At 44.2% G+C, this 286,999-nt stretch overlaps 2 protein-coding genes across 3 annotated transcripts; both read left to right on the top strand.

Annotated features, from left to right (window-relative positions):
• Nucleotides 1–84,983: 84,983 nt before the first annotated feature.
• On the top strand, nucleotides 84,984–213,322 carry pinx1 (PIN2 (TERF1) interacting telomerase inhibitor 1). Of its 2 annotated transcripts, XM_041187817.1 has the most exons (7): nucleotides 84,984–85,186; nucleotides 88,153–88,262; nucleotides 95,156–95,248; nucleotides 101,838–101,910; nucleotides 118,478–118,570; nucleotides 127,370–127,470; nucleotides 211,761–213,322. In XM_041187817.1, the coding sequence occupies exons 1-7, from the start codon at nucleotides 85,168–85,170 to the stop codon at nucleotides 212,406–212,408; spliced, it is 1,137 nt and encodes a 378-aa protein (XP_041043751.1). In that variant the 5' UTR covers nucleotides 84,984–85,167; the 3' UTR covers nucleotides 212,409–213,322. The 2 variants fall into 2 exon arrangements, with proteins under 2 accessions (XP_041043751.1, XP_041043752.1); XM_041187818.1 differs by lacking the exons at nucleotides 84,984–85,186; nucleotides 88,153–88,262; nucleotides 95,156–95,248 and adding an exon at nucleotides 98,045–99,621.
• Nucleotides 213,323–226,045: 12,723 nt separating this feature from the next.
• On the top strand, nucleotides 226,046–233,237 carry sox7 (SRY-box transcription factor 7). The gene is made up of 2 exons (XM_041188867.1): nucleotides 226,046–226,434; nucleotides 231,927–233,237. Exons 1-2 carry the CDS (start codon nucleotides 226,206–226,208, stop codon nucleotides 232,790–232,792), a joined length of 1,095 nt encoding a protein of 364 aa, XP_041044801.1. The 5' UTR covers nucleotides 226,046–226,205; the 3' UTR covers nucleotides 232,793–233,237.
• Nucleotides 233,238–286,999: the final 53,762 nt, after the last annotated feature.

Raw genomic sequence — 286,999 nt, 5'->3', positions numbered from 1 at the left:
TCCAGTACCCCCCAGATTGTGTGTCGGTGATAGTGGTTGCATGCTGCGCTCTCCACAATCTTGTGCTGGAAAGGGGGGACACAGTGAACGATGAAGGTGTCGATGCAGTGGCTGTGGCTGAACATGTTGCGAGGCCTTGAGACCAACCTGGACGTACACATCAGTAAACCCGACAAAGGGACAAGAATAGTCATCCCTAACAAGCATGACTATATCAACAAAATTCACGCCGTTCTTAACGACAGGTCCAAATTCATATTCATTGGACCTACCGCTCGACATGACCAGACAGCCTTGCTTGAAAGTAAGCTAAAAAAATGCTTGCTGGACTTGTGTAAGAGCAACGAGCTGCCGTGTGATTTATACCACAGGGTTTATCCTCATGGCTATCTGTAACTGCATATGTATGGGCTGCCTAATACACACAAAAGTGATATCCCTTTATGCCCTATCTTATCTATTATCTTAGAAAAAGACATTCTGCCTATCTCACAAATGACTTATCTATCTTATCTATGACCAGTTCTGCGCAGCATGAATTGGCCAAATGGTTGGCTGAATTGTCACAACCAGTTTTGAGCATGTTTTCCAGATACATAATGAAGGATTCCTTCACATTTGCAAAGACCATACAGGACTTGCATATCTATCTGAATGAACGTAGCTTTCATAAAGTAAATGAATTAATGGCCCACATTGAAATAAATAAATATGATCCGATAGCAATTACAGAGACGTGGCTGCTGGATGACATATTGAGGGGTACATGACATTCAAGAAGAATAGGAAGCTCGGTAAAGGTGGAGGGGTAGCATTGTTAAGCAAAGAGGGCATTGGTGCAATAGCTGGAGATGACCTTGGTCTGGGAGATCAGGATGTAGAATCCGTTTGTGTGGAGATGGGGAATAGCAGAGGGAAAAATGTCAGTAGTGGGAGTGGTGTACAGGCTCCCTAACAGTAACCACAGTGCAGGACAAAGTATTCAAGAGAAAATGTTGTGTGTTTGTGATAAAGGGAAGGCAATACTCATGGGTGATTTTAATCTACACATAAACTGGAAAAATCAGATTGGCAGTAACAGGCTGAATGAGGAGTTCTTAGAATGCTTTTGAGGTAGTTTCTTACAGCAGCATGCTCTGGAACCAACCAGAGAGCAGGTTATACTAGATTTGGTATTGTGTAACGTGACAGGATTAATTACTGACCTCAGAGTAAAGGCACCGACCACAATATGATTGAATTTTATGTCCAGTTTGAAAGGGAGAAGAGTGGGTCTAAGACTAGAATCTTAAACTTAAATAACGGCAACTATGTGGGGATGAAAGCTGAGCTAGTTGGAGTGAACTGGGAAACTAGGCTAGAGGATAGATCAATAGAGAAGCAGTGGCAGACATTTAAGGGGACACTTCAGAGTATCCAGAATAAGTACATTCCTACTATAAAGAGCAATTCTAAGGGGAGGACCCACCATCCATGGTTAACTAAAGAAGTTAAGGAAAGCATCAAAACGTAAGGAAAAAGCATACAACTCCGCAAAGATGAGTGGCAGAATGGATGATTGGACAGAACATAAAGAACGGCAGAGAATGGCTAAAAGGTTAATCAGGAGAAAGAAATTAGAGTATGAGAGGAAGCTAGCTAGAAATGTAAAAACAGATAGCAAGAGTTTCTACAGGTATTTAAAAGGAAAAATGTAAAATAGTGGATGCATTGGTTATCATCTTCCAAGATTCAATAGACTCTGGAACAGTTCCTACAGATTGGAGGGTAGTTAATGTAACCCCACTATTTAAAAAGGGAGGCAGAGAGAAAACAGGGAATTATAGACCAGTCAGCCTGACGTCGGTAGTGGGGAAAATTCTAGAGCCCATTGTAAAAGATTTAATAGCTGAGCATTTGGAAAACTGTGGCAGAATCGGACAGAGTCAGCATGGATTTATGAAAGGGAAATCATGCTTGACAAATCAACTGGAATTTTTTGAGGATGTAACAAGTAGAGTTGATGAGGGGGGAGCCAGTTGATGTGGTTTATTTGGACTTTCAGAAGGCTTTCAACAAAGTCCCACATAAGAGATTAGTGTGTAAAATTAAAGCGCATGGGACTGGGGGTAGTGTATTGAGATGGATAGAAAACTGGTTGGCAGACAGGAAACAAAGAGTAGGAATAATCGAGTCTTTTTCCGAGTGACAGGCAGTGACTAGTGGGGTACCGCAGGGATCGGTGCTGGGACCTCACCTATTCACAATATATATTATTGATTTAGATGAGGGAATTAAATGTAATATCTCCAAATTAGCAGATGACACAAAGCTGGGTGGGAGGGTGAGCTGTGAGGAGGATGCAGAGATGCTTCAGTGTGATTTGGACAAGCTGAGTGAGTGGGAAAATGCATGGCAGATGCAGTATAATGTGGATAAATGTTAGGTTATCCACTTTGGTAGCAAAAACAGGAAGGCAGATTATTATCTGAATGTGCAACGAGACCTGGGGGGCAGGCCAGAGGGTAGACCATCAGGGCAGGCCAGGCCAGAGGGTAGACCATCAGGGCAGGCCAGGCCAGAGGGTAGACCATCAGGGCAGGCCAGGCCGGAGGGGGGAAGGGGCAGGCCAGGCCAGAGGGTAGACCATCGGGGTGGGCCAGGCCAGAGGGTAGACCATCAGGGCAGGCCAGGCCGGAGGGGGGGAGGGGCAGGCCAGGCCAGAGGGTAGACCATCGGGGTGGGCCAGGCCGGAGGGGGGGAGGGGCAGGCCAGGCCGGAGGGGGGGAGGGGCAGGCCAGGCCAGAGGGTAGACCATCAGGGCAGGCCAGGCCGGAGGGGGGGAGGGGCAGGCCAGGCCGGAGGGTAGGGCAGTGGGGGGGGGAGGGGCAGGCCAGGCCGGAGGGGGGGAGGGGCAGGCCAGGCCGGAGGGCCTGTGACAGCGGATACTGCCCATGCCTAGTTCACCCTGAGAGGGTTGAGCTGGGACGTGTTCTGCATCCACAGCACACGTGACACTGACACCCAGAGTATAGAATGGGGGGCGGGGTGGGGAACTCTAGGATCTGCACCTAGGCAGAGAGCTGGAACTGGGAAGCATGTCAGAGTCAGGATGCTAACACGCTGGGAGGGGGGCTTCCAGTTGGCGGGGCACCAATCCATCTGCTGGTGTTTGCGCTTCATGTGCTTATGCCTTCTTGCTTAGCAGTGACAGCTTGTGGTGCCACATGTGAAGGAGGCAGCATTTGGTCAGTGGGGGTGGGGGCGCGGGTGGGGGGGGATGGGGGCGGGTGTGGGGGGTGGGGGTGTGGGCGGGGGTGGGGGCGGGGGTGGGGTTGGTGGCGGGGATGGGAGTGGGTTTGGGGGATGGGGGCGGGTGTGGGGGGTAGGGGTGGGGTTGGGGGTGGGGGGTGGGGACGGGGGACGGGGGTGGGGTTGGGGGCGGGGGTGTGGGCGGGGGTGGGGGGCGGGGGTGGGGGTGGGGGTGTGGGCGGGGGTGGGGGTGGGGATGGGGGCGCGGGTGTGGGCGGGGGTGGGGGCGGGGATGGGGGTGGGGTCAGCCCTGGCTTGTTTGGGTGAGTGTGCAGCAGCTGTGGGGTGATGAAGAACTGGAGTCCTGCAATGTCCCACTCTGGCTGGGTTGGCAGGAATGCGATGGGAATTCAGGTACAGGCTGGACTAATCAATGCTCCTCTCTCCTTTTCAGGAGAAGACTGTGCACGATTCCACAGAGCAGATGTGGACTGGCGGAGGCCAGGCCCAGTTGGCGATCCTGACACCTTACGAGCAGCAGGCCCTGGATCTGGAGAGGCGCCATGCCCCCAGGTCAAATGGTGGCGGTGAGGCTGGGGTGCCACAGGGAGGTATGTTTAGCGAGCGCTCAGGTCACTATGTGTGTCCCAGAAGCCAAGGCACTGCTGAATACTCAGTGATTGAAGTTAGCAACATGGGTTGACCATAGTTAATGGAAGGATGAACACATAATGATCCGGGGGGCAGGCATGTAGATTGACACTGTCTGCCCTGTAACTAATCAAATGTATATAAAAACAAAAAACTGCGGATGCTGGAAATCCAAAACAAAAACAGAAATACCTGGAAAAACTCAGCAGGTCTGGCAGCATCAGTGGAGAAGAGCACAGTTGACGTTTCGAATTCTCATGACCCTTCAACAGAACTAAGTAGAAATAGGAAAGGGATGAAATATAAGCTGGTTTAATGGGGTGGTGGGGGGGAGGGTGTTGTTGGGACAAGCAAGCAGTGATAGGAGGAGATAACCAAAAGATGTCACAGACAAAAGAACAAAAGAACAAAGAGGCGTTGAAGGTGGTGATATTATCTAAAAGAATGTGCTAATTAAGATTGGAGAGCAGGACAAGCAAGTAATGGGGGTGGGGTGGGGTGAAATAAACCATGGGTGGAATACATTTAAAAATAATGGAAATAGGTGGGAAAAGAAACATCTATATGAATTATTGGAAAAAACAAAAGGGAGGGGGAAGAAACGGAAAGGGGGTGGGGATGGAGCTGGGAGTTTAAGATCTAAGGTTGTTGAACTCAATATTCTGGAGACCAGGCACATGCTCGGTCAGTGGCTGATGATGGGCCTCTGGAGTCATCTGTGAGGCAGCGAATGCTGGAAGTGCAGCAGGGTATGTGGGAGGATCTGGCAGAGATACATGAGGCACTGCATGGCATGGTGCCCGTGCTGGAGGAGTACACGAAGAGCATCACCAATGCAATGAGCGCCATGCTTCCTCCATGGAGAGAGTGGCGACTCTCGTGGAGATGCTCCTCCAGGAGAACAGTCAGGGCCTCCTGGGATTGCGCTCGGACCTGCAAGCCCTCACAGTGGCATTGGCCACAGCTGGTCAGTGCCAGTGTGAGAGATGGCCTGGGCACCAAGTATCCCAGCTCGGTGCCCATCTATCTACGGTGAGCAGTGAGGTCTGAAGCGACCTCACATTGGCGCAGCAGCTGCCTGCTGTCTGTCCAGGCACCTCTACAGGGGGCTCTGGATGAGGGCAGCAGCTCCTCCGCCCCTCTGCCAGTGACTGGGCATCTAATGAGGCTGCGGCGACTGGGGGGATGCCAGCTGTGGCACTGGCCGCTCCCTCCCAAGCGGGGCCATCAAATGCTCCACGGGCCAGAGGACATCCACCAAGGTCATCGAGGCCAACAGGACAGCAGAGTGAGCAGGCTGGCTCAGATACCACTCCCAGCGAGGGGGCAGCACCAAGATGCAGCACCAGTGAGCGTAAATTTAAGGCACTTTAAGCACACCACGGGTTTCTCACTGGTGCTTTATGTTGGACCATAGTAGCTTCTAGAAGATGGTGTGATGTCCAACACTCTTTTTATTTTGCTTTATGAAATTACATTTGTTTCCTCAATAAATGTTGACATGTCGCCATGCCCCAGGGTGATTCCTTACTGCTGCAAGTGGATGGGAAGCCCTGATGTTTTCTTCTCCGCCGATGCTGCCAGACCTGCTGAGTTTTTCCAGGTTATTCTGTTTATGTTATGAGTGAGCTGTTTGTCATTGAGCTTTATTGACAAGGGCCTCAGCTAATGTTATTATCCAGGCTGATTAGCACTCAGGTATCGAGCGTGGAGCCTGCAGCTCTGACGTGTGTTGAAGGTCCATCTGTGGTGTTCTAGCTTAAGGTTCTTTGGATGAAAGCCTCCCGGGTGTCTCTGCCTCCCTGGAGTATGCCCAGTTGAGCGTCTACCCCCTCAGTGTTCTCCTGTGTGCTCACCCGCGGACTCACTGCTGGACTTATCGTCTGCAGCCAGAGCAACTGCGTCTACATCTTCCTCATCCACTGTGTCCCCCCTTTCCAGCACCAGATTGTGGAGAGTGCAGCATGCAACCACTATCAGTGACACACGATCTGGGGGGTATTGCAGTGCAGCCCCCTGAGTGGTCCAGGCATCAGAAGCGCATCTTGAGACCGATGGCTCTCTCCACCACAGCCCCTGTGGTGCCCTGGCTCCTATTGTACCGCTGCTCAGCTTCTGTTCTTGGATGGGGAGAGGCGTCATGAGCCACCTTCTGAGGGGATAGCCCTTGTCACCCAGCAGCCATCCATCCAGCCGGGCTGGAGCACTAAAGAGCCCCGACACCTGGGAGTGTCTGAGGATGTAGGTGTCGTGGGAGCTGCCTGGGTACCTTGCACAGACTTGTAGAATCAGCATCCTGTGGTCACACACTATCTGCACGTTCATGGTGTGGAAGCTCTTCCTGTTGACGAAGGCACCGGGCTCACCTGCTGGTGCCTTGATGGCCACATGTGCACAGTCTATAGCACCCTGGACACGAGAGAAGCCAGCAATGGCCACGAAGCCTCTGGCGCGCTGTGTCTGTTGGGCATTGTCCCAGCGGAAGTGGATGAAGGTCAATGCCCATCTGAACAGAGCGTCTGTAACCTGCTTGACACAACTGTGGACAGCTGATTGGGAGACACTGCAAAGATCCCCCACCGAGCCCTGGAAGGAGTCAGAGGCAGAGAAGTTGAGGACAACTGTGACCTTCAGAGCCACTGGCGTGGGGTGTCCACCCACACAGCCGGAACTGATCTCAGGTCAAATCATCTGACAGATATAGTTGACTGTCTCCCTTGAGAGACGGAGCCTCCTTCGTTACTGCACCTCAGACATATTGAGGTAGCTGCTTCACTGCCTGTAAACCCTGGCAGCAGGATAGTGGTGTCTTCTGTGGCCCCTTCCGCCTTGGTCCATCTCTTGGCCCTGCTCCCCTTGTGCCTGCGCCTCTCCTCCCAAAGGTGGCTCCCTTGGAGGCTGAATGTGCACTCCTGGCCTCCTCCCCCTTCTAGAGGTGCCTCCAGTGGAGAGTTCAGCTCCCATTCCCAGGCTAAGGGAAGGCTTCCTGAAAGCTGCAGGCCCAGAAAAGATTCCTCACTGCAGGGTGCTGACCTGAAGGTTAAGAGTCTAGAAAAAGCAGCTGGGATGTGTTTTGAAGTATTGCAGATCACACAGGCAAGTATCAATAACTTTGAAAAATAAATACTTGACAGAGCACACACACGACCCCAATGAGCCCTTTTATCCAGCCTGTGGGTGATGTTTATAAAAATCTCTCCCACCCGCCTGCCCATTGCGCCCGTGCGCCAACCGGAAGATTGCATGGGCTCCGGAAAATCAGCGTCAATTGGTGAGGCAAGGGCCTTCAGTGGCCCGTTAATGAATGGCAGGCGTGTATCGGACATCATCGTGTGCCTGCCCAAAGAAATATTGTGATGGTGCGCAGTGACATCGGGATGCTCGCCGGACATCACGGCACATCATTTTACACACAGACGTGCAGGGCACACCCACACACGTCAACCAGAAAATTCTGCCCATAGTCTAGTTTTACTACCCCCAGAGACATCTGTTTAAACACTTAATCACCCGTCTAAACTTCCTTTTATCATTCTTTTACTAGTTATATTTCTGTTGAAGACTTTTGCATTCCCTTTTATGTTACTGCCAGTCTCTTCATACTCATTGTCTTTGCTTCTCATTTCTTAATTTACTTCACGTCTGAACTTTCTCTATTCAGTCTGGATCTCACATGTATTATCAACCTGCAGAAAGGAGAGGGCAGAGTAGTGATATTGTCTCTGGACTAGTAATCTGGAGACCCAGGGTAATGCTCTGGGGACCTGGGTTTAAATCCCACCAAGGCAACAGTGATTTTGAATTCAATGAAAAATCTGGAATTAAAAGTCTAATGTTAAAGAAGCTATTGTTGTAAAAACCCATCTGGTTCATTGATGTCCTTTAGGGAAGGAAACCTCCCATCCTAAACTGGTCTGGCCTACATGTGGCTCCAGATCTTGTGGTTGACTCTTAACCATCCTCTGTTTGCTGCTGCACCATTCCTGGTGCCTAATTCAATGCCGAGTGGTGCATCCAGTTTCATTTCTTATAGACCTCATAGCGGTTTTATACAACTGAGTGGCTTGCTAGGCCATTTCATCCCTGGGTATGTCCTGTCCCACCGGTAGGACAGACCCAGCAGAGGTGGCGGCACAGTGTTATACTTTCAGGAGGGAGTTGTCCTTAGAGTCCTCAACATCAACTCATGACATCAGGTCAAAGATGTGCAAGGAAACCTCCTGCTGATTACCACATACTTACAACTGACCCCCCACCCCACCCCACCCCTATTAACATCATGGGGGTTACCATTGACCAGAAACTGAACTGAACTAGCCACATAAATACTGTGGCTACAAGAGCAGGTCAGTCAGAGGCCGGGAAAGTGATTGCAGGACATTACAATTGGCCACACTGTCCATGAGTTTGAGACAGGAAAATTGTTCCAGGTACCTGGTTTTATTGCCTTTCCCGTGTTCCCCCCCTGCTAGTACGTCAGTGTTGTCAGACAGGTTTAGGCTGCTTGTGATATCCCTGTGGAAAATGCAATATAAGGCAAGAATTAATAAAGGATACTTTAGGTATACTTTATTTTATTAGCCAAAGCATAGAATATAAGAGCAGGGAGGTTATGGTAGATTGTACGAAAAAAACACTAGTTGGATTGCAACTGGAGTACTGTGTACAGTTCTGAGAATCACATTACAGGATGGATGTCTAGAAACACTAGAAAGGGTGCAGAGGTGGTTTACAAGGATATTGCCAGGAATGGAGAATTTTAGCTATGAGGAAAGACTGGATTCATTCGGTTTGTTTTCTTTGTAACAAAGAGGCTGAGGGGACATTTAATTGAGGTGTGTAAATTAGGAGTGGATTAGATGGAGTGAATTGGAAGGTCCTACTTTCCTTGCAGAGAGACCCATAACCCCGGGGGCATAAATGTCCTGTCATTGGTGGAAGGATTAGAAGGGAGATGAAGAGAATTTTTTCCATGCAGAGGGTGCTGGGGGTCTGGAACTCACTGCCTGAAAGGGTGGTAGAGGCAGGAGCCCTCATCGCATTTAGAGAACTCTTCAATATACACTTGAGGTGTCATAACCCACAGAGCCGTGGACCAAGAGCTGGCTGGTAGGTTTAGATTGGTTAGCTAGCATGGACAGCCAAGTGACCTTCTGTGCCATAAATCTTTCCATGTTTTTATGTTTATAATAGTCTGCTGATTCCCAGGCCAAGACTCTCCTCTGCCAAAATCTGGCAGGATCAGGAACATTGAAAGCCTAAATGCCTGTAACTCCTGCCACCCTTTGGGGCACTGCTGGCCCTTTAAGTCCATTCTCGTCTCGTGCGGCATTTGCAGCACTGACAGTCCTGTTGGTGTTGATGGTGGGCTCTGCGCTGGCGGTGGGATTCCCACAAGGAACTCATTGTGCATTAATAACAAGCATCTGACCGACAGAAATGGATTGAAGCAGATCTGAAGGAGAAGGTGGAACTCACATTCTGCCAGAACTTTGTCCCAAAGAGGAAAATCCCAGCCTCACTGCCTCAAATCACAGATGAGGAATGACCACTTGAGGAGATACTAAAGGGATCAAGGCACCCATAAAGCCAAACCCAGCAAAAAAAATAGAAGCTGCTGATAGATGAGAAGGAAAAAGATAAGAAGGGAAGGAAATAATCTATTTTCAGTAACAGTGAGTTTTGTCCGAGCAGAGATGATTACAATGTATGTTGCTCTTGACTTGTGATGTGTATGTAATTATTCCCTGTACATGTTTACATGACGTATAAATCTTAGCACATAAAATTATCAAGGTTACTTCTCCTCTTCACTCCCTAAAGGAAGGGCAGTCTCTGTATGTATGTGCCATATTTCATACAAGACCAGCCCACTATCATCTCTCCATGTGAAGCCACTCACTCACCACAATTAATGTAAAAGAAAGAATAATAATTAGAATGCTGATATATACTTAGCAAACACAACAGAGGGAAATACTGAGAAATAGAAAATATTTACTGAGAAAAACTGAGAAACAGCTGCTGTAAATAGACTGAGAAATACTCAGTAAACACACAACAGCTAAAAACACATGATATTAAACCACTCCAAAATTAGTACACGAAAACCTAAGTACACAAATGCAGCAGACTTATGGAGATGAAAGCATATTGGAAAACATTGACTAAAAATATGCAAACCAATTGGAAAAACGGACTTAGAATAATGAAAAATGTGATGGAAAAGAAACTGCAGAAAAACTAACCAAATCTCTTACTGGTTCTGGCTGGAAACATCAAAAGCAACCAAGCTGTAATATAAAGATCTGCATCAACTGAATCTGAAAGGGACATAATTGGCAGACATCAAGCATTTTGTCACAACTGTCTGTCAAAAGGTAGAGCATGCTTTATGCTGCATAATATTATTATCAGCTCGGGAATCCTTCCATCACCTTCCCCAAAGGGGAATGAAGATAGCATGTCTGAAGATAATGCTAAAAAATAATACCTGCCACAAGTAGGTATTCTTTGTAACTGAACTCTGGTAGTGAGGGCTGGCAGACTACTGACCATGGTAGGGGAAGGGATAGAAGAAAAGGTCAAGGTGGAGCTCCCTGCTCTCCTCACTTCATGTTCACATGCTTGTAAATTTGCCCTTTCACATTGAATGACTGGATAGTGATGACGAGCAGCAACCCAAACTGTTGCTGCTCTTCAGCCTGGGTCACCAAAGCCAACTGTCCCAGACTAATCCCTGGAATGGTGGGATTGTCTTATGAGGAGAGATGGAGGAAACTAGGCCTGTATTCTCTAGAGTTTCAAAGAATGAACCGTGATCTCATTGAAACTTACAAAATTCTTACAGAGTGTGACAGGGTGGATAGGGATAGAATATTCTCCCTGGCTGGTGAACACAGTCAGTGCTCAATCATTTAGCATGTTCAAGACAGAAACCAATAGGTTTCTGGATACAAGGATAGCGTGGAAAGTGGGGTTGATGTAGATGATCAGGCATGATCTAATTGAATGGTGGAGCAGGCTCTGTTATCCCTAATGGTCTACTCCTGTTTCTATATTCCTAACTGTAACATCTCTGTGAATGCTATAACTGAGATAACTACATGAGCACAAATCTGGGACTGATCTTGGGATTTTCATGGTCTGTGTGGCTCAGTGTTACATTGCACAGAGCATTTATCAAATTAAAATCTGAGGGGCGTGATTGCTATTCCATCAAATTGGAAAATACAGTTAACACTTTGGAGAGCTGTGACAAAATACCAGAATACTTCAATAACTATGTAGAATGGGTTTGTGATGAGTAAGTGAATTTCAGTATGGGTAACTGCGAGGTGGTGCATTTTGGTAGGAAGAATAAGGAGGTCACATAGGCCTTAGAAAATAAGAGCCTAAATGGGGCAGGGAAGCAAAGGGATCAGGAGGTACAGATTCACAGATCACTAAAAAATAGTGACACAGTTTAACAAGGCCATTAAAAAAGCAATAGGGCTCTGGGGTTTGTTGTTACAGTGATGGAGCTGAAAAGCAGAGAAATTATGTTAGACTCATGTCAAATTTTGGCTAGAAAGCACTTGGAATATGATGAATGTTCTGGCTTCCATCATGTAAAAAAGATAGAAACACTGGAGAAGGGTATGAAAGAGATTTATAAAGATGATGCCAGAACAATTAGAAAAGACTAAACAAGCTGGGGTTCTTTACTCCAGAAAAGAGAAAGCTGAAGTGTGACTTGATAGAGCTCTTTAGGATTAGACATAAAGAAGATATTTCCCCTTGTTGGGGAGACCAAAACTAGGACATAGGAAAATAGGAACCGGAATAGGTTATTCAACCCTTTGAGCTATTCAATAAAATCATGACTGATCTGTGACCTAATTCCATTTTCCTGTCTTTGCTCTATATACCTTAAATATTTGGTTTTCAAAATTCTATCAATCTCAGATTTAGCAACTGACCTAACATCACTTGGCATTTGCAGAAGAGATTTCCAAATTTCTACCACCCTTCACATTTGGAAGCATTTCCTAACTAGAAAGCATAATATAAGATACTCATAAAAAAATAGCACAAGCATTTAAATGAAGTTAGATTACACGAGAGAGAGAAGAATAGGAGGTTCTGGTGATAAGGCTATCTGAGGATGGGTGGGAGAAGGTGTGGAGCATAAATACAACATAGTCCCATTGGCCAGAGGCCTGTTTCTGTATGGTACTCACAAAGTAATTCCTCTAGCATCTCCTTTGAGTGATCTTTGTTCTAGTGGAAAATGTTCTAGCATCTCCTCACAATTATATTTCCTTCTCAAAACAAAAACAGAATAACCTGGAAAAACTCAGCAGGTCTGGCAGCATCGGCGGAGAAGAAAAGAGTTGACGTTTCGAGTCCTCATGACCCTTCGACAGAACTTGAGTTCGAGTCCAAGAAAGAGTTGAAATATAAGCTGGTTTAAGGTGTGTGGGGGGGGGGGGGTGGAGAGAGAGAGAGAGAGAGAGAAGTGGAGGGGGGTGTGGTTGTAGGGACAAACAAGCAGTGATAGAAGCAGATCATCAAAAGATGTCAACAACAATAGAACAAAAGAACACATAGGTGTTAAAGTTGGTGATATTATCTAAACGAATGTGCTAATTAAGAATGGATGGTAGGGCACTCAAGGTATAGCTCTAGTGGGGGTGGGGAGAGCATAAAAGATTTTAAAATATTTAAAAATAATGGAAATAGGTGGGAAAAGAAAAATCTATATAATTTATTGGAAAAAAACTAAAGAAAAAGGAAGGGGGAAACAGAAAGGGGGTGGGGATGGAGGAGGGAGCTCACGACCTAAAGTTGTTGAATTCAATATTCAGTCCGGATGGCTGTAAAGTGCCTAGTCGGAAGATGAGGTGCTGTTCCTCCAGTTTGCGTTGGGCTTCACTGGAACAATGCAGCAAGCCAAGGACAGACATGTGGGCAAGAGAGCAGGGTGGAGTGTTAAAATGGCAAGCGACATGGAGGTTTGGGTCATTCTTGCGGACAGACCGCAGGTGTTCTGCAAAGCAGTCGCCCAGTTTACGTTTGGTCTCTCCAATGTAGAGGAGATCACATTGGGAGCAACGAATGCAGTAGACTAAGTTGGGGGAAATGCAAGTGAAATGCTGCTTCACTTGAAAGGAGTGTTTGGGTCCTTGGACGGTGAGGAGAGTGGAAGTGAAGGAGCAGGTGTTGCATCTTTTACGTGGGCATGGGGTGGTGCCACAGGAGGGGGTTGAGGAGTAGGGGGTGATGGAGGAGTGGACCAGGGTGTCCCGGAGGGAGCGATCCCTACGGAATGCCGATAGGGGGGGGGTGAAGGGAAGATGTGTTTGGTGGTGGCATCATGCTGGAGTTGGCGGAAATGGCGGAAGATGATCCTTTGAATGCGGAGGCTGGTGGGGTGATAAGTGAGGACAAGGGGGACCCTATCATGTTTCTGGGAGGGAGGAGAAGGCGTGAGGGCGGATGCGCGGGAGATGGGCCGGACACGGTTGAGGGCCCTGTCAACGACCGTGGGTGGAAAACCTCGGTTAAGGAAGAAGGAGGACATGTCAGAGGAACTGTTTTTGAAGGTAGCATCATCGGAACAGATGCAACGGAGGCGAAGGAACTGAGAGAATGGGATGGAGTCCTTACAGGAAGCGGGGTGTGAGGAGCTGTAGTCGAGATAGCTGTGGGAGTCGGTGGGTTTGTAATGGATATTGGTGGACAGTCTATCACCAGAGATTGAGACAGAGAGGTCAAGGAAGGGAAGGGAAGTGTCAGAGATTGGCGCCGTGAAAATGATGGAGGGGTGGAGATTGGAAGCAAAATTAATAAACTTTTCTAAGTCCCGACGAGAGCATGAAGCAGCACCGAAGTAATCATCGATGTACCGGAGAAAGAGTTGTGGAAGGGGGCCGGAGTAGGACTGGAACAAGGAATGTTCCACATACCCCATAAAGAGACAGGCATAGCTGGGGCCCATGCGGGTACCCATAGCCACACCTTTTATTTGGAGGAAGTGAGAGGAGTTGAAGGAGAAATTGTTCAGTGTGAGAACAAGTTCAGCCAGACGGAGGAGAGTAGTGGTGGATGGGAATTGTTCGGGCCTCTGTTCGAGGAAGAAGCTAAGGGCCCTCAGACCATCCTGGTGGGGGATGGAGGTGTAGAGGGATTGGACGTCCATGGTGAAGAGGAAGCGGTTGGGGCCAGGGAACTGGAAATTGTTGATGTGACGTAAGGTGTCAGAGGAATCACGGATGTAGGTGGGAAGGGACTGGACAAGGGGACAGAGAAGGGAATCAAGATAACGAGAAATGAGTTCTGTGGGGCAGGAGCAAGCTGAGACGATCGGTCTACCGGGGCAGTTCTGTTTGTGGATTTTGGGTAGGAGATAGAAGCGGGCCGTCCGAGGTTGGGCAACTATCAGGTTGGAAGCTGTGGGAGGAAGATCCCCAGAGGAGATGAGGTCAGTGACAGTCCTGGAAATAATGGCTTGATGTTCAGTGGTGGGGTCATGGTCCAGGGAGAGGTAGGAGGAAGTGTCTGCGAGTTGACGCTCAGCCTCCGCGAGGTAGAGGTCAGTGCGCCAGACAACAACAGCACCACCCTTGTCAGCGGGTTTGATGACAATGTCAGGGTTGGACCTGAGAGAATGGAGTACAGCAAGTTCAGAGAGAGACAGGTTAGAATGGGTGAGAGAAGCAGAGAAATTGAGACGACTAATGTCGCGCCGACAGTTCTCAAATCATCATCCCCATCCACCACTACTCTCCTCCGTCTGGCTGAACTTGTTCTCATGCTGAACAATTTCTCCTTCAACTCCTCTCACTTCCTCCAAATAAAAGGTGTGGCTATGGGTACCCGCATGGGCCCCAGCTATGCCTGTCTCTTTATGGGGTATGTGGAACATTCCTTGTTCCAGTCCTACTCCGGCCCCCTTCCACAACTCTTTCTCCGGTACATCGATGATTACTTCGGTGCTGCTTCATGCTCTCGTCGGGACTTGGAAAAGTTTATTAATTTTGCTTCCAATCTCCACCCCTCCATCATTTTCACGTGGTCCATCTCTGACACTTCCCTTCCCTTCCTTGACCTCTCTGTCTCAATCTCTGGTGATAGACTGTCCACCAATATCCATTACAAACCCACCGACTCCCACAGCTATCTCGACTACAGCTCCTCACACCCCGCTTCCTGTAAGGACTCCATCCCATTCTCTCAATTCCTTCGCCTCCGTCGCATCTGTTCCGATGATGCTACCTTCAAAAACAGTTCCTCTGACATGTCCTCTTCCTTACTTAACTGAGGTTTTCCACCCACGGTCGTTGACAGGGCCCTCAACCGTGTCCAGCCCATCTCCCGCGCATCCGCCCTCACTCCTTCTCCTCCCTCCCAGAAACATGATAGGGTCCCCCTTGTCCTCACTTATCACCCCACCAGCCTCCGCATTCAAAGGATCATCCTTGCCATTTCCGCCAACTCCAGCATGATGCCACCACCAAACACATCTTCCCTTCACCCCCACTATCGGCATTCCGTAGGGATCGCTCCCTCCGGGACACCCTGGTCCACTCCTCCATCACCCCCTACTCCTCAACCCCCTCCTGTGGCACCACCCCATGCCCACGCAAAAGATGCAACACCTGCTCCTTCACTTCCACTCTCCTCACCGTCCAAGGACCCAAACACTCCTTTCAAGTGAAGCAGCATTTCACTTGCATTTCCCCCAACTTAGTCTACTGCATTCGTTGCTCCCAATGTGGTCTTCTCTACATTGGAGAGACCAAACGTAAACTGGGCGACCGCTTTGCAGAACACCTGCGGTCTGTCCGCAAGAATGACCCAAACCTCCATGTCGCTTGCCATTTTAACACTCCACCCTGCTCTCTTGCCCACACGTCTGTCCTTGGCTTGCTGCATTGTTCCAGTGAAGCCCAACGCAAACTGGAGGAACAACACCTCATCTTCCGACTAGGCACTTTACAGCCTTCTGGACTGAATATTGAATTCAACAACTTTAGGTCGTGAGCTCCCTCCCCCATCCTCACCCCCTTTCTGTTTCCCCCTTCCTTTTTTTTTCAATAAATTATATAGATTTTTCTTTTCCCACCTATTTCCATTATTTTTAAATGTTTTAAAATCTTTTATGCTCCCTCCACCCTCACTAGAGCTATACCTTGAGTGCCCTACCATCCATTCTTAATTAGCACATTCGTTTAGATAATATCACCAACTTTAACACCTATGTGTTCTTTTGTTCTATTGTTGGTGACATCTTTTGATGATCTGCTTCTATCACTGCTTGTTTGTCCCTACAACCACACCCCCCCCTCCACTTCTCTCTCTCTCTCTCTCTCTCCGCGCCCCCCCACACACCTTAAACCAGCTTATATTTCAATTCTTTCTTGGACTCGAACTCAAGTTCTGTCGAAGGGTCATGAGGACTCGAAACGTCAACTCTTTTCTTCTCCACCGATGCTGCCAGACCTGCTGAGTTTTTCCAGGTAATTTTGTTTTTGTTTTGGATTTCCAGCATCCGCAGTTTTTTTGTTTTTATATTTCCTTCTCCTTGGAATCATGTTAGTGACTTTACACCATATGCTTCTTATGACTTTTCTCAGCTATGCTATGTTGAGGAGCCAAAATCTGCATAAAGCATTCTAACTGTGTTTTAACCATTGCAAAACATAGAACCATAGAAAAGTTACAGCACAGAAGGGGGCCATTCAGTCCATCTTGTCCATGCCAGCCCGAGGACACTGGGTGCCCTTTCTAATCCCACCTTCCTGTACCCGGCCCATAGCCCTGCAGCTTACAGCACTTAAGGTGCAGATCCAGGTACTTTTTAAAAGAGTTTAGAGTTTCTGCCTCCACCACCAACTTGGGCAGCGAATTCCAGACACCCACTACCCTCTGCGTAAAAAAGTTCTTCCTCATGTCACCTCTGCACCTTCTGCCACTTATCTTGAATCTATGTCCCCTGGTTTTAGAATTCTCCACTAAGGGAAACAATTTTATCCTGTCCATTCTATTTATTCCCCTCATAATTTTGTACACCTCAGTCAAGTCACCTCTCAGCCTACTTTGTTCCAAGAAAAATAACCCCAACCTATCCAATCTCTCCTTGTAGCTACACTTTTCTAACCCTGGCAACATTCTTGTAAACCTCCTCTGCACTCTCTCCACAGCTATTACGTCCTTCCTGTAATGTGGTGACCAGAACTGCACACAATGCTCCAGTTGTGGCCTCTCCAGTGTTTTATACAATTCCAACATTATATCCTTACTTTTATATTCTATACTTCTGCCAATGAAGGAGAGCATTCCATATGCCTTCTTTACAACCTTGCCTACTTGAACTGCTGCCTTCAGGGACCTGTGTACTTGTACGCCAAGATCTCTCATTTCATCTACCCCTCTTAGTATATTCCCATTTATTGTGTAATCCCCGTAACTGTTTGACCTCCCTAAATGTATGACCTCACATTTCTCCATGTTAAAATCCACTTGCCACTTTACCGCCCACTCCACCAACCCATCGATATCGTTTTGGAGATTATGGCCATCCTCTGCACTATCCTCTATTCGGCCAATCTTTGTGTCATCTGCAAATTTCCCAATTGTGCCCACCATGTTCACATTCAAATCGTTAATATATAACACAAACAGCAAGGGTCCCAACACTGAGCCCTATGGAACACCTGTTGAGATAACTTTCTATTCGTAAGGGCATCCATCGACCATTACCCTTTGTTTCCTGTTACAAAGCCAACCTTTTATCCAGTTTGCCACATTACCCCGAATCTCATGGGCTTTTACTTTCCTGACCAATCTGCCATGTGGGATCTTGTCAAATGCCTTGCTAAAATCCATGTACACAACATCCACTGCACTGCCTTCATCAACACCTTCAGTCTGTCCGCAAGTATGACCCAGACCTCCCTGTTGCTTGCCATTTCAATACTCCACCCTGCTCTCATGCCCACATGTCCGTCCTTGGCCTGCTGCAATGTTCCAGTGAAGCTCAATGCAAACTGGAGGAACAGCACCTCATCTTCCGACTAGGCACTTTACAGCCTTCCGGACTTAATATTGAGTTCAACAATTTTAGATCATGAACTCTCTCCTCCATCCCTACCCCCTTTCCGATCCCCATTTTTCCAATAATTTATAATTTTTTTACAAATATATTTTTCTTTTCCCTCCTATTTTTAAATTTTTTTCGATCTATTGTTTCATCTCCACCTTTTAGCCCATTTCGATCCCTTCCCCCCACCCCACACCCACTAGGGCCATCTGTCACTTGCTTGTCCTGCTTTCTACCCTTAATGTCCCCATTAGCACATCCTTTAGATAATATCACCACCGTTGACACCCCTTTGTCCTTTTGTCTATGACATCTTTGGCAATCTCTTCTTGGCCTCCACCTATCACTGGCCCCCTACCGAGCTCTTCCTGTCCCACTCACCCCCCTCTACCGGCTTATATTTCATCTCATTTTTGATGAAAGGTCATATGGAGGTGAAACGTCAACTGTATCCCTCTCCGCAGATGCTGAGTTTTTCCAGGTATTTTTGTTTTGTTCTTCATCAACCCTTCTTGTCACTTCCTAAAGAATCCAAACAAATTTGTGAGGCAAGACCTTCCTTTAACAAATCCATACTGACCATCCCTGACTTTCTACATAACAGTTAATCCTATCTCTCAGGATTGATTCTACTAATTTGCTCACCACCGATGTAAGACTAACTGGCCTATAATTGTTTGGCATTTCCTTTGATCCCTTTTTAAACAATGGAACTACATTTGCATTTCTCCAGTCCTCCAGTACCTCCCCTGTAACCTTTTAGCATTAATGTATTGGTAAAACATCTTTGGGTTATCTTTAATTTTACTCGCTAATCTTGTTCATGCCCTCTCTTTGATTTCCTTATTTCCTTTTTTACTTCATCCCTGCACTTCCTATATTCGTCTAGGCTATCTGCAGTGCTTAGTTCTTTGTGCCTATCGTACTCTTTCATTTTCTGTTTGATCATCCCCTGTATTACTCTAGACAAACAGGGGGGGCTAGATTTGGCAGTACCACTCTTATTTTTGTAGGGGTCATGTCTACTTTGTACAATTAGGATCTCGCTTTTTAGTGCTTCCCACTGGTTTTCCACTGTTTTATCCTCCTGCAGTGCTGTCCAGTCCACCTCAGCCAAGTCCCTTCTCAATTTCTGCAAAATTTGCCTTCCCCCAGTTCAAGACTTTTACTCCTGCCTTATCTCTGTCCTTTTCCATGGTAATGCTAAATCTAACTGAATTGTGATCACCGTCCCCAGTGTGGTCACCAACTGTCACTTCACCCACTTGCCCTTCTTGGCGCAGGTTTCTCATTACCATTTAGCTCTTGTACACTATGCCCTTGTCCAGAAAATCCAAAGTAGCTCTACCGTTTTTCATGGCTTTTTTCATAGTCAATGGTCAGAAGATCTAGTTGTTAGTGTTGACCTAGAAAAATGATATCTTTGAAATTGTCTCAAGGTGGTTGATTCACTAGAAGTGAATTGAGTAATGGGAGGAGATTTTAACTAGTGTGTGGGTCTGTGGTAGGTCTAAAGTGGAAGATGCAAAGGGAAGGAAGACTCCTACCTGATCCTTGCGGGAATGAAATCAAGTCCCATCCCACCCCCACCCCCGATGAGTTGGAATTAGGTGGGTGCAGGCTTCTGCTGCAAACCAAAGGGAGTGGCCTCTAGCACAGAGTAAGTGTTGAAGGGATTGTGCACAGCAATATCCCATAAATGACACTGAGATATATGACCAAATAATACTGTTTAATAATGTTAGTTGTGGGAAAAATGTTGGCCAAGACAATGGGAGAACTCCACTGTTCCTCTTTTAATAGGGTCCTGGGTTCTTTTGCATATTGAGAGGGATGACAGGACTTTGGCACCTCTGACAGTGCAGCACACCCTCAGTACTGCAGTGGGGTGTCAGCCTGAACTAACTAAATCAATTGGCCTTTGTTATCAAAGGGAGGACCAGGAAAATAGCTGCCTCCAACAAAAGAGAAATAGCATTTATTAGTTAAAAGGAATCATTGAATCCCATGTGCCCTTGAAGTATTAACAAACTTTAGGCAAAAGTGCCCGGACAATGTTAGGAGGCAACATTGACAAAGGGTTGAATTTTCTGAAATAATTGTTTGAAGAAGCATTTATTTTTTATTTGTGTTTCAGGTTTTTGTTGGTTCTCTGGCCCAGAAATTTTTGCTGGCATATTTTTAGGTGCATCCCTGAATGATGAGGCATGTCAGATAACTGAACTTTTGGGAAGTAAAAGTACAAGATGAGGCCTCTGCTAGTGTAGCAGCAGCCTTCAGGAGTAAGCTTGGGAGTGGTGCAATATGGAGGGGAGGCGAGAGAATGGTGGCTGAAATCGGTCCTTTTAACCCGGATTCTGGAGGAGCACTCCAGCTCCTCCAACCTCCACATTCAGATAACCTTTTTGGTTGGGCAGAGCAAGCAATCCCTAAATTCCCTGGGAATAATAATAGGATGTTAGTGGTGAGTTGAAGATATGACGTCGGAACCATCGACTGCCTTCTTTCACATTGTAATTGTAGTGTGAGGTGTTTCTGGACTGAAGTAGTCCAGTTCAACCAGACCACCAGCATGACGCTACATCTGCCATCAGTGTCCTCAGCTATGGAAGGAAATGTCAGCCAAGCTTCCCATTCTTCATCACCAATAACAAGATGTTAAGAACAAACAGGATGTAGTTGGGCTGAAATGGTCCATAGAGTTGATTCCCCATCTGAAACACACATAACCTCAACTTGCACAGGAAGCATGGTTTCTTGGATGATCTAGGGGGCATCAGTCACCCATGGAACTGTACCACGTTATATTATTGTCTTGAAGAGGGGAAAGATAACAGGAGAAAATTGAAGGGAAGCTGAGAGTGAAATGTCTATGTAAAAAAGAATCAGGGCCTATTAGAGAACTGAAATTCTCTCCAGGACACATTGTCGGCGCTACCGTATTTATTCTAATACATTTCTCATTTCCAGCAGACAGTGCCAACCTCACTTATCTGCAGCCTTCTCATTTAAATGTTCCTGGTGTGCTTGCAGGGTGATTTGCATCATGCCCTGGGAGTAGATGTTCCTGGTCAAGAACAGAACTGGGCAGGTTCTGCTCCTCAATGCAGCATATGCGCTACTTCTCTATATTGTGTTAAGATGACTAGGGAAACATGCCAGTTCCCATGGGAATTGAGTACAGTTACCTTTTCTGAGAGAGCACTAGAGGCCATGCAGAGGGAGGCAATATGACAAGGGGGTATGCCACCTCTGGATATGAGGGATACTTTGCTCAACAGTCAGGCCCTCCTGTGAAGCAGGTAAATTAATTTCTGTATTAAGACTGTCCTCTTAGATGAGGACGAAATTCAACACCTTGAGAAAATTAGTTAAAATAAGTGCCTGCTTATTTATCTCTTCACAGTATACTAAAATAGCATGTCTACAAGAAACAAATACTCTTCAACCAGCTATAAAAACAAAAAAACTGCGGATGCTGGAAATCCAAAACAAAAACAGAATTACCTGGAAAAACTCAGCAGGTCTGGCAGCATCGGCGGAGAAGAAAAGACTCGAAACGTCAACTCTTTTCTTCTCCGCCGATGCTGCCAGACCTGCTGAGTTTTTCCAGGTAATTCTGTTTTTGTTTTCTCTTCAACCAGCTGCAGACTTAAATAAATGCTTGATTAGCTTACAGAAAGGCCCAAAATGCTTCACAGCCAAAGGATTATTTTTGAAAGTACTCATTGTCACATTTGCCAACTGAGAATAATCCAATAGTAAAAGAGAATGTCTTTACGACTCAGCTGTATAATAGGACCAAGCACACATTTTGCTGGGCAGAATTTATCCTATACAACTAGTGAGGCAGGATTTTAATTCATGATCTTGCTGAAAATCACTCAGGAGAGCAGCAGTGAACAAGGCAGCATTGGGCAGGAAAGCCAGATTCACCAACCTGACTTTATGTTCCCTTCTTTTGTAGGGTGGCCGAGTTGCCTTTTTGTGATAGAGCTGAGCTGCAGACGCTTCTTAATTGGAAATATTAAGTTTATTTACACTATACTCAGCAGCAACTACACGTGTGCTTTCAACTCCAATTCTATCTCTACACTGAGGAAGTAACCCACACTACTCTCCTATTGGTTACTACAGATCATGTGATCTTTCCTAACCACTATTATTCTTAAAGATACATTACACACTAAATAAAACCATAATTACTACATTCCTCCCCCTTTAACTCGGCTATATATATTATATTTACAAGTACATACTTTTCAAGACAACATAATATTTACACTGGGTAAGGAATTTACAAGTTCAGTCTTTCAGGCAGTTTCCTGGTACATGTGGAACATGCCTCATTCCTGTAGCTGAGATAGGACTCAGTCCCAACTTGTCCAGTCTCTGATATCTCAAGCATGTGCCAGGCGAGGAACCTAAGAAATTTAACAGTAAAATAAATTCCAGTGGAACTGGGACATGCTTATCATTTTCTTGCAAAGGGAAATGACTAAGGGCATCAGCATTTGCGATTTGATCCCCAGGCCTATGTATGAAAGTGTATTCGTATGCTGCCAGAATTAAACCCTATTAGTATTTCTGTATCTCCTTTCTACATGCTGCCTTCTTTCTAGCACAGACTTTAAGCTCAGCCTTCCTTTTGAATTCAAAATTCACTGTTGGCCAGACTTCTCTCAAAAGCAAGCTCAGCTTGTCTGAACTCAATGGTTGAGACTCCCAAAACTTCATGATCTGTCTGCTTCTTGGAAAATTCTGCGACTTTTGCTTCCAAAGCCTCTTTGGCTTCATTTAGCCGATTCTTCAGCTCTTCCATCTCTTTTTTGTATTTGTTTTGTATATGTTCTGTTGAAGGGTCATGAGGACTCGAAACGTCAACTCTTTTCTTCTCCGCCGATGCTGCCAGACCTGCTGAGTTTTTCCAGGTAATTCTGTTTTTGTTTTGGATTTCCAGCATCCGCAGCTTTTTGTTTTTATCTTTTTTGTATTTATTCGCTGCCTTCTGGAAAACTGAACACTGTTGTGTCTTCCCTGCCAAATGATTCTTCAGTTTGTTCAGAGAGGTGCTGAATTCTTTCTGTTTCTCTTCATACTTTTCCAGAGGTACAAACTTTGACCTGATGGAATCTTGTAGTGTGTGAAGGACTTTTAACAGGTTTGATTTTTCCCTGTGAAGGTTGCTCACCTCGTCTCGAACTCTATCATCAAACAGAGTCTCTTTGAGTTTCTTCTGCTGTTCTTCTAGGTTTTGGCTTAGGACAGCCTATATTTCTTCAGGTTGTTGAGTCCTTACACACTCCTTTTGCAAAACAGGAATGCTTCCAGCTTCTTTTTGGAATCTCAGTGACCAATCAAGGTTGATTTCCCTCAGCCAATTTCACTCTAGAAGGCTTGGTCCTCTGCCTCTCAATACCAACACTGGTAGCTATGCTGATTGGCTTCCTTATGGACATTTACTCTGCTTATGCCTTTTACTTGAATGTGTTCACCTGTGTACACTTTTAGCTTGGTAGTTGTATGTTCCAAGCTTAATTGATGTTCACTATAATTCAAATATCTGAAAGTATGTTCCCCAATTTCGGTAGTGGAAACTCCTGTGTCTACTTCCATTTTAACAGGTTTGCCATTTACTTTCACTGTGACAAATATTGGTTCTGTCTTTTCAACTTTCAGATTAAACAATGAGTAAATGTCAGAGAATTTGTTGTTTCAGACTCCTCTACATTGTAGATTTCATTGGGCTTCTTCCTTTGTTTACAAGCCTGTTTGAATCTTTCCTTGAGCTGCCTCATCATATGTCCATTTCTGTGACAATAGCAGCATTCAATTTTTTTAAATTGCCAATCGCTAAAAGACTGATTGTTTCCACCTCTATTAAAATTATTCTTTGATTTCGCTGCTAAATTATTTTTCTTTATTTTTTGGCTAACGGAGGCTGTATCCTGCTTCTTAGCAGAGTCTCGATTTCTCACCCCACTTTCGGATGATGTTTCCTGCCTGACGTGGAGTGTGGTGCCATTTGCCACGCCCTGTATTGCGTGTGAATCTCTGACAGCGCTTTCCACAGCCAGTGCTATCTCTAGTGCTTTCCTGAATTCCAGATTCACTTTGGACAATAATGCTTTCTGAATAGTGTTCCCTTTCAAACCACACACTAAACAATCTCTGAGCTTCAGAGTCGTACCAAACTCACAATGTTCTGTTAGCTGCTTCAAATACGCCACGCAGCCTGCAACTGTCTTACCCGGGGCTCTGTTTCACAAATTAAACCTGAACCTCTGCATCATGACTGAGGGCTTGGGTTGAAAATGTACCTTCACAAGGTTCACCAGTTCATCGAAATTCTTCGAATCTGGGGCACTGAGTGCCATCAAACTTCGAATCAAACTGTAGGTTTTGCTCCCACAACCCCCCACTCAAAAGGATTGCTCACCTCTTCTCTTCCCCCGTAATCTTCTTTGTTTGAAAAATGAACGTGAGGCGTTCTATGTATTGAGACCAATCATCTGTGGCTGGTCCAAAAGGATCAATTCTCCCAAATTGTGGCATTTTGAGGGGATAACTTCATCAATTCTAATGGAGCTTGCTACTTATAATCACTGGGCGAGGTACAGTGCCAGTTTCTTTCTAACTTGATTTCTTCTGTTCAATCCTGTTTTATCCTTGTTGCCAGTTTGTTGTAGGGTGGGCATGTTTGTACTATTCATAATAGAGTTGAACTGCAGACACTTCTGGTGGGATGTGGTTTCATGTCTGTTTTAAAAAATACTTTAATAAAGTTTTATTCATATTTATTAACATGTCCCATCTCGTGTGACATTGTCACATGAGGGAGACATGTTAATATTTTTATTTTTCCATTTTTAAACTTTGAACCACTGTCATCGACCTCCCTGAGACAGCACTTAGCCTCAGGGAGCAGTGCGCTCTTTTGCGTGCATGTGTGAAACAGCGCACTCTGACAGTTGGGGAATCCCTACCTCCCCCCCACCCCCTGCACAGTAAGCACATAGCGCTTCCCATCAGGCAGGCCCACTGGGTGGGCCTTAATTGGCCCGCCCACTCAAAATGGCGGCGGGGCACGTTTCGGCTGTGGCGATTGGCTGCCTGCCCGCCTGTCACCGAGCCAGTGGGGTCCGCCCACCCATCAAGGGAAAGATTCTGCCCACTAAGTTTATTTACACTATACACAGCAGCAACTGCATGTGTGCTTTCAACTTCAACTCTATCACCACTCTGGCTGCGGAGGTAGCCCTTCTACTCTCCTATTGGTTACTATAGATCATGTGATCTTTCCTAACCACTATTATTCTTAAAGATACATTACACACTAAATAAAACCATAATTGCTACACCTTACAGATGACCTCTTCCCTGCATCAGAAAGTTAGTGGAGTGAGGGAAGTGAGACAAGTCAGATCCTTACGGGTCTAAACATGAATTAGCATTCAATCCCCATATGTAACTAATTTATGTACTAACAATTTGTGGAGGAAAACAGATTCTTATTTTCCAATCGAGGTATAATATTCAATATTTTAGCTGGATTTTCTAACTGTACAGTAATACTAGTCTTTTCTTGTTGACATTACTGCAGCTGAATGACAGCCAATGTGTGAGTGGGCAGGGCTGTGTTCTCCACTTTCTATTGCACAAACTGAAGGGGTGGTACTTATGAGTAGTAGCCAAAACATCCTGTGTTTTCACGTTACATCTTAATTTAGAACGATAAGGTTTCATAGCTACGCAAAACATTTGCTCGTTCAGATAAAGGATATCGATGTTTATAATGCTGACGTTATATGTCTGCTTCAATAGACTGGTTATTTTTATCTAGGAGCGACCAATGATAAGGAAATTAATGTAATTTAATTTTCTGTCTTTATGAAGGTTACCGGTATTGGATTTGTATGGACTTGCACATCAGTCTGATTGAATGGTTGAAGGTCAGAGACACTGTGTACGTAATTCAGGATTGCAATTCAGTAACACTAGTGAGCCATCCCATCTTTTCTGACAAATTCAGAGCAATGTTTACCTCAGCAAAACAGTCAGCTGCTGCTACATCATTGCCAATGATGTCATCAGCAGTTCACTATGCTTCAGGATAATCTTTGCTACAAATGGAAGAGCATTGTACAATGTGTGCAGCTCTACATAAACACATCAAAATCAATATATACATGCAAAAACAGAAACAAATATCCATTCTTGTAACATCCAAACTCCATAATAACACCAGCATCAACACAGACAGTTTCTGTGAAACTTTGGTCTGATAATGTCCATCATCTGGTGCTAAAGTCTGAGGTCTGCTATGCCCCTAAAGCACATTGGGTGGTACAGTGCTGTGGAGAAGTGCCTGTGACATTCAGGCTCAGCACATCAAGCATGTGTGTGCCTCATTAAAGCCTCAAAAAATATGCACATGCCCTATTATGCAGTCAACATCCTGAACAGCACTGTTAACACGCATTTAAAATGGCCACCATATATTTGTACCATGTCGGTCCCCGTAGTTGCATTAAACAACTGTGCAGTGATTCATGAATTTTATCATTTATGTGATTTTCTCCTTGGGTTTCCATATTGCAGCTACTCACACTTTCTTTATGCATGCACCATGGTCAGGGACTGCATCAGGGACAGCTGACCCCCGGCCCAGGGACAGCTGACCCCCGGCCCAGGGACAGCTGACCCCCGGCCCTGGGACCCAATGTGACCCCCGGCCCAGGGACAGGTGACCCCCGGCCCAGGGACAGGTGACCCCCGGCCCTGGGACAGCTGACCCCCGGCCCAGGGACAGGTGACCCCCGGCCCAGGGACAGGTGACCCCCGGCCCTGGGACAGCTGACCCCCGGCCCTGGGACAGCTGACCCCCGGCCCAGGGACAGGTGAGCCCCGGCCCAGGGACAGGTGACCCCCGGCCCAGGGACAGGTGACCCCCGGCCCTGGGACCCAATGTGACCCCCGGCCCAGGGACAGGTGACCCCCGGCCCTGGGACCCAAAGTGACCCCCGGCCCAGGGACAGCTGACCCCCGGCCCAAGGACAGCTGACCCCCGGCCCAAGGACAGCTGACCCCCGGCCCAGGGACAGGTGACCCCCGGCCCTGGGACCCAATGTGACCCCCGGCCCAGGGACAGCTGACCCCCGGCCCAGGGACAGGTGACCCCCGGCCCAGGGACAGGTGACCCCCGGCCCAGGGACAGCTGACCCCCGGCCCAGGGACAGCTGACCCCCGGCCCAGGGACAGCTGACCCCCGGCCCAGGGACAGCTGACCCCCGGCCCAGGGACAGGTGACCCCCGGCCCAGGGACAGGTGACCCCCGGCCCAGGGACAGGTGACCCCCGGCCCAGGGACAGCTGACCCCCGGCCCAGGGACAGCTGACCCCCGGCCCAGGGACAGGTGACCCCCGGCCCAGGGACAGCTGACCCCCGGCCCAGGGACAGCTGACCCCCGGCCCAAGGACAGCTGACCCCCGGCCCAGGGACAGGTGACCCCCGGCCCTGGGACCCAATGTGACCCCCGGCCCAGGGACAGCTGACCCCCGGCCCAAGGACAGCTGACCCCCGGCCCAAGGACAGCTGACCCCCGGCCCAGGGACAGGTGACCCCCGGCCCAGGGACAGGTGACCCCCGGCCCTGGGACAGCTGACCCCCGGCCCAGGGACAGGTGACCCCCGGCCCAGGGACAGGTGACCCCCGGCCCTGGGACAGCTGACCCCCGGCCCAGGGACAGGTGACCCCCGGCCCAGGGACAGGTGACCCCCGGCCCTGGGACAGCTGACCCCCGGCCCAGGGACAGGTGAGCCCCGGCCCAGGGACAGGTGACCCCCGGCCCAGGGACAGGTGACCCCCGGCCCTGGGACCCAATGTGACCCCCGGCCCAGGGACAGGTGACCCCCGGCCCTGGGACCCAATGTGACCCCCGGCCCAGGGACAGCTGACCCCCGGCCCAAGGACAGCTGAACCCCGGCCCAAGGACAGCTGACCCCCGGCCCAGGGACAGGTGACCCCCGGCCCTGGGACCCAATGTGACCCCCGGCCCAGGGACAGCTGACCCCCGGCCCAGGGACAGGTGACCCCCGGCCCAGGGACAGCTGACCCCCGGCCCAGGGACAGCTGACCCCCGGCCCAGGGACAGGTGACCCCCGGCCCTGGGACCCAATGTGACCCCCGGCCCAGGGACAGCTGACCCCCGGCCCAAGGACAGCTGACCCCCGGCCCAAGGACAGCTGACCCCCGGCCCAGGGACAGGTGACCCCCGGCCCAGGGACAGGTGACCCCCGGCCCAGGGACAGCTGAACCCCGGCCCAGGGACAGGTGACCCCCGGCCCAGGGACAGGTGACCCCCGTCCCAGGGACAGCTGACCCCCGGCCCAGGGACAGGTGACCCCCGGCCCAGGGACAGGTGACCCCCGGCCCAGGGACAGCTGACCCCCGGCCCAGGGACAGGTGACCCCCGGCCCAGGGACAGCTGACCCCCGGCCCAGGGACAGCTGACCCCCGGCCCAGGGACAGGTGACCCCCGGCCCAGGGACAGCTGACCCCCGGCCCAGGGACAGGTGACCCCCGGCCCAGGGACAGCTGACCCCCGGCCCAGGGACAGGTGACCCCCGGCCCAGGGACAGGTGACCCCCGGCCCAGGGACAGCTGACCCCCGGCCCAGGGACAGCTGACCCCCGGCCCTGGGACCCAATGTGACCCCCGGCCCAGGGACAGCTGACCCCCGGCCCAGGGACAGCTGACCCCCGGCCCTAGGACCCAATGTGACCCATTACACTTTTTCATCCAGCCCGCGGTGAGATTTCAAAAAATATAACACAGAAAGCAATTCCTAAATAAATAGCCATCGAACAAAGAGAATACAGAACCTATGCGAATTAATAATTCACTTACCAACAATTTCATGCAATTGCTGCCTTTTTCAGCAAAGCTTATCCATAAACAAATTTCTTAACAGGCAGTCAGCCTGCTGACTAGGCCAAAAAAAACATTTGCTGCTTCTACACGTCTTTTAAAAATGCTGCACAACGGAAAAATAATTGGCAGGATTCTGCCTTTGGTGTGCGAGATCGACTGGCGGTGTCTGGAAGCTGAGCATCGCCAGCGATCCACAGCGCACTGCGATTTCAGGCTGGTGGGCCCATTAAGGCCCGTCCAGTGTGAAAGGTGAGCAGCAGCGCTCAGCGCTGTCTGTGCAGGCAGGCATGGGACGGCAAGCAGGCTTGGTGCGCATTTCACGTGAAAGACCACTGAACAATCTCCCTGAGGCATGGAGCTGTCTCAGGGAGATGAAGAGTATATTGAAAAAATGATTAAACAGTGGAAAAAATTAATAAAACATGTCCCCTCACGTGGCTCTGTCACATGAGCAAGGGCACATCCTTAGTTACAAATTAAAGTTTTTATTTCATTTGTATTTGCTTTTGGAAACCTCATCCCGCCTGTGGGTGAGGTTTCCAAAAAAGTGCAAAGGCCACTTGGCCTTTTCGCCTGCCTGTCAACCGTTAGATTGGACAGGCAGTGAAAAATTTAGGACAATTGGTAACTTAATGGCCTTAATAGGCCTTTCAATTGGCGCCCGCCGACAGATCTATCATGTGACTGCGCGCTGATGTCTGCATGCTAGGCCGATATCATCGCATGTCATTTCACGCTTGGCGCGCGCCCACCCGCCGGGCTAAAATCTCTGGCCAATGTGTTGCTAATTACTTTGAAACACACCCAGAACCGATACTGAACCGTACAACGTGTGCTTCATTGCTCAGCTACTTGTAAGCGAAACATACTCTACGTGGCTGAGAAGCCAAGGCTTTTGCTCTAACTTTTTCCAATTCCAATGTTGCTCAGACAATCTCCTTATGAAGACACCCAGTGGACAGTAAATGTAAAGGCAAAATAACAGTGAGATCTCTCCACAATGTTTCCCTGTGGCCTATGAAGTGGTGCTGCTCTATGACTATTACTGCAATAAATACATAAATCACTATGGCAGTTGGCCTGTCATTTGTTCTGTCATTTACTGATTTCCCAATGTACTTCAACCATCTAAAGTCATTGACTGAGAGGCAGAAATATATTTCAGTTTGCTGCACTTGCAACTCCACTGAGTTATAGTACAAAATTAAAAATTCAACAGGCACTCAGTAATTTCCGTATTTTTGTGTCAGATTTTTCCTGTCCCATTTTCTAATATTTCAAATACTATTTTTTAATACTTCCAGCAGTGTATGCGGTGAGAAATTGGCAGCAGATAGACTGACCATAAATCAGTTGGGAGTGTCAGTGTGCTGATGGATGGTCGGGTAAGGCTTTGAATATTCTCAGAATCTTAACAGAAACACAGTGTTAAAATCTCCACTTGCATCAAGAGGTGCTTCAGTTCGTTACATCTCCCTGTGCCATCCCAGTGTTATTGAAATTGCCGACATCAAGCTTCTGAATATCTCTGCAGCCTAATGGTTAACTTAGAGAGTAACACTCCATGAGAAGCACATTTCTTTCAGGAGTTCAAGGAAACAACTATTGCAGTTATGTCAGTCAATCTTAAAGCAAACCTGCTCACATCAGAAACAAAGACTTTTATAAGGTGACCTCCATGATGGTTAGAAGTTTCCTCGCCGTGATTAAATATTGTTGGGGTGGTTGAATATTAGCTTCTCTGCTCATTCTTGCCAAAATCTCCCCCAGGGTAGAATAAGATCTTACCTTCATTCCTTCCCCCTCTCTCTGTGTTAACATGGCCTCTGCTAAGTGGTTACCATTTTACTCTTATTTAATATGACAAAGACAACGTCCCAGTCCTGTTCTGCCATTAACACTCTCACTGTTTCTGGTTCGGAGTTGGAAATCCAGGACTTAGTGGTGCCATATGAATCCCTGAGCCATTTATTCGACTGTGAGAGTTTTGTTTTACCAGTTCAAGGCTACACATTGCCTGATGGGGGCATCCTGTGATATTCCCGCTATTAAACAGCGTGCTCATCGTTTTACCATATCAGTTGGTGTTCAACGGAGACCTGGATCTGCTCTTTCAAAGCAACCCCGTCCATCTCTGTTTGCTGCCACTCTCCTGTAACACTGTGGGGAACGGCCTCAGGACCCTACTCTCCCTGGAGGATGAAAAAAGGAGGACACTGGGGCATATTGGAGGAATGCCCCATACAAAGTCTAGTCCCAGGACCTAACCAAGTTTAGCAAGGGAGGCAATTCAGATTGTGCCATCTTTTTATTGTTCATTCATGTGATGCAGGCATCACTGTCTCAGCCAGCATTTATTGCCCTTTTCTAATTGCCCTTGAGAAGGGGATGGAGAGCTGCCTTCTTGGACTGCAGCGGTACAAGAAGGCAGCTCACCACCACCTACTCAAGGGCAACTAGGGATGGGCAATAAATGCTGGCCCAGCCAGCGAAGCCCACATCCCGTGAATTAATAAAAATAAATCCACCACAATAAAGCAGTGGGCAAGTTGAACATTTCTGTATTCTCGCTCAAAAAAATAAATTAAACTGGTTTTTATGTGTGCCTGGTCTGTGACTGATTATGCCTATGTGTGAGTGGTACTTGATCAGTAAAAGTTTCCCTACCCCTGGTTTAGATAAATCAGCTGCAGCTTCAGAGTAAACATAACAGAATTTCTAAGGTTGATAGTCAGGGAAAAGAAATTTAGTTGTTCTAGCAGCCAGCATTGTCAAATCAGGTAAGTTTTCTCTGGAGTTGTAACTGGCTGTCTGAGATCAATATGTCGGGCGTCGGAAACTGTAGCTCCCCACTAAAAGTAATGATAAGTCAGCTTTAGTGTGAGTGAGAAGGTGCAAGGTTTGAACATTGCTTCAGACAGTCTGGCAAGTGGAGATCACAGTTCCATCCTGGTGAACATCCAGCTAGGCTACTTATTTATGGTGAGTATGAGTGTTCCCATGCCCTCTCATTATATGACTGTATAGGACTTACCTACCTTATCGGCTGGTACAAAGATGGTTAAAGCCATGGAAGGAGCATTCACATTGTGGCCTGCCAATACTTCCCATGATTTCTTTTTCAAAAAATTATGAAGATATGGAAAGAAAACATTAAAGTAGCAATGCTTGAAAGTAGCAATGAGTTCATAAACTACCCGAGATTTGTCCTTAAGACTTTTGATGTTATCTCACCACTTGGAGAAAAACAACCTTCTTGTTACTTACCCACAGCCGACCTTCTTCAGAGAGCAGATTTCACAAAATAAACTGATGGTTGTCTGAGGACATAGGGCATAGGAAAGGTTAATATGGGACTGGGAAACAATGCTGCCCTCAGTGTGATGTAAAGAGACACATTAGACCAGAGTCAGTTGTGGACTGGACAGAGACCTGTCACCAGACATCTGCCATTTGGATGATGTTTTGGTCCACGGCATGACCTTGGAGGAACATGACAGGAGGCTCACGACTGTCCTAGCATGCTTGCAGGAAGCAGGGCTGACAGTGAATGAGAAATGCGAGTTCTCCAAGACCTCTATTCCATTCTTAGGACTCATTGGCAGCAGCAAAGGCATCATGGTGGACCCACAAAAAAACAAAATCTATCAGCAAGTTCCCAAACTCATCATCTATTCCAGACCTCCAGAGATTCCTGGGCATGGTGAACCAGTTGGCGAAATTTCTACCAACCTGGTGCAGGTCACAGAATGCTTTCTCCAAAAAGGCCAGGCGTGGTATTGGGAGATGCACCAGGAGCAAGCATTTCATCACATCAAAGCTATGCTGCTCTGACTAGATATCCTGGCTCACTATGACCCATCCCTGACCACTATTATGACAACGGATGCTGCTTCCACAGGCCTAGAAGCGATTTTATTTCAGGAACAACTGGATGGTTGTCTTCAACCAGTATATTACACATCCAGAGGACTGTCAGACACAGAGATGCAGTATACCATAATCGAAAAAGAAGCTTTTGCAGTCATGTGGACTTGTGAAAGGTTCTTTGGCTACATTATTTGCCTGAAATTCACCATGAACCATTGGTCTCACTGTTTGGCAAGAGGGAACTTACTAAGGTGCCCCCCACCACCCCAGAATTCAGAGATTCCGTTTGGGTCTCATGAGATTCCAATATGAGATGGTGCATGTTCAAGGGAAGCATCAAACGACTGCAGACACACTATCCAGGGCCACAGTCGACCTTCCTGCAACACATGATGTCATGGTTGAGGAGCTCGAATCATATTCCCGCTTGGTGAGGAGACAGCTGCTGGTTACCGCAGGGAAACTTCAGCGAATCTACCAGTGAGGAATGTGTCCGTATCCACCATTACTGTAAACAAGCAGCAGAAGCTAGGCATTAGCATCATGGAACTTTGGTTTCAACATCAGAAACACTTTACCATGATAGATGATCTGCTAGTATACAATGAGTAGTGGTTGGTCATTCTAGTCTCCCTTTGGCCAGAGATTCTCCTAAAGATACACCAAGGCCACCTGGGCATTAAAAAATGCAGAGCGCGTGCCCAATCTGCAGTATGGTAGCCAGATATATCAAGGGTCATTGAAAAAATGATCACAAACTGTCAGGTGTGAGTACTCCACAAGCCGGACCAGAGGGAGAGCCCCTCATCCCCTGCCAGGTGTGGGAACAGTTGGGAATTGATTCATTTGTCGGCAACTCATTAACGGCAGGTCTTTCTTCATCGTGGTTGACTACTTCTCCCCATGAGTTGAGGCGAAACAATTACACACGAGGACCACTGAGGCAGTAAGATCCTTGAAGGAAATGTTTGCAAATCCTGGCCTCCTGGACCAGCTGTTGTCCGATAACAGCCCGCAATTTGCAAGTGGATACTTCACCCAATTTGCCATCAGTTACAGTTATCAACACCCTACCAACTCCCCAAGACATCCACAATCGAACGGTGAGGTGGAAAAGGGTATCTGCACTATTGAAGCTTTTCTGAGAAAGAATGGTGACTTTCCGATGGTGTTTTTAACTAATAGATCCGGCCCGCTGCATAGTGGTTACTTCCATCAGAGCTCCTGATGGGCAGAAATCTCTGCATCCAACTCCCAATGCTGCCAAGGAAACCAACCCCAAGGTTGGCAGTCAGGGTCTACCAAAACATTTAGAACCAACAACAGTCCAACAGGCAGCAGCAGGCTTCCACCTATAATAGAAGGTACCATGCTAGAAACCTACCACAGTTACACAAAGGGGACAGGGTACAGTTCAGGAACCTTGAAAGAGAGGGTGTCATTGTCTGGAGAAACGATGACCAGCCAAGGCCATACCTCATCTGTATACTGGAAGGTGCGAGCAGGAGGAACAGGAGGAGCCTCACCCCTTGAGGTGAACCTCCCACTAAACAGCAGCAAATTAGAAGAAAACAACCAAGTACCAGAAATAAGAGACCACAACTCAAACTTCGAATCAACAAAGGTTTCTCAAATCAACAGAGCCTGCCAATCCTCTGAACGTGACCAGAATGAGATCTGGAAGAATTATCAAGCCTCCAGACAGTTTGAATTTATAAAGTCAGAGGCTTGGGGGAGGGGGGAAAAGAAAAGATAGCACAATTATTGTGTAAATATGTTGGGTAAAGACTTGGGGGGAGGTATAGTATAAGGGTATCTGGCATAACAAGGGGTAATGTAGGACTGGGAAACAGTACTGCCCACAGTGTGATGTAAAAGAGATACATGAGCTGAGACTAGAGTCAGTTGTGAACTGGGCAGAGACCTGTGTAGAAACAAGCATGGAGTTATAGCTTGGGCTATACCCTGTATATATGTACATAGTTTTGTGTTATCAAGAAACAGTTAATGTTCAACCACACAAGACTCAAGAGCCTCTTTGTGAGACCAACTGAACATGCAGCAATGGTCATGGAACATACAAACTGCACAAGAGCATAGGAGGAAGCAAAGCTTGCACAGGGGAAGGGAGGGGAAGGGAACTTCCAGTCTACATGTGGCATGGAAACACTGCCTTGAAGCCCACATTATCACCTTTCCCCAGTGCTCTGAGCCATCACCACTGCACACTCAAAAGGAAAGGCAAAGAAAACAAACAGACACAGTCAAATGCAAAAAAAGAGGCAGGAGATGCATGCAAAGATAAGCAAAGGAGAACTTAAAAACATAAAAGCATAACAAAGCACGAGGATGGCAGAAGACAGGTGAACATAACATATCAGGACAGCAGAGCTCCTAGTAGGACTGGAGGATAACAGGGCAAAAACAGAAAAAGGGACAGCAACTATATGGTTAACATGTAAGGGATACACTGATTTACTGAGTATTGCTACATGAGATCAACTAGCAATGACATATTAGAACTTTGATTTGTACAACAACTATAATAACAGTTCAGATGGTCTCAGAAAGGGAAGATCCTGAGAGATCATAACCCAAGGCTCCCTGAGGAGGCGACAGCCCGAGTGGACTGTGAGAAACTACAAGCGTGCAGCTTAACTTACAATTTGACAAGGTTTCACAAGAAAGGCTACTAGTTAAGATCAAAGCTGTGAGGATTCAGGATAAATCTTGGGAATGGATAAGTAAATGGTTGAAGGATAGAAAATAATGGATGCCTGCCGCAGATGTACCTGTCCATGACGGTATCGGTAAGAGAGACCACCGTACAGTCATTGTGGAAACAAAGTACTGCCTTCACAGTGAGGATTCCCTCCATCGTATGGCACTATCACCATGGGAAAGATTTCAAACCGATCTAGCAACTCAAGACTGGCCCTCAGCAGCAGCAGAAATGTACTCGAACACAATCTGTAACCTCATGACCCAGCATATCCCCCACTCTACCATTACCATCAAGCCAGGGAATCAACCCTGGTTCAGTGAAGAGTGGAGGAGAGCATACCAGGAGCAGCACCAGGCACCCCTAAAAATGAGGTGTCAACCTGGTGAAGCTATAACACAGGACTACTTGTGTGCCAAACAGCAAACAGCTTAAGCAGCAAGTGATAGACAGAGCCAAGTGATCCCACAACCAAGGGATCAGATCTAAGCTCTGCAGTCCTGCCACATCCAGTCGTGAATGATGGTGGACAATTAAACAACACACTGGAGGATGAGGCTCCGCAAATATCCCCATCCTCAATGATGGAGGAGCCCAGCACATCAGTGCAACAGCTAAGGCTGAAGAATTTACTACAATCTTCAGCTAGAAGTGCTGAGTGGATGATCCATCTCAACATCCTCCAGAGGTCCCCAGCATCACAGATGCCAGTCTTCAGCCAATTCGATTCATTCCATGTGATAACAAGAAATGGCTGAAGGCACTGGATACTGCAAAGGCTTTGGGCCCTGACAATATTCCAGCAATATTACTGAAGATTTGTGCTCCAGAACTTGCTGCACTCCTAGCCAAGCTGTTCCAGTACAGCTACAACACTGGCATCTACCCGGCTATATGGAAAATTGCCCAGGTATGTCCTGTACACAAAAAGCAGGATAAATCCAACCCAACCAATTACTGCCCCATCAGTCTACTTGTGATCGTCAGTAAAGTAATGGAAAAGGTCATCAACAGTGCTATCATGTGGCACTTGCTTAGCAATAACCTGCTCACTGACACTCAGTTTGGGTTCTTCAAGGGCCACTCAGCTCCTGACCTCATTACAGCCTTGGTTCAAACATGGACAAAAGAGCTGAACTCCTGAGGTGAGGTGAGAGTGACCGTCCTTGACATCAAGGCAGCATTTGACTGAGTGTGGCATCAAGGAGCCCGAGCAAAACTGAGAGTCAATGAGAATCGGGGGAAAACTCTCCACTGGTTTGAGCACAAAGGAAGATTGTTGTGGTTGTTGGAGTCAGTCATCTCAGCTCCAGGACCTCACTGCAGGAGTTCCTCAGGGTAGTGTCCTCGGCCCAACCATCTTCAGCTGCTTCAATGACCTTCCTTCCATCATAAGGTCAGAAGTGGGGATGTTCGCTGATGATTGCACAATGTTCAGCACCATTCGTGAGTCCTCAGACACTGAAGCAGTCCATGTCCAAATGCAGCAAGGCCTGGATGATATCTAGGCTTGGGCTGACAAGTGGCAAGTAACATTCACACCACACAAGTACCAGGCATCTATTGCCCATCCCTAGTTGCCCTTGAGAAGGTGATTGTGAGCTGCCTTCTTGAATCGCTGCAGTCCACCAAGAGAGAATCCAACTTTCGCCCCTTGATGTTCAATAGCATTACCATCACCAAATCCCCCACTATCAACATCCTGGGGGTTACCATTGACGAGAAACTGAACTAGACTAGCCATATAAATATTGTGGCTACACTAGCAGGTCAGAAGCTAGGAATCGGATGACAAGTAACTCACCTCCTGACTCCCTAAAGCCTGTCCACTATCTCCAAGGCACAAGTCAGGAGTGTGATGGAATACTCCCCACTTGCCTGGATGAGTGCAGCTCCCATGATACTCAGGAAGCTTGACACCATCCTGGACAAAGTAGCCTACTTAGCTGGCACCACATCTCCAAACATTCACTCCCTCCACCACCAATGCACATTAGCAGCAGTGTGTACCATCTTCAAGATGCACTGCAGGAATTCACCAAGGCTCCTTAGACAGCACCTTCCAAACCCATGACCACTACCATCTAGAAGGGCAAGGCCAGCAGATAGATGGGAACACCACCACCTAAGGTTCCCTCCAGTCGTTCACCATCCTAACTTGGAAATATATCGCTGTTCCTTCACTGTCGCTGGGTCAAAATCCTGGAACTCCCTTCCTAACAGCACTGTGGGTTTACCTACACCACATGGATTGCAGTGATTCAAGAAGGCAGCTCACCATCACCTTCTCAAGGGCAACTAGGGTTGGGCAATAAATGCTGGCCCAGCCAGCGAAGCCCACATCCCATGAATGAATAAACATAAAAGGATTAAAAGGAACTATGTGAAGATTGGGGAAAAGTACTAAATGGGGTAACCCAGGAAAGGGTGCTGGGAGCATTACTGATTCTAATCTGTACTTATGGCTTAGACTCAGAAACTGAATACAAATTAGTCAGATTTGCATATGACACCAAGTTAGGCAGGCAGTAGAATAGAAGGAATCTACACAAAAGTTACAAAATAAACCAGGCAAGATTTGTAAGGTAAGAAGAGCAAGAATACAAGAAATTTACTGTTGACAAGTCTAAAGTATTGCACATAGCAAGGAGAAATGGGCAATATTTGCACTCCAGGAATAAAGTTAAAAGTTAAAGTTAAAAGGAAGAAGTTGAAAGAGACCTTGGAGTCTTAAGTTTGGTGCTCAACGTGTTCAAACAATGTAGAGCAGCAATCAACAAAGACACTCAAAGGTTCAGTGCATAGCCAAACAATAGATAAACCTCAGAAAACTATGGCCAAGTAGTACTGAACTCTTACTGATCCACATCTTCAGCACTGTGTACAGTTCTGATTGTCCATGGAATAGTTAAATGTTGTAGGCAATATTAAAAAAGGGCATAGGTTATACACTTGTGTCAAAGTACTGAGCTGTGAGGAGCGCCACAAAATTTGGGGCTTTTTTAACGAGCAATGAATCATCTGAGAGTTGATTTGAAAGGTGTAGATAGGAAAATGCAGGTAAATCTGTAATATTATTTTCAATTAAATTGCAAGAGTAAGACAAGGGTTCAAAGTAGTAAATTTAAGACCGATTTCAGGAAGCAATTTTTCACTTAGGGCAGAATCTTTTGGACTTAGCCCTCTGATGGAGCAGCAGGATCATTGTCAGGAACCTGATTTCCTAATAGGCTGTTTCCCAGAGCCACAATATTAGCATCCCACCTATGGGATCCCCCTGGATAATTAGGGAGAGTAGGCAGGATGATGTATACATTCTGTCCTGGGAAAGATTTCTAATGAATGGATTTGTGAGGCTGCTGCAACTACAGGGAATGAAGAGGAGAGCTGGGAAAGCTCCCTCTTACCTGGAGGTCCTGCAGCAGGATCTAAGAGGTTGCATTGATGTGAGTTCTCCCAAAGACAGGAGGAAGAGGACGGTCTCTTCAGCCAAGCAGGTGAAGAAGTCAGCAGCAGGAATATGGCCTCTCCAGTCTGGAGACAGTTACATCCTTCTACTCAATGTAAACATACCAATTGCTCAACAAGGATTGGTGAAACAATAATGTGGGTTCTTTATCTGAGGATAAGACTATATACAAAAAATATTAACTAGGAGGCTAAGTATACATGTCTGGACCCTATCAGCTGCTGCTGTAGATAGAATACAGATCATGGGTCTAATATGTCACATCCTGTCAAGGTGATAACAGTTTAAGATATACTCCCTTAAAGAACATCATATCACAACATCCCCCTTTTTCCTAAACTAAAGATTTACCTTTAAAGAATCAAACTATTTACATGACAGCAGAAGAAAATAATATTGTGTCTGAATGAACTTTAACACAGAGGAATAAATTTGCAAGTCTCTGAAACATATTGATAGTTTGCTTTTCCATCCAGACTTAGTCAAGGTGATACTTGCTGGAGGGCTGCTGTATGGTTTCAGAATGTTGATTAATTGTGCTTTCTTTGTGTTGCATCTTAGACCGTGTTTTGTTTGCAATTGAGAGGGGGTGGCATTAGTGGTATTGTTGCTGGACTAGTAATCCAGAGACCCTGGGTAATACTCTGGGGACCTGGATTTGAATCCTACCATGTCAGATGGTGGAATTTAAATTCAATAAAAATCTGGAATTGAAGTTAATGATCACCAAACCATTGTTGATTGTTGTAAAAACCCATCTGGGTCACTAATGCCATCTAGGGAAGGAAATCTGCTGTCGTTACCTGGTCTGGGCTACACGTGACTCCAGACTCGCAGCAATGTGGTTGACTCTGAAATGGCCACTACCAAGCCACTCAGTTGTAACAAACCGCTACAAAGCCACAAAAAAGGAATGAAACCAGATGGACCACCTGGTATCAACCAAGGCACCGGCAACAGCAATCTCAACCACAACGGCAAACTCAGCCCTGTCAACCCTGCAAAGTCCTCCTTACTAACATCTGGGGGCTAGTGCCAAAATTTGGAGAGCTGTCTCACAGACTAGTCAAGCAATAGTCATCCTCATGGAATCATACCTTACAGATAATGTCCCAGACACCACCATCACCATCCCTGGGTATGTCCTGTCCCACCGGCACAATGGTATACAGTCGGGAGAGAGTTGCCCTGGGAGTCCTCAACATCGACTCCGAACCCCATGAGGTCTCATGGCATCAGGTCAAACATGGGCAAGGAAACCTCCTGCCGATTACCATGTGCCGCCCTCCCTCAGCTGATGAATTAGTGCTCTCTATGTTCAACACCACTTGGAGGAAGCACTGAGGGTGGCAAGGGCGCAGAATGTACTCTGGGTGAGGAACTTCAATGTCCATCACCAACAGTGGCTCAGTAACACCACTGCTGACCGAGCTGGCCGAGTCCTAAATGACATAGCTGTTAGACTGGGTCTGCAGCAGGTGGTGAGGGAACTAACAAGAGGGGAAAACATACTTGACCTCATCCTCACCAACCTGCCTGTCACAGATGCATCTGTCCATGACAGTATTGGTAGGAGTGACCTCCGCACAGTCATTGTGGAGACAAACTGCTGCCTTCACATTGAGGATACCCTCCATCGTGTTGTGTAGCACTACCACTGTGCTAAATGGGATTGGTTTTGAATAGATCTAGCAACTCAAGACTGGACATCTGTGAGGCACTGTGGGCCATCAGCAGCAGCAGAATTGTACTGGAACACAATCTGTAACCTCATGGCCCGGCATATTCCCCACTCTACCATCACCACCAAGCCAGGGGATCAACCCTGGTTCAATGAAGAGTGCAGGAGGCCATGCCAGGAGCAGCACCAGGCATACCTAAAAATGAGGTGTCAACCTGGTGAAGCTATAACACAGGATTACTTGCATGCCAAACAGCATAAGCAGCAAGTGATAGACAGAGATAAGTGATCCCACAACCAACGGATCAGATCTAAGCTCTGCAGTCCTGCCACATCCAGTTGTCAATGGTGGTGGACAATTAAACAACTCACTGGAGGAGGAGGCTGCACAAATAGTCCCATCCTCAAAGATGGAGGAGCCCAGCACATCAGTGTAAAAGATAAAGCTGAAGAATTTGCTACAATCTTCAGCCAGAAGTGCTGAGTGGATTATCAATCTCAGCCTCCTCCGGAGGTCCCCAGCATCACCGATGCCAGTCTTCAGCCAATTCAATTCACTCCACATGATGTCAAGAAATGGCTGAAGGCACTGGATACTGCAAAGACAATGGGCCCTGATAATATTCCTGCAACAGTACTGAAGACTTGTGCTTCAGAACTTGCTGTGCCCTTAGCCAAGCTGTTCCAGTACAGATACAACACTGGCATCTACCCGGCTATGTGGAAAATTGCCCAGGTATGTCCTGTACACAAAAAGCAAGACAAATCCAACCCAGCCAATTACCGCCCCATCAGTCTACTCTCCATCATCAGTAAAGTAATGCAAAGGGTCATCAACAGTGCTATCAAGTGGCACTTACTTAGCAATAACCTGCTAACTAATGCCCTGTTTGGGTTCCGCCAGGGCCCCTCAGCTCCTGACCTCATTACAGCCTTAGTTCAAACATGGACAAAAGAGCTGAACTCCTGAGGTGAGGCGAAAGTGACTGCCCTTGACATTAAGGCCGCATTTGACCGAGTGTGGCATCAAGGAGCCCTAGCAAAACTGGAGTCAATGGGAATCAGGGGGAAAACTCTCCACTGGTTGGAGTCATACCCAGCACAAAGGAAGATGGTTGTAGTTGTTGGAGGTCAGTCATCTCAGCTCCAGGACAACATTGCAGGAGTTCCTCAGGATAGAGTCCTTGGCCCGACCATCTTCAGCTGCTTCATCAATTACCTTCCTTCCATCATAAGATCGAAGTGGGGATGTTCGCTGATGATTGCACAATGTTCAGCACCATTCACGACTCCTCAGATACTGAAGCAGTCCATGTCCAAATGCAGCAAGACCTGGACAATATCCAGGCTTGGGCTGACAAGCGGCAAGTAGCATTCCTGCCACACAAGTGTCAGGCAATGACCATCTCCAACAAGAGAGAATCAAACCACTGCCCCTTGATGTTCAATGGCATTACCATCACTGAATCCCTCAATATCAACATCCTGGCGGTTAACATTAACCAGAAACTGAACTGGACGAGCCACATAAATACTGTGACTACAAGAACAGGTCAGAGGCTGGGAATCCTGCGACAAGTAACTCACCTCCTGACTCCCCAAAGCCTGTCCACCATCTAGAAGGCACAGGTCAGGAATGTGATGGAATACTCCTCATTGCCCGATGAGTGCAGTTCCCACAACAGTCAAGAAGCTTGACACCATCCAGGACAAAGTAGCCTACTTAGCTGGCACCACATCTCCCAACATTCATTCCCTCCACCACCAATGCACAGTAGCAGCAGTGTGTACCATCTACAATTTGCACTGCAGGAATTCACCAAGGCTCCTTCGACAACACCTTCCAAACCCACGACCACTATCATCTAGAAAGACAAGGGCAGCAGATAGTTGGAACACCACCAACTGGAAATTCCCCTCCAAGTCACTCACCATCCTGACTTGGAAATGTATCAACTTTTCTTCACTGTCACTGGGTGAAAATCCTGGAACTCCCTTCCTAACAGCACTGTGGGTGTTCCTTCACCACATGGACTACAGCTGTTCAAGAAGGCAGCTCACCACCACCTTCTCAAGGGCAACTAGGGATGGGCAATAAATACTGGCCCAGCCTGTGAAGCCCACATCCCATGAATGAATTAAAAGAAAATTGGACTCTGTATATCTGGCTGTGGTATCGTTCTGATTTAGTATCTATTTTGTTACACTGTCATGCCATTTGGTGTTTGTACTTGATATGATCATGGCTCTGGGCATTTCTGACATGTGCCATCAGTTCGGTGCTGGACTTGAACTTTCTTTTCGATGTTCAGTTGGGTAATTTGTTACCTGCTGGTTATGGGCATAATTCACCTTCCCCTGTTCGATCAATGCATCTCATACACCTGTGGGTAGCGACAAGAGATGACTGGGGACTGTTGTCTAGCACTTGAATGCCAAATAGTAATTCTCCATTGGTTCTGCGGTATGATGAAGTGTGCACGTTCAGAACAGGTATACATATTCAGTTCAAATTATTTTTTTATTCATTCACGGGATGTGGGCTTCACTGGCTGGGCCGGTATTTATTGCCCATCCCTAGCTGCCCTTGTGAAGGCAGTGGTGAGGGCAGTTGTCTTCCTGCCTTAGTAGTTAGTAGCGATTATCTATGCAAGATTTTGATGGGCTTTAGTTTCGTGTTGATTGTTTTAAAGGGAAGAATGTGTGTTCTGTCTCCTCTTGTTGTCTGGTTTCAGGTAAAAAAACCCACACTGCACTCAACAAGCCCAGGCATGTCCAGTTCCAGGCCTTCATGGGCCCAGCCTCCTGTCTGCAGGGTTTTACACTTAACTCAGCAGTTTAAAAGTCCAAAAGTCAAATCCTTGTTGATGACATGAAAAATGTGGGAATTTTGAGAACCCTCCAGCCTCCCCGTGATACTTAAATCTTGCTTCAAGTGTCATATGGGAAAAAAACAAAATTCCCGACCCTCCATAGTCAATCTTCCCCTGTAGTTACCTATCTAAGATCTCATGACACATACATTCCCATTCTTTAAAATGTGCATAGGCAAAACACAAAACAGAAACAAAAATACCTGCAAAAACTCAGCAGGTCTGGCAGCATCTGCGGAGAGGAGCACAGTTAATGTTTCGAGTCCGAATGACCCTTCAACAGAATTAAGTAAAAATAGAAGAGAGGTGAAATATAAGCTGGTTTAAGGGTGGGGGGGCCAAGTAGAGGCAAATTACAGTTATTTACATACATCCAAATGTTTAGGGGGTCCAACACCCCACTGGGTGCTCATACATCTTTATTAAAAGAAAACAACACGTAAAAGTCTTTCTTAAAAATAACTGAACACAAAAAACAACAATCTTTATTCAGGAACACACAAAAAAAAATAGGAAAGGTTCAAACAGGTGTATCTCTCTCCACCTTAGCAAGATGCTTCTTCCAGGTCTTTTCGTTTTAGAACTCTAGGATTTAGCCTTTTCCCTTTGCACTGAGAGCACAACAGGTACAACAATATTCCCAGCCGGCAAACCACCAGGCTGTGGGAAGCCATTCTGACTCATGAAGGGACCTCTATGTTTTCGTAAATGTCCCACCAGGGTGGGACTGTGATACCTTGAATCTCTCCCTCTATCTCATGTGTTTTCTGTTCCAAAGTATAGAAATACTTTTGTGATAACTCTATAGCTTTTAGTAGTTTAGTAAGATGTTCTGGTAGAGGGGGAATTTCATAACCGAAACGTGTGACAGAGCTCTGCAGGTTGGTAGTGTTTTCCCTAACAGTGAGGTGAACAGTGGAGGGTTCAGGAATGGGGACAATCCATTCCTGGGGGACTTGAACTTCTGCCTCGGGTTTAAAACAAAAACTGCTGTCACTTACCGGACACCGGATGTGCTGTCCAAACTGGTAGTGGGACGCACTTGTGGTGACACAATATGTCTCACCCCCTATATATGCTACCTGTGGGGGAACATGGCCTTGTGTCATTACCTCCATGGTGCAGTTTATAGGCCGTGCACCGGCAGTTTTAAACCCGCACTGTGGTCTGGAATAGGCATTCAAGTGCTGGGGACACAGTATTACGTGTGCACCCCGGCTCCGGCACCCAGAGAGGTCTGTACCTGTCATCATGTGCTCCCACCTTATGACGTAAGGTGGGACCACTGCAAACAGACGTGTGCACCCCCTTGAATGACTCCAATGTTCTCCACCCTATAAACCGGTGCAGGTCGGGCTGTCCCACCCATGACCGGCATCCTCACTACTATACCCATGATGGTGTGGTTGGAGCGCCTACAATCTACAGGGACAGGGTAGGCTTCAGAGGCTAGACGGAACTGACACAGGCTGAGTGAGTTCTCAAATGGGTGGAGGGCTGCGAGGTGCTGATCCAGGACGGGACTAAACCTGGCTTTAAATTCTCCAGGTTGCTGCAGCCCTCGCCCAGGAACCATGCCCCGTACAGCACTCACACCTCATTCTGTGCAGCCTGGTCTGGTGCATTCCTATCCTCTCGAATGAGTGCATTCACTGTTTTGACGTGCCTTTCCATCTCAGCAATAATCTCCTTTAAATGGACCATCATGGCCTGGTCCTCGTGTAGCTCTGAGCCTATCACTGTGTTCCCCTCTGGTAAGATTTTTCGTAATTGTGTATTTAAACCGTTTCGTTGTGTCTGTAATTCTCTGTCATCCAGACTGTTTATCACAGAGGATCCTGTATTATAAGCTGTGAATACATCATTCCAGGTTCCCCCTTCTTTGTCTCCCCACGTTGCTAAAGTACTCAGTGTGAGCAGTGTACAGTTCTGTTTTGTCTACATTGGCAAAACCGAACTTGTAGAATTTCCTGAACATTTCTCTTGACAGGGCCTGATATAGCTGTTCTGTCTCCTTGGGGCACCATTCAGGTAAGTGTACCTCTGTGAGGTGTAGAATCACGGAAGCCACCGCGTAGTGTACTCCCTGGTATAGCACCTTTTCGGTCGGCACTAGTACCAGCCCATTCCCTGGTCCCTCGGTGGTGGCAGGGCACTTCTCCATATGTGTCCTCACTGTCGGGGCCATGGGCAGGGGCTTTGGGGCGTGTGCCACGAGTTCAGTGGCCTTAACTGAGGCTGGAGAGAATGGGGTTATGCAAGTGTGCAGGTGGGAATCCCATTCCACCCCCTTCCCCTTGTCCAGCCACACTGCGGAAAAGATAATGGAAAAGCCCGTGGGGCAGGTCTTCTGCGATCCCCACATGCAGACATAGATTCCCTGTTCCGATTTCCACCTCCAGCACACGCTCACCTCCCACCATGGTTCCCGGTAATGGCCCCAGTCGCTCCCAGTCAGCTGTACCGTCCCCCATGTCTCTGCTCAGCTTCCAGGAGAATCTGTCCTCTGCAGGTTGTGCGTTTCCCCTCAGTGACCCCGACCCATGTGGCCACAAACCTGTAAGCTGGGGCAGGGGAGGGAGGCCTCCCTGTAGGTGAACCCGGTCTGACTGGAGTATCGGGTGGAGTTAGATCCCAGTCACCCTGGCCATCTTCCCACACGGGAATAGGTAGTGTTCTCCTCCACGTTACCTTCGCTGCCCCTCGCAGTCACAACCGGTGCTCTCTCCCCTGAGCACCCAAAAATGTGGGAGTCCTCCAGGTCACCTCGCCTCCCAGTGGCCATTCCTATCAGGGCGAGGAGGAGTATGCCCCCCATCCTATCGAAATCCTTTCTGTAGGGAGACATAAGAGCATATAGTCAGGTCCCAAACGGATTCGCTGGCTTGGGTAAAGCAAAGTCGAGTCTTGTGACCTCGACTCAACACAAACACTCTTAAACAATAATACTTAAACTACCAACCACCTTATTTAAAATTTAACTAAAACACCCAAACTTAACAATCTCAAAATTAAATAACAGAAGCTATGTACATCCACCGCCCGGGGACAGGCGTCCAGGTTAATCCCTGTTCAGGCTACAGCACACTACTCCCTTCAGTGTGGCCGCGCTGTCCTGTACCTTTGGTCCCTCACAGCGGCTGCTGGCTGGGGACCTCTGTCCTCAGATCGATCCCTGACTTGAGGGGCTGCCCTTTTAAACTGGGGAGCCGGTGACCATGGTTTCTTTGGCCGTGGCGCTCGTGGGGACCTTCTAAGGAATCTGGCTGGTGGGGGGTTTTTGGCTGGTGGGTCTCCAACCCGAGCCACTGTCCCCTCTTGTGCGGTTTGTGGAATCTCCACAGCCGCTGACTGGGGATTTCTATCCTCAGGCTGTACCTCTTCTAAACCTGTGTCGGGGGCAGGTAACTCTCTGCCCTCAGATCCCACCTCATCTGAGTCCCAGATGAGTATCAGTAAGATAAGAGCCCATGGTGTTAGAGGCAAGGTACTAGCATGGATAGAAGACTGGCTGTCTGACAGGAGGCAGAGAGTGGGGATAAGGGGGTCCTTCTCAGGATGGCGGCCGGTGACTAGTGGAGTTCTGCAGGGGTCAGTGTTGGGACCACGACTTTTCACTTTATACATTAATGATCTAGATGAAGGAACTGAGGGCACCCTGGCTAAATTTGCAGATGATACAAAGACAGGTAGTATTGAGGAGGCGGGGAGGCTGCAGAAGGATTTGGACAGGTTAGGAGAATGGGCAAAGAAGTGGCAGATGGAATACAACGTGGGGATGTGTGAGGTCATGCACTTTGGTAGGAAGAATAGAGGCATAGACTATTTTCTAAATGGGGAGAGAATTCAGAAATCTGGAGTGCAAAGGGACTTGGGAGTCCTAGTCCAGGATTCTCTTAAGGTTAACTTGCAGGTTGAGTCGATAGTTAGGAAGGCAAATGCAATGTTGGCATTTATTTCGAGACGACTAGAATATAAAAGCAGGGATGTGCTGCTGAGGCTTTATAAGGCTCTGGTCAGACCACATTTAGAATATTGTGAGCAATTTTGGGCCCTGTATCTCAGGAAGGATGTGCTGGCCCTGGAGAGGGTCCAGAGGAGGTTCACAAGAACAATCCCAGAAATGAAAGGCTTAACATATGAGGAACGTTTGAGGACTCTGGGTCTATACTTGATGGAGTTTAGAAGGATGAGGGGGGGATTTGATTGAAACTTACAGAATACTGAAAGGCCTGGATAGAGTGGACGTGGGGAAGATGTTTCCATTAGTAGGAGAGACTAGGACCCGAGGGCACAGCCTCAGATAAAGGGAAGACCTTCTAGAACAGAGATGAGGAGAAACTTCTTTAGCCAGAGAGTGGTGAATCTATGGAATGCATTGCCACAGAAGGCTGTGGAGGCCAGGTCATTGAGTGTATTTAAGACCGAGATAGATAGGTTCTTGATTGGTAAGAGGATCAAAGGTTACAGGGAGAAGGCGGGAGAACAGGGTTGAGAAACTTATCAGCCATGATTGAATGGCGGAGCAGACTCGATGGGCCAAATGGCCTAATATCTGCTCCTATGTCTTATGATCTTATGAGCGGGGGAGTGTCCCAAACGGTGGGTGGGATGGCCCTTCTCTTAAAACAAGCCACTGCATCTGCTTGCGCAGTCTGTGAGTCTGTGCAGTCTCACAGAGTTTGCTTCTGCTGCAGGCCGAGGATTTTTATCCTCAGAACTTGCCCCAGCTGGCTGTTCCCTTCTCTCGGATTTAAACAACTTACATTGATTCCCATTCCTACCCGTGACTGCTGCTATAGGACAGGACCCATATGGGTCCCAGAAAATGCCTGTGTGGGCACCCTCCTTAGCTAGCACGTTGGCCTGCTCCTCACTCCGGTGTTCTGTGGAGGAATGGGCTTTCACCTTATGGATGAAAACCTCCCCTCCCTCCCCCACTGCTGCTGGCTCTGGTCAGGGTTGTGGGTGAGATGGGGCTGATGGGGTCAGCACGCCAGTGGTGGCTGCTACCTTCCCTGGGCCAGTCAATAGGGTTCTCATGGCACCCAAAAATGACTCAATTGTGGTGGGAGGGATTCCTGTCTCTGTCTTTTGGACTGGGGTCGAGGAATTCTTTCCCATGTTATCTTTCCAAGGATTCTTACACTGCTCCCTCCAGTGTCCTTTCTTCCCACACCCATAACAGTTGAGCTTTGTGCTGGCAGGGTCATTCCCTTCCTGATGCCACTCCTTCCTACCCTGGCCGGGTTTCATTTCATGCACTTTCCCTCTAGGTGGGTGCGCATCGGTTCCTTTAACATTACGGTAAGCCAAGGTCAATTGTCTGATCACTGTGAGTTCGGTAGTCAGGGGATTCTTTGGGTGAAACCGCATTCCTGCTGCGGCCCTGACCTGTGGCAAGCTGTTTGTCACCAGGCAACGAAGCCAGTGTACCCGCTGATCCTGGTCCAGGTTAGCCCGGTTAGGCTTCCCACTGCATGTGCTCCTATACTCCGGCCACAACCTGTCTGCAAAAGCCCGCGGGGGTTCTCCTACGAGCTCATCTGATTTTTCCACCCAGGAGAAAGGCCTTCCGTCATTCATCCCCATGGTCTCAGGAACTTCCTCCTTGAGCTCCCCATAATCACACTGTCCCATCTTACATTGGTCAGACAGGGACTGGAAGAGCTCACTCTCCAGGGAGAATAGCAGCATTTTGGCCTGTTCAGAATCATTGCACTCGTTGATGCTTGCTGCTTGTTCCACTTCCCTGGAGTGGACCGAGGGATCCCCATTTGCCGCAAGTTCGGTTAAATGGTTTACCATGGCCCTAAGCTGTTGGGTGCCGTGGGGAACTAGGAACTGGTTTTGGAGGGGTCCCTCTTCTCCGTTACCAGCAAGCGGGCTGAACCTTTGCTGCTAGGCCAGGCACATCGGCCCCGGTCCCAGCCTCTCTTGCTAAGGAGTTTCCTCCTCAGCTTCTGCCCCTAATTCTGCACCCCCCCCGCCCCCCCCCCCCCCCCCCCCGGCCAGATTTTGCTAAAGCTTGGCGCTACGGGTGGTGGTCGTGAGCCCTCCTGCTCCTCAACTGGGTAGTCCCTTGGAACTACCTGTGGTGTCTGAACCGTCCTCCCCAGGTTCCCCGTGAAGTTGACCTGGGCTGCACTAGGGCTTATAAGACACACCATGCCGTTTGCCATCCTCAGAGCAAGGTTCAGACTCTCTATCTGCTTCTGACAGGGGCCATGGTCTGCATCTTCAAATACCTGTGTGCTCAGTATCTTATAGACTGCCTGTAAACCTTTTACTTTCTCCTCCTGCTCTCTTACTTGTCTTGCTAGGTGGGTATTCTTTTCCCACAACCCCAGCTCATTGCTCTTGGCCTCGGTGACCTGACACTGTAAATATTCCTGCTGGCTCTTATGCTCCCCCACTAACTGCACCCTTTCCTGGTTCAGAGCCGGCAATGCTAACAGTAACTTCTCCCCTGCTAGGGCCTTTGTTTGGGCTTCCAGGGCTGAATCCTGAATCTCAGCTGCCTGGGCTTCACCGGGCCAGTCCGAAAGCTGGATCTGTTTCTTCAAGCACATCAGCCAGACGGCCTTTTCTATGGATGTTTTATGATCCTTCCCTTCTGTCCATTTAGCTGCAGCATCTACCGGGTGCCCAGCCTTTAACAGATTAGTGATCCATATTTTTCCATATACACCTTACTGAGCACATAATTTGAAATCCTCTCTTCCATTCCAGTTCTCTCTTCCACATCAGTGTCCACTGCATCACATCCTTTTTGCCAAGGTCCTGTCACGGTCGCCATTATGTAGGGGGTGGTGGTGTGTGTGTCAGCTTCACCTCTGACTTCTGAGCGGTTCGAATCACTCCCACTTCCTGAGTTCTAGACCTTGGACTTATTTGGGGGCTGTGACAAAGTGCAGCAGACAACTGGTTTTGGTGCAAGGAAAGAACTGAGTTTACACAAATGAACTTATAACATTAGGATTACACTGAGGTTATACAGATTTACAAAGTACACTTAGATAAGAATGAGGAACACACAGCATTACAAGGGAAAATCACGCTACTAATCCCCTTACCCTTGTCCCACCCCCAAACCTAACTAAATTGAACTAGGAGAGGTCAGGGATCATGCTCACCAACCCAGGGTTCCTTGACAGTTGGAAATCCAGCCAGGTAAGCTGGTTGCAGTTTTGGGGTCCGCTCTTTGTGTCCTCTGGGGCCTGCCAGCCCCACGTAGTCCTGGTCTGTGGAATCTGTGAAGATTCTTCAGTTGGGTGGAGGGTGCGGGTGTGGGTGGTCAATCTTCATGGAGGGCTGCGGTCGTGGCCTTGTTGTCTTCGGTTGAACCTGACACCCCGTGCCCCTCGCTGTGATGTTGCCTGTGGGCCTGCAAACCTCCAGATCTTCTTGCTTAAACTCTGTTTCAACTGTTTCAAAACTGCCCACCCTCCTGCTATCTGGTTTCTCTCTCTCTCCTTCGTAACTGACTGGGTCACTTATACTGTCTTTCGAATTTCTTATCTCAATCCAAATCAAGGTTAGTTCTTTGTCTGATTTTGGTGGGATTCCCTCGGTGATTGTTGTCTCGTTGTTTTTAATGGGCTCGCATGATGTTTATCATTGTCTTCCTGCCCCCGTGACTAGTCTTGAACTGAAAGCCATTGTATATGTGGAGTATTGATGGGTTTGCATAATTGCATTGATTGTTGTCTTAGTAGTTAGTAGCGATTCTTTATGCAAGATTTTGATGGGCTTTAGTTTCGTGTTGATTGTTTTAAAGGGAAGAATGCGTTTTCTGTCTCCTCTCGTTGTCTGGTTTCAGGTAAAGTCCAAAAATCATATCCTTGTTGATGATATGAAATATGTGGGAATTTTGAGAACCCTTCAGCTCTGCTACTGTGAAGTCACAATTGTATCTGCATCTACTTATGAATTGGTCAATGGTCTCTGTCAGTTGTTGCCTAAAAGACATGGGGCTGAATTTTCCCCCCATTGGGGGGGGAAGTTGATGGGCAGGCATATGCAGGCGGGCTTCTGATCGGCGCCCCCGATCGGAGGTGCTGCATCATTTTACGCGGGCGGGCGGGCCAATTATGGCCCACCCAGCGTGACATCCACAGGGAAGCGCTATGCGCTCGCTGTGTGGGCGGGGGATTCCCAAAATCGAGAGCGTTCTCTTTCACGCATGCGCAAGAAAGCGTGCACACATCTCCCTGAGGCTAAGTGCTGCCTCAGGGAGATCACCTCTACTTTCAAAAATATTAAAAATAGAAAAAAATATTCCCTTACATGTCCCCTCATGTGACAATGTTACATGACTTAGGACATGTTCATAATTTCCAAAAAAACTTTATTAAAATTTTCAAAACCTGTATGAAACCTCAACCCATCTGTGCATGAGGTTTCATGCGTTTTCCACTTCCTGCTGGGGCTCCTGACCTGCCTGACAACCTTAAGGATGGACGGGCAGATCCACTAATTATTTTAGTTGTTCTGTCAATGGTCTCAATTGGCCATTGACAGGTCAGCGGGTCTGCAGCTGATTTTGCTGCGCCCCCTCCTTCCTGAAAATTTAAATGGGGCACGGTGACGTCGGGAATTCTGCCCAACGTCACCATGCGTCATTTTACATGTCAGCGAGCGGGCCCCACCCCCCACTCACCGATGGTAAAATCCAGCCCATGAATTCCAGATGGTGTATTTGGAAGTTGAGTTTCACTGTAATTGATATTCGAGTGTTGACCATATTTTATCTGGATTTTGAAGATGGTCATTGGACAGACCTGACATGTTCAGTCTGTGGAGGCCTCCATTGTGTATAACAATTTTAATCTTAACGGTTTGTTTATTTAGTTTGGAAATATTGAGGTCCAGAAAACATAGCTCTATACATTGTCGGAATAAAGTCAACTTGGATAAGAGGCCCATTGCCTTCTAATTGAGTTTTGCAAATTTTGTGGTCATCTTTTAGCTTTTTACGGGATTTAATGCAGCCTGGAACTGTTGGCAGCTACTTGGGCTGTTTTGACAGCTCTTTTAAAGTGAATTTAGCTCAGAGTTGCAGCACCTTTAGTGGCTACTACCTTAGCTGGTCATAGGTCACTGCTTTACTGCAATGGTGGTGCTGTTGAGTTCTTTACTGCAATGGTGGTGCTGTTGAGTTCTTTACTGCAATGGTGGTGCTGTTGAGTTCTTTACTGCAATGGTGGTGCTGTTGAGTTCTTTACTGCAATGGTGGTGCTGTTGAGTTCTTTCTGGTTTTTCGTGGGTTTACTGAAGCTCAGCCCACAAAAGAGTGATTCAGGCATGGATTGGAACTGCAGACTTCAAAAATAAAATAAAAAGCTTTTTCTCAGGCTTCTTTTGGCTGTTAGGAGCTGTTACTGGGTGGATTCTTCTTTCCAGCCCAGCCTGCAGTGTATTAATTTCCCCTGACCTACAGTAGCAGCAATAATGGAGTCTCTCCTGTGTGAGTTCTGCTTAAAATTATACTTTCTAGAGTCATCTATTTAATTTCTGTAATAAAAACAAAAAAACTGCGGATGCTGGAAATCCAAAACAAAAACAGAATTACCTGGAAAAACTCAGCAGGTCTGGTAGCATAATGTCGAAGGGTCATGAGGACTCGAAACGTCAACTCTTTTCTTCTCCGCCGATGCCGCCAGACCTGCTGAGTTTTTCCAGGTAATTCTGTTTTTGTATTTAATTTCTGTTCCTGCTTAAACTTCACAGCAGGTAGACTTATACTGATTAAGCTCTCCCAAATTTGAACATTCTTACCAGGACCTGGTGCCTGTTGGCTGGAGTGAGTTGCAACAATGTCCCAGAATGAAGGCTCAGAGTTTAGGTTTCCTACAAAGAAGCAGAATCACTCATACATGACGAGGCCTGATAGTTGCTTTACTTTCACACCAATTCTTTTCTTCTGCTGCATACAAGGGGTTGAGGCTTGTTTACTTCAGCCACACCTTCAGAACCATGCTTCCACCATGTTATGTTCCTCTATTTGACATAAACGTACCAATCACAAGACAAGGATGGGTGAAACAATAATGTGGGTTCTTTATTTTAAGATGGGACTATATACAATGTGACAACAGGCAGTGACCCTGGTAGTTGTGGTTTTCCAGTGACAGGCACTTTAACAGGGATTGGTTTGTGTGCCACCCTGTTCCACTGGGAAGGATATCTTGTTCTAGGAGGCTGCAGATGTCAGCAGCAACCCGCCATGACATTCTGAGCCTCCTGAAACACAGAAGAAGTACTTTGAACTGCAGTTCCCCCAATGGACATGGCTGGAGCTCTTCAGTGTAATTGAGCAAAGCCTTCTCAGCTTGTCAGTTTCACTGCAAAAGCACTTTCTGCTGTACACTCACCTTGGTGATGAGGGGAAGAAACAGGGTGGAATTTTGTGACTACCTCATGGCGAGTTTGGTAGTGGGGGCATTTAATTGGACAAGTGGGTGGCAGGTGGAGACCTCCCACCTCCATCCCAAATTAGTCCATGACAGTAAGGGGATGCTCATTTAAAACTGAGATGCAGAGGAATTTCTTCTCTCAGAGGGTAGTGAATGTCTGGAATTCTCTACCCTCGAAAATTATGGAGGCTAGATCACTGAAAGTATTTAAAGAGGAGGTGGACAGATTTTTGAAATATCGGGGAGTTGAGGGCTATGAGGAGCTGGCACGAAAGAGGAGTTGAGGCCTAGGGCAGACCAGCCATGGTCTTATTGAATGGCGGGGCAGGCTTGAGGGACCGAATGGCCTACTCCTGCTCCTATTTCTTATGTTCTTATGTCAGGCCCATGGAGAGACTTTCTGTATCACTGCCAACTGAGGCCGTTAACTGGGTAATTAATGTCCACTTAAGGGCCTAATTCTGCTTCCACTGGTATTAACCGAGTGGCTGGTGGGGAGCTCACCATGCGGAGGGCCTGACTGGAGGGATCCCTCATTCAAAGGCTCTCAGTGCCTGATCAAGGGACCTGGCATTAGGAAGGGGGGAATCTGCTGAGAGTCACACAATTCCACCATTGCTGCTGACGCCCCTCCCCCTCTTCAGCGACCCCCACCCCATGACCCCTTCCCCCCCCCTTAACTCACCTGTGCTTGGGTCTCTCCTTGATTGGAGGCCTTGGGTGGGTGTAGTACCTGCAGCAGCCACTACCTCCTTGGTGGCACTACTGAGTACAGAAGAAGCTGGCCTCTGCCTCTGGTGGGACCTCTGCCTCCAGGGTCCTTGATCCCGGGGCAAGGCCCACTACTCCTGTTAAGTGTAAAAGTGGCGCAAAATGCATCAGCCTTCTTCACGTGGGAATTTCATCAGCTCTTCAACTGCTGGCTGAGATTCCCATCACCTCCAAAAGTTTCCACCAATAGCGTGGAACCCATACGCTGTTGGGAAAGAAGGAGTCCAAGGTTAAAAAGGCTTTTAATCACATCATTAATTGATGTTGGTTGATTTAATATAAGGAATAAGCAGCTTCTGAAATGGATTGTTCAGGTCCTTCTGCAGCATGGGTGTATTAAGATAGCTTCCTTATCCATCGTTAGTTTGTAACAGATATCAGGAAATTATTTTAACTCCTTTCAAAACCAAAATATGTTTTCTATTACTTTGAGTTCAAGGACAAATTAGATATTCAGAACTCGCCACTAACAATCAGTATGAGTTTCATTATCAACTTTTAAAAGACATGTAAAACAATCAGCTCAGCATTTGCAACGCAAATATTTTGAATCTGCAGTATCCCTTTGTACAACATTTTCAGCAATGTACATCACCTAACTCTTTGAGACTAATACAGAATCAGTCAAAAAGCAGTCAAGATTAACTGATCAGTTTTAAATATGTATAACTGACAAAAGGTTAATTTGATATGTCGTGAACCCTTAATATTTTAACAATACATTTAGTGCGGAATTTTACGGCCCTGCTATGGCGGGGTTGGGACAGGAAAATGCAGCTAGCCATTCAAAATTCCATTTGCAGGACCAGAAAATCCCACCAGCAAGAGGGGTAGCTAACTGTTCTGTGGTGCATTCTCCAAGGCAAAAGTCCACTTGATAACCAATCAGCATTCTCTTCTCATGCAGTATAAATTATTGATCCCTTTGAGATTTGGAATTCTTGTGAATCTGTCCTGATGAGTGCAAGATGAAAAGCTTTGACAGCATGTTTCTTTTTTCAGCAATACTCAGGTTTTGTACTACCAAGTGACTACATATTAATGACCTGGGTTTAGTTACACAGGACATAATTTCAAAGTTTTCAGATGACGAACAACTTGAATTGTGGTAAACAATGAGGACAATAGTAATGGAATTTTAAGAGAAGGTATACAGGCTGGAAGCAGGTCTTGTGGTGCAGGGTGTACCATCCCTACCTCTGGGCCAGAATCTCCGAGTTCAAGTCCCTCTCGATGGCCATGGAAGATGTGTACATAATGTGGCCAAACAGGCTGTAAATCCTTCCAATATTCCTGATGACAGGCGGTAAGCGAGGGAGAATTTTCTGGTCAGCCATACTGCAGAGGGCATTGGGAGACCACTGCAGTACTTTGCCAAGCATAATCATGGACCAATCCAATGGAGATCCATGGTCGCCAATAAAAGTTCATGATCAGGACATTGTACCTGAAATGAGAGGAGGATACATATTGGTGAAATAGGCAGACACATGACAGATGAAACTTAATCCAGAGTAGAGTGAAGTGATGTATTTTGGTAGGAAGAATGAGGAGAAGCAATGGTGAAATAAATGGTACAATTTTAAAAGGGGATGGAGGAACAGAGAGGAGTGGGGGTGTATATACACAAATCTGTGAAGGTGGCAGGACAAGTTGAGAAGGTTATTACAAAAAGTATTTGGGATCCTTGGCTTTATTAATAAAGACATAGAGTATAAATGTAACAAAGTTATGTCAAACCTTTACAAAACACTGTTTAGGGCTCCGTTCAATTCTGGTCACCATACTACAGGAAACATGTAAAGGCCTTAGAGAGGGTGAAGAAGAGATTCACTCGAATAGTGATTAGTCTTGCGTCATGTGGAGAAACAGGAGAAGCTGGGGTTGTTCTTCTTACAGCAGAGAAGCTTAAGAGGAATTTTGATTGATGTGTAAACAGAGGACACAGATTTAAGATGGTTGGCAAAATAATCAGTGGTAAAATGAGGATTTTTAAAAAACCAGCAAGTTATGATTTGGAATGCACTGCCTGAAAAGGTGGTGGAAGCAGATTCAACAGGAGCTGTCAAAAGAGAACTGGATAAATACCTGAAGTGAAAATATTTACAGAGCTATGGAGAAAGAGCCAAAGAATGGAACCAAATGGATAATTCTACCACAGAGTCGGCACAGGCATGGTGGACTGAATGGCCTTCTTCTGCGCTGTATCATTCTACTCCTCTATGATTTTGAACTCCTATATAGTTCTAAAATGGCCACCTTATGCTCCAGAGTGCATTACAGTGGCACGTGTAGCATGAAAAATGGTATCAATCTGCTTACCAAAATGCTGATGGACAGGGAAGGGAAGTGTAGCTGCACCCTAAGCCAGTTAAGTGAACTGTGTGTTGAAAAATGTGACAGATTAATCACATGGAGCACATGAACGTACTCTGTATGGCTGTTGGGAAATATTTAAACAAACAATAAGAAATACTAGACTTGCAGTTTTTAACGCTCACCAAACCCAGTATTTGATTTCCTAGTTTATTGGTGTATATGTGGGGTGGGGGTGGGGGTGGGTGGAGGGGAAGGAGAAGAACTAGAAGAGCCAGATTTACATGTAGAAAAGAAAGAATGAACTTGCATCTATATATCATCTTATCTTCATGACGTCAAAGCAATTCAGATGCAAGGCCTCAAGCGTTTAAATATAATCGCCAATATGTAGGTAAACAAAGCAGCTCATTTTGCATAGAAGGTCTCACGAACAGCAGTGAGAAGAAATAGCAGTTAACTGCTTTTGACAGTTTTAGTTGAGGAAGGAATGTTACCCAGGACACCGGGAGAATTCCCTGATCAAATTCAAATCCATCCGAACAGGCAGACAGATGGGAGCTTGATTTAATGAAAAGATGGTGCTTCCAACAATGCAGTACTCCATCTGTACTGCATTTAAACTGTAGCCTAGATAATGTTCATCTGTCCTGGAGTGGGGCAGTGAACTTGTGTAGCAGGGGAGGATAAAATCCAATGTTCCTATTCTTTTCCAGCTTGCTAGCAGAGCTTTACCTCTGAAAAGTTACATAAAAACATCAGGCAAAGACAGGACTAGACTGTTTTTGCATCCCTTCCCCTCAGTTTATTAGTCTGCTATAGGTTAAATTATGACTTGTGCAAAGCGGAGGAGAGCTTATTGCATCTGACTGATTGTCAAACCGTGAGCCAGTTTCTTCAGAAAAGGAAAAGAGGAAAGTCACCTGAGGTTTAAAAATCTGCAAGGCCAAATGTGACATGAAGTGAATACCTGATACCACTTGGGCTACATTGTTCAAACCATTACTGATCCATTTTACAATAGCATAAGAGGATCTTCTGGTAAATGTCAGGTGCTTAAATTCAGTTGGAAACCAAGCTGAATACATGAAGTACATGGGATCACTTAGAAAATAAGGAGCAAATATATGAGAATAGATTAGCAGATAGCAACATAAAAGGGAACACAAAAGTCTCTTATAATCATATAATTAGTGGAAGGGTGGGACCAGTTAAAGACCAAAAATGAGTTTATGTTGTGGAGGCACAGAGCATGGCAGAGCGACTATGTGAGTACTTTGCATCTGTCTTTACTAAAGACCAGGATGTTGCAAATGTTACAGTAAAGGAAAGAGCAGTAGAGAAATTAGGTACAATGAAAATAGATCTATGAGGATAGATTGGAGAATTTGGGACTGTTTTCCTTGGAAAAAAGAAGGCTGAGAGGAGACTTGATAGAGGTATTCAAGATCCTGAGGGGTATGGGCAGGGTAAATAGTGAGAAACTGTTCCCACTCAAGAGAGCACCAAGAACTAGAAGACACAGTTTCAAAATAATGGGCAAAAGGAATAAAAGAGATGTGAGGAAAAATGTTTTTACCCAGAGGGCGGTGGGAGTCTGGAACAAACATCCTGAGAGGGTGGTGGAGGCAGGTTTGATCGAGGTATTCAAAAGAGGATTGGGTTGCTACCTGAAAAGAGAAAATGTACAAGGTTATGAGGATAAGGCAGCGGAATGGGACTAGGTGGAATGCTCCTTCAGAGAGACAGGGCAGACTCGATGGGCCAAATGGCCTCCTTCTGCACTGTAAAGATTCAGTGATTCCGTGATTCAGAGCCATGCTGGCTCTTTCTTCTTTCTATCGATGGCTTTGATTTGAAATCAAATAATTTCTTTTAATTTAATAGGCTACATCTTTATTCTTTTTTAATCACTCAAAGCTAAAACACCAGGACACCCTAATATTCTTGTATTTAGATTTGCAAATCATTTTCAGAAAATGGTTGGACAAATACAAGAACCTACACATCCATTGGGAATCAAAGAAACACCTGGAATAGACATTTATAATCAGCAAGAGCGCCGCTGTTTTCAAACTGGCATTTAATTTTTATTGCAATGTGTACCGAACATTTTGAGCTAGATATTATATATAATAAATGAACGGTTGTTACTATTAACAATGGAGATGTCAGGCCTGATTGGATGGGGGTCATCAATATGCTTGGCGGAAAAATATGCAAAAGATCTGAGTCGCCACCTACTGGTAATTTGGGGTTCTCACTACAGGCAGTGGAGAAAATAAATCACTTTTAAAACCAAGAGCCTTCTTCTCTGCAGTAACAATGAGAGTTCATTAGAGCTACAGGTGGAATTTTCCGTTTTGCAGACTAAGTGTGGTGGTGGGTGGGACAGTCGGCGAGTTTGCTGCCGATTGGTGGGGTGTGTTCTCCCGTCCCGATCTTCCACCTGAAAGCTGATTCGTTATGAATTGGCGAGCTGCTCGTCGAATCAGGAGGCAGGTGGGCACTGATTCGTCTGCTGCCATTACCTCATGGGGTCGAAGCTCTGGGCGCCATATTTAAGCTGCGCCCAAACACGCGTTCACTCTTTGCAGGCCAGCTGTCTGGTGTGGCCGAACGCTATGTCCTCCAGGAGAACCAAGCCCTGTGGCGCCTCGATTCAGCCACTAGTCCCGGGTGACTCTCCTCCAGTTTGTGCGCGAATGCCAAGCTGTCCACTTCCTGAGGGATGGAAACAGGACCACGCCGGCCTGGGAGAAGGTCGCCATGGAAGTCTGCATCCGTGGGCACACAGAAAAGAAATGTGTTGACTGCAGGAAGAGGGTGAATGATCTCATCTGCTCCACCTTCAGCCAACCTTCAACTCACTCTAGACTCAGACTCTCATAAGGGCATCTGCCATTCTAAGGGTTACAGTGCACATGGATCTCAAACACTATTAGCAGAAGGTGTATCTGCCCTGACTGTCTCACACACACTTTGACATCACCACCATCTGAAATGTTATCCTGCACACTCAACATTTTCTGCCCTTACTGGGGAGGGGACAGTACAACCAGCAGTCATGGTGGTTCCCAACTTCTCTTCCACCTGTCCTCATCACATTCCATTCCATCTGTCTTCATGCAGGCAAAGCTAGCCCACAACGAGAGGGAGAGAACTCAGACCTGTGGGGCAAGCCCCGAAATACAGCAGCTGACTCCCCCAGAGCAGCAGGCAGCCGAATTGGCAGGAAAGGACAGGTTTCGCTCCTGTGGTGAAGCCGAGAGCAGCCTTCCCCAGCAAAGCAGTATGGATGAACCCTCCATTAGTTGAAGACATCATGACCTTCACAGTGAGTGAAATGTAATGTTGGATTCTGTCTACTCAGGAGCTAATTCTATCTTCTCTCTCTTCCAGGCACCAGCAGAAGCAGGCCGAGACAAACTTCCTTTCTTCTTTCTATCGACGGCTTTGATTTGAAATCAAATAATTTCTTTTAATTTAATAGGCTACATCTTCATTCTTTTATAATCACTCAAAGCTAAAACACCAGGACACCCTAATATTCTTGTATTTAGATTTGCAAATCATTTTCAGAAAATGGTTGGACAAATACAAGAACCTACACATCCATTGGGAATCAAAGAAACACCTGGAATAGACATTTATAATCAGCAAGAGCGCCGCTGTTTTCAAACTGGCATTTAATTTTTATTGCAATGTGTACCGAACATTTTGAGCTAGATATTATATATAATAAATGAACGGTTGTTACTATTAACAATGGAGATGTCAGGCCTGACAAAGCTCCAGCCAGCCCCTCAGCCCCAGCCCCCAGTCCACCGTTCATGATGATGCTGAGGGCACACTAGATGTGGAGCCATCACTGCGTTCACCTGCACCCTCCACCAGGGCAGAGACACACACCTCGGTGGATCCTAGATTCGGATTAGGCTTGGGTTCATTATTTGGAGAACACCTCACAGACACATCTCCCCAGCAGTCGGAGGCAGTGATAGCCCATGTCTCTGGCACTCGGACGACTGCTGGAGAAAATGCCCCTACTGCGTCTGTCAGATAATGAGCCTCTGCAGTCGGCCAGTGCACACAGGCCGGAGATGCAAAGATTGGCAGGGAACATCAGGCAGAGTTTTCACAGGCAGTTACCAGACTAGAATGAAGGATGGGGGTCTCCATCCGTGTTCGCTCTGATGACATGGCTCTGACATGCAAGCACACTGAGGTCTCCACGGCAAGGGTGGTGTCTGCCTTGGAGACATGGTCCAGCAGTTTCTGCCGGATCTGCATGCAGACCTGCACTCCATCGTTCTAGGCATAGGTGGGATCCATCAGTGGCTAGACGAGAGGGGACAGGGCAGCTCTACCTTCTTCCAGGTGCCCCCTCTCCTCAGTGAGTCAAGAAGGGGTCCTCAGGAACCCAAAGGGTGGAGCATCATCTGCTGGATACCCCAGGGCCATCCACACAGGCGACCCCAAGGGTTTCCAGCCTTTCCAATCCCCTCTTCGTGTGACCCCATCAGCTCCAGCTGCTCAGGCCGAGGAGGGTGCACTGCTCCAGAGCAGGAGACCCAAAGCAGGGCAAGGCCTCCAGGCCCCGGCCTCCAGAGGTTGTCTGCCAAAGTCATCTCAGACCATAGAGCATAGCAGTCAGCAGGCTGACTCCAGCTCTCCTGCAGACGTCGGGGCTGTACCCAGTGTAGCGGCAGCATATGTAAAGGAATTATGATTGAAGACTGGTGGCATGGGTGCTCATTCACTGTATATATAATGTACCTTAGTAAATACAATTTGATTTTATGACTCAACATCTCAGGATGTGAATGCCTCTTGTGTGTGATTCTATGTGCCGTCTTATTTCAAGGATGACCTAAGCTCCCACTCCTCAGTGGTCTGCCTTCGTGTCCCTCAGCTTCGTGTTATGTTCAGCTAAGTCATGTTAGTCACTTGCTCACTATCAACACCCCTTTGTCCTTTTGTCTATGACATCTTTGGCAATCTCTTCTTTGCCTCCACCTATCACTGGCCCTCTATCCAGCTCTACCAGTCCCAACCCCCTCCACCAGCTTATATTTCACCTCATTTCTCTATTTCCTTAGTTCTGATGAAGAGTCATATGGATTCGAAATGTCAACTGTACTCCTCTCTGCAGATGCTGTCAGACTTGCTGAGTTTATCCAGGTATTTTTGTTTTTGTTTTAGTCACTTGCTCCTTGTGTCATTTGAGGGAGATGTGTCAAGCCAGATTCTGAAAGTGCACATAGATACAGAAATGTTCTTTTAAGACTTACAGCACATAATTGAATAATGTGTGCTCCTGTGTCTTAGAGGGTGACATCTAATGTTGCAGCATGAGGACTGAGCTGTGTCCCTTATGAGTGTGAAAGCATACCTCTTGGATGCATTATGTTCATTACAACCAAGTCCAAATCTAAATGGCTGCTGAAAGTGTCACAAGCTGTTGGCAAAGACTGCACGATGTGCAGCTGACTCAGGTCATGTGCTGGTGTGTTGGTTATCACATCGCACAGGCCCCACATGTAGACCTCTCCAACACTGATACCTTTGTGATCCCTGAGGGTTACTGGCCCCAGGCTGAAAGAGGAGATGGCTTCAAATGTGGACATTTGGAAAGGACTTCCTGATCACTTCCATGCCTCTAGGAGACAGGAGAAATGTGCACCTGTCACCTTGTGTGGACCTTACTCCTCCTGGAACCTAATGGCAGTCAGCGTGTCATGGGCATGTCTTCCTTGTCGTGCCACTGCGCTGGCATCCTCATGTGGGAAGGCTCCATCCTGGCCCTCTTCAGGCCCTCCAAGTCCTCCTTGTCCGAGGAAATCCCTACCTCCTCTATGTCTTCCTCTGGCAAGTGATCTCCCCTTTGAAGTATCAGGTTGGGCAGTGCACAGCAGATGATGTGGGTTACCCTCAGTGGAGAGTACTGTAGAGCCCGACCTGAATGGTCCAAACATTGGAAGTGCACCTTCAGGATGCCAATGGTTTGCTCTTTGCTGGACCTTGTCACAGACTGCTCCACATTGTATCCCTCCTCTGAGGCACTTCGAGGATGACACACGGGTGTCAAAAGCCATGGCTTTTGGGGGTACCCCGTATCACCCAGCAGCCAACTCTATAAGTGCCGCAGGACTTCAAAGACCTGTGGCACCTAGGGATGAGTCAGGATGTAAGAGTCATGAGAACTCCCAGGGAATCTGGCACAAATATGCATAATCTCCTTCTGATGATTGCACATGAGCTGCACGTTGATGGGGTGGAACCCTTTCCTATTGATGAAGATCAGTGGATGCTGCCACAGAGCTCTCAAAGTAACGTGCACAATCTAGGCATTCGTGGGAAGCTGGAGATTGCTGCAAATCCCAGAAATCTAGCGGATTGGCGAGCGTCATCCATTGTAAACTTGATGTAATGATATGCCTTACTGTGAAGGGTTCCGTAACTTCCCTTTTGCATTTATGTGTGGAGGACAGAGGTATTAATGTGTGAAGGACAGGGGTATGCTGCATAGACCCCCAGTGGATCACTGGAACGAGCTGCTTGCAAAAAAATTGAGTGCAAAGGTCACCTTTACAGCCACGGGCAATGGATAACCTCCCAGTCCATGCAGCATAAAATCCTTCCTAAGAATGTGGCAGATGCGAGCCACAACATACCTCTCCATCTGAAGGTGTTTACCGTACCTCTCCATCTGAAGGTGTTTATGGTACCTCTCCATCTGAAGGTGTTTACCGTACCTCACCATCTGAAGGTGTTTACCGTACCTCACCATCTGAAGGTGTTTATGGTACCTCACCATCTGAAGGTGTTTATGGTACCTCGCCATCTGAAGGTGTTTATGGTACCTCGCCATCTGAAGGTGTTTATGGTACCTCACCACCTGAAGGTGTTTATGGTACCTCACCATCTGAAGGTGTTTACCGTACCTCACCATCTGAAGGTGTTTATGGTACCTCACCATCTGAAGGTGTTTACCGTACCTCACCATCTGAAGGTGTTTATGGTACCTCACCATCTGAAGTTGTTTATGGTACCTCGCCATCTGAAGGTGTTTATGGTACCTCGCCATCTGAAGGTGTTTATGGTACCTCACCACCTGAAGGTGTTTATGGTACCTCACCATCTGAAGGTGTTTACCGTACCTCACCATCTGAAGGTGTTTATGGTACCTCACCATCTGAAGGTGTTTATGGTACCTCGCCATCTGAAGGTGTTTACCGTACCTCACCATCTGAAGGTGTTTACCATACCTCACCATCTGAAGGTGTTTTCGGTACCTCACCATCTGAAGGTGTTTTCGGTACCTCACCATCTGAAGGTGTTTATGGTACCTCGCCATCTGAAGGTGTTTACGGTACCTCACCATCTGAAGGTGTTTACGGTACCTCACCATCTGAAGGTGTTTACCGTACCTCACCATCTGAAGGTGTTTTCGGTACCTCACCATCTGAAGGTGTTTATGGTACCTCGCCATCTGAAGGTGTTTACGGTACCTCACCATCTGAAGGTGTTTACCGTACCTCACCATCTGAAGGTGTTTACCATACCTCACCATCTGAAGGTGTTTTCGGTACCTCACCATCTGAAGGTGTTTTCGGTACCTCACCATCTGAAGGTGTTTTCGGTACCTCACCATCTGAAGGTGTTTGCGGTACCTCACCATCTGAAGGTGTTTGCGGTACCTCACCATCTGAAGGTGTTTTCGGTACCTCACCATCTGAAGGTGTTTGCGGTACTCTCATTCATCTCAAAAATGAGGCTCTCCTTCGGTACAGTCTGGGTTGCGCCAGCCGCCTCTGTGAGACCTCCTCAACCTCTGGGTCTTCCTGGGGCCCCCCGGTCCATGCACCTCAGGCCGAGGCTCCTCTCTAAGCCCTGCCAAATGGTAACGGGCCCTTCTCTTCCCCCTTATTCTAAACACAGCCATCAAGAAGGCAGCAGTTTCTGCAGCCTCCATTGTGCACTCCTTCTTCCTGGGGATAGATAGATCAGGCACATGAATGCAGCTTAGCCTGCAATGATTAACCTCCCACTCCAAGGCTGAAATCCAATGTGAAGCCATTGGGCTGTGCTCATTAGATACATGCCATGCTCCATTCCACCCTTGCACCTGAGGAACTCACTCAAGGGTCAGATGTGCTTATTAATCCCCCAGCAACTTGACAGCACCATCACAAATAGGCTTACCGAGGGCTGAGCACAGCCACGGGATTTCAGATTCATCCAAGGCACTAAGATAAAAGCAAAAAACTGTGGATGCTGGAAATCCAAAACAAAAATAAAAATACCTGGTACTTCCCAAGGTCCTGTCAGGCTACCCCACATTAGTATTTGAATTCTCCCCTGCCTTGCACTTTTGGAATCTTTGGATACCTTGCACCCTGGAAGTCATGTCTATTCCTGACAATTCTTTTCTAAGGGTCTTTTTTAACTGCTTCATTCCATCATAGAGTTAACATGGTGGTGCTACACTTTTACTTTGAGACCAGCTTCCAACCTCCACCAGTCACTGTAGAAGTCCCCCCGATTCTCCTGGAACTCCACAATGTGCCCCGCAATAGTCTCTCTGGGCACAGTGTAGTCCCGTCTGCGTCCCACAGCAGTCTCTCTGGGTACAGCGCAGCCCTATCAGCCCACCCCACCCTGATCCCGCCTGAGAAAGCAGCATTGCCAGCGGTCAGGAGTTGGAGCAGCTGAGAAAGATGGCAGCAGTGCAGAGAAAGGTAGATGAATGCTGTGTGCACGCACCTCCAAGTTTCAAGTTAAGTGAAGGTGTGTGCCACTTTTATCCGGTTGTAAATTAGACCAGTCTAATTATCTGCTGACGTGGTGGTAAATTAGGAGTGAGAATGTGACTCTGGCGAGTTGTGATATTAATGAGTATTCATGATATGTTAATGTATATAAATGCGGTTCCCAACATATATCAGTGGGACAGTCGAACCATCAGTAAAGCCGCCATGAAAGTGCTGAGGGGAAAATTCCAACTTATTTTCCCACCGGTGGATATCTGACTTTTGGCCTCAAGCTCAATTTTGCGTTCCTGCCCGCCATGATTCCCACTGCTGGCAGGAACTGAAAATTCCGCCTTACAATACAACTGAATGGATGAGGTACCGAGGGCAACTTTCATGAAGAACAGCTCAAAAGACATATTTACAGAGCATTTAACACATGCAAAATTGTGACCGTGTTTCCTTCAGTTAGTGTGATTTGAAGAAAGGGTTAGGAGAAAAGATTGAGTGGAAGTGGTCTCAGATGTGAAGGGCTATTTACAGCACAGGAAAAGACCATTTAGCCCCCAAGGTCTGTCCGGGTGTTAATGCCCCACATGAGCCTCTTTCCACCTTACTTCATCTTAGTCTATCAACATATCCTCTGTCCCTAACTCCGTTCCATAGCTAATTACTCCATCACTCTTCCTGACAACACTGAGGTTAAGCCAGTCTTTTCACAACCTTGATGTCACATTTGACCCCAAGATAAGCTTCCGACCTCATATTCGCTCCATCACTAAGACAGGCCATTTCCACCTTCCAGCATTGTTCAACTTCACCCTGGTCTCAGCTCATCTTCTGCTGAAATCCTCATTCATACCTTTGTTGCTTGTAGACTTGACTATTTCACTACACCCCTGGCTGATCTCCCACATTCTATCCTCTGTAAACTTGAAGTCGTCCAAAACTCTGCTGGCTGTGTCTTAACTCACACCAAGTCCCATTGAGCTTTAACTCCTATGCTCATTGACCTACACCGGCTCCTGGTCAAGCAAAGTCTCAATTTTAAAACTCTCATCCTGGTTTTCAAATCTCTCCATGGCCTTGCCCCTCCCTATCTTTATAACTTCCTCTAGGCCCACAACTCTCTTGAGATATTTGCACTCCTCTAATTTTGCCCTCTTGAGAATTCCCAATTTTAATCATTCCACCATTGGTGGCAATGCCTTCAGTAGGCCCTAAGTTCTGGAATTCCCTCCATAAATCTCTTTGCCTCTCAACCTCTCTTTTCTCCTCTAAGACTCTCCTGAAAACCTACCTCTTTGACCAAGGTTTTGGTTAATTCTCATGTGGTTCAGTGTCATATTTGGTTTTATAATGTTCCTGTGAAGCTCCTTGGGATGTTTAATTATGTTAAAGGCGCTATAGAAATATAAGTTGTTGTTGTATTCTTTTCTCCCTTCTGTATTAGGTCATTGCTCTGCTTTCTCCTTCCTAGAGAAAAGAGCACCAGCTTGTTCAATCTTTCCTGATTGCTATAACCTCTCAGTTTTGGTACCATTCAGAGAGTTTAAAAAATGATGTCCAGCCTTTTTAAAAAAAATCTAATTTTTGTCAACTCTACACAGACCCATCATTTTGCCAAACAGTTCTGGTGACATCACAGGTGCCTCATGCATTATGGGGCAGCTCCACTGAATGATGGGAAAAGCCGTAACTTTGAACCAGCCTGGGAGCTGATTCTAACGTCCCAACCATAGGAAAATATGTTTCTGTCTGAGCATGCAGCATTTCCTAAAGGTTTCACGGGATGTTCTTGAGATCAAGTGATCTCATTCGTTAGATCCGCTCCAGAACATTTTCAAATGTGGTGGGTCTCCATGGAGATGAAACAATTAACATTTATTTATAAAAGCTAGTAAACCATTTCCACAGCTGTATTTTTCAATGGTCAAGGACCTGCAAGATGACATACATAGGCTAACAGAATGGGCAGACAAGTGGCAGATGGAATTTAATATACAGAAGTGTGAGGTGATGCATTTTGGAAGAAAGGGTAGGGAGAGGCAAATATAGAGTTAATGACAGAGTTCCAAAAAGTGTACAGGACCAGAGGGATCTGGGGAGCATGTGCATCAATATTTAAAGGTGGTAGGACACATTGAGAGGATGGTTAGCAAAACACTTGGGCTTCATAAAGAGGTATTGAGTACAAAAGCAGGGAAATTATGCTGAGCCTTTAAAAAGCTCTGGTTAGGTCCCAACTAGAGTATTGCATCCAGTTCTAGTCATCACACTTTAGGAAGGATGTGAGGGTCCTTAAGAGGGGTGCAGAAGAAGTTTACCAGAATGGTTCCAGGACTGGGGTACTTTCGATCCAAGGTTGGGTTGTAAAGATTGTTCTCCTTAGAAGCAGGGGATTGAGGGAGATTTGATGGAAGTGTACAAGATTATGACAGGTTTGGATAAGGAAGATAAGGAAAAAACTGCTGATAGTACAAGGTATAGGGGACAGATTTAGGATTTTCAACAAGAGATGCAGGCGAGAATGTGAGGAGGAACATTTTTTAACGTGGTGAGTGGTAATGACCTAGAAGTCACTGCCCACCAGGGTGATGGAAGTGGAAACAATGATTTCAAAAGGGAATTGGATGGGCACTTGTAGGAAGTAAGCTTGCAGGTTTACGGGGTCAAGCGGGGAAGTGGGACTGACTAGATTGTTCTGCGGGGAGCCAGCATGGACTCAATGAGCTGAATGGCCTACTTCTTTGCTGTCAATGACTCTAAATAAATCTAGCCTGGTTGTATACTCTACAGGAAGAATTCCACCCTAAGATTGTGATTCCTCTTTAAGGAAAACCCTTACTGGTGAAATAACCCCCTGGTGTAGATTGAACAAGGGCAGGGAGGAGAAACCTGAAGTATAACCTGCCAAAGGTTTAGCAAGTTAATTGAATGATTAGCTGAACTATAAAAGACCTAGAATATTCCAGATTAAATTCCATATCAGTGCTGAGATGACTGACCTCAGTATTGTTTCAGTTGACCTCAGGCCCTTATGTTCAGATAGGGAGGGGAAAATTCAAACAAGAATTATTCTCCAGATTGCCACACAGTGACACTTGCTGGAAGTGTGAGTATATGGATTTTGGAATCTAGCCTGGTTATAATAGATCTAACAATTGAATAGTTAGCTGCTACCTAAACTACAGAGTCTGTGTTTTTTACCTCTTGCAGACACAGAATCATGAAGTAGATAGTATCAGCTTAGAATTAGGTATGGAAGTCAGAAAGATAGAGGCTGTGACTGTCTGAGTGCTACTGTAATAAGTACATATGAGACAATAGCTGAGAGATGAGAAACACTAGGGTCTGGCTTGTGGGCAATGGTGGAGGTAAAAGATCCCATGCTACTATTTAGATACAATATAGATGGATTGGTGGAGTGGGCGGTAAAGTGGCAGATGGATTTTAACATAGAGAAGTGTGAGGTCATACATTTAGGGAGGTCAAACAGCTACGGGGATTACACAGTAAATGGGAATATACTAAGAGGGGTAGATGAAGTGAAAGATCTTGGCGTACAAGTACACAGGTCCCTGAAGGCAGCAGTTCAAGTAGACAAGGTAGTAAAGAAGGCATATGGAATGCTCTCCTTCATTGGCAGAGGTATAGAATATAAAAGTAAAGGTATAATGTTGGAATTGTATAAAACACTGGTGAGGCCACAACTGGAGTATTGTGTGCAGTTCTGGTCACCACACTACAGGAAGGATATAATAGCTCTGGAGAGGGTGCAGAGGAGGTTTACAAGAACATTGCCAGGGTTAGAAAAGTGTAGCTACGAGGAGAGATTGGATAGGTTGGGGTTATTTTTCTTGGAACAAAGAAGGCTGAGAGGTGACTTGATTGAGGTGTACAAGATTATGAGGGGAATAAATAGAGTGGACAGGATAAAATTGTTTCCCTTGGTGGAGAATTCGAGAACCAGGGGACATAGATTCAAGATAAGTGGCAAAAGGTGTAGGAGGACATGAGGAAGAACTTTTTTACGCAGAGGGTAGTGGGTGTCTGGAATTCGCTGCCCAAGTTGGTGGTGGAGGCAGAAACTCTGAACTCTTTTAAAAAGTACCTGGATCTGCAACTTAAGTGCTGTAAGCTGCAGGGCTATGGGCCGGGTGCAGGAAGGTGGGATTAGAAAGGGCATCTGGGTATCCTCAGGCTGGCATGGACAAGATGAGCCGAATGGCCTCCTTCTGTGCTGTAACTTTTCTATGGTTCTATTTGAAGTACAGCATGAGAAATATCCTCCGTTTCCTGGCCAATAAAATTATGTCTTGACCAACATCACTGGAACACTGGGTCTTGTGATTGCTGACCTCGAAGAAAGCAGCCCTCAAAGATCTAGCAGTCTCTGTATTGTGGATTTCATATTTCTTAAAACTAGCTTGAATCTGGCACCAAGTTAAGGGGATCTCCATCTGTCCAGCAGCAGTGATGTCTTCAAGCAGGCAAAACAGCCAATCACATTGATGAATTATCACAGAAGGTAAACCAGGAAGCAAAATGCACTGATCCTTCACTTAGAGCAAAATAATGATTGGGACATTAAAAACTGAAACATAGGCAAACTTAAAAAGGTTATCTTGAAATGCTATGGAATTTTTAACATGATGTAAAAATTGACATTACACACAAATTCTCACAGCAACAAGTAAAAAAATCACTGATTATCATTCACCTTTTAACCATTTTTGCAGTGAGCAAAATAATTTTTTTATTCTTTCATGGGATGTGGGTATTACTAACAAGGTCAGCATTTGTTGTCCATCCCTTATTGCCCTTGAGAAGGTGGCATATACATGGGATTAAGGTTGAAACTGAAACAAAAACTTTAAAGATCTCTAATTTGCATTAATTTTAAATGTTATAGAACTTTATCATGGAATGGAAGGAATAGCACTCCAGATTCTAAAATTAGTTTTTCAGGGCCAGATAGGCCGTTCAGCAATAATTACAACCACCATGAAAAAACATCAGTTACATCTCATTCAACAAGCCTTACCTTTTTCAATGGTTTTTACAAAACCTATTTGTGGAAATAAGTTAGGGGAGACAAATTTATCTATACATGATGTATGTATAGAAGTTTTATCTTCAATAGGGCAACATCCTTATAGATTAAATCCAGCAAAGTTATCAAAAGTACAAAAAGAAATTGATTTCATGCTTCAAAATAATATCATTGAGTCTAGTTGTAGTAACTGGAGTTCACCTATTGTACTGATACCAAAACCGGATGGAGCACAAATACAGTGTGTGGACTATCGAAAAGTGAATGCAGTGACAAAAGCAGATTCATATCCTATATTATGGTTGGGAGATTGCATTGAGAAAGTGGGACAATCAAAATTTATCACAAAAATTGACTTGCTAAAAGAACATTGGCAGGTACGGTTATCACAGACAGCAAAGGAGATATCAGCTTTTGTAACACCAAATGGACTATATCAGTTTAAAGTCATGCCATTGGGTATGAAGAATGCACCTGCGACATTTCAAAGACTGACAAACAAAGTAATTGTGGGTCTGAGCAATTGTGCTGTTTATATTGATGATCTAATCATTTTCAGTCAGACGTGGGAGAAGCATTTTCAGCATCTGGAAGAATTAGTTACTCGACTACAAGAAGTTAATTTGGTGATGAACATGGCTAAAAGTGAATTTGCAAAAGCGCAAGTTATGTATCTAGGCCATACCATTGGACATGGTAAGGTGGCTCCAAGAGATGCAAAGTCAAGGCTATCATGGATTTCCTAGTGCCTACAACAAAATGAGAAGTTTTGAGATTTCTGGACATGAGTGGGTTTTATCGGAAATTTGTACTAAATTTTAGCCAAATGGTTGCTCCACTGTTAAAAAAGAACAAGAAGTTTCAATGGACACAGGAGTGTCAGAAGTCATTTGAGAATTTGAAAACTGTATTAACTATGACATCAGTTTTGGCTAAGCAATTTAAGTTGACCATTGACGCAAGTGATAAAAACATTGAAGCTATACTGTTACAAGAAGATGACACTGGAATTGAAAAACAGATATGGTATTTTTCACAGGAGCTGGATGTACAGGGAAGGGGAGGTGAGGCAATAGCACAGTACTATTGTCACTGGACTAGTAATCCAGAGACCCAAGTCTCTGGGGAACTGGATTCAAATCCCACTCTAGCAGATGGTGGAATTTGAATTCAATAAAAATCTGGAATTAAAAGTCTAATGATGACCATCAACCCATTGTCAATTGTTATAAAAGCCCATCTGGTTCACTAATGTCCTTTAGAGAAGGAAATCTGCTAGCAGAGATGTGACTCCAGACCCACAACAATGTAGTTGACTCTTAAATGGCCTCTGAACAAAGGTATATTTGGGATGGGCAATGAATGCTGGCCTAGCCAGCAACACCCAGATCTCATGAATGAATAAAAAAAAGATATTCAACAATCAAAAAAGAGACTTTGGGTTCGGTGTTAAGCATTGCAGCATTTTGAAATTTATGTTGCAAACAATTCATCAGGAGCAATTGTTTATACAGATCATAATCCTTTAAAGTTTCTGGACAAATTTTGAGACAAAGGACTTTTTAGTGGAGTTTATTATTACAACCATGTAATCTACAAATTATACATATTGCTGGAAGAGAAAATCTGTTTGCAGATGTGTTATCAGGAGTTTGAAGATTAAAGGGAAAATTGGACATAGAAAAAAAAAACCTGGACACTGAACTGGAGTGATTTCTGTTGATACTAAGGACTTTTGTATATATATTTTTATGTTAATGCATGGACCTGGTAATGTAATAATGTCATAAGTATAGGAGATAGTGTGAGAAGGGTTATTAAAAAATGAAGCCGTCTTTTAGAATTATGACGGTTCATTTTTCAACAGGAAGGGGGATGTCATGAAGCTATTAATGTATATAATGTTATTGGAAATTTTTTTTAAAAAGAGGTTTAGTCTGTGTGTGTGTTAATTGGATTAAAGCCAGCTAGTCTGGGTGCTTTGATGCAAACTTTGAGATGTAAACTGAGAGGTAAAGAGTACATTTGCATTTTGTTGAATAGAGCATTCAACAAGTAAAACTTGCACCTAGCTAGGAGACACCAAGCAATATTACTAATAAAATTGGTACTATGAAAGGGGTTTTATTGTTAGAAGAGGTGGAGTTCAAAAGGCCTGGTGATACAATGGGAATTTGCATTCAAAGGGCAGGCAGAGTATAACCTGAGAGGAGTTTGTGTGTGAAAGGCAGAGGCATGTAACATCAAAGCAGCTGTAAGCCTAGAACTGTCTGCAAATGAATCAAATTGAAAGGAAGCTCATTTTGAATTTGTAAGGTGCAAATGCTTTGCCTGGTGTCTGCTTAACGTCTATGGGTTGTTGTTGCCTTAGTGGAGATTAATTTGGGAATTTGTTAAAAAGTTATAAGAATAATTTGTAGCCATGTGTATGTGTTTAATACCTTGTTGTAAATTAATAAATGTCTCATTTAGTTTGATATAAAAACCTCTCGAGAATTGGTGGTCTTATTCCTGAATTCAGAGATGCATCTCAAACGTGCCAATTGAAAATATAGGTTATGACAGTTGTTCAAAGTTTCCCTCTGGGATTTTAAATAACAGCCTTTAAAAACTGCTGTGTCATAACACTGGATACTGGAAATCTGAAATAAGAACAAAATGTTGGAAAACAATCAGCATGTTTGCCAGCATCTGTGGAGAGAGCTTGTTATGTTTTACTATGGGGTCACTTTGCTTGCTAGCCGGCTGCACGCTTATCTGTCGGCAGGTGAGTCGATTACTACATACTGCAGACGCAGAGACCAATTTGAAATGAAGCACATACTATTTATTTATACAAACAACAGAGCATTAACATGATGTGTGCCTCTCCAGACAGGCGCTACTCTAGACTAACATTTACATGGTAGCTATTTACACAGCTATTGGGTCTTACAGTCAAGTAGTTAATCTGCTCACATTCTCTTAAAGTGTATTACACCTCAGATTACCACATCCCTCCCCCTTTACTTGAAAGTACATTTTACAATATATTCACTTTTTACAAAAATTATCTCTTTACAAATTCAGTCTCTCAGGTGGCTTTTTAAAATGTGTCAACCGTCGTAATTCTACGACTTCAGATGGTTTATCTGAGGCCTCCCTCTCAGGATTCATGTCCACTAGGTTCCCTAGTAGGAACCTGTAAGTTTGCCTCTTCGACACTCTCAGGCTCTACAGGTCCTACAGGTACTTCCAAAGCAAGAGCAGTTCCTTCTCCTGTGGTGTAGACGCCAAAGGGAATGTTTGGCACAGCTTTCCTTGTTGATCTGTTTCCTGAGGTCATCTACATGTCTCCTGATTATCTGACCTTCAACTGATATATGGTAAGACAGCAGTCCTGTCACTGCACTTACTTCACCCGATAGCCACTTGGGCCCATCTCCAAAAGTCTTTATGATAATAGCTTCCCTTACAGTGAAGTTTCTTTCACGACTATGGTAATCATGTTCGTTTTTTTGGGCCTCCTGACTTCTCCCTAAATTTGGCCTTATGAGGCTTAACCGTGTCCTGAGAGGTTTCTTCATTAATAACTTCGCGGGGACAATACCAGTGATCATATGTGGCATGGTTCTGTAGCTGAGCAGGAAGCGTGAAAACTTTGTTGCTGTAGAGTCCCCCTCTAGTTTTTTCATTTTGGCCTTGAAGGTCTGGATTGCCCTCTTGGCCAACCCATTAGATGCAGGGTGGTATGGCGAAGTCTTGACATGTGTTATGCCATTGAAAGTTGTAAGCCTTTGGAATTCCCTGCTAGTGAATGCCATTCCATTGTCAGACACCACTATCTCTGGTAAACTGTGTATCGTGAAACTTTGATGCAATCTGTCTATGACGGTGGCATATGTGGGTGATCACACCTCGCATACATCCATCAATTTGAAGTGGGAGTCAATAAGAGGAATATTGTGCCCAAAAAAGGCCACATGTAGTCAACGAGGAGGCCGACCCATGGCCTTCCTGGCCATTCCTAAGGACACAGTGGAGCAAGAGACAATTTCTGCACCTGTTGGCACTGCATGCAGCCCTTGACCATGTTTTTGATTTTAGTATCCATCCCTGGCCACCATAAGTAGCTGTGCACCAACATTTTCATTCTGGAAATGCCGGGGTGAGCGCTATGCAATTCAGTCAATAATGGTCATCTTCCCCTCGGAGGCACAATGACTCTTGCTCCCCACAGTAAGATGCCAGCCTGGCAGGTGAGCTCATATCTCCTGTTAAATTAGGGCTTCATTTCGCCCGACTTTGGCTTGTTAGACCTTCCCTGCAAGATTTGTTGCCTGACGTGAGACAAAACTGGATCGGTTTGTCCACTCTCTTATTTGTTTGGCATATACTGGTGAAGAATCCAGATAGTTCAATAACAAGACAAATTCTTGAGGGATGGGGACATTCACATTGCTATCTTTTAGAGGTATTGGGTTCAGTGTGTTGGCATTGGCAACCTGGCTTCCCGGCCGGTGGATAAAAGTGTATTCGTAAGCAGCTAGAACCAGCGCCTGCCTTTGGATGCGTGCTGAAGCAATTGGGGATTGCCTTGCCTTCCCTAAGCAAGCCTAGTTGAAACACTCCTTTCAAGTGAAGCAGCACTTCACTTACACTTCCCTCAATTTAGTCTACTGCATTCGCTGTTCCCAATGTGGTCTCCTCTACATTGGAGAGAACAAGCGAAGGCTGGGTGACCGCTTTGTGGAACACCTTTGGTTTGTCTGCAAACATGACCCAGACCTCCCTGTCACTTGCCATTTCAACACACCACCCTGTTCTCATGCCCACATGTCAGTCCTTGGCCTGCTGCAATGTTCCAGTGAAGCTCAACACAAACTGGAGGAACAGCACCTCATCTTCCGGCTGGTCGCTTTGCAGTCTTCCGGACTTAATATTGAGTTCAACAATTTCAGATCATGAACTCTCTCTCTCCCATCCCCACCCCCTTTCTGATCCCCCTTTTTCCAATATGTTATAATTGTTTACAACTATATTTTTTTCTTTTCCCTATTTTTAAATTTATTTTGATCTACTGTTTCATCTCCACCTTTGAGCCTATTTCGATCCCTTCGCCCCACCCTACTCGCACTAGGGCCATCTGCTACTAGCTTGCTTCCCTTAATGTCCCCATTAGCACATCCTTTAGATAATATCATCACCATCAACACCCCTTTGTCCTTTTTCTATGACATCTTTGGCAATCTCTTCTTGGCCTCCACCTATAACGGGCCTCCTATCGAGCTCTCCTGTCCCACCCCCTTCTACCAGCTTATATTTCACCTCATTTCTATATGTCTTAGTTCTGATGAAGGGTCATACGGACTCTAAACGTCAACTGTATCCCTCTCCGCAGATGCTGTCAGACGTGCTTAGTTTTTGCAGGTATTTTTGTTTAAGCCTAGTAGTGGTTGGATACTATGGTGAAGTGGCAACCATGGATGTATTAGTGGAATTTCTTAACGTCAAATGGATAAGCCTTCTTTCTCTACTTGTGAGTATCTTCATTCTGCCACAGAGTGTTCTTGAGACGTAACCAATGGACCATTGAGAGGTTGGGAGGTAGTGCTCTCTGTAAGGGAATGCATCGCAGGTTAAAATCAATTGTTCCTTTGGTCGAAATGTACCAACAGGGCCAATGAATGTAGTAACTGCTTTACTGCCGTAAAAGCCTGTTGTTGTGGGCCTTGCCAAGTCCATTTGTGTTTTTTCTTGAGTAACCTGTATAATGGAGCCAGTACTATCGACAAATTTGGGAGAAAATGATCATAGTAGTTAACCATTTCCAAGAAAGACTTGAGATCTATGGCATTTTACGGTGCTGGCGCCTCATGAATAGCTCTCACCATGTCTTCTACTGGGTGAAGGCCCTGTGGGTCGACCCCATGACCCAGGCAAATCACTTCTTTTGCTTTGAAGATACATTTTTCCCTTTTCAAGTGTACTCCGGCTTGTGAGAAACGTTTCAATAGTTAGCCAGGCGTCCTTCATCAGTTAGTCCTCTTATTAGGGCACCATTGAGATAAACCACCACATGAGGTAGACCTAGGAGCAAGTTTTCCTCAGTCCATTGGCAAATGGCACTAGCTGATGAGACTCCGAAGGGTAACCTGGTATACTGGTATAGCCTCCTATGTGTGTTGATGGTCACAAAATCCTGAGAGGCCTTTTCTAGCTTGACTTGCTGGTAAACATGGCTCATGTTGGGTTTCGTATATGCGGTTCCCCCTACCAGCTTGGAGTACAATTCATCTATTTTCGGTATAGCGTGCCTGTCTAGTCTGGCTACTTTGTTAACGGTCAACTTGTAGTCCCTGCATATTCGTACACTCTGGTCAGGCTTTAGTACTGGAAATATGGGTACTGCCCATTCAGAAATTGTACAAGTTTTAAGACTCCCAACCTTCCCAGCCTGTCCAATTTAATATCCACTTTTTCTCGTAACGCATAGGGGACTGGCCTCGCCTTCAAATATCTGGGGGTTGCCTCAGGATCCAGGTGGATTTTAGTTTGCAGCTCCTGAATCTTCTCTGAACACAGGGGCATATTTCTGCAATAAATCTTGCAGATCTTTCATTCGGAGTTGAAAAATCTCGGTCCACTACAATTTTATTTCCTTAAGCCAGTTCCGACCAAGTAGAGTTGGACCCTCCCCTGCTACCACTATCAGGGGTAGGTTAGTAGACTGGCTTCCATATTGTGCTGGAACCTTGCATATACCTCTTACTCGTATGCTTTCGCCAGTATATGTCTTTAGTCTGGCCTCTGAGATTTTCAGCTTTAGTGAGTGGCCCCCTCCATTCAGATACTTAAACATTTGTTCCCTAATGACTGTTGTGGATGTGCCTGTATCCACTTCAATTCGAAGGGGTTTTCTGTTGACTTCTATTGTCATGTAGATTGGCTCTGTTTTACCCATTTTTAAATTGTGCAGAGAGTAAACATCTGACTTTGTTTTTTCTGGCTCCTCCATTATATAAATTTCACAACCCTTGTCTTTTTGTTTGAAATTTTGCCTCAATTTTTCTTTACAATATTGCATAACGTGCCCATTGCAATAGTAGTAGAAGCATTCAGTTCTTTTAAATTGTCATTCATTTGTTGGCTGTCTGGTTCCAATTCTGCTATTATGAATATTGTTTTTAATCTGTTAAGCCATTGCTTTTTGCTGGTCTGTTAATGGCAGCTGTTTCCTGCCTTTCCACGGAGCCCTGCAATACTGCACAATTCCTAGCCAGTGCCTGACCACGCTTTTCATTGCGAGCGCCAACTCCTTTGCTGAAATACAAATTTGTCTCAGACAGCAACGTTTTTCAAATTTGTTAATCCCACACACTAATCGGTCTCTTTACATGTCGTTATTCGACATCCCAAACTCATAGTGCTCTGTCAGTTGTTTTAAGGCTGCTACATAGCAAGTGACTGTCTCTCCAGGGGTGCAACATCTCAAATTGAATTCAAAACACTGCGTTGTTACCGAGGGAAGTGGCCTTTCACTAGATTCACCAACTTAAAGCTCTTGGAATCTGGAGCGTTGGGTGCTGATAGACTACGAATTAGGTCGTATGTTTTACTGCCATATCGATAAGAGGATCGCCCACTTCTCCTCTTCCCCCAATATGTCGTTGGCCAAAAAGAAAAATGCAAGGCATTCAATATGTGACCAGTCATCGGTGGTCTGATCAAACGGTTCGATGTGGCCAAAATGTGGCATACTGGAGGGCAACGACTACGGTGAGGGGTTACAATTGTAAAGTACTTACAATCGGCCTGCAGGACATGGCTAATTTAGTATAGGTGAGTTTTTGTGGCTTTCCTTGTTGTCATTGACTGGCAGTGTTTTGCCTCGTCGCCAGGTGTTATATTTTGCTATGGGGTCACTTTCCTTGTGAACTGACTGCACGCTTACCTGTCGGCAGGTGAGTCGATTACAACATACTGCAGACGCAGAGACCAAAATGAAATGAAGCACATGTTATTTATTTACATAAACAACAGAGTATTAAGAGGATGTGTGCCTCTCCAGCCAGACACTACTCGAGACTAATATTAACATGGTAGCTTGTGCCAGACAGCGATTGGGTCTTGCAGTCATTTGGTCAATCTGCTCACATTCTTGCAGCATCGGCGGAGAAGAAAAGAGTTGACGTTTCAAGTCCTCATGACCCTTCAACAGAACTAGGTGAATCAAACTGGTACCAGCTTATATTTCACCCCTTCCTTGGATTCACCTAGTTCTGTTGAAGGGTCACGAGGACTCGAAACGTCAACTCTTTTCTTCTCCGACAATGCTGCCAGACCTGCTGAATTTTTCCAGGTAATTCTGTTTTTGTTTTGGATTTAGAGCATCCGCAGTTTTTTGTTTTTGTTTTTATTTTTGCTCACGTTCTTTACACTTCAGATTACCATGTAGCTGTTTGATGAAAGTTCATTGAACTGAAACATTAACTCTACTTTTATCTCCACAGATGCTGCTTGATCCATCATAAGGTCAGAAGTGGGGATGTTCGCTGATGATTGCACAATGTTCAGCACCATTCATGACTCCTCAGATACTGAAGCAGTCCATGTCCAAATGCAGCAAGACCTGGACAATATCCAGGCTTGGGCTGACAAGTGGCAAGTAACATTCACACCACACAAGTGCCAGGCAATGACCATCTCCAACAAGACAGGATCCAACCATCGCCCCTTGATATTCAATGGCATTACCATCACTGAATCCCCCATTCCCATTACCAACATCCTGGGGGTTATCATTGACGAGAAACTGAACTGGGCTAGCCATGTAAATACTGTGGCTACAAGAGCAGGACATGGCTAGGCATTGTGCGATGAGTAACTCACCTCCTGACTCCTCAAAGCCTGTCCACCATCTACAAGGCACAAGTCAAGAGTGTGATAGAATACTCCCCACTTGCCTGGATGAGTGCAGCTCCCACAACACTAAAGAAGCTTGACACTGTCCAGGACAAAGCAGCCTGCTTGATTGGCACCACATCCACAAACATTCACACCCACCATGCACAGTAGCAGCAGTGTGTACCATCTACAAGATGCACTGCAGGAACTCAACAAGCCTCCTTATACAGCACCTTCCAAACCCACAACCACTACCATCTAGAACAACAAAGGCAGCAGATAGATGGGAACACCACCACCTGGAAGTTCCCCTCCAAGTCACTCACATCCTGACTTGGAATTATATTGCCATTCCTTCACTGTCGCTGGGTCAAAGTCCTGGAAGTGCCTTCCTAACAGCACTGTGGGTGTACCTACACCACATGGACTGCAGCGCTTCATGAAGGCAGCTCACCATCACCTTCTCAAGGGCAACTAGGGATGGGCAATAAATGATGGCCCAGCTAGCAAAGCCCACATCCCATGAATGAATTAAAAAAAAAATCTGCTGAGTATTTCCAGCATTTTCTGTTTTTTATCTCTGCATACTTACACACAAACAGGAGAGGGAACACATCCTGAGTGGGGCACGGCCATAGTGGGTGTTGGCAATTTGGTGTAAAGCAGGAATTCGGTGCATAGGGGACGAGGTGCTCTTTGCATTTTTTCCTTGCTATCCAACTTCTTAAAGCTTCAGAGCGTGGGTCTTGCCCTGCCGCAGCAGTAGAGGATACAAGGGAAAGGAATCACTGGTAAGTAGTGGGTGAGGTATTTACTACTTTAATCACTTATACTTTAAGGTCTTTTTGTGGTTTACGGTTTGTATATTCTACAGTAATGAGGATCAGGAAAGAAGGGCCCGAGAGTAATTGACTTAAAAGGTTTAATTTAAAGGGATAAGTCATGGCAGGAGAGCTCAAAGCCATGGTGTGCTCCCCGTGCTCCATGTGGGAAGCCGGGGACATTTCCAGTGCCCGGGACCAGCATGTGTGCAGGAAGTGTGTCCAGCTGCAGCTCCTGGAAGCTCGGGTTTCAGAGCTGGAACGGCGACTGGGGACACTGTGGAGCATGCGGGAGTCTGAGAGCATCGTGGATAGCACGTTTAGAGAGGTGGTCACACTGCAGATGAAGGCACTTGTGGAAGGAAGGGAATGGGTGACCGCCAGGCAGTCCAAGAGGTAGTTCAAGAGTCCCCTGAGGTCCCACTCGCAAATCGTTATTCCGTTTTGGAGACTGATGAGGGAGCTGGTTCCTCCAGGGAGTGCAGACAGAACCAAGCTTCTGGCACCATAAGCAGCCTGTCTGTACAGGAAGGGAGGAAGAGAGGAAGAGCAATAGTAATAGGGGATTCTATAGTCAGGGGAGCAGATAGGTGCTACTGTGGCCATCAACGTGACTCCGGGGTGGTGCGTTGCCTCCCTGGTGCCAGGGTCCAGGATGTCACTGAACAGCTGCGGGGCATCCTGAAGGGGGAGGGTGAAAAGGTAGAAGTCATGGTATATGTTGGTACTAATAACAAAGGTGGAAAGAGGGATGAGGTCTTGCATCAAGAATTCAGTGAGTTAGGCAGTAGACTAAAAAGCAAGACCTCTCGGGTTGTAATCTCTGGATTACTCCCAATGCCAAGTGCTAGCAAGCTCAGGAAAAGGAGAATAGCGCAGATGAATACGTGGCTTAAGAGTTGGTGCAGGAGGGAGGGTTTTAGATTCCTGGAACACTGTGACCGTTTCTGGGGAAGGTGCACAAGTGGGACGGTCTACATTTGAACCAGAGCAGGACTAACATCCTTGCGGGCATGTTTGCTAGTGCTGTTGGGAGGAGTTTAAACTAATTTGGCAGGGGGAGGGGACACAGAACGTGAGCAGAATAGGGACACATCACAATACAGTAAAACAATAAAGTCAGAGGGAGTACAGCTGCAATAGGCTTCAAGGGAGTAAGGCAAGGCTGGATGGCCTCTGCTCTAATGCCAGGAGTATTACAGGTAAAACAGATGAGTTAAGGGTGAGGATTGACATGTGGAATTGTGATATAGTAGCCATCACTGAGATGTGGTTGAGGGAAGGGCAAGATTGGCAGCTCAACATTCTGGGATATAGAATCTTAAGGCAAGATAGGGAATGGGGTAAAAGAGGAGGAGGCGTTGCATTATTAGTTAAGGTGTCAGTTACTGCAGTAAGGAGAGATGATATCTTGGAGGGGGCATCGAATGAAGCTTTGTGGATAGAGCTTAGGAATAAAAAAGGGGCAGCCACATTGTTAGGTGTTTATTATAAACCCCCAGATAGTTAGTGGGAAATTGAGGAGCAAATATGTGCACAATTTGTGGAGGTGTGTAAAAACAATAACAATAGGGTAATTATATTAGGTGATTTCAACTTTCCCAACATTAATTGAGATAGACATAGTGTTAAGGGCTTGGATGAAGTGGATTTATTGAAAAGTGTACAGGAGAACTTTTTAGGTCAATATGTAGAGGGTCCAACAAAGGACGGTGCATTGCTGGACCTAATTCTGGGGAATGAAGCCGGACAGATGGCTGAGGTAGTGGTGGGGGAGCATTTTAGTGATAACAACCACAACGTGGTACAGTTTAAGTTTGCTATGGACAAAGAAATCGACAAGTTGCAAAAACATGTTTTGAATTCCGGGAGAGTGGATTTTAGTAAAATAAAGCAAGATATGGCCAAGGTAGACTGGGAACAGTTACTTGTGGGGAAATCTGCAGAGGAACAGTGGGGGGTGTTCAAAAAGGAAATGGGGACGGTACAGGCTCAACATGTCCCCTCTAGGGTGATAGGAAGGAGTAACAAGCCCAGAGAACCATGGATGATCAGAGGTATTCAGGTTACGATGAGAAGGAAAAGAGAGGCTTTTAGCAGGTACAAGGGAAGCAAATCAGCGGAGGCATTAGTGGAGTACAGAAAGTGCAGGATGGAGCTTAAGAAAGCAATTAGGAGAACAAAGAGGGGATATGAGAAAGCTCTGGCTGGTAAAAGTGGGGAAAATCCCAAGATATTTTATAAGTATATCAATGTGAAAAGGATAACCATGGAAAGAGTAGGGCCCATAAGGGACCAAGCTGGTAATCTATGGGTGGAGCCAGAGGACATCGCTAGAGTGTTGAATGAATACCACATCCGTCTTCACCCAAGAGAATGTGGATGAATGTATAGAACTCAGGGAGACAGACTACGAGGTTCTTGAGCAAATTGATAGAGAGTGACAAGGTATTGGAGGTGTTGGCAGGCTTAAAAGTGGACAAATCTCCAGGTCCAGATGATTTGTGTCCCAGAATGCTGAGGGAGGCAAGGGATATCGCAGGGGCTCTGACCCAAATGTTTAATTCCTCTCTGGCCACGGGGGAGGTGCCAGAGGATTGGAGAACAGCTAATGTAGTTCTGCTATTTAACAAGGGTTGTAGAGATAAGCCAGGGAACTACAGGCTAGTGAGTCTCACTTCATTCGTAGGGAAACTATTGGAGAAAGTTCTGAAGGAGAGTATCTATCTCCAATTGGAGAGGCAAGGTTTGATCAGGGATAGTCAGCATGGCTTTGTCAGAGGGAGGTCATGCCTAACAAACTTGATTGAATTTTTTGAGGAGGTGACCAGGTGTGTAGATGAGGGGAGTGCAGTTGATGTAGTTTATATGGATTTCAGCAAAGCCTTTGACAAGATCCCACATGGGAGACTTATAAAGAAGGCAAATGCACATGGGATACAGGGTAATTTGATAAGGTGGATTCAAAATTGGCTTAGTTGTAGGAGGCAGAGGGTGATGACAGAAGGATGCTTTAGTGACGGGAAGCCAGTGTCCAGTGGCGTACCACAGGGATCTGTACTGGGTCCCCTATTATTCATCATTTATATAAAACGACATAGATGACTATGGGGGGGCAGGTTTAGAATTAGTAAGTTTGTGGATGACACAAAGATTGGCTGGGTGGTTAACAGTGAGGTTGAGTGTCTTGGGCTACAGGAAGATATAGATGGGGATGGTCAAATGGGCAGATAAGTGGCAGATGGAATTTAACCCTGAAAAGCATGAGATGATAGATGAAAGAGTAATTTGACAAGGAAGTATTCAATGAACAGCATGACACTAGGAAGTTCTGAGGAACAAAGGGACCTTGGTGTGTGTGTCCATAGATCTCTGAAGGCGGAGGGGCATGTTAGTGGAGTGGTGAAAAAGGCATATGGGACACTTGCCTTTATCATTCGAGGCACAGATTACCAAAGTAGGGAGGTCATGTTGGAGTTGTATAGAACCTTGGTGAGGCCACAGCTGGAGTACTGTGTGCAGTTCTGGTCGCCACATTATAGGAAGGATGTGATTGCACTGGAGGAGGTGCAGAGGAGATTCAGCAGGATGTTGCCTGGGATGAAACATTTAAGTTATGAAGAGAGGTTGGAGAGACTTGGGTTGTTTTCGTTGGAGCAGAGAAGACTGAGGGGCGACCTGATCGAGGTGTACAAGATTATGAGGGGCATGGACAGGGTGGATAGGGAGCAGCTGTTCCCCTTAGTTGAAGGGTCAGTCACAAGGGGACATAAATTCAAGGTGAGGGGCAGGAGGTTTAGGGGGGGATGTGAGGAAAAACCTTTTTTACCCAGAGGGTGGTGACGGTCTGGAATGCGCTGCCTGGGAGGGTGGTGGAGGCGGGTTGCCTCACATCCTTTAAAAAGTACCTGGATGAGCACTTGGCACGTCATAACATTCAAGGCTATGGGCCAAGTGCTGGTAAATGGGATTAGGTAGGTAGGTCAGGTGTTTCCCATGTGTCGGTGCAGACTCGATGGGCCGAAGGGCCTCTTCTGCACTGTGTGATTCTGAATCTTCAGGATTTTCCCACAACAGTAACAGCACTCTAACTGCTTTAAAACGCTTTGGGTCTTCTTGAGGTCGGGAGAAAGGCACTTTACAAATACAAGTTATTTCTCTCCTTGTGTAGAAAACACAGGGTGAGAGAGTAACGCGGCCTCCAAATCCTCACCCTTTAAAAATAAAAGCAGCATTTTCACATTTCAGGTATTGCCATCTGTAACTAGGTGCTGCATTTAGACAGTTAGGATATACTAACCAAAGTGCAACTGGGCCGCACACGGAGCGGGGCGGAGGAACGAGGAGGCCGCACACGGAGCGGGGCGGAGGAACGAGGAGGCCGCATTGCCCCCGTTTCACCGCCACCTCCTCCCAGCTTCAGCCGGAGGCCGGCGGGAGACCCGCGCATGCGCACTCACCACCCCGCCCGGGCCCGGGCCCGGGCCTGCGCAGGCGCCTCGTTAAGTTGGAGCCCGAGGGATGCGACTGGTTTATAACGCGCGGAGCTGAAAAACCGGCGTATTTGTGCCGAAGACGTTGTCGTCAGTTGGAGCCCGCGGTCGCCGGGGACGGGGACGGGGACGAGGATGGCGATGCTGGCGGAGCGTGAGTGTGGGTGGGACGGACAGGGACGGGGACGCGCGAGCGGCCGCGCGCCGCTCTGGAACCTTCCCCCGGAGCACGTGGAGCGGCGGTTGGTCCGCCCGGGCCCTGGGACTGCAACAGGGGGAAAAACATGCATTTATATAGCATCTTTCTCAACCCGCACCCCTCCCCCCCCTCCCCCCCCCCCTCCTCCTCCCCCTCCCCCCCGGGGGTGCCCCCAAAGCACTTTACAGCCCAAGTGAAGTACTTTTTTTTTTAGTCCCTGTCTTGATGTGGCAGCCAATTTGCGCACAGGAAGATCCCACCCAAAGCCAAACGCTGCGGATGCTGGAATTCTGAAATAAGAACAGAAGGTGCCGGAAAAGCTCAGCAGGTCTGACAGCATCTGCGGAGCGAGAAACAAGGATGACGTTTGGAGCCCGCGTGACTTCTTCACAGCTAAAGAGACGTAGAAATAGGATCCATTTTGTACCGTTGAAAAGGGGGGTGGAGCAGAATAGAGGAGGTCGGGGGGAGGCGGGAGACAAAGGGTGTCTTGGACACAGGACAAAGAGCACAAGCAGCAACCTGACAGTTTTTGTGCTGTTGATTAACGGGGTAAGTATTGGCCAGGGACGCCGGCGATAACTTCTGTCTGCTCCCCCCTCTTCAAAATAGTGCCATGGAATGTTTTACATCCGCCTGAGAAAGGCAGACAGGGCCTCGGTTTAACATCGCATCGAAAAGACAGCACCTCTGACAGTGTAGCACTCTCATAGCACTTGATTTTTGTGCTGGAGTCCTCGAACCAGCTGACCTTAAACTGAGCCCCAGCTAATTCTGACAAATGTGTTATAAACTAATCTTTAATCACTGGTATAAGGGACACTTTTAGCACAATCTCATTACAATTATCAGCTGTGGCTCAGTTGGTAGTACTCGTGTCTCTGAGTTGTAAGGTTCTAGGTTCAAGTCGCACTTGCGGCTTGAGCACAGAAATCAAGGCTGACACTTCAGTGCAGTACTGAGAGAGTGTTGCAGTACCAGAGATACCATCTTTTGGGTGAAGCCACATATGCTTGCTTGAGTGTGCAAAAGATTCCATGACACTGTTTCGAAGAAGAACATGGGAATTGTCCCCGGTGTCCTGTCTGATATTTATCCCTCAAACAACATTGCAAGAAACAGAATATCTGCTCATTATCACATTGCTGATTGTGCACCGGTTGTTTGCTGCATTACAACAGTAAATATGCTTCAAAAGCACTTCATTGGTTGTAAAGTGCTTTGAGACATCCAGTGATTGTGAAAAGCTGTATATAACTGCAAGTCCTTTCTTTGAAACAGCTGTACTTTTCCAGTTTTACGTGCATTGTTCTACCTTGCACCCTTGTTCAATTATACCATTGTTATTGAATGTTCAGCTTACCGTGCAAACTGACGATATTTATCTCAGAAGTAAAGTTATAAAATTGACTGCTTTGATGTGGTACAGGGCAATATCAAGGAGGCTGTTTCGGAATTGTGTTAATCCATCACTATGGCGATCTTTTTAAACCCCCAATTTTAAACTTGCAATGATGATAAGGAACTAAGCTTCTTTGAACATTAAATGTTTAACTGTCTGCTTGATTTAGTTTGGTTGGGTATGAGAGCACAGTGGTTATGTTGTTATTGTCACGTGTGCCCTGCTGGAATGCAGGTCCTTGGCTCATTGTCTGCTGATGTTTCACCCTGAGCCATTTTCCTGGCAGGTTTTGTCAGTGATGGTTTGCCATTGCTTTCCACTCTTAGCGGCAGGAGGCAGGTCTCAAGCCTACCTCAGCTGTAGTGGAAATTGAACTTTTGCTGCTGGTGTTAATGTGAAGAAACGCACTCAGACGTCTAGCCAATTGAGCTAACTTGCAGCACAACTAGGGAGTAGTTATGTAGAGATAGTGCTTCTACCTAGGGAATTATCACATTAACGTTACAGTGCAGAAGGAGGCCATCTGGCCCATTGAGTTTGCGATGACTCTGAAAGAGCATTCCACCTAGTCCCACTCCCCTGACTTATCCCCGTAACCTTGTACATTCTCTCTTTTTAGGTAGCAACCCAACTCCGTTTTGAATACCTCGATCGAATTTGCCTCCACCACTCTTTCAGGAAGTTTGTTCCAGACTCCAACCACCCTCTGGGTGAAACATTTTTTCCTCACATCACATTTACACCTTTTGCTAATTATTTTAAATCTGTGCCCTCTATTTCTTGATGTACTCTTGAGTGGGAATAGTTTCTCACTATTTACCCTGTCCATACCCCTCAGGATCTTGAATACCTCTATCAGGTCTTCTCTCAGCTGCCTTTTCTCCAATGAAACAGTCCCAACCTCTCCAATCTATGGTAATGCCATTGCATTTTGTTACTACTGGCCTAGGCATTAGCAAGTGTCAAGACTTACTTATACTGAAAAAATATAACCACTGTCACCAGTAAGATGAATCATTTCAGAACTGAATGAAGGGGTTAAAGGGTTAATTGACTCTGATACCCCAAATTCCAACATTGATGTAGAACCACATGTAAAGCTCTCTGCTGCCAGTTGTGTGACACTGTTCATTATAGCTAAGTTAAAAGAAGAAATATGAAATTAAAACAGAAAACCCACAGCAAGCATGTCAACATTTGAAGAGAGAAAAGAGATGTACATTATGAACTATGCAAAATAATTTTCCTCTGACATCCTCCTCTTTCTAACCTCTGCCTCCCAACCCATTTCTCCTCTTCTCCCATTCCCTCATCCTCCAACTTCCCATTTATTTCCTTTTTTGACTTGTGCTTGGTCTTGACTCCCTGTGTAGATTAATGCAGGGAGTGGGACTTGTGTCTCTAATGTATGCATTTGCAATCACTGTGTGAGGTAGTGAAACCATAATGTTATATCAGCCATTTGTTATTAGCAGGGAATAGAATTCACTGTACCAGATGACAATTGTTTTGTTTGTAGCCCGTAGAAGGCAGAAGTGGTCTGTGGATCCAAGGAACAGCACCTGGAGCAACGATGAATCCAGGTTTGGGCAGAAGATGTTGGAAAAAATGGGGTGGTCAAAAGGAAAGGTGAATACTATACAGCTAACATTGAGTGAGATGTATGAATTATGAGTAACTAGTCTGCTTTTAATTACCTTATGTTTAAAAATTTGTGCTATAGTCATCCGCCATCTCTGTTACAAATGTGGTTCCTGGCCTATGCTAAGTTAGCTGATCTCAACTGAGGCAGTGGTATTGGTGTTACAGCATCTATGAGTTCAGGAGTAAATATCATAGAAGGATACTGCATAGCAGGAGGTCATTTGGCCATTTTCCCGAAGCCGACCTATTCATTTAGTCCCATTTCCTTGCCCTATCCCCACTACCTTGCCAGTTTTTCACCTTCAAGTGTTACAATTTCTTTTTGAAAGTTATTGTTGAACCTGTTTCCACCACCATTTCAGGAAGTGCATTTCTGATCATCAGAACTTGCTGCGAGAAAATGTTTCTCCCCATGTTGCCTCTAGTTCTTTTGCCTTAAATCTCTGTCTTCTGATCACTGACCCTTCTGCCACTGGATAGGGCATCTCCTGATTTACTCTATCAAAACTTTTTATGATTTTGAACATCTCTATTAAACCTCTTCTTAACCTTCTCTGCGCTAAAGAGAACAACTCCAGCTTCTCCAGTTTCTTCATATAACTGAAATCCATCATTCCTGGCACCATTCTATTTAAAAAAAAACAATATATTGTGGATATTGGAAACTGAAATAAGAATAAAAAAATGCTGGAATTACTCAGCAGGTCTGGCAGTATCTACAAAGAAAAGAGTTAACGTTTCAGGCCGATGACCTATTATCTGAATTGGAAGACATTAGAGCTGTATCAGGTTTTAAGTAAGTACAGAGGTGGGGGTGGTGGTTGAAGGGTGGGAAGGAAAGAAGAAAATGGGAGGTCCGTGATAGGGTGGAAGGTAGGAGTGCTTAAGAAACAAAAGCATGATAATCTTTTAAATGAAACCAATTAAACTAAATCAACAAAATTGGGATAAATCAGGCACAGCCCCTAATTCAGGTCAGCTGTAAAACCAAGGACAAAATTAAAAGCATGATGGTGCAAGACAACAGGGGATGGTAATGGAACAAGGAAAGAAGCAAAAGATGGGCCTAGAGTAGGTGTAAATGACAACGGCAGAATCATTACCAGTAGCTGCTTCCCACAAAATTGGGATCTGAAATGATTAAAATTCATGGTAAATCTGGAAAACTGTAAAGTGCCTAATCAAAAGAGGTGCATTTCCTCAAGCTTCCATTGGGTTTTGTATCATTCTAGTAAATTTCCTTTGCTTCATCTCTGCCTTCTTCCTGAAGCATTAAGCATGATTCCCCAACTGGGGCCTAAACAGCTGTTTCTAAAGGTTTAGCATAATCTCCTTGCTTTTGTTCACTGTGCTACTGTTTAAATCAGTTCCCATTTGCTTTTTTTTTTAACAGCTTTCCAACTTGCCCTGTCATCTTTAAAGATTAATGTACATACACCCAAGTCTCTCTTTCTGTATTTCTTTTGAACTTGTACAAGTTAGCCTATATTGCTTCTACCCATTAATCCTACCAAAATGCAACATTTCACACTTCTCTGTGTTAAATTTAATTTTCCTTGTGCCTGCCCATATCACCAGTTTGCCTAATTCCTCCTGAAACCTGTTACTATCCTCCTCATTGTTTACTTACACTTCTGAGGTCCCTGTCATCTGCAAGCTTTGAAATTAGGTCGGGTATAGCCAAGTCCAGGTGGCACATCAAAAAGAACAGTGATCCTATTGCCAACCTCTGGGGGAAAAAAAAATACGGTAGACTTCCCTCCAATTCGTAAAACAACTGTTCATCACTATTCTATTTTGTGGCTCAGAATCAGTTTTGTGTCCTTGCTGCCACAGTCCCTTTTATCCCATGGGGTTTGATTTTGCTAACAAGTCTATTAAGTGGTACTTTATCATACACCTTTTGAAAGTTCTTATACATATTATCAGACTACCCTCATAACTTCTTCATAGAACTCAATCAAGTTAGTTAAACACGATTATTTTCAACAAATCCTTGCTGACTGTCATTAATTAGCCTACATTTTTCGAAGTAGCAATTAATTTTGTCTCAGATTATTTCCTTTAAAAGATTCCCCATCATGGCCCTTAGGCTGACTGACCTGTTATTGGGTTTATCCTCTCCCTGTTTTTGAACAGGAATATAACATTTGTAATCTTCCAGTCCTCTGAAACCATTCCCATATCCAAGGAATTTTAGAAAATTGTGGCCAGAGCCTCTGCTATCTCAGTCCTTACTTCCCTCAGTAATCTAGGATCCCTCCTGTCCAGACCAGTTGACTTTTCTATTTTGAGGGGTAACTTCTTAAATATTTCTTCTTTTATCTATTCTATCCTCTCCAATTTCTCTACTGCCTCCTGCTTAATTGTGACTTTGGCAATGTCCTTGTCTCTAGTAAAGATGATGCAAAGTATCTATTTAATACTCCAATCATGTTCTCTGCCTCCACTACAACTTTTTCTTCTTGGTTCCTAATTACTTCTATCCTTCCTTTGACTACCTTTATACTTGAGTATTGCTGAAAACAGAGATTTTTTGTTGAAGCTTTTCATCTTGTACTCATCAGGACATTTAGCAAGAATTCTAAATGTAGAGGGAACAACAATTTATACTATATGAGAGGAGAGTGGTTGGCATGTGGACTGTGATTGGTAGAGGTGTTGCCATGAAGAATGCACCAGTTGATGGTAACTGACAGTTAACTGGCAAGCATTGTTTGAAATTTAAACCAGGCAGCTTGACTCTGATTGGTCAAGGCATCACCCTGAGGAATAAACCTGTGAATGGCTGTCACTTATTTTGTTTAGCTGAAACAGGCGCAATGTGTGCACATGTTCTTTCTGTCTGCAAAGAACAGGGTCCTGCGTATTAATATATGTAGCTTCCAGTACACGCAAATGTGCCACACTGGGAGCTAAACAAAATAAGTTGCAGCCACCCACTGGTTCATTCATCAGGGCAATGCCTTGACCAGTAAATTGCAAAAAATGCTTAACAGTTAACTGTCAGTCACCATCAACTGGTACATTCTCTATGGCAACACCTCCACCAATCAGAGTCCACTTGCCAACCAATCAGCATCCTCCTCTCATATAATATTCATTGTTGTTCCCTTTACATTTGGTGTTCTTGTGAATTGTCCTGATGAGTGCAAGATGAAAAGCTTCGACAAAAAGGTCTCTTTTAGTATTTATATGTTTATAAAAGACTTTTGGGTTCCTTTTTATGTTACCTTATGATCTAATCTCTACTGTCTTGCACCTCGTTCCTTTTTCAGTTTTCTGCTGTATTTCCTGTACTCAGCTTGGTTCTCTATTGTATTATGCACCTGCAGTATGTCATAAACTTCCATTTTCTAGTTAATATTAACCTCTCTAACGTTAGTTATCCAGGGAGCTCTAACTTTAGATACTCTTCCTTTCTCTCTGGTGGGAATGTGTCCATTCTGTACCCGAACTCTTATTTGAAGGCCTTGCATTGCCCGTTTACTGTTTTACTTACCTGTTGTTGATTCTAAATGAGCTGGTGGTCCAAATCCCATATTAACTCACTGAAATTAGCCCTCCTACAGTCGAGTATTTTCACATTGAATTGTTCCCTGACCTTTTCAATAACTACTCTAAATCTAATGAAATTATGATCACTGTTTCCAAAATGCTTCCCACTAAAACATATTCCACTTGGCCCACTTCATTCCCCAGAACCAGCACAACTGCCTTTCTCATTAGACTGGAAACATAGATGAAGAAAATGCCCTTCTACGCATTTCAGGAATTCCTTCCCCTCTTTGCAGTTTACGCTGTTATTTTCCCAATCTATATTAGGATATTTGAAATCCTTGATTATCTCTGCTCTAGCTCTTGCATATTTTTGCAACTTGCCTGCAAACTTGCTCCTCTATCTCTTTCTCTAATTGGTGGCTAATAGTATGGATCTAGCAACCTAATAGCTGTGCTATTGTTCCTTAATTCTAAACAGATTTTAGTACATCTTTCTAGTGCTGTAACAATAGCTTTGGTAATACTGCGACATCTATTCTCTGTTTTTCTATTCCCTATCTTTCCTGAATACCTTGTGGCCAGGAATATTAATTGCCTATGCTCCCTTTGTTTGAAACAGACCTCTTTTATTGCCAATATATCATAATCCTATCAGGCTACTTGGGCCTGAAGATCACCAACCTTATTTACCATGCTGCAGTAACATTTATGTCCCTGAAGTGTACTTTATTTAGTTCCAGAGGACCCTAGTCATAATCTGTTCTATAATTCCCTATGAGAAGCCATCATTTGTTTGCTCCACTGTGGGGCTGCTGCACCACCACCTGTACCATAAGCATTGCATTAAGGACTATAGCTAAGGTCACAGCTTTGTTCACTGCCTAGAAGTCTGCCACTTCAGAAGTATTTTATTCAGTGTATTTTGGGATGTCCTGAGGATATGATAAGGTTTTACATAAATGCCAGTTCATTTCTGTTTTGTTCTCATTTTCTTCCACCCACCCACCAACAATGGTTTACAGGCCTTTAATGCATTATCAGAAACTACTGTTTCAGTGAGAGATGAAATGTTACTGAATGGGCACCATGTTTTTGTGTAACATTGTAATTTTATGCACCGACCATGTTTTATTGCCAGATGACATCATAGCCCTTGTTTCTAATGACACACGTTGCTCAATTTTAGTTAAAAAAGTGTTAAATTATTAAAATAGTTAAGTAAATAGTCATCAGGACAAAACATGTATGCTTCATTTTATGAGAGAAAATTGGAGTAAACAATGGAAATAAGTTGTTTCTAGGTTTATAGGTTTAAAGAAAAAACTGGTTTTGTCTAGGTTTTAAAATAAGTTTGTATTTTTGATGGTGAATTATAGAATAAAGAACCACGTATCACACCTCTGTATTCATCCGGTAGCAATGCAAAAAAACATTTATGCTTATATAAACGACATGGTTGACTATGTGGGGGTAGGATTAGTAAGTTTGCGGATGACACAAAGATTGGCCAGGTGGTTAACAGTGAGGTTGAATGTCTTGGGCTACATGGAGATATAGACGGGATGGTCAAATGGGCAGGTAAGTGGCAGATGGAATTTAACCCTGAAAAGTGAGGTGATACACTTTGGAAGGACTAATTTGACACGGAAGTATTCAATGAATGGCATGGCACTAGGAAGTTCTGAGGAACAAAGAGACCTTGGCGTGTGTGTCCATAGATCTCTGAAGGCAGAGGGGCATGTTAGTGTGGTGGTGAAAAAGGCATATGGGACACTTGCCTTTATCGATCGAGGCATAGATTACAAAAGTAGGGAGGTCATGTTGGAGTTGAATAGAACCTTGGTGAGGCCACAGCTAGAGTAATGCGTGCAGTTCTGGTCGCCACATTATAGGAAGGATGTGATTGCACTGGAGGGGGTGCAGAGGAGATTCACCAGGATGTTGCCTGGGATGAAACTTTAAGTTATGAAGAGAGGTTGGATAGACTTGGGTTGTTTTCATTGGAGCAGAGAAGACTGAGGGGCGACCTGATCGAGGTGTACAAGATTATGAGGGGCATGGACAGGGTGGATAGGGAACAGCTGTTCCCCTTAGTTGAAGGGTCAGTGACAAGGGGGCATAAGCTCAAGGTGAGGGGCAGGATGTTTAGGGGGGATGTGAGGAAAAACTCTTTTACCCAGAGGGTGGTGACGGTTTGGAATGCACTGCCTGGGAGGGTGGTGGAGGCGGGTTGCCTCACATCCTTTAAAAAGTACCTGGATGAGCACTTGGCGCGTCATAACATTCAAGGCTATGGGCCAAGTGCTGGTAAATGGGATTAGGTAGGTAGATAGGTCAGGTGTTTCTGACATGTTGTTACAGACTCGATGGGCCAAAGGGCCTCTTCTGCACTGTGATTCTGTGAACCCTGAAAAATCATTTCCAGTTGAAGGTCAGTTTAACAAATGTATAGGAACAATTTTAACTTATGGAAATATAGTGGTAGAGATTTGTTAAAACGGAAAATGAATAACATACGCAAAAAAAAATCAATATTGCATCACAAGATTTTTCAAGATTGTTTTTGATTTTGCCAAGTTATTCCAATATTCTGAAAACCTCACTTATTTGAAAAGTATAGAAGAAAAGTTTTTTTTTTAATTTGTTCATGGGATGTGGGCATTGCTGGCTAGGCCAGCATTTATTGTCCATCCCTAATTGCCCTTGTGCAGAGGGCAGTTAAGAGTCAACCACATTGCTGTGAGTGTGAAGTCACATGTAGCAGATCAGGTAAGGATGGCAGATTTCCTTCCCTAAAGGACATAGTGAACCAGATGGGATTTTACAACATTCAACAGTGGTTTCATGGTCATCATTAGGCTTTTTAATTCCAGATTTTTATTGAATTCAAATTCCACCATCTGCCGTGGCAGGATTTGAACCCAGGGCCCTAGACCTAGAGCCCTGGGTCTCTGGATTGCTAGTCCAGTGACAACACCACAGTGACATGACCTCCCCTGTTGTTGTGTATTTCAATAATGGTCATATAGCCTTGTGACAAATCAAGGTTTGGTGTGAAAAATATTTATTTGTTTCAATTACATAAGCGAAATAAGATGGTAATTAGTGCTAGAAATATAAGTCAGGAGATGCTTTTTGTGTTAAGATTCTGGAGATTTTTTGTTGGATAATTGAAGAAGGCGGCAAAATGTTAAAACTACCAAGGGATAGGTATATTGGGGGAAATATCTTAGATTTTCTTGGCAAACTTGAATTTTCATTACCAATTGAAATGTATCTAGAATAAGCTAACAAAAAAGGCAGACCACTACAGCTAGATATGGACTTCTGATAAATTTGTGTCCTAACTTCCTTATAACATTTTTTTAAATTTCAAGGGTCTTGGGGCTCACGAACAGGGGTCAACAGAACACATTAAAGTTCAGCTAAAGAACAACACGGTGGGCTTGGGAGCAGCCAAGAACCATGAGGTGAGCTTTGTAGCAGTACACAAATTATTAAATATTGGCCTTAATTTATGGTTGCAATGAATCCAGCATGTTGCACAATTTAAACATTATATGTATTTTGAATGTATTCCTTTACTCACTAATTAATCTCCCATAACCTTGGACCAAAAATTTAAAACAGTTGAAATTATACATGCACATGAAAGATTAAACAGGTTAGGACTTTATTCTTTGGAGCGTAGAGGAATGAGGGGAGATTTGAAAGAGGTTTACAAAATTATGAGGGATATAGACAATAAATGCGAGCAGGCTCTTTCCACTTAGATTAGGAGAGATAAACATGAGAGGACATGGCTTTAGAGTGAAAGAGGAAAGGTTTAGGGGGAACTTCTTCACTCAGAGAGTGGTGAGAGTGTGGAACGAGCTACCATCTGACGTGGTAAATGGGGGCTCACTCTTATGTTTTAAGAATAAATTGGATAGGTACATGGATGGGAGAGGTCTGGAGGGTTATGGACTAGGTGCAGGTCAATAGGACTAGCGGAATAATATTTCGGCACAGACCAGAAGGGCCGAATGGCCTGTTTTCTGTGCTGTAGTGTTCTATGGTTTCAGCAGCTCATTATTTCTATCAGCAATCCCTGTCGGTAGTTCCAGTTCTGTATGGGGTTACAGATCTCAACCAGACTCAGGTCTTCAACTCAGGCTCTTGATTTTTTTAAATGCTTGCACTTACTTAAAAGGGCCATGGAAATTATACCACTTAAAAGTTGAAACCTAAGATTTTCAGTCTTTTGGCGTGGAGTAATGGTTGCTTTCAGTGTTTACCTTGGAATCTGACTGTGAGATCAGATTGATCCCAGCGAACCATGTGAATGATAATGTTTGGGTTTTGAAATGCAATCGTTACGGCTTGCCGTAGTGATGTGGCCTCTGCCAAGAGGGACTCCCTGCAGTCAGCTATCTTACATTCAGTTCAGTAAAGACATTACTCTAGAAAGATTGTGGTCTTTGAGTTCATTACATGGTTTCAGGAATGGAGCTGGGATTGAGATTTGAAAAGCTGCAAAAGAAGTCACAGCTACTGAAAGAAGAACATTGAAATGTGCGAATCTGTTAAAAGCTGCTGAAAAAGAAAACACAAGGAAAAATAAAGCTGAAGGCTGAAAGTTAAATACTGGGTGAGACAAAAATGGCTGTAAATTTTTCACTCCTAGCTCCTGTCGAAATGAAAGTGGATATGCTGTAGAACTGTCAGTTTTTCCACTTGGCCATGGTAAAACTATGAGATTGCAAAATATTTAATTAACAAGCCGGAGCTGATGTGAGTAGCAACACTTTTAACTCTGCTGGGGAGGGACTGCTACAAATTGTATTCCACCCTTAATCTATCCGAGGAACAGAAAAAACAGACGGCAGATATTTTGAAAGCCTTGAAGTCACGTTTTAAATGAAGGTGACTTATGAATGGTATGTGTTCAACATCTGGGCTCAAAGTGAAAAAGTCTATTGATCAGTATGTGACTACAGTAACACAGCTCACAGAATCATGTGAATTCGGGCAACTAAAAGATGATCTCATTAAAGATAGATTTGCCTTAGGCATAAGAGATCCAACAGTGAGAGCAAGTCTACTCAGAGAGGAGAAACTTACTCGCAAGAAAGTTTAGAAATGCGCAGAAATGCAGAGGTTGTAAAACGTCAGCTATTACACCTGTATGGCAGGACAGGCCAGGAGATACATTATGCTGAGAGACATTCCAGGCTGAAAGAGCAGAACAATTGCTGACAAAGGGCAGGCTGCAAATAATGCGAAGGATAGCATGCAAAGGAGAAGAAGGATTGTCCAGCGTGGGGAAAGCAGTGTTTTATCAATAAGAAGCAGAATCATTTTGCGCACAAGTGTTGGCTAAAAAGAAGCAAAACAAGGCTATGCAGATGGCCACTGGAGATACCAGCAGATGAGTCTGCTGAAGCACTAAATACCATACAGCAGGTTGGTTCCATCAAGTCTATAAGGGATAAACAGTTTGTGATGGTTAGAATGATGAGCATCAAGTGAACAAAAAGTGTCAGACAGTTGTGCTTCATGCAGCGTCATGGCCTTCACAGACCTGTGCAAAGTGGCTTAACATGGCGATCCAAAAATTAAGCCTTTGAAAGTAAGGTTGAGGCTATATGATGGATGATACTCATACCAAGAGGACAAATTAGTCTGAGAACCCAATGCAATGGCAAGAAGGAAGATCTGGAGTTCCAGATCATAGACAGTATGCAACAGCCACTCATCTCAGCTGCTGCCAGTTTAAAGCTTGGACTGGTAACCCCAAATGTGCCAGCAGAGGTTTACAATGTGTCGCAGTACACAAAACCATTGACTGCTAAACTGATCCTAGAGGAGTACAAAGATATGTTTACAAGTTTTGGATGTCTACCTGGAGAATATCATCTCAAAGAAGCAGCGTTCACTAAAATCAAACAAATAGTGACAATAACGTCAGTGCTGAAGTACTATGATGTCAATGAGGAAGTTACGGTGCAGTGTGACAACAGTGAAACTGGTCTTGGAGTCACCCTAATGCAGCAAGAATACATTTGCATCCATACATTAATGCAAACTGAATGACGCTATGCTCAGATCAAGAAAGAGTGTGTGTAGCTATTGATTTTGCTTGTGAACATTTTCATCATCACCAGTTTGGGAGAGATAAAGTAAAGGTGGAGCCCGACCACAAGCCATTTCAATGCATTTTTCTCAAATTACTACTATCTGCTCTAAAGCGACTTCAAAGATTGTTACTTTATTTACAGAGATATCATCTGGACGTAACTTACAAGCAAGGGAAACAGTTGTACATCACTGACATGCTGTCAAGAGCAGCACTCCTCATAAAGAAAGTTGAGGATGCTATAACAGGATGTGAAATCTTCCAGATTCAACGTGAAGCAGCAGCTTGACATGCTGTGGAAGTCATCAGCCCAGTGGAGACATTGATTATAACAGACAAGTGCCTTGCTCAAATCAAACCAGACGTAAATCTCCAGGAAGTAATGATGAAGGGATGGCCTGAGAGCATCAAGGACACAACTGTGGTCATGAGCACATTGGGCATACTGTGAAGAACTGACTGCCCATATAAAGGAAATAGAGTCACCATCCCTAAGGAGATGAGAGGACAGATGCAGAAGTGCATCCATGCAAGCCATCAAGGAATTGAATCTAGCCTGAGGAAGGCAAGAGAAATGCTCTACAGGCCAAACATGAGCAATAAAATCAAAGACTACATCGGCCAGTGTGGTGCTTGTAACGAGTACCAAGCTAAACAAGCTGAAGAGCTATTGATGACATTCCAGACAGACCATGGATGAAGCTGGGAGTAGATCTTTTCACTAAACACGAACTAATTATCTTGTCAACGTAGAATACTATTCTGATTACTGGGAGTTAAACCAGCTGACTTCGACGATAGGAGAGACAATAAAATGCACACTTCAGTCGTTACAGCATCCCAGACATTGTGATGAGTGACAATAGCCCTCAGTCATGAGTGAAGAATTCAGCCTCTTCACAAAGGATTGGGCAATTCAATACAATGCATCATCTCCGCATAATCCTCATGAACCAGAATAATGAACAGCCTGTTAATGCATGAAAAATGTTATATAGTGGGTGACTTGGGTTGTTCACAGCTACGCATGATAGTGCATGCAAATTTGTAATTGAATGGAAAGGCTGAGGCAGCAGTGAAAATTGTCAAATTTTGGCGATCAAGAAATGGAGCAAATCTAGCACAGATGTATGCAAGGCGATCCTCAAGTAGAGAAACACACCGGCTGAAGGCGTGAAAAGTAGGCCAGTCCAAAAACTTATATGATGCTGCAGTTATTGTGCTATTGAAACCAGAAGAAGTAATAGGCGTAAGTGGAAAAATCAAAGTGAAACGGTAGAAAGTCAAATTTCATTTTGACAAGACTGCCAAATCATTATCAGAGTTGAGCATTGGCGAGCCGGCCATGGTACAAACCTTCAAAGCTCTCAACAGGAGACAGCCCATGTGGCAACTTGGAACATGCATTGAGCTGTTGTCACGCGATCGTACGCGGTAGAAGTGAACAACAGAAACGAGTGCAACCGCAGGCATACACGAGCAACTAGGGAAGCTGTTCCTTCACTGCAGGTGGCCAAGCAGGAAGATGGGATCTCACCAGTTGCACAGAGTACAGAATGTCCATCACTCCCAGAGGTCCACTGGTCCAGTTCAACAGCAACAGTTACCATGGCACCAGCAAGTGCCACGGGAATGACACTCCTTGGAGAAGGAACATCACCCAGACAAACCGCCAATGACAACGCACAAGCATACCTTAAGAGACCTGCACAATTTAATGACTATGTATGTAATGCACATGCAGCGACTGACTAGAACAATGAACAGCCTGTTAATGCATGAAAAATGTTGTTGTATAGTGGGTGACTTGGGTAGTTCACAGCTACACATGATAGTGCATGCAAATTTGTCTTCTTTTCATTAGGAAAAGGAGATGTTTGTGACTTTTGTTTGTTATGAAAAGGGGGATGTTTGGGTTTTGAAGTACAATCTTTACTACATATCCTAGCTGGCTTGTAGTCATGTGACTTCTGCCATGTGCGACTCCCTGCAGGCAGCCATCTTACATTCAGTTCAATAAAGACTGTAACCTTTGAGCTCTTAACAGATAGTAAAGTTTGCATAGATCACAGCCAGTTGGAAGACTGCACTCACATTAATAAAGGCACGAGAAGTATTTTCTTGAACTAGTACAATGTCACCAAGCATCTGATGGAAGTAGATTAGAGTAACCATGGTGTGTGGCCATTGTTCTTGATTTCACTTGGTTTCTGCCCATGATAGTCCAATTGAATTGGGTGGAGTAAAGCTGCTGTATTTTTATCCTATTTATTTTATTCAGGTGTAAAATCGTCTTGATCATTTCATTAATTTTCCCAAAATTAAGGCTTACAGTTGAGCTGAGTTCATGGGTACACCTGGCTTTAAAATGTACTTTCTAAGTTTCCTTGCTATCTTGAAACAAAATGTCCTAACACTTCAGAAGAAATTGTCAAGTCCAAATTCTGATCCCTGAGCTATTGTCTGTTTTCATTAAAATTTAAAACTTGGGAAGTGCTCTGACTCCAAGGTAGAGTCCAATGAAATAGTTTTCCCATCTTCCCTACATACAGTACATTAAAACGTACAGTAATTCAGCTTGTGAATTACACTGGAAAGAATTTTTTTATGCAGATAGAACTTGTAATAATATGGACTCAGCATTAAGAAATAAAGTGATATATAAACTGTTTCTATAAACGCCAGAGAAATAAAATGCAAAATTATTGGAAATAGATAAGCAGTATCTGGAAAAATAACTCAGAAAATGCTGGAAATACTCAGGAGGTCTGGCAGCATCTGTGGAAAGTGAAATGGATTTAATGGCTGAGATTAAATGTGGGCACCAGGCTTTCGTCCACCAGTTGGAGAACGGGTGGAAATCCCATGTCGCTTCCTTAGGGATGACCTGACCAAATTAAGTGCCTGTCACACACTTAACTTTGTCCTTCCATGGCGTTTAGGAACCTGGGGGCGGAAATCCTGCCTGCCAAGAGCTTCTGGCCAATCAGAGACCTCTGGTTGGACCATTCCAGAGACCATTCTATTGCCTGCAGTGCCACCGGGAGTAGTGGTTGCTGCTAGTAGTGCACCAGAGACTGAAGGGATCATTGCTGGATTCCTGGACACAGGTGAGTGAAGGCGGGATGGGGGTCTCAGAGAGTGGCTCGCGAGAGAGGTAGAGGCAGAGGGGTCAGAGAAAGGTACCTTTCAGTGGCCCACCTCCCTCCTGTTGCCCAGGTTCCTTGATTGAGCCCAGAATGCCTGACAATGAGGGATTGCCCCCCCCTAGTAGGGTGCTGGGATACCCAACCTGATTGGCTGGGTGGCCTTCGGGGGGCACGGGAGAGTTGTGTGACTTCCATTTAATCACTGAGTTGTCACTAAATTCCATTGGTTGGGATAATTGGTGTCAATTGGTTCATTAATGAACCTAATTGTCATCCCTTTGTGAGTAGGTGAGTTTCTCACATTGGCCCCTTCCTGCTACTGACTTAATTGCTGGAGGTTGCCCCACCACTGGCATACTGATGGGTGGGCTCTCCTGCGATTAGTTGGGCCCATCCGCCATGTTTACTGCCACGATGGGCTGGGTTAAATTTCACCCAGTGTTTCAGGTCTGTGACCTTTCATCAGATAAATGATTCTGATAAAGGTCACTGACCTGAAATTTTAATTCTCTCTCTCTCTCTCTCCACAGACAATGTCAGACCTGCTGAGTATTTCTAGTATTTTCTGTTTACATTTCAGATTTCCACCTTCAATATTTTGCCTTTGCCTGAAAGAAAAAGAATGGTTCACATTTCCAGGTTTTGATGAAATATTAACCATCTTTTACCTTTTGGATGTTGATTAGGTTGCTTTGCACCTTGAGAGTTTTGTTTCGGATTTCGACAATTGTTTACTTGTACTGATAAAAGCCGTACAGTTTCATTAGTGACCTGTAACATTTTTTCTGATAGGATAACTGGATTGCACACCAAGATGAGTTTAACCAGCTTTTGTCTGAGCTGAATGACTGCCACGGACAGAATGGCAAGTATTTAGTTTGGTCCTTTCTGTTCAATACAATAAGACACTGGGTAACAGCACAGCTACAATGACATACAGTGGTCACCATTCCCCCCTTGTGAGTGACACTGATTGAGGCAACAATTTTATATATCTTGTCATATCTGGATGTTGCCTTATCGAAGATGAAACTTCTATAGAGACAACAAGTATAGCTAAATCTGCCCTACTCAACTTATTCCCACAAATAGGTTTGTGTGTCTGCATTAGCTTTTCCAAATCACTTTGACACTTGTCTGGAAGGTAACTCAATATTTAAATTTTCAAGCGCCCCCTCATTATCCAATTTGATTAAAGGAAAATCAATTTCAGAGTCTTCCATTTCTACCTCTTTCTCATTATCAACCATCACTAATACCTCCTTTTGGTCCCCTTCCCTGTCAAAGTACTTTTTAAGCATATTCACATGACACACCCTCTGCTTCTTTCATCTATCTGGAGTATTTATTAAATAATTTACTTCATTCAAGTTCTTTTCAATCCTGTAAGGCGCACTAAACCTTGCCTTTAATGTGTCACTCAGTACTGGTAATTAAACTAGCACTTTCCAGCAATAAAATTGTGAGCTTTAGCTTCTTTATCTGCCTTCACTTCCATCACTTGCTGTGATATCTTTAAATGTCCCCTAGCCAACTCATTTGCTCTGTCTAATTTCTCTCTGAATTTTGATACGTAATCCAGGAGAGTAGTTTCTAGATTTTGACCCACCAATTTCTCAAATTAATTTCAGTAGTCCCCTTACCTCATGGCCATAAACTAGTTCAAAAGAGCTAAAGCCAGTCGATGCATTAGGAGCGTCTGTAATAGCAAATAACAAGAATGGAATTCCTGTATCCCAATCCTGTGCATAATCCTGACAGTACGCTCTCATCATAGTTTTTAAAATTTGATGCCATTTCTCCAAAGCCCCTTGTGACTCAGGATGATAAGCTGTTGACTTAAACTGTTTTATCGCCAAACTCTTCATTACTTCCTTAAACAGCTGTGACATAAAATTTGACCCCTGATCTGAATGTATTTCTTTAGGTAAACCATATCTTGTAAAAAAATTAGTTAACTCTTCCACAACCTTCTTAGTTGTAGTATTTATTAAAGGTATAGCTTCAGGAACCCTGGTAGACACATCCATTATTGTCAGTAAGCACTGATTCCCACTTTTACTCCTAGGCAGGGGTCCTACACAATCAATCATGACCCGAGTAAAAGGTTCTTCAAATGCTGGTATTGGGATTAAAGGTGCTGGCTTAATCATTGTTTATGGTTTCCCTTTCACCTGACATGTGTAATATGTTCACAGAATTTTACTACATCCCTGTGCAATCCTGGCCAATAAAAATGTCCTTGTACTTTTTCCTGTGTCTTTCTAAGTCCCAAATGTCCCCCCACTGGAATTTCATGAGCAATCCTCAGAATCTCATTTCTATACCCTAATGGGATAACAATCTCATGTACCTCCCTCCAGCTTTCATTTGCTGAGACATGATCCGGCCTCCATTTTCTCATTAAAATATCACCCTTAAGGTAATAACATTCTGGAATACATTTTGCTTCTGTTTCTGAGTAAGCTTTCTGATATAACTGTTTTAATTGCAAGTCCTCTTGCTGCAACTTAATTAACTCTCTTGAGTTAAACACTTCAGCTGAATTGTCCTCTCCTGTCTCTTTCTGAACAATGTTATCAGACACATTGCTTGCTTATTGGATTTTGATACCTTCTTCCTGCCTTTGAACTGCCTGTCCTTCTTGTTTTTCTTGCTTTAACCTGTGTGCCTGTGATCTCATTATCACACAATCTGGAAATAATCCAGGTTGCCCCTTCTGTAACACCTCTGTTGAAACCACATCTGCTGAATTACCATTTGTGATCCAGCTGTATTGTTACCTAGAATAAATTGAACACCTGCAATGGGCAATTTTTGCACCCCCAGCGGTCAGTTTGCCAGTTTCCCACTTATTCTTTAAATTTATCTTCCACAATGGAATAGATTTAGCTTCCCCATGAACCCCACTTATTATCTATCACCTGCTCCTGGAATACTTCCTCTGAACAACAAATATTACTATCCCACAACATTAAAGATTGACTAGCCCCTGTGTCTCTTAAAACTTTAACATCTTTACCTATTCCACCCTGTACACATGGAAAGACTTTCCCTTCACACACAAAATCTTTAAACATTTCTGCAACCTGCTCCTCAGAATTCTCTTGGGTAAACTGTGAACACATTCCCACTTCTTTACCTTTCACTGGTTCTCCCTGTTTTACCTGTACACAAACCACTGGTTTTTCCTGTGCATGAATCTCAGAACCCACAATACTTTTACTTCCAGAACGTTTCTGCACCCCAATAATTCCAACAGATTTTTCCTGCAATTTCCAACACACTAACTTCATGTATCCCACTTTTATTACAATGAAAACGCCTCAACTTTTGAATGTCACTTCTACCTTCAGCACCTTCCTTTTTATTCTGAGAAAAAACTTCCTGGGAATTTCCAGCTACTCCTCTTCCCTGGCTAGCCACCTTCCTTTCATCTTCCCACTTTTATTCTTTTCGGATTTAAAAGGATAGCAAACAAAGGTTTAACTTTGCACTAACTCATAATCATCAGCTACCTCTGCTGCTTGCCTTACAGAACCAACCCTCTGTTCCTCCACATGAGTTCTCACTACCGAGGGAATTGAATCTTTAAATTCTTCCAAAAGAATGACTTCTCTGAGAGCTGCATATGTTGCCTCCAACTTTAATACCCGTATCCATCGGTCAAAATTACTTTGTTTTACTCTCTGTCATGAAACTATTAATGTATAATATTTTGGGAAATATTTTTCTTTTAAAATAGAGGTTTAATCTGCAGGTAGGTCTTAATTAGATTAAAGCCAGCTAGTCTGGGTGCTTTGATATGTACTAGTTTTCAAATGTACTAGCTTTGATAGAGTGCATTTGCATTTTATGAATAGAGCATTCAAGAAATGGGGTGAAAACTTGACGCCTTCTAGCAGCTACCGAGCAATATGTTTATATTACTAATAAAATTGGTATAATGAATGGGGTTTCATTGTTAAAAGGTAAATTTCACAGAGACTAGTGAGACAATGAGAATTTGAATTCAATCAGTGATGGTAGGTCTAACTTTAGTAGTTTTCGGGTGTGCAGAGCAGAGGCAATGTAAGATCAAAAGGCAGTGGCAAGCCTCCAACTGGCTCCACAGTGAAAAGAACCTAATTTTGAATTTGTAAGGTGAAAATGCTTTGCTTGGTGTTTGGTTAAGTCTATGGGTTGCTGTGGCTTAATGAAGCTTAGTTTGGGAATTTGTTAAAAGTTATGATAGTAGTAATTTGTAGCCTTGTGTATATATTTTAACCTGTGTAAATTAATAAAATGTTTCAATTAGTTTAATATAAAGCCTCAAGAACTGATGGTCTGATTCCTGAATTTAGAGTCGCATCTCAAATGTAACACTTAAAATGATAGTTATGATAGTTGTTTAAAGTTTCCTTCTGGGATTTTTAAATAACTCCGCTTTACCAACGGCATTGGTCATAACACTCTCCCAAACTCAATGGGCAGCATTTTCCCCCCTGAGTGGGGGGGTGGGGGTGGGGGGGTTATGCGGGAGCAGGTGTGAGTGGCCGGGTTTCCGATCCACATGCGTGTGAAAGAGCACAGAGATCTCACTGAGGCAAAGTGCTGCCTCGGGGAGATCGGCTCAAGATTCAAAATTTCATCCAAGGCGGGAAAAAATATTCCTGACACGTCCCCTCATGTGACACTGTCACCTGAGGGGACGTGTCAATTTCTTTTATTTAGACATTTCAGACAAATTTTAATACCCTCATGAAACCTCATCCCGCCTGTGGATGAGATTTCATGTTTTTTATGAAGGCAGCCTGGGCTCATTGCCTGCCCGCCAACCTTAAGGTTGGATAGGCAAGCCCGTTAATCAGTTTAGTTAATTTTTTAATAGCCTTTAATAGGCCGTTGACAGGTCTGAAAATCTAAATGATACGGGGTGATGTCGGGACACATGCCTGACTTCACCCCTTGTCATTTTACGCGTCAGCGAGCAGGCCCCGCTCCCTACTCGCCGACTGGAAGATACAGCACCCAGTGGGCAGAACTTTCTGCCTGATGGGCGGGCAGGCCCGACCCAATCTCCGGCGGGCGGGGAGCTGATCCCCGCCGGAGAAGGAGGCCCTTCCGCCATTTTAAGTGGGCGGGCCAAATAAGCTATGCGCTTCCTGTGCGGGTGGGAGGGGATTCCCCAAATGTGAGAGTGCACTCTTTCGCGTTTCCGCACGAAAGAATGCACATCTCCCTGAGGCTAAGTGCTGCCTCAGGGAGATCGCTGACAGCTGTATAAATTTTAAAACTAGAAAAATAATACAATCCTTAACATGTCCCCCTCATGTGACAATGTCACACGAGTTAAGACATGTTAATAAATTTCACTGAAACTTTAATAAACTTTTTTAAACCCTACATGAAACGTCATCCCGCTGGTGGATGAGGTTTCATGTTTTTTCAGAAGCCCGCCAGGGCTTCTGGCCTGCCCACCAACCTTAAGGTTGGACGGGCAGGGCCTTTAATTGTTTTAATTATCATGTCAATGGCCTCAATTGGCCATTGACAGGTCGGCGGGCGGACAGCTTATTTTGTTGTGCCCCCGCCTTCCTGAATATTTAAATGGGGTGGGATGATGTCGGGGGTGCCCTGAATACCTGAATTCCTCCCGATGTCATCCCGTGTCATTTTGCCGTTGGCGAGCAGGCCCCACCCCCTACTCGCCGACAGCAAAATCCAGCCCAATATGTTTGCTCAGGCTGTTTTCTCATGTCCCTAAATTTCTGCCTGTATGCTTCAGGAACCAACTCACATGCACTCAAAATAGCCTTTTTTACCACGTCATAATTCACCAACATTTCTTCTGATAGTGATGCATATACCTCAAGCGCTCTACCCACCAATGTAGACTGTAACATGTCCAGTTCTCCTGTGGCCATTTCATTTATTGGCTATCTTTTCAAATGAAATAAAGAATGCTTCAGTATCTTGTTCCTCAAACTTTGGAAGAGCTTATACAAATTTCCCCACTACTCTGGAGATAAGTCCTTCCTCACCTATTGGCATTTTTTTTTAACTGCCAACATTTCCAATTGGAATTCTCTCTCTCTTTTCTCTTTCCTCTAACTCCCTTTCCTGTTTTCTTTCTCTTTCCTGCCTTACTCCCTGTTCTCTTTGGAATGCCCTTTCTCTTTCCTTTTCTTTCAATTCAATTGTTTTCATCTGCAACTCAATTTGAGCCCATTCCAATGTACCACCTCTTGGAGAACTCTGCCTCTCAGATATTCCTTCCAATTTCAAATGCTGTGCTAACATTTCAATTATGTCTGATTTCCTAGCCCCGCAGGTAACCCCAATTGTAATTTATCCACCAACTCTGTTAATCAGAGTTATATCTTCTACTTCCCAAATCTACTTCTTTCTATACATCAAAGCCTCTAGACCAGCTGACTTTAATCTGATTAAGAGACACTCACATACACACACACAGACACAGACATCACTAAACTCTATTTTAAAAAATAATTTCCAATAACATTATAGACATTAATATCTCTTCATGACAGGGACTTACACATGGGATTTAAGGTAGACGCTTGCTGTGCACGCCAAGCTAGCGGGGCTGGCTGCTGTGGAGCTGCCTCAGGGAGCTGCCGACCTGGATAGATTAAATGACAAGGAAAAAAAATGCACTAAACTTTGTCTATGCAACACAATCAAGCATCTAAAAGCAGAACTAAAAAAAACATCAGTTCCCAGATATATTTTTTATTATGTTTCACCCCGGACGTTTCATCCCGCCCATGGATGAGGTTTTATTAAAAACGGGCTGACTGCCTGCCCGTTTTGCCTGTGCGGTGGGCGTAAAATCACACGGACAATGCAAAATCATGGACAATATGGTTTTTAATGGCCTTAATTGGCCCTTTAATTATCCGCAGGCGTGCCTCTGACTCCAGTGTGCATCCTTTGACCTCAATATTGCTTGTGTGTGTGATGATGTCAGGATGCATGCCCACCCAATCAATGTAAAATTCTGGCCATCAACTTTAAAAAAAATTTTAATTTTGGAGAAATTTAACATTCCACACTATAAAATTAACCATTCAGGGCTAGTGAAGCTGTTCTGTAGCAAATATGAAGTCAGTACACTGTTTAAAAACCCAGTCATTCAAAAAGGTTGAACTTTTTCAAGGGTGTTTACAGTGAGATTTGGAGACTTCAACGTGCACTCCATGGCCCAAACTTTTGCCACAACAGAGAGCCTCTCCATTGTGGGAAAATAGCAGAACTGTCTGAAAAACGCAAGTCACACCTCCGACCATGGCAATTCCCATTTTCAAGAGGGCAGGGCACATTTTGCGCATGCATGTTTTAAGGAAGCAGCTGGTCTTTTAAATCATCAGCTGCCTCCACTGAAGTGGGATTTTGGTAGCCTTGGAGTGTGACACTCGAAGTGCACAGATTAGACCTGGTAAGAGCAAGCCTGAACTTTGTGGGTCATTTGGATAGCCAGGGTACTGCTTCAGAGAGGTAAGGTATGCCTTTCAATTTGGTCCTGGGGCATCTTTGGGAGAAGTAAGGTGCCCTTTGGTGGAGATCAGGTTTGGAGTAGGTCTGGTGCTTTTTGGAATTGTCAAAAGTAGGCATAAATGTGTGTAAGAAGTGCATAAACTCATTACTGTCAAGCTCGTTGGAACTGTCAATACACCTGTCAACATCAACTCAAAGCCATCAGAAACACTTGTTAAGGAGACTTGTCATAGGGAGCTGTCAATTCATTTAAAGTCCTGCCATTTAAATGTTTGAAAAATGTGTGGAGTGTTTAAAAAAAAAAAGTTTGTTTGCTATTTCATTCTGGCATAAGCCTAAGGGTTTCCATTACTGGATAAGGGCTGCATGACTGATTTCACAACCATCCATTTAGGGTGCTTGCCATTTCACAGTTTGATTGACAGCTACAAGTAGTTATAACTTCTTTGACATGGGTCTATGTTTGTTGTTATAAGGCTTTATTTAGGCTTAGGAAAGTGAATGTAGTAAATTTTTTTATGAATAAATGTTTTTTTCAATATAATGACTTCTGCAATAGGCACTTAGAACTTTGTTTTATCTCACCTCTGCATGGGACCTGAGGTCTGCACATTGCCGATACTGGATGAGTTAGTATGGTAGGTGTAAAGGCAAAGGGTGGTGAGTAGGGGGCATGAGTTGGTACTAAGTTGGCACAGGGGCTAAAAAGGGCCATGGGTGGAGGAGCATAGGTTGGCATAGGGGCCATGAAGGGCCATAGGGGTTGTTTTGGGGGGATATACCTTGGCATGGGGGCATGAGGGGCCATAGGGGTTGTTTGGTACTTTGGCATGAGGGGCTATGGGTGGAGTGGGGGACATAGCTTGGCATTGGGCATGTTCCATGGGGGGTGATTGGGGGGCACGAGGTGGCATGGGTTGGCATTAACAGATCATAGGGTGTGTTGGGGGTGGGGGGATGCGAGCTGGAGGGCTGTTTTAATGTTTTATTCTTTATTTTTAAACTTTGGACACAGTGCCCAATCCTTGAGGCAGGCCTCCGTCCAGCCTTCCTCCGTACTTGGCAACCCCCTCAGTTTACCTGGAGTCGCCCACCCTGATTTCTAATCCAGTTTGCCCCTCCCAGAGAATCTGCTGTTCGGGCAGCCGCTTTCAAAGGTTGTCTTTGTGGAGCCGGGAATTCTCCCATCTCTGCACACCTGACCTGGGATTGAAAACCTGAGCCCTAGAATCACTGACAGCAACTCCTGGATTTTTGTGTTTAACTGCTCATATGTGGACTCCAGAAGGTGGTGCCAGTTTCAGACGAGTAATGATGACAAATGCTGACAGTTTAGCCGTCGATTACTGCCCCAAAACCTGGGAAACTGTGTCTCTCCTCCTCACTTTATTTTTACTACTGCTACTAACAATCTTCACCTCTCTGGGATTCATCACATCTCTGAGGTTCCCTTCTAAAACCTTTTCCATTACCAATAGCTCTCCCCAGTTTCCAGAGCTTTCTCAAATCCTGCTTCCTCAATCACACATTTAGTTACTTCCATCGACCTATTCTCCAAGTGCCTTGTCACCTTTCATAAATTAAAGGTGCTATATAAATGTAATTTGTTAGATTACTGTAAGTTGATTAGTAATGATTATTGGGGGGGGGTTTCTGTACTCTGCATACTATTTATTTAGAGGAATGCTGTTTCAAACATTGCCAAAACTGAGGAAGGCAGCTTCTTCAACGTGATTTTAAAATCTATTCAAAGTTGAATGCTCATAAACTTTGAAAGATGAAATATATAAGCAGTTCCGAATGCTGCAGTTTCAAATATGTACATTCTGATTGTTGCAGTAAAGACTTTGCCACTGATAATTATAAGGTACTTGTCACTAGGGGGCACTGTTGTCTAACTTTTATTGCTTTTGGTGATTAAACTGACACAATTTTCAGAATGTTTGAGAGACCAGTGGAGACTGGCTCATTGAATTTATACAAGGCTGCGTGGCCAGTGCAGAATGGAGCCAGGCCCACCGATCACTGACGCAGAGCATAGGTGGGCGTGGAGGTAGGCAAGTGCTGAGGCAGCCTGGTTAGAAGGCCTGCCTCAGTTCTCTGGAACCTTGTCCCAGTTGTTTCAATTGCTGTTAGACCCTCTAGCCCTAATCCCTCAAACTCCCACACCACCTCCATAGCCTTTTAACCAGCATTCACTTTGGGCAGACCTCAGGAGCCATGTGGAGGTGAAAAAAGAATTAAGTTCTAACAATCTTGTACAGCTCTCACTCATACACACTTGATAGTGGCATAAACTCCCATTCGAAAAGATCTGTTCAAAGCTTTGAAATCTCCTCAGGTAGTTAGTCTCTTATAAAATCAAGCAAACTTCAATTCAGACTCCACATCGAAAAGGGCCAACCCTTTAATAGCCTCTTTAAACTGACAATCAAACAGTGAATTCAGAACCTCCTGCTGAGATAATTGTAGCTTTTGAAACTCAACTAAGCATTCATAATGACATAATGGCAGCACTTGGGGAAATGTCAACAAAGACAAAGACCTCTGGTGGTTGCATCACCACCACTCTGGGTGCACGCTGCCTGCAAAGGAGAGCTTGCCCGTCTCTGAATGACAGGCAGCTCTGGTTAGGGGTGGGGGCGGGTTGGAATTTCTGCCTCCGTGGTCCTTGATCCTGAGGAAAGCTCACCACTTGCCAGTTAAGTACCTTATAGTGCCTCTTGCCGGCTGCTGGCAGTCGAGGCCCCCATTATCTAGTCTAAATTACACCTAAAGCTTCATGATCCTATAATGAAACTGCAGCTTATTTTGTTACATAAACTAGAATTGAAAGCAGAATGTAGAGAATAGTTAGTCACCAGTACTATGTATAAAAGGATATAATGATACCAACTTACATTAATATAGCACCTGTAACATTCACAGAAGTGATGATGCTTCCCTCTCCTGAACCTGTGTCCTCTTTCAAGGTCCAGATCCAATCTGAAGCTGAAACTCAGTGGTTGTCAAAGTCCAGGCCCTGATGGTGCAGAAGTGCTGAACTGGGGTTGTTATAATCCACGTTTTATTAAATGCTCCCACTCGCTGCTTCCCTCTCTTGAACCCCCGCTATGACTGAGGGCTCTGGAGATGAGCGGCGAGGTAGGAGGAGCAGCTTATGTATTGTTATTTTGCTGGATCAGACTGGTAAGCACATGAATATGTGTGTTTCAAGCCTGCCTAAAGATTTTGGCCCTCCTGACCCAACAGCCATTGCTACCTGCGCTATTCATTTGCTTCATGCCTGAAGGCTAATGGGCTTGCATCAGCGAATACTAGGTACACCAGGCAGCCTATTAGCGAGCTTTAATGCAGTAGCTTGGCTACTGTTGCCAATTTGTACTGCTGCTTCATGCAGACCATTCAGTCCAGTGTGGACCAAATGGTCAGTTCCATGAACAAAACAGTAGCGCACATCATGATGGAGCCTCTGGTGGCAGTTCACACTGTTGCCATGGGAGGTCAGATTGCTGTTTTCTGGCATAGGACCATTATTTAAAGGCACATGCCCATAATATCTACACAGAATCCCTATCCAATATGATGGATGGGACGTTGCTGATGCAGGCCAAGCAGTTCATGTGCTCCCGTCATATTAGATGCTAGTCACTTTCTGCTGAATAGAAATTATGCCTGAGTCCATTAACACAGATTATTAGTTTGTTTATCGGTAGTTTGTTTATCAGTACTTTTTAACTATGGCAAAAGATTGGGTTGGTCCAAAAGGAATAAGTATTTGCGTAATGTAATCTTATGATCCATATGCGCAACAGATTTCAGTTCACAACAGATTTCAGTTCACAACAGATTTCAGTTGCCAACTGACATAGCCACTTGTGGCTTAAGCAAGACCCTGGATTAGGTTACACAGAGAGGTTGGATCTATTCCAATTATGTTCAGAATTGATCTTGTTCCTGATTATGCTGGCAATCATACGTGCACTTCTTTGTGTCCATAAACAAACTATCCAGTGGGAACTGGAACAGCCTTAGGAAATGCAGTACAAAGTCATAAGGATCCCAGTACTTAAATGGCATGTTTATTTAAAATTAACTCACTTCAGAAGGCAGGAAAATGTCTGGTTCATCAGTGTTCTCATCAAGTCCTGAGGGTTAAATCTGTTTCTGTCTTTAGAAGTTATCTTTTCTAGTAGACCCTTCCAGCATTGCCATGCCCCGGAACACGTTGGAATTTCTGGACATCTTCGCTGTCTGGAAGCAGATGCTTATTTTAGAATATTTACTGTAATGTCTTATTTATGTCCTGTCTTCTGTACTCAGTAGCATAGAACGTTAGGGATACGTTTGTTATTGAGGTTTAGATTCATGCTATCTGTATTGCTTCTAAAGTTAAACTATGGATGTAGTAGGAAATTAGTTAGTGTTGTTTACTGGAGGGGTCTGAAGTTTTCTTTTTCATGATGACTGAGCCACAAGAACCTAGGGAAATGTGTTATGACTTTTCTAGGAGGAAGTAGAACAAAGTGGAAATGGAAATATCTGTATCTTTTATATTGCAGCCAGTTTGATGTCAACGTGAGTGATGTTGCCCTTTGAATGGAATGTCGGCAGGTGAATTCTAGGAAGCGAGTGACAACATATTTGTACTATTTCATGTTTAACGTATTGCAGCATTGTGATAGATGAGGTGAATATAAATCATAAGAAACGGGTGCAGGAATAGGCCAAATGGTCCCTCAAAACTTCTCTACCGTTCAAAAAGCCCATGACAACTCCACATATTTACCCGGCCACATAAAGACTTAGGGCAGAATTTTGCCCTTAGTTGGCGGGCCGGCCCCACCGGTTTGGCAGCAGGCGGGCAGCCGAATTCCGCCGCCGAAGCGGGTCCCGCCGCCATTTTAAGTGGGCGGGCCAATTAAAGCACTGCTCCCTGAGACTAAGTGCTGTCTCAGGGAGATCAGTGAAAGTGTTACAAAGTTTAAAAAATAGAAAAATAAAAAAATTATTAACATGTCCCCCTCATGTGACAATGTCACACGAGATGGGATATGTTAATAATTTTCACGTTACATTTATTAAAGTTTTTAAAAATGGACATGAAACCACATCCCACCAGTGGATGAGGTTTCATGTAATGTCAGAAGCCGCTGGGGCTCCTGGCCTTCCCACCAGCCTTAAGGTTGGATGGACAGGTCTTTAATGACCTTAATTATCCTGTCAATGGCCAATGACAGGTCAGCCGACGAACAGCTGATTTCACTGTCCACCCGCCTTCCTAAAGATTTAACTGGACCGGGATCACGTCAGGGGTTCCTTCTGATGTCATCCTGTGTCATTTTCCCCTCGGCGAGTAGGCCCCGCCCCCAAATCGCTGACGGGAAAATCAGGCCTTAGGCCGGGATTTCCAGCCCACTGCAAGCGAGGCGGCGCCCAAGTCAGAAATCCATTGACATGTGGCAGGACCAGAAGATCATGGCAGTGGGCAGGTGTGGAAAATCCTACTGTTAGACTCCAAAATTCTTTCGATCCCAGCCTTTAATATACTCATACACTGAGCATCCATAACAGTGGAGTGGAGAATTCCAAAGATTCCCAATACTCTGAAGAAATTTCTTCTAATCTCAGTCCTCAATAGGTGACTTCTTCCCTGAGACTATGTCCTCTAGTTCTAGCACCTCTGCATCTACGTTGTCAAGGCCCTTAACAATTTTATATGTTTTAAAAACATTACCTCTCATTCTTCTAAAGCCTTGGAAAAATAGGCTTAAGTCTACTCAATCTCTCCTCATAGTACAACCCTCTCATGCCAGAAACCAATTTTTTTTATTCTTTCATGGGACATGGGCATTGCTGGCAAGGCTAGCATTTATTGCCCATCCCTAATTGCCCTTGAGAAGGTGGTGGTGGTGAGCCGCCTCCTTGAACCACTGCAGTCCATGAGATATAGGTACACCCACAGTGCTGTTAGGAAGGGAGTTCCAGGACTTTGACTCAGCTACACTGAAGGAATGGCGCTATAGTTCCAAGTTAGGATGATGTATGGCTTAGCGGGAAACTTGCAGGTGGTGATGTTCCCATACACCTTCTGCCCTTGTCCTTCTAGATGGTAGAGGTCACGGGTTTGGAAGGTGCTGTCGAAAGAGCCTTGATGAGTTGCTGCAGTGGGCCTTGTAGATGGTACACACTACTGCCTCTGTGTGTTGGTGGTGGAGGGAGTGGATGTTGGAGGTGGTGGATGGGGTGCCAGTCACGCAGGCTGCTTTGTCCTAGATGGTGTTGAACTTTGATGGAGCTGCACTCATCCAGGCAAGTAGAGAGTATTTCATCACACTCCTGACTTGCGCCTTGTGGATGGTGGACAGACTTTGAGGAGTTAGGAGGTGAGTTGCTTTCTGCAGGATTCCTAGCCTCTGAACTGCTGTGTAGCCACAGTATTTATATGGCTAGTTCAGTTCAGTTTCTGGGCAGTTCAGTTTCTGGTCAATGGTAACCCCAAGGATGTTGATAGTGAGGGATTCAGTGATGGAAATGCCATTGAATGTCAAAGGAAGATTATTGGATTTTCTCTTGTTGGAGATGGTCATTACCTGGCACTTGTGTGGTGTGAATGTTACTTGCCACTTATCAGCCCAAGCCTGGATATTGTCCAGGTCTTGCTGCTTTTGGACATGGACTACTTCAGTATCTGAGGAGTCATGTATGATGCTGAACATTGTGTAATCATCAGTGAACATCCCCACCTCTGACCTTATGATGGAAGGAAGGTCATTGATGAAGCAGCTGAAGATGGTTGGGCCGAGGGCACCACGCTGAGGAACTCCTGCAGTGATGTCCTGGAGCTGAGATGACTGACCTCAAACAACCACAACCATCTTCCTTTGTGCTAGATATGACTCTAACCAGTGGAGAGTTTTCCCCCCTGATTCCCATTGACTCCAGTTTTGCTAGGGCTCCTTGATGCCACACTCGGTCAAATGCTGCCTTGATGTCAAGGGCAATCATCCTCACCTTCAGCACCATTTGCAACTCCTCAGATACTGAAGCAGTCCATGTCCAAATGCAGCAAGACCTGGACAATATCCAGGCTTGGGCTGACAAGTGCCAAGCAACATTCATGCCACATAAGTGCCACACAGTGACCATCTCCAACAAGAGAGAATCTTAACCATCACCTCTTGACAATCAATGGCATTACCATCACTGAAACCCCCACTCTCAACATCCTGGGGGTTACCATTGATCAGAAACTGAGCTGTACTAGCCATATAAATACTGTGGCCATAAGAACAGGTCAGAGGCCAGGAACCCTGTGGTGAGTAACCCACCTCCTGACTCTCCAAAGCCTCTCCACCCTACAAGGCACAAGTCAGGAGTGTGATGGAATACTCCTCACTTGCCTGGATGAGTGCAGCTCCAACAATACTCAAGAAGCTTGACACCATCCAGGACAAAGTAGCTCACTTGATTGGCACCCAATCCACAAACATTCACTCCCTCTACCACCAACGCACAGTAGCAGCAACGTGTAGCATCTACACGATGCACTACAGGAACTCACCAAGGCTCCTTAGACAGCAGCTTTCAAACCCACGACAGTTACCACCTAGAAGCACAAAGGCAACAGATACATGGGAACACCATCACCAGGAAGTTCCCCTCCAAGCCACTCGCCATTCTGATTTGGAATTATATCACTATTCCTTCACTGTCGTCGGGTCAAAATCCTGGAGCTCCCTCCCTAAGAGCACTGTGGGTGTATTTACGCCACATGGACTGCAGCGGTTCAAGAAGCAGCTCCTCACCACCTTCTCAAGGGCAATTTGGGATGGGCGATAAATGCTGGCCCAACCAGTGATGCCCACACCCCATGAATGAATTTTAAAAAAGTGAAAAAGCAAAATATGTGCCTAAGGGAAGCGTAAAGGGGAAGACAATCACTACCATAAGCTGCAGTCAAGAAAAAGATGCAGAGATTATGAAATTGTTGAACTCAGTGTTGACTCAGCAAGGCTCTGTAATGTGCCTGATCGATAGATGAGGTCCTGTTCCTTGAGCTTTTGCTGAGCTTTATTGGAAAACTGTGGGAAGCCAAGGACAGAAAAGCCAGTGCGGGAATGGAGTGGCATATTAAAATGACAGGTGATCAGAAGTTCAGCATCACCCTTGTGGACTGAATGAAGGTGTTCCACAAATGATTACCCAGCCCATGTATGATCTCCCCAATGTGAACGAGACCACATTGTGAGCAGCGAATGCTGTGCTCTGAATTGAAAGAGGTGCGAGTAAATCTCTTTTGCACCTGGGAGGAGTGTCCTTTCGCATGTAAATGAAACTTTAACAGTGTGGCAGATCTGAATTATTGCTAAACAACTTCTCTGTAACTGAAAATTTACTTTTACAAATGTTGAGTCTCATTCCTTCAGATGTTAATTATTGTTGAAGATATAAAAATTAAAATACATTTTATTTTTTCCTTCTGTCGTTTATCTCTGTCTTAATCCCATCTTTCTTTACATCTGTTTATTTTGCTTCCCAATTTGATAATTGAATTAAATGTTCTAACTTGCACTTCCTGATTTATGCATGTCTTCAATCTGGCAGATGAGACATGCTATTGTCTGTCTTGTATAGACGGACCATAAGTCCCTTGTAGAGGGCCCTGGCTCTTTTTGGACCCCTGATGATTGTTAATTGTTGCTTAGAAGCCCATGAAAATGCTATGGGCAGCTGCAAGTGTAACGAACAGCAAGATCATTTGTTTACCAATGAGTGCAAAATCTGGGCCAATATCTTCATTTTTGTGGTCGTTTTCTATATTGTGCAAGAGGCCTAATAAAAATCAGTTCAGTTTCTTTTGTGTTACTGTACCTTAGCACTTTGGTCGCACCTCAAAAGAGATCTGACTTTTTTACATGATGTTTGTTCCAAAGTTATTTGTTGACTATCTTCCACTTGTTTCCCAGTTTTAGTATCCAGTGTATGTAGTCTTTTTCCTTTATTAGTTTTGTATTTGGAAATATTCCAGACACCAAATTCAACCAGGTTTTACTCAATCATCTTTCCTATTTACATATTCTGAATATCCATTTATTATATGTTTGGTTTAATTTCAATTGTTGGCATGAGTATCAAATATATGGATTACACCTGTGGTTTTAACCTTTACAAAAGTCTTATAAATAGTTGCAAATCTGATGACCTACCTCCCCTTTGATATTGGAAGAATCCTTTTATTTCATTTAAAAAAGCAGTTGAGTTAAATTTGGGGGAAAGGGGATTTATGATTGCCAAGAGAAGAATGGGTGTTGGCAAGCAAGAGCATGGTTTTTCAAAGAAAGGCTAAAATATGATATAGGGGAATTAAACACATAATCAGCGTGAAAAAATCTAGTGTGATTATTGTCCATTTTTGAGATTTTGACACTGCTCACAGAGGTTGTATTTTCTGAGCCTTACTTGGGAATCTTGCTGCAAGGTTAATGTACCTCTCATTTTATTTTATGATTTATTAACAAGTATGAATGTTACCACTGTATTTTTTCTACACTGATGATCAGAATGCTGCAGAAGCAGAAAATGGCACAAGTTGGTGCTCTAAGCACTGATTGAAAATGAACTTCTATTGTTTACATGTACAAAAGAACTACCTACTGAGAGAGCAGTGTACTGTTACAAAACCGTTTTTAGACTTGGTTTGGGACTGAAGTAAGAAGATAGTTGAACTTGGTAACCAACGCTATTCACATGGCACCCTATTTCATTCCAACTACATAGTTGGATAGTTGGTGAAAGGTTCACAAATAAAAATTCTCTGAGCCTTCCCTTTCGTATTGCCTCAGTGAATTGGTTTGTTTATGGCATCAATTAACCCTAGTGACAGACAAATTTATTCCTGTCTAAATGTTTTGGGCTTTTGCTTTTAACAGGCTCACCAGTGGCTGAGGATAAAACTACATTTAGTCTTGAAGAAAAATCGAAATCCTCCAAGAAACGAGTTCACTACCAGAAATTCACCAAAGGTGAGATCTAGTACAAAAGCAAAACACTGCAGATGCTGGAAAACTGCAATAAAAATAGAAAATGCTGCAATGCTCAGCAGGCCCAACAGCATCTGTGGATAGAAAAGGAGTGATTGTTTCAGGTCAATGACTTCATCAGAAAGGGAGTGATTGTTTCAGGTCAATGACTTCATCAGAAAGGGAGTGATTGTTTCAGGTCAATGACTTCATCAGAAAGGGAGTGATTGTTTCAGGTCAATGACTTCATCAGAAAGGGAGTGATTGTTTCAGGTCAATGACTTCATCAGAAAGGGAGTGATTGTTTCAGGTCGTTGACTTCGTCAGAAAGGGAGTGATTGTTTCAGGTCGTTGACTTCGTCAGAAAGGGAGTGATTGTTTCAGGTCGTTGACTTCGTCAGAAAGGGAGTGATTGTTTCAGGTCGTTGACTTCGTCAGAAAGGGAGTGATTGTTTCAGGTCGTTGACTTCGTCAGAAAGGGAGTGATTGTTTCAGGTCGTTGACTTCGTCAGAAAGGGAGTGATTGTTTCAGGTCGTTGACTTCGTCAGAAAGGGAGTGATTGTTTCAGGTCGTTGACTTCGTCAGAAAGGGAGTGATTGTTTCAGGTCGTTGACTTCGTCAGAAAGGGAGTGATTGTTTCAGGTCGTTGACTTCGTCAGAAAGGGAGTGATTGTTTCAGGTCGTTGACTTCGTCAGAAAGGGAGTGATTGTTTCAGGTCGTTGACTTCGTCAGAAAGGGAGTGATTGTTTCAGGTCGTTGACTTCGTCAGAAAGGGAGTGATTGTTTCAGGTCGTTGACTTCGTCAGAAAGGGAGTGATTGTTTCAGGTCGTTGACTTCGTCAGAAAGGGAGTGATTGTTTCAGGTCGTTGACTTCGTCAGAAAGGGAGTGATTGTTTCAGGTCGTTGACTTCGTCAGAAAGGGAGTGATTGTTTCAGGTCGTTGACTTCGTCAGAAAGGGAGTGATTGTTTCAGGTCGTTGACTTCGTCAGAAAGGGAGTGATTGTTTCAGGTCGTTGACTTCGTCAGAAAGGGAGTGATTGTTTCAGGTCGTTGACTTCGTCAGAAAGGGAGTGATTGTTTCAGGTCGTTGACTTCGTCAGAAAGGGAGTGATTGTTTCAGGTCGTTGACTTCGTCAGAAAGGGAGTGATTGTTTCAGGTCGTTGACTTCGTCAGAAAGGGAGTGATTGTTTCAGGTCGTTGACTTCGTCAGAAAGGGAGTGATTGTTTCAGGTCGTTGACTTCGTCAGAAAGGGAGTGATTGTTTCAGGTCGTTGACTTCGTCAGAAAGGGAGTGATTGTTTCAGGTCGTTGACTTCGTCAGAAAGGGAGTGATTGTTTCAGGTCGTTGACTTCGTCAGAAAGGGAGTGATTGTTTCAGGTCGTTGACTTCGTCAGAAAGGGAGTGATTGTTTCAGGTCGTTGACTTCGTCAGAAAGGGAGTGATTGTTTCAGGTCGTTGACTTCGTCAGAAAGGGAGTGATTGTTTCAGGTCGTTGACTTCGTCAGAAAGGGAGTGATTGTTTCAGGTCGTTGACTTCGTCAGAAAGGGAGTGATTGTTTCAGGTCGTTGACTTCGTCAGAAAGGGAGTGATTGTTTCAGGTCGTTGACTTCGTCAGAAAGGGAGTGATTGTTTCAGGTCGTTGACTTCGTCAGAAAGGGAGTGATTGTTTCAGGTCGTTGACTTCGTCAGAAAGGGAGTGATTGTTTCAGGTCGTTGACTTCGTCAGAAAGGGAGTGATTGTTTCAGGTCGTTGACTTCGTCAGAAAGGGAGTGATTGTTTCAGGTCGTTGACTTCGTCAGAAAGGGAGTGATTGTTTCAGGTCGTTGACTTCGTCAGAAAGGGAGTGATTGTTTCAGGTCGTTGACTTCGTCAGAAAGGGAGTGATTGTTTCAGGTCGTTGACTTCGTCAGAAAGGGAGTGATTGTTTCAGGTCGTTGACTTCGTCAGAAAGGGAGTGATTGTTTCAGGTCGTTGACTTCGTCAGAAAGGGAGTGATTGTTTCAGGTCGTTGACTTCGTCAGAAAGGGAGTGATTGTTTCAGGTCGTTGACTTCGTCAGAAAGGGAGTGATTGTTTCAGGTCGTTGACTTCGTCAGAAAGGGAGTGATTGTTTCAGGTCGTTGACTTCGTCAGAAAGGGAGTGATTGTTTCAGGTCGTTGACTTCGTCAGAAAGGGAGTGATTGTTTCAGGTCGTTGACTTCGTCAGAAAGGGAGTGATTGTTTCAGGTCGTTGACTTCGTCAGAAAGGGAGTGATTGTTTCAGGTCGTTGACTTCGTCAGAAAGGGAGTGATTGTTTCAGGTCGTTGACTTCGTCAGAAAGGGAGTGATTGTTTCAGGTCGTTGACTTCGTCAGAAAGGGAGTGATTGTTTCAGGTCGTTGACTTCGTCAGAAAGGGAGTGATTGTTTCAGGTCGTTGACTTCGTCAGAAAGGGAGTGATTGTTTCAGGTCGTTGACTTCGTCAGAAAGGGAGTGATTGTTTCAGGTCGTTGACTTCGTCAGAAAGGGAGTGATTGTTTCAGGTCGTTGACTTCGTCAGAAAGGGAGTGATTGTTTCAGGTCGTTGACTTCGTCAGAAAGGGAGTGATTGTTTCAGGTCGTTGACTTCGTCAGAAAGGGAGTGATTGTTTCAGGTCGTTGACTTCGTCAGAAAGGGAGTGATTGTTTCAGGTCGTTGACTTCGTCAGAAAGGGAGTGATTGTTTCAGGTCGTTGACTTCGTCAGAAAGGGAGTGATTGTTTCAGGTCGTTGACTTCGTCAGAAAGGGAGTGATTGTTTCAGGTCGTTGACTTCGTCAGAAAGGGAGTGATTGTTTCAGGTCGTTGACTTCGTCAGAAAGGGAGTGATTGTTTCAGGTCGTTGACTTCGTCAGAAAGGGAGTGATTGTTTCAGGTCGTTGACTTCGTCAGAAAGGGAGTGATTGTTTCAGGTCGTTGACTTCGTCAGAAAGGGAGTGATTGTTTCAGGTCGTTGACTTCGTCAGAAAGGGAGTGATTGTTTCAGGTCGTTGACTTCGTCAGAAAGGGAGTGATTGTTTCAGGTCGTTGACTTCGTCAGAAAGGGAGTGATTGTTTCAGGTCGTTGACTTCGTCAGAAAGGGAGTGATTGTTTCAGGTCGTTGACTTCGTCAGAAAGGGAGTGATTGTTTCAGGTCGTTGACTTCGTCAGAAAGGGAGTGATTGTTTCAGGTCGTTGACTTCGTCAGAAAGGGAGTGATTGTTTCAGGTCGTTGACTTCGTCAGAAAGGGAGTGATTGTTTCAGGTCGTTGACTTCGTCAGAAAGGGAGTGATTGTTTCAGGTCGTTGACTTCGTCAGAAAGGGAGTGATTGTTTCAGGTCGTTGACTTCGTCAGAAAGGGAGTGATTGTTTCAGGTCGTTGACTTCGTCAGAAAGGGAGTGATTGTTTCAGGTCGTTGACTTCGTCAGAAAGGGAGTGATTGTTTCAGGTCGTTGACTTCGTCAGAAAGGGAGTGATTGTTTCAGGTCGTTGACTTCGTCAGAAAGGGAGTGATTGTTTCAGGTCGTTGACTTCGTCAGAAAGGGAGTGATTGTTTCAGGTCGTTGACTTCGTCAGAAAGGGAGTGATTGTTTCAGGTCGTTGACTTCGTCAGAAAGGGAGTGATTGTTTCAGGTCGTTGACTTCGTCAGAAAGGGAGTGATTGTTTCAGGTCGTTGACTTCGTCAGAAAGGGAGTGATTGTTTCAGGTCGTTGACTTCGTCAGAAAGGGAGTGATTGTTTCAGGTCGTTGACTTCGTCAGAAAGGGAGTGATTGTTTCAGGTCGTTGACTTCGTCAGAAAGGGAGTGATTGTTTCAGGTCGTTGACTTCGTCAGAAAGGGAGTGATTGTTTCAGGTCGTTGACTTCGTCAGAAAGGGAGTGATTGTTTCAGGTCGTTGACTTCGTCAGAAAGGGAGTGATTGTTTCAGGTCGTTGACTTCGTCAGAAAGGGAGTGATTGTTTCAGGTCGTTGACTTCGTCAGAAAGGGAGTGATTGTTTCAGGTCGTTGACTTCGTCAGAAAGGGAGTGATTGTTTCAGGTCGTTGACTTCGTCAGAAAGGGAGTGATTGTTTCAGGTCGTTGACTTCGTCAGAAAGGGAGTGATTGTTTCAGGTCGTTGACTTCGTCAGAAAGGGAGTGATTGTTTCAGGTCGTTGACTTCGTCAGAAAGGGAGTGATTGTTTCAGGTCGTTGACTTCGTCAGAACAGCCTAGGACTCAAAATAAGGAACAAAGTGTGGTATAGTGTAATTAATACAAATACTTGTCCAAATGTTGGCATTTGAGTTTTAAATGTTGATATCTTTAAAGTACTTGTGCCAGGATATTTTCTAATTAAGAGGAAGATTTTTAGTTTAGTGTCTGTGGTATGATATGCAGCAGTGTAACTTATGGACATGGTATGATTATTTGTATTTGCTGTAAGAGATATGCTTATTATGGAAGCAGGTCATAATTATTAATTACAGAATGCTTAGGCAAACCTTCCTCCTGAGGCATTCACTGACTGCCCCCCCCAACTCCCCACCTTCCCTTTAAGTCTGACTATGGTTGAAAGGTTGCTATTCTGGAAATTTTGTTTAATATTTTACAAGTGACTTGGAGAGTTTGCAATGATTTCAAAGTTGAAAGAGCACTTCAAGATTTGGCTCTGCAATTTCAAATTTTGGTCATAAAGGATAATTAACATTTTGTTTAATATTCACTTTCTATTTGGGGAAAAATTATTAAAGACAAATTTATACCTAACACCTAAGTTTTGTTATTTGAAATTTTAGCTTATGAATTTAATTTTTAATTAAAATCTGTGTAGAAGAATTATTCGTCATAGACACTGCTTGTAAGGTAGATAGTGTACTGTCAGTCTTGTGACAGATTTGAATTCCCAGGAAATGTGAAACACTGCAATCTTTTACGCTAAGGATATTTTTCTGAAATAATTAATTTTCCTCAAAAGTGTACAGTAGGATGTTTCAATTAACAAGAAGGAAGTGGATGAATTTAAATTAGCAGCAACCATGCAGAATGGATTATATAAATATATGATTTGATATGAAAATGGTTGTTATAGTTTTGGAAGAAGCTACTGTGCTGTTTCTGTTTTTTGAGATCCTGGTTATTTTTTCACTAATCTTTGGTCTATCATTACTGTTCTGTTCTCATACATGATCTCGATGAGAAAAAAGCAAAATTGTTCATTCAGCCCAGATAATAAGTCAGAGCTTCACAGCATTGCTGTGTAGATGGAGAGCTTACTCAACAATGGATGGATCAAAAGTAGAAAAATTAACTTGAAGCTCTCAGGTGCTTACTGTATGTTGGGTAATATAACTAGAGTGATGTACCGTTAGTTTGACTCTGCTCCACAAAAGTAGGTTAAGATGAAGAAGATGCTTTGACCTGTTTGATCTCATTGTTTCGGGACAGTCATTCTACATCTTCCCATTAGAGTGTATAGGCATTTCTTAAATGAGCCCATTGTCCTGGTTATTTACTAACTCTGTTCAAGTCCATGGAGCCCACAGTGAAACCATTTTTAGAACTAGGCAGAACTGTGCTCATGTCCCTTTTTTTAACATCCACATGTACATACTTTCAAGCTGTGGTCATTGTATAATGATCATGAATAGAAAGCTTTCCTCCACACTCCCCATCCTATTTTTCTAACCTGAGAACACTGAGATTAATTATAATGCCAACAGTGCTGTCCTAGCTGGGATTAAACATTGGGACCATTTTGACCTTAATGGTATCAGGTCATGTATTTCTCCTCTGAGCAATTAAGCAATCCCTTCGAAAAATGCATCTTGACTGGGGAAAATAACAGACTCGTTCTGACCTCGCATCTATTGGCAAGGATATACACCAGTATCTACTCAGTCTAAACGAAATTTATTTCCTCCTCACAGGAAAGACAGTAACAATGTGCACTTGATGTGTTAGCTAAACAGATGATTTGTGGCAATTTAAAAAAATTAAAATGCAATTCATAAAGTAAACAATATTGAAGAACTTCCTATTACCTCCGATTGGTTTATAGTTTATTCTGTCCATGCTAGATATATATTTAGTTACTCAAGTTTGTAAATTTTTCCTGATTACTTTAATTGATAAGAATTATGGGTAAGTAACTGCTGACAGAGGACTCCTAATTCTGTGGGTGTTTCATCTGGCGGGTACCATGCAGTCATCAGGATACTGGACTGGCAATCTCGAGGTCATGAGTTCATGTCGTGCTATGTCAAGTTGTGAAATTGAAATCGGTAAATCTATTTATTGTATGCTGGAATCAGAAAAAGATGACTGGAAGTTGTCAGATTGTGTTTTTTTTAAAAAAATAAAGCAACTTGTTCATTAATGTCTATTGGGGGAGACCTGTCTTCCTACAATATGTCCCATTTGGGACAACTAAGGATTGGTAGTAAAAGTAGTAATGATGGTGTTGCCCAAACCCTAAGCACACAGTTTTAAAAAAAAGTTAATATAGTAGCCTTTCCAATGTGTAAAATTCATTTGTAACTTTTTTTTAATGAGTGTTTGTTTGCTACATTATGCAGCTCTTTAAACCTTAACGTGAAATATTCAGTTGGATTGCAGTGAACGATGTGCTTGCAGTAAACAAGCTCTGATTCAAAGCATTAAGCAGCTTACTCCTATGTGGCAGTGTTTTCTACAAAGGTATCGCTGTCATTGGAGAGGTTGATAAAATGATGGGAGATTGGATATCTGAGAAATATTTTTTGGATTTTCGTAGAAAACTTTCGAAATTCAAGTTTTTTTCCTTGCTGACTTAGATAAGTCCTTAAGTTTCACACATTGTATGAGACTACAATAGATTCATGCATGCTGAACTGTGATCCCCAGCTTATGAAAGAGAAGTGTTGCCTTTGTCAGTTTTGCCAAGATCCTATCGGTTAGTTTCTTTCTTGCCCCTGCACAGTCTGAGAGCAAAATCATAAAATGATCACCTGGAAGAGCATTTTAGTTTTACAGTTTTATGTACATTCTGCCTCTTGATGCCATTATTCTCATCCCAAAAACTTTATTGTATTGTCCTCATGGCACATCATCACTGATGCAAATAGTACTTAACCAGAAATACAATGTTTTGGGATGAAATAGTTTTCCTTTCCCCCAAGCTGGTTTATTCAGCAGCTTCTCAAGAAGCATTAAAACTTTGAGAAGGTGGTCTGGCTTTGTGAATGTCAAGACTGGGATTGGAATTCTGACACTTTTTTAAATGCAAGTACAAGGCTATCTCTCTGATTGTTTACCATCAATAGCTAGAGACATTTAAATCTTATAATGATAATAGCAAGAGTTTCTAGACCCAACGTGTCTTTGTTTTTTTGTTGCAACACTGCTCAGTTTTCTTGTGGTCAATGAGCTTGCTCCCATAACAGTGGTTTGTACAGCCCTCTACTTGATGCAGAGTAGGAACCCTCTAATCATCCCTCCTCCCCACCCCAGTTAGCAAGGACAGGAACTCTGCCATGGAGAAAATGATGGCCTGGATCTTCCAAGCAGCAGCAATGATCGTTGGATTGCTGCTGTGCCTATAAATTCCCTTGACTCTCACCGCTGTGCATTTCTACTGGAGTCTTCCGATCCCGCTTTCGCAGAAATACGCAGAGTCCATCGGGGAACTCCGTTGAAGCGGAGTAGAGTCAGGGGAAGACAGGACAAGGCCTCTTTTTATGACATTAGCTATGGTAAGTTTAAAGGTCAAGTTTGAATGTTAGCGTGTGGGTGAGTGGATGAGTTGGATAAATAGGTGGTGTAGTAGGTGGGTGAGTTGGGTAAGTAGAGGGTAACTGGATGAGTGGAGGGATCGGGGTGTAAGTCAGGTGGTTGGGAGGGGTAGTCAGGTTCGTTGGGGGGTGGCTGGGAGGCAGTCAGGTCAGGTTGGTGGGTTATTCAGGTCAGGAGGATGGTCAGGGAGTATTGGGGTGATTGGAAGGGTAGGTATGTCAGGTTGATAGGGGTAGTCAAGTCAGGAGGATAGATGGGTGGTCGGGAGGGTAAATTAATGGTCGTAAGGGGGAAGTTGGGTCCGGGGGGTGGTCAGACAGGGTAGTCTGATGGTCGTGAGGAGGGAATTGGGTGGTCGGGAGGGGCAGTTGGATGTTCAAGATGTAGCTCGGTGAGGCGGGTAGTCAGGTTGGGAGGGGGAGCTGTCGGGTCAGGTCGGGAGTTAGTCAGGTGGGGTCCGGGGATCAGGGTAGTTGGGGGCTCAGGGCGTAGATTGGGGTAGTCAGTTGTATAGTTACTCAGGTGTTAGACCAAGTCTTAACCTGTCATCCAAAGTCTCTGACTTCCCAAGCAATTCCCACATACGCCCATGCATCAGGACTTCCACACGGTCCTGACACGTATCTTCAGCCGTACATCCAGCCTCCAATGATCCTGAGACCGGAAGATTAGCCCGATGTCTTGGTGTCAGTGATGGTCTAGTGTTTCATGTTGCCTAGTGGGAGTGTGGTGCAGTATTTTATATCTTCATGTACATTGCAATTTAAAATTATCTAAAAAATTTCCAAATGAATAACTGAACCAAGACATAGAAATTAGTTTTTTTAGCTAAGCATTTGACACTTATGTGTGTTGAATGGAGCTTACTTGTTACTTACATCTAAGATTACATTTAAAACTAAAATGTTCAGATGGAATGATGAATGCTGTCTGACTCTGAAGAGGCCTGGATAGTTCAGATGGGTTTGAGAATTTGCTGTTTGATCTCTAGTTGGCATTGACATTTCACAAATACTTGCATTGTTTAAATGATTGGATTGTAGGAAAGGATCTCTCTTCTCGAAGTTCAACAGATCTAGCCTGCATTTTTGGAAAACGTAGCCAACGGGTCAGAGGATCCAGAGATCAAGAAGAGCAGGTGAAGGTAAGATATTTTACTTTTGATGTTTATTCATTAACGTGCTAACAGTAACTTTGCTTATTTCCCTTTCACCATCACATTTTATCTACAGCTACATATGATATTTACAGAATTCTTTACTGCCTAAACAAATACTTCAATCTGCCTTGAAGTGCATGTTGTGGCATGAAATCAGTTAGGGAAGGGTTATGATTGGGTAAATTCTGACATTGTTTCCACTGGTTGGTGAAATGGTAATGAGAGGACACAAGTTTAAGACAATTAAAAGATTTAATGGGAAATGAAAGAAAGCTTCTCTTTTACAAGGAGGGTAGTTAAAATGTGGGATTCTGCTGCAAACTGTTGCTGAAACAGAGTGCATGAAATCTAGTGTAGAACCAGATTGATGCTCGAGAACATTAAAGGGTATGGAGAGCAAAGAAAAGTGGGATTTGCTTCATGTAGAGGAAAAATATCTCTGCAGACTTGATGGCCTGAAAAGCCTGTGTCTGTGATGTCCTGTTACATTCAATATTCAATGGGCTCCTTTCCTTTTTAAGAAAATCTAACTATTATGGAAATAATCTTGGTGCTCATTTGACCAAGGCTTATTTTTATTTGTGTTGAAGACAAATAACTACAATTTCTACTGATCCATGAAATCAAAAATGAAAGCATCTGGGATGTTCTCCAAGTTGATAAAAAGATTGAAAAATATTGAATTAAAATTGCAATTGTGCCTCCTGAGATACACAATGTCTGGATCTATGTGCAATCTGCCAGTTTTTCTTTTCTAGCTTGTCACTCACATATTCAAATAGAATGAAAAAATACAAAGTGCAGTTTCTATCGGTTCCTATCAAGTTAAACTTCCTGAAGCTCAGTTTTTCTCTCACTTGGTTCAGACACCATTTCCTTCCTTTTCCAGCTGCGTTTCCTGATATGGTCTTATCACTGGAGAAAATAATGTCGAATAGACAGGAGCTTGGCATAGACCACACACAAGCTTTATAATTAAACAATATGTTCCTGAAAGAAATTTGAGGTGGTGGGTGGGGGAGTGTCCTGTTGGGTTTAGGTACACTGAGTCCTTACAATTCAAAATATTTCATTTTGAAGTCTTGCCTTAACTCAAGGTGTACAATGCGTCTTATTGCTCTGGACCATATGACATTTTGAGGAATTCAACCAACCTGATTTAATGCTCAGCTGAGGCTGGGATTGTCTTTTTAAAAAACACACAAACAGGAGTGTAGTAATTTCACCTTTGTCAGATACAGTTGATTTGCTGCCATGACACATATATTGTTGAAGTGAAATACTATCAGTGGTAGATGTTGGTGCACTAATTGCATATTAAGGAACAATTAGATCCAGCTGCATAACATACGAGTGACAGAATACAGTAAAATTTTTATTGTTCAGCATGCGCAGGGAATGGGTGGTACCAGTCAATCAAAAAATGCCGGATATCAAAGAGTTCCGTTTTCAGCCAAACTTGGGTGATCTTGTGGTATGCAATACTACATAAAACCCATCCTTGTAGGCGGAGCAGAGAAACCACTCTTCTTTGGTTGAAATTGGAGCATTTCAAACTCCAGGACAATGTGCAAGGAATGAACGTGGCTGTCAGCATTTCTGTGGATATATTCGCCTGTGACTAAGCCTCACTGGATATATTAACTTGCGACTTGGTCTGCTGTCACCCCCAGACATACTGACTCTCACAAATTGATGGTGAGAGAGACAATTTCTCAGTCAAACCCAGGCTCACTCACGATCTCATGAGAGGGCTGTGAAATTTTGCAATTGATCAGGTTGCTGACCCTGGAATTGGAGTGCCAGTGCTGGCTATTTCTTTCAGGCATTACAGAAGGTTTAGAGAGCTGACTTAAACCCTTAATTTTCAAATTCCCGCATGCTAGCTTTTAATTTCCTGGTTTATTCTGTGATCCTTTTTATCCCTTTTGCCATGAGTTCAGTGGTGAGTTTACCCGTGAGCTTAGAGATTGATTTTAAAACAAATTGAGCTGTCAGGAATTCCAGCTGGTAGAGAATTCCAGTTGGTACGATGCCGGTAACACAAATTTTACCGTAGTTTGTTACCTCAGGTCAGATGTGCGATGTTTAGGCCTTTTGCTGTATTCTGTTGATACATAACCTAACACGGTTAGAATTTCAATAACAAAAATCGATCAAATTATGGTAGAGGAGAACATTGTTCCAAAGTGAAAAAAAATTCTCTAGGCTTGTACTTATTCTGGGATTTTCTTCGTATATTATGTAATTGCACTATAAATTTTATTTTGTCCTCATGGTTATTCATAAATCTGTGTCATCATGATAAGGAACTTAGCTGGCAAAATGATGACGTTTAGATAAAACATAAACGTTTATATTTCAACCACTTCTGACTTTAGGTTTTTCTTCCTATATTATGACAGGTACATGTATGATTCAAATGGTGCTTATGTAGGGTTTCACAGGTGCTACAGGCCTTGTCCAAGGTGCTGCTTATCATTTATTAGCCTGGGGAATTGGTGCAAGGTTCACTTATGGAGGCATCACAGCTGAGTGCAAACCTCAGGCTGAATTGCATGTCCATAATGGCATTGGGACTTCTGTCTCTTTAAAGACAGAGACCCTGCCTCCAAGAGGTGATGGCCAATTAGAGGGCTGACAGCTCTTTAGCCCTAGCAGTGCCACTGGAAACTGGTACTGCTGGCACCGCAGCTGACCTGGGCCAGGAACAATGGAGGAGACCTGGGGACAGAGGTAAGTGTGTGTGTATCAGGGAGGCCCTTGTGGGGAGCAGGTGGAGAGAAGGTGGCGGTGGTTGGAGGGAATGGTGGTGATTGTTATTGAGGGAGGGGTTGTGAGTGGGGGGGGGGCTTTCTGAACAAGTGGCCCGTGCCGCTGGGGGGGATCCTCCATAGGGAACAGGGAGCACAATCAGGAGGGCCTCCTGCCCTAAGCCCGCAAGGAGGCTGTCAGCTTTTACTGGGCTGCCTCTCCATATGATGTAGGGCCCTCCCTCTCCGCACCAGTATTCTGCAAGTGGCGGTGAGATGAGGCCCATGTGGCCATTAATTGGCCACTTAAGGGTGCGAGTTGGCCTCCAGGCCTTCCCCGCCACTGAGTGAATTGAAGGGTGTCGGGCAGGCGACAGGCCCTCTATTCCCCACCTTCCCTCCTGATTCCAAGTGCCTCCACCGCACCACCCGCCCCACCCCAACAACACCCCCAGCCTGTTTCTGAGGACAGAATTAAATTCTGCCCCTCGCCTCACTTGAACGGCATGCATAAACACTGTCTCACAAAAGCCTTTGGATTAGAAATCAGAATGTTGACTTTTTCCTTCCACCTGTTCCCTTGCTCCTTAGTCACCCTGTCTAAGTTTAGCCAATTAAACACCGATCAAAATCGAAACAAGGGGCAGAATTTTACGTTTGGCGTCCGGACGCTGACTGCGAGTAATATGACATGTGATGATGTCGGGCATGCGTCCCAACGTCATCGCGCACTCGTGTGATATTTCGTTTGGCGGGTGTCGGCTGTGCCACCGCTGATAATTGAAAGGCCTATTAAGGCTATTAACAAGCTAATTAAAATCAAATTAATGCTGCCCGTCCAACCTTACGGTGAAAAGGCCAGGTGGCCTTTATGCTTTTTAGGAAACCTCATCCACGAGCGGGATGAGGTTTCCTCAAGCAAATAAACATTAACTTAAATTTTGAATTAAAAACAAGTCCCAGCTCCTTGCCTCAAGGAGATGGAAGCGCTCTTTCACACACACGTGCGAACTGAGCGCCAGGCCTGCTCTCGCTCTTCCCCCCCACCCACACAAGTAGCGCTGAGCACTGCCACTCGCAATCCACACAGGCGTGAAATCACAGAGTGGAGCCAATCGCGGGCAGCGGTTGGCTTCCTGACTCCCCCTGCCAAGCCCCCCCAACGAGGGAAAATTCTGGCCGTGGAATCTTCTTGACTTGTTAGTACGCTGCCTTAGTTTTAAGCTAATCAAAATATCTTTCACTTATCTTTATTGGACTGTTTTTTTTGAATCTGGAAATACAAAATTTCCTAATTTACTGATGGTCCTTCCTTGTATTCCATAATTATTTGATTTAGTTACTGCAATTGCTCTTACGTTGTTGCTCACAATATGATCTTCTCACTTTTATGCAGGCCGCTTCTGCTAAGAATTACGAGCAAGTGAAAATTTAGGAAAGTTTGGAAGATAATATTGGTTTGTTTTAATAGTAGGTTTCGTATCCTTGCTGTCTCTTATCACTGTACTATAACTTTTATTGGTCGTGGGCTTGCTTCCAGAGTTATAGTTGCTTTTTACTCGGTCAGTAAAGGGCAGGAAGTACATAAATGCCCCACTGACGTGAGTGCTCGCTCTAGCAGTTTACCTGTAAAGTGGTAATCCAGGAAGCTCAAGTGATCATTGACTCATGACCTTTAGTCATGGGTACAAAAAATAGTTTATATTTAAAAAAAAAACAGGCACTTTGAAAGAAAATTTGAGAGTATTCATACATGTTGTGAAATTCATAGCTTAGGATTTGCAGCGACTCAGTTTTAGTGCTGCTTTTGATTTGTAGCTGATGCTTTGCTGCACAAAGTTTCCAAAGCTTATAGCTGGTACCAGCAAATCGGCAGTAAAATTCTTTAGATGAATACAAGTAAAATTCTCTGGTTCAGCCTCGAGAAGAATTTGATTGGTTTGGAAAATTTGAAATTTGGAAATCCCATCTTACTGGAGGGAGCAGGAAATCTGATCTCCGTTGCACTTCAACCTGATTTGTTAGATAAATCTAAAATTTGCTGATAAAGAGCAGCAACAGGACCTAGCTTAAGATCAAGCCTTACAAATGGTGCAATTTAAAGTGGAGCGCCCTTGAACAGTTGCTGAACCCTCGTCATAAGCTTGTATTGAATGCACAGAAGGAGCCCAGTTAGTCTGTCAGGCTTGTGCCGCCTCTTTGGAAGAGCTATTTAATGTAGTCCCACACGCCAGCCTTTTCCCCATAAACCTCCAAATTAGTTCCCTTCAAGTACTTGCCCAATTGCCTTTTAAAAGTGGAATCTGATTCCAGTAACCCCTTTCAGGTAGCACATTCCAGATCGACATAACCCTGTGAAATAATTCCCCTTCTCTTCTTTTCTAGTTCTTTTGCCAATTATTTTAAATCCATAACCTCTAGTTATTGACCCACTTGCCAGAGTGAATACTTTCACCTTATTTGCTCTTTTGGAACCTCTCATAATTTTGAATACCTCTATAGGCCTGACCCGTAACTTTCTCTGGAGAACAATCCCAGCCTCTCCATACACTCCATATAACTGAATCTCTTCATCCCTAGTGGTATCCTGGTAAAACTCTTCACCCTTTCCAAATCCATGCTATCCTTCCTAAAGTGTGGTGCCCAGAAATGCACACCATACTCCAAATGAGGCCTATTCAGTAATTTGTGAAGATTTAGCATAACTGCCTTGTTTTTGTATTTAATAATCCTATGTACAAAGCCAAGTATCCCAGATACTCAGGTTACCGACCTGAAATTCTGTTTCTCTCTACAGATCCTGTGAACCTGCTGACTGTTTTCAGCATTTTTTGTTTTTATCCCGGACGCTTTCTTATTTCTTTATCAGCTTGCCCTGCCACCTTCAAGGATTTATGAATACACAACCCAGGTGCCTCTGCTCTTGCATCCCCTCATAATAGTTCCATTTAAATTATTATTGTTGTTTCTCCCAAAGTGCATTTCACACTGACCCACATTAAATTGCATCTGCCATGTGAATGCCCATTTCACCAGTTTGTGTCCTCCTGAGGTCTGCTACAATCTTGTTCACCATATGCTACATAGCCAAGTTGTGTATCTTCTGTGAACTTCAAAATTTTACTGTCTTACCGACACCTAGGGAACCCCACTGCATACTAGTCTCTAGTCATAAAATATCAGTTTGCTACTACTCTCTGCCTCCTATCCCTTAAGTAATTATGTATCCAGGTTACCACCACTTCTTTTATACCAAACGCTTCTATTTTCCAAATAGGTCAAAATGCCTTTTGAAAACCTGTATGTAGAACATCTACTGTACTACTATCATCACTCTTTCCACTACTCAAGGAACTCAATCTGATTGGTCAGACACAATTTATCTTTTTAAAATCTGCGTTGTTTGTCCGTTATTAACTTTTGCAGAGTCAATTTCCTTCAGTTAGAACTATTCAGTTATTTAATTGGCCAGTTTTTCTTTTCAAGTACTGATATGCTGATGGCTTCATATATTGCAGTGACTGGTTTTACATTTAACATTGATCTGAAATTAACTGGCAGGCTCTTGCAATGTGAAGGTGCGCCTATCCATGGTAAATCTGTACTGTTAAATCTGAGCTACGTTTTACACACACGCACGCGCGCGCGCACACACACACAGCATGGTGGGCAGGGAATGTGCCTGACAGACTTCATTCTGCCTCCTCTGCTGTTTTAATTGTGGCAGGGGAAGCGGAGGTTTGGGTTTCACTGTGTTGACTATTGTTGGGCAGTGGGGCACCTCGTTTTTTTATTTGTTCATGGGATGTGGGCATCACCTGGTTCGGCCAGCATTTATTGCCCATCCCCAATTTAAGAGTCAACCATATTGCTGTGGGTCTGCAGTCACACGTAAGCCAGACCAGGTAAGGACGGATTTCCTTCCCTAATGAACATTAGTGAACCAGATGGGTTCCAGATGTTTTTTAAAATTGGATTCAAATTCCACCATATGGAATTTGAACCCGGCTTCCCAGAGCACTACGCTTGGGTTTCCGGATTACCAGTCCAGTGACGATACCACTTTGGTACTGCATCTCCTAAGGAGCTCCCCTGTTTAGGGACTTTAGGATCTCCCCTGTGCTCATTGGAGACATCCCCCAAGATCAGACCCCCCCTTAACTCCCTCCTGCCCTTCAAACCCAATCAGATTGACTGACAGCTCTCTAGGGTGGGACTTTCTCCCAGACGGGGGTAGAAGTCCCAGCCTGAATCACTTAAGGCTGTTCCTGCGTAATATTGCTGCAGGGCAGGCAGCTTTTGAGTTGGCGGGCTCAAGACTGACTTTTCCATCAGGGGCCGGGAAATATGTCGCCACGTAAAATCCAGACCCTTTTGCCTGCTAATCCTTTCCTCTGCTGTAGAGTTTGAGTGGTTGCTGGGCACTGATTTCACAGGAGCTGGTTGCTCTCCAGTACTTTGCACGAGTGACCACTATTAATTGAGAAGGCGTACAAGTTGGCAGGTTATTCAACTGAGAGATTTGGAGAAGCCTGATATCTGGCTCTGCCTAACTTTTTTGTTTCTCTCCTCTCTAACCAGAGGCACTGAGGACAATTGTTGACCCTTGACCATTGCTGTCCTTGTGAGATTAGTAAACTCAGCTGAACTTTCAGGCAAACAAAGATTCTTTTCTAATGTGCATTTAAACAAAAATAACCTTGGTTTATGTGATATTTTGATTATGTAGCTAATGTGAAAGACGCAGGTGTTCAATGAAACCATGGTTGCAATAAATTTACAGTAGTCTGTCAAAAGTGGGACCACCTTAGTGGCAAAGGAAATCTCCACTTCAGCCATTATTGTCAATATGTCAATAAATCTACGTTTATTTAAACAGGCATTCCCTTTAAACGATTGTATATGATATCCTTTTAGAGCTGTTTTCAAATTCAATAACAAGTATGCTGAAACAAAAGGGAAGAAGGAAGCAATGAGTTATGGTTATGAAGCGTGATTTTTTATTTTAAATTTCTATGCAAGGCCTGTTCATACCAAATGTGAGGTATTCTGTATTCTTATAGTAAGTCATACTGACTTCCTATTTATTGTAAGAAAAATTATTACCATGGTCAGCAATTTAGAGTTTCTGTGGGAAAGGACAAAATTATGGACTAAAATGCACAATATATTTTAAAACTCCAAGTGATAAATGCAGAATTTGGCTTATCCAGACACTGATGCAAGAATCTTGATTAGGTTTTTAAAATTCCTTCATTCTATTTATTTTATACCTATTTTCTTTGTATTTTTTTCAGCTGCATGTGCAAGCTTGAGGGCTAAAACTGTGAGTGTAACGTTGCAGCAGTTTCTACATATTCCACTCACCCCTAACCTTGGATCATATGCTTACTCTTTTTATATAAGTACCTATTCCTCTCCCCCACTCAAGTTCCCATCCCCACCCTTTCTGGAACTTTGTGGAGCAGCAGCCTTAATGAAATACTGGTGCTTAACTTGGGTCTCCATCTTTATACTAGAGATACAATCATTGCCATCTCAAAGTTTAGTCTTAGTCTAAAATGCCAGGGTGTCTGTGCTTACAGTTGATGACAAACATTTGGCTGCCTGTTTGAGCTTCTAAGAACTTTGTGAAACTTCTCCGTTTCTTCTAAATATTTCTGGTGGCACATTTTATATATAAATAAAAATTGTGCATTGTTTTCTTTTCTCTCTCATTCCCCCCTTTTTTTTCTTTCTCCCTGAATTCTCCTTTTGCTATGTTTTGCTTCCTTCTGATTATTAGTTCTTATACTGGGTATAACTGAGATTGGGATCCTGTTGAATATTCAGTTGCAGCTGCATTTGTCTTACCAGTTCGCAATGTAGTGCTTTAGTACACCAGTGCATCCTGTTGCTGAAATTATTTCTGACAAATGTGGTGGCAACACTTCTATCTCATGAGACGAGGGTTTGTGCCGTGGTCAACTTTGTGCTTAGCGTGGTCTGGTGTAACTCAGGAGCCCAACTTGGATAAGGTAATCTCTGCCACATTTGCTGCAGAGGAAGACAGTGGGGCTGAGAAGGTGCACAATTCACTGGCCCCTGTTTTCTCTGGGCCCTCTTCTCAGCCAGCCAAAATTTTCATTTCCACTCATCTCTTCCAATGCCCTTCTGAACAGTCAGTCTCCAGAAGTCACAGCTGTCAGCGACTGTCTTCCAGTTGTAAGTATCAATGTCCAGTGTCACACTTGCAGATGTCCTTGTAGTGGAGGTTTAGATGCACAGGAGGTCATCAGTCATCAATCCACTGTACAAAAAGGTCTTTGGGTAGATGGCCATCATCCATCCGATGAAGTGACGGAGCCAAGCACAGACATCGTTGGTTTAACAATGAGTGTATGCTGATGGAATTAGCATATTCCAAGACCTCTGAGTTGGTGACCTTGCCCAGCCAAGAGGTACTGAGGATATGCCTGAGACAGTGAAGGTGGAAACTTCAGCCCTTTCTCCTGCTTGGCATATGTTGTCCAGCTCTCATCATTGTAGAGAGGTGCACTGAGGACACAGGCTTGGTAGACTTGGTGTTCTTATTCAGATTGCTGTTGTTCCATACTCTCTTACTGAGCTTGGATGTAACAGCTGTAGCTTTTGCGATGCGCATGTTGATTTCATCATCAAATGACAGATTGCTGGTGATTGTAAATCCTAGATATGTGAAGCCATTAACAACCTCCAGCATCACTTTGTCAATGTTGATAGATGGTGGTTTGGCAACATTCTGGACGATGACATTTGTCTACCTGGCGCTGATGGTCAAACCAAACTCTTTACAGGTGTGAGAGAGTCTGTCAATTTGCCACTGAAGGTGTTCCTTGGTATGGAATATTAGTGGGGCATCGTCAGTGTAGATCATCTCTCTGATGAGGACTTGGCAAACTATCTTGGATCTCAGGTGAGCAAGAGTGAAGAGCTTTCAGTCAGTTCTGGTGTATTAGTAGACACCATGTACATGACCTGAAGCCACATGACAGCAGCAAAGAGAAGAATATACCAAAGAGTGTCGGGTCAGAACACTGTTGTTGGGTTAAAATCCTCTGGAACTGCCCTCCTAACAGCTCTGTGGGTGTGTTTATACCACATAGACTGCAGTAGTTTAAGAAAGCAGCTCATTCAAAGGCAGTTGGGGATGGGCAGTAAATCCTGACCTAGCCAGTGATGCCCACATCCCATGAACAAATGCATTTAAAAAAACCCTGTTTGATCCCACTGCAGATCTCAGAGCATTCTGATGTTGCTCTGTGATAGCTGACCTTACCCATCATGTTGTCATGGAAAGAGGAGATCACATTGAGTAGCTTCGGCGGACAGTCAATTTTCCCCAGCAGCTTAAATAGACCACCTCTGCTCACATGGTTGAATGCCTTGGTGAGATTGATATAGGCAATATATAGTGGTCTCCTTCATTCACGACACTTCTCTTGCAGCTGCAAGTGGTAGATCTTCCAGTTTTGAAGCCACTTTGGGATTTGGAGTAGATGCATTCAGCCAGGATCTGCAGTCTGATGAGGACAGCACTGGCAAATAATTTTCCTAAGATGCTTAGCAGGAAAGTGCCTCAATAGTTGTTGCAGTCACTGCGGTGGCCCTTGTTCTTGTAGGGGGGTCATCATTTCATCACGCTTATCCTGGCCACTGCTCCCTCCCGCCAGCAGATGCTGCCAGAGTGTGGGTTTCCCGTGCTTGATGCAGCAAAACTGGAGTGTCCTCTCCAGGACATAGGCCTCAATAAAATCTGTGCAGATCCTGAGCTGGCCACACATCAGGGCCCTCCTCACGTCCTCTGTGGTTGAGTCCAGAGGAATGCAATGTACCATGTTTGACACTGGCTCGGTTGCAAGAGTTGTGGGAAGATTGACATAATTGGATATCGGTCCTCCTTTGGGCTCAACTCCAGATTTTTAGACAGGGTTTTGCTCGTTTGGCCTTCAGCTCTCCTGAGTGGAGTACTAGGCAGTGGACCTATTTGCCCACAGTTGGGAATTTGGTTCTTGAATGACAGGGCATGTCCACATGCCAGTGGGCCGGCACACATTGACCTGTTGGATACATCTTCTGACAAAATGGCAGAACTCAAAACATGCAAACCCTCCAGTTTTGTTCTCACCTTTCACTGTAAGTTATTTGTGATTTCACAAAACTGAATGTTTTAATGTAATAACATTCAAATTTGTATGTTTCAATATAACCACCATCTTTTGCGATACATCATTCAATCAGATTTCCTAACATTCACTTCTACTGTAATTATTTTCATTCAGCTTCAGCATCATTAACACCGCATTTAACAATAATATTAGCATTAAAAAATTATGATGGATGCTTTTATATACCATTTGCAGTTTGTTTTTGTCATGCGCACATCCTAAGTTATTCAGGTTTACAGTTGCACAAGGACCTTATAAATGTCCTCTTGTACTTTGTCCTTTATTTCTAGCCTTGTACAGAATTGGTTGAGTACGTATTAAGTCGACAGTATAAGGACAATATTGTATTTACCTGCAGGTGGATGAACTTGGCTGTTGCAGTAATATTTAGCTGTAGTGAGATAACTTTAAGAGAGGCCATATAAAATAATATAAAGGACAACATGATGGTAGATTTCATTTGAATCAGCCGCCATTTCAGAGCAACATTGGAGGAAGACTGGGAACAAGTAGTTTAGACTCAAGAGACCCTAGTTTGGGGGTAAATGGGAATGTGGAAATCGAAACACAAGAAGATCAGCCATGATCTTATTGAACGGCGGATAGGCTTGAGGGGCCGAATGGTCTACTCCTGTTTCTATTTCTTATGTTCTCCGTTTGGAGAGTCCAAAAGAAGCCAGAAGCAAGTAAGAAGGATTTCCAAAAAAAAATCTAGTAGTTAACAATTCACCTGCCAGTTTTGTGGCCCATGTGAAGAGTAAAATGACACCAGTAATCCTTCCACCATTTTATGGTAAGATTTTCATTCTGTGGTTATGAAATAAATAAACTGAGTTTGTTTTATTTTGTAGAAAGTGGAGAGAGAGAGAGACAGAAATGCTAGTATGTTTGGTGATGTAATCCAATGGACATGTTCATATTATTTCTAGATTGATGCTTCTTTGTGGTAGTTAAAACACCAAAACGCGTGTGATGCATTCCTAGATTATGGAAAGCTTATATTTAACAAAAAAATTGGACCTCATTCATATGTTAGAAAATAGTAAGCCCTTGTGCCTATCACATTTTCACCATCATTTTCTAACTCATTTAAAATGTAAGTGATGACCATATGAAAACCACCAAAACATGGCTGTGCTGGTTGGATGGTTGGTAGCTGGGCTAACCACTCACAGCAGCATCACACATGGGCGGCCTTAACCTACTTTATTTGAAAAAAGTCATCAGATTTAATGAATACTGATTATCCAAGGAAAATGCAAGAATCTGCCTGAATGTTATGTTTTACTCTTTTTATACGTTCGGCAAGATGAATTTAATTTGTCAATTTTCTTCCGTATATTGGCTTGTGAACAGCAGAGGGAGCCATTTGCACAATCTACAGATTGAATGAGGAGATGTAAGATGATGACTTGTGGCATTCTTCAATTTAAAAGAACAACTCATCTGTTCTTTCTTACAGTCACTCTATAAATAATTTAGTTTATTTTTTAAAAGTAGAGAAATATAACATTGTATCAAATATACCAATGTTCGTTAAAGCTGCATTTTTGTTATAACTGTTTGAATTTGAAAGTGATGCTGATCGTAACATCAGCAAAAAAAATGGGAGTTATAGAGATGACTGCCTATATATCTGAAAATTAAAATCATATTTTCCATGTCTATGACTTTGCAAATATTTCATCTTTCAATCCAGAGTTTTAAACAAAACATGAAAAGTGATTAAATACTTAAATAATGAGATGTCTGTAGGTTTGTCAAAAGCAAACATAAGCTTTGAGCTTAGCACTATTGTGGTTAAAATTCCAAATTCAGCTTCCCAAATGGATCCTCAAGCAGATCTGTGGAGTGTCTGAGCTATGCAGCCATGGAGGGTCCTTAGTTGGATCTCCAATCGAGGCTGAGTTATCTGAACTGCCCTTGGGTACCAGTCGGCAATGTTGCAATGGGCTTCCATGCTCTTGGGTTTAGGTGAAAAAATTGGCCGGGTTGTTGTGTCTCCAGTGTTACCAAGGGGCCCATGCTAGAAGCGAGAATGCCTTAATGTCCAGTGAGGACAGAATGGCTACAAGGATTCTGTTAGTCTGACGATACTCATGGTTGGTTGGGTGAGATATCAGAGGTGCTTCTACTACAGCACAGCAGCAATCAGCCAACTCATTAGGGAAAGAAGGAGAAAGAAGAGGAAGGAAAGAAGCAGAACACTTTGCACCCACCTTCCTGTATATCATCGAATACCGAGTTATGTCAAAGTACGAATGCAAAACCAAATGATTTTTAAAGTTTAAAATCGGACCAGCGCTTGACCTAATTGGAATTGATCAGAATGAGCATGAATAGGGTCATCAGTAGTACAAGGGAGAATTGGGTTGGAGGAGGAGTGTATATATTGACTGATATGCTCAATGTCATTGATGCTGCTTTCCTAATGTTACCTGTCAATATCAGCAATAAATTGAAGCTATAGATAAAACAGCTGGCAGGAAACTAGTGTGTTCATCAAATCATCAGAAATAACTCGCCAAAGGACTCATTCTACCTGATGAGTGCAGCCTGTGATCCTGTCTACAACAGCCACTTAGTTCGTTCATATCTTTAGAATTTATAAGCTTATTGTTTTATAAGCCTTTCAGTTGCAGATAAAACTGTACACTGTCTTCATGGTGATATTAATCTTGGTTTAAGCTTTTATGGCTTTGTTCATTTATAGGGTAAGGGATGATCCATTTTATTACAGGTGACATTGTTTCGAGAGTCTCTGTGAGCCCAGTAAAGCCTTACTAAATAAAAGCAAGGTGAGAGAGGGAGTAGGAGATCTGTGAATGGTGAAGTAACAGCTGGGATAATGAGTAACAAGTGTTCTAGTGAGGACCACAGCACCATAAGCCAAACGGAGTATCTAAACAGTCACCAAAACCTTTCATCAGCTGCTGATTTGCTGCATTTACACCCAGCTGCCTAGATATGAAAAGCTGGGACTTTCTACTTTACTGCAACAACTAATTCTGTTTCTACATGTATTTTATCGGAACTTTTCTCTTTTACTAATCTTTGCTGCTGCTTGTGACTTGATGCAGTTACCAGTCCCATTGAATTAGTGACATTAACTCTCTGTCACATTTTGCTGCATTGATCAGCAAAATATAGTTGGCAAATAGCTTGAAATGATTCGCTCCACTTGTGTTAGTGGCGAAGGACCATAGGACATAGGAGTAGAAATTAGGACATTCGGCCCATCGAGTCTGCTCTGTCATTCAATCATGGCTGATAAGTTTCTCAACCCCGTTCTCCCGCCTTCTCCCTGTAACCTTTGATCCCCATACCAATCAAGAACCTATCTATCTCGGTCTTAAATACACTCAATGACCTGGCCTCCACAGCCTTCTGTGGCAATGAATTCCATAGATTCACCACTCTCTGGCTAAAGAAGTTTCTCCTCATCTCTGTTCTAAAAGGTCTTCCCTTTATCTGAGGCTGTGCCCTCGGGTCCTAGTCTCTCCTACTAATGGAAACATCTTCCCCAATTCCACTCTATCCAGGCCTTTCAGTATTCTGTATGTTTCAATCAGATCCCCCCTCATCCTTCTAAACTCCATCAAGTAGAGACCCAGAGTCCTCAAACGTTCCTCATATGTTAAGCCTTTCATTCCTGGGACTGTTCTCGTGAACCTCCTCTAAACCCTCTCCAGGGTCAGCACATCCTTCCTGAGATATGGGGCCCAAAATTGCTCACAATATTCTAAATGTGCTCTGACTAGAGCCTTATAAAGCCTCAGCAGCACATCCCTGCTTTTATATTCTAGTCCTCTCGAAATAAATGCCAACATTGCATTTGCCTACTGACTCAATCTGCAAGTTAACCTTAAGAGAATCCTGGACTAGGACTCCCAAGTTACATTGCACTCCAGACTTCTGAATTCTCTCCCCATTTAGAAAATAGTCTATGCCTCTATTCTTCCTACCAAAGTGCATGACCTCACACTTCCCCACCTTGTATTCCATCTGCCACTTCTTTGCCCATTCTTCTAACCTGTCCAAATCCTTCTGCAGCCTCCCCGCCTCCTCAATACTACCTGTCCCTCCACTTATCTTTGTATCATCTGCAAACTTAGCCAGGATGCCCTCAGTTCCTTCATCTAGATCATTAATGTATAAAGTGAAAAGTTGTGGTCCCAACACTGACCCTTGCGGAACTCCACTAGTCACCGGCCGCCATCCTGAGAAGGACCCCCTTATCCCCACTCTCTGCCTCCTGCCAGACAGCCAGTCTTCTATCCATGCTAGTACCTTGCCTCTAACACCATGGGCTCTTATCTTACTGAGCAGCCTCCTGTGCGGCACCTTGACAAAGGCCTTCTGGAAGTCCAAGTAGATAACATCCATTGGCTCTCCTTTGTCTAATCTACTCGTTACCTCCTCAAAGAATTCTAACAGATTTGTCAGGCATGACCTCCCCTTGATGAAACCATGCTGACTTTGCCCTATTTTACCATGCACTTCCAAGTATTCTGAAATCTCATCCTTAATAATGGATTCTAAAATCTTACCAACGACCGAGGTCAGGCTAATCGGCCTGTAATTTCCCATCTTTTTCCTCACTCCCTTCTTAAACAGGGGGGGTTACATTAGTGATTTTCCAGTCCTCTGGGACCCTCCCTGACTCCAGTGATTCCTGAAAGATCGCCACTAACGCCTCCACTATCTCTTCAGCTATCCTTCAGAACTCTGGTGTGTAATCCATCTGGTCCAGATGATTTATCCACCTTTAGACCTTTCAGTTTTCCTAGCACCTTCTCCTTGCTAATGGCCACCATACTCACCTCTGCCCCCCGACTCTCTTGAACTTTGGGGATGTCACTTGTGTCTTCCACCGTGAAGACTGACGCAAAGTACCCATTCAGTTCCTCTGCCATTTCTTTGATCCCCACTACTACTTCTCCAGTGTCATTTTCCAGCGGCCCAATGTCCACTTTTGCCTCTCTCTTACCCTTTATACATCTAAAAAAAACTCTTGCGATCTTCTTTTATATTACTGGAGCCAGAACCTGTACGTTTCTTCATTTTGACTCTCTATAGTAAGAATAATTCGCAGTGGATGACTGATCTACATCGAAAACCTAGGAAAGGCCACTTTGAATCGGACAGTTGTGGCAGTTTTTTGGCGGAGATTTGGCCCAGGTTTTTTGCTGCTTGGGGCTTTGTTAAGCTCCATTGCAGAGCTGAAGGGAGAGGCTTTGATTTATTGGCAGCCCTTTGTTCCGTCAGTTTATCCGACCAGAAAGCAGAGTTGGCTGTAACGTGTCGCCATTAGAGACTGAACATTAGCTGAAATAAACCATCCTGCTCTCTGTGAAAAATGTCCTGTGATTGGTTAATTAATCAGTCAAAAGGGAATGACATGGCGTTTGGCTTGTGGGACTAGGCTGCAAAGGTAAACCAGCCTATTGATAAATGGTTTGTTCCAGAATTCATATATCACAAATACGTAGTAATTTTTTACCTGAGTTTGCGTGAAGGCAGATTGCAGACGATGCTTTCTCCTTTTTGCTGTGGTTATTAAACTGCTGCTACATTGAACTGTAGTTACAGCAATAACTGACACCGCGACACTTCCATTGAACTAGTTTTCAAACCTCGTAGAATTATTGTAGTGTCATTCTTTATGTTGGATAGGGCAGTAACAAAACCAATAGCATGTAGTTTATTCACAAATGCAATCTCCAATTGCCAAGCAGGTGTTAGAACGTGTGCAAATGAGGAAATAATTTAATTTTTAATTATTTAAAGTTACAATTTTGAGGGTCATACTATCCAACCGTTGGACTGTCCAGGATGGTCAAACCTCGATAGGTTCAAATGTGCTGTTTTCTGAGCCAGGACACAAATGTGACATCTGCAAATATTAAAACCATAGATTTATTGCAGAGAATATTAACTAGCTTGGGAAGGAACTTTACTTGTTGTAGTTATCTGTTTGCTTGTACATTCCATCGTTACAGCTGCATCTGGAGAAGGTAGAAAATAATTGACACGTTATCGTGTGATGGCGTTTCACCAAGAACAGATGTAGTTTTAAAAATTATTTTTAATGTAATTTACATTGAATTCTATTTCCTGCCAACATTGCCATATATTTTTATAACTCAAATGAATTTCTAATTTAATTTGCTTTAATTAGGAAACTTGCACTTTAAGTGGTTGAGCTTTAAAGTACTGCTATTCAAACATGTGGTAAATACATTCTTAGATGTATTTTTTTGATAGATTTCTTGAACCTTTCAAATTTTATAAGGTTGGAGAGGAATGTTAGTGAAAATGTGGATTGTTTTTCATTGTTGGAATAAAAATGCAATGTGGTATAGATTATGGATCTAGAAAGTACAGTGAGACTAATTGACCGTATTTGCAAACATAGGGGCTGGATTTTGACCACTTGCTCTGGCCTGGAATGGAGGTGAGGAGGAAGTGCTCAAAATCATGCCAGGGGCATGTGACTGTTCCCTGGCTCCATCCCACTCCCCGGCCATTTTCCCGAAGAAAGGTTTTGGGGGGTGGTGGTCACTTAAGGACGGTTGAAGGAAGCCGAGTTGGGTTTTCCAGTTGGCTTCCTGGTTCCTGCAGGTGGTGGGTGTCAGTTTAGCTGCCTTGAGACAAGCTTCCAGCAGTAGATTATGGAGGCTAGAGCTCAGGCGCACTCGGAGGCCCTTCCTACCTGCCTGGATGCAGCAGGAGATACAGTCTGCCTTCTAGAGGGGTTCCCACTCTCCCCCGCCCCCCAAAAGAATGGCGGGTCAGCTGCAAAGGCCATTTTTTAAATTTTCAAATTTGAAGAAGTTGGAGAAAGGGTGCATCCATTTTGGGGGGCCCTCTCCCTCACCTTGCTGCCATGGCATCCGGCTGCTACTTAACAAGCAGGAAGGCCTCCTATTGGCCCTGCAGCTTCAGGAGCCCACCCACCAGCCTTAACAGGACAACGAATCCTACCTGCGGCAATTCCCTGCCACGAAACGGGCTGCTGAGCCCTGTTTGAACCTGACAGCAGGGTTCAGAAACTCGCAGGGAAAATCCAGACCTGACTTGATGAATATATTGGGACATTGAGCTGAATCTGCAGTCTTTAACTACTCAAATATGTGTTCCGCCAAAGCCAGTAAAGATGTTGTCCACCTGCATAATATTGAAAGTAAAATTTTAACCCTTTTAAACTTTTTATTTAGAACTGATAGATTGCTAGCTGCATGTATCACTGCTGGTTTTTATAATGAGGCCTAGTTAGTATTTCTGTGGGTGGAGGAAAGGCAATGAAGGGGAGGGCACAAAGTCTTGCTAATGGGGACTGTGAGCATAGCTTCAGTACCTGGAGCAAAATAACTATGAATAGAACCAGTACAGATAAAACTCAATTAATAACACTAATTTGTCAGCAGAATAATACCCGTAAGCTTATTCAGAAACAATGGCATCACGTTAAATGTTTAAAAAAAAAGTTTGAGCAGTTGTGCCACTTGATCCTGAGCTCTTGTTCCCAGCAATGTTATTATTACTCAGAACTAAACTGATTTTCAGCCACTGTGTAACTATAATGTGAAATAATAAATGGGAGCAACGTAAGTTACCGAATGTATTGTAGATAGAGAGGTCAAACTGACATTTGTTAAACTGTAATGATTTTTTGGATTTTGATTGCAAAAGTGCAATAATAAAACTTTTTGACATGAAATCGTGCTTTGCAGTGACAGTATATGAATATGTTGACTGGTACTTAGGAATTCCCCCGTCCAGTATTTTAGTCAAGGTATGAACAGTTGTGATGTTAACAGGCTCACCTTTCAGAGCAATGGAAATTTTATACTATGCAGTTTCACCCCATTAGTGAACTGAAATAGATTTTATAGTGAGTATTTCATGCATGTTCAAGTTACTATTTTTCATCATTCTGGGAATGTTTATTTTATAGACTAATTTATGAGTTGGTGTATTTTAATTGCAATATTTGAAATCTTGTTTAACATGCCAAACATTAGGACCCAGATTTTCGATCCCAGGTCTGGTGCACAGAGATGGGCTCTGCGAACTGAACCTTTAAAAATATTTTCCTTCCAGGAAGGTGTTTGGGGGGTGGTGGTGGTGGGGGGGTGGGGGTTTGGAGGGGGGGGTGGTGGGGGTTTGGGGGGGGGTTTGGGGGGTGGTGGGGGTTTGGGGGGGGGTTTGGGGGGTGGTGGGGGGGTTTGGGGGGGGGGGTGGGGGTGGTGGGGGGGGGGTGGGGGTGGTGGGGGGGTTTGGGGGGGGTGGGGGTGGTGGGGGGGTTTGTGGGGGGTGGTGAGGGTGGTGGGGGGGTTTGTGGGGGGTGGTGGGGGGGTTTGGGGGGGGGTGGGGGGTGGTGGGGGGGTTTGGGGGGGGTGGGGGGTGGTGGGGGGGTTTGGGGGGGGGTGGGGGGGGGGGGGGGGGTTTGGGGGGGGGGTGGTGGGGGGGTTTGGGGGGGGGGGGGGGGTGGTGGGGGGGTTTGGGGGGGGGGTGGGGGGTGGTGGGGGGGTTTGGGGGGGGGTGGTGGGGGGGTTTGGGGGGGTTTGGGGGGGTGGTGGGGGGGTTTGGGGGAGGGTGGGGGGTGGTGGGGGGTTTGGGGGGGTTTGGGGGGTGGTGGGGGGGTTTGTGGGGGGTGGTGGGGGGGTTTGGGGGGTTTGGGGGGGTGGTGGGGGGGTTTGGGGGGTTTGGGGGGGTGGTGGGGGGGGGGGTGGGGGGGGGTTTGGGGGGTGGGGGGGGGGGGTGGTGGGGGGGTTTGGGGGGGGGGGGGTGGGGGGTGGTGGGGGGGTTTGGGGGGGGGGGTGGGGGGTGGTGGGGGGGTTTGGGGGGGGTGGGTGGGGGGGTGGGGGGTGGTGGGGGGGGTTTGGGGGGGGTTGGGGGGGTGGGGGGGGGTTTGGGGGGGGTTTGGGGGGGGTGGGGGGGTGGGGTGGTGGTGGGGGGTTTGGGGGGGGGGTGGTGGGGGGGTTTGGGGGGTGGGGGGGGGGTGGGGGGGGGTGGTGGGGGGGGGTGGGGGGGTGGTGGGGGGGGGTGGTGGGGGGGTTTGGGGGGTGGTGGGGGGGGTGTTGGGGTGGGGGGGGGGTTGGGGGTGGTGGGGGGGGTGGGGGTGGTGGGGGGGGGGGGTTTGTGGTGGGGGGGTGGTGGGGGGGACGGGGGGGAAGTGGGGGTGGTGTTGGGCGTTGGTGGTGGAGCAGGCTGGATTAAAAGTCAGGTCTGCCGCTTCTGGGACAAGTGAAGAGGCGGGCTGGGCCTGCCTCTGTGCTCTGACACTTCGTTAAATCAAATTTGAAACAAAACTGAAACAAAAAACAGCTCTCCAGCCTTCACCGCTTCACCCTCCCTCTCACCCCCACGCATGCCACCTCATGCTCCCCCCACCCACCCCCATAGCCCCTCATTCCTCCTATGCCCCCACATCCTCATGGCCCTTCATAGCCCCTTTGCCATGTTAGTGCCAACATGCCAACTCACCTAATATCCTTTGACAGTTCTATGACAGCTTTGACAGTTCCAATGAATTTGTGCATAAAAAATACATAATCATGTTTACTTTTAATAACCCTGAAGGATACCTTTCCCAAAGGTGTCCTGGGCCCATATCTAAAGGGGTACCTTACCTTTCCAATTATCCAAACGAATCCACCAGCTCTTACCAGTCTAATCACTTTGGGTTTCACATCAGCTTACCAAAATCTCATCTCAGTGGAGGCAGCTAGTGATGTAAATGGCCAGCTGCATCTGTAAACCACATGCATGAACCCTGGCCCAACTCCAGTTCTGCCCCCACGAAGATAGGAAATGCTGTGTTTGAGAGTGGGACTTAGGATTTCCAGGCTCCTTTGCCATTTTCACCATGACAATGATGAACCTCCCCGTCATGATGAAAATCTTGGGCCTAGAAGTGCAGTCAAAAGCTGTAAAGGAAATTGAATACTCAAAAGGTGAAAAGTGAAAAAAGAAAGGCTTGTATTTATATCGCACTTCTCATGGCCACTGGACATCTCAAAATGCTTTGCTGCCAATGAAAAGCTTTTGAAGTGTTGTCATTGTTGTAATGTAGGACTGGCAGCAGCCAATTTCCCACAAATAGCAATGTGATAATGGCCAGATAATCTATTTTTTTGTGATATTGATTGAGGGATAAATATTGATCAGGGCACCAGGGATAACACCTCTGCTTTTCTGCAAACTAGTGTCATGGGATCTTTTATGTCCACCTAAAAGAGAGCAGATGAGCCCTTGGTTTTCATGTCTCAACCCAAAAACAGCACCATAGCAGTGCAGTACTCCCTCAGTAGTTCACTGGGGCATCAGCCTAGATTTTTGTGGCTCCTGGAGTTGGACTTGAACCCACAACCTTGTGACTCAGGGCATGAGTGCTACAGTGCCTGTGATGTAATTCCTATTACTCGATAGTAGTATGAATATTGCACAAAATGTGCTTTCAAAGGCAGGTAATAAATTGCTAATATTTCTAAACTTTGCCATTGAATAAGTTTGATAACTTTATCAAGAATTGTGATTTGCTGTGCACTTGGAGGTGTGAGAAGCATACAGACTTCATTATCACCACAATTGAGGTAATCTAGTCAGCTGCTCACCAAGCCAGATTTTCCCTCAGGTTTCCTTCTGCCAACGCAACCCTCCCACCCCCACCCCACAATCACTTTTCTGCTGTATTCCCATGGCTCCAGTGCAAACAAGCCCAGTCTGTCTAACCTTGCTTCATAAGACAACCCGCTCATTCAAGGTATAAATCTAGTAAACTTCCTCTGAACCACCTCCAATGCATTTACATTTTCCCTTAAATAAAGAGACCAAAACTGCACACAATATTTGAATAAAATATTCAAAATGTGGTTTCATCAATGCCCTGTATAATTGAAGCATGATTTCTCTCCCAGATCTCAGTCCATTTCCCATGCCCTCCCTTCACCATTGGCAGCCATGTTTTCACGGCCTAGACCATATGTTCTGGAATTTCCTCCCTCTGCCTCATTATCTCCATCTTTGACAAGATCCTCTTTAAAACTCGCCTCTTTGACCAAAGTTTTGGTCACTATTCCTGGCATTTATTCCTTTTGACTTGGTGCCCATTTCTTTCACCTTGATTTGTGAAGCACCTCGGGATATTCATCTATGTTAAGGAAGCTGTATAAATGCAAATTGTTAAATTATTTGGTTGGAAACCTAAAGCTTACTTCAAATGCAATATTGCAGGCCATTATATTTTGGCTGTATTTATGTAATTTTTGCAAATAAAATTACATTTTAAGCATGCTGAGCATTACAGATAAAGGGCAGAATTTTAAACTGATGGTCCCAGGTCAAATGGTGGGACCACTGTTGTGTTGAAAACTTGTTGGAATCTCCAGCAGGCTTTGCCATGGTTCCTTAACAGAAATGGCTTTAAAATGGCCAGCGCCAGGAACGGGGTCAGAATACTGGAACACCGGCTAACTCCGGTGTTTTTGTGCCATGTTCAGCTCCACTCTTGACCTAGGTAGGACCTGCACACTCTCCCCCTGGGGTGGGGAGGGTATGGCTCTCCAGTGACAGGCGCCTTGTTACTCATTGGTAATGCATGCCTACCTAGTCTTCTGGGAAAGAGGACTTGTTCCAGGAGGCAGCAGATGTTGCAGTGATCTACCGTGAAACCCTAAGCCCCCTGAGGCACAAGTGCTCAGACCTATTGAAAGAGCTGATCTTCTGCCTGTAGACCCTGTGTTGGGGGTCTCACCTCCTTGAAGCTGGCTCTCTGTGTCTAAACACCTTGCCCTGTGGAGAGGCATGTAGCTGAGGAGAAGGTAACTGGTGCTGGTGTTACTCCAAAAGTTGGAGCTTTTGGTATCAGTGTTGCTGCTCCTCTTGCTCTTTGTCAGAGGGAGAGCTGCCCAAGCTGCTTCCATGCCATTGTGAAGGCTGGCAACAGGGAGGTGCAGTGCAGGTGAAGTGATTTCCAAGAAGTTGGCCCTTGCCTATTAAGCACTGAAAACACTCTGTGAGAAGGAGTGCTTTGAGCAGCAGCCTCTCATGTGGCCATGGCTGGAACTCTTCAGTTTAACTAAAGAATGTCTCCTTGCTGTGCACTCAGCTCTGTGACCCTGATGAGCTGTTGCCGGCTCGGGAAATAGGTCTTTTAAAGCCAGAACCCCTGCTTAGCACAGAACTTATTGACCTATTTGAATATTTAAATGCCTTACCTGATAGCTGCACAGGGGTTCCCTGCTGGTGTTCCCTGCTGGCATTCAACTCACCCCAGTGAAAGCGGGAAGAGGATGGGATGATGATGCACTCCTGACCTGAAGTCACTTATAAGGGATTTAATTCCCCGCACGCAACCAAACCCACCTCTTCCCCTTTCCAAAACCTCTGATCATCTTTTTGTTAAAAGGGCAGATATTTAAGAATGAATCAGCTTGATTTAGTACAGTGCCTTGCATGTCCTCATGATTGTCTGATTTGCTTCGCAGTCAGTGAATTACTTTTGGAGCGCAGTGTATTGTTTTGTTGGCTAACACAGCAGTTAATGTGCTGGCACAGAAGGTCCTGTAAACAATTAGATAAATGATCTGTACATTTTAATAATTCAACATTGTGTAATTCCTTTAATTAATGAACTCCAAAAGCCAAAATCTCATCAGGAAACTTGTATGTGCGCCATGATGTTTTGAAAAGTTACAATCAATGCTGCTTTATGTAGTAAAGTGCTTTTTGTGTCACAGGAATAACTCTCTCAACATTTTGGCAGATGGCTCAGGTCTAACTAAACATGATGGAATGTAATTACCCAACTGCAACGGTTAAGTTTAGGTGTGATGGGCAGCAAGGCTTTAAATTTAATTATTTTTGACAACCAAATAGATAAATAGTCAGGCCTTATCATCTCACTGAATTTCAGGCTTTTACCTGGTGGGTTGGGTTACTCCTCAGATTCGAGCAACTTGGGATAGGTCAAGGTGTGGCCTATTTAAAAGGAGCTGAAACTACCTGACTAATGAGACTTTACATCAAATACTCTGTTGTCTTTATCCAGACCTTTGATCTTGCCATTATGCATAAAGCAGCTGAGTACGTAATCTGGGATGACATTTCAGTACAGGACTGAGGAGTGCTAAGGTGTAGAGCTGCTGTCTATTGGATGCTAACTTAAACCAAAGTGACATCTGTACATTCTGTTTGTTAACGATCTTGTGGCATTGTTCACAGAAGAACACAGTGTTTTCCCTGGTATCCTGGCCAGCATCTCCCCTTCCTTGGGGAAGAGAACTAGACATTCAACACTACACTTCATCGTAATCCATTGTATATTTATATTCATGGTCTTCTAGAAAACACGTAGAGGAACTTATTGTACATCGTGCACGCAAAAAAAAAACCTTGAGTCATTTTCCCATCCACCAGGAACAAAAGTTTAATGTTACCTGGATAGGTGGAAATGGGGAACTGCCACACCTTTGGATGCCTTGACCATTTTATTGAAAAAGGAGTTGGGAATAAAAGAATTATTTTTGTAAGCAATGAGTAATTTCGTGAATTTATTAAAAAGAGGCACCCAGCCAAAAGGTGGTTATTATGCTAATCAGAAGTTGTTGCTCCCAGACACTAAATAATAAAAGATCGGTTAATTTGCCTGAATATTCATAAAGATGCCTCTCACCCATTGTGTTGGGAAAATGTTTTTTCTCTTTTGGTTTTGAGGTAGAAAGGCTTTTTCACACTGAGTGGCTTTTAAGAGTACAATGTAGTCATCAAGGAATGTCATGAAAACTTTGGAGAGAGGATACAGCACAGGAGGCAGAAAAAGTCTGTAGAAAAATTATAGACTTCCTGCCCTGGTTTGTATAACAGGCTGCAAAGGAATCATTCAGCTTATGAAAAATCCATCTGTGGAAGCAGAGTGGGTAGTGCCACGTGCTTATTTGTATCATTATGTGAATGCAAGTTGTAAAGATTGAACCTGGACCTATCTATTACTTTGTGCTTTTCACCCTACTGATGATACAAGATACTTGAGTGAGCAACTAATTACCTGAACCCAAGAGCTATCTACTGCAGGTCCAAATTTGTAATAGGATCAGTATTTTTCAGGATTAGGATCAGTTCTGTTTAAGAGTCATATGGACTTGAAATGTTAACTGTATTCCTCTCCGCAGATGCTGTCAGACCTGCTGAGTTTTTCCAGGTACTTTTATTTTTGTTTTTGTTCAGTATTTTTTTAATCTTTTTCATAACTTCAGTTTATCAGCAACCTTAAGGACCTATAGAGTTTTTGGTATTGGTAGCCTCAATGAGCTCTTGAAGAGATGGCTATTTAGTAGCCTGGAAGTTGCATTAATAATAATGGTGGGGCTAACTACACTCACTATTGTTATGGAGTAAATTGAACAGCAACTTCCAGTGTCTGAACTTGAACAGCAAAACGTGAAAATCAAGATATTTCCATCTAATTTGCCCAGAAATTTTGCTACATGAGGACCTTATTGAGAGTTTTGGCATTAAAAGACATGAAGGATGTGGAGATGCTGTACTTGGCCATTAGTGACACACTAAATATGACAGAAAAATGTAAGACTTGTCCTTTCATGTATAGATGAATTTTTAACAATGCAATAGGTCTAATTACCACTAAACAACATCTCTTGTCTTGAAAATTAACTGTTAAAAATATAGAGGCCGTGAGGAAATAGAGATAACTTATTTAAACTCTCTTGTATTTGTGGGTGTTAGGAATGAGTTTTAGCTTTAAAGTTTAAGTTTTTTGATTTGTATTTCTGTATCTGTGTGTTAAGAAAGATCAAATTAAGTTTTAGCTTCACTATAAAAAGATGCCTGCATTTCTAATGAGGTTTTTTTTACAACTGTTGCAGTTAAGGTAAACAAACAAGGGTAGAGTAATTGGACTGTTGCCTAGCAGCAGGGGTTCAGAAAGGCAGGTCCCTCCCACAGACATATATATAAAAAAGTAAAGAAACAGCAGTTTTAAGTTCAGTTTGAAGCCAAGACTCTAGAGAGACTGCACACTGGGAGAGGGAGCTGCAGATTTCCCAAAAGGACCCAAGGCCAAAGGAGTGAGACAGAAACAGGGGGAAGTCCTAAGCAGACTTTCTAGTCAAAGGAAGGACAAGAAGATGGAAATGGTCCTGTAAAGAGAAGTTAAGAGTGAGGGGTAGACCGAAAGCCTCTAAGCTTCAGATTTAAAGAGAGAACAGCTTGCAAGAGACAAGAAAGTCCAAAGAGACAACTGAAGGTCTGTAACTCTTTGCTATGGGCATGTGAAGTGGTGGTACTGTTGATGGCTGACTCGGTGAGAGAGAGTGTGTGGAAGACAGCTTGAATGCATGTGGTGACCCAGGGAAGAGGAACATCAGAAGGAGAGTTCAAAACCTTGGAGGTGAACCCTTGCAGAAGGCGTCTGTGAGAAAGCATCAGTTTGGAAGAAGATTCCAAAGTGAGTCCTTGGAGAGCGGAGATTAGAAACCCTCGTGTAAAGAACGGAATTCAGTGAGACTGGTTGGCTCACGGTGGGACAAGCATCTGGGGGGGGGGACTTGATGAGAAATCCATAGCATCAGATTGAGGTGGTATCTGTCACTCGTTTCAGAGTGTGGTTTGTCTGACCACAGGCCACCATAGGTTTACATGGATTGTGTATTTACTGTGAACGTTAAAGTATAAGATAGCTTTTGTAACTTGTGTTATCCTTACAAATCTGTATATGTCTGTAAAGATATAGTTGTGGATGAAGGTGTATTGTAATATAGTCATCTTTTCTTGGTTAATAAATGTTTTATGCTCTTGTTAAAAGTTCATTAGCTGACTCCGGTGACCCTGTTCAGTCGCCACTTTCCACATATCTAAACAAACAATTAAAAGTTAGGATGTATCACGCTGTGTTCCACTCTGAGATCAGGCTTGTCCAGGGGTAACCTCAGCTCGGATCTTAACAAGGCTCATTCCTTCAAATTTAGTTATTGTTGAGTTTTTAAAAAATTATTTTTTTAAATCTTTTTCAATATCATTTTCATCTCTCTCAATCCTACCTATCTTTCTCTCCCTACTCCTCTTTCTGTTCCTGATTTGACATTCAGTTAAATGTTTTAACTTTCACTACTTGGTTTCGACTCTGCATGTCTTAGTAAAGATTCTCCAATCTGATTGGTTGAAGAATCACAATGACACAAATCCCAAATCCCCTGTGCTGGAATGGATTTCTTGTTATCTTAGATTGCCATGCAGGAGCCCACTAAAAGCATGTGGGCAGCTGTAAGCGTAATGAGTGTGGAGTGCTGTTCATTTGCTACTGACTATGAAATACGGCCCTTTTAGTCCCCTTGACAATGATTTCTGTACCAGACTTGTTTCTGACTTGCATTCTGTAACTCATCCATGAGTGTGTTCACAGCAAGTTACAAGTTTGTAAACTGTTTTCAGTTTTTGTTGGTGCTACTTATGTACTCTGGCATTTTGGCGTCAGGTGGGCAGTGCATTGGCAAATTAAATTCAACCTGGAAAAGTGTGAGGTAATGTACTAGGGAGGGCTAACAAGGCAAGGGATTACACTATGAATGGTAGGACCCTGGAAAGTACTGAAGATCAGAGGAGCCTTGGTGTGCTTATCCACAGATCCCTGAAGGTAGCAGGGCAGATAGATAAGGTGATTAAGAAGGCATATTGGATACTTGCCTTTATTAGCCAAGGCATAGAATACAAGAGCAGGGAAGTTATGCTGGAACCGTATAAAACACTGGTTAGGCCACAGCTGGAGTTCTTAACACCACTTTATAGGAAGGATGTGATTGCACTGGAGGGGGTGCAGAAGAGATTTAACAGGATGCTGCCTGGGCTGGAGGGTCTGAGCTATGTGTAATTATTGGATAGGCAGGGGTTATTTTCCTTGGAGCAGCGAAGGTTGAAGGGGACCTGATAGATGTGTATAAGATTGAGGGGCATGGATAGGAAGGCACTTTTTCCATTAGTAGAGGGATGAATAACCAGGGGGCATAGATTTAAGGTAAGAGGTAGAAGGCTAAGAGGGGAGTTGAGAAATCTTTTTCACCTAGAGGGTGGTGAGAGTATGGAACTCTCTGCCTAAAAGGGTGGTTGAGTCAGAAACTCTCATAACATTTAAGAAGTATTTAGATATTCACTTGTGTTGCCATAGCTTCCAGGGCTATGGGAAGATGGGATTAATGTTGTCAGATCTTTGTTGACTGGCGCGGACACGATGGGCCGAATGGTCTCCTGTGTTGTAAATGTCTATGAGTTTTGAGTACCTTGTCTCCTAGCCTGCAGCTGAGGGGATGAGTGTTTTCCAGCATTGTCCATGCAGCTTACTTTTAGTAGTTATTGTGAACTGCCCAGATGATACTCTACCTGCACTCCCCACCCCTGGTATAGCAGGCCATCTCTGCTTGCTATCTCCCCACATAATAAGGGTTAGACCGTGAATTGAGGGGTTAGGCCTCAAATTGGCATCAATTTTAAATTAAAACAAAATCCTTAACTTTATTTGTGCTTGTTGGATTCTTTAAATCCCAAGTTATTTGGTGGTGTTCGTGCTGCTGCGCTTTGCTCTCTACTTTAGGATGGGATTGTGCCCTACACTACTGATGGAAAAGACAGCTTAGGCTAGTATTAGTCTATTTTTTGTTAATTTGTAACTGTATACAGTTTATAGACCTGTTTGTTTAACTTCTACATCAGACAAACCTAGAGTAACCACCTAATTAGTTAAAGAGACAGTTTGATGTATTTGGATAAGAAGAAAATAGGTGTAAGTAACCAGCACCTAATTTTTTTAAAAACCTGCATGCTTGATAAACTTTTGAATTCTTTTAAAGGAGTAACAGACATGATAGATGTGGGAATTCAATGGAAGTAGAATACATGGGCTTTAGTAAAACCTTCAATAAGATACTGGATAAGAGATTAGTAGAGAATTTTAATGTAGATAGAATTGGGGAGAGGGCAGAAAATTGGATTAAAAATTGATGGGAAGAAATAAGGACAGTTTTTCAGAGTGGTTAGATGTGAGTAGTGGTGTCCCATGGGGATTCAGCTCTAGGGCTACTGTGTGGGGGAAATTTTGTCTTTTTTAGCTTTTTTTTCTTGTCTTTGCTATAAACCTGAACTTCTAACATGACCTCTGATTTGTTTTTTGTCATTGGAACAGAATCATTTTTTATAACTAGAATCTTCCAGAAGCACCCTGTTAATTCTGTTGCTTCTCTTCATTCTGGACCCCACTCCCCAGTCCCCAGTCCCCCCTCCCTGCAGCAACATGACCCCTTTCCTCTTGTTGTCCTCAACCACGAAGACCCCCAGCACTGCATCCTCCCTTTCTCCCCTGCTCCTCCATTTGTGTAAATCATGGATGCAGCCTGTGTCCAGACAGGCCGTTAGCAACTGCTTCTTCCATAGGGTGCAAGTCTCCTTTATGAGGAGCACATGACATGTACCACATGATATCAGCCCACGCTCTCAGCCTCCTGCTGAATGCTCAGGCATCCAGCGGTGTGTGCCCTGTTCTGGCCAACACCACAATCATATAAATGAGGAGGGAACGCTATATTTGCATGATGCCAGCCTCAATGGGTAATGGGTAGATCGTGTATTGTGACCACCCCCGTACCAGAAAATGGGCCTTAATAAATTTTTGGCCTCAAATATCTTGACAGCTGCCTGAATAGCTTGCAAGTAACATTTTACCCTCATTTAAGTAATTTACACCTTTCAGATTGAGTATTAAAATGATCAATAATTAACTTGTGAAGTAGTGAATTGGTGATTCATTAGTTCTGCTTGTTTCCTGATGGGCAGTCATTGTTCAATTGTTCTGAATGTTCAGAACCCATTGAACTGGAGAGGAAGCAAGTCATCCTCGATCCTAAGGGACTGCCTAAGACGAAGGAGAAGATTCTGAATGTCATAAGTAGTGACTGTCATTTCAAAGACGTTACATGATGGTGAAAGAGTTAGAACTGAGATAACATTGACGTGACAAATAATCACATTTCGCTTTTAAATTTTCCAATGTAGTTTCTAAATATTGGGGAGGATCTTCTGGTTGGCGAGCGGGGGTGGAGCCCACCAACGCGTATAATGACTTGGGCTGACATCGGGCGGAACGCCCAACATCACTTTGCGTAATTTCCATTTTCAGGTCAGCAGGGGAGTAGCCGAGTCAGCTGTGCGCCCGCCGACCTGTCAACGGCCTATTGGGGCCATTAATAAACCAAGTTAGATAATTGACAGGGCTGCCCGTCCAACCTTAGGGCAGGCTGGGAGCCCTGGCGGGCTTATAAAAAAGCATGAGACCTCATCTACGGGTGGGATGAGGTTTTATGAGGGTTTTTAAATATTTAATAAAGATTTCAGTAAAAGTGATAGACATGTCCCAACTCATGTGACAGTGTCACATGAGGGGACATGTCAGGGAAATGTTGTCATCATTTGCTTACCATTTTTAAATTTGGAGCTGATCTCTCTGAGGCAGCACTTAGCCTCAGGGAGATCAGTGTACTCTTTTGTGCACATGCGCAAAAGAGTGCACTCTCAGCTGAGAGAATCCACCCCCCCACCCCCCCCAGCCTGCACAGCTTCCTGGCAGACGTCACGCCAATTAAGGCTGACCCACGTAAAATGGCAGTGCGCCCCCAATTGGGAAATTTTTCCCCATTGTTTCAGATTAATTCAATGGTTGTGTCTTCTTGCATTCTGGATTTCAAGCTAGTGTGTAACAGTACATCACATTGGTGAATAATTTGGAAATGTAGCCAACATTTTTGGGCTATGCCCCCATGGCCCAGCAAGTTTATTTACTGGGTCAGAAAGACTGGAAAATCCCCAGCCAGTGCTGAGTTACCTGCTCTCCTCTGTTACTGACAAAGGTGTCACAATTGGGTGTAGATGGAACTCAAATCTCCTGTATTGCTATCTCAGGGAAACTTGGTTTCCTCTGTTATGCCAAACATCTCTTTTCTACTCTAATTATTCTATAAATTTCAAATCTATCCAAGGCGAGAATATCATTTCCTTATTCTCTGCCTCTACCTTTTAACAATCCCTCTTGCATGCTTTTCCTCTCTCAATCCTATATTGAAACTAAAATGAATTACATAGCCTCCTCCTGTGATTCATTATTTTTAAGTCTTTGCTTCGCTCTTTCTTTCCTTCCTTCTAGTTCTCAAGCTTTTCAAGTCCAGGTTGACCATAATTGGAGCTAAAGCCCATACATTTAGGGGTTAGCTTTCTGAAATCGCATTCCTGCTGAATAGCATTTTCTAGAGATTTTCCGTCACTTGATTTTAAAATCAAAAAGTTGAAGAGGGCGGGTATGATTTCCAGATTAAGCACTGTCACTGAGAGAGGCTAACGCCATCCAGTCATAGAATTGGCCATCGGATCTACATTTTAAAGGTGGTGTTTGCTTCCTGTTGTTGTCAGTATTTGTTGTTATTAGCTAGCAGTGATTAGACAATTTGTATAAATAGATGAAATGGCAGAATAGTTTCAGAATAGCAGTGGAAGAGCCCCAGGATAAAGCATGGGACTTACTTGCTCCTATGGTGCAATTGCTGTACAGAGATCAATGGAACATCTTGGCTACAGATGGAAACTCCCTCATTTTATTTGCTGAATGGCATTCTGTGTTCTACAACCCGCATCACAATAAACTTAAGTGGAAAGTATCAATTGAGCAAAAAACTAATGGGGGGAGGTATTTTCTTGGGGAATTCCTAAAAAAAAAAAGTGTTTGAAAATACTGATGTAAATTTTAATGAGATTGGACACGTACCATTATAATGATTGCATATTAGAGTATGGGTGAAAAAGAGATTAATTTTAATTCATGTGATCGTATTATGTATTGTCTTTCATTTTGCAGTTTTTTACTACTGACTAAGAACAGTAGATAAATGATATGTACTAGTAGTGGAACCGCAATCAGGCAGCATATTTGTCAATGCTTTATTATGAATATTACCTGATGAAATTGTTGCACCGTAACATGCTCTAACCCATGAAATAAAAAAAGGTAAAATCGATGTTTGAATAGAGTTAATCTTAAACGGTGTCTTGTGTACCAGGAAGCCTGTAAACGTGCATTTAGTATTATTGTCAAAATTCATCATAACTTTGTGGAAAACATTTGAGATCCTTCAATAGAGTAATCAAATATGTAACATTGATCGATGTGCTTATGGCGTTACAGTTAATAAAGCAAATGTTAAACGGGTTCTTCAGGATTTCATGGGATTAAGAATTCTTCACACTCTTGGTGGCAGGGAAAGAATAATAGCTAAGCATGATGTGTATGTCTACACTTCATGTAATTATTCCTATAATTTCTCTGCCTAAATTTGAACTCGTGCCAATATTTTGATGAAAGCCTTAATTGTTTAATTGCAGGTTGTTACATTGTTCTGCATTTTGACTTCTAAATCTGAAACAGAGCCTTGCAATGGGTGGTGCAGCTTTTAGGCCAAGGAGCTATCACATGTAATTGACGGTTCATTTATACTGAACATTTACATTTTCAGGCCTATACTGTCGAAGCAAAACTTGGTTTCAATCTAATCAAAATTTTTGTTGATTCTTTGGCTGCTTCAATCCAATTTTGTTAGACTCAAGCCAAAATTAGAGCTTTTAACTATTAAATTTGTTTTTCTTGAGCCAGCATTCCACCTATATCCAATGTTTGGGAAGCAAATTTCCACAGTTGATTCCACAATTCCACTTGCTTGTCTAATTCGGGCTTCTTGCGCATCCCCAATTTTCATTTCTCCAGCCATTGGCGGCCACCCCTTCAGTAACCTAGGTCCGAAGATCTGGAATTCCCTCCCAACACGCTGCCACTTATCTACTTCACTTTCCTCCTTTAAAACACTCCTTAAAACATACCTCTTTGACAAAGCTTTTAGTCATTTAACCTATCTCCTTGTATGGCATTGTGTCATATTTTGTTTGATAGTACTACTATGAAGTGCCTCAGGATATTTTATTGCATTAATGGTACTATATAGCTATAAGTTGTTATAATTAAGGTCCAAGGAAAAGTCAAGATTTATTTTTTATGGGCTTATTTTGTATTTGGATATTTCCTCAGAATACTTGTTCATACTTTATCCAAGAAGTTGCTGCCAGATTCCATATAGCTCTATCAGCCCTGCTCCAAGAATAGAAATTACAGATAGCTGCATCAGTCAATGTGTCAGGTTAGCCTTGGTAGCTGAGCAAATGTAAAATTATTACTTTTTAACACTTTATTTATGAGGCCTAATTTGTGTTTCTTCAAAGCAATGCTTGCATTTGATTTTAAGAAAACTGTTGATGGATTTTTAAAAAAAATTTAGTAAAACGGTTGCTGCCTCAGTCTGAATACCTCACTCCGAATATTAGGGTACCTCAACTGAATTGTTCAAGCTTATTTTATACCACAGTTACTGTTAAGCGTTAGCAATATATAGCTGAATATAGGGAATGTTATGAATATGGAGCATGAGAAAAATGCGTTTGATTGTTGGGAAAATTTGACCCTTTAGCTCCCACCAGGATCTGTTCACCTATGGCTTTGATTTCATGAACCTCCTTGGCAGCCATTTCAGGATTATTCTGGACGTGCAAAACTTTGGGATGTTTCTTGAGTTTTCCTTAAAATTTACCTATTTACTATGCCTTTGACCAACTTTCCTCTTTATTTACTTTTAATCCTGTTTGGCACTCGGTGCTTTTTTTCCTGAATGTAAAATGCATTGAGAAACTTTGCTGCACATGAGAGGTGCTATGTACGTAAAACATTTTATTAAACTTGTGGACAAAGTCCTGAAGTTCTTATCTGAAATTTCCAAATACAATATTAGAACTGGTTAACAGAACCAGTGTGAAGGTACTTTCAGCTGTCCAAAGAGATTTATGATTTTTTTCAAACTTTCCAATTTAGCTGCATTATTTGTCACTTGAGACCAGCATCCAAACATTCTTGCATGGATTGATGAGCTAATTCACTGAAGTGTAGCCTAGATTAAGGATCCCTCATCTTTTAACCACTGTTTTTTCAGCTATCTGTTCAAAAAAGTAACTTATTTCATTGCCAATAATAAGTTTATGGTAATTAAACCGCTAATTAGATTTTCAAAGTAATGATTTGCAATTAATAAAACAGTTTAACCAGTGATGAAGTGGCTGCCTTCAATTTGAAGTAAATTGTGTGGACTAGCTGGATGTCTATCATTGCCGCTGGTGAACGGGCACCTGGAAACAAGAACGATTTTTGACAACCAATACTTCACATGTTAATTGGGCTGCAAACTTTCTGACATATATTGATTACTCTGGACCTCCACTGCTCAGCTTCTGTAACCTGTAATCACTGTTTGATTGGTGTAACTTGGTTACAGAATTCAGAAGGAATGCTCGGCAACCGCTGTTGCCAAGGGTCACTGCTGACGTGACTTCAATTTCTGGCAGTTGTATCAGAACCTACGTATTCAAGCACAGGGCACGTTTTAAAGAGATGACAGTCTGCTTTTTTGTATATCTTCATTGTTTGAATCTAAATAGAATTTCATTTTTGTTATTACCATTATCACTGATCAGTTTTCTTAAATTTTATTGAGTTCTTATTTTACCTGTCCATTTATCCAGAATTTTAAATTGATTTCTATATACTTGCTATATTCTGTTTGTTGTCATTCTGATGATCAAAGCTGGCCGGTTGCTCCCAAAGTATATGTCGGACAGTTGGCTCAGTTAGTAGCTGTTAGCTCCCTTGTCGAACAGTTCAATCACTTTTAATGTAAATCTCATTGAACAGCTGCTGGTGCTTTCATGCTATTAAAGATCAGCTGGATTAGAGCAAAAATTACCGAAACAAAAATGGAAATTTTAGATGAAATTTTCAAAAGTTTCTGGGGATTTTTGCTGAAAACCTGCAGGACGTTTTCCAAATACTCAATAGATTTCCCTACAATCTCACTCATAAAATCCCTACGGCTAGCTTGACTCTAGCAAGTCATTGAAATTCTATTCAGAAAGATTGTGAACATGGTTTTGCAGCTTTCCAGAGGGGCAAGCTAACAAATTTGAATGAACATTTTGGGGCAAACAGTTGCACATTATACCTGTGTAAGGATCAAAACCGGAGGAAATTGTGCTCACATTGGGTATCCGTAACAATTGAAATGAGAGGAGCTTGTGGTGTCCATAGAAATCTCTATGGAATAGAGCCACGCATTGATTCTCTTCTTAGTTCTCAACCTTGATTCATATCTGGAAACTTTGGGCGGTATTTATTGGAGATGACATGGATCTTGCCTGGCGAGAGCCCTGTGATGCCTCCTTTATGGAAGGCTGGCAAATTAAGTGCTAATCAGGCCCTTAACTGGGCAGTGGCGGGCCTTCGCTGGATCAAGGACCCCAGTGGTGGAAATCCTGCCTGCTGAGAGCTGTCAGTCAATCAGAGGCCAGGAGCTCTTCATTGCTTGGCAGCACCACTGGGGGAGTGGTGCCAGCTGCTAGCAATGCATTCACCAGAGGCCCAGGATTGCCTTGGAACCCAGGCCACATGTGTGCGATGGCAGGACATGGGTCATGGGGGGGGGGGGGGGGGTGAAGGGGACGGCAGCAAGGGAAGTTGGTTGGCTCTCAGCAGGCCCATCCGCTTTCCTGATGTTGGGTCTCTTTTGAACAAGAGATCTCTCCCCACCCCACCTGGAAGCCCATTTAGAGTTTCCAGTCTGGCAAGTCCACCGTCTCCCATTAATTGCCAATTTAATTGGCAGTGGGGCAGGAATATCTTCCATGAGCGTTCCAGCCCATCAGGAATCGAGGTGGGGGCCCTTTGGGAGACAATCCTCTGCCCTTGATGCCTGGACTTAATTGGGCAGAAGCGGTAAGGTGATGGGGTCCCCACCCGCCAACCTCCTACCCGACTAAATCCCCCGCCCTCCACCAAACTCTCCTTGGGGGAGAGTGTTAAATTCCACCCTTGTAATTAGGATGCATGGAAAAGAAAAGGCAGATCAAAAAATAAAGGTGCTACCTTTAGGACAATGCTTCCTGACTACGAACATGGAGAATTGGATTGGGTTGGCCTCAAGTTGCAGAAGTTACAAATTTGCTGCCTACAGCACCATTCTAACACAGAGAGGATAATTTCTGAACATGAGCAAGCAGGCAGAAACTATAACGGTAGCATAAATCACATTGCCAGATAAGTATGAGTACCCAAGATTAGTTAAAATTTGTAAATGTTTCAGTGCTTAACAGTCACAAATACTCTGCTGACAAACTTCAATTGCTAAATGCTAGCCTTTTATGAAATATTTAATTATCTTTAAATTCCGAATTGATCAGATAGGATCATATACTTTAGAATGAATTATAATTTTCACAAAAGTATGGCATAATCTTTAACATGGGGAAAAGTCATTTCGCATTAGCTGCAGGGAGGGGGAGGTCAATCAGGACATCTCACTCCTTAAGGAATAACAGAGATGTACTGGCCTTGCATTTAATATATTAAACATGAAAGGGGACGTCCATCATCACATCATGAAACTTAATGACATGAGCAGTATTAAAATAGCTAATCAGTTTCAGTTACATGGATAAACTGGAAGCAAGTTGTTTCACCAGGGTGCCTGGCATGCACAGTGACAGTGTGAAGATTTAAACTAAGACCTAGATTCTTCAGCAAGCGTTCGCTCTCCTGACCCCCAAGGGCCACCCCTGACACGGGAGGACCACTGGGTGTCATTTCCACCTGCGTCACACCCACCCTGAGGAAGGCACCTAAGGAAGCAACATGATAGTCAAGCCTGTGGCTCTTTTGGGAGAGGCCTAAATATCAATAGTATAATAGTAATAGAGGATATTTAACTCAAAGTTATGTCAGTATTGTTCTGGCCTGTACATGTCAAAGGTCACTGCATACCCAGGTACTATTCAGGTACCTTTACCCTCTGCTTCCTAATAGCCCTAGATGATAAACTGTGTTGCTGTGGGTATGTTTATCATATGGGGCAGAATTTTTCCCTCATCGGCATCTCCCTGCTTATGTGACAGAGTCTCATGAGGGGACGTGTTTTCCTTATTTTTCAATTGTTTATTTATAATGTTAAAAATCTTCAGCTCCCTGAGGCAGCCCTGTGCCTTCAAGGAGCTTTCACTGAGCGCACATGTGCTGACACCTAACTGGGATACTGGCATCCATCTCCCACACTAACACTGACCACCTGAAGTGCCTGTGTGAGGGCTTGCAGGTCCGAGCGCAACCCCAGGAACCCCTTATTCTGTCCCTGGAGCTGCCTCCCCACGAGAGTCACCACTCTCTCTTTCAATGGAGGAGGCAGTATGCTTGGCTGTGACAGTGAACGCAGTACTCATGTTCTGCTTGGACTCATCCATCATGGAGGCCATGGCATGCAAAGCCGCATGGATCTCCTTCAGATCCTCCGCATCTCACTGGACATCCAGCATCTGACGCCTAATGGACAACTCCAGAGGCTCATCATCAGCCTTCCACTGAGCTTCGTCCTAGACCCCAGCAGTCCTCCGACTGCCGGCACCCCTGGGCACTGTCTGCCTCCACCTGCACCTCAAGTGATTGTGAAGTGCCCTCACCAATGTGCACCGAGATAGTAGCTGCCGCTCTAATGCCCACTGAGGTGCTGGTCTCTGCACTGGTGCCTTCCTCAGGGTGGATGTGACGCAGGTGGAAATGACACCCAGTGGTCCTCCGGTATTAGGGGTGGCCCTTCGGGGTCAGGAAAGCAAACGCCTGCTGAAGAATCTAAAAGGACAGGTTATTAGTTTAAATCTTCACACTGTCACTGTGCATGCCAGGCACCCTGGTGAGACAATGGAGATCTGGATCACGGTGCCCTCGCCTTCCAATGATGATCAAGGACACAAATTTCGAGGCTCACATCAATGAAGAGCCTACACTAGAATGGTTGCACAAGTTGAAATTCTTACCTCTGTGCACTGCATTCTTAACTTGGCCTGGCACCCCTGCCTCACCACTCCTGGTTGCACGTGGGACATGCCAGCTCTTGAGCTACAGGGCATCTTGCTTGTATCTCGAGAGGATTAGGAGGCTAGCGGGGCCTCCGCCAGTCCGTGACCTTTCTATATTGTTGTGGGCCGTCTTCTCCTAAAACAGCAGAGGAGCATTGATCGGTCCACTTTCTACCTGCAGCGCCATTGCAGCCTGGCTAACCCCAGCTGAGGAGTACCTGGCAGGGCACATCCGAGTTGTGGCCCTCGAGCCACAGGGCACTCAGTCCAAGCAGCCAGGGCTCACCCCTGCTGACCAGCTCCGGTGTGACTGGCACTCAGACTCTCGCACCCCATAACACATCTGCACACTGATTCATGCCAACATGGTACCCACTCTTCCACTAACCAGTGCTGTCACCTCCTCCCATACCCTCTTGGTGAGGTGTGGCGGCCTCTTCCTCTCATCCCTGGGGCAAGGGTGTCCCTCCTGGCGGCCACTCCTCCAGGAGAACGGCAAGGCACACATCAGAGAAGCAGGGGGCCAAGTGCCCACCTGTCTGCCGTGTCCAGTTGCTTATGGACTTGGGTCCATAATGTTGGTTCAGGGGACATCCTCCATGCCCGCTTTTAAACTGGCATGCACAGTGACAGTGTGATGACTTAAACTCATGACATGTTCCTCTCCCTTTTAGCGAAGCACGTGGGGAGTCAGGTTTGAGAGGCGGAGGGTGGGGGAGAGACACAAAGGGGATCCTTGATCTTGGGGGCTTACGGAGAATGACTGACCCCCCCCCCCCCCCCAAAAAAAAAAAAGGAGGTATCCCCCTTCTTTCCTACTTTTTACCCGAGTTGGGAAATTAGCAGGCTGGCCACTTTCCTTCCACCTTCCCCTGCCCACTGTATTATGACGGCAATTATTGGCAACTTAAGGGCCTCGAGCCTCGATAGGCCTAAGGGTGGGCAAGTTGGCTGATGCCTTACCTGCCCACCATAATGTGGGGACAGCTCAGGGGTGGGTGGGAAATCAGTGGGCTACCTACCCATTTTATTTACGTGCCCCCCACCTTCATATACACTCGTGGCAGGGGTCATGAAATTCTTCCCAGGGGCACACTTTCCAATTTGAGAAGCACCATTTCTGCTAATCCTGTTTGAGCAAGTGTCTATTTTTCAATCAAGCAGCATGATGTGCATATTTGGGAATTGATAAATTGTGTCAGAGTTGCTGCTATCTCCTCTCTTTCTGGAGCCAATTCTTTCTCCAGTTATCTTTAGTAGTTGTTCCATATCCTCTTCAATATGTCAGCCTTGGTTCCATGTTGGCACTCTTGCTTCTGTGTCAGAAAGTCATGGATTCGAGCCTCACTCTGCAGATTAAGCACATAATCTTGGTTGCAGGTTCAGTGTGATACTGAAGCTTTGCTGCACTGTTTAAAGTACCATCTTTCTGATGAGATGTTAAACCGTTTAAATTAAAACAGTATAACATATTGACTGGGAGGAGCTTGTTTGCAATCGTTAAGAATGTTGACAACTTCTCCATCAAGCTGCCTCACATTTAGGCCATAATGTCTTAATGGTGGGGCAGAGCGGCAGCAGAGAAGGAAAGAAAAGGAAGCAAATCCTGCACTCTGGATCCCACTACCTCGTGGGACATCCTGCTCCATGTGCCCAAAGGTACACAGGGCGCCAGTTCAGTCACATGAAGACCAATGGCAGAAATCCACGACCCTGAATATACATCATCCTCGAATCGAGGGACAGCCGACGACAACTGTTACACGAATGAAGCATTATTGCACAGCTCTTGAACATCAAACCTTTTATTTTATTGTTCCTGTAATTTAGGAAGTATTTATTTTAAAAAAACAATGTTACTTGAGGTGAAAAGGTGACTTTGCAGCAATACAGGGTTTGGCACTTTCCTTAATGTGTAAGGTCCTTTCTAAAGGTAGTTGTAAAACACATTTTTTTTTTACGCAGCATTGAATGGCAGAAAAACAGTTTTAAGTATCTGGCACATAGCTTTGTTTTAATTATGTAATCTGCTTATCAAAATGAGAGAGGAGAATACTGGGAAATGTGTTGTTTTTCCCCTCCCATTTTAGAACTGTATTATTCTTTTGCCAGGATGCCCCCTCCCTTGTGTTCCTTTATTGTTCCTGATTGTAGGTTCAAGGGACCGCTACATATATTTTAATTCTCTGTTTGCCTGCTGGCTTCAAAATAACATGCTAGGTAGGCTGTTTTTTGTGCTGCCAAATGTGACTTCTCATTCTTGTGACCCTCATATAATCTGTTCTTGGATCTTTTCCTTTTCTCCACATCCCATAATTGAACAATTTGTTAATATAGATTACTGAGTATTAATGATTCTCCCAGTAACAAATTCTGTTTTGAGACATAACGTGCTTTTAAAAGGACTCCATGTTCTGAAAGATGAGGCATAACACTTCTTAAAATTGTTGCTAGCTGTTGGGAAGTGAGTCTATTATCTTACTAAGGCACTTAAAAATTAATACATCCACATGCCTGCAATGATCATCTCCAAACTTCACTTTTATTTAGTTTGAGCTATTTGTTTCCAGCGTCGATTAAACTTCAGTTAAGGGTGAGAGAATTCTACTATGAAACCTATGCCTACGGGGTTTTCCTGTTTAGGTTGGTGCCTTTTAACATCAAGCACCTGGTAATTGGGTTTCTGTTTGGTTGGGGAAAGGCAAGAGCAGCAGGGGGCAGGGAGGTTTTGCTACATTAGCCCTCAAACAGTGATCCTTACAGGTTTAAACCTCACTAGTGCCGCTAGTTGAAAGCTATTTAACGATAGCAAGTACTTATATTAAAGGCCCTTCACAGGAGCATTTTAAAACAGAATATGGCACCGAATCACATAAGTGCCAGGATTTTATGGCCCTGCTGTGGCATGTCTCCGCTTGGCAGATGCATTGAGCCATTTAAATCCCCATTCAGTTCACTGGGACCGTAATATCCTGCCAGGTGGGAGAGGCCATAAAATCCTGGCCAAGGAGATATTAAGTCAGATGACCAAAAGTTGATCAAAAATAAGTTTTAAGGAGTGTCTTAAAAGAGGAAAGCAAGGTAGTGAGGCAGAGAGGTATAGGGCTGGCCTTCCAGAGCTTGGTACCTAGGCAACTGAAGGCAAGGCCTCCAATGGTGTAGCAATTAAAATCGGGGAAGCACAAGAGACCAGAATTAGAGGAGAACTGATATCTTGGAGGTTGTGAGGCTGGAGGAGCTTACAGAGGCAGAGAGGGGTGAGACCATGGAGGGATTTGAAATCAAGGATGGGAATTTTAAAATTAAGGCATTGACTGGGAGCCAATGTAGGTCAGCAAGCACAGGGTTGATAGGGGAACAAGACTTGGTGTGAGTTAGTTTTGGATGGCTCAAGTTTATGGCAGGTGAACTGTGGGAGATCAGCCGGGAGTGTGTTGGAATAATGACATACACCAAATAACAAAATTTATTTCAGGAGCAGATTTTACTTCTTGCCAGGATCCAGGCTCTGCTGTCATGGCCAAAGTAGAAGAGACTGTTATATGTTGTGTTTATTCAGTTGAACTAGTGGTGGCTGACAATTCAATACCCTAGGTGGACCCTGTGCAAGATGATTATAGTGAGAGTTGGCTGGTTCACAGGAGATGATCATTACAGAAATGTAGATACATTAATCCTTAGGTACCTGAACACTCACCTCCCAACAGCTGGCGAGTAGCAGTCCAAAGTAAACTGAATTTCAGCAGCATCAACCAGGTATGTAGTGTAATTACATTAATGTAATGAATCTGCTGAAAAGAGTGTATAATTCAGCACTGTCTTGTCAACACTGATCTAAATTTAACAAAATTGACACAGGCCCCCGGGGGTGGGTTGGCAGTGGGACAGAGAGATGGGGGTTAAAATTGTGTGCCATTCCATGGGCACCATTCCCAGCACCTAGCCTCCTGATGCCTCCCCTGCTGTAATTTTACCCATGGTGAAGGAGACATCAGGAAGCCTGCCATGGGCCAATTGAGGCCCTTAAGTGGCCAATTAATGGCTACTTCATGGCCTCCTCCTGCTGCTGCTGCTGGGATTTAACCCGCAGTGGGAGGAGGCCAGCAACAGGTGTGAAGCCCGGCAGCTTTCACTGCTCGGGCTGGGAACTGGCAAATGGGGTGGGGTTACCTCCTTTATGAGCCCCCTTTGCTGATTGGAAGCGCCCCTGGGTCTCTGGATTATTGGTCCAGTGACAATACCACTATGCCACCACCTCCCCTGGAAGCTTTTGGAAGCTGACTGACATGCAATGCATTTTAAGCATTTGCTATTTTTATTTTTTGATCAGTGACAATAGTGTTTCTAACAGTAGGAATATAGCCTTAGTTTTATAACAGAAAGAGCCAAAGATAATGTTGCTTTCTTTGAAGCTTGCAACAGTTTACACGGGCAATATAACAAATTCCTTTTGAAAATCATTGCAAAGTTTAAATGTTGCTTTGACAGCAATGTCCCACTCCCCTGCGTCCACTTCTGAAAGCTGGAAACCTGCCAAGAGATTAATCCTGTACAAAACCAATTGAAGTGACCTTTCAGATCTATTCTGTCAGTTGGAGAGTTTACTTATTTAATCCCAGAGAGGAAGGGGGTCATTTTTCATTTTCTTGTTTGCTGCGAAGAGATAAGTTCCTTTTCAAAAATGCACATCAGCTTTATCAGGCTTTCCTCCCTCCTGCAAGTGAATCTCTAGCAGCACTTGCAAGCGCTAATTGATGTGATCTTCTGTTTAACCTTGTTTTTCTCAAAACCAACAAGACGTGGTGGAGCACACACCAAAAAGAAATCAAATTCCAGGACTCCAGACCACAAAGGAAAAGCAGGACTTTGAATTGGGCTGTTGCCTTGGAGCTAAAAATAATAAGTATAACCTATCTTGATTTTGTTTTTAGAACAGCCTTCTTTAACATTGTTCTGTGACCCAAGAGAAGACTCAAATGCACATTAGAATTGATTCAGGTGTTTTTTTAAGTTTATGAATATCAATTTTGTATCTCTGCTCACTGCTGACCAGATTGTCACCACAGGGATTCAGGCCTCTTGGTGATTGGACATTAAGCTTACTTATGTTCATCTGCTCCTTGCATTCTTAAGGTTCAATAAAACTGCAGAATTAGTATTCACAAATTTAAATTGTTACCGAAAAATGTACTGCAATTCACTACTGTGTATTACTTTTGAAAGCATTATGCAATTTTAAATAACTGTTCAGCTTAAAGGTGTATAGATAACGTACTAGATTGAACACAATGATGAGGGAATGTTGTTTAATGTACTGCACATTTGGTGTGACTGTTGCATAACATGGAGACAAATATTGTTGATCCCACAGAAATTGGCAACTTGGTGTCAGTGGCAAAACCACCTGGAAGAGGTTAACATTTTGAAACAGCTGAAATCTAGCTAGCTGGTGCAGGTTTTGAACTGAAAGTTTGGCCTGTGAAGAAAATACAAATTTTTACAGGATTCACCTCCTCCACAAACTTGTTCAGTCTTAATATCTTGTTAATATCTAATTAAATGAGGGTACAGTCAAGACCATTCTGTCAACCAGGTCATGATCTTGGTTGAGGGCTGTCACCTGATTTGCAGGGGGCTGCTGCAGCAGTTGTTGCAGCCTACTACCTTAGTCATTAATAAGATATTCAACTGAATATTTGGTATTTATGATGTGTGCCTGGAGCATCAAACTGTTTATTTAGCATTAGTTGAGCTGTTTGAACCAATGTCTTTTTATTACCTCAGTGGTTTATTTCTTGGACTGTTTGTGTAAATGTAATGTTTTCGGCTCAGAGGGATAGTGAGAATAAGGGGAGGCGGTAATGTATTGTCACTGGACTAGTAATCCAGAGACCCGGGTTTGAATCCCACCACGGCATTGGTGAAATTTGAATTCAATAAAAGTCTGTAAGTCTAATGATGACCAAGAAACCATTTTCGATTGTCATAAAAACCCATCTGGTTCACTAATGCCCTTTTAGGGAAGGAAATCTGCTGTCCGTACCTGGTCTGGCCTACATCCCACAGCAATGTGGTTGACTCTTAACTGCTCTAGCTGATTATCATGTACTCCCCTAACCCCCACTTCTCCCAGGCCGATGAATCAGTGCTCCTCCATGTTAAATGACACTTGGACGAAGCAGGGAGGCTGGCAAGGGTGCAGAATGTGCTCTGGGTGGGGGACTTCAATGTCTATCACCAAGAATGGCTTGGTAGCACCACTATAGACCAAGCTGGCCAAGTCCTAAAAGACATAGCTGCTAACTGGGTCTGCGGCAGGTGGTGAGGGAACCAACAAAAGGGAAAAACATACTTGACCTCATTCTCACCAACCTGCCGGCCACATGACAATATCAGTAAGAGTGACCACCGCACAGAGCTTGTGGAAACGAAGCCCCTGTCTTCACACTGGGGATACACAACATAGTGTGTGGCACTACCACCGTGCTAAATGGGATAGATTTCAAACAAACCTAGCTGTGGGCTATAAGCAATCTGTAACCTCATGGCCCGGCATATCCGTCACTCCACCATTACCTCCAAGCCAGGGAATCAACCCTGGTTCAGTGAAGAGTGTGGGAGGGCATGCCAGGAGCAGCACCAGGCATACCTAAAAATGAGGTGTCAACCTGGTGAAGTTACAACCCAGGACTACTTGCGTGCCAAACAGCATAAGCAACAAGAGCCAGACAGAGCTAAGCAATTCCACAACCAACAGATCAGATCCCAGCTCTATATTCCTGGCCACTTCCAGTTGTGAATGGTGGTGGGCAATTAAACAACTCACTGGAGGAGGAGGCTTCGCAAATATCCCCATCCTCAATGATGGAGGAGCCCAGCACATCAGTGCAAAAGATAAGGCTGAAGCATTTGCTACAATATTTTGCCAGAAGTGCCGAGTGGATCCATCTCGGCCTCCTCCGGAGGTCCCCAGCAACACAGATGTCAGTCTTCAGCCAATTCGATTCATTCTACGAGGGCACTGGATATTGCAACGCCTATGAGCCCTGATAATATTCCAGCAATAGTACTGAAGATGTGCTCCGGAAATTTTGCAACCTTAGCCAAGCTGTTCCAGTACAGCTACAACACTGGCATCTATTGGCAATGTGAAAAATTCCCCAGGCATGTCCTGTACACAAAAGTAGGACCAATCCAACCTGGCCAATTACCGCTCCATCAACCTCTTTCTGTAAAGTGATGGAAGGGGCCAACAACAGTGCTATCAGGCGACACTTGCTCAGCAATAACCTGCTCACTGACACTCAGTTTGGGTTCTGCCAGGGCCACTCAGCTCCTGACCTCATTACAACCTTGGCCCAAACATGAACAAAAAAGCTGAACTCAAGAGTTGAGGTGAGACTGACTGCCCTTGGCATCAAGGCACTGACTGCCCTTGTTATCAAGGCCGCATTTGATTGGGTGTGGCATCAAGGAGCCCTAGCAAAACTGGAGCCAAATGGGAATCGGGGGAAAAAGCTCTCTGCTGGTTGGAGTCATACCAAACATAAAGAAAGATGGTACAAAAACAAAAATACCTTGAAAAATTCAAAACAAAAACAGAATTACCTGGAAAAACTCAGCAGGTCTGGCAGCATCGGCAGAGAAGAAAAGAGTTGACGTTTTGAGTCCTCATGACCCTTTGACAGAACTTGAGTTCGAGTCCAAGAAAGAGCTGAAATATAAGCTGGTTTAAGGTGTGTGTGTGGGGGGCGGAGAGATAGAGAGACAGAGAGGTGGAGGGGGGTGTGTGGTTGTAGGGACAAACAAGCTGTGATAGAAGCAGATCATCAAAAGATGTCAACGACAATAGTACAATAGAACACACACACACCTTAAACCAGCTTATATTTCAGCTCTTTCTTGGACTCGAACTCAAGTTCTGTTGAAGGGTCATGAGGACTCGAAACGTCAACTCTTTTCTTCTCCGCCGATGCTGCCAGACCTGCTGAGTTTTTCCAGGTAATTCTGTAGATAGATTCTTGTTAGCCAAGGGAATCAAAGGTTATCGGGGGTAGATGGGAATGTGGAATTCAAAACACAAACAGATCAGCCATGATCTTATTGAATGGCAGAGCAAACTCGAAGGACTGAATGACCTACTCCTTCTCCTATTTCGCATGTACTGTCCACTTGCCTGGATGAATGCAGCTCCAGCAACACTTGACACCATCCAGGACAAAGCAACCCAGTTGATTGATACCTCATCCACAAACATTCATTCTATTCACGACCGACACAGTAGCAGCAGTGTCTACCATCTAAAAAATGCATTGCAGGAACTCGCCAAGCCTCCTTAGACAGCACCTTCCAAACTCCCAACCACTATCATCTGTAAGGACAAGGACAGCAGACAAATGGGAATACCACCACCTGGAAGTTCCCCTTCAAGCCACTCCCCATCCTGACTTGGAAGTACATCACCATTTCTTCAATGTCGCAGGATCAAAATCCTGGAACTCCCTCCCTAACAGCACTGTGGGTGTACCTGCACCACATGGACTGCAGCGGTTCAAGAAGGCAGCTTACCACCTTCTCAAGGGCAATGAGGGATGGGGAATAAATGCTGGCCTAGCCAGCAACATCCACATCTCATGAATGAATTTAAAAAAAATCATGGATTTGTGACTGGTGACCCTATGTACAGACATAGTCAGTAGCACGAGACAGATTCTAAAATTAATGCTTCAGATTGTTTGAACTTTGGTTATTATTATGCTGCCATTCTTTCTGTTGTTGTGCACTTTGCCAATTCTGTTCCTAAAAGTTAGGCCTTATGACATTTGGCACCTTCTAATTGGATTTACTTAATGATTGATTCTTCAAACTCAGAACATTACAGATTTATCATACACGTCTATTCGAGTTGAAAATTCTAAATAAAACAGTTCAGTGCTGTGCATTCTTCAGTGCTGGGTTTATACCAATGGGTTAACTGAGAAATAAGTGACTCCAGTGACCAACTGCTTTGCAAAGAATTACACAGAATTTTACAGTGCACAAACGGGCCATTTGGCCCAACTGGACTTTGCTTGTATTTATCCTCTACATGAGCCTTCTCTCACTATACTTTGTCTTACCCCATCGAAGTATTCTTCTGTTTCTTTCTACCTTATTTTTTAAAATCTAACTTCCCTTTAAATGTATCTGTGCTAATTGTCTCAACCACTCCTCGTGATAGGAAATTCCATACTCTCACCACTCTGGGTAGACAATTCCCTTGAATTCCATGTTAGAATCATTAGTGACCTTACATTTATGACCTCTAGTTTTAGACTACTCCATAAGTCAAGCCATATTTATTTAGCCATATTGTAACTGTTTCGAAGCTTACAAGATCTTATCTCCTTTGCTAGACCCTGTTGTGTTCATCCTTCATAGTTGAAGTGACCATGAAATCATCTGGAATTCATTAAGTTTCAGGTGCCATGTGTTTTAGAAGACAAATCAAGCCAACTTGAGCACAAGAAGATTTGTTGCATATTGGACACAAGTATTGTTGATGCGCAAGAGGTGCTTTGCAGGTATGCAAAAGTCCAAGTTTCCTGTTGGCCAGTGGGACTCTGTTCTGTCCCTAGGAGGTGGCGCCTAACCTGATGAGACTATGCCATATAGACTGATCCTGTGCGAGGTTCTCCCATGTTTCAGGGTCGATGTTGAAACTCTTCAGTGAGACATTCTGGCTATTCTTGAAATGCTTTTTCTGGTCTCCATGTGAACATTTCCCTTCAATAAACTCACCATAGAAGGGTTTTTTTGTTTTGGTAAGCATTCACCAAGCATTCTGAACATTCATGTCCTCTCATCTGATTTTTTTTCCAAACTTCAGAAGTAAACTATAGAATAGCAGAGCAACAAAACAAAAGGCAGAAAACTATTTGGGAGTGTAAGTTGTGAGGACTATGCAAGGAGGTTTCCAGGGGATTTGGACAGGCTGAGTAAATGGGCAAGAAAATGGAGAGTGGAATATAACATGAATAAATGTGAAATTATCCACTTTGGTAGTAAAAACCGAAAGGCAGGGTATTTCCTAAATGGTGAGAGGTTGGGAAGTGTTGATGTGCAAAGGGACCTGGGCTTCCTTGTTCATGAGTCACTAAGAGCTCGTATGCAGGTGCAGCAAGCAATTGGGAAGGCAACTGGTATGTTGGCCTTCATCGCGAGGGGATTTGAATACAGGAGTGAAGATGTCTTACTGCAGTTTTATAGAGCCTTAGTGAGACCAAGCCTGGAGTATTATGTACAGTTTTGATCTCCTTATCTAAGGAGGGATAATATGGCCATCGCGGGAGTGCTACAAAGATTCACCAGACTAATCCTGGGGATGGCAGGATTGTCCAATGAGGAAAGATTGAGGAGAAGGGGCCTGTATTCTCTAGAATTTCGAAGAATGAGAGGTGATCTCATTGAAACTTATAAAATTCTTACAGGCGCAAGAAGGTAGACGTGAATAGGATGTTTCCCCTGGCTGATGAATCTAGAACCAGAATAAGGGTAGGCCATTTAAGACTGAGATGGGGAGGAATTTCTTCACTCAAGAGGTGATGAATCTTTGGAATTCTCTACCCCAGAGGGCTGTGGAAGCTTAGTCATTGAGCATGTTCAAGACAGAAATTGATAGATTTCTAGATACTGATGGCATTAAGGGTTATGGGAATAGTGGAGAAGAATGACATGGAGGTAGATGATCAGCCACGATCTGTTTGAACGACAGAGTAGGCTCAAGGGGCCGAATGGCCTACTCCTGTGCCTATTTCCTATGTCCCTATGTAACAAACTCACTGGAATTTCCATCAGCAGATATATGAAAGCAACAAACACTGAAGTTTCTAATCTTAATCAAGCAATAAACTAGAAATGTATACTGCAGAAAGTAGGAGATATACCTAGCAGCTCCTAAACATTGAGGATGTATTTCTATTTTTTAAAAAATGCTGTAAATTTTCACATTCTGTTCACTCGTCCGACTGACAATACTCTGGATGGGGAAGAATAGTTATGGAACTTAGGCTGGTTAGAAGTCATAAGGAGGATTTTTCTATTGAAATCCAGCAACCAAGGCAGGTTGTAGTAGCCGCAGTGAATTTCATCATGGTTGGACCCCTCCACTGCTGTAACCTCACAGGAGTGGACTTGAGAGCTGCTCGTGCGGGGCCAGCAATCAGCCATGAGGAATAGAAATCATACAGTCCAACTACATGGTGGGAGCTAGAATGGTGTGGCTCAGGAGTTGACAGTTAGCTAGGCCATAGAAGGCATGCAGGTGCGAAGTAGAATACAGAATTGTTTTTTTTCTTAGATTGCCAGCAGCAGTGCCTGGGAGATTCCCTGGTAATCCAGCAGAGTTGGCAACCGCACTCCTGAAAGCATTTTTTTAATAATACCAGTGGAGACATGTTGCTCGCCATATATTGAAAAGCCAGCTTAGTTCTAACTAAATGAAGAATTTGGCTCAGATGATTATAAATTTTATGGAAAACCTTGGTTCTTGTTTGAAATCTAAACTAATTTTCATTTTACAGAGAGATTTAAAAAAATTTCACCCCCTCCGCTCCCATTCTTTCCTAATAGTCATTCAGCTTTTTGCATCCTTTGAAGGGTAAACAGATTGCAGACTGACTCTTATAGCTCTGAGCAAGGTGTGTCCGTTATAGTTTAGGATTGACTGAACAGACTGTCTTGCTCCAGGTGATTGTGTTTTTGTGCTCCTTTAACATTCCTCAGGTCTGGTAATGCAATATCCAGGTATCAATTTATAAAGGTAGAGGTATGAAGTAAGCGTTTAAATGATAATGTGAATGATTTATTTTCATCCATGAGCCAGGTGGTAAGATTAATGAGGGTAGTAATTTAATTTGGAATGTATAGGTTTAAAGTAGTCCACGCCTGTTCTTACTAGATTGCTTTGCTTTGAGTTATGATTAGGTTTATAGCTGCCATTTTGGATTATTTCACATGTCTTAGCCCTAATGTGGAATGATAATTTACCAAAATTTTCAACACTCCTTGCCTGCCAGCTGTTTCTAGAATATTAAAATGTTTTAAAATTGCTTTATTATTATCTCTGCATTTAGTCATGCAACAGGTTTTACAAAAATGGCTGACATTTCATTTCTAAATTGGGTGAAAAAGAATATAAATGCCACATGATTTTCAATCTGGTTTTATCTGACACAGGCTGGCCAATGTATTTGTTTCTGCATTGATAGTCCTGACCTGTTTAATAGCTGTCAATTGTATTAATGGAGCCAAGCAGCAACAAGGGATGTTCGGCATGTGAGACGACTGCTCCTCTATCCCAAGCATGAGTTATTAACCTCCTGTAGGAAATATTTGGAATCAAGCAGTTCTTGAAGGACGGTAGAAAAGGAAGAATATGTTGATAATTGTATCCACTGATTTAATTTCCCCTACCTAACAAATAAATTTTTTGTCCTAGATACAGCATTCTTCTGAGGAGTAGCCTTATATACCTTATCATGAGGGTTGGCTTGTGACCCCAAAGAAAGTATTGTTATGACCTGAATATATTGTCTGTTGGAGTTATTATTTTATACACTAGATGTAATATGCCAATAAAATACCATTTTGCACATTTGGCTACCATTTAAGCAGATGTCTGTTGCTTTGAAACAAGTAGTTGTGTCAGATTTTAGCACGACCAGTTGAAACAGCCGCTGGTAGGAAGTTGCTATCGCAAATTGCATCTTGGTTTGCTTATGAAGATATCTAGTCTTCACCTCAAACTGAATAGAATTACATAACATGTACAGAGTAGAAATAGGCCATTCAGCCCAACTCATCCATACTGGTTTTATGCTTCTCACGAAACTCCTCCCACCCCTCTTCATCTAACCCTAATAGCATAATCTTCTATTTCTTTATCCCTTGTGTTTATCTTGCTTCCCCTTAAATGTAGCTATGCTAATCAACCACTTCTTGTGGTTGTGAGTTCCATATTCCAACCACTCCCCGGATAAAGAAGATTCTCCTGAAATTCTTTACAGGTTTATTAGCGACTATTTATATTGATGGCCCCTGGCCTGCTCCCCTTCCAAGTGGAAAGAACTTCTATATATCTATCCTATCAAACCCTCTCATAATTTTAAAGATCTCTATCAGGTCACTCGATAGTCTTTTTGTTTAAGAGAAAGGAGTCTCGGCTTGTTCAATCTTTCCTGATAAGTATAACCTCTCGGTTTTGGAATCATCCTTGTAAATCATTTTTGCACCTTCTTGAGTGTCTTTTTTTTATATATAAACCAGAAAAACCTGATCTAATCTAACAGGCATGTGAAATGCCAGGTGAATTACAAAGCATGTTTTCTAAGGGTGTTTTCTTTCTGTCATGTGCATCTTCAGGTTCATCACGAATATCAAATCAGACACTTGTCACTCTTGACACTTGAGATCTTTCTAGCCCTTTCTAAATAATTACTACTAATATGAATTCATAAAAGATGTTCCCAGCAAAACAAAGATTTTTTTCAAGACAAAATTCACATTACCCATGCATAATAAAACTATATAATAAAACACCCATCAAGTATAAGCATAATGGGAGTGGAAAATTATGCATCCGTCTGGGTTGTCTGTGGAAATAGAATGACTGGGGCTGCCTCATGATTGTGGCTCTCCCAGTCTCCTAGCATAACTTTGGCCAAATGCGAAGTATCACAGTATGGTGATGTTCCAATCTCCATGTCATTTATGTGTATTGTGAAAAGCAATGGCCTTTTTATGCTATGTTAAAGCATTTCCATTCACAACTATCCTTTGCTTTCTCTGGTTTAGCCATTTTCAGTCCACCTCCAAAACCTACTTCCTACTGTACCTTTTTCTATCTTCTGGACTGATAGTTTATGTTATACAATATCTGAAACTTTGCCGGAATCTGAATATATTGCATCGACACAATATCTGCTATTAATAAAACCTATAATTTTCTCAAAGAGCTCTAGTAAATTTGTTAGAGTGTCTTTAACTTCAAACTGATCCCTTTTTACCATAATTACATAACTAGCTGTTTCATAATCCATTTTTCTTGGATGCCTTTTAATGGTGAAGTTCGGCCAATTTACTTCTCTTTTTAGAGGGGGTGATTATGTTAGTTATTTTCTATTTCTCAGTCAATGCTTTTGTTTCTGATGATTCTCTGAAGAGGCAACAAGACCAGTCTCACTAGTCACTTCTGTAAGTACTTTTTATGAAATGCAAGCAGGCCTGCTGCCTTGTCTAACTTCCTCAGACCATTGGTGACCATCTTGTTTGAAGTTTTTAGTTTGAAGTAAGAAAGTCGTAAAGGGGAATGTTGGCTCATTAAAAATGGATGCAAGCAAGACTATAATAAGGAAATGTTAGGCTTGTTAAATGAGTACTTTGTATCCAACTGCACAGCAGAGTAAGTGGCCAAAATACCAGCAGTATAAGGGAACCTAAAAATAGGGAGGGAGGCGGTGGCATAGTGGTATTGTCACTGGAGACCTACGATAATGCTCTGGGGACCCTGGGTTCGAATCTTACCACAACAGATGGTGAAACTAGAATGCAATAAAAATCTGGAATTAAAAGTCTGATGATGAAATCATTGTTGATTGTCGTAAAAACCCACTGGTTCACTCCATGTGGTTGACTCATCACCGGAAATGACAACAGCAAACTCAGCCTTGTAAGCCTATCTGGTGGCTAGTCCCAAAATTGGTGAGTTATCTCACAGGCTAGTCAAGCAACAGCCTGCTGGAATCATACCTTACAGACAATGTCCCAGTCATCACTATCATCATACCTGGGTATATCCGGCCTCACCAGCAGGACAGTGGTATACAGTTGGGAGGGAGTTGTCCTGTTCCCCTTTTGTCTTGGAGACCCTCCCCACATTCAAATTTGTGACACCAGATTCACAAGCATATGGCTTGAACAGAATGACCAGCACCGGCTCTGTGCCTCAGGGAGATTGATGCTCTTGTTCACGTGCATGCGCGAACTGTGTGCTAGGCCTGCTCTCTCTCCTTCCCCGCACCACCAGCCCCCCCACCCCCCCACCAGCCACCTCCCGCCCCCCAGCACAGATAGTGCTCAGTGCTGCCGCTCACGATCCACGCAGCGTGGGGCTTAATTGGCTTGCCCGTGTGAAATCGCGGTGTGGAGCCGATTGCAGTCAGCTTCCCGACCGCCCCTGCCTGCTTCCACTGAGCCTGCCTGACGGAAAAATTCTGGCCCAAGTTTTCGCCCCAAACCTTCACAAAATCCTCACACCAGTGTCACTATGATTTGCCTGAAATTTACAATCCCCAACACGACTGGCGTAGGCCTGAGTCAAGGTGACCAAACTCAACCCTTCTTCCCACTGCAGCCCAAAACCTTCAGGCCAATATCACTATGATATGGCTGAAAACACTTAAAATCTCCAACACAGCCAGTCTGTCTGGTGTAAAATGTAGGTCTGAGTCAAGGTGTCCAGCCCTAACCCTCCTCCCAACTGCAGCCCACATATTCAGATCTGCTGTTCTTTTATAATTTAACTCAGATCTGTCAAAACATATTTCCTGTTGTTCTAATGTCTGTTTAGTTGATTCCACGCAAAGTCCAGACAAATGTCATCAGCTCCTGCTAGTTGAAACAATACGGGGTTTTCCATGTAAGATGTATCCAGACGAATATTGTCAGTTCTCTTTGTATGAGCAATTATCCTGCTGTTTGAGGTGGCACGGTAACAGCACGGTAACAGCGCAGTAACAGCACCTTGTTCCAAAGTTAATGAGGGTTTGAATAACCTTATTCCAGTTTGTGGTTGCAGACCTTAGTTGCATTATTCCTTGAGTGTGTTGTATTTTTGATATGTCTTTTGTGCCATTGTATTAGGTAATCAAACTTCTTGATTGCATTAGTTGATGGCAGGTAATGGCATTTCCCTGGTACCATTGTTCCCTGATGGCAGTCAATCAATGTTCAAACACTTTTGATGACTCACGGCTTTTTTACTGAACGTCCGAATTAATCTCTTGCTGCCAAGCCCTGTTACACTGACTGTAGCTTATCGTTTGTAATTATAATTCCAATCATGAGGTCAAAATATGTCCGTTGGTTTGAAATTATGTACCATAAATTTCTCAGTTGGAGGGGATGCCAATCCTACATCTGGAAGTCCTCAACATCAACTCTGGATCCCATGAAGTCTCATGGCATCAGGTCAAACGTGGACAAGGAAACCTCCTGCTGATTACCACGTACCGCCCCCCTCAGCTGATGAATCAGTGCTCCTCCATGTTGAACATCAATTGGAGGAAGCACTGAGGGTGGCAAGGGCACAGAATGTACTACTCTGGGTGGGGGACTACAATGTCCATCATCAAGAGTGGCTCAGTTTCAGTACTACAGACCGAGCTGGCCAAGTCTTAAAGGACATAGCTGCTAGAATGAGCCTGTGGTAGGTGGTGAAGGAACCAACATGAGGGAAAAACATGCTTGACCTCAACCTTATCAACCTGCCTGCCGCAGATGCATATGACAATGACAGTATCGGTAGGAGTGACCACCTCACAATCCTTGTGGAGACGAAGTCCCGCCTTCACATCAAGGATACCCTCCATCGTGTTGTATGGCTCTACCACCGTGCTAAATGGGACAGCTTTCAAACAGATCTAGCAACTCAAGTCTGGGCAACCATAAGGTGCTATGGGCCAAGATCAGTAGCAGAATTGTACTTGAACATAATCATGGCCCAGCATATCCCCCACTCTACTGTTACCACCAAGCCAGGGGATCAACCCTGGTTCAATGAAGAGTGCAGGAGGGCATGCCAGGAGCAGCACCAGGCATACCTAAAAATGAGGTGTCATCTTGAAGCTACAACACAGGACTGCTTGCGTGCCAAACAGCATAAGCAGCAAGTGAAAGTCAGAGCTAAGCGACTCCACAACCAATGATCAGATCCAAGTTCTGTGGACCTGCCACATCCAGTCATGAATGGTGGTGGACAATTAAACAGCTCAATGAAAGAGAAGGCTCCACAAATAGCCCCATCCTCAATGATGGGGAGCGCAACACATCAGTGCAAAAGATAAGGCGGAAGCATTTGCAACAATCTCCGGTTAGAAGTGCTAATTGAATGATCCAGCTCAGTCTCCTCCAGAAGTCCCCAGCATCACAGATGCCAGTCTTCAGCCAATTCGATAATTCACTGCACATGATATCAAGAAATGGCTTGAAGCGCTGGATACTACAAAGGCTGTGGGCCGTGACAATATTCCGGCAATAGTACTGAAGACTTGTGCTCCAGAACTTGCCGTGCCCCTAGCCAAGCTGTTCCAGTACAGCTACAACACTGGCATCTACCTGGCTATGTGGAAAATTGCCCAGGTATGTCCTGTACATAAAAAGCAGGACAAATTCAACCCGGCCAATTACTGCCCCCTCAGTCTACTCTTGATCTTCAGTAAAGTGATGGAAGGGTGAGGGTGAGAGTGACTGCCCTTGACATCAAAGCAGCATTTGTCCGAATGTGGCATCAAGGAGCCCTAGCAAACTGGAGTCAATGGAAATCAAGGGGAAATATCTCTGCTGGTTGGAGTCTCGTCTAGCAGAAAGGAAGGTGGTTGTGATTGTTGGAGGTCAATCATCTTAGTCGCAGGACATCACTGCAGGAGTTTCTCAGGGTAGTGTCCTCGGCCCAACCATCTTCAGCTGCTTCATCAATGACCTTCCTTCCATCATAAGGTCAGAAGTGGGGATGTTCGCTGATGATTGCACAATGTTCGACACACCATTCGAGGCTCCTCAGATACTGAAACAGTCAATATCCAAATGCAGCAAGACCTGGACAAAAACCAGGCTTGGGCTGACAAGTGGCAAGTAACATTCGAGCCGCACAAGTGCCAGGCAATGACCATCTCTAACAAGAGAGAATCTAACCCTTGCTCTTTGACATTCAATGGCATTACCATTGCTGGGTCTCCCACGATCAATATCCTGGAGGTTACCATTGACCAGAAACTGAATTGGACTAGTCATATAAATACTGTGGCTACAAGAACAGGTCAGAGGCTAGGAATCCTACAGAGAGTAACTCACCTCCTGACTCTCTAAAGCCTATCCACCATGGAATACTCTCCACTTGCCTGAATGAGTGCAGATCCAACAATACTCAAGAAACTTGACACCATCCAGGACAAAGCAGCTTGCTTGTTTGGCACTCGATCCACAAACATTCACTCCCTCCACCACTGACGCACAGTGGCAGCAGTGTCTACCATCTACAAGATGCACTGAAAGAACTCACCAAACGTTTTCAGACAGCACCTTTTAAACCCACAACCACTACCATCTAGAAGGACAAGGGCAGCAGATAGATGGAAGTTCCCCTCCAAGCCACTCACCATCCTGACTTGAAAATATATTACCTTTCCTTCACTGTCACTCGGTCAAAGTCCTGGAATTCCTTCCCTAACAGCACTGGGTGTACCTATACTGCATGGATGGAAGCTCACCACCACCTTCTCAAGGGCAGTTAGGGATGGACAATAAATGCTGGCCTAGCCAGCGATGTTCACATCGCATGAGCAATTAAAAGTTATGCCAATAGTGGAACTCAACAGATTTAACATCAGTTTTCTTTTTAAAGTGGTAATAGTAGGTGAGGAAATTGCAAGTGCATTAGCCAGAATATGCAATTATCGGGCAATTATGCATTTGAATTCGAACATTGCAAATGCCATTCCATCTAAAGAAAGAGAAACCAGGTAACTACAGACATGTCATGGCATTGGAGGCAGTCCAGAGAAGATTCACTAGGTTGATTCTGGTTACAGAGGAGTTTTCTAATGTGGAGAAGTTGAGTAGATTGGGCCTGTACTCATTGGGATTTAGAAGAATAAGAGGTGACTTTATTGAAACATATAAGATTCTTAGGGGACTTTACAAGGTGGATGGATGCTGAGGGGTTGTTTCCCCTTGTGGGAGAGTCTAGGACCAGAGGGCACAATCTCAGAGTAAGGGTTGTCCGTTTAAGGTAGAGATGAGGAGGAATTTCTTCTCTCAGAGGATAGTGAATCTGTGGAATTCTTTACTGCAGAGAGCTGTAGAGGCTGGGTCTGTAGAGGCAGAGATAGACATTTTTAATCAGTAAGGGAATCAGAAAGGGTTATGGGGAAAAGGCAGGAAAAATGGAGTTGAGAATTATCAGATCAGCCATGACCTCATTGAATGGCAGAGCAGACTCGATGGGCCGAATGGCCTACTTCTGCTCCTGCGTCATGAAACTTTCATCAGAGGCAGTGACTGAGTACTTGGACAAGGATCAATTGATCCAAGAGATCCTTGAAGGTTAGCTATGTCTGACTTTCGTTGAATTTTGTGAGGTCATTAGTGAATAGGGGACTGTCTATGGGTGCTGTCCATGTGAACTTCCAGAAGGCATTTGATAAGGTTCAGAACAAAAGATTATTAATAAACATGAGAGTACATAGAATTTGAGGTAACCTTATGGCCTAGATTAGTGATTTGTTGGGAGGTAGAAGACTGCTCAGGTATAAAGTCTTTATTCTTTGGTGGGATGTGACATGTGGTGCTCCATAGGGAGCCTCAGCTTTTTACCATATACATTAATGACATGAACTTGTATGTCCAAATTTACAAGTGACTTTAAGTTATGAGGCACAGTAGGATTTGTGGATGGGAGCAGGAAGTTACATGGACAGAGGATTGTAATCAGGAAGAGGGAATGCTGCTATTTCTTTTCCTGCTCTCCCAGGGGCAATGAAACCAGCAGTGCCCCCATAGCTACATTGGTTAAAGCTAATTAATTTAGGGTGGACCTTTCTGATCTCTGCATAATTGTACTTGTACCAGTAGAATTTTTTGTTATTGTGGTTAAAATTTTATTGAATATTTTGTCTTGTGAATCCTGTTGAATCTCTTAATATTGTATTTGCGAAATAATTGATTCCCTGCGCCCATCTAAGAGGAGGTATACCAAATTGCAAAAAAAAATTTAGGAAATAAATTGATGCAGACAATGTAGAACTTATATACCCAGTTTGATGCTGTGGGATGAGTGATGGCTGGCAGTTTAGAGTCATCACCTCTGTCTTCAATGACCACTAGTACCTTACAGTCCCTCATTGTGTTGATTTGATAATCCACGTTCTTGTCTGCAAATCCCTCCATGGTCTTGTTCTGTTTCTTCAGCTTCCTCCAACCTATGTCCCAGACTGTACACTATTTCTCTTTCTGTCTGTAATTCCGACCCTACTTTACATTTAGCAGCAAAGCCTTCTGTCATTCTGCTGCTACTGCTGTTACCATTTGTTGTTTTTATCAATCTATTACTTAAAACACCTCAGTTGACCAAGATATATTTTTTTCTGTCTCTCCGATTCTGATTGATCTAGGTGATTTGTTAATTAGTGGTTTGACGTGAATTTTCTTGGCTCACTGTTTATTTGAATTATAACAGAGGAATTTGATACAGTTTCGTTTGTTATTTGTACTGTACAATTTCAACTCATGCAGGTTTTGTGAATGTATTAACAGGCACAGAATGAGGTTATTGCTTTGAGTCAAGGTTTTTGCTGTTGACTTTAATTGTCTACAGTGCTGTGAAACTGTACTGCTTCTAGATGTTTCAATCCACACTTCACAGTATGCAGCTTAGGTAGAGCAAAAACCTGTATTTATGTAGTGTTATCAATGTAATAATAGCCCCCAGCTACTTCACCAAGGCATAATGAGAAAAAGATAGTGGATTGGAGTTGTTAAAGGAAGCCAAGCTTTGAAAATACTATAGCCTGGAATGTGTCTATACATTAACAATCTTTCACGATTGAAGTAAAACCCCCAAAGCTGTAGTTATTTAAATATTTTATTTTGTACCATGATAATTGTGAATTTAATTTATAATAATCACATTTTTCAGTGACCTGCTTTTGTTTGTTTAAAACAAACTCCCAACTGTTCCCTAATAACTTTAAATATCCCATATTTATCTGCCAGGAATTTGTTTGACTTGAGGGAGGCGTTCACCTACCTGTCTCCATGCCCTGGTAGCTCTGTGCTTAGTGGAGCGTGGCTCCCAGAATTGCCATAAATTCAGATGTACGCTACTGGAGTTACTATATCAGAGATCAAAATGACTACTGTTGTGTAACTAATGCTAAAGAGCTTTTTTGGCTTTTGTTCCGTTTCTGTATCATGCAAGTATTATGGGATGTGGTATACAAATCACTTGTAATCGATTCTCTTTAAGTTCTTCCTGTTTCTTATCCCTGAAAAGGTAGTTACAGAACTTTGTTCTGTGGGAGTACTGTATGTAGTGAAGTTATTCTAATGTAAGATGATAAACTTGAATAATTTTTAAATTGCTTTCATCAGTAATAGTTTGTAGTTGAATTATGAGAACAGTAACCACGAAGAACAACTTGGTCATAACATTTCTGCGGTGCAGTACAGGGTAGTAATTTAATAACGCAAATTATGTTGACCTTCATGTTATAGCTGTGCTGTATTACTCTTACTTGGAACAGAAAACACTATGTGCCCATATCAGATTTGGAGCGTGCACCATGCAAGCTTCAAACTTAGATGCAAGATAGTTGATTAATGTGATTGTGTATATCAGTGGATGTGCTGCAGACAGACTGTAAAAATAGACATGTTATGTGCATTGTCATCTTTGAAACTTGCATGTCTGGAATAATAATGCTACATACAGGTGTGTGCATATGAGGTTATAATAGATTAGTGAAGAGTAAGAGATTTAGAAACAGATGTATAGTTAGGTACCAGTTTGCTTAGACTTAGCTTACAAACACAAGCTGAACTAGCAAGGAAATGTGATCATTGCATTGCGCCCACTGGACACAGGTGCCATAGAGGTGGATTTGGGTAATTCGATAGAGACTGATTGGAAATAAAGAATGACTAATGGGAAATAAAATGGTGCAAAAAAACTCCAGGAGTGGTGTCCTGGGGATAAGATGATTGGCCACCAACAACCACAGCCATCTTCCTTTATGCTAACTATAACTTCAACCGCTGGAAAGTTTTCCCCCGATTTCCAGTGTCCCATGTTACTGGGGCTCTTTGCATTCAAAAGAGTGTGGCATCAATCAATGTTGAAGACAGTCAGACTCACCCTAACTCTGGAATTCCTGTCTTGTGTCCATGTTCAGGCCAAACTAGTAATGAGGTCTTGAACCGGTGGAATCCGAACTGACCATTGGTGAGTAGGTTATTGGTGAGTAAGTGTCTGTTGAGATCGTGGTTGATGACTCTTTCCATCACTTTATAGATGATTGGAAGTTGGTTAATAGGACAGTAATTGACTGTGTAGGATTTAGTTATAAATATGACTGGAAGTTGAACAAAAAGGTGACAGGCTGTAATGTTTTGAATTTGTGGGGATCTAGAAAACACCACTGTGTAATAAGTTGTTAATGTAGCTGATATAAAAAGTTTAGTGCCTAATATTATCTGCTGAAATTTGTGTGGGTGGATTTTTGCAGGGGACTGTATTCCCTGCCCCCATTGCCAGACCAAAAAATTGGCTGTCAGCCTGCTCATCTGAAACCCGACTGCCCCGCAGCATTATTATGCTAGGAGCAGCCTTAATTGTTTCAGAGCAGGACTACTCTCCCCAACCCAAGCAGCTCTGTAGTCCCAGCAGTGGCCACTATTTGAACCTGGCGCTACTGAGACTACAGGCAGTCCCCCAGAAAGAAGAGTTATGGGGAAGAATTTTATGTCCTGCAGGCATGACCAACCTGACTGGGCATAAAATAGCCTGCATTGACATCGGGCTAATGTCTGCCGACAATTAAGAGGCCTGATAAGGCCACTAATGTAGTAATTGACCTGCATTTTTCGCTGGCCATCCAACGTTACAGTAGGCGGGTGGGCGAATCAGTCAGGCGGCCTTTGGATTTTTGAGAAAACCTCATCCAAGGGCGGGATGAAGTTTCCGATATTAATTTTAAAAATAAATAAAAATGTTTGGGCAGAATTTTTATCATCTGTATGTTTAGGTGAGTGATTCATATGGCCAGAAATTTTTTTCAGAATTTCATAATGTTTATTTTTGGGTTTAAAATTCTTCAACTGTCTGAGGCAGCTCTCTGCCTTCAGGGAGCTTTCATTGCGTGCTCCCCCATGCCTGCGCAGGGGTCAGCACCTGCCCTGCTCCCTCCCCGTCCCCACCCCCATCCTGGCAGTGCTAGGTCTTTCAGCACGCATTTCACGCTGGCTGGCCATTAATCCTGCCCATGGAGCCTGGACTTAGAGGTAAGTCTTGGATTTTGGACGGGGCTGTCTGGAAGACCCCAGCAAGGGGAGGAGGGGGTTGGGGAGCCAGGTTTGACAGGCTGGGAGGGAGGCTTAAAGGGGGGTGGGGTACAATCTTAAGGGAGCAGAGGGTTGCGTTTGATGGGCACAGGGTCCCCCAAAGGAGGTACTCCGTGAATCCTTCCTACCCAACAGCAGCACGCATATTGAAAGCTGCTAGGCTACCCGCCTTGCCCTGCATGTAAAATAGTGGCAGAGACAGAATGAGGTCCTTCAGAGGCCATTAATTAGCCACTTCAGGGCTTCAATGGGCCTAAGGGCTGTCTGATGCCTTCCCTGCCTACCATAATATGGGAAACAGGTTGGGGGTGGGTGGGAAGGAGATGGGAAGGCCACCTGCTTTAATTTATGAGCAGCCCCCACCCACTGACCCACCCGCCTTCAAATACGCTGGTGGGTGACTGTAAAATCCATCCTGTGGTTATTTGAACAGGGAATGTCATTACTCAGAAATGAGAATTTCCACTTTGTAAGCACTAAGTACTCCCAGTAAGGGCAAAGGTTAGCTGAAGACTGCTATTACAAAGCAATGTATCCACCACAAACTCATAAAATTACCCTCTTTGCCAGTGAGCTCTTTCCATTTCTTGCATGAGTCACCTTCTGACATTGCTCGTTCAGCACAAATTGGTGTCAGATTTCAGCAGTTTTCGTTCTAGAAGTTTGAATGTACGAAAACAAAAACTCAGCAGGTCTGACAGCATCTGTGGAGAGAGAAACAGAGTTGGCGTTTCGAGTCTGTATGACCCTCCTTCAGAGTTTCATGACCTTCTGTTTTTGTTTCAGATTTCCAGCATCTACAGTATTTTGCTTTTATTTGAGTGTACTAAATTGGGTAAGGCTCCTCAACCTCTCTCACTTAGAACTGCAACAGTGACCAACTTCATTTCCCGAGTTTGGGCTAGATTCAAACCCAAACCCAAACGTGGACTAACCTACAGTACCACAGTGGTTCACTTACAACCTTTGCTGTAAATTTCAATGCTGTGCATCTCCTATCAAACTTTACTCACTGTGCAGTTTAGTTTAGTTCTCAGTTGATGAGATTTTCCAATATTTGTAACATATGTGCTAACTTTAAAAATGCACATATCTATATATAACATAAAAGAGTAAGAATGTAAGCTTTTGAGAACTCAGAATTGTTTATACCAGACTTTCAAAAAAAACTGTTTAAATGTATGTCATTTGGCATATTTGCATTTAGGTGAATATAATATTCAGATGTAGTGTGTGATCACTTGCAAAGATGCGCAAGCCTGAAAACAAATCAGAATAACCTTATCTGTAGTTTTTAGTTTATTTTTTTCTGGCACATCCTTCACTCCTTGATTACCTTCAAGACAGAAGTCCTAGTTTAATGTGGAATGTAGAAGGATGTGCCCAGAGGAGCAGCAGGCATACCTTAGAATAAGGTATCAACCAAGTGAATCTAGCACAGAGAACTACCTGGATACTAAAGACTAAACCTAGCAGCTTATAGACAGCCACACAGTCCCACACTGACGAGCCAGATCAAAGCTTTGTAGCCCTACCACATCTAACCAAGAATGGTGGTAGAGAGTCAGGCAGTTAATGAGGTAGGGGCTCCATGATCATCCCCATCCTCGAACATGGTTGAGCTCAGCATGAGTGCAAGAGATGAGACTGAAATGTTTACATGTGTCTTCAGCTAAAAGTGCAGAATGGATGTTCCTACTTGGCCTGCTCCTGAAGTTACCACCATTGTAGTTGTACAATATCCAATTTGGTTCATTCCATATGGCATTAAGGAACAGTATGAGTACATTGCACACAGCAAAGGCCGTGGCAACGTTCTGGCTTAAATTCAAAACACCTATGCATCAAAGCTAGCTGTTGTCCTAACCAACTTGTTCCAGCACAACTATGGCACTGACATTTATCCAATAATTTGGAAGATTGCCCAGAAATGTTACATCGTGAAAAGCATTTTAAACCTAAGCAGGTCAGCTACCATCCTATTGGCCCTTTCCAATCAGTAAAATGTAGAAGGAGTCATCAATAATACCATCATCTGAGCTGCTCGCCCTGGTCAGTTTAGGTTCCAGACTTATCACAGCCTTAATCCAGATTTGGATGCAAGAAGTGACTGCCTATATGACCAAGTATCACACAAAAAAGCCCTAACAAAACTGTAGTCAGTTGGAGTCAGAGAAATCCTTCCGATGGCTGGAATCGTATCTGACACAAAGGGATCAAAAAGAGAATGGGCCAAAATTCTGGATTTCCCTTTCTAACAACACTGTGGGTGTACATACAGCACACTAACTGCAGCAGTTCAACAAGGCAGTTGGCCACCACCTTCTGTGAAAGAATAAAAACAGATTGCTGTGGTTGTTAGCGTCATTACAGCACTAGTATATCACTATAGGATTTCGTCAGGGAAGTGTCCTTGATCCAAATATCTTCAGTTGCTTTGTCAATGCTCTTCCCTCTACTATAAGGTCGGACTCATCTTTGGGTGGTGGGACTGCACCTCCAGGAATGTGATAGAAACATAAGGCAGTCATAAGGTGAAGCCATGCACAGCATCCCCATTCCTATTGACCTTCCAAAGCCATGCCTAAACTGGGTTTGCTGTCAGTCGATACCTCCCAGGCTGAACACCTTCATAACTTGGAGCCAACTATCACCATTAGCACTCAAGGTGTCATCCCCAAGATCCATCCCTTTCCTCCCCCCCTATCAGCTCTCTCCACCACCTGTGATGCCCCATCAGCCCCACAACAATGTGCACCCGGGAGGGGGAAACTCACTGCCACCCACACATTCTGACAGTGAAATACATGCTAGGCTATTGCTTTCTCCTCCACAGCTCTGACCGTATTCAGATTTGGGGCCCCTCCCCAAATCTTGGCTAGCTCCCTGTTGTGAGTCCTCTTCTGAAAGCAAAAGAGTCAAAGGGTGATTTTTTTTCATTCATGGGATGTGGGCATCGCTGGCTGGGCCAGCATTTATTGCCCACCCCTAGTTGCCCTTGAGAAGGTGGGGGTGAGCTGCCTCCTTGAACTGCTGCAGTCCATGTAGTGCAGTCCATAATGCTGTTAGGAAGGGCATTCCAGGATTTTGATCCAGCGACAGTGAAGGAACGGTGATATATTTCCAAGTCAGGATGGTGTGTGACTTGGAGGGGAACTTCCAGGTGGTGGTGTTCTCATCTATCTGCTGCCTTTGCCCTTCTAGATGGTAATGGTCGTGGGTTTGGAAGGTGCTGACGAAGGAGCCTTGGCGACTGTGTAGGCTCATCGAAGCGTGAGACTGGGAGATGCCTCCAAGATGTCTGAAATGTCTATTCCGCAGTGGCCTTCATTCAAATGTACATATTTGATTCGCCGTGGCCATGGACACATGTTGCTGCTGCTGCACTTCTGAGCATCATGCGCTGTGTCCACTCAAGGCCATCCATGCTGCATACAGGAAGGCCAGACTGCACAAGCAATAGGGACATCCACCTTACCATAGCACAGAAGATCACTGAAGACTTATTGCACTGGGTCCATGTTCCCAGGTGCTGGCCCGAGACACTGACCAGGTCAGCTATCTTGAACCACACTGCCTTGGTGATTCTGGGAGGCAGCCTAAGTCCTAGGGGGAACAGAATATTCCTGTGGGTCTCTACCTGCTGCAGCAGGATCCCCGGGTTGTGCTTGGAGAACCTGGGCGCTGCTCCATCCCAGGATTCCTGGCTACTCTGGCCATGGGCTATCCTGGAATAAGGGAAGAGGAGATACATGAACCATGTGTGGTTGTCATGGCATTCCTTGAGCCGAACTTCATGGAGTTCAGTGATCGTAAGGGGAAGGTGCTAATCGGTAAGTGACATGGGAATGAAGGGTTTGGCTAGCACAGGTTTGGTAGCCTAAGCATTGCACTTTGTGGTGCTTCTGGGACTAGGCCAGAGAATGCTCAAAGGTGCTGCGTTCTCAGAAGGAGAATGCTTCAAAGTGGGTGTTGTGGGTATGAGAGACTGAGTTGGAGCGAGGGGTGCATCTGTCCGTCTGAGGTGATAGTGCTGGCATGCTGATGGCCGCCATGGCAACCTTGGTCCAGGACATCGGTGCTGCACCGCTGCAGGAGCAGCACTCCATCGCTGTAGCCATTGGTGGTATCCGAGAGGGGCGCGGGGCAGCTAGATCTCACTCAGGCCCTGTCCTCAAGGACTCATCCTCCGGCACCTGTGGAAGGAGGACCAGCAGCTGGACACCCCAGGTGTCATCCAGCTAGGTGACTCCCAGACTCTTTGACTGATCCAAATCCCCTCATCTTGTGACCCCATCACCTCCAGTGCTTCAGGTCGAGGAGAGTGCACCTGCCCCACATCAGGAGACCCAAAGCAGGCCGGGGCCCTCCAGTGGCTGCCCACTAAGGACATCACAGACAACGGCGTGTAGCAGGCTGCTTCCACTTATGCTGTGGATGCCGGGGAAGCACCAAGATATAGTAGTAGGGTTAGGAAAGTTAAAAGGGTTTCGGAGCACTATGGTGGCTCAGGTGTTCACAACATGTATATAATGTTCACGAATGTAAATAGAATCACACTCATTTCACATGTCTTGTGTATGGCTCCTTTTTATGATGAACTGTGTTGCAGTCAATCAAGTGTGATACCAGGTGCCTCTCCCACTTATCGCAGATGTCACTATCATGGTCCTCTAGTCTGTGCAGTGTATTTTCATATCACCACAGTGTGTGTCCCCTTTTCAGATCATTCTCCATATCACTAATCCCTCCATATTTAGCTTTCTTGTGCAACGAACCTCGTTCACATGCTTGGCAGGGTCATGTCATCTTTGTCCTTGGCTGAGTAAGTTTGAGGCAGAGATGTTCTTCTGCAGAACTTACAAACAAGGAGCAAGAGTAAGCCATTCAGCCCTTTGAGCCTGCTCCACCATTTAATATCGTGGTTGATCTGATAGTAACTTCGCATCTGCATCCTGCCTACCATCGATAACCTATCACTCGCTTGCTTACCAACAATCTATCCACCTCTTGCCATTAAAATATTCAAAGACTCTGCTTCCACCACCTTTTCAGGAAGAGAGTTCCAAAGACTTGCAACTCAAGAGAAAAAAATTTCTCCTCATCTCCATTTTAAATGGGCGACCCCTTATTTTTAAACGGTGACCCCTAGTTCTAGATTCTCCCACAAGAGGAATCATCCTTTCCACATCCACCCTGTCAAGACCCCTCAGGATCTTATATGTTTCAATCAAGTCACCTCTTACTCTTCGAAACTCCAGCAGATACAAGCCCAGCCTGTCCAACCTTTCCTCATAAGCCAACCCGCCCATTCCAGGTATTAGTCTGGTAAACCTTCTCTGAACTGCTTCCAAAGCATATACGTCCTTCCTTAAATAAGGTAACCAATGCTCTACACAGTATTCCAGATGTGGTCTCACTAATGCTCTGTATAACTGAAGCATAACCTGCCTCGCAATAAATGATAACATTCTATTAGCTTTCCTAATTACTTGCTGCACCTGCATAATAGTCTTTTGCGATTCATGTACTAAGACACCCAGATCTCTCTGCATCTCAGAGCTCTGCAATTTCTCACCATTTAATTAATATGCCTCTTTTATTCTTCCTGCCAAAATAGACAGTTTCACATTTTCCCACATTATACGCCATTTGCCAGATCTTTGCCCACTCACTCCTATCTATATCTTTTTATAGCCTCCTTATGTTCTCTTCACAATTTACTTTCCTACCTATCTTTCTGTCATCAGTAAATTTGGCAACCATCCCATCCGTCCCTTCATCTAAATCATTTATATAAATTGTAAACGGTTGAGGTCTGCATTCTTGAAAGATGAAGGTGTGATGTTCAAGGAGAGATGTGTTTTCGCATGGAGAAGGCTCACATATCATGCAACTTCATGTGTCCTCTGTCTCTCAGCAGGGTTTCATGGTATGAGCCCATACTCAGAGTTTGCGTGCGCTGCTGTCAGTCAACTACGTTTCCACTTTCAAAGTGTAAATCTGCTAAGCTCACCAGTTAGTGGCACTTTGCCACCTCAAGGTGACAAAGTTTGGCCCCCCTCAGCCACATTATTGTGCTTGTATTCAAATGTCCAACTTTGAGCGTCTCTCACCCTGTAGTTGTGTGTCTTGTCAGCTTAAAGCTCTTGTCACAAACTTGGGATACAGCACTGTGCATCCCTCACCTGAGCACTCGCCAAGGTCACTGATGCTAATTCCAAATGGTGATTTCTGGCAGCCAGAAGAGGCTTTGAGCAGGCTCTGGAAGCGCACATGGTTGCTTTAAGCAATGTGGAGGGGAACAGTGGGATATGAGCGAGGATGTACAGAAGCTGAAGCATGCTCTTTATTAGCAATGACATGTGACCTTGAGGGCTTCATGGTGTGTGTGCATTTTGGACTTGACAAGGGCCAGGGCTGGCCATGAGGGCACAATGCCTGTGTTAAAGAGGAGGCATTTTAATGTGTGGCAGGCAAGTGTTTGATAGCACCATGCACAGGTGGTCCACATCCACATTAAGCTGAGGATAAGTGCTGCCCAGGATCCCTAACTGAGAGTGCTGGATGTCAGTGTGATTTGGAAGAATGCATTACAGACAACCGAGTCATTTCCAAATGGATTCACAGCAGCAGAACGTCATTGGCTGCCTTGTCCCAGGTGTGAATTATTTGATTCACCATCAATGTTATATAGAGTGCGTAGTTGAGATGGATTTCCTTGAGGACCCTTGTCACATTGAAGGCATAAAGCTATGAGACCACTGACGATCAAATGACAGCTCCTGGTTCTTGGACGGTTCAGTTGCGACTGGTATGCTGAAGGCACACTTGAAGAGGCAGCACCTTCTGACATCTGATGCTGGGACGCCTTCCTCCAGTTAGCACCTCATCTCAGCAAGGACACAAGCTGCCGAGGGTTTATCATCGTTCAAAGGATCAGGACAATGTGAGCCTGATGTGTAACAATCTCATATTGAAGTGCATGAGAGGAGTAGCAATGCTGCTGCTCATGTTGGCCCATGATGGAGGGCACTTGTCCAAGAAGGCACTCGCTGCAACTCGCCATCCTCCTGATGGAATCTGGTGGCTATCAGGGCCTCATGCGCATGCCTGTCTAATCTGGCCCATTGTTATGGCCTCTTCCCCTGCAGACTTCCTCAAACTCATCATCCTCATCCCCTTCGAGGTCCTCCTCATCAGAGAAGATGTGCAGCCCGTCCATCTCATCTGGCAAATCTTTCGCCCCTTTGCAGCACCAGGTTGTGCAGTGCGCAGCAAGCCACGATGATCTGTGAGACCCTCTGGGGACTATACTGGAGTGCTCTGCCAGATCTGTCCAGGCATCAGAATTGCATTTTTAGCATATCTATGGTGTGCTCCACCATTGCTCAGCTAACAGCATGAGCTTCATTGAACCTTCTTTTTGCAGGAGCCAGAGGCTGCTGCATAGCGCCATCAGCCACTTCGTTTGCATGTACCCTTTGTCACCGAGGAGGCAGCCCTGGATCCTGTGTGGTCCCTCGAAGATATCTGCGATCTACTCGAGCTGTATGAGTTGTGGACGCTTCCTGGGTATCTGGTGCAAACCTGCATGATCAGTTTCTTATGGTCACAGACCAGCTGGATGTTAAATGAGTGGTTGCCTTTCTGGTTTATGTATTGCAGTGCCTGTTGCCAGGGAGCTTTTATAGCCACATGAGCACAGTCGATGGCACCCTACACCTGTGGGAATCTGGAAATCTCAGCACAGTCCAGTGCTCTGGAGTCCTGGCTTGCTTGAATTCTGTCGAAGTTGATGTAATTGTGGGCCTTGGCAAAATAGGCATCCGTAAACACATGAATGCGTTTGTGCATGGTTGCTTGAGAGATCCCCCCAGAGGACCCCAGTGGAGCCCTGGAAGGAGCCACTGATGTAGATGTTTAGAATGAATGTAAGCCCGAACCCAGTCCTGGCTGCCCCTTCACTGAAAACACGAAAATCCCAAGGAAAGTAAATACTCAGGCAGAAGTACGATTCAGGAGGTGCAGGAGTACTCAACCCACATTTTCCCAAGCTCAGATGAAAAGCTCAGCCTGTGTGTCCCTTTAGATTTTTGAAAATATGACATTTTGTACAAGTTTCCTACAGTCATAATTTCTTAGCTCTGTCTTTACAGAAATATTTTATAAACCTGCAGGACATGGTGTGTTTGGAATTCAGTGGTATTTAGTACATCTACTTCAGGTTCTAGTTCCTGCCCTTCCAGATAATTGGGTTCCCCTTTAATACAAGACCAACTTGCCTCAGGTACATGGGGCAACTTTTTCACCCCGTTAGGGGGGAAGTGTGAGAGCGGGTGCAGGCAGGCGGGTTCCCGACAAGTGCCCCCCGTTGTGAGGGGGCGGTGGGGTGCTGACATTTTACGTGGGCGGGCCAATTAAGGCCCACCCAGTGTGACGTCCTCTCAGAAGCGCTGTGCGCTTCCTGTGCGGGCTGGGGGTGGGGTGTGGGGGGGATTCCCTGAGCCAGGAGTGTGCTCTTTCACTCATGCAGGTGAAAGAACACACAGATCTCCCAGAGGCAAAGTGCCACCTCAGGGAGATCTCTGGAAGTTTCAAAAATTTGTTAGAAGTGTGAGAAAGAAAATTCCTGACATGTCCTCTCATGTGACACTGTCATATGAGCTGGGACATGTCAATTTCTTTTATTTCAACATTTTGTAAACATTTAAAATCCTTCTTGAAAACTCATCCTGCCCGTGGATGAGGTTTCATGTTTTCTCAGAAGCCCGCCTGGGTTCTTCGCCTGCCTGGCAACCTTAAGGTTGGATGGGCAGGTCCATTGATTAGCTCAATTACTTTATTAATGGCCTTAAGTGGCCATTGACAGGTCGGTGAGCGCGCAGTTGACTCGGCTCCGCGTGCGCCGACCTGTAAATGTAAATGACACGGGGTGATGTCGTGATCCCGCATCATTTTACACGTCGGCGAGCAGGCACCGCCTCCCACTCACCGACCAGAAGACGCAGCCCATGGTTCAGACTTCTATAGTTTCACCAGTGATTATATTTGCTAGTGCTCCTGATATAAACCATCATGCATTTGTCAATAATTTATTCTTCAGCCCCCTAATTTTTATGTTTGATTCTCCCCTTCATCTTTTTTTGGTATGTATTATAGCACAGAATTGTAGATGAGTGCTGACAATTGAGTAAATGAAAATCAGGGTTTAGATCATAATTTAACCTGTTCTTAAACTATTCAAAAGCTTGTTTACCTCAGTTATCTCGTTAAGATAAACCAAAGCTTTTCTGCTAAGGCTTGCTCTTTGAGGGTAGTCATGCATTAGGCCAACAATATCTTGTTTATTTATTTATTTATGTATTGATTGATTGTTTTCAGCCTAATGTAGGCAAATAGCATTTTTTACCACGTGCATCATGCAGTGTACCGTGCCCTTCTGAGATACTCATCTTTGGGAACCAGTGCTAATTGGGATGACCTGCTGGTAGATGTAGGGAAGGTAAATAAAGTCCGCATAGTTTGAAGACAAAAGATGTGATTTAATGCTTTTCTCTGTCTTCACCTTAACACTTTCACCATTCCAAGAGTTTGTGGTTTCAACAAATTGCTTTCTGCACAGCATAAATTGATTTTTATGTTTGCCTTCTTAGCTTTACCCTCCCAGTTGACCCTGCAATGTCCTTCTCACAAACATCTGGGTGCTTCTGCCAAAATTGGGAGAGCTGTTCCATAGACCACTCAACGGCCTGACATACTCACTGAATTGTACCTTCCAGCCAATGTTCCAGACTCCTCCATCACGAACCCCAATTATGTAATGTCACACCGCCAGGCCAAACTCACTGGAGGTAGTGGCACAGTGATATACAGTCAGAAGAGAGTGGCTTTGGGGGTCCTCAATATTGAAGTCCTGTGGCATGAGGCCCAACGTGGGAAACAAAGCCTGCTATTACCATCTGCTGTCCTCCCTCAACTGATGAATCAGTACTCTGTGTTGAAAACCATTGGAAGAGGCACTGAGGGTAGGAATGGCACAGACTATACTCTGAGTGGGATCTTCAATGTCCACACCAAGAGTGGCTTTAGCATCACTACTGACAACTTGCTGAGTCCTGAAGGATATGTCTGCCGGACTGGGCATGCAGCTGGTGGTTAGGAACCAACGAGAGGGAAAAACATATTTGACTTTGACCTCACCAATGGACCTGTTGCACATACGTCTGTCCCTGACAGTGTTGGTGGGAGTGACCACCCCATAGGTCTCCCTATGGACCAAGTCCCATCTCCGCACTGAGGACACACACTGTTGTGTCTGTGGCACGACCATAGTGCTAAGTGAAATAAGCACTGTGGGTTATCACCAGCAGCAGAGTTGCACTTAACCGCAACCTCATGGCCCAACATTACCATAAAGCCAGGGGGCCAACCCTGGTTCAATAAAGGAAAAAAAAAGAGTATGCCAGTAGCAGCACCAGGCATACCTAAAAATTTGGTGAAGCTATAACACAAGACAATAAACCTGCAAAACAGCAGCAGGCAATAGAAAGAGCTAAGCAATCCCATAGTTATTGGATCAGATCAAAGCTCTGTAGTCCTGCATCCAGTCATGAATGGTGACTTTTAATTAAACTACTAACAGGAGGAGAAAGCTGCAAAAACATCCCCATCCTCAATGTTGGTGGAACCCTGCATATCAATACAAAAGTCGAGGCGGGAATATTTGCAACCATCTTCAGCCAGAAGTGAGGAGTGGATGACCTATGTTATCTTCCTCCTCAGGTCCCGACCAAAAAAGAATCCAGTCTCCAGCCAACTTGATTCACTCCACATGATATCAAGAAATGGCTTAAGGCTAGATACAGCAAAGGCCACGGGCCCTGACAATAACCTGGCTGTAGTACAGAACTAGCCATGCCCTGAGCCAAGCTGTTCCAGTACATCTACAACACTGGCATTGATCTGACAATGTTGGAAATTGCCCAGATATGTCCTGTCCACAGAAAACAGGACAGATCCAATCTTGCCAATTACTGCTCCATCAGTCTACTTTCAATCACAAGCAAAGTGATACAAGAGGAACAAAATGCTATCAAATGGTACTTATACAGCAGTTACCTGCTCAATCTGATACTCAGTTTGGGTTCTGCCAGGGTCACTGGCTTCCAGCCCTCATTACAGTCTTGGTCCAAACATGGACAAAAGTGCTGAATTTCAGAGGCAAGATGAGAGTGACTGCACTTGACAGCATTTGACTGAGTGTGGCTTCGAGGAGTACGAGCAAATTGAAGTCAATGGGAATCAGCGGGGTGGGGGCGGAAGGGGGAATCTCTTCACGATTTGGATTCATACCTAGCTCAAAGCAAGTGGGGTAATGTTTGGAGGCCAATCATCTCAGCCCCAGGACATCACTGTCGGAGTTCCTCAGGATAGTGCCCTAACCCCAACCATCTTCAGCTGCTTTGTCAATGACCTTCCTTCCATCATTAGGCCAGAAGTGGGGATGTTCGTTGATGATCGCACAGTGTTCAGTATCATTTACGACTCCTCGTATTGAAGCAGTCAGTGTCCACATGCAGCAAGAGCTGAAAACTATTAAGGCTTGGGCATATAAGTGGCAAGTAACATTCAAGCCACATAAGTGCCACGCAATGACCATCTCCAACAAGAAAGAATCCAACCATCTCCCCATGATGTTCAGTAGTGAGTACCCCAACAGCAACATCCTGGGGGTTACCATTGACCAGAAACTTAACTGAGCCAGTCATATAAATACTGGGGCTATAAAAGCAGGTTAGAGACTGGGAATTCTGCAGCGAGTAACCCACTTTGTGACTTCCCAAAGCCTGTCCACCATCTACATGTTGCAACTCAGGAGTTGCCTGAATTAGTGCAACTCCAGCAATGCTCAAGAAGCCCAACGCTATCCAGGACAAAGCAGCACACTTGATCAGCACCCATCTACTAACTTATACACTTACTCCGTCCACCATCGTTGCGCAGTGGCAGCATTGTGTACCATCTACAAGAAGCACTGCAGCAGCTCACCAGGCCTTACATAGAAACTAGGAGCAGGAGTAGGCCATTCGGCCCTTCGAGCCTGCTCCGCCATTCAGCATGATCATGGCTGATCCTCTATCTTAACGCCATATTCCCGCTTTCTCTCCATACTCCTTGATGTCCCTAATATCCAAAAGATTATCAATTTCTTTCTTGAATATACTCAGTGATCCAGCCTCCACAGCCTTCTTTGGTAGAGAATTCCAGAGGTTGACCACCCCCTGAGTGAAGAAATTTTCCCTCATCTCAGTCCTAAATGGCCTGCTTCGTATCCTGAGACTGTGGCCCCGGTTCTAGACTCCCCAATCAGGGGAAACATCCTCCCTGCATCTAGTCTGTCTAGCACTGTTAGAATTTTATACGTTTCAATCAGATCCCCTCTCATTCTTCGAAACTCTAGTGAATATAGGCCCAGTCAAAGCAATTTCTCCTCATATGACAGTCCTGCCATCCCCAGAATCAGCCTAGTGAACCTTCACTGCACTCCCTCTATGGCAAGTATATCCTTTCTTAGGTAGGGAGACCAAAACTGCATGCAGTGCTCCAGTTGTGGTCCCACCAAGGCCTTGTATAACTGGAGTAAGACATCCCTACTTCTGAACTCAAATCCTATTGCACTGAAGGCCAACATACCTTTTGCCTTCCTAATTGCTTGCTGCACCTACCTTCTATGACAGCACCTTCCAAGAAAACATGGGAGCACCACTACCACTAAGTTCCTACACCATCCTGACTTGGAGTTATGTTCCTTTACTGTCACTGAGTCAAAATCTTAGAACTCCCTTTTTTACAGCACTGTTGGATGTGACAAAAACTGCAGTGGTTGAAGAAGATGGCTCACCATCTTCTCGAGGGTAATTAGGAAAGGGCAATAAATGCTGGTCTTGCCAGTGGACACCCACATCCAATTAATGAAAAAAAAATGTGAATTGTAATATTGCCCACCAGCATGATTCTTTATGAATGAACCTCCAACCATCACTTCACATGCCATGAACCAAAAACAGCGAGCCAAATTGCAATAAGAACATAACATAAAAAATAGGAGAAGGAGTAGGCCATTCTGCCTCTCAATCCTGCTCCGCCATTCAATAAGATCATGGCTGATCTGCCCCAAGCCTCAAATCCTCTTTCGTGCCAGCTCATCATAGCCCTCAATTCCCCGATTTTTCAAAAATCTATCTACCTCCTCTTTAAATACTTTCAGTGGTCTAGCCTCCACAATTCTCGGGTAGAGAATTCCAGACATTCACTACCCTCTGGGAGAAGAAATTCCTTCGCATCTCAGTGTTACATCAGTGTCCCCTTATTCTGTAACTATGTACCCTAGTTCGAGATTCCCCCACTAGTGGAAACATCACCTCAACATCTACGCTGTCAAGCCCCCTCAGAATCTTGCATGTTTCAATACGATCACCCCTAATTCTTCTAAGCTGTAATGAATAAAGGCCTAACCTGTTTAGCCGTTCTTGATAAGTCAACCCCTTCATCCCAGGAATCAGCCGAGTGAATTTTTTTGGAACTGCTTGCAATGCTAATGTATCCTTTCTTAAATACGGGGACCAAAACTGTACACAGTGCTCCAGGTGCGGCCTCACCAACACCCTGTACAGTTGTAACAAGACTTCCCTAGTTTTTAACTCCAACCCCTTAGCAATATAAGCCAAAATTCCATTTGCCTTCTTAATTACTTGCTGCATCTTGCTGTTTCATGCACAAGAACACCCAGATCCTGCCATGCAGCACTTTTTTGGAGTCTATCTACATTTAAATAATAGTCTGCCTTTTGATGCTTCCCAGCAAAGTGCATGACCCTCACTTTTCTGCATTAAATTCCATCTGCCAGGTTTTTGCCCACTCGCTCAACCTGTCTATATCCCCTTGCAGATTCCTTATGTCCTCATCACTACATGCCTTCCCACCTATTTTTGTATCATCATCAAATTTGGACGCATTACACTCTGCCGCCTCCTATCTATATTAATGACTTTTAAATAATTGAGGCCCTAGGACTGATCTTTGTGGCACTCCACTGGTTACGTCTTTCCAACCTGAAAAATACCCATTAATCCAGACTCTCTGTCCTCTGTGCGTTAACCAATGCTCAATCCATACTAATACGTTACTCCCAATACCCTGAGCTCTTATCTTGTGTAATAACCTTTTATGTAACACCTTATCGAATGCCTTCTGGAAATCCACTACATCTATCGGTTCCCCTTTAACAACTCTGCTTGTTATATCCTCAAAGAACTCGAGCAAATTTGTCAAACATTATTTCCCTTTCACAAAACCAAGTTGACTTTGTTTGATTGCGTTAAGCTTTTCTAAATGTCCTGCTATATCTTCGTTAATAATGGGCTCCAGGATTTTCCCAACGATAGATGCTAGGCTGACTGGCCTACGGTTTCCTGCTTTTTGTCTCCCTCCCTTCTTGAACAGAGGCATCACATTAGTGATTTTCCAATCCACTGGGACTCTCCCGGAATCCAGTGAGTTCTGGAATATTTCGACCAATGCCTCCGTATCTCTGCAGCCACTTCCTTTAAAACCCTTGGATGCAGGCCATCAGGTCCTGGTGACTTGTCTGCCTTTAGTCCCATTAATTTGTCAAATACTTTGTCCCTCGGGATAGAGACTGTTACAAGATCTTTCCTCCCATTAGCTCCTTGCTTATCTGATATCTTTGGGATGTTTATAGGTCCTCCACCATGAAGACCAATGCAAAATATTGGTTTAAATTATCTGCCATTTCTCTGTTCCCTGTTATCAATTCTCCAGTCGCATCATCCAAGGGTCCCATGCTCACTTTAGCTACTCTCTTTCTTTTTATATACCCATAAAAGCTCTTGCTGTTTGTTTTATATTTCTTTCCAGTTTACTTTCAGAATCAATTTTCTCCCTCTTTATTAGCTTTTTAGTCATATGCTGCTGGTTCCTAAAAAATTCCCAATCCTCTGGTCTAGTTTTCGCCACTTTGTATGCCTGAGTTTTTGATTGGATACTCTCCTTGACCGCCTTTATTAACCACAGGTGGTTCATCCTTTTCATCGAGTCCTGCTTTTTGACCGGGATAAATTTTTGCTGAGCGTTATGAAACATCTGCTTAAATGTCTGCCACTGCTCATCCACTGACCTACCCTTTAGTCTATTTTGCCAATCTGCTTTAGACAACTCTTTCTTCATACTTCTGTAATTGCCCTTGTTTAAGTTTAGGGCACTGGTTTCAGACCTGAGTTGCTCACCCTCAAACTGAATTTGAAATTCTACCATGTTGTGATTGCTACCCCCTCGAGGATCCTTAACTCCAATATCTCTTATTAATCCTACCTCATTACACATTATTAGATCAAAATTAGCCTGTTCCCAGGTAGGTTCTGCAAATTATTGCTTTAAGAAACAGTCCCTGATGCACTCTACAATCAGCTTCCAGGTGAGCCACCTTTGGGAGTACAGGCGCAGGCACAAGAGGCACAGGGCCAAGAGGTAGTCCAAAGTGGGAGGGGCTGCAGAAGACCCCACTATCCTGCTGCCAGGATATACAGGCAGCGAAGCAGTTACCTCAATATGTCTGAGGTGCAGTGCCGAAGGAGGCTCCGACTGTCAAGGGAGACAGTCAGCTATATCTGTCAGATGATTGGGCCTGAGATCTCTCCTAACTGTGTGGGCGGACACCCCATGCCAGGAGCTCTGAAGGTCACAGTTGCCCTCAACTTCTATGCCTCTGGCTCCTTCCAGGGTTCAGTGGGTGATCTTTGCGGTGTCTCCTAATCAGCTGTCCACACTTGTAAGAAGCAGGTTACAGACGCTCTGTTCAGGCGTGCATTGACCTTCATCCACTTCCACTGGGACCAGGCAAGCCCAGACACAGCGAGCCAGAGGCTTTGTGGCCATTGCTGGCTTCCCCTGTTTCCAGGGTGCTATAGACTGTACACATGTGGCCATCAAGACGCCAGCAGGTGAGCCCGGTGCCTTCATCAACAGGAAGAGCTTCCACTCCATGAACGTACAGATAGTGTGTGATCACAGGATGCTGATTCTACAAGTCTGTGCAAGGTACCCAGGCAGCTCCCACGACACCTACATCCTCAGACACTCCCAGGTGCCGGGGCTCTTCAGTGCTCCAGCCCGGCTGGATGGATGGCTGCTGGGTGACAAGGGCTATCCCTTCAGAAGGTGGCTCATGATACCTCTCTGCCATCCAAGAACAGACGCTGAGCAGCATTACAATAGGAGCCACGGCACCACAAGGGCTGTGGTGGAGCGAGCTATCAGTCTTCTCAAGATGCACATCCAATGCCTGGACCACTCAGGGAGAGACTCCAGTATCCCCCAGATCGTGTGTCATTGATAATGGTTGCATGCAGCGCTCTCCACAACCTTGAGCTGGAAAGGGGGACGCAATGGATGATGAAGACGTCAATGCATTATCTGTGGCTGCACATGATGAGTCCAGCACTGATTCTGAGGATGAGTATGCACAGGTAATGCTGAGGGGGTAGACGCTGACTACACCAAGGAGGCAGGGAAACCCGGGAGGCTTTAATTCAATGAACCATCAGCTAACTCAACACAAATGGATCAGCAGGACCAGCCTTGCCTGGCATATCCATACTCGACACTTAAGTGAAAAATCTGCCGGGTCATCAGCAGGAACTAAGGGCCTTGTACAAAAATTTGAATGTCTAAACAAACACTCAAGACAGTTTTCTTAAACATACACATGCAGAACAAACAAGCCACCCTCAGTTATGGTCACACATCTGAATTTAAATTTTCAAATCAGATGTTCTCCCAATTGTAAAACATTACTGGAAACAAGCAAAAAGAAATTCTAAGGACCTAATCTTGGGCCAACACAAAAGCACCAATGATAAACCCGTGGTGTGCCTAATGTGCCTTACGTTTCCGTTTGCGGGTGCTAAGTCTTGGTGCTGCCCCATCGCTCGAAGTGGCATCTGAGGCTGCCTGCTGACTCTGCTGCCCTGTTGGCCTTGATGACCTTGGCGGACGTCCTCTGGCCCGTGGAACCTGTGCTGGGCCAGCCTGGGAGGGACCTGCCAGTTCCACAGCTGGCGTCTCCCCAGTCGTCGCAGCCTCATTGGATGATACAGTCACTGGGAGAGAGGCGAAGGAGCTGGTGCCCTCATCCGGAGTGCTGTGAGAGGAGTCAGCAGATACGACATTGCACCTACTCCGTCGATGTGAGGTCGCCTTGGACCTCCCTGCTCACTTTGGATGGATGGGCAACAAGCTGGGATGTTTGATGCCCAGACCATCTCCCACATTAGCACTGACCAGCTGAGGTCAATGCCGTTGTGAGGGCTTGCAAGTTCGAGCACAACCCCAGGAAGACCTGATTGTTCTCCTGGAGACCACCTCTCCACAAGAGACCACTCTCTCCATGGAGGAAGCATGATGCCCAGCTATGACGATCATTGCATCAGTGATGCTCCGCGTGGACTCCTCCACCACAGACATCATCTATCACACCCAGATGCTCCCGCACACCCGCCCGCATTTCCTGCAGCTGCTGCATCGCAGCCAACTCCAGAGGCACATCATCAGGCACCGACTGAGCGTGTGTCTGGTCCCCTGCAGTCCTCTGCTGGCGCCATCGGCACTCTCTGTCTTTGCCAGCTCCTCCAGCAAATATGAATGCCCTCTCCACTGTGCCCCGGGACACTAGCCAATGTTCCAATGCCCACTGAGGTGCTAGTGTCTGCACTGGTGCCTGTCTTGCAGAAATGGTGTGATGCAGGTGACACTTGAGGGCCCTCAGGTGTGAGAGGGGGCATCTGCAGCTCCTCCTCCTGGCCGTGCTCTGATGATGCTGAAAGGAGCAACAAGGACAGTGGATCAGTTAGTGTGCACACAGTGACACACTTCATCCCTTTCCCCTGGCTCATTATGTGCTCAACCTTCCGGAACCAATGGACATGAACATTAGTAGGGTGATAATTAGTGAGGAGGATAGCCTTACATTGCAGGAGGATATAGGCAGGCTGGTCAGTTAGGCTGGTGAATGCCAAATGGAATTTATTGTGGATAAGTTTGAGGTGATGCACTTGGGCAGGACATACAAGGCACGGTTATACACGATGAACGGTAGGACTGTGGGAAGTAACGAGGATCAGAGAGACCTTGGTGTGCATGTCGACTGGTCCCTTAAGGTAGTGGGACAGGTACATAAGGTGTTTAAGAAGGCATATGGCATACTTGTCTTTATTAGCCGAGGCATAGAGTATAGGAGCAGGGAGGTAATGTTCAAACTGTAGAAAATGCTGCTTAGGCCACAGCTACAGTACTGCATGCAGTTCTGAAATGTGCTTTTTGGGAGGGATGTGATTGGAGTAGAGAGAATTCAGAGGACGCTTACCGGGATGTTGCCTGGCCTGGAGAGTTTTAGTTATGAGGAGAGATTGGATAGACTGGGGTTATTTCCCCTGGAGCAGAGGAGATTGAGAGGGGACATGATCGAGATGTATAAACTTATGAGGGGCATAGATAGGGTAGACAGAAAGGCGGAGGGATCAGTAACCAGAGAGCATAGATTTAGGGTAAGGGACAGGAAGTTTACAGGGGATGTGATGAGCAACATTTGCACACAGAGGGTAGGTGGAATCTGGAACTCACTGCCTGAAAGGGTGGTGGAGACAGAAACCTTCATAACATGTAATAAGTATTTGGATGTGCACTTGCAATGCCATGGCATACAAGGGTATGGGCCTAGTGCTGGAAAATGGGATTAGAATAGTTAGGTACTTGTTTGACCCGTGCATCCTCGATGGGCCGAAGGGGCTTTTTCTGTGCTGCACATCTCTGACTCTATCACTCTGTGACTGAGCAATGTTGCAACAAAAACAAATTTAACAATCATCAGTGCTATGGATGTTGGGAACATTGCAGATCTCACTGGCCTCAGATACCTGGCCAAGCCACCTCAGCCTCACTGACACCAGTTGACCTGGGTGCATGCTGCCTCTCCAACTCAAGGGCCTCCTGCTTGAAGAGGCTTAAGATGAGGCCGCCTCCAGTCCTCACACACTTCGAGGGATTATAAGCATTCTTCTCCTGAGAAAGAGTGAACACCATTCATTATGGCAAATTGTACATGGACTCTACACGTGCACCCTAACCACAAAGAACAAAGAAACGTACAACACAGGAACAGGCCCTTCGGCCCTCCAAGCCTGCGTCAACCATATTGCCCATCAACTAAAACATTTTGTGCTTCCGGGGTCCGTATCCCTCTATTCCCATCCTATTCATGTATTTGTCAAGCTGCCTCTTAAACACCACTATCGTACCTGCTTCCACCACCACCTCTGGCAGCGAATTCCGGACACTCACTACCCTCTGCATAAAAAATTTGCCCCGCACATCTCCTCTATAGTTTTCTCCTCTCACCTTAAATCTATGTCCCCTAGTAATTGACTCTTCCACCCTGGGAAAAAGCTTCTGACTATCTACTCTGTATCAGGCCTCCAGTGCCTCCTCTCCCTGCTACTGCAGATCGCTCACACAAAGGTAATATGCCTGCTCCCAACACCCCCCCCCCCCCCCCCCCCCCCCCCCCACCCTCCCCCAACGGTCCCTTGGACACATGCTGCGTACATCACTTTAGGAACCACACAGTAATTGCTCCCATAACAAAGATGCGCAACTACATGCAGCATCGAGGGCAGCAGTTGGCTCTTTGCCACGACACCTTAAGGCTCCCCTTCCATCATCTCAACACCCTGACTAGGACATGTGCTGGAGTTCTGAGTATGTGCCCAGCTGCATCTTCTGCAGGTTGCCCCCAGACTACTTATGTGCGACTAAGAGCAACAAATGGTGCGAGGAAGAACTCATCTCATGAACCACTCAAGCTGATCTAAGCTTGGGCACTATCTGCTTGCCCACCCAGCGAAGGAAAAAACGCCCTACATGTTTCAATGCAGCCACAACAGTAAGACTTGTGGCCGGGGGGTGGGGGGCCTCAAAAGCTAAGGCTACCTGCTGGGTTAAAGGCCCAGTGGCAACATGGTACTCACCCTGCCAGAGCACAACAAGTCATTGAAGCTCTTACGGCACTGGATCCAGGTGCACGGCTCACCACCTCTGCCACCTCCTCCCAGGCACGTTTGATCATGTGGGGGGGCCTCCTCCTCCCATCCTGGGGGACCAACACCTCCCGCCGAGGAGGGCAGCAAGACATTCATCTGAAAAACGGGGGGCGCATTGGCCTCCCGCTGACTTACCCTGCAGCCTGCCCTGCTCCTGTGGCAGACCGTGCAGTCTGGCCTGCTCCTCTGCCCTTCCCTCCAGCCTGGCCTGCTCAGCCAACCCCCTGTGGTGCGCCCTCGAACTGGCTATTGTCACTTGCCGACTGGAGGCTGCCAGGCCTCCTTTTAAACAGACTGCCGGGACACCATTGGACCTGGTGGTCTGTGCACGCCCGCACACTCCCACCATTCACGGGAGCTGGCAAATACGCTGGGCGCGCCCTAATTGGCCCTCCTGCATAAAATGGCGGTGCGGGTCCAATCACGAGTGGCGATCGGGTCCGTGCCCGCACCCGCTCTCCCCCCCCCCCGTCCCCCCCCGTCCCCGTGCCACAACAGAAAATTCTGCCCAACATGTTGTGATGACTTTTGACCCGGAGCAGTAATGTAAGGAAAATTTATATTTTTTTTAATGTCTAAAGAATCTGTAATTTTTTATAAAAATGTTTGAAAAGAACTTTTTAAGAGTTTGCAGCAATTGTATAGGGATCAATTGTTCCTTTCTTGGATAATAAATACTGGTCCACATGACCTGGCGACTCTTGACATGAAGTGCATTGAGATATGGGCACCATGTGGCCAGACACAAAGGAGAGCTACAGGCAGAGGAGCTTGAGGGTAAAGGCCCTGATGCAGACACAAAGAGAACACAAAGACAGAAAGATGAAACACACCGAATTCTTGTGAGGAGGGGAAGAAACCAACCACTCAGGAAGAGGTCAGTTTTGTTTGGCAGCAAACAAGATAGAAGCTCTTATAGGCAAAGTGTGAGCTGGCTAAAAAGTTGCTTCAACCTGGAAAGTGTGAATAGATTGAAGATGCTAAAGACTTGGGTGTATTCCCAGAAGTTGCCAAACCAGGAAACAGGGTGTTTATAGTTGATCACTTGAAAAGGAACTCTGTAAAGCTACACCATCAGGACTGTCATGACCTAAGGGAGAGAACATTTGTAGAGGTGTTCCTTGCTGATGGTAATTGTACCCATGAAACTTGAAGGTAAACCTGTTGTTGGATACGACTCCTGATCTATCCTGCGTGATTAAATAGCAGCATATTTTGGAAGTGTGTAGCTACATAGTGCCATACGTGCTGAAGGTGAATGCTTGTGGTTGTGTAAAATGTATCTTTGTTGTATCAACTATTTAAAAGCAAAATTTACCTTTATATTTGAAGTATCATTTGCCTGTTAATTCATGTTAACTTGCATTGGTTCTGATTTGTGTTAAAGTTACAAAAATGAAATCTTGGTAATTTCTTCATTTGGGGGTCATTTGGTTATTTTGGTTTACGGTTCCCCTACATGGATCATAACAATGTCAATAACCAGAAGTGCTGTGCATACCACTGTTGTTTGTGAAAGCATTGAAGGAAACTCAGATTGAAACTGCAAATTAATGGATTAAACTCTACTTCTGTGGGATGCCCTTTGTTGTGCTTGTAGGAATTTTTCACTTTCTTACACTCGCCAACCAGTGTTTTGCGTTTTATGATCATGGCCACTGGCAACTGGGGTGAATATACAGAGTACCTCTAGTCAGCCCACAAGTATAACCCTGAACTCTGGCAACTTGTCACATTAATTCTCTGTTCCTTTCCCACTCTGACTCTCTGTTCTCAGCCTTCCCTGAAACTCCAAAGAAGCTTGAGGATGGTATCTCATTGGCATTTTGCGGCCCAACGTGGATTGGAATTGTTCAGCCCCTCTGGCCGAATCTTCCTGTCCTGCCGACGTGAATGGAGATTTCAATGGCTCGCTGGCCCTGCATCAGAGTGGGTGGAGGGGGTTTGGAGAGCAGGGGTGGAAAACTCCAGCCATGGAGTTCAGCAATTCCAGATTGGAATTATTGTTCCCACTTTTTTGGACAGCAGGAAGTGTTAATGATTGTGCTATTTACAGCTCCCCTAGATCCATCTTTTGGTGTCCAATTCTTGTTCTCTTTCAACTTGCACCATCATCCTTTTTATCATTTTAGTCACTCCTACCTTCTATCCTTTCACAGCCTCCCCCTTTTGTTCCTTTTCCCTCCTCCTCCCCCGCACCACCTCTGGACTTCCTTAGACTTTATTTTGTTCATTCATGGGGTGTGGGTTTCACTGGCTGGGCCAGCATTCATTGCCAATCCCTTAGTTGCCCTTGAGAAGGTGGTGGTGAGCTGTCTTTTTGAGCCGCTGCAGTCCATGTGGTGTAGATACATCCACAGTGCTGTTAGGAAGGGAATTAATGTCTTCCAATTCCAAACAAAAGACTGCCAACCTGAAATATTAACTATGTTTCTCTCTCTACAGACTCTGCCTAAGTATTTCCAGAATTTCCTGTTCATATTGTACATATAAGAATTGGACTTGTCCATCATCACTGATTTAACTAAATATAAATAACAGACTGATACTTGGGCAAGATTTTTTTTATATGTGCCGGGCATGGAACCTTTAATGATATCCTGGAGGTTGCTGTAAGCATATTAAATCTTGTGGAAGTTATAGTTTGTCTTCCATAATCTTTTCACTGCTTAGATATGAAGAGACTTAAAAGCATTTTGTCTCCCTCACAGTTGTGTTTTATGATGTATGTTTGTATTTTTCAGGATGATGCGTGTTTAGTACCTGTTGGTGACCCAAAGGCTGCCAGTGCCCCAGAGCCCAAAGTTGAAATAAATACTGTGACCAGTTCTCTTACAATGCAAGAGTACTTTGCCAATAGGATGGCTCAACTGAAAAAGCCTAAAGCAGTGCATGAGATCCATCAAACCAGCGCTGCTCAGGAACTTGAAGGAGATGATTTGATTTCATCCAAAGAAGCAAAAACTAAATCCAAAAAGAAGAAAAAACGCAGCAGAAGTGATGCTGAAAGGATTTGTAACTTTGACCAACTGTCCATACCCACAAAGCAAGCTACAAGTGAAGGTGATGTAGAGGTAAATAATGGTCTGACAGAAGAGAGCCCAATTAAGGAAAATTATCAGACTAAAAAGAAGTCAAAAAAAAGCAGAACAAAACATTCAGTGTCACTCAATCAGAAGATTTGTCCTTTAGAAGTTGAATCAGAAGAGGTTCAAGTTGAACAGTACTCAGCAGTAAATGAGTTATCAGAGGAGCAAAATGAGCAGGATTGGGAAGAGGATAAGAAGAAACAAAAGAAGATTAAGAAGAAGGCAACACCCATGGGTGAAGATGAGGTTTCTCAAGCCTGTCGTTCAATAGAAAGGAGGAGGAAAAAGAAAGAAAAGAAATAGAAGATTTGGGGCTTGCAGAAATTGTTGTCCCACATTTCTTATTGTAAGCCATCCAAATGAATTATTTTACTAATTGTAAAGCAAATTGTACTTAAATTGTTCCTCTACATTTTATATATATTAAGGGTGGAGTGGTCTTACATCTGCTATTGTAACTAAACTTAAGCAGCAAGATTGATAATGGGGATGAAATAGTTAAAGTAAGGAAAGTGATTAAAAGCATGTTACAACCATTTTCTTTTACATACACAAAATAAAAGGAGTAAATATATTTTTTAGGTATTGAAAACAGAACATGCACTAAATATTTACATACAGTTTAATATTTCAGAACCGGTTAATATTTTTAACTATTGTTCCATATACTTAGACCAAGATGAAGAACATACATTTTTGAAACAGGAGGAGGTCATTCGGTCCAACAAGTCTCTCCCAGTTTAATTTGTTTTAAAACCTATTCAACTACATTCTTACTATATTGCTTAATTTTTTCCTTTCAGAAACATATTTGCCTTGTAAGTAATAAAGGTGTTAGATTACCTGACTTTGTCAGGGAATCTTATCTGCCAGAAGTATAAAGCAGAATCTCAGGTAGCACACCATTTTCTGATGTTTACTTTAAATGGTATTGAAATTTCTGACTTAAGTTCCTGACAGGTGAGGCTCCCAGGTGAAAGAGCAAAGTTAGAAAATTAACTATTATATTCATTCTACTTATTTCAATGACCTTCCCTGGTAACTTAATCTAGGTCATACTATTTATTTCAATCTTTTACTCCTCAATTTCTCCTTTTTAAACAAGTTTTGGCCACCCCCACTAGAGCTGTACCTTGAGTGCCCTACCATCCATTCTTAATTAGCACATTCGTTTAGATAATATCACCAAAATCAACATCTCTGTGTTCTTTTGTTCTTTTGTTGGTGACATCTTTTGATTATCTGCTCCTATCACTGCTTGCTTGTCCCTACAACCAGCCCAGCACCCCCAACTTCTCTCCCCCCACCCCCCACCCCCCACCTTAAACCAGCTTATATTTCACCCCTTTCCTAAGATTCACTCAGTTCTGTTGAAGGGTCATGAGGACTCGAAACGTCAACTCTTTTCTTCGCCGCCGATGCTGCCAGACCTGCTGAGTTTTTCCAGGTAATTCTGTTTTTGTTTTGGATTTCCAGCATCCGCAGATTTTTGTTTTTATAATTTGGTATTCACCACATTGAACCTTTCAACCAAATCGATTCTCAGTCCCCTTCATAATCTTGAAATCTTTCATTGGATCACCTCAAAATCACTTTTTCAAAGACTCAGCTCCTTTAACCTTTTTAAGACGAATGTTCTGTTAATCTGTTTTTACCCTAAATGGTATTGAAGTTAATGTAATATTTTCTGTATTTGAAGAAGTGAAGTCAAACTGCTAGTGATGGTAGCAGTACAATAATTAATTTTTATTTGTAGGCATTTCATTGTTTCCCAAGCTTACGTATGCTCTGTTGACAGAGAAGTAGATTTGGTTGGAGCAGAGGAGTTCTTCTGGAGTATGGGTTGAAGAAATGTAATCCTGTGACACAACAAACCCATATTGGTGTGTAATTATAATTTAACATTTTTGCCTATACAGTTTATATTATAAACTCGGACATGGAAATTTACAATGGAAAAAATTTGTGCCAACATGTGAAAGAACTTGATAACTGGCAGTGTGCTATTGTGACAGAACGCACACTCAAATGGAAGAATTTTTGTTTGTCCAGATTTTTCAGTCAGTGATGAAGGGGTGGCACTCCTCGCTGACTCCGAAGAAAGTTTCCCATAAAGATTTAGCAGGTCTGTGGCCTCGATTTCCCTTATTACTGAGTCAGTTTCATTCTAGCGTCATCTGCAGGAGCATTTTTGCCATCCAGTAACAGTGAAGACATCAAACAGGTTGTGCAACTAATAAAACCGAACATTTCTCTCAGCAAACCAGGAAGAAAATAGTCCAGAGCAAAGTACTGTGGATGCTGGAAATTTGATATGAAGACAAAAAATGCTGGAAATACTCAGCATTTGTGGAGATAGAGTTAATGTTTTGGGTCAAAAGCACGAATTAGCATTCACTTTTTAAGCATTTTATAGTGAGTGAAATAAAGATTGTGACATACACAAGGGATTACGGTAGAAATTGAAAAATAAACTTTGAAAATATTTTTTCATTTTAAAAATCCATGAAACTTTTTTCATGGAATGGAAGGAATAATACTCCAGATTTCTAAAATTAGATTCTTTCAAAGCCGGAGAGGTTGTTTATAAGTAATGACATAGTATGCTGTTAAAGACTCGGTTAAACCTCCTTCAACAAGGCTTTACTATTTCAATGGTTTTTACAATGAGAATACTGAGTAAAAAGTTAAAGTTCATTTCAGATCACTAACTTGTTTGTATCTGTGAAAACTGCAACAGCACACCCTGTGGAGGAGCATGGAACCATTGACAGCACCTTCTGAATTTCCATGTTTAACTGTGGATGTGCAGATGCTGGAAGTTGCTGTCAGTTTTGCATAGTAGTGGTGCAAATGATAACAGTTTTGCTGTTGTTACAATCACAAATTCCAGGCCAATAATGGATAGATATGTTTGAGAAAGAAAAGGCCATTCCTTTCAATGGATCTTGTACAGTTTATAACAAAACAAAAACAGAATTACCTGGAAAAACTCAGCAGGTCTGGCAGCATCGGCGGAGAAGAAAAGAGTTTATGTTTCGAGTCCTCATGACCCTTCAACAGAACTGAACAGTTTATGTTGCTTTGCCTATCCCTAATTTATACCAATTGCAATAGATGACTAACCATTGCCAAAACCCGTGAAAGGGATTGCAAGTTTATATTTTGGTGGACTGCACCTCTCAGACAATTTGATAGTCAAATCTGCATCCAAGCCTGGCATTGATCCAGTGGAGAGCGGGTTCATCCAGATTTCAAACCCTGGCATATGCCCAGGTAGCTGATTTCATCTCCGATTTATCCAAGAACTTGGGCGCACAGAAACCATGTCATTTTATGACATGTTTAATCCTATTTGCCCACCTTCGCTTCTGTAACCTTTGCCCTCTTTAAATGTTTCTCCATCTCTTTTATAAAGAGATTTCACTGATACAAAATGAACTACTTTGGAGAAAACATTATTTTCTAACCCAGCCTTGCATTAGACTTCCAGATTTTGTACTTTTGCTTGCATCTGAACATGAAGTTAAGAATTAGCTTTCTGTCTTGTTCAGAGGCATTTTTATTTGCTGATCTATCATTTTGTGGCATTGCTTACAAAACATGAAAATTGTAATTCCCATAAACAAATAGCTATACCTGAAAAATGATAGTTCATTGAGTCAATCAAAAACATTAAGTTTAAAAACCAAAATGTACCAGTGGATAGGCAACAATACAGATGCCACAGGGAAAATTAAGCATTTCAATTAAAATCATAGAATCCTACAGCACAGAAAGAGGCCATTCTGCTTGTCATGCCTGTGCTGCCTATTTGAAAGAGCCATCCAGATAACCCCACTCCCCAGTTTTTTCCCCATAACTTCTGCACATAGCCCTCTTTAAGTACATATCCAGTCGCCCGATTCATGTGGAGTCCGATTCCACCATACTTTCAGGTAATGTGTTTCAGGTCCAATCATATGTGTGAAGAAATTTCTCATTTCTCCTCAAGTTCTTTTGCCAATTATTTTAATCTCCTGGTTACCAACTCATTCGCCAAAGGAAATATATACCTACTTGCTCCATCAAAACCCCTCTTAATTTTGAATACCTACACTAGGTGTGGTGACCAGAATTGCACACAATATTCCTGAGGCCTAACCAGTGATTTGTGAAGGTTTAGCATGATTTCCTTGTTTTTGTATTCAGTGCCCCTGTTTGCAAAGCCAAGTATTCCATAAGCTTTCTGAACTGCTTTATCAATTTGCCCTGCCACCTCCAAGGATTTAGATGAATTAATTTTTATACTAAAATCCCCTGACGACAGAAAAATAAGTTGTTTAGCAAACTGAAGAGGATTCACAGAATCACACAGTGCAGAAGAAGCCCTTTGGCCCATCAGGTCTGCACCGACAGGTGAGAAACACCTGACCTACCTACCTAATCCCATTTACCAGCACTTGGCCCATAGCCTTGAATGTTATGACATGCCAAGTGCTCACCCAGGTACTTTTTAAAGGATGTGAGGCAACCCGCCCCCACCACCCTCCCAGGCAGCACATTTCAGACTGTCACCACCTTCTGGGTAAAAAATGTTTTTCCTCACATCCCCCCTAAACCTCCTGCCCCTCACCTTGAACTTGTGTCTTCAGAAAGGCAAAAACCAGTGGAATGAGCTGATGTGGCAGCTACTGATTAATGGGGATAATTTTGGAGAAAAAATTGAAGTATGCATTTAATGGCAAAAAAACTGTGATTCAAATATATAATTTTGCAAGTGAGTACAGGCAAATGAATTCATAAAATAGAGAAGTTTTAACAAATTGGGGTAGAAAGATTTAATGGTGCTTTTTAAAACTGAATATTATTTCTTCTTCTGATTGTTGAATTTGTGATTAGGTATAATCAATTTTAATCAGTAAGAGTGAAGAGAAATTACTTTATGCAGAGGGTTGTTAAAGCACGGAACACAGGGAGTAGCTATGAGGAACTTAGATAAATAATGGCAGAGACCTGCAAAACAGTTGGACTTATTGAAATCCCCATCCCATGCTATTCCTTATGTCCCCATGCAGTACCCATCCCAATCCTTTTATCACTCTCATATCATTGCCATTCCACCCCCTTCTCACCTCTTCTTCCTACACAATCTTCACCCCCATTCTGCCCTTTCCTCCAAGCTATCCCATCCTTCATTTCATAGCTCCAATCCTGGGCTGTTGCCCTCTACCACCTCCCCCCCCACCTCCAACCAGTATCTCCCCATGCCACCTTCACCCCTTTCCACGCTATCAACCCCCACCCATGCCGTCCTTCCCCATGCCTCCCACTCACTAATCCTTCCAGCTAGGGCAACTTTGTTGATGGCTCCTTTTATCTTTTGCTTTTTTTTTCTTTCCACCAAACCGCTTCTGCCCCTGCCATAGCTACCATTCATTGACAGCCACATGTGCCTCACATTCTCCAGTCCTCCATGTGCCCCACAACCCTCTGTTTGCACCAGGCTGCACCCACCAAATCAACCCAACAACCAATTAGAACAGTACAACAGATTTTAAAAAGTGCATGTTATTATAGATTAGAAGCAGAACAAGAAATAAAACTATAGGAGAGCATGAGTCAGTGGGATTAGTTCTGGACTATTTTTTATTCGTTCACGGGATGTGGGCTTCGCTGGCTGGGACAGTATTTATTGCCTATCCCTAGTTGTCCTTGAGAAGGTGGTGGTGAGCTGCCTTCTTGAACCGCTGCAGTCCATGTGGTGTAGGTACACCCTCAGTGCTGTTAGGGAGGGAGTTATAGGATTTTATCCCAGCAACAGTAAAGGAACCGTGATATATTTCCAAGTCAGGATGGTGAGTGACTTGGAGAGGAGCTTCCAGATGGTGGTGTTCCCATCTATCTGCTACCCTTGTCCTTCTCCATGGTAGTGGTCGTGGGTTTGGAAGGTGATGTCAAAGGGACCTTGGTGAATTCTTGCTTTAATGAAGAGTGGGTACAGACTTAGTCAACAAATGTTCTCCTTCTGTACAGGAAATCTATGGCTCTTTCAGGTACAGAGGTGTCCACACTAGAAAGTTATCAGCAAAAAAAAACAATAGTACATGTGATGACATCCACTGAAAAGTGAAACAGGCCGATCATGCATTTCTTGAGTTCATTTTGTACAGGTTTGCATAATAAAAATAATCATTTAATAGTGACAGTATGTAACTTTAATGAAAGATCTTATCCTACTCGCTACTTGTAGCTTAAGAACCCACTTATTGATGATTTAATTGTCTTCACTTATAAAGAGACTCTCACAACAAGCTATTCATTATTGCAATTTATTAAGTTTGCAAGTTAAGTACTTCCCAACTGTCCAATCAGTTGGGCCAGAAACATATGAAGAGGTAGCCTGTAACACCACTGCAAGTTCACAGGTTGAATGCTAGATTCTGAGCTAGAGAGTGAGTGCTATGACTCCAGCAAAGTGCAAATCTTCACAGATTCTGCACATGTTTGCACTTTTGGGGTGAGTTCTGATAGACACAGGGTATTAAAGTGATTTGCAAAAGAAGCAAATGTGATGTGAGGAAAAACTTCACACAGCGAGTGGTTCGAGTCCAGAATGCACTGCCTGGAAGTGTGGTGGAGGCAGATTCAATCAAGGCATTCAAGAGGGTATTAGATGGTTATTTGAATAGAAACAATGTGCAAGGGTAGGGGGAAAAAGCAGGAGAATGGCACTAAGTCATAGTGCTAATTCAGAAAGCCGGTGCAGACATGATGGGCTGAATGGCTCCTGCACCTTAACAGTTCTGTGATATTAGCGTGTGCCCGCTGTGAATGGCCATCAAAAGCATGCAGAGCAGGGAGATCACGCCAATCAACATGTAACATCAGTAGTGTAGTTTTGGAACTCAAGGCTCCACCTAATGCCTTCTGTTAGCTTTGCACAGTTGAATACACTTTCAGCAGTAGGAAGATCCCCATACCAGTGCTATTTAATGGGATCAATAACTATTTGAAAAGCTAGTTTCAGTAACGCTGACCATGAAGCCATTGTCGATTGTCATAAAAACCCATCTGGTTCACTAATGTCCTTTAGGGAAGGGAATCTGCTGTCCTTACCTGGCCTGGTGTAAATGTGACCCGAGATCCACAGCAATGTAATTGACTCTGTTTAGCCTCTGGTGTGGCAAGCAAGACACTCAGTTCAAGGACAATAAGTGATGGGCAACAAATGCTGGCTGTGGCAGTGATGCCCACGTTCAATAAAAGAGTAAAAACTTGGAAAAACTCAGCAGATCTGACAGCATCTGCGGAGAGGAACACAGTTAACGTTTCGAGTCCGTATGACTCTTCAACAGAACTAAGAAAAAATAGAAAAGAGATGAAATATAAGCTGATTTGGGGGGGGGGGGGGAGCGGTGGAACAGGTAGAGCTGGAAAGAGAGCCAGTGATCGGTGGAGATAACCAAAAGATGTAGAAGATGTAGACAAAAGGACAAAGAGGTGTTGAAGGTGATGATATTATCTAAGGAATGTGCTAATGGTGACATTAAGGGTAGAAAGGACGAGCAAGATACAGATAGCCCTAGTGGGGGTGGGGTGGCGGGAAGGGATCGAAATAGGCTAAAAGGTAGAGATAAAACAATGGATGCAAATACATTTAAAAATAATGGAAATAAGTGGGAAAAGAAAAATCTATATAAATTATTGGAAAAAAGGGGGGGATCGGAAAGGGGGTGGGGATGGAGGAGAGTGTTCATGATCTAAAATTGTTGAACTCAATATTCAGTCTGGAAGCTGTAAAGTGCCTAATTGGAAGATGAGGTGCTGTTCCTCCAGTTTGCGTTGAGTTTCATTGGAACAATGCAGCAGGCCAAGGACAGACATGTGGGCATGAGAGCAGGGTGGAGTGTTGAAATGGCAAGCAACAGGGAGGTCTGGGTCATGCTTGCGGACTGACCAAAGGTGTTCCACAAAGCGGTCACCCAGTCTGCATTTAGTCTCTCCATCCTGGTCCACTCCTCCATCATTCCCTACACCTCAAACCCCTCCCACAGCACCTTCCCACGCAACCAGAAAAGGTGCAACACCTGCCCCTTTACTTCCCCTCTCCTCACTGTCCAAGGGCCCAAACAATTCTTTCAAGTGAAGCAGCATTTCACTTGCACTTCCGTCAATTTAGTCTATTGCATTCGCTGCTCCCAATGCGGTTTCCTCTACATTGGAGACTAAACGCAGACTGGGTGACCGCTTTGTGGAACACCTTTGGTCAGTCCGCAAGCATGACCCAGACCTCCCTGTGGCTTGCCATTTCAACACTCCACCCTGCTCTCATGCCCACATGTCCGTCCTTGGCCTGCTGCATTGTTCCAGTGAAACTCAACGCAAACTGGAGGAACAGCACCTCATCTTCTGAATAGACACGTTACAGCCTTCCGGATTAAATATTGTGTTCAACAATTTTAGATCATGAACTCTCTCCTCCATCCCCACCCCCTTTCTGATACCCCCTTTTTTCCAATAATTTATATAGATTTTTCTTTTCCCAGCTATTTCCATTATTTTTAAATGTATTTCCATCCATTGTTTTATCTCTACCCTTTAGCCTATTTCAATCCCTTCCCCCCACCCCACCCCCACTAGGGCTATCTGTACCTTGCTCGTCCTGCTTTCTACCCTTAATGCCACCGAAACCAGCTTATATTTCACCTCTTTTCTATTTTTCTTTAATTCTGTTGAAGAGTCATATAGACTCGAAACATTAACTGTGTTCCTCTCTGCAGATGCTGTCAGACCTGCTGAGTTTTTCCAGGTATTTTTGTTTTTGTTTTGGATTTCCAGCATCCACAGTTTTTTGCTTTTAAATAAAAACACTTACTGGTTAGTTGATTTCTTCTGGCTTTTGCTTCTGTTCCACAAGTGTTTGGTATTTTATTTCAAGTTGCAAAAGTCTGCAGGGATTGGAGTGGCAGATGGTGAAGGACTTTTTTTGCTGACTTCAAAGTTTCTACACACCAGTTGTTTCCTGACTTGGGTACACCACTAGGTACACCAGTTATTCCCCTTGGAAGTGGCATGATTTGGAGAAGGAATAAGAGGCCACATAGGTAGGACTAATTCTTGTCCAGTTGCGACACATTCCCTCACCACTGTTCCATGAAGGCTCTGGCTCAAGAGTTAAAGACCTTCAGATCTTCAGGGCTGCATGACACTGAGATATTGGAAGGCATACGAGGTGATGTTTCATCACTTGGAATACACAGTCACAATCGACAGAATTTGTTAGGCTGTGTCACAACTTCTACAGAATAGGATAAACTGCTTGTCATTATTGTACTTAATGTTAAGGCTAGTCAATTTAGAGAAGTCAATGTGCAGAGTGCAGCAGTTATGTTCATTCAGGGCCAGTTTTGCATGTTGTGCACTGGAACCACCAGCATTTTGTTTGGAGCAAGGCCTGGGACTGGTTATTCTTTGTGAAAGTAGTTAGTCATTGAACTGGTGGAATCCCTTTCGGCTCCAATGTAGGGCAGAATTGATGTGTAGCACCCATAAACCAATGTGCATACAGTCAACGTCAATCTGCACCATAAGGAAGCATGCGATCCTAGTGAAGCTACATGCTTGCTCCACCTGCTTCTCTCTGGTAAAAGAAAATGAAACAAAATTAGTGCTCAATGAATAGAGAGTCAGTGACTTCCCTTACAAAATAGGGGATGGCAAACTGTCAGATGTTACAAATATCTCCAGCTCCAATCTGGAAGAAGCCGGATGCATAAGAGTTCATGGCCACAGGCACCTCCACAGCCACTGGCAATGCACGCCTCTCCCTGCTCTGGGGCTGCAGCAGCCAGTCAATTTCAGTGTGGGTGTCCTTAATGAAATGCAGATGTCACATACACTGACCCTGAGGTTCAGGTAGGAGAATTGCTCCTTGAACATTCTGGGTGAAAATTCCCTCCTGCGGAGAACTTTTCTCCCCCCCCGCCGCCCCTTCCTCTTCCAGCTGGTGAGAACTAACCAATCTTGGACTGAGCCATGATAACCGCCTTTGGTAAGGAAACCTTCCTAATTTCCTAAGTAAGGACCGAATGTATGCTAAATTTACTGATGACACCAAGACAAGGAGGAAAGTAAGTTGTAAAGAGAAGGTAGAGAGTCTGCAAAGGGATATAGAGAAGGTTAAGTGAGTGGGCAAAAAATTGGCAGATGAGTATAATGTGGGAAAATGTGAACTTGTCCACTTTGGAGGAAGAACCAAAAAACGATGCTATTTAAATGGGGAGAGATTGATGAACTCTGTGGTACAGAGGGATCTGTGTGTCATGGTACATGAATCACAAAATGTTAGTGTGCAGGTACAGCAAGTGATTAGGAAGGCAAATGGAATGTTGGTGTCGATTGCAAGGGGAATGGAATATAAAAGTTAAGGAAGTTCTATCACAATTGTACAGGGCACTGGTGAGACCACATCTGGAATACTGTGTACAGTTCTGGCTTCCTTTTTTGAAAAGCAATATAATTGCATTTGATGCAATTCAGAGAAGGTTCACTCAACTCGTTCCTGGGATGAAGGGCTTATCCTATGAAGAAAGGTTGAACAGATTGGGCCTATACCCGCTGGAGTTTAAAAGAATGAGAGGTGATCTTATTGAAACAAATATGATCCTGAGGGGGCTTGACAAGGAGGATGCTTAATCATGTGGGAGAGACTAGAATTAAGAGGCACAGTTTAAGAATATGAGGTCACCCTTTTATGATTGAGATAAATTTTTCTATCAAAAGGTTGTTAGTGTGTGGAATTCTCTTCCCCTGAAAGCAGTGGAGGCTGGGTCATTGAATTTATTCAAGGCTGTGTTAGGTAGATTTTTGATTGACAAGGGAGTCGAGGTTTATGGAGGTAAGAGAGAAAAGTGGAGTTGAGACCACAATCAGATCAGCCATGATCTTATCACATGGTGGAGCAAATTCAGAGGGCTAAATGGCCTCATCGTGTTTCAAAGTCCCATGTTCCTAACTGGTGTGTGATCATAGGCAGCACATCATGTACATTAATGCCTGCTATCCTGGCAGTGGTTCTGATGTCTTCCTTCTACAGCAGTTCACTGAGATATCTGCATTTAAACCACCACAACAAACTAAAGGGTTACTAGGCAACAAGGACTATCCACTGACCAGGTGACTGATGATCTGCTGTGCAACCCTGCACTCGTGTGCAGCATACATTCAATGAAAACTATGCTGCCACAAGAAATGTGATAAAGCAGGCCATTTACATCTTGAGACAATGCTCCTGCTGCCTGGACCCTTCTGGAGGAGCCCTGCATTATTTGGCCAAGCAAGTTTCAAGATTTTTGGTGGTTTGCTTTATGCTATACAACCTCGCCATCGCGAGCCATCAGCCTTAGCAACCAGTTGTTGGCGTGCAGCTAAGAAGCTGGAGGAAGAAGAAAGGGGACAATTTATACACCCTCTTTCTGAACAATCTGAAAAACTTATCCAAGTGTGATACCAGTAACTGCAACCCCAATTCCCTGTTCACCAACAGGTCCCATGTCTTACCTCCCCTCTGTTACTGACCAACAGCAGCCACAATGCTAAAACAGAAGCCACAACAAAACACATGTTCCAAACCAAATTTAGGAATGAAATAATTCCATATACTAAAGTCAACTAATCACCCTTGTGCATTCCCTTAAGTGTGGCTCCCAAATGGCTGCAGCATGGCTGGTGGAAGACTGCTGAGACAGCAGGTGGCCTTGGAGGACAACCTCGAACAGCCCTGAGCCTGGAAAGCTTTGGCTACAGATTGCAGCATATCAGCATGGTTAGCGGCAGTCTGGGCTGACTCAATGATGGACAACAGCAAGAGCACTGGTGGATTAGCAGGGTTGAAGGATGAATGCTGTCTTCCTGAGCATCCTGCTCCTTGCCATTCCTTTTTGCTGAGCCTAGTTAGCTGCTGGAGGACAGATTGCTGCAAGTCCATTTGCAAACTTATCCAGAGCCGTGATGACAGCGATCTGCATGTCAGCAAGTCGGCCTTGCACGATTGCAGTCTGAGTGCAGCACTGAGACTTTTGGGGGCAGCTGCTTGTGCTGCAATGGAAACTGAGGCATCAGCCATCAGATGCTGCACTTGGATCCACAAGGCTCATGGAGTTGGTCACAACTTCCATGCTGGAAAGGATGTGGGCTAAGCTCTGTGCAAAACCTTGTGCCAATTTGGCGCTGGACTCTTCCATTCTCCTTGACAATGACCACATGCCTACTGGCAGGCTACCCAATGCACCAAGCATTTAGATGAACATAACCATCAGCTTTCCTCTGTAGCCTAGTCCAATGGCAAGCTGGCACCTGTGCTACCCTTTTCACCTGCCTTGGCTGCAGGTGTCTCACTAGGTGCAGATTCCACTTCTATGTTATCCTCTAAAATAGATGCAGTGTCAGTGTCTGAGCTGATGGCTGCAAATGTGGAATTGTGTGATGGTACATCTTCCTCATCACTACCTTGTTGTTATTCCTCCACTGCCTGGTCACACTGCAGTTCTTGGGTATCTGAAAGAAGAAAGGCATCAGGGTAGGGTTGTGGTGCCAGGAAGTGCTGGAGTGGGGATTGGGGAAGTAAAAGGTGCATGCTAACAATAGCTATAGCTTATAACTCAGCAGAGTATGTGGGACAAGGGGGAACTCTGATGTGAGGAGGATTAGATATGAGGATACAATCATCATCGATGCTTACAGTCCCTTTGCTGGCTATGGCAATAGATATCCTGATGATGGCTAGCACCATCTCCTCCATGGGAGTCACGATATACAGGTGTCCCTGTCCCCCTCTGGTTAATTCCTGCTATCTCCGGTTGTGTGTCACCTTGTCGTACAGGAGAGAGGGAAATATGCCAGTGAGTATTAGACAATCCACTTGAGTTATATATCTGTCCTGGTCGAATGGCTGGTAGTGTGTTACAAGCTGTGTAATGTGGGAGTGAGGCTTGCAGCAGTGCTAAGTGTGTGAGGGTGTGGTGGAATCCTGATTGATAGAGATTGTTGGTAGGTGAGTAATAAGGGTGTGGTGAATTAAGCTGGTGGTACAGTTGCTAGGTTATAGCATTTGAAGATGCATTCACTTATCTTGGCCACTTGTCGTTGTCCTTCTTGTAGCACCGCATCAAGGTTCTCGGCATTTGACTCCTCTCATTGACCTCCACAGCATCTGCTCCTATTGTCTTCAGAGTGTGTCTGGAGGACACCCCCCCCACTGCCCCCCCCCCCCCCCGCCGATACAGGACATCCCTCCTCCTTTTCACCTCCTCAACTAAAGCCTCCAGTGCAGTGCCCAAAGCTGGGCCCTCCCATGTTTTGCCATTCAATCTTATCCAGGTCAAATTCACTTCCTGCATGACTGCCAGTCCCTGCTCCAGCCACAAAGCACTTTTCTATTAAGAATTGCAGACAACTTTAAACAGTGCAGCTGGCTTTAACTGCATTTATGGCATTGGCACCCTGCTGAGGCATTCAGCCAATCAATAGCAGACTTGGTATTTGTTGGACATGGAAACAGAAGGTAGCACATGCTGCCTGTATTGCAGTCAACGGATATGGGTACCCATCACAATCCCCTCAAATGTCTTTGGCAACTGATGAATTTAGCCCACAGTTGTTTAGTTTATTCTTCCTATCATATTCAATGCAACGTAAGCAATGCAGTTATTGGAAAATACAATGACAATGTCCTATGACAATTCACATTTAATCCATCACACACCAAACAATCTATGATAGTCAAAATAACTTGATTTGTATAGATGTGTAGAGGTTCAAATGCAACACTCCACATTTCTGTTCTGTAGTTTAAGTTTGTTGCTACAAGTCTGAGCTGTTTGATTGCAGACCAGTCAAAGGGAGGAGCTTCTATTAAAACAGCCTCATGATCATTGGTTAAAGTTGCTACCAAGTGACACTGAGGGAATAAATGAATCTGGGACTCTCTTCCTGATCTGGGAGTTGATCTCACCAGCTTTAAGCATCAACAGCACTGTCATTTAATCCTACTCACTTTTATATACATTTCCAAAAGTTGTACAGATTATTTTTTTGATTAAAGTGATCCGACCCACAGTGATGGCTACAATAATGAGCCCATACTCATGGACAGAGGGTCTGGACTCTCCTGCTGGCGAAGGAAAGCCAAGGGCTGGGCTCACAGCTCACGAATCTTCAGGCAGGAACAAAGCTGAGCCACGAATCCGGAGACCCATGAATGCATTCATGGTCTGGGCTAAGGATGAGAGGAAACAACTAGCAATCCAAAACCCTGATCTACACAACGCAGAGCTCAGCAAAATGCTGGGTGAGTATACATAAAACGTTTTAACAATATATTGTCAAAACGTAATTTTAACAGAAGGATGTTAGTCACAAGTGATACTTGGATAGACTTAAGACTAAATCTAGAGTTGCACCAATCTAAATCAGAAAACTGATTTACCATAAGTACAGAGGGTTTTTTTTAAATTTAAAGTTATTTTAAAGATGGATTCAGAGTTTTATTTGCTAATTTCTAGAAATGCGTAAATGAATACATTTACCATATAGAAAATACAAATTTTACGGTAATTATTTATCTGGACTGAACATTATTTGCCTTGAAAAAATTTTATAAATACAACACACCTTAAACATTATTCATTACACAAAGTTTTATTTAATATTGCTTCCCTCTAATTTGTATTGGTTTAAGTAAGTAGATTGTGAATGGTGTGTTGTAATTATTTATTTTTTGATTTTACATGTAGTTTATTTAACAAAATGTAATGTAATATTTTTCACTATACATGATTTTATAAAAGAAGAAAAAAAGTGGTTAACATATGAAAGAATCTTTATTCTTTCCAAAACCAAGATGTGGCCTTTTAATGAAGTGTGTATATTGTCTTGTCTGCTGGACTTTGCTAATTTCTAGAGCAAATAATGGATTATATAAATTTATCAGAGTGGGTTGCCTAAAATTACACTTGTGACCAAAGCTTGTTGCCCCTTACAAGAACTTCATTAGGACTAATTAAATTCCTTATTATTGACTTTCGAAAATTCTGGTGTTATCACATTTGCTTTTACTTTGGAAAAACCATATTGACACATTATGATTTACGAATAGTTTTAAAGCACAGTGAACACCTCTTGTGTTAAATCAACTGTCCTTTGATATATGATTGTCTGCCATATTCAAACTTTGGGATTATATTTAATTTTACCTTAGTCCTAAGTACTGCAGGGACACAGATACCAAAGTCATTCCATTGAATGCTTGAAACTTTGAATTGCCCTACCTCCTGCGTTCAAACTGAAAAGCTGTGCTTTGCAGATTTTTCTCAATTAGCAATAGCTAACTTGCTAGCTGAGATATATGCCATAGCTTTATAATAGGTTTGAACAATTTTACTGTTGATTTGTCATAAACTCCTTATTGTTCCTTCGCATTGAACCAAAATCATCTCATGATGTGATAAAGTAAAAAATAACCCAAGAGAATTTGAATGTACCTGAGAACTAAATAACTTCTCCTCTTCTAAGAGATTAACCTCATAAACTGAAAGAGGACTGGACTGGAGGTGATCAGTTCTTAAGTTTAGAGACAGTCTTGATGAAAATAATTTTTAATTTTTGCAAATCCTGAAATTGTTTAAGAATAATTTTAACCTACCATATACGATGTAACATTTTGTGTTTGTGGCTGGATTTGATTTGAACTGGGTCTAACATGTTAGTTTATACAAACCTTCCCACATAACAATACAATCATCTAAATGTGACTAGCTTTACCCTAAAGGAAAGTTAAAGCACATTTTATTAGAATATTATTTGGCATAATTTCACTTGCACTGCAAAAGTGTTTCTGCATTTTCTAATGTATCAAGTTTTCTTTAATTCAGTGTGCAATGTGATCACAGATTTGATTTCAAATCATGCTTTAGTCACGTGCTATTCATTTGAGTGAATAAAAAGTCCACTAGATGGCACCTAAACATCTCCTTCCACAAGGTCCAGCATTTAATATATTCCTTGTAAAGGAAAATATAATGAGGCGCTTAGATTGGTAGGGTGTCTGGAGCTTATCTAAGGGGTTACACCTATATAGTCCTGGGAAAAAGAGAAAACAAGGGAACTTAAGTGAAACAACTGAAAATAAAAATACAGGAGAAAGTACTGATAATCCATTTTCTCCATTTACCCCAGGCTATATCACTATTTCTAATTTACAACTGGGACTCGATGCAAATGTTCAAATCTGTACATTATACTAAATTGGGGAATGGGGTGCAGATGATGTTTTCATCCAATAAAAGGATGATGGGACCTACAAAAGGTAAATACCATGAAAATGTGGACAGAACTGCGGCGGATGAAATTATGAGGAGATAATTGTAAGATAATGCACATTGGAAGAAAGAAAAGTGGCTTGCATAAATACTGCAAGAATTATATCACTGTCCACTGGTGAAATTGAAAGAAATCTAGGGCTTGACATTTAACAGCCTAGATTTTCCAATTGGTGTTATTTTAACCACTTGACCCACTTGTTTTAAACAGATTAATGCCAGTACAAAAATAACGGTGATCGGAACATCTAGGCTAATATGCCCAGCCCTTGTGAAACAGCAACCATCAAAGCAAATAGAAAGTTGAGCTGTGTTGCCAATTAGCAGATTACAAGTTTGAGGATGTTGTGATTAAATCATATGTGTCCGTGGATGCTCTGAGAAGCCTGGACATTGAAAGGAAGCACCAAGTATTTAAAGAAGTGTAGAAAATATTAAATAGTATAGATAAGGTAAATCTGAAGTACTATTTCAAACTAAACTGTGACAAGAGGGCATGTGTTAAAATTGACAAAAAACAAATATGGGACAGATGTCAAACATCAGTACCTGCAACAGACTTCAGGTCAGGGAGAGTCATGGACCAAGATTTTAGGGTCCTTCCCTCCCGGCGGGATATTATGGTCCCACCGAACTGAATGGAGATTTAAATAGCTCGCTGCATCCACCGGGGCGGGGGGGGGAGACACAACCTGCCAGGGCTGTAAAATCCTGACCATGGTGGCACAAACTTTGGAGGCACATGAGAAACAATAGAATGTTATCTGGACTACTGGTTGTTCTGGATAGGTGAGCCAAGATCAACTTCAATGACTGCATTTACCACCTGACCTTCTGAATAAGTAACTGTTAGAATTAAAGGTGGAGCAGAATTTGTCCAAGTTAAAGCTTATATTATAGGTACAATAACCAACCATTCCAATTTGAAAAAGTACCACCAAGTGTGATGACTCCAAACAGTTAGCAGAAGTATTAGTGTTTTATTAAAATCTGAGCAGCAATTAACAGTATATTTCCTATTTTTATAAACATTTACATATGACCAAGTATGGTCCTTTGGAAGATTAATTAAATTACTTCTTCCTTCTTCCCTGGCATTACACTCAGAGAGAGAAAGTATGAGAGCACAGCCTTGGAAATCAGAAATATTCTTTTCTTGACTCATTTATGCATAAAATAATTGTCAAAGTTAAATGGCCTACCTAAGAATTCTAAGTGGCCATGTAAAGGAACTGATTCCCTTACTGAAAATGGTGCAGAATAAAATGTGAAGAGTCAGTACAAATTCTGAATGCAAGTTATAGATCTACCTCCTTCTTCAATGTGGATTACAGAAACTGACCCAAATATTAATCAACAGGACCTTTCAGCTATTTTCTATTCACTTGAACTTTTCAATAATTCCAGTTCTTGCACATTTAGCGTGCAGCCTGGATTCCCTAGTGGTTGCCTTAGATCTATTTCAGGCGCAACAGTAACTTGGTACAGACTTTTATTCATCAAATAGACATCTACAATTTATAATAGGCAATCAAAATCAGTAACAACTAATATTCAGACATCTCGCTACATAGAAAGATACGACCAGTATGGCCTTTACCACCTCTTGCTGCCTTTTGAGTGGAAGCCACAGCTGAAGCAATATTTTTACAAAGATATCAAAGAGTTTACTGGAAACCCACATAAGTACAGGATGTTTTGTGCAAATTATTTTAAATTCTGGCCAAACCCTTCATCCCACTGTTCTTGAATATGGTAGAGTCATTACCTGTAATCTTTTGTCATCTAAGTTACTATCCAAAATATACTGCAAAATAAACTGAATTTTCCTTCATTTATTTGGGACGGAAATTATATTAAACTTGATCTTGCAATCCAACTTTTCTTAAAACATTATCTTAAGAAAGTGGTGTCACAGGCTGCAAAATGGTTGAGTAATTTATCACAATTGGCACTAAACCTGTGGGACATGATAGATTTCTGAAAAATGTAAAACCCAGGATTGATTGTATTCTAACTGTACCCTAGAGCAAACCTCATTTTATACTTCAATAAATCAATAATAAAGTTTATAAAATGGTTCGGCTGCACAGAGAAAATAAATATTGACATGAAAATCTTGATGTTACTTTGTAGGCAAGAGAGTGTTTCCCTTCTAAATTTCTGTTTCACTCAATGTTCAACTTGGCAGGCAAATAATATACCGGCTATAGCGGAGGGTTACTCCTCTTCCTGTTTGAATGCAGAAAGTGAGGAAACTTTTCCAATATATGTACAGCTGCTTCCAACAACTGCACTTCCAGTGCCTGTAAGGAGCGTTCACCATTAGTGGACAGACATTCCACAAAACTGAAAAGGCTAGGCAAATATATCTGCTTTAAAAAGTTGATAAATGATGCTTCATTTAGAAACAGGAATTTTTTCCATTTAATATACAGCAGGCTAACATTACAATAGTCAATAAAATATGACTAATTTTATTTACAACAGAAAGCACTTGTATTCCTAAGAAATGAAGAAAATTGAGTTTGGAAAATAATGACAACTAAATTCAATAAATGTTTCTTGACTATGTTTAATCATTTGGTGTCCTTTATAAACATGTACTTTCCTCAAGAGAATAATTTTTCTCCAAAAGTTAATTAAATTTTGATCAACCTTGCTTTCTTTAAAAGCAAAGATTTCTAGTTTCTGCTGAATCAGTTGATCTCAGCGAGAGATCACATTCCACAAGACACCGGTGGGGAAGTAAATCTGTGTGGACTTCAGGTAACAGCAGGAGAGGATTTGGCTGGAGTGTTATACGTACTTGAGTGACCTGCTAACACCCATCATCCAAGATCCTCTTGTACAAGAGATTAAAGGGCACCTGATGCCACGGGAACTGCACCCAATATGAGTTGGTACATTCAGAAGGGGGTGGACAAATTTGGGGAGCAGGAGAGGCAAACATTTTGTGTAGACCGGTTTGGTGATTAACTGTTCTAAAGGCTCAGTGTGTGAAACCTGTAGCATGGAGTCTGTAGTCATTTCGAAGAGAGCTGAAGATGAAGAATTAGGCCTAACCTAATTTTGTTATTTGTCTGACAAATAATTCTTTTAGCTAGAGTTGATTAATTGTATAACACTGGCTATTTATTTTTGAAACTTTAGAAGTAAAGATTTTAGTCTTGCTCACCACATATTTCATTCGTACCACATGGGTAAACAAAAACCAATAATAATACCTCTGTTTTTAAACAATATCGCTTTCCTTTCATATTTTTAGCCTGAAAGCAGTTAATCTTCCTTACAATCTCATGTGACAAGGTATTATCATATCAAAGAAAATATTGGCGTTTATTGCTCATTATAAAACTGTCAGTTTATATCCTACTGACTCTAGAAGGAATGATGTTTAACTATGAGTTGTAGATAAATATGTTTTTGCAACTTCTGATTGAAATCATGGGATATATTTTAGGCAAATCATGGAAAGCACTCAGTCCTTCACAGAAGAGGCCTTTTGTGGAAGAAGCTGAAAGATTGCGAGTCCAGCATATGCAGGATCATCCTAATTACAAATACAGGCCACGGAGGAAAAAACAGATCAAACGTCTCTGCAAACGTGTAGACCCCAGCTTCCTGCTCAACAACTTCCCCCATGATCAGCCTCCTGTCCACACTGGAAGAATGTGCAGTAGACCTCTGGAGGAGGAAGAGGATAAAGGCTATCCACCAGCCTCAAGACTTCCTGCAATCAGGAGATTCAGGGAAACACAGACAACAAACAACAGCTTCGACAACTATGGACTACCCACTCCTGAGATGTCCCCTTTAGATGTGATTGATTCCGATCACAGTTTCTTTCCACCTCCATGTACAGAAGATTCACCCTCTCAGATGAATGGAATAATGTATCGGTCAGATTACAGTCAAAGCCCCATTCAATGTGGACATCTCAGTCAGATTTCAATCCCCCAGAATAGATCTACCACAATGCACCCTGCAGCCAGCCATCCTCCACCACCTCCTTATTATAACCGGCTCCAGCATCCAGCCTTCCAGTCCATGAACTCAGGCACATCTGTCCACCTTTCTCCCCCTCATGACCACCATCATCTAGATAACCTGGAACATATCAGCCAGGCTGAGCTTTTAGGAGAAGTGGACCGCAATGAGTTTGATCAGTATTTGAACACCTCTAGTCATCTAAATCAAGCAGGGATGGTAATTAATTCACATCTACCTGACGTCAGTTTATCTGGGGGCACAAGTTCAGAGAGGAGCCTTATATCTGTGTTAGCAGATGCTACTGCAGCATATTACAATAGCTACAGTGGCTCCTAGACCAAACAAATAGACTTGAACTTTTCTGAGTAACAACAGTATTATTTACAAAGATTGCTGGACATTGAAATATCCTCAGGGTAGCAAAATAAACTAGCAATGCATTTCCATAAATGATGACAAAATATTTATGTTGACTTGAAGTAATTTCTTTTTGCATCACTTCTAGAATAAAATGTAAAGCTATGTGATACTTGGACTGCTTGCTTTCCAAACGTTAGGCTGAAACGTTTGTACTTGTAAAGAGCTTGCAAGATATATTGAAATATCCAGTGATTGCTTCATCTTTTTCTTTTTGGTTATTGTAAGCCTTCTCATTTGAAATGTTTGCATCCTGTTCTATCAGATTGAGAAAATTTAAGTGATCTGAACTAACTGATCTATTTCTGAATGAATCATGAATTATCTATGTTTTCAATTTAATAAATGTTTCATGGAGTAATAATTGCAGTTTCGTTTTTAAGTTGCTGAACATTCATAAATATCTACCATGGCTTTTAAGACCCAATGAAATACGCTGCCATATTTGGCCAGATTTAATTTTTAGTGATAGCTATCACACCATTCCTGCCATGTTACAAATTACATCTGACCATTTGGGATTTGTGAAGAAAGCAGTTAATTAGATATTCACCCAGTGGTAAATGCTGCACAGTCAGAGCTTGCATTAACAGGCATACTGCAACCAGGCATTAACAGGCATACTGCATACAGGCATCTCAACAATTTACTAAATGCTGCACAGTCAGAGCTTGCATTAACAGGCATACTGCAACCAGGCATTAACAGGCATACTGCATACAGGCATCTCAACAATTTACTAAATGCTGCACAGTCAGAGCTTGCATTAACAGGCATACTGCAACCAGGCATTAACAGGCATACTGCATACAGGCATCTCAACAATTTACTAAATGCTGCACAGTCAGAGCTTGCATTAACAGGCATACTGCAACCAGGCATTAACAGGCATACTGCATACAGGCATCTCAACAATTTACTAAATGCTGCACAGTCAGAGCTTGCATTAACAGGCATACTGCAACCAGGCATTAACAGGCATACTGCATACAGGCATCTCAACAATTTACTAAATGCTGCACAGTCAGAGCTTGCATTAACAGGCATACTGCAACCAGGCATTAACAGGCATACTGCATACAGGCATCTCAACAATTTACTAAATGCTGCACAGTCAGAGCTTGCATTAACAGGCATACTGCAACCAGGCATTAACAGGCATGCTGCATACAGGCATCTCAACAATTTACTAAATGCTGCACAGTCAGAGCTTGCATTAACAGGCATACTGCAACCAGGCATTAACAGGCATGCTGCATACAGGCATCTCAACAATTTACTAAATGCTGCACAGTCAGAGCTTGCATTAACAGGCATACTGCAACCAGGCATTAATAGGCATACTGCAACCAGCAAGTTGTACATTTCCCCATATGGCATGTAATTCACTTAAACCCAATACAGTGGCAAGGATCGACTACAAAAGGAGAGAACGTGAACGTTTGATTTTGAATCCTTTAGCACTGCTTCCACGGCTGGACGAAGAAGGTTTCATCTCGACACTTGGGGCAGAATTTTACTTCCTGCAGGCAGGTGTGAGCCCGACCCAATCGGGGGTGAAATAGGGCTTGATATTTCGGTCGGTGGCCACGTGTGAGACCTGGCAGCACCCCTGCTGACAGTTAAGAAGCCTATTAAGGGCATTAAAGTATTAATTAAAAGCGATTTTTTGCTGCCCGTCCAATCTTATGGTTGGTGGTTGGGAGAATCGGCCAGGCGGCCTTTGCATATTTGAGGCAACCTCATCCATGGGCGGGATGAGCTTCCCGACATTAGTTTAAAAAAAATGTTTTGACTTAATTTTTATTATGTTTCTGTTCATGAGTGAGTCCTATGTGGGGACATTTTTTTTTTCTGATTTTCAAAATCTTTATTTTTGATTTTAAAATTCTTCAGCTCCCTGAGGCCGCTCACTGCCTTCAGGGAGCTCTCAGTGCGCATTCTCCCCCCCACCCCCCCCACACACACATGCGCAGACTTTAGCGCTCACTCTCCAGCCGCCCCCCACACCGGCAGCGCTGATCTCCTTAGTGCCTCTTTCACCTGGCTGGCTGTGAACTGGCCAGCCAGTGTGAGTTCGCAGGCGATGGGCTGTTTCCCGGCTGCTCCCGGGCCCTCCCACCTGCCCATCAACCCGAAAATCCTGCCCCAGGGATAGTTTGGAGTTGGTGGGGGGGGGGAATGGGGACAACTTAATAATTGAAAATGGAAAACTAGATACTTTAAAACAGAGAGGATGTCTTACTTAATTTGTAAAAAAGTCCCCTGTGTGCTTTTTTGCTTTTAAATATTTGGTTTGATCCTGAAGACAGAAGACTGGCTAACATTTCACATGTCGATTCTTCATCAGAACTGGATGATAAATGCCTTTTAGAGGGCGGAATAAAACTCAGGGGAAGAAGAGAGAGAGAGAACAATGGGGAGGCATTTGACATGTGGAATGACCAGTAAAAAGTTTACATTGTAATGAGAGTCAGTGGGCTCATAATAGTTGTCTAGAAAATGCAAAGATGGAGAGTAAGGAGCGAAGGATCAGATAGTTCCTGGGATTCCTGGCAGTGTGCCAATGCAGCAACTCTAGTTCATGCAGATGACAAGGTTACCAAGTTGGTGGACTCTTGCAGTGATTCACAATGAGCACCCTTGCAGCATGCAGTGCTGCAATTGTACACAGTTGCATTCTTCCTGGAAATATTGGCCTTATGGTTGACAGGGAAATGCATTGAAAGAAAATATATAAGTCATATAAGCAACATTGTAAATAGGGCCTCAGCTATTTGCTCACCTTGCAGGCTTGACACAGAAATAGAGTGCATGAAAGCTATCCTGTGGGACAACGGCTATCCTGATTAGATCATTGTTTGCTGTGTATCGTGCAAACGCACAAATGGGCCAAACCGTCACTTCTGGAGCTGAAAAGTGCCTGGTCTACCTCAAATTATCCTGGAAAGGCAAAGTATCTAAAAAATTTGAACAGCAGGTTAAGCAAACTGTTTCACATTGCTGCAATGCAGTAGCTATGCAAGTGGGATTTTCCATTAACAGGATACTTCCATCTGTCCAGAAGGATGTTCTGCCTACCACACAATTGAGGAACATCAAGTATGAATTTCAGTGCCAGTGCGATGCAAGAAATGTAGACCACACATTCCTGACTGGCTGATTGAATCAAACAGCATGTTCCTTTGGTTGTTTATGATAGGCAGAGCATGGACCATACTCAGCTAGCCCACGGTTGCAAAAACCAAAACAAAACGTCTACTTTTAGATGTAATTCCACGATTGGGCAGCACTTGCTGAACAATCTTGAGTGCGTGAAGAGCTACAAAAACAACAAATTTAAGATAACCAGTCAAGCTCGTAACATGGCTCATTTACACATTCTAGAAGCAACATGCATTCATACACAGGGACCTGTACTTTGAAAACAAAAGGAATATGTTCAAGCCTTGCGCATTTTTTGAATTACCTGGGAACTTAGGAAGCCAAAAGTTCCCTCTCCATGGCAACACCTCGGCCAATCAGAGTGGGCTTGCCAATCAATCAGCACCCTTTTCTCCTTTACTATAAATTGCTGTGACTGTTTGAAATTTGGCATTCTTGCATTTGTCCTGATGAGTGCAAGATGAAAAGCTTCGACAATATGTCTCTCTTTTCAGCAATATGCAAGTTCTGTACTACTAAGTGATTGTATGAATGAAATTATTATGACAGTAGGAAACTTTACTATCACCTGCTTAAGATAACTTGGATAAAATGGAAAACAAGCTGCAGATGATGGAAATCTGAAATACAAATGGAAATCAGCCAAACAAGGTGAGGGATGGGTGGGAAATAGAAGCAGTCAATGAAATTCTCTAGGTCAGAGTGAGAACAAGAAGTAACAGCAACACAGTTAATAAAAAGGAAGAGTTCCAGTTTGGAACAAAGTCTTCCACATATCCAACAAAAAGGCAAAGGAGACACTCTTGTTGATACCTTTAATCGAGAACAAGTGTGTAGAGTTAAAAGAGGAGTGTACTGGATAAGAACAAGTACAGATAAAAGACATTGGGTGTTGGAGGATGAAAACTGTTTGAGAAAGAAGCAGAGTACCTGGAGACCACCCTGGTGAGGGATGGAGATAATTAAATCCAAGGTACTTGGCATTATTAAAATGACACAGAGCATGAGAACTGAACTGAGTTTGTCAAACACAACGAACCATAGTGCAAATTCTGGGGTTTTGTCCAACAGCTGTGACAGGTATTTTGACTATCAGAGTGATTGCTGAGAATGTTAACCTGCACAATATGCTAGACCCATCCCCATCAACCCACTCTCCATCCAGAAGTTGGATGCTGCTTTCTCTTTGCCACAATGTGCCCCTGTTGAGTATTAATTGGCCCTGTTTTCTTTTGCTGGCTTGGAATGGTTAATTACATTGCAGAATGACAGCTCACCTCCTCATACAAAGTTGCCGGTGATTCCATGGTGCTAAAATCTGGCATTTGCACCCACATTACATACTAGATTAACAGATAACCAATAAGGAGTAAATAGGGAAGTAAAGCAGACACAATGATCAACAAACATTTGCACATGCTGCCTTTTGTCTTACCATAAGCACTAATAGGTCAAAATAAACATGTTTACATGGTACAAAAATGAGCATTAAAATCATCATTTGAATTTTAACATTTTACCCCGCTCAGAGTGGGGGAGGGGGGCAGTTTGTCAGAAACACAGATGTTTCAGTCATGTTTGTCAGTGGCTTTTCAATACAGCCACTGCATTTGCATTTGACTTCTGGGTTTTCCAATCAGTTGGAGCTAGCGGGTCTGGTCATGTCCTGCAGCAGTCTACTCCAGCTGAAGAATTTAGAGGCATCATGCAAGAATCAGAGTTGAAACACGGTAGAGGTCTTCAGACAGAGCCCAAAGCTACAGGAATGGGGGCATGCTTCAGTGATGCATTTCTAGACATGATTCTGCTCCCTGTGGGCTGGAGGAAGAAACTTGCCTCAGAAAACAAGCAGTTGTGGTTGGAGATGGCTAAGGAGATCAGCAGTAGGAGTATTTTTTCATGCTCCTGGATACCGTGTTGGAAGAGGCTCATCTTCTCAAGGACGATTAAGGATTGACAAAAACCATTGGCCTTGCCAGTGATGTCTACATCCCCTCAATGAATAAAAAGAAAAGGCCTAATCAGGGTAGGAAAGGTGAGTGGCCTGGCATATTGAGCCATATTCTGATGTGCGTCTAGCCCCAACCATCCTTGCTCTGCCCTCTCAAGCCTTTACATGCATCTCATTCCCTGACAATGCAGATGCACCCATTCTTCCCTCTTGAGGCATCTCCTCACACCCTCTAAACAGCCATCACTGACACCCTTATCTAAATGCATTGCCACACCTATTCCTTACAGTCATCCTCCATAAATGTTGTCCCTCCATCCTCTCAAAACATTCCATTTCTCAAATGCACAGGCCTCTCCTTTCTCTCCCTGCTGGAGAAGAGAGCAGAGAACACCAGGTAGAGGCAGAGAACTGGAGATGGTCTCCAGCCATCTCCACTTTGACCACCATGAAGGAGGAGGTGCCGGAGATAAACTGACTCTGAAGAAGAGTCACAGGGGCTTGAAATGTTAACTCTGTTTCCCCCTCCACAGATGCTGCCACACCTGCAAAGCTTTTCCAGCACTTGCTGTTTTTATTTCAGATTTCCAGCATACACAGTACTTTGCTTTTATCTTTTTGCCCATTTTTCAGGTTGCCTTAACTGCTGAAGCCAGGGATCGTGTTCTGAGGCCAAGCATTTCAAATTAAAATTTCCTCTGGGCACAAAATGTTATTGGAGTTGTTGAATAAAGTACCTTTCAGCTTCTGACACATGGCAGATGGAGTGGAATGGTCCATCACCACCACCACCACAACCCCACCCCCCAACCCCCAGACACCATTTTGCCAGTTTCTGCGACACTCTTCAGTGTTTAGACTGAAGCGATGGATGCTTTGGGCAGTAATATGACTTTCTCTTTGGACATATTATCAAATCAGCTTGGCTGAACAGAAAGAGCTGAGAACTTCAACAAGTTCACTGGGGTCTGCTCCCACATGGGTCACGCTACAAGCTACAAGATGAGGTTAATGTCTCTCAGAAACCCGAGCACTGCGTTCCTCACCACCCTCTGATGACTTCACCATATCCAATACAATTCCAATGGGTCCCATCAATCCCTGCACAAAATCCCCATGGGGTCTCGCCAGAATATCTCTGACCTCCATAGAAAGCTTAGTATCGATGTTGGCTCATGCAAACAGGGCATTTGTCACCTTTGACTCCAGCACTGATTCGATATGTCACCTAGTGCAACGAAGTTAAACAAACTGGTAATTTTATACACAGAGATGCATTGTCGCCAAATAAAGAAGGATAAAAGAAGGATAATGTCATTGTCCAACAAAGTGCCCTCACCACTATTTTGGCAAAATTAAGCTGTCAAAAACATTGATTTTCAATGAGGTCAAAACATGTTGTGCATGTCAGATAAATCCTTGGAGGTGGGTAATGCCAAGTGGGAGCTCTTCTTCTTATGTGGAACTAACCTCACTGGTATCCAAAACAAGCTACTCGCTCCCCCTACAAATAGGTTAGCAAGTGAGAACTGCCTCTTCGATAGGATGGACTCATCATTTTTTTAAGGTGCTAACCTCTAAAAGGGAAACAAAAACCTTTCGCACTAGAATCAACAGAATGCTTTGCCACTACGCTCTGGATAATTACTGCATACTTTCTCAAAATCACAGTGAAGGGACAGTCCCACAGGAAACCTGCACTCTCTGTTATATGAATGGACCTCGCTCATTTTATCCCTTACGCCTGGTTTGGATTCAAACCCAGCTCCCAGAGCTGAAAGGCCAATGTGGTATTTTTATGGGCACGTTTTACTGGCAGGGAACCTTGCCAACAGCGGCACATAGAGTCAGAGGCTGAGTGAACGCCATGGTCCCTGGCCCTCTCCAAGCTAAAAGGTTGGGGGAGCTCACCCATGATCGGGACCCCACAGCAAATTAATGGTGGGAGCAGCATTAATCACTTTAAAGTGAGATTTCTGCCCCTTTTCCCGGGACAAAGTTCTGCCTTGGAGAGCTGCCAGTAAATACAATTGGCCGGTGGCTCTGTAGTCCCAACAGCGTCACCAGTAGCCACTGAATGCTGAGGAGCCTGGACTGATACGTAAGTCCAGGGTAAGGGGTTGCTCCAATGTGGTGAGTTGGGGTAGGTGGGGAGTAAGTGGGGAGTAGGGGCAGGTTCATGAGGCCAAGGGGGAGGGTTAAAGGGGGGAAAATGACCTTTGGAGGGGATGCCTCCAATGTGTCCAGGGAGCTCTGAAAGAAGGTCCCCTCCCTTTCCTGACACCAGCTGCAGAGCTAAAGCTGCTGGGAATCCCACCCACCTTCGGCCTCCCCCAATGCAGGTAAAATACCACCGGGGGCAGGATAAACGCTTTAAGTGGTCGTTAATTGACCACTTAAGGGCCTCAAAAGGCCCAAGGGCAGTTGGCCCACCTGACACCTCCCCATCAGGTTTTAGACAGTTTGGGGGTGGGTAGGTGGCAGGAAGAGCATACACTGGATTTTACCTTCAAACCTGCCTGTGGGGGAAACACAAAACCCAGCCCATTGAGCCATTTATGGCACAGAAGGAGATCATTTGGCCCATCGAGTCCTTACTGGTTCCCCACGGAGCAGTCAGTCCTACTCCCCTGCTTAATCCTCGTTGCCTTGCCATTTATTTCCTTCAAGTGCACATCCAATTTCCTTTTGAAATCATTGATTGTTTCCATTTCCACCGCCCTCAAGGGCATCAAGTTTCAGGACATTACCACTCGCTTCATAAAAAAGTTCTTCCTCACATTCTCCCTGCATCTCTAGCCCAAAATCTTCAATCTGTGTCCCTTAGTCTTGTACTGTCAGCTAATGAGAAGAGTTTTTTCCTGCCTACCTTATCTAAGCCTGTCTTAATCTGTGCACCAGTATCAAATCTCCCCTCAATTTTATTTGCTCAAAGAGAACAATCCCAGCCTCTCCAGCCTAACCTTGGAACTAAAACCCCCATCCCTGGAACCATTCTGGTAGATCTCCTCTGCATCCTGTTAAGGGCCTTCACATCTTTCCGAAAGAGTGATGAATAGAAATGACCTCATAACATGGCTCATTTACGCTTGCTGGAAGTGACACACATTCATAACCTGTTCTCTGCAAACAGAAGGAACATATTCAAGCCTTGCACCTTTTTTTGAATTAGCCAGACACACGGGGAGCTTATATTCCCCATTGCTTTCTCCATACCAATGCCTCGGCCAATCTGAGCTGATCTGGCAACCAATCAGCAACCCTTTTCTCCTGTAATATAAAGTGTTGCGATCATTTGAAATTTGACATTCTTGCATTTGTCCTGATGGGTGCAAGACACTGGGAAGAGTGTCCCACAGTCAGCATCCTGGTGAAGCAGTCACTTCAAAAAGTGACATCAGCACAAAGGTGAGAGCTGATTGGTGAATAGCGGGTACGTTTTTTTCTCCAGTTTTTCTCCAGTTTAAAATAGATTAAGCTAAGGAAAGGTAAGAGTTCTAGTTTTTATTTAAAGTGCATAAATAACTTAACTTTTTTTATGTATTTAACTTAAAGTAAGGGTTTTTTTTCAATTAGAGGCATGGCAGGGCAGCTCAGTTCCATGTTATGTACCACCTGCAACATGTGGGAAGTCCTAGACGCTCCTTGCACTCTGACCAACCACATGGGCAGGAAGTGCCACCAGCTGCAGCTACTTGAGCTCCGAGTTTCGGAACTTGAGCGGCAGCTGGAGGCACTGAGGTGTATCCAGGAGGCTGAGAGTTTTGTGGATAGCATTTTTAGATGTGGTCACCCCACAGCTTACAGAAGTGCAGACAGAGAGGGAATGGGTGGCCATCAGTCAGAAGAAAGGTGTCAGACAGGTAGACAGGAAATCCCCAGGGTGCGTATCGCTCGAGAACAGTTTTTCTGTGTTGGGAAACAGTGAGAGCAATGGTTCCTCTGGGGAATGCAGCCACACTCATGGTACTGTGAGTGGCTCAGCGGCACTGGGGGTGGGGGTGGGGGGGGGGGAGGAAAAAGAGGGAAAGAACAATAGTGGTAGGAGACTCGATAGTAAGGGGAACAGACAGGCGTTTCTGCGGCCGTAGATGTGACTCCAGGATGGTATGTTGTCTCCCTGGTGCTAGGGTCAAGGATGTCACTGAATGTCTGCAGGGCATTCTAAAGACGGAGGTCGTGGTGTATATTGGTACCAATGACATAGGTAGAAAGAGGGATGAAGTCCTGCAAGCAGAATTTAGGGAGCTAGGAAAGAGATTAAAATACAGGACCTCAAAGGTAGTCATCTCTGGATTACCTCCGATGCCACGTGCTAGTAAGTATAGAATAGGAGGTTAGTCCAGATGAATGTGTGGCTGGAGAGATGGTGCAGGAGGGAGGGCTTTAGATTTCTGGGACATTGGGACTATTTCTGGGGGTGGTGGGACCTGTATAAGGTGGACTTCTTGCACCTGAACCGGAATGGGACCAACATCCTTGCAGGGAAGTTTGCTAGTGCTGCTGTGGAGGGTTTAAACTAACTCAACAGGGGGATGGGATCCTGAGAGGAGGTTCAGCAGGGGGAGATGCACAGCCAAAATTAGAAGAGAGGGCAAGTGAGTCTGCAAGGCATAGAAATTATAGACCAGTTAAGGCACAAGGGAGTTTGGCAAGGTTGGGCAGTAATTATTTTAATGCAAGGAGTTTGATGAATAAGGCAGATGAGTTGAGGGCACAAATTAACACATGGAAGTATGTCATTGCTGTCACAGAGACATGGTTGAGAGAGAGACAGGATTGGCAGCTCAATATTCCAAGATATAGGGTCTTCAGGCGAGACAGGGAAGGAGGTAAAAGAGGAGGGGGTATCACAATATTGATCAAGGAATCAATTACAGCATTAAGGAAGGATGACATCTTAGAAAGCTCCTCAAATGAAGCCATATGGGTAGAACTGAAAAACAAAAAGGAGCAATCACATTGCTGGGAGTGTACTATAGGCCCCCAAATAGTCAGAGAGAAATAGAAGAGCTGATATGTAGACAAATTCAGAGAAATGTAAAATAATAGAGTAGTAATAGTGAGGGATTTCAACTTCTCCAACATTAACTGGGTTAGTCATAGTGTGATAAGTTTGGAGGGAGAGGAATTCTTCAAATGCATCCAGGAGAGTTTTTTAAGCCAGTACATAGAAGCTCAAAGAACAAAGAACAAAGAACAAAGAAAAGTACAGCACAGGAACAGGCCCTTCGGCCCTCCAAGCCTGCGCCGATCATATTGCCCGTCAACTAAAATATTTTGACATCCGGGGTCCGTATCCCTCTATTCCCATCCTATTCATGTATTTGTCAAGCTGCCTCTTAAACACCACTATCGTACCTGCTTCTACCACCTCCTCTGGCAGCGAATTCCAGACACTCACTACCCTCTGCATAAAAAAACTTGCCCTGTACATCTCTATAGTTTTCTCCTCTCAACTTAAATCTATATCCCCTAGTAATTGACTCATCCACCCTGGGAAAAAGCTTCTGACTATCTACTCTGTCTATGCCGCTCATAATTTTGTAAACTTCTATCAAGTCGACCCTCAATCTCCGTCGCTCTAGTGAGAACAATCCGAGTTTCTCCAACCTCTCCTCATAGCTAATAACCTCCAGACCAGGCAGCATCCTGGTAAACCTTCTCTGCACCCTCTCCAACACCTCCATATCCTTCTGGTAATGTGGTGACCAGAATTGCACGCAATATTCCAAGTGTGGCCTAACCAAGGTTCTATACAGCTGCAGCATGACTTCCCAGCTTTTATACTCAATACCCCTGCCAATGAAGGCAAGCATGCCATATGCCTTCCTGACTACCTTATCCACCTACATTGGCACTTTCAGTGACCTGTGGACCTGTACACCCAGATCCCTCTGCCCGTCGATGCACTTAAGGGTTCTGCCATTTACAAGGTCCTACAAGAGACAGGGCGGTCTTGGACTTAATTTTAAGGAATGAAGCTGGTCAAGCGGTAAAGGTATCAATGGGGGAACATTTTGCAGATAGTGATCTTAACTCTGTTAGATTTCAAGGTTGTTATGGAAAAGGACAAGGATGGGCCAGAAATAAGAGCTCTAAATTTGGGGAAGGCCGGTTTTAATAAGGTCAGATATGATTTGGCCAGAGTGGACAGGGAGCAGCTACTTTTAGGTAAATCTGCATCGGAGCAGTGGGACTCATTCAAGAAGGAAATAGGGAGAATACAGGGCCAACGTAAAGATAAAAGGATGGGACCAACAAATCCAGGGGAACCCTGGACGTTGAGAGATATACAGGATTGGATGAAGAGAAAAAGGGAGGCTTATGGCAGATACCGAGGGCTCAAAACAGCGGAAGCCCTAGAGGAGTATAGAATGTGTAGGGGGGATCTTATAAAGGAAGTTAGGAGAGCAAAAAGGGGGCATGAAAATATGTTGGCAGGTAAAATAAAGGAAAATCCAAAGTTATTTTACAAGCACATTAAGAGTAAGAGGATAACTAGGGAAACAGTAGCGCCCATTAAGAACCATAGTGGTAATTTGTGTGTGAAGCCGGAAGACAAAGGTAGGGTTCTAAATGAATAGTTTGTGTCGGTGTTCACAAGTGTTTCACAATCCGAGTTTCTCCAACCTCTCCTCTTAGCTAATAACCTCCAGACCAGGCAGCATCCTGGTAAACCTCCTCTGCACCCTCTCCAACACCTCCATATCCTTCTGGTAATGTGGTGACCAGAATTGCACGCAATATTCCAAGTGTGGCCTAACCAAGGTTCTATATAGCTACAGCATGACTTCCCAGCTTTTATACTCAATTCCCCTGCCAATGAAGGCAAGCATGTCATATGCCTTCCTGACTACCTTATCCACCTACGAAAACACTTCGAAAAATTCAATCAAATTGGTCAGACATGACCTCCCCTTAACAAAACTATGCTGACTGTCCTTGATTAATCCCTGCCTCTCCAAGACTAATTCTGTCCCTCAGAATTCCTTCCAAAAATTTCCCCACCACTGAGGTTAGACTGACTGGCCTGTAGTTCCCTGGTTTATCCCTTCCTCCTTTCTTGAATAACAGTACCACATTGACTGTCCTCCAGTCCTCTGGCACCTCTCCTGTGGCCAGAGAGGTATTGAAAATTATTGCCAGCGCCCCTGCTATCTCCTCCCTCACCTCACTCAACAGCCTGGGATACATTTTATCTGGGCCTGGAGGTTTCTCTACTTTTAAGCCTGCCAGACCACTTAGAACCTCCTCCCTTTCTATACTAATTTCTTTAGATTACAGGAGGATATAGACGGGCTGGTCAGATGTGCTGATCAGCGGCAAATGGGAGTTAATCCGGATAAGTGTGAGGTAATGCACTTGGGCAGGACAAACAAGGCACGGGAATACATGATGAATGGTAGCACCCTGGGAAGTACCGAGGATCAGAGGGACCTTGGCGTGCATGTCCACCGGTCTCTTAAGGTAGTGGGACAGGTAGATAAGGTGGTTAAGAAGGCATATGGGATACTTGCCTTTATTAGCTGAGGCATAGAATATAAGCTCAGCAAGGTCATGCTGGATAATACATTGGTTAGGCCACAGCTAGAGTATTGTGTGCAGTTCTGGAATCCGCATTATAGGAAGGATGTGATTGCAGTAGAGAGAGTGCAGAGGAGATTTACCAGGATGTTGTCTAGGCTGGAGGGTTTTAGTTATGAGGAGAGATTGGATAGACTGGGGTTATTTTCCCTGAAGCAGAGGAGATTGAGGGGGACATGACTGAAGTGTATAAAATTATGAGGGGCATAGATAGGGTAGACAGGAAGGAACTTTTCCCCTTGGTGGAGGGATCATAACCAGGGCCATAGATTTAAGGTAAGGGGCAGGAGTTTTAGAGGGGATGTGAGGAAGAATTTTTTCACCCAGAGGGTGGTGGGAATCTGGAACTCACTGCCTGAAAGGATGGTAGAGGCAGAAACCCTCATAACATTTAAGAAATATTTGGATGTGCACTTGCGATGCCATCGCTTACAAGGCTATGGGCCTGGTGCTGGAAAATGGGATTAGAATAGTTAGGTACTTGTTTGACTGGCGCAGACTCGATGGGCCGAAGGGCCTTTATCTCTGCTGTAGACCTTTGTGACTCTATGACAATGACAAAAAGCTTCAGCAATGTGTCTCTTGTTTCAGCAATATTCAAATTCTGTACTACCAAGTGACTGTTTATTCTAACCTTACCTTGCATATATCATCCTTTTTAATGTTCAGTAGGACCCACTGCACCTCTTACTACCTGCCTACTATTTACACACTGGTAGAAGATTTTTGGGTTCACTTTTTATGTTGACTGCCATTCTGTTCCAATGCTCGCTCTTTGGCAGTCTTATTTTCCTCTTTACCTCCCCCCTCAACCTATTGTACTGACCTGATTCTCACCTTTTTTTGATCATAATCTCTATCTCTCTCGCCATCCAAGGGGCCCTGATTTTGGTGTCCTTACCTTTCACCCTTGTTGTACTGTACCTGAAACATCTCTTAAAGATTAATCATTGTTCTGTTACAACTTTCCTTGTCAGTTCCATTTTACCCTTCACATCACAATGAAACTACCCCCTTCCAATTTAGAAGTTCTATATTAAATTGTCCCTTGCTCTTCTTATTACAAATCTAAAGTTATGATGTAATGATCACTCTTACCCAAATATTCCCATGCAGACACCTGATCCATTTGGCCCACCTCATTTCCTAGCACCAGATCCAGCAATGCCTCCTTTCTAGTTGGCCTGAGAACATATTGATCAAAGAAGCTCAACTGAACACATTTCAACAGTTGTTCACATCCTTATTCTTTTCTCTAACATTATCCTAATCAATATTTGGGTAATTAAATTAATACACAGAGCCCTGTTCTTTGCAGACAGAAAGAACATGTATTCACACTGTGGCTGTTTCAGCTAAAGTAAACAAGTGACAGCCATTCGCTGACTCATTCCTCAGGGCAATGCTTTGACTAATCAGGGTCAAACTGCCTGGTTTAAATTTCAAACAATGCTTGGCAGTTAATTGTCAGTCACCATCACTGGTGCATTCTCCATGGCAATGTCTCTACCAATCAGGGTCCACTTGCCAGCCAGTCAGCACTCTCTTCACATACAGTATAAATTGTTGTTTTCCCCTTATATTGGTATTGTGTCCTGATGAGCGCAAGATGAAAAGCTCTGATGTATCTCTTTTCTCAGCAAAACTCTCCAGTTCTTGCATTTTTCTGTGATTTCCCGCAGGTTTGTTCCTCTATATCTCTCACTATTTGGAGGCTTATAGTGTAATCTTAGCTATTTTACTTTTCAGCTATAACAGAATGGACATTTTGGAACTAATAATGTTCATTTCTTATTTCCTAAGTGGGGCGGAAGTATTGCCTGCAGCCAATCAACACTCACTCGAATGTAACTTGGCTGCAGGGTGTTCGGAGTCACCCTGCCAACTCTTCAGATGGCGGGAAGGGAGACCCCACCATCCGAAACATTCAGGCCATGAAGAAGTCATTAAAGCTGAATACAAATTAATGTTCAAAAACGATGATTAAAAGGTTATGACACGTCCTACTTTTCGATATAACTGTGCGTAGTTCTTTCCTATCTCAGCTTAATACCAAATGTTTAGATTATTTGATGAAATACTGACACTTTAAATTGCACCTGATCATTTTTGGCAGTTCCGCAACTGGATTATTATTGCCGCTGGGGCTACTAATAAAAAATATAAATTCAGAAAATGATCTCTTGGTTAGTCAATATACATTTGTGAAGTAGAAGCTCGATTGCAATTTAAAGTTTGTTCACAGAACCAGATTGTACTGAAATCTGTTTAACTGATTTTAGAATAAAAAGGAATGCAATCGACCAACCACGGTCGCTGTCTGTTTTCCTGAGTTTGGGAATTTGATTTTGAAGCTGACGGATGTGGCCAGAGCTCTGTTTCCTGCCTGATAACACAGCTTCTACTCGGCATTGCCTCTCCATCAGGATGTTTGTAGTTATTTTACTACAGTCATCAGACTGAGGAATGAACACTTGGTGATGTCAATTTGGGGAAAAAAACTCACTGATTAACATCATCTGGGACCAGTGACCCTACCAGAAGTCTTGGTGGGCAGATTTTGTTTCTTAACAAACAAAGGCTGGGGTTTTCCGTGACTGCCAATGTTGGGCAGGTTTGGGTGCCTGAGCGGGCAATATGGCGCGATTGGTTTCATGACGCGTGAAACTAGTTTGCGAATGTCCGCTCAGCCTGCCAAGGGTGGTCCACGTTTCCCACCATCGGACATTGGGAACCTCTTTGTAATACATCTGCATATCATTATTAGTCCTGCCGTCCGGAATCATTCCACCCCCCCACCCCCACGTTGGATTGTCCGCCAACGTCGGTGGGATTGCAGGCTGACGTGTTTTACAACAGCATTTAAAAGGCGTGCACTTGGCGGGCTGCACTTTGAGGCGAACTCGGAGGTGAGCGCACAGTAACATTGTGCATCACCAACCAGGGTCGCCTGTTGGACTTCAAGCTTGAGGCCCAATGTGGGGGGAGGGGCAAGGGCAGCCCTGCCGTTGAATGTAGCGCACACCAGGATGGGGGTGGGGGTAGGGTGGGCGGGGGAAGTGGCCACACATTAAGGACACCTGATATAAGGTGACCTTTCCTCTGCAACTGAGGCAGTTCAGGCGCAGCCATTGATATGAGTGGAGTCGGGTCTCTAGCTTATCTGCCCGGTCAAGCAACACAGAGGCATCAAAATGCCACCAAGTGTTCCAGAGCTTTTCACCCCTTGAGCACAGGCTGCAGAGTAATGAGTGTTTTAGTGGACTGCAGAACAGTTGGACGACTGGGCACATTGTACAATCTCCTTGCTAAAGCTGTGGAGCAGTCACTGGTGGAGGTGCTCACAGCCCCTTCAATGTCTCACTGATGGTTCAAGCTAACAGTGCAGCCTTGCAGTGTGGGTTAGGAGAATACCTGTGCCTGAGCTGAGAGCACGGCCTGCAGTCCAATGGGCAAAGCTGCTGCCAATCGGTCGGGTGGAGTGGGGTGGAGGTGGGTGGGGTTTCGGGCAGCCAAGCAGCGCACTAAACTCTGGCCATCCAAGTGGTGGAGAGCACTCTCCATGATGTTTTAAGGGGCCTTCAGGTTTAACCAGGACAGATGCTCAGAAAACCCACGCTAACCACATGCCTTTCTCTTTCATTCTGCAGGAGGAGTACATCAGGGTCATGGAGCCTGGTGAACTGGTTGTATGGGGTGGTTGGGTCTCCCACACACACTGCTGAAGGACCACAGTGAGCCTTCGCTGTTCAGCACATAGCAACACCCAGGGTTTATAGACACCAGCTTTCATTCCTGCAGGAGGCCAAGAACCAGTGTCACCGAAGGCTGCGCATATCTGGGGAACTGGTCTGCCAGCTACTGCAGGATTTGGCACCAGGTGGACATTGAGGCCATCCACTGCCAGTGGCCATGGAAGTAACCACTGCGCTCAATTCCTACACCAGTGGCTCCTTTCAAGGCTCCAAAGGTGACCCCTGTGGGATATCACAACCTGCCACCCACAAATACATCCATGAGGTCACAGATGCCATCTTCATGAGGGCAACACAACTTTGTGCATTTCACTCGGGATCAGGACAGAGTGATTGGATTTGCCCAGATCTCGTATTTCCCTTAGGTGCAGGCTGCCATCGACTAAATTCACATGGCGCTCAGGTCTCCATCACAACACACAGTCAACTACATCAGCCCCAAGGCATTCCATTCGCTGAATGTGCAGCTGGTGTGCGACCACCAGAAATGCATCCTGCAGTTCCAGGGACTGCACATAACTCCTGAATTCTCAGTCAGTCACAGATCCCTGATGTCTCCCAGGATCCACAGAAGCTGCAGGGATAGTCCCTTATGGACAAGGGCTACCCGCAGAGGATGTGGTTAATGACACCCATGTGGCGGCCTCAGGTATAATGAGGCTCATGCTGGAACTCGCAAGTTGGTGGAGCAGGCCACTGGTCTGGACCGGTCTGGTGGGGAGCCCTGCAATACAGTCCACAGAGGGTGTCACACATCGTCGTCACCTGCTGCACCCTTTACAACCTGGCGCTGCAATGGGGAGAGGAGCTGGCTGAGGAGGAGATGGAGGAACTGGAGGTCTCCTCCAATGAGGAGGATGCCGATGGGGATGAAGGTGAGACAGTCCACGTAGGCGGCGTTGACAGGGATGAGGTCAGACGAGGCAGCATGCTCAGGCGGCCCTCATAGCTGCTAGATTTGTGGGTGATGATGATGATGTGCAGGGAGGAGACCCCATAGATCCTCAAAGACATTTACAGCACAGGAGGAGGCCATTCAGCCCATCGTGTCCATACTGGTCAACAAAGACCTGACCACATTAATCCCATTTTCCAGTGCTTGGCCTATAGACCTGGAGGCTATGACAATGCAAGTGAATATCTAAATACTTCTTAAATATTACGAGAGTTTCAGACTCAACTACCCTTTCAGGCAGTGAGTTCCAGAGTCCCACCATCCTCTGGGTAAAAAAATATCTCCTTAACTCCCCTCTTAGCCTTCTACCTCTTACCTTAAATCTATGCCCCCTGGTTATTCACCCCCCTACTAATGGAAAAAATGCCTTACGATCCACCCTATCTTTGCCTCTCATAATCTTATACCCCATCTATCAAGTCCTTTCTTAACCTTCACTGCTCCAAGGAAAACAACCTCAGCCTATCCAATCTTTCTTCATAGCTCAAACCCTCCAGCCCAGGCAGCATCCTGGTAAATCTCCTCTGCACCCTCTCCAGTGTAATCACATCCTTCCTATAATGTGGTGACCAGAACTGCACGCAGTACTCCAGTTGTGGCCCAACCAGCATTTTATACAGTTCCAGCATAACCTCCCTGCTCTTGTATTCCATGTCTCGGCTAATAAAAGCAAGTATCCCATATGCTTTCTTAACCACCTTATCTACCTGCCCTGCTACCTTTAGGGACCTGTGGATATTTTTAATTCCTCTCTGGCCACGGGGGAGGTGCCAGAGGATTGGAGAACAGCTAATGTAGTTCCGCTATTTAAGAAGGGTTGTAGAGATAAGCCAGGGAACGACAGGCCAGTGAGTCTCACGTCAGTGGTAGGGAAACTATTGGAGAAAATTCTGAAAGAGAGTATCTATCTCTAATTGGAGAGGCAAGGTTTGATCAGGGATAGTCAGCATGGCTTTGTCAGAGGGAGGTCATGCCTAACAAATGTGATCGAATGTTTTGAGGAGGAGACCAGGTGTGTAGATGAGGGTAGTGTAGTTGGTGCAGTTTATATGGATTTCAGCAAAGCTTTTGACAAGGTCCCACATGGGAGACTTATAAAGAAGGCAAATGCACATGGGACACAGGGTAATTTGATAAGGTGGATTCAAAATTGGCTTAGTTATGGGAGACAGAGGATGATGACAGAAGGATGCTTTAGTGACTGGAAGCCAGTGTCCAGTGGCGTACCACAGGGATCTGTGCTGGGTCCCCTATTATTCGTCATTTATATAAACAACATAGATGACTATGTGGGGGATAGGATTAGTAAGTTTGCGGATGACACAAAGATTGGCCGGATGGTTAACAGTGAGGTTGAGTGTCTTGGGCTACAGGAAGATATAGATGGGATGGTCAAATGGGCAGATAAGTGGCAGATGGAATTTAACCCTGAAAAGTGTGAGGCGATACACTTTGAAAGGAGTAATTTGACAAGGAAGTATTCAAGGAATGGCATGACACTAGGAAGTTCTGAGGAACAAAGGGACCTTGGCGTGTGTGTCCATAGATCTCTGAGGGCAGAGGGGCATGTTAGTGGGGTGGTGAAAAAGGCATTCGGGACACTTGCCTTTATCAAATGAGGCATAGATTACAAAAATAGGGAGGTAATGTTGAAGTTGTATAGAACCTTAGTGAGGCCACAGCTGGAGTACTGTGTGCAGTTCTAGTCGCCACATTATAGGAAGGATGTGATTGCACTGGAGGGGGTGCAGAGGAGATTCACCAGGATGTTGCCTGGGATGAAACATTTAAGTTATAAAGAGAGGTTGGATAGACTTGGGTTGTTTTCATTGGAGCAGAGAAGACTGAGGGGCGACCTGATCGAGGTGTACAAGACTATGAGGGGCATGGACAGGGTGGATAGGGAGCAGCTGTTCCCCTTAGTTGAAGGGTCAGTCACAAGGGGGCATAAGTTCAAGGTGAGGGGCAGGAGGTTTAGTGGGGATGCGAGGAAAAACTTTTTTACCCAGTGGGTGGTGACAGTCTGGAATATGCTGCTTGGGAGGGTGGTGGAGGCGGGTTGCCTCACATCCTTTAAAAAGTACCTGGATGAGCACTTAGCATGTCATAACATTCAAGGCTATGGGCCAAGTGCTGGTCAATGGGATTAGGTAGGTAGGTCACGTGTTTCTCACGTGTCGGTGCAGACTCGATGGGCCGAAGGGCCTCTTCTGCACTGTGTGATTCTGTGATATGCACACCAAGGTCCCTCTCATCTTCAGTAATTTCCAGGGCCCTGCCATTCATAGTGTAATCCCTTGCATTGTTATCCCTCTCCAAGTACGTTACATCACAGTTTTCCAGGTTGAATTCCATTTGCCACTGCTCTGCCCACCTGACCAGTCCATTGATATCCTCCTGCAGTTTCCGGCTATCCTACTCACTATTTACCACCCAACCAATTTTCATATCATCCGTGAACTTCTTGATCATCCCCCCTACATTTAACTCCAAATTATTTATGTACACCACAAACAGCAAGGCCCCAGCACCAAGAGCTATGAAACCAAACTGGAAACAGACTTCCAGTCACAGAAACATCCCTCCACCATGACCCTCTGCTTCCTGCCTCTCAGCCAATTTTGAACCCAATGTGCCACTTTGCCTTGGATCCCATGGACTCAGTTTCTGGACCAGTTTGCTATGAGGGACCTTATCAAAAGCCTTGCTGACGTCCATGTAGACCACATCAAATGCATTACCCTCATCAACACTCCTGCTTACCTCCTCAAAAAATTCAATCAAATTTGTAAAACACGACCTTCCTTTAACAAATCACTTAACAAATCCCCACAATGCATCTGTGAACATTTGATTCCATTCTGGCTGATGGCAGTGTGCATACCCTCTGTGAGAATGCTCCTGTCATGGAGATGCAGTGGAGGCCCAAATAGTCGCTCGATTGCAGGAGGATGATGATGACATGCAGTGAGGGCACTCCATAGATCTTCACATGGCCTCTGTGAATGTCTGACTCTTGTCCTTCCAAGAGCAGCTCATTTGCCCTCTGTGATCAGGGTCATACCATGGAGACACAGCCATGAAACTTTAAAAGCACTGGATCATTTGTCCGTCTTCAGCACCTGAGCCCTTCAGGAGCACACTGTCACCGGTTACAGATGCTGAAGAGATGGGGCCAGTCCCACCTTAAAGGTGCTGAGAGCACACAGAGAGAATGAGGGAACTCTGTGACCCCTGCCCACAACATTTTGGCAGCAATGACCAGCACCATCGAGGTACAGGCACCACTAATGTGTCCAGGAAGTGTGAGGCTGGACCATCACTTTAGTCTGAAGGTTACACACTGCACAAGGAAGAAGCCCTGGACTGAGACACCTGCCTTTATCTTTTGCAGAAAGGTTTCACATCTGAGTGACACGAACACTGCTCATCAGAACAAGGAGCCATAGGCAGGGAGACATTCTTGGGAGTTTATTGACAGTAGCGAAGAGTATGTACAAATGATTAACACCCATGCCCAGGCTGTGCAACTAATGCGTCTTAACTTTCCTAACCCTGCCACTACATCTTGGTGCTTCCCGGACATGCACAGTGGAGGTGGAGGCAGACTGCTGACTGCTACTGTGATGACCATGGAGAGCTGAAACCTGGAGGGACCAATCCCGCTTTTGGTGCCCTGCTGTGTGGCAGTGACACCCTCCTCGGCCTGTGGAGCTGGAGTTACTGAGGTCACAGGAAGAGGGCATTCGGGTGGGCCGGACTCTCCCAGAATCACCTGGATGGATGACCCTGGGGAGGTGGGGTGGTGGGCGGGTACACCTGCTGATCTCCCTCCTTGTGGGTGTCCGAGGGCCCTGGCTGACTCCATGAGCGGAAGGGTTGGCTGGAGTGAGATGGAGCTTCCCAGCATCCCTTTCTTGTACACACTGTTGGAGGCCAACTATGGCATCAGCGATAGAGTTAAGCCCATGCAGCAGTGCAGGAGTGATTTTTTTTTGAAAAATATACTTTATTCATAAAATATCTGGAAGAACATTACAAAACATTTCTAAATCACCATCACAAAAAGTACATTCAGATTCAACTTATACGTGGATCACGAGATGCTTCAGTACAATCAATGAATATTACAGTCATTTCAATATGGTCATTACAGGCAGTCAGACAATGGTATTGGAGTTGCAGGAGTGATGTCCTAGACCAAGGTCTCTATGGCAACCGCCATCCCACTATTGTTGAGCTCGGTGCATTGGCAATGCCGTCGCTATTACCTCAGGGTAATGGTGGACAGACTCCTCCATCGTGCCTTGCAATCTGAGGAGTGCAGCGGACATCCCTTCCTGATGTTCCTGAGTTTGTCTTTGCAGCTCCAGCAACTGTGACATGACCGAGTCCAGAGGGTTGTCATCTGACTCGGACTCAGCAAATGTCTGGCCTCCAGCAGCCCTCCGAGTGCCGGGGACCTGGGAAGTCCCTGCCTCCACCTGCTGTGGATCAGAAAGTACGATGTGCTCAGCAGATTGTGATCCTGTGGCTTCTCTAAAACTAAGTCCCACCGGGTTGTGTGTCTCTGCGCTGGTGGAGGGTGTGGGTGAGCAATGTTATGAGACTTTAAGGAGGGTGTCTTCAGATTCCTCTTCAGAGGTTTATTCGGGCCTTGATTGGAGACCCTGGGTCAGGGACTCTGTTGGCTGTTTGGTGGATGTGCCTGTGAAAGCAAGGGGAGATAATTAGTACATGGCAGTGGCCTGTGAAACAGGACACATCACTCACAGCATGGTTGTCTGATGGATGTTGCACTGCTGAATCCTCACTTGGTAGAGCAGCACTGACCTCACTGTCAGCACAGGACCGATCCCGGTCATCGCCGGCCAGCTGGATGGCTCTGTTTTCAAAATCTGTGAGGACCTTGATTTCAGGCATTCCTCCACCAGTCTGTGACCTCTCCCTCTTGTTGTGTGCCAGCTTGTCCTGCATGGATACAGATGGAGAGAGTGTAAGCAGGATGCCTGTCAGGCCAGATGATAAGTTTGCCTGTCCTGTGTGGGTGGTGAGTGGTCCCATGGACAGGATGAGGACAATGACAGTGAGTGTGAGAGAGTAAATGGTGATGACCCTTGCACTGACAGTGAGTGAGATCCCTGTGAGTGTGTGATGGGTTTGTGAGTGTGTGAGTTGAGAGTGATGAGAAGAGTGACTTACCCTGGCGGAACGGAGGAGATCATTCATCCTTCTGCGGCACTAGCTGGCTGTCCACTTTTGAAGGGCGTTGGTGCTGACCACCGCAACCACTGCCTCCAAAGCTTGGTTGGTCATGCCATTGCCCATCCTGTGGCCAGAGCAGGGGTAGAGGACATCGCATTGGGACTCCATAGCAACCAAAAGGCGTTCCAGTGACACATCATTAAACCTGGGGGGTGCAGTCTTCTTGCCTTTCTTGGACATCTTCTCTGCAGTAGTTGTGGACTGGAGACTCTGAGATGTGGTTTGCATGGAGCCCGGCGTGATGAAGCAGGAGGCAATGGCTGGTGGGTGAATGACAGTCCGCCTGCCATGGAAATGGCGTGTTTCCTTGGAATAATGTGTTGGGTTTGGGATGATACGGTGGGAAAACCCACCATCGCGGCCGGCAGTTAAAACGTCGTTTTACCCGCCCACTACTACCCTTAGTGCAAATCTGGGACGATTCCACCCCCATCTCTATCCTGTTGTTCATTTTATCATCATTTTAATTGCAGCAAATTCTAGAGCAGTCTGTCTTTAAGAGGGACAGTCTGTCTTTAAGAGGGACAGTCTGCCTTTAAGAAGGGCAGGCTGGTGGCACCACATGGTTTCTAACAATGCTATTGGGCACCCCTTCTGAGCATTGAGGCAGCCAGCAGCATTCATAAGAAGACAGCAGGACACCAGCTCAGCCAGATGCTACGATCTTTCAGATGAGGTGGGTGTGCCAAATTTGCATGTTGTCCACTTTGACCTGAACAGTTGGGGGCAGATCACCACACCAGAAATTCAGAGTAGCTCAATTTCTAGCCTAAGGTTCCAAAATTTTCTGTATAGAAGTGATTCCTAATTTCACCCCTGAAAGATTTGGCTCTAATTTTTAGATTATCCTCCCTAGTCCTAAACCTTTCAACAAGGAGAAAAAGTTTCTCCCCCTTTCTACCAGATTTTTTCACATTAATAACTTGAAAACTTTGATCAAACCACCCCTTAAACTTCTGAATTCCAGGAATATAGCACAAGTTTAAATGATCTCTTTTCAACCTGGAGTCCAGGCATCATTTGGTAAATCTGCACCTCATTCTCTCCAAGTCCAATGTGTTCCTCCTACAGTGTGGTACTCCGATCTGCTCACAATATTCCATAGATGGTCTAGCCAGATCTTGGTGTAGCTGAACCATGATTTTATCCACTTGTGTTCTAGTCCTCTAGATATTTCGGCCCACATTCAATGAGCCTTTTAAGTTATTTTTCTGTAGCTGTTCATAATGTTTAAATGATTGGTGTATCTAGATGCCCAAAGTCTCTTCGGATCTCCACCGTCTCTAGTTTTTCACCATTTGGAAAGTGTCCTGTTCTATCTTTCTTAAGGCCAAAGTGGATGATATCACATTTGCCTGCATTGAAATCCATTTGTCATCTATTAATATATTTTTATAATTTTATGCTTCCAGTTACACTACTTATAGGGTGAATTTTACATCCCCAACATGATGGGGGTGAGACCATAAAATGTATCGATTCAAAAGTCCATTGGCTTTTACCCGGAATGGTAAAATTCTGCCCATAGGGTCTTTCTTTGAGTTGTTGGCAAATTTGGACATAGGACTTTTTAACCTATTATCCAAGTAATTAATAAATACAGTGAGTAATTGAGGGACCATCGCAGATCCTTGCAGGATGCCACTAGTCGATCCTGCCAATTAGAGTGCCTATCCATTTTCCCTACTCTCCATCTCCTGCTTCTCTGCTGTTTTGCTAACTAGGTAAATAATTTGCCTTCAATTCTATGAGCTTCAACTTTCGCTAACAGTCTCTTATGAAGGACTTGATTGAATGTCTTCTGGAAAGCTGTACAAATGACATTCATAGACTTTCTGCTGTCCACTACTTTGGCCACCTCTTCAAACAATTCAAACTGATGTGTCAGGCATGCCTTACCCTTTACAAATCCATGTTGGCTCTCTCTGATAAACTGAACATTTTCAAGGTGTTCCGCCAATCTACGGAGGGATGTCAAATGCTTGCCTTGCGATATCACCCACGTCTTGTGAGCAGAAAGAACATTATCCTGTGCACACTTGCAACATCTCATTTGGGCTGCATTTTACACACCCCTGCTGGGCGTGTTTCCAGTGGGGAGTGGAGGGTGGGGGTGCGGGGAGGCATGAAAAATAGGTTGGGTGCCCACCTTGCCACCCCCGAGCTCACCCCCATTATTGGCAGCCCATCCATTATATTTAAATAGATAATCGATACGCTGTCCATTAAATATTTGGAGTGGGCAGTTGGGTGGGAGTGGTCAGTTTTACTTTTGAAATAATTTCTTCAAAGAGTGGGGGGGCGATGGGGGTGGGTTCTATATTCAGGGGCTGCACTTTGCTGATTGGGGCTAAGATAAAATGTTCCCTTTCTTCCTCTTCACCCGTAGCTTTAAACCCATCCCCCTGCCCCCCTCCCTGACCTGCCCAAACCCACCATGACCTGCCCAAACCCTCCCTGCTTCAGAACGCGGACTTACTTGGCTCCAGGATCCATAGGCCATCTTCCTCCTCCCCTTGCAGTCTCGGCTGTGCCCACTAACACACCCTTGCGCTGCCAAGACTGATGGAGCTGCAGAAGTCCCACTTGGCCCTTGTTTAGCCCAGCTATAATGCTTTATGGCTGCAGGGTGGGCCGGCTTGGAGCGAGATGTCCACCTTCCCATAATATTCAGCCCATTATCTTTCTGATGTGACCTAGTGTGCTTATTTCAATCTACATGCAAGTTAAAACCCCCATTAAAATCACTTTGCCTTTGCTATGACCCAAATCTTGCAATCAGGATTGGAACCCCTATTTCCGACTTTGATCAGAAAAAAAATACATATATACCTTCCTTTGATATTGCTGAGAGTTCTTCCGATGGAGGATCCTTCACATCCGACCCTCATAGGGAGCAGATCAGAGAACCTGCACAAAAACCACACCCCCTTTTTTCAGCACTAGATGCTGCACTACAGTAAGTAAAGAGTTTAGATGTCCCAAAGCTGCTTTGAAAATAGCTACGGAGAGAAGGTAAGTGTGTAAGGTAAGTGGGTAAGAGGGTAGGGTGAGTCAGAGGGTAGGGTGGGCAAGGAGGTAGGATGGCAGGTAGGGTTAGGTTGTAAGTTGGATGAGGAGGTGGGTGAGTTGGGTAGGGTGACAGGTGAATGAAGTGGGTAGGTTGGTGAGGTGGTTATGGTGGTAGGTGGGTAGGATGGCAGATGGATAGGGTGGTAGGTGGGTGAGGTGGGTAAGTTGGGTAACGTGGTCAGTGGGGGAGTGGATAGGTGGGTTGAGAGAGTTGGGTTAGGGAGGAGTCAGGTTGGATCAGGGTATCAGGGGGGAGTTGGTCAATGGGTTTGGGTCAGGTTAGATCAGGGGGAGCTACAGGGAGAGTTGTGGGGGACAGGGAAGATTCGGGCGGTGGGGGCTATCAGGTTGGGTTGGGAGGAGTCGAGGGGTGGGGGAGGTAGGCTGGGGGGGTCAGGGGGGTAGAGAGAGAGTAAGTGTGAGTGACTGTGGGTGGTGGGGGTGTGGTGCGGCTGGGGGTCTGTTGTATAGTTACCCAGGATTTCTGGGTCAGCGGGCAGCCACAATCGGCAGGCCTCGGAGTGGCCTGGGAATGGACCCCTCACTGCAATCGGCCCCCAACTGCGATTTCACACTGGCTGTTCAATTACCGGCCAGCCAGCGGGAAAGGTGGGCTGAAGGGCTCAGCGCTGCAGGGGTGAGAGCGGGAGATTGGCCTTTTATCCTTAATCATTAAGGTAACTCCTGCCCCTCTACTGTTTTCCTTATCTTTCCAGGTGGTTTTCGAAGCCGGTATATTTAGTTCCCAGTCCGGACTGTCTTGTGGCCTCAGTAATAACCACAATATCTCACCCTCCAAGTTGAATTGGTGTCTGTAATTAAATTTGTTCCTTATATCTTGTACATTTATCTAAAGAATTCTTACTTGGGCCACACATCCTTACCTGTCCTTCTGCTCTAATGTTTGACTCATTTGTTTTTATAATTTCTCTCATCTGATTTAATTACTTTCAACATTTTATTTTTTCCTTTCCCTGTGGAGCCTAAACCACAATTTTCAGCTATTACTCTACTCCCTTCTCTTTTGTCTGCTTTGGAACGAGACCTTTCATCTGGGCCCTACCCCCATGTACTAGTTTAAAATCTTTGTGACTGCTCCATTTATCCTTTCTGCTAGGACCCAGATCCATGCCCCATTTATGTGGAGCCCATCCCCATGGTCCACTTCCTTTCATGTCTCAGTATCCCATGGAGTGGAATCCTCCTTCTCCTCCTGCACCAAATTCCCACTGTCACTGAATTCTCACTCTCAACTTCCCACTTTCATCAAATTCCCAACTTTTGCACTCCATTGACAATGCACTCCTTTTACAACCACTCTGTGCATGACCAGATCCTATTTACTTTACAGACCTTTTCAACTGCACCCAATTAGAAGCATTTACTCAACTTCCTGCATTTATTAATTAGCATCCCTCCAGGCAACCACAGCTGATTGACAGTTTCTGTTAACTGGCTTGCAGTGTCTGTTACAGTTTTAAAATTCTAATTTAAATACAACTGTTAGCATTTCAGTTTGAGCTATAGCGCTGAACTTTACCAGCCTTCTTTTGAGGGGGGTGGCAAGGCTTGTAAAATTGTGGTGCAAGTTATCAAGGAGGAAGCCATTTTACCACGATGCCAGGATTTCACCAACACTCTCATGGGCCCCGTTGTGTGGGGAGACCATCAGGCACCTGCCTCCCAGCAGCTTCCCAAATTGGGGTGGGTCCTTCCTTTCTGGCCATGCCATGGCCCATGGAAGGGCCTGTCCAGCAGCAACGGCCATCCCTGGGTCTTCAGCACTGACGATTGCTGGGGCCTACTTGCCTGCATGTCCCTGGCACGTTGGAAACATTCCCTTACCCTCCCTCCGAGGTCGGCTCATCTTGGAGACAGCCTCTCCTCCTTCCCTGCAGCTTCAGCAGTGACAACCTCAATCTGTGGCACTGCCAAGGCTGCCTCGGCTGCTGAGCAGTCAGCCCTCTTACTGGGTTGGCAGCTTAGAGAGTCAGACTGCTGTCTTCAATTGGACAATGGTCCTGGTGGCTGCTTCTTAGTTGGTCACCACTGGTAAACGCCTCCCAGTGGCTCCATTGTCCACCCGTGTGGGCTTGGGACCTGCTCTCGGTTTGAACAGCAGGACTTCCTTCCCTGAGGTAAAATTCAACTCATGCTCACCAATACTTATCAAAGAATTCCCACTTTAACCAAATCCTCAAATTCTGTACTCTATTTATGACCACTCCTTGGACCCTTTCCACCAGAGAGGCCCTGTATAAACTGTATATTTGAAATGCAGTTGGGTTTTTGAATAATGCAAAGCACATTTTATGAACAGTTTTTCTCAACTGGACCAAGAACAGGGTTCTGTGTATTATTTGTGACTGAAGGAAGGTACACAAGTTGTGCTTGCTTCAGCTAAACAATATAAGTGATAGCCATTCTCTGATTCATTCCTCAAGGCAATGCCTTGACCAATCAAGTCAAGCTGCCTGGTTTAAAATTTCAAACAATGCTTGGCAGTTAACTGTCAGTCACCATTAACTAGTACATTCTCCATGGCAATGCCTCTACCAATCACTGTCCACTTGTCAACCTATCAGCACTCTTTTCCCATACAGTATGAAGTTGTTGCTCCCCTGACATTGGTATTCTTGCAATTGTCCTGATTAGTGCAAGGTGAAAAGCTTTGACAAAATGTATTTTTTCAGCAATACTCAAGTTCTTTGCTACCGAACAACTATAAATAGTACACGCCACATGTAAGTTCAGACTAATGCTTAGCAGGTGGAAGGGCATCACTGCAAATGGGTGTGCTGATGGATTTTGTTGTAAGAATGACTTCCAGATAGGATGTGAGGTGACGTACTCTACATACAGAAGAATGATTTGGGTGATATTGGGAAACACAGTGTGACATTGCACAACCTTATTTTCAGCGCCAGAAGCAAAGCGCAGCACCACCAAACCTAAATCTGTTCACCAAAGCTGACTTTTTAACTGTAGACAATGTCAAGGGTCAGACACTCCATTGGGACGTAAAGGTCAGTCAGTGTCAGCTTATAATCCAGTAGGTTTTTTTCTGTAATTGCTGTTCTATACTTGAAACTCAAGCTTGAAACAAGACACTAAATCAGGAAAAGGAACATCAGGTGAAGTGTAAAACAGGCTATCTGCCTAAATCAAATTTATATCCTACTCATTTTAGTCCTGCTTTCCACAGCTTCACACTCTTCTTTCGCAAGCTCTCTGTCTTAAATCTCTCTCTTAACCACTGAACCTTAACCACTGGAAATAATCTCTTTTCTGCCCATTCTGTCCCATACCTATGTCATTTTAAACATCCATCTCACATCACCCCTTTAACTCCTGTGTTTGAATGAAGGGGCGGGATCTTCTGCACCTGCCCTCTTTCGGGATCTTCCGGTCCCGCCGCAAGCCAATGGGCTTCTGGCTGAGGCACCGCCTCCACCCCGGCAAGTCCCAACCACAACAGGGCCGGAAAATCCCGGCTACGCTCTTCTCTGGTTTCTCAAGTCTGTCTTTGTGTTGGTCAAGAAAACATTAATGTCCCTAATAAACTTGCAGAACGGGCACATCATTGACAAAGGAATTGCAACACAAAACGTGTGAGGTATTACATTTTGATAAGAATAATCAGGAGATCACACATTACTAGGAAAATAAAAATCTAAAGGGACCTGGGTGTACAAATAACACGGGTTAATAAGACCATTTTAAAAACCAAACCAAACCAAACCAATAGGGTCTAAGTCTAGAGGGAAAGAATTGAAAAGTAGGGATGTTATGCTAAACATGTATTGAGCCTTGTTTGGACCATACTTGGAGTACCATGTACAGTTCTAGCTACCATGTTATAGACAGGATTTGGAAGCACTAGAGAGGGTGCAGAAAGCATTTACAAGGATGATACCAGTAATGCGATAGAGGTTACACCTATCAGGATAGAATTAAACAGGCTGTATCCTTTTTCCCTTGAAAAGAGAAAGCTTAAGGGGTGATCTAAAATAGGCCTTTATGATTATGAAAGGTTTTGATAGCATAGACACAAAGAGAGAGTTTCCACTGGTGGGGGAGAACAAGATGAGAGGTAATCAATATAAGATGGTCACCAAGAAATCAATTAACGGTCAGAGGAAACTTCTTTACCCAAAGTGTGGTGAACTCACTAAAACAGGGAATTTAAGTGGATGCTAGACAAGTAGATGAGGAAGAAAGGAATAGAGGGTTATGGAGATAGAGTTAAATGAAGAAGGATGGGAAGGGGCTCAAGTAGATTGGTTGGGCTGAATGGTCTGTTTCCCTGCTGTCTGCTCCATGTAATTCGATATGTTTGTATTTCCTTATATCAGGCAGCATTTCAGTGAACTGACACTGTACTCTCTCTTGTCTCAATATCATTCGAATGGGGTGGAGTCCAAAACCCTATTTGTTATCTTACATAGACTCAACAGTTCATCTTGATTTTTATTTTCTATACTGGTTGCCATATTCACTTGAGGTGCTGCTTTAACATCTTATTAACTTGGTGTTGGATCCTGTGGATCCTTGTTGCCAGGTTGTTGGATCCTGTGGATCCTTGTTGCTGGTTTGTTGTGAGAGGTGGCCGAGTTGGTACTATTGTTCGAGTTGATCAGCAGATACTTCTTAGGTGGAAAACTTATAGTTTATTTACAATAGTACTCAACAACAACTACACGTGTGCTTTCACTTCAAACTCTATCTCTACACTACTAACCAGTAGCTACTGAGGTAGCCTGTGCTACTCTCCTACTGGGTATTAAAGATCATGTGATCTTCCTGAACAAACATTCTTCTTAAAGGTATATTACACATTAGATAAAACCATAAATACCACACCCCTCCCCCTTTACTCGGATATACATTTCATATTTACAAGTACAATTTTCTCAAGATGGCAAGATATTTACACAGGTAAGTAATTTACAAATTTAGTCTTTCTTGGGGTTTCCTTAGTTGAGTAGAGCATCTCAACTCTACAACTTCAGATGCTTTGTCAGGAACTTCCTTTTCCAGAGTTGCCGGAATGTCAGGTACTTCAGTGGGCACTTACTGTTCTGTATCCTCAACTCTTACAGGAACATCAGACATGTCTGTCCTGGGCTGAGTACTTTCATCAGGAAATGCTGACCTAGTCATGAACCCTGGTGGGATCAATTCTTGGTATGTTTCTCTCTTCCTTAGATGATCCACATGTCTCTGTATGACTCAGCCTTCTACCTCCACATGGTAAGATAGAGGTCCAGTCACTTTACTTATTTCACCAGATAACCACTTTGAACTTCTCTGAAGTTCTTCATTTATATAAGCTCTCCCGCAGTAAATTTCCTCTCATGTCTATGCCAGTCGTGTCTAGTTTTCTGGCTTCCTTGACTCCTTTCCACCTTCGCCTCTAAATTTGGCATTATTAAGCTCAACCTCATTCTGAGATGGCATTTCATCAATAACTCCGCAGGTGTCACACCTGTTGTTGTGTGAGGGGTGGTCCTACAAAGGAAAAGAAAACGTGTTAGCTTGGTTGCTAAGGAATCACCAGTTAGCTTCTTCATGCCAGCCTTGAATGTTTGAACCACCCTTTCAGCTAGTCCATTTGAGGAAGGGTAGGTACGGTGCAGTTTTTACATGAGTGATACCGTTGAGGCTGATAAACTATTGAAACTCAGCACTCGGAAATGCTGCACCATTATCAGAAATGATCACTTCTGGTAGTCCGTAAATGACAAAACTTTGACGTAGTTTCTCAATTGTAGCAAAAGACGTTGGTGACTTCACCTCACATATGTCCATCTGTTTTGAGTGGGCATCAACAATGAACAGAAACATTGTTCTCATGAAAGGTCCCACATAGTCAATGTGTAACTGCACCCAGGGTCTACCAGGCCACTCCCAAGGGTGTAACGGAGCTGTTACTGGCAACTTTTGCAGTTGCTGACATTGCACACAATTCTTCATGAATCTCTCTATTTCACCATCCATCCCAGGCCAGCATAGATAGCTGCGAGCTGTGGTCTTCATTCAGGAAATTCCTGGATGGACACTCTGTAGTTCAATTAAAAGTGGCTGTCTTCCCTTTGGAGGAACGATCACTCCAGCTCCCCACAATAAGATGCCATCCTGACTGGTTATTTCATGTCTTCTGTTAAAGTATGGTTTCATTTCGTCAGATATGGGCGCCTGTGACCAACCATGTGGCACTTACTCTCATACTTGTGACAGGACCGGGTCCCACCTTGTCCAGTCCCTGATCTGTCGAGCACATACTTGCAAGGAATCTAAGAAATTTAACAATAAAACATGTTGCTGAGGAACTGGGACGTCCTCAGCATTTTCTCCTAAAGGCAAACGACTAAAGGCATTTTGCGATTTGAATGCCAGGCCTATGTATGAAAGTATACACATACGCTGCCAGGATTAAAGCCCATCGCTGTATTCTTGCTGAGGCTATGGGTGATATGGTCTTGTCCTCACTGTACAGTCCTAGTAATGACTTGTTGGTCTGAAAAGATTGTAAAATGGTAGCCATGAAAGTACTGGTGAAATTTCTTGACACCAAAGATGATTGACAGGCTTTTGTTTTCTATATCTGAATATCCCTTTTCTACTGTGGTGAGCGTTCTTGATACGTAACCTATTGGCTGTTCCGTGCTCCTTCCATCCAATGAGAGAGCACTGCTCCCACTCCATTGGGAGACGTGTCACATGTCAGCACCAACTCTTTCGTCTGGTCATAATGCACTAATAGATTGGATGAGTGCAACAATTGTTTCACCTTTATAAAAGCTTCTTTCTGGGCTGCCTCCCAAGACCAATGTTGGTTCTTTTTGAGTAGAGAATGCAGGGGTCCAGCACTGTGGACAAATTGGGTAAGAACGGCCCACAATAGTTGATCATTCCTAGGAATGATCTGAGCTCTGATGTGATCTTTGGTGCAGGTGCCTCTCTTCTGCCTCTCACTTTCTCCTTAACCAAGTGAAGGTCCTGTGAAGCTACCCAAATAGATTACCTCCCTCGCTTGGAATGTATACTTTTCTTTTTTTAAATGCACTCTGGCTTGCAAGAAACATTCTAAGACTTCTTCTAAGTTTGCCAATTGCTCTTTTTCAGTGAATCCTGTTACCAAAACATTGTTTAAGTAGACTACAGCCTGGGACAATCCTTGAAGTAAGCTTTCCATTGTTCTCTGGAAGATGATGCAAGCTGAGGAGATGCTGAAAGGCAATCGAGTGTATTGGTACAACCCTTTGTGGGTATTGATTGTGACAAATTCCCAGGAGGCATTATCTAACTCTAGTTGTAGATAAGCCTAACTCATATCAAACTTTATGGTTCCACCTGCTAGCTTGGCATACACAGGTCTTTGATTTTTGGTATGGGGTGTCTATCTAGCTTAGCTACATTATTAACCAAAAATTTGTAGTTCTTCACAAATTCGGACGCTTTGGTCGGTTTTAAGGATGAGGAGTATAGGCACTGCCCATTCTGAGAACTGCACAGGTTGTAATGTGCCCAATTTTTCTAGTCTGTCCAGTTCGGTGTTGACTTGTCCTCGCAGTGCATAAGGTACTGACCTCGCCTTCATGAATTGGAGGGATGCCTGTGGATCTCCATGAATTTTTGCCTGCAGCCCCTGGATCTTCCCAAGTTCGTCCTTGAAGACTGTGGCTTACTTTTTAAGTAGCTCTGGTACCCCATTTGCTCTCAACTGGAAAATTTCAGTCCATTCGAACTTAATCTCCTTTAGTCAGTTTTGCCCCCCCCCGTGACTTGCCCTCACCTACTGTCACCATCAAGGGTAGCTTTGCCGGTTGTTTTCCATAATGGACAGTTACCCTACTTTTGCCTCCGGCTTGAATGTCTTCACCTGTGGATGTTTTTAAATAGGCAGCTGTTTCTTCTAAGTTTAATTGATGTTCCCCATTATTCAGATATCTGAAGGTATGTTCCCCAATTACTGTAGTGGAAGCTCCTGTGACCATTTCCATTCTAACAGGTCTACCATTCACTTTCACTGTTACATAGATTGGACTTTCCAGTCTTCAAATTATACAGCGAGTAAATCTCTGAATTTGTTGTTTCAGGCACTTCTACATTGTGGATCTCACTGGGTTTTTGTCTTTTGTTTAAAAGCCTGCTTGACTCGTTCCTTGCACTGTCTCACTATGTGTCCACTTCTGTGACAATAAAAACATAATATTTTTAAAATCTGCCAATTGTTAAAAAGCTGCTTGTTTCCACCTCGATTGAAATTATTCTGTGTTTTTGCTGCAAAGTAATTTTTCTCATTTTCCGGCTAATGGGGACTGTTTCCTGCTTCTCAGCAGAGTTTTGCATTTTTACACACTTTTTGGCTGGTGTTTCCTGTCTAATGTGGAGGTCTGTGCCATTTTGCACACCTCTTACAGCGATCTCCATGGCCAGTGCTATCTCTAGCGTCTTCTTGAAATCCAAATTTGCTTCGGATAACAATCTCTTCTGAATCGTGTCCTTATTCACACTGCACACTAAACAATCGCTGAGCATGTCGTTTAGAGATGTACCAAACTCACAACCTTCCATTAACTGCTTCAAACTTGCCACATAGCAGCAACTGTCTCTCCTGGGGGCTCTATTTCTTGAGTTAAACTTGAATCCTTGCATCGTTACTCAGGGCTTTGGTTGATAATGGCCCTTCATGAGGTACACCAATTCATCAAAATTTTCGGAACTTGGGGCACTGGATGCCATCAAACTTTGAATCAAACCATAGGTTTTATTCCCGCATGTACTTAAGAGGATCACTCTTGCCCCGCAATCTCACTTGCTTGGAAAAAGAACGTGAGGTGTTCAATAAAATGAGACCAACCGTCTGTGTTTAGATCGAAAGGATCAATTCTTCCGAATTGTGGCATCCTGACAGGGAATTACTTCTTCGATTTGAACAGAACTTCTACTTACAATTACTGTGCGAGGTTGGATGCTGATTTCATTTCACTTGATTTCTTCTGTTAAACTTGTTTTATCCTCGTTACCAGTTTGTTGGATTCTGTGGATCCTCATTGCCAGTTGCTGGATCCTGTGGATCCTTGTTGCCGGTTTGTTGGATCCTGTGGATCCTTGTTGCCGGTTTGTTGTGAGAGGTGGCCGAGTTGGTACTATTGATCGAGTTGATCAGCAGACACTTCTTAGGTGGAAAACTTATAGTTTATTTACAAAGGTACTCAGCAACAACTACACGTGTGCTTTCACTTCAAACTCTATCTCTACACTATTAACCACTAACTACTGAGGTAGCCTGCGCTACTCTCCTATTGGATATTAAAGATCATGTGATCTTCCTTAACAAATGTTTCTCTTAAAGGTATATTACACTTTAGATAAAAGCATAATTACCACACTTGGACTCCCAGACTCATCACCTCAGCTCCCACCCATTCATAGGAACATAGGAACAGGAGAAGGCCATTCAGCCCATCGAGCCTGCTCCGCCATTCAATACGATCATGTCTTCAATGCCTTTTACCCACACTGTCCCCATAACCCTTTATGTTATGTTAATCAGAAATCTACAATCTCTACCTTAAACAGACTCAATGTCTGAGCTTCCACAGCCTCTGGGTTAGAGAATTCCAAAGATTCATAACCCTCTCAGTAAAGACATTTTTCCTCGTCTCGGTCCTAAGTGGCTTCCCCCTTATTTTTAAATTGTGCCCCCTGGTTCTAGACTCCCCAACCAGGGGAAACATCTTACCTGCATCTACCCTGTCTATTCCTTTAAGTATTTTATAGGTTTCAATGAGATCGCCTCTTATTATTCAAAACTCTAGAGAATACAGGCCCAGTTTCCCCAATCTCTCTTCGTAAGACAGTCCCGCCATCCCCGGAACAAGTCTGGTGAGCCTTCATTGCACTCCCTCTATGGCAATAATATCCTTTCTAGGTAAGGGGACCAAAACTGCATACAGTACTCCAGGTGCGGTCTAACCAAGCTTCTATATAATTGAAGCAAGACTTCACTACTCCTGTACTCAAATCCTCTTGTGATAAAGGCTAACATTCCATTAGCTTCCTAATTGCCTGTTGTACCTGCATGTTAGCTTTCAGTGACTTATGGACAAGAACAACCAGGCCCCTTTGTACATCTACACTTTCTAATCTCTTACCATTTAGGAAATACTCTGCACATCTGTTCCTTCTGCCAAATGGATAACTTCACATCTTTCCACATTATACTTCATCTGCCATGTTCTTGTCCACTCACTAAGTCTGTCCAAATCCTCCTGTAGCCGCTTTACATCTTCCTCACAACCCACATCCTCGCCTGGCTTTGTATCATCTGCGAACTTGGAAATCTTATATTTGGTTCCCACATCCAAATCATTGATATACATTATGAACAGTTGGGGCCCAAGAACTGATCCTTGTGGTGCCCCACTAGTCACAGCCTGTCAACACGAGAATGACCCATTTATTCCTACTCTCTGTTTTCTGCCTGTTAGCCAATCCTTAATCCATGCCAGTATATTACCTCCTATCCCATGTGTTTTTACAGTCATAGAGTCATAGAGGTCTATAGCACAGAAAAAGGCCCTTCAGCCCATTGAATCTGTGTCGGTCAAACAAGTACCTAACTATTCTAATCCCATTTTCCAGCACTAGGCCCATAGCCTTGTAAACGATGGCATCGCAAGTGCACATCCAAATACTTCTTAAATGTTATGAGGGTTTCTGCCTCTACCATCCTTTCAGGCAGTGAGTTCCAGATTCCCACCACCCTCTGGGTGAGAAAATGCTTCCTCACATCCCCTCTAAACCTCCTGCCCCTTACCTTAAATCTATGCCCCTTGGTTATTGATCCCTCCACCAAGGGGAAAAGTTCCTTCCTGTCTACCCTATCTATGCCCTTCATAATTTTATACACCTCAATCATGTCCCCCCTCAATCTCCTCTGCTCCAGGGAAAATAACTCCAGTCTAACCAATCTCTCCTCATAACTAAAACTCTCCAGCCCAGGCAACATCCTGGTAAATCTCCTCCGCAGTCTCTGCAGTGCAATCACATCCTTCCTATAATGCGGATTCCAGAACTGCACACAATACTCCAGCTGTGGCCCAACCAGCATTTTATACAGTTCCAGCATAACCTCCCTGCTCTTATATTCTATGCCTCGTCTAATAAAGACAAGTATCCCATATGCCTTTTTAACCACCTTATCTACCTGTCACGCTACCTTTAGGGACCGGTGAACATGCACACTAAGGTCCCTCTGATCCTTGGTACTCCGCAGGGTCCTACCATTCATTGTGTATTCCCATGCCTTGTTTGTTCTGCCCAAGTGCATCACCTCACACTTATCCGGATTAAATTCCACTTGTCACTGATCAGCCCATCTGACCAGCCCGTCTATATCCTCCTGTAATCTAAGGCTATCCTCCTCACTATTTACCACCCCACCAATTTTCGTGTTATCCGTGAATTTACTGATCAACCCTCCAAATTCAAGTCTAAATTGTTTATATAAACCACAAACAGCAAGGGACCCAACACCGATCCCTGTGGAACCCCACCGGACACAGGCATCCAGTCACAAAAACACCCCTAGACCATCACCCTCTGCTTCCTGCCACTCAGCCAATTCTGGATCCAGTTTGCCAAATTGCCTTGGATCCCATGGGCTCTTCCCTTCGTTATCAGTCTCCCATGTGGGACCTTATCAAAAGCCTTGCTGAAGTCCAAGTAGACTATGTCAAATGCATTGCCGTCATCTACACACCTGGTCACACCTTCAAAAAATTCAATCCAGTTGGTCAGACATGACCTCCTCTTACCAAAACCATGCTGACAGTCCTTGATTAATCCCTGCCTCTCCAAGTGTAGATTAATTCTGTCCCTCAGAATTGCTTCCAGTAGTTTCCCCACCACTGAGGTTAGACTGACTGGCCTGTAGTTCCCTGGTTTATCCCTTCCTCCCTTCTTGAATAACGGTACCACATTGGCTGTCCTCCAGTCCTCTGGCATCTCTTCTGTGGCCAGAGAGGTATTGAAAATTATTGCCAGTGCCCCTGCTATCTCCTCCCTTGCTTCACTCAACAGCCTGGGATATGGTTCATCCTAGTCTGGAGATTTATTTACTTTTAAGCCTGCCAGACCATTTAGAACCTCTTCCCTTTCTATACTAATTTCTTTAATTGTATCACAATCTTTCTGCCTGATTTCCATACCCCACATCATCCCTCTCACTTGTGAACACTAACACAAAGTATTCATTTAGAACCCTCCCTATGTCTTCCGGCTCCACACACAAATTACCACTATGGTCCTTAATGGGCCCTACTCTTTCCCTAGTTATCCTCTTGCTCTTAATGTACTTGTAAAATAACATTGGATTTTCCTTTATTTTACCTGCCAGTGTTTTCTCATGCCCCCTTTTTGCTCCCCTGATTTCCCTTTTAAGATCCCCCCTACATATTCTACACTTGTCCAGGGCTTCTGCTGTTTTGAGCCTTTGGTATCTGCCATAAGCCTCCCTTTTTCTCTTTATCCAATCCTGTATATCCATCAACATCCAGGGTTCCTTGGATTTGTTGGTCCCACCCTTTATCTTTACTGGAATATGTTGGCCCTGTACTCTTCCTATTTCCTTCTTGAATGAGTCCCACTGCTCTGATGCAGATTTACCTAAAACTAGCTGCTCCCAGTCCACTCTGGCCAAATCATATTAAAATCGGCCTTCCCCCAATTTAGAACTCTGATTTCTGGTCCATCCTTGTCCTTTTCCATAACAACCTTGAATCTAACGGCGTTATGATCACTATTTGCAAAATGCTCCCCCACTCATACCTCTACCAATTGCCCAGAGTCATTCCCTAAAATTAAGTCCAGGACCGCCCCCTGTCTTGTAGGACCCTCTACGTACTGGCTTAAAAAGATCTGCTGGATTCATTTTAAGAATTCCGTTCCCTCTTGACCTATCGTACTATGACCAATCCAGTTAATGTTGGGGAAGTTGAAATCCCTCACTATTACTACCCTATTAATTTTACACTTCTCTGAAATTGCTTACATATCAGCTCTTCTATTTCTCTCTGACTGTTTGGGAGCCTATAGTACACTCCCAGCAAAGTGATTGCTCCTTTTTTGTTTTTCATTTCTACCCATATGGCTTCATTTGAGGAGCTTTCTAAGATGTCATCCTTCCTTAATGCTGTAATTGATTCCTTGATCAGTATTGTGATACCCCCTCCTCTTTTACCTCCTTCCCTGTCTCGTCTGAAGACCCTATATCCTGGAATATTGAGCTGCCAATCCTGCCCGTCTCTCAACCATGTCTCTATGCCAGCAATGACATTATACTTCCATGTGTTAATTTGTGCTCTCAACTCATCTGCCTTATTCATCAGACTCACTGCATTAAAATAAATACCATCCAACCTTGCCAAACTCCCTTGTGCCTTAACTGGTCTATAATTTTTATGCCTTTCAGACTCACTTGCCCTCTCTTCTAATTTTGGCTGTGTATTCCCCCCTGCTGAACCTCCTCTCAGGATTCCATCCCCTGCCAATTTAGTTTAAACCTTCCCCAACAGCACTAGCAAACCTCCCCGCAAGGATGTTGGTCCCATTCCGGTTCAGGTGCAAGATGTCCACCTTGTACAGGTCCCACCACCCCCAGAAACGGTCCCAATGTCCCAGAAATCTAAAGCCCCTCCCTCCTGCACCATCTCTCCAGCCACACATTCATCTGGACTAACCTCCTATTTCTATATTCACTAGCGCGTGGCTCCGGAAGTAATCCAGAGATTACTACCTTTGAGGTCCTGTTTTTTAATCTCTTTCCTAGCTCCCTAAATTCTGCTTGCAGGACCTCATCCCTCTTTCTGCCTATGTCATTGGTACCAATATGCACCACGATCTCTGTCTGTTTGCCCTCCCCCTTTAGAATGCCCAGCAGACATCCAGTGACATCCTTGACCCTGGCACCAGGGAGACAACATCCTGGAGTCATGCCTACAGCCACAGAAACGCCTGTCTGTTCCCCTTACTATTGAGTCTCTAGCATTATTGCTCTCCCCCTCTTTCTCCTTCCCCCCTGTGCCGCTGAGCCATTCACAGTGCCATGAGTGTGGCTGCACTCCCCAGAGGAACCGTCACTCTCACCATTTCCCAACACAGAAAAACGGTTCTCAAGCGAGATGCATCCTGGGGATTTCCTGCCTACCTGTCTGACACCTTTCTTCTGACTGATGGCCACCCATTCCCTCTCTGTCTGCACTTCTGTAAGCTGTGGGGTGACCACGTCTAAAAATGCGTTATCCACAAAACTCAGCCTCCTGGATACACCTCAGTGCCTCCAGCTGCTGCTCAAGTTCCAAAATGTGGAGCTCAAGTAGCTGCAGCTGGTGACATCTCCTGCACACATTGTTGGTCAGAGCGCAAGGAGTGTCTAGGACTTCCCATATGTTGCAGGCGGTACATAACACGGGACTGAGCTGCCCTGCCATGCCTCTCGTTGAATAAACAACCCTACTTTAAGTTAAATACAGTAAAAAATGTTAAATTATTTATATACTTTAAATAAAAACTAGAACCCTTATCTTTCCTTAGCTTAATCTATTTTAAACCGCAGAAAAACTGGAGAAAAAAACCTGGAGAAAACGACTTACCCACTACTGACCAATCAGCTCTCACTTTTGTGCTGACATCACTTTTGGAAGTGACTGCTTCACCACTATGCTGACTGCAGGACACTCTTTATTTATTTATCAATTATTTATTTTGCTAATTGAAGATATAATTATGTCTTTTATGCTTTTTACTAAACGTATGTCCTCAGATTTATTGACATTGATTTTTATCTGCTATGTTTTTGTCCATTCCACCATATTATTAATTATCTCTGCAGCCTCCTTAGGTTCTCAGACTTCCAATGTCTCCTATGTTAGTATCATCTGAAATTTTGAACACCACTCTTTTGTATCTAAATTATTGGTGTAGACAGTGAACCCAAATCCAAACCACAGGGGCACCAATATCCATGTCTATTGAAGTGCCTTGTAGTGCTGTCTGATCAGCCTGGTTTTACTTTTACTTTACTGGTTCTGATTCCAACTATCAAAAACACAGGCAAGTTCCCAATAGGAAACCAACCGAGTCCTGCATTAAAGGCAAAAAGGTGAAAAGACAATTACTGCACCAAACGGTACAAAGGCAGGTGGTAAAGTAATTGGCAACAGCAAAAACTATCTCTAACATTGGTTGAAAGATAAAGATTCTGTGAAATTTCAAAACATTGTCACTGAGCTCTTTCACTGGACATGTGCCTTTCCAGCACTGCCTGTCAATACTGAACAATTGTTTTTATTTTTTATTATTCATTCGTGGGATGTGGGTGTCGCTGGCTGGGCCAGCATTTATTACCCTTCCTTCATTGTCTTGAGAAGATGGTGGTGAGCTGCCTTCTTGAGCTGCTGCAGCCCATGTGCTGTAGGTACATCTATAGTGCTGTTAGGGAGGGTGTTCCAGGGTTTTGACCCAGTGACAGTGAAGGAGCAGTGGTATATTTCCAAGTCAGGATGATGAGTGGCTTGGAGGAGAACTTCTGGGTGGTGGTGTTCCCATTTCTCTGCTGCCCTTATCCTTCTAGATGGTAGTGGTCGTGGGTTTGGAAGGTGCTGTCTCAGGAGCCTTGGTGAATTCCTGCAGTGCATCTTGTAGATGGTACACACACTGCTGCTACTGTGTGTTGGTGGTGGAGGGAGTGAATGTTTGAGGAAGGGGTGCCAATCAAGCAGGCTGCTTTGACTTGGATGGCATCAAGCTTCTTCAGTGTTGTGGGAGCTGCACTCATTCAGGCACAGCCATAACATTCCATCACACCCCTGAATTGTGCCTTGTAGAGAGCAGACAGGCTTTGTGGATTCAGGAGGTGAGTTACTCGCAGCAGGATTCCTTGCCTCTGAGCTACTCTTGTAGCCCCAGTATTTGTATGGTTAGTCCAGTTCAGTTTCTGGTCAATGGTAAACACCCAGGATGTTGCTAATGGGGGATTCAGCAATGATAATGCCATTGAATGTCAAAGGGGGCGATGGTTAGATTCTCTCTTGTTCGAGATAGTCATTGCCTGACACTTGCATAGTGCGAATGTTACTTGCCATTTGTCATCCCAAGCTGTAAGATTCGGGAATAGCCCTGGGCACTCATGTGATGTCACAATGTCATTACTGCCCTATATCTGTAGAATCACTCAAAGATTAACAGGCCCTTTGCCAATCTGGCAGCAATAAAATCAGAAAATGGACGTGTCCAGAAGTGTGTGAAATTCCTTTGGAGTGTGGCATCTATCTTTTTCTCACTCTTGGATATTAACTTTCTATTAATATGATGGACAAATCTGAGCTGAGAATTTTATCCACATCAGATTTATTGGCCTATAACTTCCTCGCTTTTCCCTGTTCATTTTCTTGAACATGAGTCATCGTCCTTTGACACTATTTCTAAAAATGGAATTTTGAAAATTATGGATATCACATCTGTCAATTCCTCCCCACTCTCGGCTCAGGATTCTGCAATGTATTTCGAACTGGTCATTTTCTACTTTTAGTTCCATGAAATTGTTTTTGACACAGCTTCTGCTTGAATACTTATCCAGAGTTGTGGCTTTATCAACTCTTAGGTGCAGATTGTCGCCCCAGGTGCGGTGCGCAGAGACAGAATTCCGGGCCGGAATTTTGCGGCCCCATTGGCGTGGGTAGGGGGGACAATACGATGAGAAAGCTAAAAATTAGTTTCACTCCAGCGTGAAAGCACAGTGGGATCAGCCAGTGGTGTCCACCATGGCGGAACACGAATCCTGCTGGAGGCCCGGTAATGGGATGCAAAGTAAGGACCAGCCGAAATCATCCCCCCACACCAGATTTACCATTATACCGGTGGGAAACACGTAGGCCTGGTCACCTAGGAACCATCCCCAGATCTGTGCAGCTGGCTGAAATAGAAGGGGGAGTTACAAACTCCTTAGTATAAAGAGGTCGTGGCGGCTGCCTGAGAATCTTACACACGCTTGAAGAAAGACCTTATTGTGGTCACAAACCAGCTGGACGTTGATGGAGTGAAATGACTTCTAGTTCACTGAAGTGTCCGCATGCTGAGCTGGGGCCTTTATTGCAACATGGGAGGGTGCAGCCAATGATGCCCTGCACCTGGGTGAGGCCTGAAATTTGGTCAAAGGCTGTGGCTCTCTGAACCTGAGATGTAAAATCCACAGGGAAACTAATGTACATCAGCAATCAGGGCATTAGTCACATCCTTAATGAATCTGTGTGCTGCTGTCTGGGATATACCAGCTATGTCTTCTGTTCAGCCCTGGAAAGAGCCTGAGGCGTAGAAGTTGAGTGTGATGGTTCCTTTCACAGCCACTCGGAGGGCCTCTATGTGCTCCAGGTGCTGCTGCACCACGTGATAAATGTTTGTCACAATGTTATGGTTCAACCTGAGTCACCTTTGGCACTGGTTTTCCGTCATATTGTTATGATGTCCTCGGCGTGTACCCTCCCCGTTGTCCTCCCTCTCCTCCTCCTCCTTCCTGTTGCTCGTGCTGCAGCCTCTTCCTCCTGAATTTTGACCCTCCCTCTGGGCTCAGGCTGCTGACTTTGACTGGCATCTATTGCCTGTATGTAAGATGGCGCCATGCCCGTCCTCTACGTTTCCTCGGACAAAGCACTATTAGCATTTTTGAAGCCTCACTTTCTTTCTTGTACCTGGGTGGAACAATCAGTAGGAGCAACAAATAATTGCCCTGGCAGACCAGCAGCTCCACCCTCCCAATCCCTTGGGCTATGAGAAGACAGTGGGAGTTAAGTTCTTTATATTTCTGGGCCAGTCAATACAAACTAGCATATAATTCTACAGGGGTACCTCACCTCTCCAAAATGGTACTCTGGCTATCCAAAACAGATGGACAAAACACAGACCTCCTCTGACTTGGACAACTCTGTGCACTTTGCGATGCAGACAGCACGGATGCCAAAATTGGAAATCAGTGGAGGCAGCTGATGACTTAAATGGCCGGCTACCTCTGTGAAGCACGAGTGCGCAATCCCGCTCCCACAAAAATGGGACATGCCGTGTTTGGGGGCGGGCCTTAGTCCTTCAGACAACTTCCTCCATTTTCACCCTGTCAGAGAACCTCTCCATCATGATGAAAGCCTGGAACTTACTCATTTTCCTGGTGTTTCACTTTTACCTTCCTCTGTTAAAAATAGTGGTGAAATATTAGTAAGCATCTCTACCGCTCTCTCACTCTTGCATTACAAGACAAGTCCTTTCATTGCTAAATGGTGTCAATTTTTCTTTAACTATTTTTCTGCTGATATTACAACATTGATTACAGTTCATTGGTTTTAAAGCGCGTTGGGACATCCTGAGGCTGTGAAAGGTGTTGTAAAAATACAAGCCTTTCTTTTGCTTTATTGATTCCACTTTACCAACAGTGAGTGGCACTTGCAGGAAGTGCATTGTGGGTATATAGCACACGCTTCCCATCTATTAATTTGGTTGAATGGAAACTTATACACTGGTTGCCTGCAATTTCCTCATCTGCAATTCCTGCAAGTATCACTCCGAACTGCAAGTGAAGGAGTATAGAATTGACCTGCTTTTGTTCAATTAAAAGCATTTGCTGCTTCCTTTATGTTTATGTTTACCACTAATCTTTATCATACCCCCTTAGTCTTCTTAATCTCCATCTTTGTTTTCTTTCTATTATACTTTACAACTTCTGTATTGTCTCATTTTATTTATCAGACATCTCTTCTTTAAACCACTATTTTGCTCTAACTTTTCCATTTGTTCATGAAATCCCTGTCTTTGACACAGACTCTTTAGTCCTAGGCAGAATAACCCATAAATTCTACTGGGGCTGCCTTAGTCTACTGCCAAAGGAGCAGGGATCCCTCAGGGAAATGTTGTAAACAAATTTCTTCCATCATCATGCCATATACCTGGTGATTCTACCAGTCTCTTACTGCAGGACACCATAGAATCCCCATGAAATTTCAGCATTGGGATTTAACCTGTATCATACCCATCTCATATTTAAATATTTTCCATTGCCACTCTATTGTTTAGAACTATAGAAAAGCACTACATAGGACTACAAATTACTACCATAACAACTAAAACTTCTAATTAACCTGACTCCCAGTTACACCCCTTTTAAAGCATAGGTCCAAAAATAGATTTTAGATTTTAAACAGATCCGGCAAATTAACACAATACCCTGGACAGTAGAATTCAAAATGGCTTTCTCCAGCTTCAGTTTCTGTATACAGCAGGCTTTTATTCACAAATGCTGGAGGCTTCATTAAGGCTACTTTGTACTTCTGTTAGATTTCACAATGCCTTCCCCTGACACACAGCCTCATTCTTTTTTATATATATTTCTCTCTTCTTAATACGTAAATTCTATTGCTTCATACATCTTTGAAACTGCATCTCCCTCATAACAAAAACTTTCATGTTGTCACTATATATTGTCAGTAACCCTTGGGAAAAATAAACACATTCCTTAGTCTTGCTTGTCTGGCTATTTGTAAATAGACTGAGATCCCTTTGAAATCCAAATCCTCCTTCATCTATCTAAAAATGCAAATTCCCTTTATGGTTATATGCTAAGCCAGCCTCCATGTTTACTCATTATCATATCAAGCACCAAGCTTCTTTTCATGAGTCAAAGCCTGGAGTCAATTTGACTCTAAATATAATTAAACCAGACCCCATAAACCTACTTTACAACAAACCAGAAGAATATTATGCAAGTTATTATACTCTTATGACAGTCCTTCCTGTAATGTGGTGACCAGAACTGTACACAAAATTCCAGCTGTGGCCTAACCAGCATTTTGTCCAGTTCCATCATTACATCCCTGCTTTTGTATTCAATATCTCCCCCAATAAAGGAAAGCATTCTGTATGTTTTCTTGACCACCTTGCCCAAATGTCCTGCCACCTTCAAGGACCTGTGGATATGGTCTCCAAGGTCTCTTACTTCCTCTACCCTTCTCAATAATTTCCCGTTTATTGAGTATTCCCTTTGCTTTGTTTACCCTCCCCAAATGCATTATCTCACATTTTTCCGGATTGAATTCCATTTGCTACTTTTCCGCCCACTCAACCAAACCATTGATATCATTCTGGAGCTGACAGCTATCCTCGTCACTATCAACGACCTGGCCAATTTCTGCATCATCTGCATACTTCCCAATCCTGCCTCCCACATTTAAATCTAAATCATTAATATTTACAACAAACAGCAAGGGCCCCAACACTGAGTCCTGTGGAACACCACTGGAAAAGGTTTTCCATTCGCAAAAACATCCATTGACCATTACCCTTGGTTTCCTGTCACTGACCCAATTTTGGATCCAACCTGCCACTTTTCCCTGTATCCTATGGCCAGGAATTTTCCCTCATTTAGCAGACTTGGCGGGAGCATTCGGGGGGAAGGTGGGAAACCCCATTAAGGTCCTCCCAGCTTGAATCACATGCTTCATTGCTGCCTGTGTGGGGGTGGGGGGAGGAGGACGAGAGTGCAAGTTTGCGCATGCGCACAGATGTACGCTGGAAAAGCTCCCTGAGGCACAGTGCTGCCTCAGGGAGATGAAGATATGAAAAATTAAAAATAAAGATTCTTAAAATGATATAAAACATGTCACCTCTTGTGACTGTGTCAAATGAGTGGGGACATATTAATGAAATGTTAAAATTTTTATTTTATTTTTATTTGCTGTTGGAATGAAGTTTCCCGCCCACGGATGAGGTTTCCTAAAAAAACGTAAAGGCTGTTTGGCCTATTCGCCAGCCCCGCCAACTGTAAGGTTGGACGATCAGTGAAAAATTTCTTTCAATTATATTTTTACTGGCCTTAATAGGCTTTTTAACTGTCGGCGAGTGTGTGTGGGATTCGGCAGCTCTCCTGCTGACCAAAATATCGCGCAAGTGCATGATGATATTGGGACACGAGCCCGATGTCATCACACGTCATTTTACACTTGTTCAGGTCGGGCATACGCCCGCCCGACGAGCGTTATATTCCAGCCCATAAGATCTCACTTTCCTGATCTGTCTGCCATGTGGGACCTTGTCAAATGCCTTACTGAAACCCATGTAGACAACATCTACTGCACTACCCTCATCAATCCTCCTTGTTACTTAATAAAAAAATTCTATTAAGTTAGTGAGACACGATCCTCCCCCAACAAAACCACACTGACTCTCCCTGAGCAATCTGTGCCTTTCTAAGTGATGGTTTATCCTGTCTCTCAGAATTGTTTCCAATAACTTGCCCACCACCGAAGTCAGACTGACTGGCCCACAGTTTTCTGGCCTATCCCTCGCACCCTTTTTAAATAAATGTACAACATTTGATCTGCCATTTTTTCCCAACAAATTAATTTATATTCTATCCCATTTAATTTAGCTAATGTTCACTCCAATATCTTTATCTCTGACTGATCTTTTTCTTTTTCTGTTTTCAACATGAACTTAAAAAGGTTTCGGGTCATTATTACAGTGTTTTTGATTTTTAGTTTGATTATTGATCCCATTTCAGTACCGATGCCCAAATCCAGTAAATCTTCCTTCCTATTCGACATCCAGTGTTACTTATTAATTAAGCTCTCCCATTGCTTCCTAAGAAGCCCTTTCTACTTTAACCACAAATGCTTATCTTATCCCAATCTATTTTAGGAAACTTGAGGTATATTATTAAAACCCTATTACTATTGCCTTTGCATCTCACCCTCAATTGCTTTTCCACTGTTAAGTCTAGAATACACTCCTAACATGATAACAGGTCCTTCAATCTTCCTAAATTCAAACCACACCTGAGCACAACCATTGACAAAAGCTGTCTTTTTTCTGACTATAAAATTAATTAGCAAAACCATCGCTTCTACCATTTTTTTTTAGATCTCTCCTAAAAATGTTATACCAAGGAAATGTGCTGACCTGGAATAAATCTGAGATTCCAACCTCAAGATCCTTCTCATTAATTGAACACCTAACCCCTCAAACTCCTTTCGAGATGTTCAACTTAATTTTTCCTCTTGGTTCTGACAACCTTTGACTGTTCACCTTCCCCTTCTACAAGTGTTCCTGCCAACTCTCTTACCATAGCAACTGGAAGAAAGCACACCATGCTTGACCCTGTTCATGTATGGAAAAGCCTATCTATTCCTGTAATTATAAAATCCTCCACAGTGCGTTTCTATTAATAGCCTTTTTTTTTATTCTACTTGGGTAACCAGTTTTTCCATGATGTCATAGTATTGTTCATGATCACTCTTCCTTAAGGCACCAAATTGCAACCATAATAGGTATCCAGTACTTAATTTGTGACTCACAGGGAAACCCTTGCACTCATGACCATTATCTCACTCTGGTCACTGATAACCAATTTTCTTTCCTCTGATTCATTTTTCCTTCCTACCAGTAAAGTGACCATCTCAGTAAGTATATTTTATAAACACTTGAAACCCTTGTATGGAGTGTCTCCTTTATATAAAGTATAAAATAAATTCTTAGTGAATAGAAGATAGAAGAGCACAGAAAGTATCTACGTTAAAAGGATGCCTTTTTCTCTGAAGTGGAGGCAGTCTCATTGACGATTAACCTTAATCATAGAATGATACAGCACAGAGGAGACTTTTCATCTCATTGTGCCTATGCTGGATTTTTGGCAGAGCTACCCAAATCCACTCCCCTTCTCTTTCCGCATAGACCTGTAAATATTTTCCCTTCAAATGCTGATGTAATTCATTTTTGGATGTTATTATTGAATCTGCTTCTACTAGCCTTTCAGGCAGTGCATTCCACATCACAATAACTCACTTTGTGAGAAAAGTCCCTTCCTTGCTAACCCTCCTGCCATTGGAAAAAGTTTCACCTTATTTACCCTATCAAAAGTATTCATCATTTTGAACACATCTATCAAATCTCCTCTTCTCCTTCTCTGCTGTAAGAAGGACAATACCAGATTATTCATCCTCTCCCCATAGCTGATGTCCCTTATCCTCAGTACCATTCTAGAAAACCTCTTCTGTACCCTTTGTGGTTTTGACATCCTTTCTAAGGTGTGATGCCCAGAACTGAACACAATACTGCAGCTGAGGCCTAACCAATGCATTATATAGGCTTAGCACAATTTCCTTGCTTTTGGACTCTATTCTTGAACTGATACAGGTAAGGATCCCATCTGCTTTTTTAACAGATTTCTCAACATATTCTGCCACGTTCAAACATTTGTGTATATATGCTGCCAGATCTCTCTCATCCTTCACCTGCTTTAAAATTGTACCACTTAGTCCACTTTTCCTGGTTAAATTTCATCTGTTATATATCTGCTAATTTCATCAGCCTGCCTATGTCTTCCGGAAGTCTACTACTAACCACCTCATCGCTTACTACATTACTGAATTTTGGATGATTTGCAAGCTTTGAAATTATACCCTGTATATCCAAATCCAGCTGATTAATATAGATCAAAAAGAGCATTGATCCTAATACTGACACTGGGGAACACCATAGTACACTCCTCCCCAATATGTAAAGCAACCATACACCAATACTCTGTTTTCTGGCTCTTAATCAATTTTGTATCCATGCTGCCGATGTCCTTTTAATGTCATGGGCTTTAATTTTGCTGACAAATTTATTATGTGGAAAATGCCTTTTAAAAGTCCATATATGTAACTCTAGCTACTGCCCTCATCCAGCTTCTCTGTTATTTCATCAAAGAACTCAGTCAAGTTTTCCTTTATGGTTACTAATCATCCCCACCTTTCCTTTGAAAAATCTTCTATTATTTAAATGTTTATAAAAGTCTTCTGGGTTTCCTTTCATGTTGGACACTAATCTATTTGCATATGCTCTCTTTGGCCCTCTAATATACCTTTTTAGATCTCCACTTTACTTTCTACATTCAGTTAAGTTCTCTACCGTACTACAAACCTTCCATTTGTCATAAGATACCTTTTAATATTTCACCTTAACCCCTATATCTTCAGTTATCAAAGGAGGTCTAGCTTTGAATATCCTTCCTTTCCTGCTCTGCACCTGAACTATTGCCCCCTAAAGGAGCCCCAATGTTAAAGTACTGTAATTTGCCTCCCACTTTTTGATTCCAATCCACCTGGGTCAGATCCCTTTTCAACTCATTGAATTTAGCCCCCCCTCCATTTAAATATTTTTTCACTTGAGTGCACCTTGTCCTTTTGCATATCTATTCTTAATCTGATGATATTATGATCACTGTTCCTCAAATGATCTCCTACTGCAACATGAACCACTTGACCCATTTCATTCCGCAGAACTAAATCTAGCACCCCTTCCTCCCTCATGGGCTGGAACCACAATGATCAAAAATATCTCTTAATTGTATTGCAAGAAATCCTCCCTCTCTTTATTGTAACTTTCTCAGTCTATATTAGGATAATTGACATCCCCCGTTATCACTACTCTGTGGTTCAAATTAATAAATAGCATCCAAGCAGATTCATCACAGTAAACAGAATTATTGAGTTATGAGGGTGGTAGAGGAAAAAAAGACAATAGCAAACTGATAGCCTGCTTTACACACCATCCCTTTCCCTTTTCCATTGTTAGGATACTCCGTCCAGTACCTTGCCTCTTGTGGATATTGTGGCCAAATTTCTCCTGTACCAAGTTGAGTTAATTAGCTAAAGAGCAGCAATTTAAGAATCTGTCAAGTGACAGGGTACACTTCATGCAAGTGATGTTATGTTATCAACTGGTTAAAGTGGAAGAAAGTGAATTTTTAAAAAAAGCAGCTGATTGGTGAGTAAATCCTGGTGAGTTTTTTTTTCAGTATATTAAAGTAATTTATTGCTTAATACTGAGGTAGGAGCTAAAAAAAAGTATAGAGTAGTACTGTACAATTATAATTAGCCAAGAAACACGGTTCCTAGCTAACATAAATAAGGCCCCGAGCTAGTATATTTTTAAAGGGAGTAACTAACATAATCGAGAGGGACATCATGGCAGGAGAACTCAGACCCGTGATATGCTCCTCCTGCAGGATGTGGGAAATGAGGGACACTTCCAGTGTCCCTGGTGACCATGTGTGCGGAAGGTGTGTCCAAATGCAGCTTCTAGCTAACTGGATTTTAGAGCTGGAGCTGCGGGTGGACTCATTGTGGAGCATCCGCGATGCTGAGCCAGTTGTGGATAGCACATTTAGTGAGGTGGTCACACCGCAGGTGAAGATTACACAGGCAGAAAGGGAATGGGTGACCATCTGGAACAGAAAAAGTCTCAGGAAGGTAGTGCATGAGTCCCCTGTGGTCATCCCCCTCTCTAACAGATATACCGCTTTGGATACTGTTGGGGGGATGGCCTCTCAGGGGAAAGCAGCAACAGCCAAGTTCACGGCACCGTGGGTGACTCTGCTGCTCAGAGGAGCGGAAGGAAAACAAGTGGCAGGGCTATAGTGATAGGGGATTCAATAGTTAGGGACACAGACAGACACTTCTGTGGCCGCAAACATGAATCAAGGATGGTATGTTGCCTCCCTGGTGCCAGGGTCCAGGATGTCACGGAGCGGCTGCAGGACATTCTGGGGAGGGAAGGTAAACAGCCAGTGGTCATAGTACACATTGGTACCAACGACATAGGTAAACTAAGGGATGAGGACCTGCAAGCTCAGTACAGGGAGTTAGGAGATAAATTAAAATGCAGGACCTCAAATGTAGTAATCTCAGGATTACTCCCAGTTCCACGTTCTAGCAGGAGTAAGAGGATGGACCAAATGAAAATGTGGCTGGAGAGATGGTGTAGCCGGGAGGGATTCAGATTCTTGAGGCACTGCGACCGGTTCTGGAGAAGGTGGGACCTGTACAAACTGGATGGGCTGCACCCAGGCAGATCTGGGACCAGTGTCCTTGCGGGGGCTTTTGCTAGTTCTGTTGGGGACTATTTAAACTAGTGTGGCAGGGGGATGGGATCCCAGGAGTAGGATCAGATAGGTCAGACTCAGATCAGAAAAATGGAGGTAGAACATTAGCTAGGGATGTTGTGATAGACATGGAGTTACAGAAGAAGCAAAGTTTACAAAGTGTCCAGCAAGGGAAATTGACGGGTTTAAATTGTTTATACTTCAATGCAAGGAGTGTTACAAACAAGGTAGATGAGTTAAGGGCACAGGTAGACACATGGCAGCAGGATGTCATTGTATAACGGAGACCTGCCTAAAGGAGGGACAAAACTGGCAGATTAATATCCCTGGTTATAGAGTCTTCAGACACAATAGAATAGGAGATAAAAAAAGGAGGGGGTGGGGTAGCACTAATGGTTAAAGAATCAATTCCATACTAAATGGGTCAACAAACAAGGCTTTATGGATTGAGCTTAGAAATAAAAAAGGGGCAGTCACACTACTGGGAGTATACTACAGAGCCCCAAATAATGAAAGGGAGATAGAAGAACAAATATGTAGACAAATTTCTGCTTGTAAGAACAAGAGGGCAATAATAGACTTCAACTATCCTAATATTAACTGGGATTCAAATAATATAAGGGGCACTGAGAGAGAGAAATTCATGCAGTGTGTCCAGAAAATTTTTTTCAACCAATTATGGACAAACCCAACGAGAGGAGATGCAATTCTAGACCTAGTCTTGGGGAACAAAGAAGGGCAAGTGGGTGAAGTAACAGTTGGTGACCACACTGGGGACGGTGATCACAATTCAGTTAGATTTAGCATTACCATGGAAAAGGACAGAGATAAGGCAGTAGGAAAAGTCTTGAACTGGGGGAAGGCAAATTTTGCAGAAATTGAGAAGGGACTTGGCTGAGGTGGACTGGACAGCACTGCTGGAGGATAAAACAGTGGAAAACCAGTGGGAAGCACTAAAAATTGAGATCCTAATTGTACAAAGTAGACATGTCCCCTACAAAAATAAGAGTGGTACTGCCAAATCTAGCCCCCCCTGTTTGTCTAGAGGAATACAGGGGAAGATCAAACAGAAAAAGAAAGCGTACAATAGGCACAAAGAACTAAACACTGTAGACAGCCTAGACAAATATAGGAAGTGCAGGGAAGAAGTAAAAAAGGAAATAAGGAAATCAAAGAGAGGGCATGAAAAAGATTAGTGAGTAAAGTTAAAGATAATCCAAAGATGTTTTACCAATACATTAATGCTAGAAGGTTAGTTGAGGAAAAAGTGGGACCTATCAGAGATGAAGATGGAAACTTGTGTGTAGATGCAGAGGCTGTGGGAAGGGTTTTGAATGAATATCTTGTCTCCGTGTTTACAAAGGAAAGGGAGGATGTAGATATAGTCCAGGAGGAACACTGCGAGATATTGGACAGGATAGTCATAAAGAGAGAGGAAGTACTCGAAATCCTTGCAAGTTGATAAGTCACCAGGGCCAGATGGATTGTCTTCGAGGCTGCTGAATGAAGTCAGGGAGGAGATAGCAGATGCTCTGAGGATGATTTTCCAATCTTCACTAGATATAGGGGAGGTACCGGAGGACTGGAGAAATGTAAATGCAGTTCCACTGTTTAAAAAGGGATCAAAGGAAATGCCAAACAATTATAGGCCAGTTAGTCTTACATCGGTGGGGAGCAAATTAGTAGAATAAATCCTGAAAGATAGGGTTAACTGTCATGTAGAAAGGCATGGACTAGTCAGAGATGGTCAGCATGGATTTGTTAAAGGAAGGTCTTGCTCTCAAATTTGATTGAATTCTTTGAGGAAGTGACAAGAAGGGTTGATGAAGGTAGTGCAGTGGATGTTGTGTACATGGATTTTAGCAAGGCATTTGACAATGTCCCACATGACAGATTGGTCTGGAAAGTAAAAGCCCATGAGATTCAGGATAATGTGACAAACTGGATTAAAGGTTGGCTTTGTAACAGGAAACAAAGGGTAATGGTTGATGGATGCCCTTGAGAATGGAAAGTTGTCTCAATTGGTGTTCCACAGGGCTCAGTGTTGGGACCCTTGCTGTTTGTGTTATATATTAATGATTTGGATGTGAATGTGGGGGGCATGATTGGGAAATTTGCAGATGACACAAAGATTGGCCGAGTAGTGGATAGTGTAGAGGATGGCCATAATCTCCAAAATGATATAGATGGGTTGGTGGAGTGGGCGGTAAAGTGGCAGATGGATTTTAACATGGAGAAATGTGAGGCCATACATTTAGGGAGGTCAAACAGTTACAGGGATTACACAATAAATGGGAATATACTAAGAGGGGTAGATGAAATGAGAGATCTTGGCGTACAAGTACACAGGTCCCTGAAGGCAGCAGTTCAAGTAGACAAGGTTGTAAAGAAGGCATATGGAATGCTC

Source organism: Carcharodon carcharias, chromosome 5 (genome assembly GCF_017639515.1).
Source record: "Carcharodon carcharias isolate sCarCar2 chromosome 5, sCarCar2.pri, whole genome shotgun sequence".
NCBI lineage: Eukaryota > Metazoa > Chordata > Chondrichthyes > Lamniformes > Lamnidae > Carcharodon > Carcharodon carcharias.
This window is presented reverse-complemented; position numbering and strand designations above follow the sequence as displayed.

Excerpts from the sequence above, each read along its gene's own strand:
- sox7 (XM_041188867.1), top strand. The coding sequence starts at position 226,206 with ATGGCTACAATAATGAGCCCATACTCATGGACAGAGGGTCTGGACTCT. Across the intron at positions 226,435-231,926 it reads AGAGCTCAGCAAAATGCTGG|GCAAATCATGGAAAGCACTC; the intron begins GTGAGTATACAT and ends GATATATTTTAG.
- pinx1 (XM_041187817.1), top strand. Across the intron at positions 101,911-118,477 it reads TGACTGCCACGGACAGAATG|GCTCACCAGTGGCTGAGGAT; the intron begins GCAAGTATTTAG and ends TGCTTTTAACAG. Across the intron at positions 127,471-211,760 it reads ATCAAGAAGAGCAGGTGAAG|GATGATGCGTGTTTAGTACC; the intron begins GTAAGATATTTT and ends TGTATTTTTCAG.